The following is a 288358-nucleotide window of genomic DNA, read 5'->3' on the forward strand; positions in this document are numbered from 1 at the left end:
TCTGCAACTCATTTCTTAATCAGCTTTTTGTCATAAGGATGTGACCTGAAGAGCCAAAGGGAGAGAATTATTTCATAGTATTTATAACAGAATTATGATGCTGTACTTGGATTAAGAAAATGTCACCAGTCACAAATTTTTCTCTTCCCTACCTCCCAAGAGACTCCATTTAAGATTTCTCTAGTGCACATGAGTTTATTCTCTGATGGTGTAAATTGGTGCCACTCCAAAGGAGCTGTGTCAAGTCAATGCAGAGATGCTAAGGTACACCAACAGCAGATCTGGTGCTAATCTTTTCAGAGAAGCAGTCTCAGCTTGTATTTTTGGATCTGTGAATTCAATGGAAGTTGTTGTTTATGATAAGGCTGAATTGTTCCATCATATTTTTGTGGTTTTTAAAAGGATTCCCTAGTGCTTGAACAGCTTAAAGAATCTGATATGCAAACACTACGTGGGCCTCATATCATTCACTCATGAAATGTACCTACCCCTGTGGTGTCACTCAGTAGCTATTTATTTGGGCAGAATGTAAACACCAGAGTTGGAATTTGGCCAGGACACTCAGACAATGCCATGAGATTCTTAATGAGTACAAGTGGGCAGAGCTTTTAATTTGATTTTCATCAGAAAAAAAGGCATTCCCAGCAGCACATGCTGGCTCAGTACTGACTTAGAGGTAAGTTTGCTGCTTTCTGGATCACCAGCTCCTCTTCTGAAGTTCAATACCTACTCATTCCATGCTGGATTCTCATCCATGTACTCACCCAGATCAAACCAACAGTATAAGGTGCTTAGGCTGTAGGAGCTATATCTTGTTAGAGTAGACTTAGTCTGCTTTTATCTCTAAGGACTGTAGTCTGGACATGCCCTTAGAGATAAAAGCAGACTAAGTCAACCTATTAGTTGACTTACAGCCACTGTAGTAATTACAGCCATGGCACTAATTAATGTCCACATTACCTACCCTCTTTCTGTCGGTGGCATGTGTCCTTACCAGGAATACTTCCACTGACTGAAGAGAGGCAGTGTGGGTGGCTGAGAGCCAGGGCTCTCAGCTCCATGTAGCTCCCTCCCAGGAGCCAGGCAGCTCCCCGTTCCGGCTGGGAATGGGGGTGGGGGGGCAGCTGCCTGGACTTCTGGGATCAGGGAGCCTCCAGGCAGCAGTCTGGCTGGGAGTGGGAGCAGGGGGCAGCTGAGCTCTGGCTGCCCAGCTTTCTTGTCAGTTTCCATGCTGGAGCTGTGAAATTGACAAGACAGCCAACAATCCATGTAAGGGTCTACACCACAGAGCATCACCCTAACTACACCGACATAAGCGTTACGCCGCTCACAGAAGTAGAGTTATGTTGGTATAGTAAAAAGAAAAGGAGTACTAGTGGCACCTTAGAGACTAACCACTTTATTTGAGCATAAGCTTTCGTGAGCTACAGCTCACTTCATCGGATGCATTGAACTCCTTTTCTTTTTGCGAATACAGACTAACATGGCTGCTACTCTGAAACCTGTTGGTATAGTAGAGCACTTACATTGGTGGGACAAAGCTGTAGTGTGTACACTGACATAGGATGACATAAGCTGCCTTATATCGACCTAACTGTGTAGTGTAAACCAGGCCTAAATCTATAGATTGGTACCACCTTGAAGATTATGCAAATAGAACATTATTTAGGGCAGCAGTACTGATTTAAGATAAGAGGTAGCAAGCTCTGAAAGAAGTCTGTATATTTCTTCAATATCTAGATTCAATTATTTAAATATCTAAACTGGAAAGCTTTTTTCTTTCTGAAATGTTTGTAAGGGTTTACTTAGCTGACTTCATCTTGTGATGTACCCATGATGCTTGCATATAGTGTTATGTACATTCATAATGACTAGGGTTGACTGGAAAACAATTCTGTTCCATGAAAAATTTCAGGGTTTCAAAATTTTTCATTTTGATTCAGAACAAAAACAACCTTTCACAAATGTTCATGGAAAAACATAGTAGTTATGCTGGGAGAGATCCCTGTTTCAGAACAGCCAGTAGCTAGGTCATTTGTCTAGGTAGTAGGAGACACAGGATAAAGTCCCTGCTCCAAATTAGACAGAACAGCGACATAAACTTGTGTTTCCCACATCACTACTGTGCTATTGACTATTCTGTAGCAGGTGTCTCTGAGAATTTTTGATGACACCTACATGTTTCCAGGAACCACTTAAGTTTTAACAAAATGGTGTTTTTTGCTGGAAAAAAGTTTCATTGAAATATTGGTGATTAACTCTAATAATAAGCCTTAGTGCTTTTTACAGACATGAGCCTAGGGGCAAAGTAGATCTCGGGAACCAAGCATCTGTACTGAAAATCTGCAGACAGTAAAAGGGAGAATAAAATTATGAAACTGTCAGACTGATACTAGAAGAATTAAGAGATTTTGTGGACGAGTACCTGCAGGCTAGCTGGAAGTGATGTGTGCTCTAGCATTTGCATACTTCTACAGTTGAAAGACTTGTTCTCATTATATTTTTTAACCTACAGTCTATCTAGACAAAAGGCAAATGGAAGGACTACATGGGAACTTCTCACACAGCCTAGAACATTCAACATATTTCTTTTTAAGTTTAAAAAGTGCATTGTGTCAAGGGTAGTGTAGGCAGGGCCGGATTACGGCAGGGGCTGCAGCCCAGCGCCCCAGCTCAAAGGGGGCCCCGCAAAAATAAATCACAGGCAGCGATCTCCAACTCCAGGCCGCTAAAAGTCCTGCAGTGCAGCGGGGCACTCAGGCAGGCTCCTCTGCATGCCGTGGCCACACGACACTCCTGGAAGCGGCTGCCTGCTAGCACGTCTCTGTGGCCCCTGGTGGGTGGGGGAGAGAGGGAGGCAGCTCTGCGCACTGCCCTCGCTCCCAGCACCATCCCCGCAGCTTCTGGCCAATGGGAGCTATGGGGACGGCACTTGCGGGTGCGGGCAGCACATGGAGACACGCTGTCTCCCTCCCTGAGGGGCCGCAGAGATGTGCTAGCAGCCAGCCACTTCCCGGGCATGGGACTATGACTGGCAGACAGGCAGCCTGCCTGAGCCCTGCTGCGCCACGGGCCGGGAATTGCCTGTGGTAAGTGCCCCTGGTTGGAGCCTGTACCTTGCACCCCCTCATCTACCCCAACCCCCTGTCCCAGATTAGAATCCCCCTCCTGCATCCAAACTCCCTCCCATACCCTGCACCCCACTCCCTTGCCCCCTCCTGCACCAAACTCCATCCCAGGAAAAAGACTTGTAGACAGGTGCCCCAAAAATCTAATTGCCCCGGGCCTACAGGAGAGTTAATCTGGCCCTGAATGTAGGAGATGAAAGGTATTCTAACACAGTAATTCTCAAACTTTTTTACTGGTGACCCTTTTCACATAGCAAGCTTCTGAGTGTGACACCCCCCCCCCAATTAAAAATGCTTTTAAAATATATTTAACACCATTATAGATGCTGGAGGCAAAGTGGGGTTTGGGGTGGAGGCTGACAGCTCACGACCCCCCCCGAGGTAAGAACCTTGTGACCCCCCTGAGTGGTCCCAACCCTCCATTTGAGAACCCCTGTTCTAACATGAATAGGCCACAGGGACTCCTCTTTGTTTTTATTCGTGCCTCTCTTTACTATGTGATTCTGAAGGTGTTGAAACCACAGCTAAGGTAACATCTTTCCAATGAGGTTTGAGACAGGATTTCTATAGCATGCTTACCAGAAGCTTATGCTTTACTTCAATGTATTTGTAATCTACTCTATCTTTGCCATATCTAACTGAGACTGGGTCACTGTAAAACTGAATCTGGCCTATTTAAAAACTGCCCCAACCAGGAGAGAACTGAGTAGTTCAACTCTTTTCAGTCACCTCAGATGGAGGTGGCATGTTCTAGATTTAACTAGAAAATACAGTATAATTTGCCTTTCACTGTATTTTTATACCACTACTATTTCACTGAAGTAAATGAATTACTTCAGGCTTGTACTAGTGGAAATTAGTAGAGAATGAGTCCCACAACCCATTCACTTCCTTCTTTGAGGCTTTTGACCTTACAATTCTTTTATACACCTGTTCAGCATTTTCCCTTTATTTTGCATATTATTTGGGTAGACTTAAAAAGCTGAACTGTGTTCATATAGTAAGAATCCAGGGCTAATCTATTAACCATTCTTTATGAAAGAGCATCTGATGTGAAACTTTGTTTTGGGGAATCTGTCAGGCAGTCTGAATGCAATATTTAGGCCTAAATACTTCTCCAATTGCATGACCTGTTTTCTCTTCCTGCGGGGCAGTGGTTTTGTTTTTTTGCTAATGTTTATCTGAGTCAGAATTGAACTGTTACGATATCAGAATAAACTGGAATTGAGCACAGGTGAGTTCAGTGAATGTTTTCTCTGGGTAAAAGACTGAAGGAATCAAGCCGTGTTTTGGAATAAATGATTTCTTCTACCAAGCAGTGGGACCTGTTCCTGCTCTGTGTGAAGTTAAGGGGAATTTTGCTACTGTCTTCAATGGGTGCAAGCTTCGGTCCTTATTTTTTAGAAACCTGTCATCTCTGCTAGGTTAGTATAAAACAGGGGTTCTCACAATTCATTGCACTGCGACCCCATTCTGACAACAAAAATTACTACATGACCAAAGCCTGAGCCTGCCCAACCCCCGCTACTGTGGGTGGCGGGGAGGTGGGGGCAAAGTTGAATCCCACTGCCTTGGGTGTGGGTGGGTTAAGCTGAAGCCTAAAGCCTTCAGCTCCGGGTGGATGGGTGGCTTGTAGCCTGAGCCCTGCCACCTAGGGCTGAAGCCAAAGCCTGAGCCCTACCACACCCGGCCCCAGCCAGTCCAACCCCAGGCTTTGACCCTGGGCTCCAGCCAGTCTAACACCAGCTCTGGTGCCCCCATTAAAACAGGGTGGTGACCCCCTTTGGGATCCTGATCCACAGTTTGAGAACTGCTGGTATAAAAGAATCTGAAGCTGTGACTGAGTTTCCCTGCTCCTTGAGGTGGAAGTGTCCCGTATTTCATTGTTGTATGACAAATAGTCACTAGAGTTGAACCCAACCGTGCGGCGATGCCTTGTATTGCACCTAGCGGCAGTGAGAGACCCACGGGCCCCGAGCCTCCGCCACACGCTGGCAGGCTGCAGGGCGCCCTTGTCTAGAGCAGGTCTTATCACTTTGGAGCCGGAGCGGAAGGCAAGAGGGAAATTCCCCCTTTTTACACTTTTCCAATGTTTGCTTCTTTCTACAGTTAGTCCCGATGAGGGGGGCACCGGGGCAAACCTCATCGCGACTTGTCCTTATTTCTATTTTGGACATGTGACCAGTGTCCCTCAGCCCCTCCGGCGGGGCCAGGACTGGCAGAGTCCGGCGGGCGGGCAGGGGCGGGGCTCCCTAGAGTAACTTATTTCCCAGCTACTGAGCATCCCCCCGGCTGGACGGCAGGTGCCGAACTGGGGGCGCCCCCGTTGGAAACCTTGGCCCCCCGCCTCGCCCCTGGGACGGAGGGGAGCGGGGTTTCGGCGGCAGGGAGACGCGTCAGCTCCGTCCCTCATCCCGCCTCACAGCGAGGCGCAGCTCCCCCGCGGGCGGCCGGCCGGCCTCCCGGCCGCCCAGCGTGTGGGGCTGGAGCGCGGGTGAGCGTCGCAGTCAGGCCGCCGGGGGGCGCTGCGAGCCGCGGCCGGGCGGGGCGGCGGCCGGAGGTGCTGGGAGCGCCCCAGCCCCTTCCCAATCTCGGCCGCCGGCTGCCTCCGCCCTGCGCCGGGGTGGAGAGGGGGAGGGGCGTGGCCGGCGCCCCGTTCACTCGCAGGGGCAGAGGCGGAGAGCGGCTGCCGCGCGCCGGGCTGCGGGAGGGACTGAAGACGCCGCTGAGGGGAGAGGTACAGTGCGTCCCCCTCGCGTCGTGCCCCGCCGGCCGGCCGGCTGGGAGCGACCCCGGCCCCGCTGCCCTGGGGCTGCTGCGCGGGAAACGCGGCCGGGGCTGGGGACGGGGCCGAGAAGGGAACAAGGGGGAAAAGATGGTTTTAGGGTTTGGGCGATGGGGTCAGAGGTTACGGAGCCAGCAATGCCGGCAGTGGTTGGGGGATCCCTCCGTTGCCCCGACCTGGCTTTCCATGCCCATGAGCACAGGGCTCCCCGCACAGACACTTTTGCCGAGCTTGGGAGGACAAAGCTCCCGGAGGGGAGGGGAGCTGGGCAGGCGGGACTCTTCCAGGTGAAGCGGTGTGTTGTGTGTGTCTGGGAGCTGGAGCTCCCTCTGCGTGGAGCTGCCCCCCCCCCATCTCCCGCCTGCCCTCTTTGTTTAGCCTTGGTGAGAGGGATTGTGTGTGTCCCGGCTCTTGTTTCCCCGCGGAGATCGGATGGATTCAGCTGGGATTGAAACCAGATTGAGAACCAGAGGAGACGTGCATCAGAGTTCTCCAGACCCTGGGGTGCATGGTGTGGATGTGTGCGCGGGGGAGGTGGGGTTGTGAGTTGTAACGAGTCGTCTGTTAAAAGGGCTGTGTGTTTTCAGCGCCCTTGGGTCTTTGCTCCTTTCTGAAGAATGTGGCGGAATATTTACTGTTGCAACAAGTTACCTAATCGTTGCCATGTTGTTAATGTGCCACTCGGTCCGGCTGTGGCTGCTGAGATCAAACCCACCTGGTACTCACATAGCAGACTGCTTTGCAGGCTCTGTATTCTTAAAAGGAAGGGAAGAGGCAAATATATTTGTGGCGACTTGGGCTAGACGGATAGAGGCAGCTGTTACAAAACTGTGTCCATAGGGTTAACTTCAACTGTGACACTAGAGCGAAAAACCCACTCTAAGGAATGTCTGGGAAAAACCACTGAAAGAACACTAGATTGCTAAATGCATGAATCACAATATGTAACGTTTCATTGGAAATCCCTTCCAGAGATGACTCCTTCAAATAAAAGTATTTTGTCTGAAATGATATAGATGTGTTATGGCTTTCGTTAGCAAGTAGTGGATGGTTATAGACCTCTAGGAAGCCTAATTTAACCATGAGCTTTGGTGTCCATAAGCATAAAGATGGTCCATAAAACCAAATCTAAAATCAGTGTGTACTGCTTTTCTGGAGAGATCGTTACATCTGCTTTTTGTTTTTTTAAAGCAGCTACCTCGTGTGGAAAGCTTCATTTAATTCAAATGGATGGCTTAGACTAATTTTTATACAGATACATGTATGAGGGAGAATTGCAGGAAGAGATTGTCATTATCTTAGAATGGAATTTAAAATTCCAAGAGCAGATAATCTTTAGGAGAGCACACTATTATTTGGGAAGGGCTTTCCAGACCTGCACGGTTGTGGAAATGTCCCAAATGTACAGACTGTAATTTAGGTATGACATGAATCTTGAAGGGCAGGTTGGTCATGATAAAAATTGCCGGTGCATATTAAGTTGTGATATACCAGGATGCACTATTGTACATCTGTTATGCTTGTGGCTTTTAAGGAGGGCATAGTGCTCCTTCCTAAGTGAATAGGACTACCCCCTCAGAAACAATGGCTACTCTTAGCAGGGTCTTCTTATAATCAGGCAAACACTGCTGTAAAGGCACAGATACAGCATTTAGGGGTTCCTTGCACTTACTCCTTACACTTAAAATAATCATTGGTATATTAGTTGTGTACACATATATGCACCTACTCTTCGCTGACAGCATGCTTGGTACACCACTGTGTTGATAAGGCATGGTCATTGGCCCAAAAAGCTTATGGAATAAATAAAATATACTTCAAGAGCTGTTAGCCTGTGTATTGGAAAGAAATGATTGTTTGAAATAAGGCTAGGTTAGAAATTACTACTGGCAAACATCATAGGTCCAATAAAGTGGCTGACTTTTCAGTTTTAGTGTTGAGTCATGATTTTACCATATCCTGCTATCCTATTGTTAATTGTGAATTAAGGGTGGCAACAGGCTGCCCATCCTTCCCTGGGTGAATCATCACTTTGTCAAGTCCTGTATCAAAGGCAAGTTTTTCTCCAAGTTTTGCTAGGAGGTAAAAATAATCTGACACGTTTGTTAAATTGGACTTCAAAAGTGGGCCACTTTGAAGTGTATTAAAACATAATAAAATTCCTCTGTTTATTTTATTTTATTTCCAACTGTCTCCAGTCTTCCTTCTGATTATAAATATGTGACTTTATAATAGTATTCTATGAAGCATAATGTTTCTGGCTTGATTCTGTAGTAAAACTTACTGTTTTGTACCATCACAGTTATTCCCATAGCAATATACGGTGGTCAAAATTCAAGTCAGAATTTTCCAACAGTTACCATACCACGGTATCTTAGAGAACCACATTTCCGCCCCCCATACTTAGAATAGAAGATGTTGCTGGTAACTACATGTTAATTGTTGGTGTGTATTGGATATTTTAATAGCTTCTTCTCTATATGGATACTATGAACAGGATTATGGTTTTTTCACAGGATTAAGCAGAAGATGAAGGAACTCTTAAAATATCTTCAAGAGGAAGCACAGGGACTCACTGGTTTAAAGCCTGTAACGTTTTCTGATGTAAGAGCCCCACTTCAAATCACATCTATGAGGAGGAAATAGGGACCAGAGAAGAGATGACAGAACATGGATTTAAGGTGGTTGAGTTTAGCTAGAGAATTACATTAGCCCTGTTAAAATGATTTTGCTTTACATTAAATTTAGGAGAGCAAGTGTACATCTCTGGGCCTTGTGCTTCTGTAGGAGGATGGGAGAAGAGAGGCAGGCAAATGAGAAGAGGAAGTGGGGGAGAGACACTGGAAACCTCAGCAAAGCCATTAACTTTTCCCACTGCATACTCATAAAGGGCTGCTGGCAATGTACAGAAGATGTCAGGGGTCTTCTTTCACACAATCCTCTGAGATCATCAAATTTCTCAGCTCTGTGGGAACAGAAGTTCTCCATGCTGGTTTCTGATCTCATCTTTCCCCAACAGCAGTAATAGCAGAAGTGGAGTAGCTTGGGAATCAGTGAGGAAAGTGGAAGAAAGGTAAAGTGGAACAGTCTGCAGGATAGTTTTTTGTAACCGTAGAATGAGCTGGTTGGTATAGCACATCTACCTCTTGATTTCACACTACATGTGGTCAGAAACGGGACAAATGCTTACACACTGGGGAACATTAAACAGTCTGGCAGTAGAGCACTGATCATATTTGTGGCAGCTCAAATGTGAAATTGTCCTATAAATCTTACCTTATATTTCATTAATCCTTTTTTTTAAGTTAACAAAGACCAAATTGAAATGAAAAACAACATTTTAGTGACTTATGTTTCAAGAGTTGGGGAATGTTCTGACTTCTAAAAGATGACAGGAAAAGCAAAAGCTTTACTGCTTCTTTATGAATATGGAGACTCACTATTTCATTCCCTCCACCTTTTTACCTTTTAAAATATCAGCTACATGAGTCTTCTCCCCTCTTTGCCACTGTCCCCCAGCACTATTTTAGGAGGACCACAATAGTGATGTCCCAGCCCAGAAAGCTGTAACCTGATCTGCAGCTCCCCCTCCGCAAACAGGGAGGGGGAAGGGGAGGAGAAAGGGAGTAACAGCTCTGCTTACATCCTTAGAAATGAAGACCTGATATTTCTAATGTAAAGCTCAGACAGAAAACATTTTCTTAAAAACTTCAAGACACTTTATCACAAAGCAGCAGTAAAGGGCAACAATGGTTAATTTGTAGGGCTGTCAAGCGATTAAAAAATAGAATACTATTTAATTAAATATATTTGGATGTTTTCTACATTTTCAAATATATTGATTTCAATTACAACACAGAACACAGAGTACAGTGCTCACTTTATATTTATTTTTGATTACAAATATTTGTGCTGTAAAAAACCAAAAGAAATAGTATTTTTCAATTCACCTCCTACAAGTACTGGAGTGCAATCTCTTTATTGTGAAAGTTGAACTTACAAATGTAGAATTATGTACAAAAAATAACTGCATTCAAAAATAAAACAATGTAAAACTTTAGCGCCTACAAGTCCACTCAGTCCTATGTTTTTGCAGGAGATAATGCTGCCTGCTTCTTGTTTGCAATGTCACCTGAAAGTGAAAACTGGTCTTCACATGGCACTGTTGTAGCTGGCGTCGCAAGATATTTATGTACGAGATGTGCTAAAGATTCATATGTCCCTTCATACTTCAACCACCATTCCAGAGGACATGCATCCATGCTGATGATGGGTTCTGCTCGATAATGATCCAAAGCAGTGCAGACAGACGCAAGTTCACTTTCATCATTTGAGTCAGATGCCACCAGCAGAAGGTTGATTTTCTTTTTTGGTGGTTCGGGTTCTGTAGTTTCCACATCGGAGTGTTGCTCTTTTAAGACCTCTGAAAGCATGCGCCATACCTTGTCCCTCTCAGATTTTGGACAGCACTTCAGATTCTTAAACCTTGGGTCAAGTGCAGTAGCTTTTTTTAGAAATCTCTCATTGGTACCTTCTTTGTGTTTTGTCAAATCTGATGTGAAAGTGTTCTTAAAGCGAACGTGTGCCGGATCATCATCTGAGACTGCTATAACGTGAAATATATGGCAGAATGTGGGTAAAACAGAGCAGAAGACCTACTATTCTCCCCCAGGAAGTTGTCAAAAATTAATTAACACATCATTTTTATAACGAGTGTCGTCAGCATGGAAGCATGTCTTCTGGAATGATGGCATGCATGGTAAGCATGAAGGGGCAAACAAATGTTTAGCATATCTGGCATGTAAATGTCTTGCAATGCTGGCGACAAAAGTCCCATGCGAACACCTGTTCTCACTTTCAGGTGACATTGTAAATAAGAAGGTGGCCACATTATCTCCCGTAAATGTAAACAAACTTGTTTGTCTTAGCGATTGGCTGAACAAGAAGTAGGACTGAGTGGACTTGTAGGCTCTAAAGTTTTGCATTGTTTTGTTTTTAAGTGCAGTTATGTAACAAAAAAATCTACATTTTTAAGTTGCACTTTCATCATAAAGAGATTGCATTATAGTACTTGTATGAGGTGAATTGAAAAATACTATTTATTTTGTTTTTACAGTGCAAATATTTGTAATAAAATAATATAAAGTGAGCGCTGTACACTTTGCATTCTGTGGTGTTTAAATCAATATATTGGAAAATGTAGAAGAACATCCAAAAATGTTTAATACATTTCAATTGGTATTCTGTTGTTTAACAGTGCCATTAAAATTGCGATTAATCGCGATTAATTTTTTTAAGTTAATTGTGTGAGTTCACTGCGATTAATCGACAGCCCTATTAATTTGTGCTTAAGTTTCCAGAATCAGATGGTCAGAAGTACAGATTTTTCTTTTGTACTGATGCTAATTGGAACAAGCTATATAGGTAATCACCACAGTTCAAATCCACAGGTGTTATGGAGAGCATTGGGATTCCTGCCAGGGGGCTGTCTCTGAATTCTGCTTGGAGCTCCCATCTTTTGCTTCAGGTTTCGGTATTCGATAAATGTGAAGCACCCTAGATCCGGCTTCTGGATGCTGGATTGGAACTTTTGTTTTCTTTCCCCACCACAGGGTGTATGTATGTTCAATATTAAACCCATCTCCCAAACGCCTTATTGTTTGTAGGCAGATGTGTGTGTATTTTTTTTTGCGGGGATGGGGGTGAGGGAAGCTATGCTCTTCTATTCCTGTGGATCCTCCAGGTTTTCTTGTGGTGGGTGTAACCGGGTCTTCTCTCAGCTGCCATAGGCTCCTGCCTCCGTTCCCCCATTCTTAGGATTCTCACAATTGTGTGAGATACTTGTGCAAGTCCAACACCATTTCTGCAATCTTATTTATTAAAAGAATGCAGTTCATCTAAACAGCTGTCTAGTAATCCTTCCCTTTTTGATTAGGGGCACCCTTGCTGCGCTCACCATTGTGCCCTGTGACTGCAGGGCAATAGAAGGAGAACTTAACACCCCCCTCCCACTGGAATTCCTAGCTTGAACCTTAAACAAGTGTGTCAACTTCCATCAATACCTGTCTGCACTACCTCATCTGGGTTACTACTACAGGCCTCCTAATTCCCATTTAAGGGTCCCCCGCGCCTTCGTGCTTTTGTTCCTGCCCTCACTGCAGGGAGCTTCGGCTAGTGTGGAGCCCCTTTTCCAGTCCTCTCTGACTTTGGATCCCCTGTAGGTCTGCCTGTCCTCTAACCAACTCAGCAGGCTGCCTCTTAAGGTATGTATATCTGAACTGTGATTAAAAACCCGTGGCGGGCCGATGTCTGCTGACTTGGGCTCAGTCTAAGTGGCTGTTTAATTGCAGTGTAGAGTTCTGGGCTCTAGGACCCTATGAGGTGGGAGGGTCCCAGAGTTCAGGCTGTGGACAGAGCCTGGAATTCTACACTGCAATTAAACACTCTTAGCTGGAGCCCCTGAGCTGGAGTCCGCTGGCATGGGCCAGCTGCAGGTGTTGCAGGGTAGACATACCCTTAGAGGAAACACCATATGCAGGCTGTTAGCACATGATGCTTGATCACCTGAGCCAACCGCTAACCCACAACCATCACTAGCAGGCAGATAACTACATAACAGATGGGGCTGAGCCCAGCTCCTTTTAAAAGGCCAGCCCAGCCTTTGAAAGCAGAGCTCTTCCTTGAATAGGTCCAGATTTTGCTTCTACTTAGTTTCCCAAGAAGCAGAGTAAAATTTACATGATTCTTGCCGCTTTCATGGTTGTCCCCAAGCTTTGAAGAGCAGCTGTAAAGCTGACTAGTTCAACTCAGTTATTGTATTGAATTGTCTGCAGACTCAAGAAGACAATTATTATACCAGTTAACCATCCAGATGTGCCTCAGATCTAATTTTTTCTCCCACGAGGACAAGAAACGTAATTTTCTGTTTGATGAACGCATAAATCCTGCAGAAACTGGTAATCTGTGTCTTCCCTTCTCATCAGGGAAAGTTTACGATCTGTGTTGGTGACTAAACTTGTGGTTATTTCATGGTATGTTCTGATCATGCTAGTAACTTTGTAGTGGTGATGAAAAGCACTGTTTCGTTTCTAACAGTCTGTCAAAGGATGTCAAGTATCATGGGGTAGCCGTGTTAGTCTGTTTCTCTCCCACCACTCCCACGAACATGATACAGTTCTGCTGTGATCTGGCAGCCTTCTTTCGTCGTCTCCAATTTACGGAATATTTTCAACACTGACCCACAGGAACCCTCTTACCAACACTACAAGAAGAAGAATTCTGCGTGGACTCCTCCTGACGGTCGAAATGACAGATTGGACTTCTACATAGAGTGCTTCCGCAGACGTGCACAGGCTGAAATTGTGAACAAGCAGCATCACTTCCCCCATAACCTCAGCGGTACGGAATGCAATGCCATCTACAGCTTCAGAAACAACTGTGACATTATAATCAAAGGGGCTGACAAAGGAGGTGCTGTAGTCATAATGAACAGGAGGCAACTCTCCAGCACCACATTCTACAGGCCACTATCCTCTGACCCCACTGAGGAGTACCAAAAGAAACTACACCATGTGCTCAAGAAACTCCCTGCTATAGCACGGGAACAAATCTACACGGGCACACCCTCAGAGCCCCGACCAGGGGTATTCTATCTGCTACCCAAGATCCATAAACCTGGAAACCCTGGACGCCCCATCATCTCAGGCATCGGCACTCTTACAGCAGGATTATCTGGCTATTTGGATTCTCTCCTCAGACCCTATGCTACCAGCACTCCTAGCTATCTTCGAGACACCACTGACTTTCTGAGGAAACTACAATGTATTGGTGATCTTCCTGAAAACATCATCCTGGCCACCATGGATGTAGAAGTTCTTTATACCAATATTCCACATGAGGATGAACTACAAGCTGTCAAGAACAGTATCCCTGTTGAGGCCATGGCACACCTGGTGGCTGAGCTTTGTTACTTTGTCCTCACCCACAACCATTTCAGATTTGGGGACAACTTATACCTTCAGGTCAGTGGCACTGCTATGGGTACCCGCATAGCCCCACAGTATGCCAACATTTTTATGGATGACTTACAACAATGCTTCCTCAGCTTTTGTCCCCTAGCGCCCCTCCTCTACTTGCGCTACACTGATGACATCTTCATCATATGGACCCACAGGAAGGAGGCCCTTGAAGAATTCCACCTGGATTTCAACAGTTTCCACTCCACCATCAACCTCAGCCTGGACCAGTCCACACAAGAGATCCACTTCCTGGACACTACAGTGCAAATAAGTGGTGGTCACATAAACACCACCCTATACCGGAAATCTACTGACCGCTATACTTACCTGCATGCTTCCGGCTTCCATCAAGGACACATCACACGATCCATTGTCTACAGGCAAGCCCTGAGATACAACCGAATTTGCTCCAATCCCTCAGACAGAGACCAACACCTACAAGATCTTTATCAAGCATTCTTAAAACTACAATACCCACCTGTGGAATTGAGGAAACAGATTGACAGAGTGAGATGGGTACCCAGAAATCACCTACTACAGGACAGGTCCAACAAGGAAAATAAGAGAACACCACCGGCTATGATGTACAGCTCCAAGCTAAAACTTCTCCAGCACGTTATCGACGATCTACGACCTATCCTGGAAAACGATCCATCACTCTTCCAGACCTTGGAAGGCAGGCCAGTCCTCACTTACAGACAGCCCCCCAACCTGAAGCAAATACTCACCAGCAACTGCACACAACACCACAGAAACACTAACCCAGGAACCAATCCCTGTAGCAAACCTCGTTGCCTACTCTGTCCCCATATCTACTCTAGCGACACCATCAGAGGACCCAGCCCCATCAGCCACACCATTAGAGGCTCATTCACCTGCATGTCCACTAATGTTATATATGCCATCATATGCCAGCAATGTGCCTCTGCCATGTACATTGGCCCAACCGGACAGTCCCTGTATAAAAGAATAAACAGACACAAATCGGACATCAGGAATGGTAATATACAAAAGCCAGTAGGAGAACACTTAAATCTTCCTTGACATTCGATAACAGATTTGAAAGTAGCTATACTTGAACAAAAAAACTTTAGAAACAGACTTCAAAGAGAAACAGCAGAACTAAAATTCATTTGCAAATTTAACACTATTAATTTGGGCTTGAATAGGGACTGGGAGTGGCTGGCTCATTACAAAAGCAGCTTTGCCTCTCCTGGAATTGACACCTCCAAGTCTATTATTGGGAGTGGACTACATCCATCCTGATCGAATTGGCCCTGTCAACACTGGTTCTCCACTTGTGAGATAATTCCCTTCTCTTCATGTGCCAGTATATTTATGTCTGCATCTGTAATTTTCACTCCATGCATCTGAAGAAGTGGGGTTTTTACCCACGAAAGCTTGTGCTCAAATAAATCTATTAGTCTTTAAGGTGCCACCGGACTCCTTCTTGTTTTTGTCAAAGGATGGATACACTTGGCAACTTCTGACAGAGGTAATTCTAAAGCAAAAAACCTAAAATATAAGCCTGGTCTAGACAGAATAGCAGGAAAGACTCACTTGGGAATAGTGTGGACAAGAGGAAAGGATGGGATCCTCTCTGTCCTAATGAAAAACTTGGAAGGAAATTAACAATTCCACACTTTGGATTGAAAGCAATCAACGTATGGGGTTTAAATCTAGGTAAGCAGACAGAAAATTCAGTAAACAAACTGAAGGATGAAGATAGGGAGCCCATATATCCAGAATTTGCCAACAGTGAAGGCAAGAAATGTTTAGCATGTCAAAGGCTTTTTGAGATTTGGAGGTGGGGGGTGGGAGCAGAGTGCTCCTTTATTTATACTATGCTGCCTCTAACTGCTTTGGTGTAGGTGTACTGCTCATTTCAGTCCTAAACATCTTCATAATCTCTGCCTTGCCCTCTCCCCGGAAGAGGGAATGTTGCTGGAGTGGACATAAGTAGCATTCCTATGCCGTTGGGCAAGAGGACCAGATATAGGGAAAGAGCGGGTGTAATAAAGGGACAAGGGTGTGTGTGGTGGGAGACAGAACGGGAAGGTGACAATTAGAGAAGCTCAGCAGAAGGGTGCGATAGTGGGTACAGTAGTATTGAAACAATTCAGTGAAAATTTCTCAATATTCAAACAATGGAAAACCAAGAGGTGCTTATTTTTTTACTACCATCAGCAGAAAGCTGCTGTTTTTAATTGCTTGTGAAAGGTGCCAGATTAACTGCACTGGACTGTGTTAATCCATCTACAGCATGGTCTGGAACAATACAAGCTTCCCTACCCCAGCCCACAGATCTGCTTTGGAAACTCTCTGTTGTCCTCCTTCCCCTCTCCTTATTTCTATCCCTTTACTCATCCTCTCTACCACTTGCACCTTCTACAGTGGCACTAAGAATTATTAACAGGAAAGATTAAACTGAAGTAATGACTATAAGAAGGAAAAACTTGTATCAAATAAATAGTAACAGATTAAGGTTCATAGACCCAAAACCTGGCCAATTTTTTCTTTCTTGGTTGGAGTCCTTAAAATGTTTTCCCCTCCCCTAGCATGTGAACATAAGTACAGGTTACTGTTTATATTTTTAAAAAGCAGCAGCCCTAAGGTTTCCAGTGAACACAGGAAATGGAGAGGATATATTATGCTGATACTGTATTGAGATGATCTGTCATTTAGATGATCCTGCAAATTATTAACCTGAAACTTAAAAACCAACTGTAGACACCTGTGTGTGATACTTTTTGCACAAAGGCTTCTGAAAAACTTATGAGCAAAGTAGAAGGAATTGATTCAGTACTTTAATTCACCTGTGTTGAAACCACTTCCTAGAGTTAGAGCCTAATATGGCCTCTAGTAGATCATTGAATAAGGGGTTGGCTGGATGCCACAATTAGAGAAAGTTAGTATTGCTGCTGTTAGGTAAATCTTGTCCTGCTGTGAAATTGACAGTAATCTGGTCAATTTCCCTCTTCTGTAGCTTTGCAAAGCAATAAACACTGAGGTTAGGGGATGAAGAGGCTGCTTGAGACACCCTCTTCTCCCATTACTACAGCTACCAGGCTTAGGAATGTAGTGAAGATCTCCCACTCTCCAAGGAAGCTACCAGAAGTCTTTTGGTTTAGGGAGGGGAGCAAAAATAGGAGAGGAATGCTCCTTCTAGCTGCTTGAGAGATTGGGCAGTGGATTCATGTTTACCAGATGCCTACTGATGCACCTGAGCCTAGCATCCTGCTAGGAATCCCAGCAACTCTTTTCCAGCAATGGAACTGTGTGGGGAGGTTGCCTCTAGACAATGGAGAGAGGGAAGAAGGGGGTAGGGATAGAGAGAAGGGTCTCTTTAGATTATGACCTGGCTAGTAGGTTTAGTCAGAGAGTCCACAAAATTTTACCAGACCCTCAGCAACTGATGTGTGAGGGGATGAGTGGGTGAACGGGGGTAATTGAGAAGTTACAACAGAGAAGTATGGTATTTGGGGGTGAGATTTTTTGGAGGATAATTATCCTCTTATCTAAGAGGATGGAGAGAGAGAGAATGAAAAGAGGAAATAGACATTGTAAACAATGCAAGAAAGAGAAAAGTAGATGGAAGGCAGGGAAGGAAAGAAGATACAAGAGGTAACTGATGTTTTTAAAAGACCAGTTGAATAGAAAGTTGTTTGATAGCTAAACTTAATAGGTTTCAGAGTAACAGCCGTGTTAGTCTGTATTCGCAAAAAGAAAAGGAGTACTTGTGGCACCTTAGAGACTAACCAATTTATTTGAGCATAAGCTTTCGTGAGCTACTGCTCAGAGCATAAGCTTTTGTGAGCTACAGCTCACTTCATCCGATGAAGTGAGCTGTAGCTCACAAAAGCTTATGCTCAAATAAATTGGTTAGTCTCTAAGGTGCCACAAGTACTCCTTTTCTTTTTGATAATATAGATAGTAATGCTGTTTTCAGATGCTGCTGGTGCTCCCCACCCTATTGCTCTGTCTTACATTGACTTCTGCTTCTTTTCCGGGTGCTGGGTGAGGCTGGAGGGGACAGCTGGGAGTCTGTCGTTCCTGCCTGGTGTGTGCGCGATGTTGCGGGGCAGTTGGAGGAATGTCTTTATTTTCCAGTCCCAGTGCTCAGTGGGGGAGAGTGGCAGCCTGGCATGGTGGTGATGGGAGCCAGAGTAGGAACTGCAGAGCCAGCTGTGAGGCAGAGCATTTCAGGAACACTCCCAGCTCTTCAAGGGAGGGGTGGGGGAGAGAGAGCTCTGCCTGTTCCATGTGCTGAGTGAGGAAGAAGTGCCCTCAGCATGTGGAACAGCTCTGATTACCTACCTTGCCACAGGAGGCAGTGGAGTGGAAAGGCAGCCAATCAGAGGTGTTTACTCACTGGGAAGCCCTCTATCTAGTAGGGGCAAAATGTGACTAGCTGCTGTGGCGTTGACCCTGTGCTCTGCGGACACAGAGCAGATCGAGAACTACCCTTGTCTCTGCCTGGTTACAAACTGTTACGTGTAGTGATGACAAGGACTCTGAAGGTTACCTTGGCAACCAAAAAGGTGCAAAATGCCTTAATTGTTTTAAATCTGATGATATGAGATCTCTGAGATGAGCCCAAATCTCTGAGAGCACAAGAATTTAGTGCACATGCATTTCGAGAGTTCCTGGTAACTTGTAACACAATTCTAAGATAAGGGGATGCCTGCAGATGTATTCATTATGAAAGCCATCAACTGACTTTTGTTTATGCTGAAACAAAATTTGGAAAAGCTCAGTGTCTCTGTATAGTTGTGAGTTTGTGTGCTGTGAGATTGACTCTCTCTGCTCCCCCCCGCATCCGTGAGGGCTGTGTCTTCTGTGGCTATTTTAGGAAGGTATCTCACACTAAAATTGTGAAGTGTACATTTTAAAACTACTATTAAAGCCCAGGAAGATAAACAAAGGAGTTTAAATTTAACGTGACACTTAGCCACATGTGCCTTTTGACTCCAGTGATCTTTGTGGGTTTGAATTGCCAGTTTTAGAGCTCTCTCCATTGTCTGAGGCCATCTGTTGATAAAGCAGTTAGGTTGATGGAAAACTTGATTTATTGCATAATTATTTCTGATGTACTGGTGAAAATGGACAATTGAGAAGCAAAACCCAAAGTCTAAATTGTAAATGTTCTTGAAAGACAACTTTCTGTATTGTGTTAAAAACAAACAAACCTACAATTTACTTAATCTTTCTCTTTTTCTTAAAGGGACACTTCACTTTATTAGCTCAAAATTCAGAGCTAATCTGTTTGCAAAATCTCTTCCCTATCTCACAGCACCCTTAAAAAAACAAACAAGAATAAAGTCTTCTTCACACTCTGCTTTTCTGTTACCAAGGCTGCGGGTACACTCGAGAGCTTACAGTGGCGCAGCTCTCCCGCCAACAGCACTGTTCACACCACTGCTTCGGTTGGTGTAACTTCTGCCGCTCAGGGGTGGCTTATTCAGACTCCTGCATGACATAAGTTATACTGACATAACTGGTAGTGTAGTCACAAGACTGCCAACCTCCATGGTACAGAAATCACTGTGCAGCACAAACAGTCATGGAAAACTATGGCAGGGAAACAGATTTGTAATAGCTTTTAAAACTAATGTCTGAACTGTAATGTTTCTGAAGTCACCTATCTGCTAGGGTGATGTGCTCATAACCAATGCCTGTTCAACCATTGGCTTTTTCACAAAGGGACTAATTTTGTCCAGGTGTCAAAATATATTAATAGAATAATAGAATTTTTTTGTCATAGATGTTTGCGGTCTTTCTTTGACAGTAATATCCTGGTTTTATGCACAGCACCTGACTTGCTCAGGCCATGGAGAGGGAACCACTTCCTTCCCCACCCCTGTAACCCTTCTTGTCTCTTATAACCGATGTTGTCCATGGGAAAGAGCTGAAAAGAGTTCTGGGTTCTTGAGGGTTGGGAGGAGGGAGCGAAGGACCAATCAGCGTGCTCCTTTTAGTGGCAGATTTCCCCATTTGGCTCTCCTTGCAGCCAGTGAAGCCGTTTGAACTGTTTTGAAGCAGTGAATTAGCCTCTTGCATCCTACTCCACAGTTCATCTGTCCCACCTGCCCTCTCGAAGATGGATGGCACTGCAGGTACCCACTAGAGCTGATGGGCTGGGTTGCCAGGGAGTGGGTGTGTTTCGGGATTGATAGATTGGATTGCATGAATGTGAGGTCTGTTAATGATCTTTGGGGGGGAGCTGTGTCAGGATATTGGTGGTTGTCTGTCATCTTATGTTATACATACCAAATGTGGAAATGAACAATTGAAAAGCTACTGTCAGAAGGTACTTGTGTCTGTGTAAGTTCCTAGCTTTACTTTGGACAATTAGTTCTTGCACAAGTGTATGGTTAAATGGAGATGAGGGACGTGTTGCGTCCAATCCTTCATATAGCTGGGACGGATTGAGATCAGAGCTCACCATTCAAGGACTGGTGGTGAGAGGGGATTGGATTGTGCTTAGAGAGGGACCAATATCTTTCCATGGGATATGGATTTTCTGAAGGATCAGTAATTTGGTTAGCTTGGTGTCCAATGGGGAGAAAAGCTTGATCTATTGGTACACTGAAGGTATTAAGCAGCGTGAGGTTTATGCGTGTGGCATCCTTCCCTCCCATCCCCAGATGGCTTCAGTGTTTGGATGTTTATTACAGCTGTGGCCTGTCTTTTTTTTTTTTTTTTTTTTTTGTCATCTTCATTCACATTCCTCAGATGTCTTTGACTGTTGTCATCTACTTAGTGCTTGACAGAAGAGTAAATGTTTCAAAACAGCATTCATGGATTTGACAGCAAGATTGCCACTGACTTTTATCATATAAGGACCTACCTTGAGTAACCTGTCACTGTTGTTCTATGGCAAATAGAAACTTATAATTCCAGCTGTCCCGTGTTGCACGGAGGTGTGCGGTTAGCACTGAATGGATAAAGGAATGATTTGCTCTCTGTGTGTTTGTAAAAGGAAGTAAAAGTATTAATTTTTATTATTGTAGGAGTGTAAGTGAAGCATATAGCTTCATGTTGAATGTAATATGTCTCCCAAAGGAGGGAGGCCTCACTTGGAAAAAATGTGTTGACTGTGTGTGGTGAAGACTGGCCATTAATATATAATAATGTGCCGGGATCTGCTGTTGGTGGATCTTTGAACATGAACTCTGGCCTGCTAGCAGGCCAAAGTTATGACACCTAAAATAAACAAAAGTTTCCTAGCTTGGTGTATGTGGCTCTGTTCTTCAACAGTTATGCAAACATAACCTTTGAATCAGGCATGAATAAAAAATTAGCACTAAATTTAAGAGCAGTTTGAAAGATTAAGGTAACTAGTTAAAAGGGCATCCCCTCTGTACTGAAATTCAGCTATACAACCAATAGTAGTAAAAACTAGTATTTGTATTTTCTTAACTGACTGTCTTCCAGGTGTTTAATGTTCTATACTAAATACCTGTCTGGCCTAAAAAATTTGCGTAGTTCAAATGGCACTGTCAACCAAATATCTAGTCTGTGTTTAAAAAAAAACACCTATTTTAAAGTTAGTTTTAGGTTTAACATGTCCCTAATGTAGTTTTACAATCTCATTTTGCTATTCTCTAAAAGGATTTATTTTTGACTCTTTCTAAGTGGAGAGACCCACATAAACAAATTGACTGAGACTACAGTGAAGTGGTTCTATTTTTTAAAAATGCATTTAAGTGCACAAAGAAAACAAACTGCTATCATTAAAAAAAGAGAAATATTCTTTTAATGTTTTTCCAGTCTGAGGTGTTGCTTCTAACAATGTAGGATTAAAAATGCACACACTTTTTTTTTTTTTAAATTGATGTCAAGTTTATTTACTGGAGATTAGAATGTTTACAAAATTCTACAGTTAAAGTATGGCTAAAGAAAGTTTAAAAGTAAATATTCTCTGTGGAATGGCTTCTGCTCCTAAAGAAGTCAGTGGGAATTTTGCCATGGTCCATGGAGCAGGATTGAGCCCATTACTAGGGAGCTGTTCCCAGCTATACAGAAAATGGGAAGGGGGAGAGGGAAAGTAACCAATGCACTCACGTATGCTTTTTGGGGTAACTTAAAATAGAAAAACTGTATTCAGGGTTCAGAATAAGCTGTTGCAAAAAAAAAGGTTACACCATGACCTACAATCTTTTAAATCTATTGGTATAATTCAAAACTTAAATGGAATTTACCCAGAGTGTAAGCAGAGCCTAAAACATCTTTGATATTTTAAGACTACCTTTTAATAGGTGCTGAAAAAGGGCTGTCAGGCTGATATTTCAGTAGCGAGCATCCTCCTCAAAGCCTCCCAAGCCAGAGTAACCAGCAGAGATCTCTTTTAAAGTAAAGATACAAACCACTGAATTAGGAAACGGACCAACAACCTAATATAGTAACTGGTGGTAACTAGATATTGTGTACATATAATAAATATTACAAGTAATTTGAAAAATTACACATACAGGAGAATAAAATGAAAGTGCTTTATCTAGACCAAAAAAGTAATCTTATTATAAGGAGTATCCATTTTAATATTAATCAATATAACAGATATCAGAGAGAAGCATAGGACAAATGTAAATAGCATTGTTTACCCTTAAGCACTCAATTAATATTCAGTCAGTTAAGAGCAGGAGGGGAAAAAAACCTTTGTTTAGTACATATAACTCTCATGGCCTTTGCCTTTTGTGGTTAAATACAAAACATCTTGTGATTTTTCTCAACATGTTTATATCACAAAAAGGTATCAATAAAGCACCCAGGGGCAATCCCTGAGAACATACAACTCTCTTGGGGAGTCTGCCGTCACAAGTTAAATGGAGTAGGAGTTATTTATCCAATGTACTTTAAAATTCTAAATAAAAAATTACGATAACCTGAATCACCTCAAAGATGTTAAGTTTTGATCCTCATTAAAGTCAATGAGTGACATACATTTTCAGTAAAATAACCAATACACTTCTCTCTGAAGTCTAGTTTTTCTAAACTCCCAAATATGTTCAGTCCCTATAAAATTTAAACTACTTAAAAGGATGATTCAGTTCCTTAGCAACTGGGAAGGTAATATTACTCATAATTGCAGACCTGTGGTCAGTAATATATATTTTAATTGGCCTCTCATGTATATGACAAACCACAAGCACATGTAAGCCTGCAAATTACTTAATCAGTGCCATATAATTTTTTTCAGGCTATAGAGATGTGTTTTTCAGTTAAAGGGCTGCTGTGAATCTTTAATGGTCTGCAGAGTAATTTTCTCTGTGGCTCTAAAAGAATTGTAGTTTAAGTAGCCATCACTGATTATAGTCAAGGTTGCATAGCAGTTTTCAGTCTAATCTCCTCTTTTCATTTACTTAGAACTTTCTAAAACTTGGAATACAATAGTTCTGCTATGAATGGAAAGTATATTTTTCACTCAGAAAAACATATGCAATTTTGAACAGCTCTGTGATTAAAATGGGTTAAAAGTTGAAGTTTGACATGGAAATTACTTGCACTGAGAAGAAAACTAGTTTTGATTAGAGCAAGTTACGAGCCTCTGAAAAATGCATACTGTCCATACATTTTGCATTGTTCTTTCATTATTCTTGTAAAGCGTTCTTCAAATGATGATAAATTGTGTTTTGCACATAGAGTCCATAACTTACATAGTACAGCTGTTACTCATCTTTCATTTACCTTCCAAAATGTGTAGGGGACTACTTTAAATTGGGCTTCTGTGTTTTTGTAAGATGTGCAGGAGGCAGCCCATTTCTGGTGCACCTTGAGAGCTTTGAAACCCCGAAGGTGGACAGAAGAGGGGTTGCAGGGTACTTCAAGCACATAGGATAGTGAACTTTAAGAGAGTTTAGTTAAATACTTCTAGTTATGGAATTTACCTGAGCTACTATCAGTTGTTTTGCAAGTGAATAGGTCTTAAATATCTTGAAAAATATAGGTTTCAGAGTAACAGCCGTGTTAGTCTGTATTCGCAAAAAGAAAAGGAGTACTTGTGGCACCTTAGCGACTAACCAATTTATTTGAGCATGAGCTTTCATGAGCTACAGCTCACTTCATTGGATGCATACTGTGGAAAGTATAGAAGATCTTTTTATACACACAAAGCATGAAAAAATGGGTGTTTACCACTACAAAAGGTTTTCTCTCGCCCCACCCCACTCACCTGCTGGTAATAGCTCATCTAAAGTGATCACTCTCCTTACAATGTGTATGATAATCAAGGTGGGCCATTTCCAGCACAAATCCAGGGTTTAACAAGAACGTCTGGGGGGGGGGGGGGGGTTAGGAAAAAACAAGGGGAAATAGGTTACCTTGCAAATGACTTAGCCACTCCCAGTCTCTGTTCAAGCCTAAGTTAATTGTATCCAATTTGCAAGTGAATTCCAATTCAACAGTCTCTCGCTGGAGTCTGGTTTGGAAGTTTTTTTGTTGTAATATCGCAACTTTCATGTCTGTAATCGCGTGACCAGAGAGATTGAAGTGTTCTCCGACTGGTTTATGAATGTTATAATTCTTGACATCTGATTTGTGTCCATTTATTCTTTTACGTAGAGACTGTCCAGTTTGACCAATGTACATGGCAGAGGGGCATTGCTTGCACATGATGGCATATATCACATTGGTGGATGTGCAGGTGAACGAGCCTCTGATAGTGTGGCTGATGTTATTAGGCCCTGTGATGGTGTCCCCTGAATAGATATGTGGGCACAGTTGGCAACAGGCTTTGTTGCAAGGATAGGTTCCTGGGTTAGTGGTTCTGTTGTGTGGTATGTGGTTGCTGGTGAGTATTTGCTTCAGGTTGGGGGGCTGTCTGTAGGCAAGGACTGGCCTGTCTCCCAAGATTTGTGAGAGTGTTGGGTCATCCTTCAGGATAGGTTGTAGATCCTTAATAATGCGTTGGAGGGGTTTTAGTTGGGGGCTGAAGGTGATGGCTAGTGGCGTTCTATTATTTTCTTTGATCCACTTCCTGGACACTACAGTGCTAATAAACGATGGTCACATAAACACCACCCTATACCGTAAACCTACTGACGGCTATTCCTACCTACATGCTTCCAGCTTTCACCCTGACCACACCACACGATCCATTGTCTACAGCCAAGCTCTGCGATACAACCGCATTTGCTCCAACCCCTCAGACATAGAGACAAACACCTACAAGATCTCTATCAAGCATTCTTACAACTACAATACCCACCTGCGGAAGTGAAGAAACAGATTGATAGAGCCAGAAGAGTTCCCAGAAGTCACCTACTACAGGACAGGCCTAACAAAGAAAATAACAGAACACTAACCCAATTTAGTGTGTCTTTTGCTATAGAATTCTTATGGCAACTGACCACTAATGTTGTGACATTGGATTCTCAGTAGCTGGGAATTGAGATTGTTTCCCTGTGCAATTGTTCTCTGTCCCCTTTCATGACTTCATTTTAATGCATACACAAATTAAAACATACTTCCTCAATATAATATTGCATAACTTTTCTACCACTTGAGAAACGTGGAGAATCTCATAGTACCAGCCAACAGCTGTTGTTGCCTTTTCTGTTGTGACAATATTTTTGGATGAGTGGGGTGAGTGTTTTGTCTTTATGCTGACACAAACATTGCTAAGCATTAGAAATTGTTGCTGTTTAATTGACTCTTAATAAAAACATTCCCTCACTCTTAATATAAATAAATATACCTCACTATCTCTTGTTTAGCTTTCATAATTTACTGAACCCGTTTGTGGTTAACTAGTTGAGGAATCTGTGAAGTCCTCTGAATGTTTGACGCTTACTGAAAACTAACAAAACATTGAGCAAAGTTTTAGAAGTGTCTTTTCAATTCTAGATAAGACATAACAAGCATTGTTTAATTTTAAAACAAAGCCAAAATTGCAAACTTCTTTAAAATGGCAAATATTGACTGGTTCAGAGTGTAACTGCAGTAAACTATTGCCTGATGGGGAAAAAGGTGTTCATAAAATGGTCATCTGTTGGCCAAAGCTTAAGGCAGTGTACAGGACCAAAGGAAGTGTTTTAACTTGTATAATATCCTTGGTCTACAACAGGGATTGGCAACCTTTGGCATGCGGCCCGTGAGGGTAAGCCCCCTGGCAGGCCCGGCCAGTTTGTTTACCTGCCGCGTCCGCAGGTTCGGCCGATCGCCGCTCCATGCCAATGCGGGCTGCAGGAAGCAGGGGCCAGCACATCCCTCGGCCCATGCTGCTTCCTGCAGCTCCCATTGGCCTGGAGCGGTGAACTGCGGCCAATGGGGGTTGCAGGAAGTGGCATGGGCTGAGGGATGTGCTGGCCCCTGCTTCCTGCAGCCTGCATTGGCATGGAGCGGCGAACCGCGGCCAGTGGGAGCCGTGATCGGCCGAACCCACGGACGGGGCAGGTAAACAAACTGGCCCGGCCCGCCAGGGGACTTACCCTGGTGGGCTGTGTGCCGGAGGTTGCTGATCCCTGGTCTACCACATACCTGTCAGAGGGTTTTGAACCTACTCTCCTTCGAGCAGGAAGTCACTGGGCTCCAAAGTCCTCTTGCTGTTTGGCAGTTGTCGTCCCTACCCTGCTCTTTTCCTCAGTCCTTTCATTGCCACATCTCAGCATCTTTGAACAATCTTGGGAGAAGCAGGAGGCTATAGGCTCTCTCCCTGAAGAAGAGATCCAGGCAACAGAAAGGTTACATCCACAATGCTGCTGCTCCACTGTGCCCTGCTCTGTCCCAAAGACTGAAGAGTTGGGGAGTCAACAACCCTTGCTAATGTTTTCCTGGGTTAGAATCAGCAGTTCATTACATGCTGGATTCTTAGTGCTCTGATGTTGGGTGAACAGAGCACCATAGTTTTCTTAGTCAGTGAGTGTGCCACGAATCTAGATTGTCGTCGCTGTGCCCAACAGGGGCTGTTTCCCTATCAGCATGCTCTTTCCTGTATATATGTATTCTGTGCATCAGCTTGAGGGCAGTGGCATGTGGTTTTTTTGTATAAAGGAACACCATCAACTTCCAAATCCTAATTCTTTCTGAATTTTTTTTTGCCTGCTTTTGTCAGATGTGCCACAAAATTACTCTGACAAAAAAAGATTAGCATTTTCCCCATTTCTCAGTTTCACTTGTGTCCATTTGGCAGCATTGTGTATCTAGTCATTTTCACTGTTTCCTGAATGTGGTCAGAAAGTTTACTTTATTTGTGTGGGTATATTATGCAGTGACAGGGAAATGAAACATATGTAAGTGGGATTGCAAAATCACAAAAACTGACAGGGAGGCAGAGGGCCAGGTATGGTACCTAAAGCTACTTCTAACTCGTCCTAGATTTCAAGTTGTTGGTGTCGCTGATAACTTGGCCTTTAATTTCACAAATGTTTTCTATAGAGAGTAGACTAGATGGCAAGGACTACTTTTTTTTAACTATCCTGAAACTGCAGGTGTGCTTGAGTCCAGCACTACATATGCTGTCAGGAGAACTTTGGGTACTGAGGCACTACAATGTCCTCTTTCACTGCAGCAGCAGTCGAGGAGGAAAACAATTAACTGATATACCCTGCCAATAATAGCTGCTGTGCAATAGGTAGGGCCCTACCAAATTCACAGGTGTGAAAAATGTGTTCCAGACCGTGAAATCTAATCTCCCTAGTGAAATCTGGCATCCAGCCAGGGGCTCTTACCCTGCACAGGGCTCCTGCTGCTAGTCCGCAAGGGTGAGGAGGAACAAGACTTCCTTTTCCCCTGCAGGGCCGGGTCAGACTCACCTCCAGGATATCTCCCAGCTGCAGGAAGCTCTGTGGCTTCAGCTGTTATGCGTGCTCTTCTCCCCACCCCTCACAGGGGCAGCTCCAGCTATTGCGCCCCCCCGCCCCCCCCCCCCCCCCCCGCGAGGTGGCTATGGCTCCAGCTGTCAGGTGGGAGACTGCTGGGTAAACCAGACATATGGTAACCCACCTCCACCCCTCACTTCTGTGCTGCTGGTGGTGGTGGTGCTGGCTTTAGAGCTGGGTGCTCAGCCAGCAACATTCCTCTTTGGCTGCCCAGCTTTGAAGGCAACGTCCCTGCCAGCAGCAGGGCAGAAATGAGGGTGGCAGTCCCCAGACTCCCCTGCAATAGCCTTGTGACCCTGACCGCCTTTGGGACCCCTAGGGTAACAATACTGAAATTTCTGATGTAAATGTCTGCAAACATGAAATTGACTAATTTTAACCACACCCCTTCCCCAGCTGTGAAATTGACCAAAATGGACTGTGAATTTGGTAGGGCCCTAGCAATAAGTGAAGAGGTATATTAATTGTCACCAGCTTCCTGTAGATGTGCAATGCTTGATTATTACATCATATTTTTGGATGGCATAGGAAAGCTCTGGCAGTGTCATTATGTATGGGAGTCCTTAATACAAATAGTATTATACTTCCTCCTTTGAAGAGGGGTGAGTGACTTTAACTGTACGCGTTTTGCTTGGCTTTAGCCTCTTTTGTTGTGTTGGGCTTCTTTTTACAGTATTATTTGGCGCTCATTAAAATGTTCAGTTCTGCTGCAGTTCCTTTAGTTGATTCCTAAAAATGCTTGTGAAATGGTCTATCATTTATTATTTTAAGTATTTTAAGACTGTTCATCTATGTGTAAACTTACTGTAAGTCTTGTGAAGTGTATCCGATCTTAAATTTTGCACTTGAAGTCTTAATGCAGTGTTGTCTAGACTATAAAATAGTCTTTGTTTTGATAAGGAATTTGTATTAATTGATTGTTCGTGGTTGTCTATATATGCAAAATTATGGTAATGTCCATCACAATTTTTATGAATTGACACCCTTATGGGTGGGTGACTTTGGGCTTCACCCATCTTACTTTCAAAAATAGGAAAAATATTTTTTTGGGTTTTAAAATGCCCCCTTCCTCAATGTTAAAAAATATAAATTAAGCTTCAGAATGCAGAACAAAACCGTTTCAGATCCATTTCCTGGCTGCTCAGCACAGTAACACGAAAACTAGAATGCAGGATTTGATCATACATGTAAGTTTCATGTTCCTCAGTTATCTGCCAGTTCTGTTACTGTGAGCTGGTTGGACGTTAAAGTTTGACAAGATTCCTATTCTGAAGTGGTACACCCACATCTTGAATACTGCCTGCAGATCTGGTTGCCCCATCTCAGAAAAGATATATTGGAGTTGGAAAAGGTACAGAAAAGGGCAAGAAAAATGATTAGGGGTATGGAACAGCTTCCATATGAGGAGAGATTAGTAAGACTGGGACTTTTCGGCTTGGAAAAGAGATGACTAATTGGGGATACGATAGAGGTCCATAAAAGCATGTCTGGTGTGGCAAAAGTAAATAAGGATGTGTTATTTACTCCTCATACCCAAGAACTAGGGATCACCAAATGAAATGAATGGGCAGCAGGTTTAAAACAAAACGAAATATTTCTTCACACAATGCACAGTTAGTCTGTGGAACTCTTTGCCAGAGGATGTTGTGAAGGCCAAGACTATAACAGGATTAAAAAAATAACTAGGTAAGTTCATGGAGGATAGGCCCATCACTGGCTATTAGCCAGGATAGGCGGGGATGGTGTCCCTAGCCCCTGTATGCCAGAAGTTGGGAATGGGTGATAGGGAATGGATCACTTGATGATTACCTGTTCTGTTCATTCCTTCTGTGGCACCTGGCATTGGCTACTGTTGGAAGACAGAATACTGGGCTAGATGGACTTTTGGTCTGACCCAGTATGGCTGTTCTTATTTTTTTTTATTTTTAAGCGAAAATCTGTGCTAACACTCAGATTAGGGTTCAGGGAACAAATATGTCTGTATTGACCAAGCAAATGGAATTTATTGCAATGGGAGGGAAGACTCTGATCTAATAAGAGTGGTCTATGAGAGAAGAACAGGAGCATAAAGAGAGTAGAGAGTAAGTTGAACATAGAGGAGGAGTCATTGGATAGGGGCACTAGAAGCCAATGCTAGACTGCAAAGCTTTATGGCTTCTTTCCTAGACTGCGTGGGGACAGGAGAGAATCATTGTTGACTGCAGTGTTCCAGCTAGACACGAATAAAGTTATCCCAGGCATTGTAATGATTAGATAAAAGCGGTGCGTGGAAAACACCTTGCATCACAACAGCGTGTGGACACAAAACATTGAACTAGTATTGCAAGCCCAAGGTTTTTCTTGGCTTGTTGCAGCATGTTTTTATCTAATATAGACAAGATTCTAGACAATTGAACGTGCTTTTTTATAATGTAAAATTCATTGAAATCTATGCAAGTTAAGTGGGAACAGGGCCAGGAGGAAGAGTGAGGAAGGAGGAAGCTGCCAGTGAATAGGAAGAGAACAGGGATGGTATTGTGGGATGGAGATGGAGTATACTCTGGGGATGATGAGGAAGATTAATAGGGGAGGGAACTAGCAAGTGGGTGTGGGAGAGTTCAGAAAATATTTGGGGAAAAATCTGATTAGCAGAGTGTAAGTGTTTTGTTCTGAGCCAACTTCTTGTTATACTAAAACTTAATAATTTACAACTGTAAACTTTACACAACTCTGTTTCATACAGTGTATCCAAACAAGCTTGATACAGCTGTAAATGCGTTAGGTAAATCTGGGGTTTGCCATTTCTATTTAGGTTATATTTATTAAGCTTTTCTACCATCTTAATACTACACAATTTCAGTACCTCTATGAATCTTTCTCAGGTCAGTAATTTGCGTAGAGAAATAACCAAAGCAAAAGTCATTCTTGTGTTTATATAAAAAAGCAAAACATAATTTTAACACATCTGACATTTAACCAACTTGTCTGTTCTGTTTTTATAAGTGCCATCCACAGCACTGGCTAATGCTGGCTAGTGGCAGTGAGGTTTTGTTTTTAAGCTTGGCAACATTAGCTTTACCTAATCCATTCCAGAAGGGTACCATTGCTTTATAGTTGAAGGGCAAAGACTTTCAAAAATAAGTCTCTATTTAGGAAGTTGGGTGACTTTGAGAACACATTAGCTCTATTTCAGGTTGATGGGAGCTGCTGGGTGCTCAGCACCTTTAAAAACGAGGCAATTTAATTAGATGCCTAACATGGATTTGAGCTCCAAAGTTTACAGATCCATTTATAAATGTCTTGGCTGAAACTTATTCCCTTACCAGTGCAACAGAGGACTTCTGGTTTTCTACTGATATACTGATATATAGCTTAGTATTTCTCCAAAGTCCTCTTTCTTTAGCAATAATAATACTTGGCATTTACAGTGCACCATGCGCTTTCAAACTGCTTTACAAACCTTAATGATGCTGTTTTAATGCCTCTTCCCCACCATTCTATTCTATTAGTATAAGTCTAATTGTTTAATGTGTGTTTTGCATTATTGTTGGTTCTTCTTAACAATATCTGTATACTGAAAATCCTTTTCCAGTTGCTTCCTCTCTGTCCTCTTTCTAAACTAAATCCATCCTGCAAGCTTGCTTAAATCCTCCGTTGTGACAACTGTGCCAGAGTAAGGATTGCCGATAGGATCTGAAAATGGTGGCTTAAACCATTTGGATTGTAGAATATTTTTGGATCATATCACTTTCAATGTAAGGCAAACGTTAGGCCTTCAAACATGTCCTTTAAATTACTGAGATTGATTTAGAAAAAAATTGTTGAATCACACTGTGTAGCCAGCATATTGTCCCAGTTTTACTATCTAGGTCAGTAATATCTTCCTGTTCTAAAGCTGATAGAAATGACCAATGATACTATGATGCTAGATTACGGCAAAAAAGTCTTAGGAGTTCACAAGGTTTATTCACTTCTTTCTCAAATACTATCAGTGGACTGATCTCTGTAAGTCATGCACTGTTCTTGCTTTGAATACTGGGACTGGTTACTTGGTGCCCTCCTTTTGTAAGTGCCTCTTAGTTGAGCAGTATATGGATAGGCTTAACGGCTTGTGTACTCCTGGTCTTGAAATTCCATAGCAATGATGCGTTTAGCATGGTAGGTGGTTTGTAATTTCAGAGTGGTAAATGAGACCTACTGGCTAGACTTAAATTTTAGGTTACAGTTGACCATATTAGGGTTTTGTGCTAGCTGAACTTTTTTTTGGTACTGACTCAATATTTAATAAATTACATATTCGAGGAGGACTTTTTTTTTTAATAACAGCTCATACAAAATAGTTGAACATTAGTTGCAGAGAAAAATTCCATGGAGAGTAAATATACAATTTAAAGTCAGACCAGTGGTTTCTAAAAAGTAGTTTGATGGGGATGAGTGGAAAAGATTTACAAATCTAAGTCATATCTATGGCATGACTTTTTGGGGGGCATTTTAATATACTTTTTATACTAATTCAGGAGCTAAGGTTTTTTTAGGACTAAACCAAGATTTTGATGAAATGGCTTTCTCCAATATGCAAGGAAATGCTCTCTTGTTTGTTTAGCAAGACTGACCTACCAACAGTTGTCTACCACAGTCCAGCATGAATATGAGACAGCTTTCACATATCCATGTGAATTTCGAAGGTTCCCAGGTTTGGTTAAAGTTGGGAGTCTTGTAACTATTACTTCTGTTAACTTCCGGTGGAGCTGCAAGTTTTCTTGGTTGAACTTGGAATAACATCAAACATGCCTTGAGTCTGGGTTGATGATTTGAGGGATATCTGAACTACAACTCAAAAATCAAATAGTGCATAATTATGCAGTGGTCATAGATGCAAATAGGAGGTAAAGGGATAGTCTGGACTGAATAGTTTCAGATTATTTTTTATGGGAAATCATGTAAATGTGATGGTAGTAAATATGCAAACAGTTTGCTTACCACTGACTGTATAAACTACTAATCCCCTGCAGAAACTTTATTTAAACTAGTTTTCATAAGAAAACAAGAAAAAATAACACAAAACTAGAATTCGTTGTGGAGGAATCGACAGAAGATGACAGTCCAGATACTTATTACTGACTGGTCACTGCTCATTAGTATGACTATTCATTCTACTGTTATAAATTTGCATGGCTGTACAATAATCGCAAAACTTACTTGAGTTTGTGATGTCGCAAGGCTGTTCACCTATCTGTAGTTCAGCATTTACAATGCAGTCTATGATAAATTATTTAATTTTGTTGTAAAAACGTTTACATGTGAAGATGAATTCCTCAGCTTGACCCTGTTCCTCAATTTTCTCCTGTCCCTATTAAGGGAAGTTTAGAGTATGTCTACATAGCAAAGAAAAACCTGTAGCTGTCCTCTGCCAGCTGACTTGGACTTGTGGGGCTCGGACTACGGGGTAGAAGGGTCCCACAGCTCAGGCTCTAGCTGAAGTCTACATGGCAGTGAAACAGTCCCGCATCCCAAGCCCTGTGAGTCTGAGTCGGCTGGCATGGGCCAGTTGTGGGTTTTTCTTTCTTTGTAGACATGCCCATAGTTTCGGAGCCGTTTATTTTCTATTTGAATTGAAAAGATCTGTTCAGGAAATTATCTATGGTTTCAGCAAATGAAGTTGGAAGTAAATTGTTGAGTGTCTGCACTCCAGTTGAAAGGAGTTGTTAAGAAAATTAATTATTTGACAAAGAACAGTAAAGCTATAGTTCTACAGTGATTGGATGGTAGACAATCCAGACTATTATGCTGTGAATACTAAGGAAAGATTCTATTAATAAAGCCAAAAACATGGGAAATGCAATGTATAGTTTAGAATAGCTTTCTTGTCTGACTTAAGTCAAATAAGTGGTTTTACTTTTAAGAATCTAAAAGATTGTTTGGAGTAGTGGAGGGAAGGTAAAGATGGGAAAAGTTGAATCAAATTAGAATATGGACAGTAAGCCCATAAAAAGCAGTGACTTTTTATGAATGTCTGGGCATTCTAAAAGTCAGTAGAAAGTTGGGTTTGCGTACACTTGAACATATTTATTGTAATCAAAAAGTCTGGATTGTATGCATAAGTTGCAATTCAGTTCTTGATTTTCAGTTTTAAAAACAATTGACTTAAAAGTGGGAACTCTTCATTAAGTCTCTGGAAAATCTGCTTGCATAGGAACTTCAGGATTGGGCCCTAAATTTGAAATATATCCATATGAATTAACTGCAAATCAAAACATTTACTTGTTTCTAGCTCATCTTCCATGAAAACAAATAAAGGAATCTTGGGTTCTGACCTGTTGGAATCTTTAGCTTGAATTGCCTCTCAATATCTGATATATAGTAAACAAGGGCTGCGTCATAGGACTTTGTGGGCTGTTTTGGGTGCCTTTGTTTTATGTCCACATTGCTTTGAATTGTTGTGAATTCTGACCTTTCTAGATTTAAAAATATAACATTTTGAAAAACATTGAATAGAAATGACACTCGATGTATTTATGTTCCTGCATGATGTTCAGCCAAACTCCTGGATGGCTCCTATAAATGTGAATAAATAGACCCTTTCAAATTAATGGTGCTCAAATTGTTTTTTCTCTCCCAATAGAGGAAAATGGCCAAAATGGAGGTGAAGACGTCACTTCTAGACAACATGATTGGAGTGGGAGATATGGTCCTTTTAGAACCTCTCAGTGAAGATTCATTCATTAACAACCTAAAAAAGCGCTTTGACCACAGTGAAATATATGTAAGTACATGCTGCACAAATATCTCGTTGGGGGGCTATTTAATCCTCCTTTTAAAAAAAGTGTTTAGAATTATGTTGTGTAGGGCGTGCATGTCTACTGCACGCCATGGTATGTATAATTACATTAGCTGGAGGTACTTAACACTTTTTTTTTTTTTTTTTTTTTTTAAATTGTGACCTAGGCCCTCCTGTATTCAGTCACTTGCTTCTCTTCTTCCTCAGAGGTGTTTAGAATCCTTTGCACAGGTTCACATGTTGTTCTAAAGATGGGATTTGGATCCCATCACTTTTAAAAGAAGACACTTTGGGAATTAACAATGTAAATAGTTTGATCCTCAATTGTATCAAGAAGACACATTTTCAAGCAAATCTGCTTCTATGGAAGGTGGGATATAAGTAGTCTGATTGGCATCTCTTTTCATGATCCACAGGATGAGTATCATTGATATGGTGTATAAACCGTACAAATTTAGAGTGTTAATGGAATTACTGGTTTCAGAGTAACAGCCATGTTAGTCTGTATTTGCAAAAAGGAAAGCAGTACTTGTGGCACCTTAGAGACTAACCAATTTATTTGAGCATGAAGTGAAGTGATGAAGTGAGCTGTAGCTCACGAAAGCTTATGCTCAGATAAATTGGTTAGTCTCTAAGGTGCCACAAGTACTCCTTTTCTTAATGGAATTACTCTATAGGGATTAGCTGAAACATGAAATGTTGTCGCTTGCAAACAAAGCATGTACACAAGCATGTGTAGTTCTGCTTGCAGCTGGAAACGTGGTTTGTAAACTTGGATATGTGTGGGATTAATCAAAATCTTCATTTGTATTTATCTTTGAGAGGTGATAAATTAGGAAGCAGAAGTATGTTCTAATGGTTACATCAGGGATTGAAAATAGGACTCCTGTCCTGAGCCCAGTTCTACGACTGGTTCTTTGAGTGGGCTTATAAAGATGCATTACTTCTGTGTCTTAGTTCCTTCCTTTTTAAAATGTATATAGTATACCTATGTCAGTGGGGCAATGTGTGTGTAATGTGGTTCAAGAGCTTTTAGATCACTGAATGAAAGGCAGTGCTTGAAAAATGTACTTAATAGATAGAAGATGAAAGCTATGAGCCGAAGTGGAGCCAGGCTCTCTAAGCCATAGCACCTGCAACTTAATGGAATAAAAGAGTTGTGTACCATATTTAATTTTAGTTTATCCTAGATACACTTTCTATTTAATTGTTCAAAATGTTACTTATAGTATGTTTCTTGATTGTTATGCATTCAGTCCTTCCATGACTTAATTCCACTTTCTCCTTTCTATCCTATAACAGATAGTGCTTTATCTGCATTGCTTTCTGTATTTATTTCCTCTCTTTCCACTCCCTTTATGTGTCTCTTTATTCCCCTATGTTATGTGTTCTCCCTGCTCCACTATATATTCTTTACTGCTTCTCTCTCCTCCAAAATCACTCTTTCACTTTCTTCTCCCACCCATATCCACACACATGCTGTTGCCCACATCTGCTCGCTTAGCCATACCCATCCACTCTTTTCACATATAGGGCTTGAAGAATTGACTAGTCACCTAATAGCTGAGGACTAAAGTAAGATAAGTAGTTCGCATTGTCACAGGTAGTGTTGAGAGGAGCAGCCAAGGTGATCCCCCAGATGCAGGGAGAGGAGAAGGATTCCTTTCAAGGTGCTGTGTGAGGAATTCTCTCCTTAAGGGAGCTCTGTTGTTTGTAGTCTCTGCTAATCAAGCATTAAAAAACTAAAATGTGAAGCTTCCTTTGGCTCCTTGAAGAAGGATGTATTTTTTCCCCTCTCTCCCTTCCATCCCCAGATGGAGGAGGGTGCGTGAGAGGGACTCTGATAATCTGCCGTTCTCCTAGCCTTTTTCTGGGTGGTCCTCCCCAGTGAATAGCACGTCTAGTGCTTCCCTGCCCATCCGGGCTAGTAGTGCCGCTGCTGCTGCTCGCAGCTTTCTCAAGATGTAGCACCGTGTAATTGACCTGATTCTTGTCAGTTTCAGCGTTGACCATGGATTCCCAACAGTAGGGTGAAAACTAACTAGCCTGATCAGTTTTTACTCTGTTACAGCAAAGTGAAAACATGAAGAGCAGAAGAGGTGCTGTCACTGTTTGTGTGCAGACTTAAGAACATAGTACAGTGCTGGTTTATCCTCGGTTCATGTTTGGAAGGTTGTTTTCTTAACTATAAGGGCTAGAAACTTATTCTGTGAAGAAACCCTAGATTCTGCCGCAGATGTTCACTTAGGAAAGATGCTTGCTTGCCATTAGGGAGTGGATTGTTGAAGCACCTCAATTTTAGGGAGTATAGAATAGAAAAAGTTTGTGTATTTTTACTGAACTTTGGGAGATTGGACATTTTTTCTGGAGATAAGTCAGACTTGTATACCAAATGTCTAATTTAATTTTTTAAAAAAATGTATAGAATAAAAACTACCTGAATTATGTACTGTTTTCAGTCACTTCAAAAATGCATTCTTTGAGGCAGTTACATCAAGCGATTTAGCTTCTCAAAATTCTAATTCTGTTGGCTAAGGTGATAAAGTATTAGTGCAGAGTAATTAACTGTATTATTTGCTTTGGCAAATAAAGGAAGGTGTCATTTTCTTCAGTAGTATGGGAACATTTGCCTTCCAGGTGGAAAATCCTGACACTTAAATACATTTTGCTGAAAAGTTTGCTGCTAAGCAAAAAGACCTTTCAAACAGGTAGTTCAACTCCTGTTTTTGTAGGCTGGATAGGAAGGATAAATGATATTTCAACCGACTTTACTTATCACTTTATTGTTTGGTCTTAAAAAACTCAGTTTACTAATCCACCTATTAAAGATGGAACCGTTTAGATGAAAGCAGAGTATTTACTATATTAAAATATTTAATTCATAGCCAATAAAAGCAATAGCTGTTTCAAGGAAGTGCCAAGTAATGTACTGTTGAGTAGACTGGTTATCTGGTTTGTGATATTTAATAATTTTATGTACTAAGCAATTCAAGGAATGTTATTTCAGGTCCAGATCAATTGTATTTTGCAGCTATGTAAATTTCACCCCCACGATTTTGTTTCCTGATGCTTTTTAAAATTGCATGTGGACAGAGTTTTGTTTATTACTGCATTTCCTGTTTATTGTTTAAACAGCAAAAAACCAGCCCCCACTTCTCCCCTTTCATCACAAAATCTGAACCCCGTGAAATACATTTTTTCACTTCTTTTTTTAGACTTAAGCTTGAACACAATGAATCCCTTGTTACAGCTGGAAGTAATGTATGTTTTAACATATAGGACCTCACGTTTTGCATGCTATCATGGGGAGCAAAATGAGACTACTGAAGAGCTACTCTTAGAGATGAACAAAGCCTGCAGACTTCAGTTCATGCCTGTTGCATGAACCTGGCCCTGCAGGGTCCATTCACAGGGAATAGGAATGGACGTCGTCTTTCCTGATTAATTTGTAGATTCAAGTTCCTCCCTCATTTCAGTGTTCAACTGTAGGGGTTATAAAACCAACCAAACAGCATTGTCCATTCTACTGTCTTTTATGCCGACACAGCAGTTAACTAAGGCTTTGTCGACATCAGTTTTTAAACAGTTTTTGGTGAAGTAACATATATGGTTTGTGTCTGAACGACCTATTTGTTACAGTTTTACAACCCTGTTAAAAAATCCTGTTATAACTCTCAAAGGGATTGGCCTGTGGAGAATAGACTCTCTAACATGGACTATGTATTTATTTTTTAAAGTTAATTTTTGCAGGGAGCAGCGTCTGCTACATAGACGCGTTAGCTGGTCTTTTTAGGTAAGCTCATAATTTAAAGCATGTAATTAACCAATCCAGTGCTAAAGGACAAAGTAAATAGAATTTTTACAGGGTTCTTTCTGGGGTGGGAGGGAGAAATAGAATACTCTTCTCCCCTTCAAAGCCCTTTCCCCTCAGATGTTTGGTTGGTGGATGTGAGTTGTTGCCGATCCAATGGCTGTCATCTTGCACGTCTCTGAAATTCCATCTCATCACTACTACAAATGGTATCTGCTAAGAGCTCAACTCTGCAGGACATTGGGTGTATACCATCCCCTTTGTAGGCACTGTGTCGCCTTCAATAAGTTGGAACTTCCATGGTTATGTGCCTCTGGGCTGAGTCAGGATTTAGATCTGAGTGCATGTAGAATGTTTACTTCCAGAGTAGGAAGTGTAAATGTACAGGATTGTTACAAAAATTCAGGAGTTGGGAAGGGAGAAATGACTGTATCCCCGTTTTTCTTTCTTTCTTTTAAAACGCATCTTGGCAAATTCGCATATTCAGTGTTTGCATACAAGTGAGTCCCTCTTTAAGCATAGAAATCAAAATTTGTATTTTGGTATCTAAGTTGTTAGAGAAAAAAATAGGAGACAATTCAGTGTTTCAAAAACAGCATGTTCTTGGGCTCACAGGAGGAAAGAAGAGTGCTCATAATAGAGCACTGGCTACTGAATTGGTTACATGTTGTACATTTTCATAAGTTTTTTTTTCTTTTTTTTACAAAGTTTAATGGAGTTGGGTGTTGGGTTGCATTCCAGAGTGCAAAGCTGGAGACTGTGCCTATAAAAATAAGCATAAAGGCTAGTTTAATTGGAGTTAGGCCAAATGTTCTAATAATTACTCTAGGATTTTGCAGTAATCTTGTGTTGAGTGGTTCTGGGGCTCACTGGGTAAAGTGCATGTGTTGATTGAAAATGAGAAACTCAGTTTAATTGTGCCTGGAAATGGCTGGTATGAGGTCTGACTCTGCATTTCTTTTCTCACTTAAAAGCTCTAATTGTTGGTAAATATTTTTGGCAACTTTTAAAGCAAATTTTGCATCCAATAAGTTTACATCCCTTTTTATTCACATTTTTTCAAACATCTGAGCAGAGTTCTACCGGTACAGATGTTTACAGAAAGCAAACTCCAAACTTGAGATTCTTTTAATCAACCAAATTAATTTCATGGTGAAACTAACCTTTGTTTTAAGGGGCAAAAATTTAAAGGTTAGGCCTGCCAATCAGTAAACAGAAGATGTAAGTTAGTTGGCCAGTCACATAGCTTGAATATCTGATCACTAATACTGAGTACTTGGAGGTTCCAGTCAAGTTTGTGAACAGCTCAGACTAAAGTTTGTTCACACAACATTTATTGAACACCTTCAAACAGTGAACTAATTCATAAAAGTCACAATCTGTCTGTGGGTAATTTGTGGGGGAGGCAGCTTCATTCCCTAAATACATTATTGTGAATTGTTCATCCAGCTCTAACAGTAACTTCCTCTTATATTCTGGCATGACTACAAATGGTATATGCCATTAGCGGTTCACTGGATAACAAAGACTTGGTTGAGTATGTGTTTGCATATGAAACTGAACCTCATTCCTGGACAGGGTGGGCTTTTTCTCGTGTTTAAAATCCAGAAATGTTAAGGGGAAGTGGGAAATGATTGACAAGGGGGCCTGGTGTATTTGTGCTTGTGGGAGTTTTATCAGCAGGGCCTGATCTTGGCCTACTTTTCCTGACAGGAAAGGATTCAACTCTGAGTACTCCAGTCTTTCAAAGTCTGTCATCCAGGTGCATCATTTAAGTGGCATTTGGGGCCAAGTGCTAAATCAGCAGCCACATTTATTTCAGTTCCCAAAGCATGCTGCTTTGATCAAGGCTTCCCTGTGTCCCTCTACCCTGTCTACTCATTCACAGATCTGCTGAGGAGTCAAAATCACTTCAACCCCTACTACTTGTATTTTGTCTGCTTGTGTAGTTTGAACACTATTCTTTTCCTCCTTGAATGAGTAGAAATGGCGTACATTTAGGAGGAGCATCTTAATACAAGAATGAACCCCTTTTTACTGTAACTTCAAAACTTTCCTTAATATATTTTGGTGCAAAATACACATGGTACAAGCGGACTACTGTGACCTATTGATCTGATTATTGATGATATATGGTACACTGAAATGGGGTTTATCAGTCGGAGTGCAGTGAATGCTATACAGTTTGATGCATAACTGTACAGTTTTTTGTAGTTTTGCAATTTAGTGCACTCTTATTTTTGTCTGACTTGCATAATTATTTCACGTCTGTTTCTTAATATTCATATAACACCATAATGAACTACGTGCAATTAGATGATGTCTTTTACTAGCCAATCGGACTATAGGCACTTGTATAAACACTAAACGGTTATTCTCTAACCATATTGTGAATATACAGACCTTTCTACTTTGGCTACTTGAATCTTCACTGATTTGTTCCTGTAATTGGAATTAATCAGCAACAAAGATGATGATTTAGCTTCACTTCCTTCAGTAGAAGTAGCCTCTAAACTTTTCATGGCAGAGGAAGAAACAATATCATCCTAGAACTATAGGGCTGGAAGGGACCTCCAGAGGTCATTTAGTTCAGCCTCCTGTGCTGAGGCAGGATCAAGTAAACCTAGACCAATCCTGACAGATGTTCATCTAATCTTTTCTTAAAAACCTCTGATGGGGATTCCACAGGCTCTCTTGGCAGCCTAGTCCAGAAATTAGCTATCCTTATACTTAGGGTGACCAGATGTCCCGTTTTTATAGGGGCAATCCAGTTTTTTGGCACTTTTTCTTATATGGGCGATTCTTCTCTTCCCTCCCCTCCCCCCTCCTTTTTTCACAGTTGCTATCTGGTCACCCAACTTATACTTGGAAAGTTTTTCCTAATATCTAACCTAAGCCTCCCTTGCTGCAGGTTAAACTGGTTACGTCTTGTTGTGCCTTCAGTGGACATGGAGAACAATTGATCGCCACCCTCTTTATAACAACCCTTAATATATTTGAAGACTGTTTATCAAGTCCTTCCTCAGCCTTCTTGTTTCAAGACTAAACATGCCCAGTTATTTTAATCTTTCCCCACAGGTTGTTTTCTAAGCCTTTTATTATTTTTCTTGCAATTTTCTGGACTGTCTCCAATTTTTCCATATCTTTTCTTAAGCGTGGTGCCTAGAACAGGACACAGTACTCCAGCTGAGGCCTCACCAGTGCTGAATAGAGCAGGGCAATTATTTTCCATATCTTAGATAGGACTTTTTGGGGTTAATACACCCCAGAATATTAGTGTTTTTCACAGCTGCAACACATTGTTGACTTGTATGCCATTTGTGATTCACTATAACTCCCAGATACTTTTCTGCAGTATGACTGCCTAGCCAGTTATTCCCTATTTTATAGCTATGCGTTTGATTTTTTCCTTCCAAAGTATAGTATTTTGGACTTGTCTTTATTGAATTTCATTTTGTAGATTTTAGACCAATTCCCCAGTTTATCAGGGTTATTGTGAATTCTAATCCTGTCCTCCAGAGTTCTTGCAACCCCTCCCAGCTTGGTGTCCTCTGCAAACTTTACAACCACACTCTCCTCTCCATTATTCAAGCCATTAATGAACTTATTGAATAGTACTGGGCGCAGGATGGACCCCTGGGTAACCCCACTAGAGACATCCTCACAGTTTGACAGCAAACTCTTGTTAACTATTCTTTGAGTATGGTCTTTCAACCAGCTGTGTGTCCACTTTATAGTAATTTCATCTGGACCACATTTCCCTAGTTTGCCTGCAAGAATGTCATGTGGGGCTGTGTGACCTGAAAAGCCTTATTAAAATCAAGGTATCATGTCTGTAGGGGGCCGCCCCTCGCCCTCCAATCCACTAGACCAGTAATCCTGTCGAAGAAGGAAATTAGGTTGGTTTTTGCACAATTTGTTCTTGACAAATCCATGCTGTCTGTTCATTATTTACCCTAGTATCCTCTCTACTTACAAATAGATTGTTTGTTTGTGTGTGTGTGTGTGTGTTTGTTTGTTTGTTTGTTCCAGCACTTTTCCAGGTGTCAGCCTAACTTCGATTCCAGGTCCCTTTGTTCCACTTTTTAAAAGTAGGTACTGTGTTTGCTCTTCAGTCCTCTAGGACCCAGCCAGTCCTCCGTGAGTTCTTGAAGATAATCACTAATGATTGAGAGATTGCCTCAGCAAGGTCCTTGTGTGCCCTAGGATGAATTTCATCAGGCCCTGCTGATGTGAATACATTAACTGTTCTTACTCTATTTTGGCTTTTGTTCCTTCCTATTTGTTGTTAATATTAATTGTGTTGAGTATCTGTTCACCGTTAGCTTTTTTAGTGAAGACTGAGGGAAAATAGGCATTAAGCACCTCAGCCTTCTTGATATTAGCTTTCCTTCTCTGCTAAGTAGTGGATCTACAATTTCTTTCATGCTCCTAATGTTTTAAAAAACCCTCTTTTTATCTTTTATGTGCCTTGCTAGGTGTATCTCATTTTGTGCCTTAGCCTTTCTGATTTTGGCCCTATATGTTTGTGCTATTCTTTTGTACTCATCCTTAGCAATTTGTGATTGTTTCCAATTTTTGTAGGATTCCTTTTTGATTTTCAGGTCATTAAAGAACTCCTGATGGAGCCATATTGGCCTCTTACTGTTCTTTCTGTCTTTCCTTTGCATCGAGATGGTTGCCGTTATGCCTTTAATACTGTCTTTTTAAGAAGTGGCCAGCTCTCCTGAATGCCTTTTCCCCTCAGGTTTTCCTCCCTTGGCACCTTACTTATCAGTTCTCTGAGGTTGTTAAATTCTACTTTTTTGAAGTCCCATGTCCTTATTCTGCTCCTCTCACTCCTTCCTTTCTTTAAAATCATGAAATCTATCATTACATAATCACTTCTATCGAATTGAGTTCAACCTTCAGATTTGCAACCAATTCCTCCCTTTTAGGTTACTTCCTCCACTTTCTAAAACAAGATGTTATTGGACATTTTGTCATTTTGCTTTTCCAACAGCTGTCTTGGTAGTTAATCCCCCATTACTACCCTGTGCTGTGTTTTGGCTATTTGTTCTAAAATCTTCCTCCACCTGATTTGGTGGTCTACAGTAGATTCATTCCATGATATCACCCCTGGTTTTGTTTTGTTTTGTTCTCCCTCCCCTTTTAACTTCAACCAGCGAGTTTTAACTCGTCTGCCTTCTTACCTCCTTCTGGACCTTAACCAAAAAAAAAAAAAAAAAAAAGCCCATGGCTGTCAAGTAATCGCAGTTAACTCATGCAATTAACTAAAAAAGAAAAAAAAATCATGATTAATAGCAGTTTTAATCGCACTGTTAAACAATAGAATGCCAGTTGAAATGTATTAAATATTTTTGGATGTTTTTCTACATTTTCAAATTACAGCACAGAATACAAAGTGTGCAGTGCTCACTTTATATTATTTTTATTACAAATATTTGCACTGTGAAAATGATAAAGAAAAGAAATAGTATTTTTCAATACAATACCATAATGCAGTTTCTTTATTCTGAAAGTGCAACTTACAAATGTAGATTTTTTTTTAATTACGTAACTACTGAAAAACAAAACAATGTAAAACTTTAGAGCCTACAAGTCCACTCAGTCCTACTTGTTGTTCAGCCAATCGCTAAGACAAGCAAGTTTGTTTAAATTTACAGGAGATAATGCTGCCGGCTTCCTATTTACAATGTCACTTGAAAGTGAGTAGAGGCGTTCACATGGCACTTTTGTAGCCATCATTGCAAGGTATTTATGTACTAGATATACTAAACATTCGTATGCCCCTTCATGCTTTTGCCACCATTCCAGAGGACATGCTTCCATGCTCGTGATGCTCATTTAAAAAAAAAAAAAAGGATTAATTAAATTGACAGAACTCCTTGGGGGAGAATAGTATGTCTACTGCTCTGTTTTGCCTGCATTCTGCCATATATTTCCTGTTATAGCAGTCATGGATGATGACCCAGCACATGTTGTTCATTTTAAGAACACTTTCACGGCAGATTTGACAAAATGCAAAGAAGATACTAATGTAAGATTTCTAAAGATAGCTACAGCACTCATCCCAAGGTTTAAGAATCTGAAGTGCCTTCCAAAATCTGAGAGGGATGAGGTGTGGAGCATGCTTTCAGAAGTCTTAAAAGAGGAACACTCTGATGTGGAAACTACAGAACCCAAACCACTAAAAAGAAAATCAACCTTCTGCTGGTGGCATCTGACTCAAATGAGGAAAGTGAACATGCACGGGTCTGCTTTGCTTTTGATCATTATCAAGCAGAATCTCTCATTAGCATGGATGCATGTCCTTTGGAATGGTAGTTGAAGCATGAAGGGACATATGAATCTTTAATGCATCTGGCATGTAAATGTATTGCAATGCCTGCTACAACAGTGCATGTGAACACCTTTTCTCACTTTCAGGTGACATTGTAAACAAGAAGTGGGCAGGATTATCTCCTGCAAATGTAAACAAACTTGTTTGTCTGAGTGACTGAACAAGAAGTAGGACAGAGTAGACTTGTAGGCTCTAAAGTTTTACATTTTATTTTTGAATTCAATTATTATTTTGTGCATAACTCTACATTTGTAAGTTCAGATTTCATGATGGAGATTGTATTACAGTACTTGTATGAGGTGAATTGAAAAATACTATTTTGTTTTTATAGCACAAATATTTGTATTAAAAATTAATATAAAGTGAGCACTGTACGCTTTGTGTTATATGTTGTAATTGAAATCAGTATATTTGAAAATGTAGAAAATATCCAAAAATATTTAAAATTAATTAAGGTATTGGAATAAATGGTATTCTATTGTTTAACAGTGCGATTAATTTTTTTAAACGTTTGACGGCACTAAAAAAATAAAAAGCAAACAAAGTGGGGCCATCAGATTTCTTAGGAGAGGTGCAAATAAAATATTGAACCCTGAACCTAAGTCCTCTCTTCCCTCCATCCTCCTTCAGTCCTGTTACCTCACCTTCTTCCCACCCTCTATTTCAGGTAAAAGAAGCTTTTCTCCTCATCATGTAATATAGATTTGCTTTGTTTTTTCCATTACCCTGTTTCCATTTGCTTATTGGCATAATGCTCGTCCTCTCCCCAAATGCAGATTTGAAACGCAATATAAACTAATATATTATAGCAAAGAGCAGGAACTAATATATTACAAGGAGTGGATGAGTCATTACACAAACTAAAAGCTATTTCCCCATGCTAATTTTCCCCCTACTGTTACTCGCACCTTCTTGTCAACTGTTTGAAATTGGCCATCCTGATTATCACTACAAAAGTTGTTTGTTTTTTCTCCTGCTGGTAATAGCCCACCTTAATTGATTAGTCTCGTTAGAGTTGGTATGGCAACCCCATTTTTTTCCATGTTCGGGGTGTGTGTGTGTGTGTGTGTGTGTCTTCCTACTGTACTTTCCACTGCATGCATCTGATGAAGTGGGCTTTAGCCCACGAAAGTTTATGCTCAAATAAATTTGTTAGTGTCTAAGGTGCCACAAGTACTCCTTGTTCTTTTTGCTGATACAGACTATCACGGCTACCACTCTGAAACCTATAATATATTACAGTTCAGCAGCAAAGAGGTTTGCTCACCTGTAAGAAGGGGAAAGGTGGGAAGGTAGAAATGAAACAGGGCCACAAGATTTTCTAACTTATAAACAGTGTATATTTTAGCAGTTTGAAAGCCCATTTCCTTGGGTTCAAAGGCTAACTGAAGTCAGCTTTAATGTTCCCCTCTCACTTCATCATTTTTTTTAAAACTCTAAAATAAAATCTCCCTCTGGGTTTCCCAGTGCCTTTAGTGTTTGCTTTGGATTGTTTGTGCATGGCATGTGGGAGCAACTCTGATCAGGAATTAACTTGTATGGTGCTGAACACATGTTGAAGTTTTACTTTTTTTTGAAGCTTGCATATTTGATGTTTCAGTATAATAACTTGAGGAGACTTCTTGTGTGAGGTCATAGTCATAACCTAAATTGAATAAGTATTCATATGCTCCCGGCTTGTATGGTTATTTCATAACTTGAGGGTGCTTCCTGTTTTTCCTTATTTTTTGCCTTGTAATATTGCTTGTTTGTTCAATAAAGTTTTACTTTTCCACTCGGCTGTACTTCTACCTCTGACCTAGCCATCTTGAAATGTTCAGGACTTTCCCCACGTTGCTGTCTAGCACAGCAAGACTGCGTCTCAGTACTCATTCCTGATGTAATGAAGACATAGGGAAGATTGAACCAAATGTTCTTGGTGGATCTGTCTTCTCTCCCTGAGTCCTCATTCAACCTCTGAGTCAGAGCTCAACTATCTATTGCCGCTGTAAAGAACAGAGCTGTTTGATTATTGGCTCCTGTTATTGTTTCTTAATGGGAACAATTAATTGCATTATGGAACAACGGCAGTGGCTCTTGAGGTTCCAGTTTTAAGCCTGGTTTTGGTTCGCACTCTGTAATTGACACATAGTCATAACTACCTCAGAACTGACAAGTTTTATTTGGGTAGAGGTAGAAGTCCTCTATAAAATTTGAAGAGATATAAGACATGAGCCAATATCACAAGCCTTGTCTCTTAATAGCTCTGAGTTAGGTAACTGTAAAAATAGATGGGTTAAACATACAAGTTCCAAAATTCTTCTAACTTTTGTCCCCCACTTTGTAGGAAAAAATCTGCAAACTAGTTAGTGTTCAGGATCAAAATTTAGTTTAATGTGAAACTGTAAAAATGATTACCACTTTAATAATGTTAGAAAATGTGCATTTAGTACAGTGTGTCAAATGACTGCTGGAGATGTTAGCTTTCATTTAGAAAAAAAGAAATCTTTGGCTCCCATTTTGGCAGAGTTAGACCTTAAAGTGTAACATGAACACTAGAGAGGCTTGTCAATAGAAAAGAGAGCCTTTTTAAAAAAAAAGCATCTAAGGGCATCCCAAGGGGGCTGTTGAGTTTCCTAAGGCTCAAAGGGGATTCAAGGCACTTGTAGGGAATATGAGCCCCTGATAAGTCTCAAAGGTTGCTGGTGGCTTTATACAGCTTACCCAGATGGAGCAATATGTCACAGTTGCAGGGCCGGCTGCGCCTCTGTCCCCTTCATGGTCTCTGAATGCACCCCCTTAAGTGTCAGGCCTCCTGCCTTGACCTCTTCTGAGGTGGAAGCATGTAGTTCAGACTCTGGGCTATGGAACTCAGATACAGAGTATCCACCATGCTTACCCAGGTGAGCCTGCACTTTGAACACGCAGGTGTTAGTTAGTTTCCCTTCAGAAAGCTGATGGAGGTAATTAGACAATCTGGCTGGCTGGGTTAAGGAGCCAATTAGCCCAAGGCTAATAAGGAGGCAGGAAGGAAGTCCCGTGGGGAGAGAAAAGAGAGGGGACCAGGGCTAGTTGAGCTCAGTTACATGGAGGCCTCAAGGGAGGGGACATCTCTGTTCCCCATAGGTCCTGGACAGAGGACAAAAAAGCACTGTTGGTGCTGTAAATAAGATGGTTGCCTGGAGATTGTTGTGGAAATGGTGGAGGGAACTTAAAAGGATATGGCGAAGGCACAACCACTGGAGTCCATGCTGTCTGTTCTCCCTTTTTTTTCCATTTCATAAATGCCATAAAGTGTTAACTGAGTAATTTTTAAGCACCCCAAAATTTGCTAAACACTTTAAAAATAAGTAAACACATGGTTCTCGCCATGTAGAACTTCTAACGTAATTCCATATAATTAACCTAAGTTCCAGTACAATGATGTGTATTTTTATGTTCTGTTTCTACCTAAATAATGACAAACATTCTGGCTAAAACACACTTTTAATGTTTCCATTTAAAGTTTTCCATCCATTGTTGCTTGTTCATATTGAGTGAAGAAGTTTCTTGGAACAGATGCTTATCGAATCTGCATTTACTGTTTATGAAAACAAATCTTTATTTTTAAAAAAGTTATCAAACTTTTATTTTCAGATGTGTTTAGATGGTGTATTTTCTTTTGCATTGCTTGACTTTTCTTTGGCTTGACTGCCTTGCCACTTGCACTGCATGCTCAATTTTTAATTGTGAGTACTGTGCATAGAATCTATATTCATATGTATAAAATATATAATTTAAAAATATCTTCAGCTGTGTATTGTTGAAGCCAATCCAGATAATGCACTTGATCTATTTTGTCAATACTGGCATTCGAATCTGTCAGGACGGTCCTGAGGTTAGTAGAAATGTTACAGCAGAGAGAGAGTTTTGTGCTCTTGAGAAAATGTGTGAAATCAGAGCTTGTTTCTTCTTGCCCAATATGTACCTTGTCTAAGGACAACACTTTGCTCTCACTCCAGTGCTTGGATCTACAACAGGTGGCAAAATGAATAAGGTTCCAGTCTCGCTAGGTGCAGATCATCCATAACTCTCCTTGGCTTCAGTAACAGGAGGTGAGGATGCCTAGCTCACAGCGTTGAACCCTAAATGACTAGTTTTCAGTAATTTACCAAAGATAGGGCATGCTGTAACTCCCCCCACCCCTTTCAGTATGTGTCTATGCACCTCTACACCCCTCTGCATTTTGTATTGCTTGGGTGATTCCTGTTTGTTTAGGTATTTAAATCATCCCTCATGGTTGTAGTTAGGGGGCTGTGGTGCATATTTGATTTTGTTTTTACACTGCCCTTTGGACTGTGATATTTTGTGTAGGAGATAATCCTGCTTAAATTTCTGATGCTTTTTGCCTAACAATTCCATTCCTTTGTCTAAGTTGACTGTCTTTCCCCAAGGTCTGTTTTGGATCTTTCTTCTACACAGCTTACTTGTACAGTCTACCTCCAAGGTCAGGTTTTATGCGTGTCATGGCCAGCTGTCTTAAACATGTATGATAGTGTTCTTAAAACCAGGCAGGTATACTTTCATCCAGTATTTAGTTAGCCAGTGACAATGTGTTCTGTATTTTGCTTTGGGCTACAGTACTGTCAGCAGATTAGTGACTTTAGTCAGAGCATTTTGGTAGAATGTCCAACGTCCTATATTTCTTCAGGTGCATAGTGAAACAAGGACTGCCTCCTCCAATTCTCAGGGTTTTTTTAGAGCCAACATCTCATCTACAAACCCAAATTTTCCATTTCCATCCAACTCCACAACATCCTGTGCTTGTGTCAAAAGCTGACAAACCAGGTAAAGCTGCTGCCTTTTTTCCTTCTGTTGGCTACATCAATATGATGTCATATTCTTAATTCTTGTCACCAAGGCAAATCACAGTTCCTGATATCTGGTAAGTTGAGTTGGCCACACTGAATGGACTGGAGCTGCTGTTATCCTGTGCCATCTTCCATGCAACTAGGGGATAAAGGGAAGAGATGTTTTACTACAGAATTGCAGATGGCCATAAAAGAATTGTGCTGTGATGATCTGGCATTTCATTGTGATTATGTCAAAAGTGATATTAGTGACTTAATTCTGGAATGATTCCATGCAAGTCTTGGTCAGGCATTTGTTTGATATATATATAGTAATCCCTTTAATTTCAATTAATGTTTTTAGTGGAATGTCAGGAACTGCTCAGAATCTACTCCTGGGAGAATTCCGTGCCACTGCACATGTGCAGAATTCATGTCCCCCACAGATCTCCCTCCTCCCCTGCAGAAAATAGATTCTGCTGGGGAGTCGTTGCAGTTACACCTTTCATCCACCAGGGGGTGCTGTGGCACCAGAAGAGAGGGCAGCCGTTTCAGGGCCAGAGCAGCGGCTGCCTTTCCATAGCACCCTGCCAGTGGGGCCAAGTAAGGAGGGATATGGGGGGGACAGACAGAGCGGTGCACATGGAGCTGCCGGGGGGATGTCACATGGACTGGGGTTCAGAAGGGCTAGTGAGGGTATAGGAGCTAGTGGGTGACAGCATTGAGCCATGATCTGAATGTGAGTGGGGGTGAAGGGTCACAAGGGGCTGGAAGCTGGCAAGGTGCAGGCCCAAATGGGGACAAAGGTGTGGAGGTGTGGCTGAATGGGGATGCAGGTACATGGGGACGGGGGCAGATGTGCCTGACTGAATGGGAGAGGCTAGGGGTCACCCAGGGTCTCCATGGGGGAGGCTCCCAACTCCCTAACAATCCCTCCCTTGACCCCCACCCCCTAAAATCCTAACTTCTTCTATGTGTCTACCATCCACACACAACAACCCTCCAAATTCACTCCCAGGCTCCTTCTTAGCCATTACTTCCCTCTCCCTTAGATCCTTCATTACCTCTGACTCCCAGAAACTTACGCACTGATTCTGAAAGGTGCAGGAAATATGTTTCTGTATTGTAGTTTAAATGAATTATTACTCATAGTTCTTTATTAATATGCCTAGTAAGGAATCTGTTTGTCAAATAACATTTCCTGAATCTTTTTTGTTGCCTGTATTGTTACAGACCTAGTTGCTGACAGGTATTTTGAAATAAATTACCAAAATAATTGAAACTGGTGTGATTATATCGTTTTATTTTGAGAAATAAAATATGCTGAATTTTAAAATATTGTGCACAGAATTTGTAATGTTTTGGCGCAGAATTCCCCCAGAAGTAAGCATCAAAGGAATTCTGTACACTTGGGCCTTGTTTGTATAGTTAAAATGTTAGAATTGGTCTGTATTCTTGGAAATGTTAGTGTCCACACTAGCAATCCTTCATTTGCAGTTCTCTGCAGCCAAACACAACAGCATAGTAAAGCCATGCAAGTATACCATCCCCTGGGAACACAGTTTACAATTCCCAGCATAAATGCCATGTCCTGTAGCAAATGGGAATGTCCCAGGGAGCGACTGGTGTGCTTTAAGAAATAGTGGAAGAACTAATCACGGCATGATCAAGTTTCGCAGCACTTTTCTTGTAATGTTATAAGCTAGCATAGGCTAAAACAATACATAGTTTTTCTTGTAAAATGGCTACCATGTACAGTATAAAGGTTTGTAGCTATTTCGTGTGTAGTTGCTTGAAGTTAAGTCTTCATTACTGCTGTGGAGAAGGGAGGCCACAGAGCAATGTGGCAGGCTGCGCTTTGCATCTCCACTCTTCCCTAACCTTAACCCCTGTTGGCAGTATGCATCCTCCTGCGCAGATCTCAACTTGGCTATCCCGCCAGTGCTCTTGTTAACAGTTTGAAGACCACCCCCCAAATTCTTACCCTGCTGCTCCAGTTCCCTTCCTCTGCTTCTGATTCCTTCCTTGACATTTCCCACTTTTGCAGGGTTGCCTCAACCTGTCTCTTTGCAGGTGTGAGGCCATGATTCAATTTCCCCCTCTCTGTGCCTCTGGGATAAATCATATGACTAGAATTCCAATATAAAATCTCCCCTTCTGGGGTCTGGTTTACCAATATATGTACTTCAGTACTTGAACCACAAACCCATTCCTCTCTGTGCCTCATCCTCAGTCTTTCACAGGCTCTAGTAGGAGGCCTGCACATTCATACTCGTTTCCTGGGTATCAGAGTTCACAGCAGTTCTATCACTCCTCCACAGATCTCCTGCAAGGGTCCTCCACAGATCTCCTGCAAGGTTCTGTGAAAAGTACTTTTGCCCCTCTTGACTGCAGATGTCCACAGTAATTTCAGGCAGTCCCTGACCTCTCACCAGCTCTAGCCAAGGCCCCACCTTCCCCAGCCCTCTGCTTGGAGAGACTCTGCCTTCCCCTGGGGGTGGGGTGGGGTGTGTGTGTCTGTCTCTCTATCTGTGTCTCAAAGCAAGAGGGAATATCCTATCTTAAAGCAGTTTTGGGTAGAAGGGATGTAACAGGCATGTGAGGCTTGGCCAAGTTCTAAAAAGGCCAGCATGCTGTTACATTCGCCTACCCAAACTGACATAACTTTTTGTCCTCCCTTTCACTCCTAGAAAAATAAAAAAAATGTATTTAGTGTCTTTGAAAATGGGACTTCCCAATACTGGCTTTAAACAGGCATATTAGTTGCATTATTTCCTTACATAACTTTGCCAATCATTTTTTAAGACTGGCTGCAACAAATGGGTGTAACAAACAGGAGGATTTAGTTAACTGTAGATTGTGAAACCAAGGTACAAGAGAATCTAAGGTCTTATCCAAGCTCACAGAAGAAGTCTGTGGCAAAGCCAAGAATGAAATCCAGATCTCTTGACTGGATTCAATGGTTTAATCATGAGACAAATCGCTTGGCTTTCAACTTAATATAAGAATACAGGGAAAATGAAGAGTATTTTTAATACTCTGGTTGCCACTGTATTTTCTCCCACTATGCCAGGAATTTTGTTTTCATCACTGAAATGTTACTACATTCATTGCAAGCTCAAGGAATTAAGCCCCCCCCCCCCTTTTTTTTTTTTTTTTTTGCTAATAGTAGAATTCTGGTGGGAAGGAAGATGTTATGTGGTGGTCATCCTGGTTATGTGGAATCTGATCAACCACCACTGGCAAATAACTATTAGGTATCTTGCTTGCTGTACTGATATTCATTTAAAGGAGGAAATAAAAAGGGAAACTTTTTAGCTCATCTAAGCCACTTTTAGTCCAAAGCAATGATTTCTTGGCATGCTTAGTTTTTAAAATGGGCATAATGTGTATGTCCTTGTCTGTATATAGTTGTTTGACCTTTTGAAATATTGGTTATTTTAGGATTATATTGTCTGGTTTTGTACATGTGTGACAATGAAGAGCTGCCTTCCATTCCCCAAACACATGATTTAAGCAATGCTTAACTATACAAGGCTGGTTCTAAATAAATGTTCTTTAAATATCTATTTTCAAAACTAAAAAAATCAAAGGTTTCTTTCTTCGACCTGTCCTTCCTTACCTTGGCATCCTAAAGCTTTTCAAGGAACTCCAGCAGCTAAACTGCATATTATTATGGTGATGAAATAGCTTAAAGGGCTCTCTCCTCAGTTTCTTGAGGACCCTTGTTGGTAATACAGTGGATATCCAGCTGAATTCCTTCAAGACCTGCCTACCTCTTTACTGCCTTTTGGCAATGGTTTTGCAGTGAGCTCTGCTGCCATTAGCAATCTTCTAGAATTCTTTGAGACATGAGAGGAAACTTTAAATAATTCAGCAATGAAGAATCTTACACCCGGAGTCTGTATAGAACTATGTGCGCAGAGCCTGTTACTCTTGTAGATCACTTGGTTACTCTCAGCAAGGATCCATAGACTTACCAGTTGGTGGGCTTCCCAACTTCTGTGTAAGCAGGGGGCAGAGTAGATACGGTGGAAGATTACTGTTTGCCTTTTATTGCAAGGCAACACAAACAGATTAGAGATGACCGGAAAACAGTCTTTCCCTCCCGTGAAAAACTTGGAAATGTTGTGTCTCCCCTTCCGCCGTGCCCCCTTCCACCCTCCCCCCCCCAACATCCTGAATCGGGGAAAAAGTGTTAAAAAAGAAAAGAAAAAGGTGAAACTTTTTTTTGCCGGAGGGAAAAGATTCTGGTGTGGGAGAATGGAATTTTTTTGATCTGCTGCCTGTCTTCCAAGGAGGACGGCCATGAGACCGGGCAGCCAGTTGTGCCCATGTTCCCTAATAGCTTGCTAGGTACGCTGCCTAGGAACTGGGGAGGAAGGTGGGTGACCTGGCAGTAAACCAGGGATGTTGGTTCTAAATTTCAGTTGGCTTATCTACACAGGATGTTACTGCTCTGGAACTTTCTGGGTGCTGTAGCAGCATCCAGTTACTGCGCGTCAAACTAGTGCACTGTGGGTTCACGCTTTGGCTTGCTGTGCGGTAACGTCTTGTTTAGACAAGCCTGTTCAAATCAACACCTTCCCGCAGAAGACTGATTTTTGATGAATTGATATTTTCTGACTGGAAAAATATTCTGTTGGTAAGTAATCTGTTCAGCTCTAAAACAGATGAAGTATGGGTTTATTTAGAAATAGTAAGTCTTACGCACAATTAGTGAAGTATTACATCTCAGGGCAGCTGTAGTTGTATAATGAATTGTCAACAGTGGTTTCTACTGATTCATTCTGTAGGCAACAAGCATTGCAAAGATAAACTACAAGAGTGTCTAGAAGACACAAAGTGAAACTTTCTGTTTATGTAGGCAGTGTCATTTGTGCAACTCCATTTTAAATGGGGCGAAAGATGCTGGCAACCTTTATCACGGATTTACGACGACTATACAAATATGGTCTGTGGAGTGAACTTGTTTTTTGCCAAATGGTAAACATTTAGTTTTTTTAATATGGGGAAAAGCATTTACTTGTTTTGGATGTCTCTGTAGAGATAAAAAAAAAAAACCCACTGATTGATTAAATCTCGCATAAGAGCAAAGTTAAGGACAGTATCAGTCTGGGCATAAAGACCAACATATAAGGCCAGAGAGGAAGGGTGGCCTAGTGATTAGGGTACTGTCCTGGGATGGGGGAGACCTAGGTTCAATTCCCTGCTCCACCATAGACTTTCTATGTGACCCTGGGCAAGTCACTTAGTTTCTCTGTGCCTCAGTTCCAATCTGTAAAATGGAGATAATAGTACTTCCTTATCTCATAGGATAAATCCATTAAAGATTGAGAGGCACTCCAATACGGATTGGGGGGGGGCATGTAAGTACTATAGATGGAGAAGATATTAAAGAAGTGACTGATTTTGGTTGCATCAGCTTTTCGGTTTTCAACCGGTGATGCTTTAAAGGGACCTTGTTTTCGGATGGTGTGTGATCAGCAGTTTTTTTTAAAATTAGGCCCATTTCAGTGTTAAGGTGAACCACCCAAAATCCCTCACCACTCTTTAAAATCTTGGTCTGAAATCTTTTGCCTCTTTTTTTTTTTTTTTTTTTAATGACAATACTGCTGATATTTATATATATTATTTTTATTATTCTTGAATGGTGAATAACAAGGGTGACACCCACTACCTGGAGTATGTATATTCTGTGATTCTGCATTCATTAAATTTGCTGTGGAATCCACCACTTGATGGATAATTATGTCCGATAATGTAATTTTATTGTTGTTTAAATTGTGTTTAATGGCTGTGAAGAAGGATACCGGAAACTTGAGTTTCAGTGCATGCTGAAGTAGTATGTTCTTGCTGAGTCTGAGATACGTTTTGCAGAATTTCCAGTCTGCCACACCAGTGCATCAGAATCCAGTGATCTTGCAGTAGTACTTAGGTGCAGACTGCTGTGCACTACGTGGATGGGAGCCCTGATCTTCTGTTCAGGTGCTGCAGTTATATTGTATCATGCTATGTTAAGAGTGCAGTAATAAACAAAACAGCGTGAGATAAGACTGAACTGTCCCTACTTTTCCTCTCAAAGTCTATCTGGATGACTGCAACTACACATAGAATTGGTACAGTAAAAGCTATACCTAAGTCTTGAAGTGAAAAACTACAGAAGAATTCTGACTTATTTGTATCCTGACTTGACAAACCTCCCCATTTATAGCAGGTTGCTGTAGCTTTTAAGCTCCTATGAGGCTACATGTACATTATGACCTGGGGTGCGATTCCTCTACTCTGTATACACATACTTGTACTAGCTTTCATCAAGCTACTGTGAGTATAAAAATCAGGGTAGCAGCAGTGGAGATATATGGCTGAATAATGCAGGGTACCAGTCTGCCTGAAACCAGTGGGTATATACTCGGCATGGCTTTGCCGTGTCTCCACTGCCACTACCTGTGGTACCGTGGCTACGTTACTATTTATACTTGCGGTAGCTTGATGAAAGCTAGCACGAGTTTGTGTACGTGAGCAGGAGAATCACACCCCTCGCTCCTAGCGTAGACATAGCGCAAGGGTTTGAAGTTAAGCTGTTTCACAGCTATACGATTACCATAGGGCTGTAGCTCTGCTGATACAGTTTTGCTGTAGACTTTAGTCCTGAGGAGAGTTTAAAGCTCTTGAGGAGTTTGTGTATGGTTAAGGTAAGGGCTCCTAAGGACTGGACTCCCAGAGTTTGAGTTCCGGTCTCCATTTCAAACTGAATTGGTATCACCCAACCTGTTGGATAATCTGGCTTCTGCCATGTGCTATGTCATTTAAGCAGTATTAACATTGGAAATATTGGTAAGTAGCTGATCTGAAACACTTAGTGGAAACCTTTTGGTACTCTGATCTTTAAATAATGTTTGTGCAGCTTTAGTGTGTGTTTGTTCTGTGGGCAGAACATCATAAAGTATTAATGAACAATGAGTAATTTCTGTTTTGTACATCATGTAACAAAGTGCTCATTGTTTTATGCCATCTTCACTTTATGTGCACTCACATACATAATGGAGAAATTTGCTAACCGATGCACCTTATTAATAATAAGGCTTTCTATTAATGAAAAAAAAGTTAAATAATTACTTTGAGCTTGGCTTATTGGACTGAAAAATTAAACTAAATTGTCTTGTGTTCTGTTTAAATATTGAAGACTAGTTGGAATTGTGTAACATTTAAACATTGTTTAGGAAAATATATAGAACTAGTTCATTTTGATTTTATATAAACACACCGTTCCCTTATGCAGAGCAGCAGATCCCTGATAATTCTTTCAAAAATTAATCCCCACTTAGTTAAACTAGGAGCAGTCTGCCTGTACAATGTAGAAGGAGCTGCTTAAAGAGTCTGCCAGTATTGTTGTTTTTATTATTTTTATCTCTGTAGTACCTAAGAGCCCTTAACTGAGAGAGATTTTGAGGGGCTTTTAGTATATAAATGCATGTTTTGAATGTATTCATTTAAAAAATGTTGGTTTTTTCCTCAGCAAATGTTGAATGTTTTCCTGACATATAGAACTGAAGAATTAAATATAAAAGCAAAAAATGGATTTTTTTAAAGGACGGGTCATAATAAAATCTCACTTTTGAGTATTAAAACACTGTATTCTGCATTATTTTTCTCCTACAGACATACATTGGCAGTGTGGTTGTATCAATAAACCCATATAGATCGCTACCCATTTATTCACCAGAGAAAGTTGAAGAATACAGGAACAGAAACTTTTATGAACTCAGTCCTCACATGTAAGTATAGTGCAGAAGCTTTAGGTTTCCACTCTACTTTGAAACAGATGGGGCCAGCTGTCTTCCTTATGTCATAGAAGATGTTTTTTATATGCTCTGGATTTTATGAGCTCAAAGTATGCAAAGTTTAATTGTAGATTTTTATTTTAAGAGAAAAGTTGAAATATTTCATTTAGTGCCTATTTCTGCATTTCATATTTAGGTTCTTAAACGGTATATGGGGGGAAGTTTCTTTCTGGTAACTGTGCAGTGGTAACCTCTGTTACAACATTGTGAAACAAATAAAACCACAGAGGCCCCTAAATGTTAAATATTTTCCAGTAATAAGTTAACTTAATACTATTGATGTACAATGGAAGCATTTAAAGTTCTGTTGTGTGGACAGATTAGCAGTTTTACCAGTACTCCTTGTTCTGAGTGTAGCAAATGTCACTTAGAGCAGGGGGAGCTTTCAGAATGGAAGAAACTTTTTATAACCACTCATGTCCGTAATTCAAGTAAACTGTATTTACTTTCATGAGTCTCTGCAGCATTGAGCCTGTATTTTGGAAAATGACACACATCTGTGGCCAAAAAGAGGTGAGGAGAAGGAAAGAGATAAGTATAGTAAGTAAGTATAGTAAGAGATAGTATAGTATAGTATAGTAAGTATAGTAAGGCTTTACTTCGATGTTTACAGCTTTACCTTAATCTTAAAATTTTCTCTCAGAGGCAAGATTTGGGGGTTTGATTTTTTCTTTTTATGGGTATGTATGTGAAACATAGAATTAAAATCTTACTAGAACATTTCAGTTGTCACACTTTTTCCTTCTTTTTATATAACTGAAACATTAAGGCTAAAATACAGCATTTGAAAGTATGAAAATGAATAGTTAGAGGCCTGTTTTATTTTGGTTTGCGTTCACCTTTTGTAATTCCTTGGTGGAAGTTGCAGTAGGTTTTAAGGCCTTGTCTTTATTGTGTTTTGAATGTGATTATGAAGAAATAAGTTAGTTGGTGCAGATCTGACTAGTCCTTCTCAATTAAGACACACCATGTTCGGCATCCCGCAATTAAATGTGGTTAAATCCTGCACCCGTACTCTTATGTGCTGGGATAAGGAATTAATGCCAGTTAGCAGACATTATATGGAACACAATTTATCCTGGTCAACAAGATGTCAGCAGCTAGCTTGATTGTTTAAATGTTAAAGCAAGATAAAATATTGTCATGTGAACAAGGTATAATAACTCAGCCTTCCCCCGCCCCACCTTCAGTTCTTGACAAAAGTGAGGTAGATGAGATTTCAGCCTACTGTGATATTGTACTAGAAAGCTGATCAATTTGCAGTTTGATACTTAAGGGCAGCTGTTGGGTGTGCAGTGCTTTTGAAAATCAGACCACTCTGGGTGCCTAAATATGAACTTAAACAAAACTTTAGGCACCTTATTTTGAAAATCTTGGTTTTAGTTTTTAGAACACATTTTAAAACTTTGACGTGGAAATAGTACTATATACTGTGTTGTTCTGAAGTGATAAAGACCATATATGTTTGTTTGACATGCAAACTAACCTAATAATCGAATCAAATATTCTGCTCTCAGTTTGGAACCTCCTTGGACCCGAACTGTTTGACTGACTAAGGCCATGTGTACGCTATGGGGACTATAGTGGCCTAGCTACAGCCCAGTAGCTGTGCTGGCATAACTCTGTAGTGTAGACACAGCCTACAGGGATAGAAGGGTGTTTTTCATCTCTGTGGGAACACCACCTCCCCAGTCGATGGAAACTAGGTCAACACAAGTATTCTTCCATCGACCTAGCTGTGTTTACACTGGGGATTAGGCTGGGATAGCTACGGTGCTCAAAGTGTGGATTTTTTATGCCCCTTAGTGCCATTGCTATGTTGTTTTTATGCCCTTGAGTGCCATTACTATGCTAAATTTTAAGTGCAGACCAGGTCTAAGTTTACAAACTTTGGAACAGTTGCATGCCAACAGAGCTTCTAATTCTGTTTAATCCTTTGAGCTGAGGCATGGAGAAGGGAATAACTCCTCAAGCTTGCTCTGCATTCTGAAAAATAGGACTATGTACTAGGTCCTATTTAGAATATAATGAATCTTATATTTCAGGCCCCATCTGTTCTTGGGAGATAGCTTTACACAAATAGGTTTTATTTAAAACAAACAAAAAACCCACTACTTCCTGAAAGCCCACTCTCTCTGCAATGCCTAATCAAGTCAATCTCAAATGTATGCAGAAGTTCTGTCCTGGTTAGAGAAATGCTCACCTGTCAACTTTCAGAAGGCAATGAGTTTCAGGATAATAGGGGTGGTTATGAATGGTGTAAAATGGAAAATACAGAAGGGAATAGTAACTTGAAACACTGACAAGAAAATATTGGCAAATTATATTCAATGTGAAAAGGCATAATCAAATGGTCAACTGTTGACTTAGGGCAATAATTTCTGGAATTTAAACACTTTAAATCCACTTACTAGCAATAGACTGAGGTGAAAGAGCATTGAACATGAGCTAATGCCAGTGGAATGCTAATTGTGTAATGTTAAGATTTTCATTGCAACTTTTGATGCAGTGCCAACTAATGATAAGTAAAATCATAATTTGCCTTGAACAGATGATGTGTGTCCAAATATTTGCCTTACTTGTTTCCTCTCCTATATAAAAATTACATTTTGCCGCTCATGTTACACAATTTTTTAAGTGTATCACAGAGGATTATACTGAAAACTGTCTATGTTGCATATCAGATGGTTTCTTTTCTAACTGAGGAAATGCCAAATATTTTACTAGATTGTAGACCAGGTGCGGGCAAACTTTTTGGCCTGAGAGCCACATCAGGTTTCCAAAATTGTATGGAGGGCTGGTTAGGGGAGGCTGTGTCTCCCCAAACAGCCAGGTGTGGCCCAGCCCCGCCTCCTATCCGACCCCGCTATCCCCTGACGGCTCCCCCGGGACTCGTACCCCATCCACCACCCCCGGACCTCCCACCCCTGGCTGCCCCCTACCACCCTGTCCCGTTCCTGACTGCCCCCCCCCCCGGACCCCTGCCCCATCCAACCCCCTGTTCTCTGCCCTCTGACTGCCCCGACCCCTATCCACACCCCTGACCACAGCCCACAAACTCCCCTGCCCTCTATCCAACCCACCCTTCCCCATTACCGCACTGCCTGGAGCACCGGTGGCTGGCAGTGCTACAGCCACGCCGGCCAGAGCACGGGGTCAGGCTGTGGTTCTGCAACTCTGTTGCCCGGCTGCCCAGAGCATTGCGCTGGTGGCGCACTGAGGGTACGGGGGAGGGGGAACAGTAGGGGAGGGGCTGGGGACTAGCCTCCCAGGCCAGGAACTGAGGGACCCGGCAGGAGGCCGTAGTTTGCCCACCTCTATTGTAGACACATTAGGTAGACACGGTCACTTTGTGCTTTGTACTGGTAGCCTGCTTGTCATGAGAACTGAATATATGATTCCTTTTAAATATGGTGATTGTATTGTAATGAGAACTGTAAAACGCTGTCATAACTTGTTAAAATGGTGGAGTTCTGACCAGTTTTATGGAGTCCATTTTGGAATTGTAGACACAAAGAATAAATGTTTAAATGTAAGGTTAACTATTGTTAATACCTTTTTCTCTTCTTCAGGTCACTCTTTGTATCTTCAACAACTTTTCCTCCCTATAATGTATTGTCATTTAAACATGGCTAGGGTTCCAGGGCTTTTGGCAGATCAAAACCAACCATTCACTGTGCCTGGAACTGATACTTAAATATTGATATACAGTGGAAACCAGATCAGTTGTAGGATGTTGTGCTGCTGCTGTTGTGGCAAGGAATAAACTAGGCACAACACAGAAGAAACAGAAAGACCATTGCTAGGTGCTCACGTACCACACTTATGGGTGTGAAGTGAGAATTTAAGGAGAGCAGAATGACAGTTTCTATCTCAAAGAGTTTGCAGTCTCATTTTAGAATTGATTCCAGTTTAAAAGTAACTGACAACTTTTAAAAGAAATGTGTTTAGGCATAGAATGGGCAGATTCCATGGTAATTTCCCTATATAATTTGGTAGATATCCTTCAGTCTTCAGGTGTTTTTTCGGTCCTGGAACTCTGAGGAGGAGACGCTATCCGGAAGGTTTCAGTGTGTGGTATTTCTTCTGATGTGGACAAATACTGATTAGTTGAGACCTACAGACTCGTTTTCCTTTGACATTTAAAAGATGATTGAACTGTGGCTTCATGGATTAACCCTCTGCACAGTTTAATTGCCCTGTTTTGGAAAAGACTTTGCAGCCTCAGTTTGATTCAGTTCAATTTCAACAAAGTTCTTCTGGAAGCTATAGAGATACGTTTATGAAAGATTGTGATGTGGAGATGCTCCCTTGTAAGGGACTGTGTTGTGAGTGGGGGAGGGAGGGGTTGGGAACACCGCACGGCTGTGTGCAGCAGATTACCAAAGCTCTCCAGTTTGTTTGATTAAAGTTTTATTCCTTTCTCATTCACTGGTTTGTTTAATGAACCCCAAGATCTTTACATGGTGTCAGAAGTGCTGAATGAGAAGGAAACTGCAGTCATTTTGAAGTTAACTCCTGTGTTTGCAACTGAAAACAGAGACAAAGGGAGGCACCAGAGAAGCACATGGAGGATGGCACAGAGGCTTTTGCATGTATTTGGTGAGCACAATAGTAGCTTGACTAGCCAAAAATGGATGTGTTGCAACCTCCGTCCAGTCTGCAATTGTCAGGCAGTGTTGCAGAGAACTGGAAAAAAGTTCAGACAGAGATTTGAATTGTATTTAGCGGCCATAGGGACAGAGGAGAAAAATGATGAAGCAAAATCATTTATCTTTTTGCATGTTGTCGGGGAAGAAGCATTGGATATTTATAACAACTTTAAGTTTGAGGAAGGTGGAAGCATGAAGTTAAGTAAAATACTGACTAAATTTGAGAAGTATTGCATGCCAAAAAGCAGCAAAACCTTTGAGAGACGCACATTTTTTACATGCATGCAAAAAACTGATGACATGGTAGGGCAATATGTCACAGAATTAAGGAAACTCAGTAAAACTTGTGACTTTGGTGAGCTGACAGAGTCTCTGGTTAGAGATAGAATCATTTGTGGCATTAAAGACTATGTGTTAGAGAGACTGCTCTGTGAAAGACTTAACTTTAGAAAAAGCTCTCCAAATATGCAGGGCTGCAGAAACTGTGAAAGCACAAGCCAAAGAGCTCGACTCACCACAAGGGGTTATTCATGTACTGAGTACAAAAGAATATAGCCAGAGTAGGTCAAATCAAAGAGTGGAACCACTCGTTATGAAAACTACTGCTGGGGGAAGACTGGGTACAGACAATCATGTAGAAGGTGTAGATCGCAGCCTGGCCCCAAACAGTGTGATATCTTTGGAAAACTCTCTCATAAATGAAGGAAAAATAATTATTTTGCAAAATGCTGCAGATCCCAAATGCAGAAAAGTCAAGTGTATTCAGTTAAAGACAATCTGGTTGAGGAGTTTTTCATAGATGCATTGGCATCTAGCAGGCCTAATGAGAGGGACTGGATACTATTATTCCACTGAAACTGGACATAGGAGCTCATGTTAATATTCTGTCTGAACAAGATAATGAGACTGAAAATAAGATCAAAACCGGGGCTAACAAAAGTGTAAAAAACTGGTTATTCTGGAACAAATATACCAGTGAAGGGGAGGCGCATTGCTAACATCAACCATAAAAACACCATGAACAGGCTCCCATTCATTGTAGTGTCAAAAGAGGTGACACCAGTTTTAGGACTGGCTGCATGTGATAAACTCAGTCTGGTAAAATGGGTGCTCTTGCTACAAGATCATACTGAACCTGGCTATGAGGCACTCTTTAAGGAATATCATGACCTGTTTCAAGGGTTGGATTGCTTGCAGAGTGAACATATAATCCAGATAAACAAGCAGGTCCCTCCAGTTATCCATCCATGTAGAAAGGTGCTATTTGCACTTCATGATAAATTCAAGGCTGAGCTTGCAAGTATGGAAGCAACGCAAGTAATACAAAAAATTGAGGAGCCAACAGAATAGGTGAGCTCCCTCATTGTGGAGAAAAGTAACAGCCAGCTACACATATGCTTAGATCCCAGGGACCTCAACATTGCTATAAAAAGAGAACATTTCAAACTACCAACCAGATAAGAGATTTTGGCTCAATTTGCAAATTTTGGGGGGACATTATTTCCAAAGAAGGTATAAAACTTGATAAGATTTCAGCCATTGAAATGGTGCCACGTCCCCAGTCAAAGAAAGTGGTTCCTGGGAATGTTTAATTATCTTGGAAAATTCATACCTAATCTATCTACCAAAGCAGTAGCATTAAGAAAACTCCTAGAAAATAAAAGTGAATGGTATTGGGGTGCAGAACAGGAGGAATCATTGGAAAGTTTAAAACAACAACTGATACAAGAACCAGTGTTGAAGTTCTGTGTACCAGGAAGGCACATTAAAATCTTGGCGGATGCTTAACAGTCTGGGTTAGGTGCAGTGATTTTACAGAAGCATGAGGATTGTTGCAGCCACCGGCATATGCATCCAAATCACTGACTGAGGCACAAACCAGATACGCACAGATTGAAAAGGAGCTTGTAGGAATATTGTTTGCCTGTGAGAGATTCAGTATATTTATGGACAGACAGTGGAAGTTGAAACGGATCACAAGCCCCAGGTAGCATTATTTAGCAAACTGCTAAATGATTGTAGCGTAAGGATTCAAGAGTGTGATGATAAATCTGCAAAAGTATGATTTGGTTGTGACCTACACACCCAGTAAATACATGTTCATTGCAGATGCATTTTCCAGAGCAGTGACTCCCACGAAACCAGAGAAGACTTTAGACACAGAGATGCAAGACTAGGTAGATCTGATTCTAAAGTCAATTCCCATAGTCAACAGGAAACTATAACAAATAAGAAAGGGAACGGAGAAAGATGAATTGTTGGGGATCCTTAAAGTAGTAATAATTAAAGGGTGGCCTGAAGAAATAAGCAGTTACTGTCCAAGTATAAGAGACTATTTGAACTGCGGACATGAACTTACTGTGATAGATGGGGTGATTTTTCAAGAGCAGTAAGGTTGTAACTCCAACGAGCCTCCGAAAAGAAATGCTACAGAAGATCTACAAGGGTCATTTAGGAATAGAGAAGTGCAAACAAGGAGCACAAGAGGTGCTATATTGGCCGCGGATCAATTGCAACATCACTAATGTGGTAGGAAACTACTTCTTATGCTTGAAATACAAGACATGCCAACAAGCAGAGCCACTGAGACCTCATCCAGTTCCACAAAGGCCTTATGAGAATGTTGGCACTGATTTATTTACCTGGCAATCAAAGGATTATTTAAATCACAAATGATTATTCTCTGTATCCAGAAATTTGCACAGTACTAATAGGAAATCAGTGATAGCCAGCCTGAAGGGAATCTTCTTCAGACATGGAATTCCAGATGAAGTCTTCAGCAATAATGGGCCCCAATTTTCCAGTGCAGGTTTTAGGCAATTTGCCATAGATTGGGATTTTCATCACAAAACATCAAATCCAAATTACCCTTAATCAAATGGACTTGTGCAAAGGTCTATATGGACAGTAAAGAACCTTATGAAAAAGACAGTGACAGTGGGGGTGATTTGTATAAAGCTTTATTGGTTTACTCAAGTACACCTCTGGAGAATGGCTTTTCTCCAGCTCAGCTGTTAATGGAAAGAAAGATCAGATGTAATTTACCAATTACCTGATGAAATCTCATAAAAATGCAACGATACATTAGATGAAAGAAAATCCAAAATGGAAGCAGAAATATTATTTTGACTAAAGGGCCTGTGATCTTCCATCTCTTAACCCAGGTGATAGTGTGCCTGAGGAATCACACCTCTAATACTTGGGGCCAAAGAGATACCATAAAGAAGAGCTGCATCCAAGGTCTTATGTAGTACAGACAGACCTTTCAATTCAACATCATTGAAAGGATCTACAAATATTTGCAGAAAGTTCCAACACATTGCCCGCTGATATAAACTCTGGCATTTCCCATCCGACTGATCCTTTATCATCAATGCCCAAAGGAGAAACTGTCAAGGAACAAGAGAACAACATAGGGAAGGTCTACACTAAAGCTTAAGTTGGTCTAACTTATGTTGCTCAGGGGTGTGAAAAAGACACCCCTCTGAGTGATGCAAGTTACAGCAACCTAAGCACTGTCCCCACCAGCGCTATATCAGTGGGAGTCGCTCTCCTGCTGACCTAGCTTCTGCTTCTCATGGAGGTGAAATAATTATGCCAATGGGAGAGCGCTCCCCCATCAGCATAGAGCATCTTCATCAGATGCGCTACAGCAGCACAGCTGCATCGGTGTAGCGCTTCTAGTGTAGACCTGCCCTCAGACTCTAATGAAAGGCTGATACTGAGAGGATCAGAGTGGGAGATTTAAAAATCCTGAAAGACTTATAGAGACTTGTTAAACTGCCTGGAGAAGGGATATTTGAGGAAAGTAAGTGATAAAGACTCATTCCAGAGTGATGTGCTGGTAACCTCTCCTCTCTAGGTAGTTGACACATTGGGTTTATAGAAATGTACTAGATGGTTTGAGAATTTAATGTATGTTTTATTAGTTGTTAACTGTTTATATAAGAGTTAATTCGTTTTCTTTAAGGGGGAAGATGTAGAGATACATTTATGAAAGATTGTGATTTGGAGATGCTCCCTTATAAGGGATTGTGTTGAGTGTGGGAATTTGGAGATGTGCCCTGATGGCAAGGGTTGGAAACACCATATGGCTGCATGCAGCAGTTCACCAGAGACATTCTCCAGTTTGTTTGATTAAAGTTTTATTCCTTTCTCATTCGCTAGTTTGTTATTTAATGAACCCCAGGATCATTACAGAAACCAGCCAGGGTTCCGACAAAACCTTTCCATTGGAAACCTGCCTGTTTTCCTGCCAACTTGCCTGCTCAACTCTTCAGCAGTGCAAGCTCCCTGGGTCCAGGTCTCTGGGGCAGCTTGCCATGCAGCCTGTCTCGCATTCAGGATTACAGGGCTTCCAAGACCCGCAGCTGCAGGCCAGTCCCACCTAGTGGATTTTTCCCAGAGCCAGGACTACATTCACTTTTGTGGAGAACTTCAGCATGTTTGGGTTTTGTGCTGAATTGGAATGAAACCAAGTTGTGAAATATTGAAATCCTACATGAAATGGAATTACCTCTTTCCACCCAGCTCTAGTAACTACCCAGAGGCGTTATCCTATTCATATCCTCTACATCCCCAGATGTATCCTATTCTCTGCCTGTGCTGAAAGTGCACACAGGATTTTGGATGGGAAGAATCTTGGTTGAAGCCTTGCAGATTTTCCAGTAGTACAGCAGTTTTGATGAGTAAAACTAAAGCACGCTCAGAATGAGTGTGTGTAACCAACAGATTTAACTGTCATCACCTGAGTGATGTGAAGGCAGTTCACACCTCATTGTTTCAAGCTGTCTGAAGGCTTTTGGGTGACAGCACAGTATTAACCTACTAAGCCCTGGCTACACTACAGAATTACTTTGGTATAACTACATCGCTCAGGGGTGAGAATAATCCACACCCCTGAGCGACATAGTTATACCAACCTAAGAGCTGGTGTGGACAGTGCTGTTACCCTCCGGCAGAGCTACTGCCTCTTGTGGAGGTGGATTATCTAGGCCCATGTGAGAAATGATGGATGTGCAAACTTGCCAATATTTCTTTAACCCTAATCAGAAAAGCTTACTAAAGGGCAAAAGGGTAGTGCAGTCTCCTTGGCTTCTCTGCATAAAACAGCCTATAAGAGTAACAGTTTCAGTGGTGTTATTTAATGCTAATTGTAGAGATATTTTTTTTTTTTTGGTGTTTGACAGTTGTCCACTAGAAACTGGAATGAGACCACAAACACATTTCACACAGGCCACTGAGGCTATATCTACACTGCAATAACTTGCATGGTGACCGGTTTCTGAGTGATAGTTGTGTTAGTCTCCTCATTGTTTTTACTGCAATAACTGAGTCTCAGAGCCCAGGTCAATTGCCTTGGGCTGCAGAGCTAAAAATTGCAGTGTAGATGTTCGGGCTGAGACCTACTCCTCTATCGGGGTTTCAGAGCCTGGGTGACAGCCCAAGCCTGAATGTCTACACTGCAATATTTAGTCCTTCAGCCTGAGCCCTGCAAGCCTGAGTCAGCTGATCCTTTGTCAGGTCAGACATATCCCAAATGGATGGAGTAGCAATTTCTGTTCACAGACATGACATGGGGATAAATTTAAACTAGTGATTTTTGGAGTGAACAAATTGGCTCTAACTGTTCACACCTCCCCATGTGTGTTTGGGTGGTCATAACACCTTTTTAACATGCTAGCCTTCAAGGCCCATCATGGAATCTTTGTTTTTTGTTAGGAATGTGTGTGAGGCTGTTAAATAGGGCTTGGATGGGATTGATCAATGGATTTCTTAAAAAATTGCTATTTAATTATTTCTAACCTTGCCCACATTCTGTCGTCTTTGTCTGGTCCCTTGATCTTCAGATATGTCCTTAGTTTTGTGGGGCACAACATGCCATTGCAGTGAACTCTTGAATGCAGTGTGGAAGTGCTTGTTTGTTCTGTTCTCTCTCTGCTAGTCTGCTCATTCAGCTCAGGCAATTAATTGGCACTTTACTCACCCAGAGAAGAACTTGGTAAGTGATAGAAATGACATAAAAAAACAAGGAGTACTTGTTGCACCTTGGAGACTAACACATTTATTTGGACATAAGCTTTTGTGGGCTAATATCCACTTAATTGGATGCATGCAGTGGAAAATACAGTAGGAACACACACACACACACACACACACCATGAAAAAATGGGTGTTGCCATACCGACTGTAATGAGACCAATTAATTAAGGTGGGCTATTATCAGCAGGAGAAAAAAAACCTTTTGTAGTGATGATCATGATGACCCATTTCAAACAGTTGACAAAGAAGGTGTGAGTAACAGTAGGGGGAAAAAAAATCAGCAAGGGGTTTTCTGGAAGATCACCAATGGATTGTAGTTTCCTCCAGAAGTCAGTCGTGTCTCGAAGATAGCTTGGAGTGCTGGTAGCGTAGGGCCTGAGGAGAAAGTCTACATAGCCAGACAATCCTGCTGTCAGGGTGCCAATGCCTGAGATGATGGGGTGTCCAGGATTTCCAGGTTTATGGATCTTCGGTAGCAGGCAGAATACCCCTGATCGTGGTTCTAGAGGTGTGTCTGTGCGGATTTGTTCCTGTGCTTTTTCAGGGAGTTTCTTGAGCAAATGGTGTAGTTTCTTTTGAAAACCCTCAGTGGGATCAGAGGGTAATGGCCTGTAGAATGTGGTGTTAGAGAGCTGCCTTGCCACAAGTACTCCTTGGTTTTTTTTGCTGATACAGACTAACACGACTACCACTCTGAAACCTGTAACCATGCAAAGAAATGACATAGAAGCATACTGTGTCTTCCTGTAGTGAAAGCTGCAGGAGCCAGATGGCCCGGGGGGGAGTGTGAGGAGTTTCCAATGACTGCTTCTTAGAGGGGAGGTGTTTGGGGCAGGAGGGTAGTGGAGGAAGCAGGGGCTGCAGCCTCTGAGCCATTGGACTGTGTGGGTAAAGGTAACAGTCTCCTTAAGGAAATGTAGAGTAGATGCTCCCTGGTTCCACCTCCTGTCTTGGCCACAATCTCCTGAATATTAACAGAAGCCCATCTGCACTTTTGGAGAGTGGAGGAAGCATGGCCAGTGGCGTTGAAACAATTTTTATCATGGAGGTGCTGAAAGCCATTGAACCAAACTGTAAACCATGTATATGATGGAAACTACTTCAAGCCAGGGGGTGCTCCCGCACCTCCAGCACCCCAAGCATGGTTGCAGGCTCTGTTCCACTTCCCTCAGCTGCCGTAACCTTTGTGTCATGTTTATGCTTGTGTTCTCCCTCCCACTGGAAAGGTTGTTCTTCCACGTTTTAGAAGAGGTGTGGCTTATTTTAAGATGAGTTGGTTGGTAGGGGAGACCAGGCTGATTTTACCTTTTTCCCCCCAACAAAAAAAGGTGGGAGCTGTACTGCTTAACAGTAAGTTACATGTCAGTAGTACCCTAGTCCTGCTTTCTAGCTCTGTATGCATGTTCACCGAGAGTTGGTTGCATTTCTTGCGTATACTCTGAGAAGTTCAAAATAGGGTTAGTAACTGAGATGTGTGCAAAGATATCTGTATTGGTATCTGCAGACTTTTTTCAACAGAAGTTTTTTGTCAGACCACGTCAGGTTAGAGGGAATTATTTTATCTCCATATAATTCTTAAGTACTCGAGTAGTGCTATCAAGCTTCCAATCAATTGAAAAGTACAGCTGCTTGTTTAAAATTGGTGTTTAAAGAAAATTACTTCTGTATTCTCTGAGACAAAACAGTTTAAAATTAGTCGTTTTTGCCAAAACTTTCAGACACTGGTGCCTGGAGTTAGGTGTCTACATTCATATTTGGGTTCCTACATGAACCTGGAAATTGGTTTGCTTTTTTTTTTTTTCTAAATGCTGAGCACCCAGCAGCTCCTGTTGCTGTCAGTGGGATTTGTGGGAGCTCAGCACTTTTGAAAATCACCCTACTTTGATTTCGTACCCAAGTTTGAAAACATTGGCCCTGATGTGTCTTACATTTGTATGGGTGAACAAACGAATACCCCTTCCTGTTTGAAGAACCTTCACATTAGTATTTCTAATAACTATTTTTATTTGGATGGATCACCACAATGACAACTACTGTTGATAGTTGTGATGCTTTCTGTTTCCTCCCCTTTCAAGTCATAGCTGCTGAGAGCCAGTGTAAGCAGCGAATATAAATGTTGTATTTGCTTCTGTTTTTTGCTGGCATTCCAAGATTGCATGTATTCAGAAACGCCAAGGCTACAGTAACTTTTTTCCTCCTGGATTCAAAGCAAATATTTTTGTTCCAAGGGCATGATAAAGGCCCAGCTGTGAAGGGCAATTGTTGCCTGTACATTTAAAGTTAATGTTCTTCCTATAAATACCATGCTGTTTAGTTTTTTAGGACAGAATGTAATTGGTCTTGTTCCTCACAAGTGGGGGATGGTATAGTATACACCATAGTTTATAGTCTTCTCCTCCTGTGTTCTAGTACAGTTTCCAGTCCTACAGCCCTGTTTTACATTCACTGTTTTCATGGCAGCTAATGGCATTAAAGGCCACAACAGGAGCAGAGAGGGAGGGGGAGAGCTGCTCATCTTTGCCCCACAACTCCAGATCACTACTGTCTGATATCCTTAATGGATTTCCCCTTTCAGATTAACCATGCCTTCTTGAGATGTGGATGCAGGGATATAGCCATATGGTATCATGATGGGTGGCATATTTCTATTAATATCCTCACTAGGCAGTGAAATTTCTCAACAAACATACATTAACTATTTGATCTGTAGATAAAGAACCATCATCAAAGCCAATTTGCTATGCCATGTATGAAGTGCATATTTGTTTTACATTTTCAATGTGTTTTGGCTACCATTCATAGTTTGAGATTAGCCAGATTCTTTATTCCATTATGACCCCCCCCCCCCCAAAAAAAAAAAACAACCCAGAAAACCCTACTCACCTCTTATGTGACAGGTAACATGTTACTTGTAATTATGCAACAAACTTTCTTTTGTTTAATGGAATATAAATGCAGAAGTAAAAAATATATCTAGATCAAGCCTAACCAACGTTCGTATTTATGGAATTCCCATTTAAAAAAAATCTTTATGCTGGAATTAAGGTTGAGAATACGTATCAGTGACCTCAGAGTTGTTAAACGTACACCCCTAATGAGTATTGTCACTATCGGGAAAACAGGTCTTAAATTCTGTCCTTCTAGCAGTTTAATGTTAAATTGAAAAGAGACCCAAATATTTGAAAGCTCAGTTTAAAGCATCTAGACAAACATAACTGCTTCTATTATGATGCCTTAATGAAAAACAAATTCTGAAACACCCTTATCCATCTGTTATGATGTGGTGTCATTTAGTGAACACGTGGACTAGAATGCCTTACTCTTAACTGTATGGTGGCTGCACCAAGCCCATCTTTCTTTATGAACACAGTCCATAGAAAAAGACTTTTATGAATTTCTAATTAAACAAATAATGTATTGAAGGCAGCCATTCCCCCTCTCCTTTAAGATTCCATGTGCCTCAAGCTGTCCAAGTGTATTTAGTTACAAAGCTGGTATATCTATGTGTAATCCTTCTGCCAGGTGGCATAGGCTCCGACTTCCCAACTTTTTCGTGGGTGCTCGACCTCTGGCCACGCCCCCACTCCACCCCTTCCCCAAAGTCCCTGCCCCTTCCCTGCCTCCATTCCAACCCCTTCCCCAAAGTCCCCGCCCCAACTCCACCCCCTCCCTTCCCAGGCCCTGCCTCTTCCCTGCCTCCTTCCCTGAGAGTGCCATGTTCCCGCTCCTCCCCTCCATCCTGGAGTGTGCTAATGCTGCCAAACAGCTGTTTGGCAGCGGCCAGGCGGGAAATGCTGAGAGAGAGGTGGAGGAGCAGGGACGTGGCACACTCAGGGCGGGAGGAGGAGGTGGGGCGGGGGGAAGGGGAACTTGGCTGCTGGTGGGTGCAGAGCACCCACTAATTTTTCCCTGTGGGTGTTCCAGCCCCGGAGCACCCACGGAGTCGGCGCCTATGCCAGGTGGTGTAGGCAGCAAAAAGGCCCAGTTCAATTTTCTAGGTGTTTCTTTAAAGACTTAACTAACACAGACTCAAACCCCCACCCTGAAACCTGTGAAACTATATAGACCAGCTTGGGCATTTCCCTGATTGGCAATTTTTCTCCACTCACAAACGCTGAGTCCAGGGGTTATGACAAAGAGAAATTTATTGGGGAGGAACATGACAGAATGAATTTGGGAAAACCAGCAATTTACAAATTCTATGCTGTAAGACTGCCACCCCACAGGGTGTCTTAACAGTAATCCCATTCTCCTTTGGCCATTGGCAGTGACTGATGTGTTCTGCCCACTTCCCTCCTCTCCAGCTCCCCACTCATGGTTAGTTGTGGGCTGGAGAAGTCCAAGGATTCTTGAAGGACAGTGCTGCCTGGGCTGTTCTGGGGGCTTGACTACCTGATCCAGCTGGCATGACTTTTCTTTAATTGCTGGGTAGGGAGGTCCGCACCAACATCCCTGGGTAGGCTGCTGCTTGCGTGCGCGCGCGCGCTCTCTCTCTCTCTCTCTCTCTCTGGCTTCGCCACTTCTCTGTGTCATACCCTCAAAGGTGTCGCTGTTTCTGAGCTCTCTCTCACCTTTGAGAAGCTGCTGCTGGTACTCTGCCATCCGTTGCCTTGTATTTTCTGCCTCTGCGGCTCTGTGCTGCCCACTGCCAACAGTTTGCTCTGACCGCTGTTCAGCAATCTCAGCTCAGCTCTTGGGGAGGATGGTGGTTTCCAGAACCATTTGACAGAGTCCTCACCACCAGAGGCTGAAAATGAGAGCCTTTTTCCCCTTCTCTCGTTCTATTCAGATTTCCCAGTGCTCTGTGGGTTTTAGGCTATTGATACTCCACCTAGGAGCTATATCGCTACATTTTATTTAAATTTAAGACATCTGCCTCACTAGATTGCAGACTTGTTAAACTCCTTTGGGGAAAAGAGAGCTGTGAGAAGATGGGAGAGTTGTGTTGACTTGACAACTGTATCAGAATAGCAGCTCTTCAGAATTTGAGATGTTAGTGCCCATAGATTTTGGACATCTAAAAACCCTTAGAATAAATTTATAATCCAAAATTAACCCATTTTACACAGTGGACAGATATGAAGGGGAATGGGAGGCTTGGGCGCAAAGTTAAAGTTTGGGTGCTGTAACTGTGCCTTTCTCCACTTGTAGATGTAAAATAGTTGACATGACATATTTGATTATTTGAAGAGAATTCAAGAAGTGACTCAAGAGCTTCTCCAAGACTTGATTGAGATGTAAATTAGGATTTCTCTTGCATGTATGTAGCAGTAAATTCGCTTTCAAATCTTGAGCAGGAATTGTGTTAACTGAATCTTGGAAAGCATATAATGCAAACTTTCCATCCCAACAATCAAACAGCTATTGGCAGTGAATATTATAATCTTAGTAAAATGAAAAATAGTTGCTGGTTTGTCATTGGTATTTGAGAGCACACACAGACAGTGTTTTAAAAATGTAATAACACAGGAATTGATGCACAAGAGGATGTGCGGTTTTTGAGAGGCAGAGGAAAATATGCATCCAGTGTCCAAAGAGTACAGCTTTCTGGAAACCAGGCATACAGAATGGGTTTCCATTTCAAATTTAAACATTTTAAAAAGCATCTGAATTTTAAAAATGGTTGTGGAATTGAATTTGTAAAGATTTTGTTGTCAGTAGAAAACAATAGAGGCCACAGGATTCTGAAGTCTTCATTGTGTTCACGAGAATAGGCCACTCAGCAGCTACTCCATAGTTTTGTCTACACTTGTCTTTTCCAGCAACTATGGAGTGCATTTGTGCTGTCAATATTTTATAAATGCTAGTGTATACAGGACTTGGCCTTTTTAGCACAGTGTTATGTAAACACAGTGCCTGCCTGCATGGTAGGTTGCTAAAGATCCATCTGTGGAGACCAAAACAAATGAACAAACAAAATTACTGAGTCTAGAGATTGTGTTATAACAGAGTTTGGTCTTGTCTGTGAAGATGGAATGAAAACACAATCCATCAATTTGGTGGTTATGCATATGCAGATAGCCTATTAGGTACATATATTTGCAATTCTGGCCTTTATGATGGACGTCAATTCTCACAAATTTAAATCTAATGGTGTTTGTTGTTAAAATGGTTTATAACTGAGATTCTAGACTAGCATTTGACTTGTACTCACAGCAGAGTTTAATACAGGAGAAATCTTTTAATATCATTTTTTTAAATCATTAATTGCTGCTTCAGATTAATCCATGGTTACTTCAAAAGACTTCTCTCCTAAATAGATTTGTAGGTCAAGTTAAAATCTGCCAAATTGAGCAAAGTCCCTGAAGGACTTGAGGCATTTTTTAGAACGGAGAATATATCTAGGGAATATATGTAACTTTTATGTTAGCTCCCACATACAGATCCATAGGAGACAATGGCTAGTGCTATAACCCTGAGTGTTGGGAGCATGTTGGGTAATGCTGGGGTGCAGCAGAATCATTGTGTCTTTTTTTTAAATTGTATATATGGGGAATGTTTTAGGAACCACTGACTCCTTCAACACTGTTTGCTAATGCAGATATCGGCTACAAAGAGTTAATAAATCTGAGGCCTAATCTTCTATTTTTTAATTTTACAATTAATATTAGGGTCTAGCACTATGCCTGAGCATTGCTCTTTCTCTTCAAAAGGGGCCAATGCTACAGCGGCGCAAATTGTAATGGGTGAGATTCTCAGAAGTGTTTGTCATTTATTTACAGTGGGGCTTGAACTCTTAAATCAGTTCAGCACTTCTGAAAATGTTACTTGACATATATGTACTTGATTATTGTGCAGTGAAGTCATCTTTACTCACAACACTTAAAAACATCCTTTCTAACTTTGACACAAAATAGTGCCATAATATAGTGGAATCCTTGAAAAGCTGTGTTTCACATTTGATGTGGTTTGTGCAGTTAGTGGCTAAGACAGAGGGGATTTATCAGTTGACATCACCATTGGTGCACATTCATTTTTGAAGGAGTGCTCTGGCAAAAAAAATCAGTGCAAGAATCAAGAGCATATATACCATGGAGGGTGTTTGACTGTGTTTCATTGTGCATATGACTCTCTTTTGTGTGGATGTAAAGAGTGCTCATCATTGACCAAAAACTCAATATACCCTAACTATGGAAATGTTAAAATCAAGATTCAATCTTTTTTATGCTTCTGGCATATCTCTAATTAGGTGGCCATCTTTATGTATGAAAAATACCCTCTTGTCTTGATTCTTAATGAAATAGCTTGTAGCTTAGATCCCTATCAGAATAACTCATTCTTAGAAATATTTTCAAATGTTTACTCATGTCTTCTGTACACAGTGTACTGGTTCACTTGACTTTATCATCATATATGGATTATAAATCAAAACTATTGAAAATACTTTATTTAACTTTGACAACAATTTCTCTATTCCCTTTTGCACATCAAGTTGAATGGGGTGGTCTGTATTCAGGGTGAGTATGGAGAACTCTGCTTTCAGGCTAGATTATTTTGTTAGACAGCCAAGATCTTTCTAAAAAGAACTTAATATCTTGGCTATTTGAAGATGTGTCTTGAGGCTACAGTAGTTTAAAGTAATGGTAGCACTTCTTGCCAGATCCTATTTCCTTGACTTTCCTGGAACCAGAACATCTGGCTAGAGTTGTTAACAGCTCTCAAGATTTTTAGGCAATAAGATGCTGAGCTTTTCATGATTCACATAGCCACATAAAGTAGACTCTCTCTATTTATTTATCTAATCTTTGAGAATTTCATGAATGAAATGGACAAATGATTAGAAACAAGGAACTGTAGCACAAATGTACCTCAACTTTGACAATGTGATTTCCATAATGTAATAGTGAGTAAATGTTTTGCAGTATATTTGAAATAACAAAGCTTTAATAGACCTCCCAATATCTCTCTGCTGTTAAATCTGTACTAAAAGCAAGACCAGCTTGTTTTGTACTGTTATGCAAAGTGAAGTTCTTTTGTGTAAAGAATTGATTGACATTCTGATCAGTCTTGAAATTTAAAACAGTTCATGCAGCTTTTAAATATATATTTAATTCATTTTTATAAAATCTGCTCCAGTAGTTTCTATAGGATTTTCATGTCAAGGCATTTTATGAAAAATGAGCCTTTAAAAACAAAAATGAATGAGGAAGGTCAGGAGAATTAAAGCAGTGGTTTTGGTTTTTAAACCAAAACTGAAAGATAGGTGGGTAGTTTCTATATCAGTTAAAAAAAAAAAAAAAAAAAAAAAAGACACAGAGCCCAGCTTGCGCTTAGTGTATAGATGGATCAGTCTTCGCATCAAGCCTTTCCTAAACTGGCAATTTGTACTATTAAGGGCTGGGATCTCCCTTACAATTAAGAACAGCTGCCGTTTTCTTTCATTAAAAATGTCTCATTGTGTTTAATGGTCTCATTTTTTTTCTTGCAATTTATAACACGCAAACAGGGTGCCCATCTGCTATCCTGGGAACCTTTGACATGATTTTAAATAACAATATGACATAAATGAAACTGGCAGCAAACCCTTGGAATAATTCCATCTCCACTGCAACCTTACAGGCAAGACTTTCCCCATCAAATGTTTATCCTTCGTATACAGCTTCCTACACTAGGCTCCATCTGATTTCTTCTCAACCATCAGGATCTTATTTGAGTAATACAATTGTTTGGAAAAACACAGCCCTTCTTATGATATGGTAGGAATAAAAAGATGAACAGTCTTCCAATTTACTGTCACAGCAAACTCAATACACTTGTTCACTTTTATATATTGGGTAAATAAGAGACAAATTTAGGATGTACAAATAGGGATTTAAGCTACCCAAAACCATTGAATTAAATTGCAGTGAGATAAATTATTTTAAATCTACACTTTTCTTGTTTTGTGTTTGCACATTGAAGAGGGGATTTTTAGTTGTTAAACCCTGCAAATATCAAATCATTGTATCTTTAAGTAAAAGCAGGGGAGTTTCTGTGTTTTGCGGGGGGAGGAGGAGGAACAGAAAGTGTTTGATCATGAGATTGGATGTTTTACATTTGTCAGATTCCTGCAAAAGACAGAGATGGCTGTCCTTAAGAGTGAGATTTACAGCCTCAAAGAGTGAGTTCCAAGTCCAAAGAGTGAGACTTTCCAGGTGGTGTATTAGGTCACTGCTTGAGACAGGGACTCTCATCTTTGGTCTTTGGCGACAGCCAGTAGTCCAGGTTTTTAATCCAACAAGCACTTAATAGTTTATTTTAAAATATACACTGCTTAATATTGCATATGAAACGCTTTATTTGCCAGAAGCTGGGAATGGGCAACATGGGATGGATTACTTGATGATTACTTGTTCTGTTCCCTCTGAAGCACCTGGCATTGGCCACTGTCGGAAGACAGGATACTGGGCTAGATGGACCTTTGGTCTGACCCAGTATGGCTGTTCTTATGTTCTTACTTAAATGTCGTAATTCACACTAAAGTCTAGGGCATGTGAGAATTCTATATTCAATCCAAACTAGTGGATTTTAATAAAAACAATTATTTGCTAGTTGGAACAAAAACCTGGATGTTTGGAGATCCCGGAGGACATGAATTTGTCCAGTGTGGTTTAAATTTCGAACTGTATTTTGCAGAACCTGCAAACTTCTGACCAAGTCCTGCTTGTTTTTGGGCCCACTATCAAGCCCCTCCAGTTTGACATAGAAAAAGTCATTTCAGCTCTGAGAACTAACCTAAGAATTTCTACTATTTCACTACCTTTTTTCATCCCAAAATTGGGATACAAAGCTGAATTTTTGTGTGTGTGGAAATTCTGACAATTTGTGATTCAGAAATGGTGAAACATTTCATTTTGATATTTTTGGCTGAAATAAGACATTTTGATGTTTCTGAAATTGAAATGTTTCATTTCCTTTTGTTGAATTGAACCAAAGCACTTTGTTTACAATGAGATCAACATTAGATTGAATTTTTGTTGCCTTATGGTAATTGAAGTTCAGGCCTGCATTATCTTCCATGGGTGGGCTACCTGGAAGACTAAGTCTCCCACTATGCAATATGATCCAGCAGGGAGTCTCATGATTCTGGGTGCATTATGGGAGATGTAGTCCAGCTAGGGAGCCTAGCTCATAGGGGAGAAGGTGAACAATCATTCAGATGGAAAATTCCTGACCAGCTCCAGTTCTTGTTGTTCACATCACAAAAACTCACCACTCTATTTGGCATCTTTGTTGAGTCTCAGCAGAGAAGTCAAGGACTGGGTGGGCATAGTAACAGCTATCTTCTCCCTAGAAATGGTTCTTGTGGTTAGAGTTGAGGTTTACACACTGCTGTGTAAATACTTTACCAAAGGCATATCATAGTTTTTCTAATGAATTGTTTTGCTTTCCTTCTTTTATATTTGGCAAAGTCCAGTGTTTCTTTATTTTTAGAGGTGCCACTAGGCAGAACTACAGAAGCTGCATGCTAAGAGTTGTCATTCTGCATCAGATGATGTAACTCTTATGGATATGTTCAGGGAACTGGGATTCACTCATGTTAAATCAGGCTCTTGTCCTTTGAGATGAAATCTTTACAGTGTGGTTGCACTCTGAAAAGTGACTGTAAAATGGCACTTTCTTACTCAACAATTGTTTCCCATGTGTATTAAAGGTCATATCTAGTTATTTTAGAGACAAAAATAAGTGTTTAGTACTTTTTGCTCCAATTTAGACTGTAGGATGAGCTCACCTAAGAGAGAGTGAGCTGGAGTGTATTGCTACTTGTACATCAACGAATTATTGACTAAATTCCACTCAGTTACAGTTGGGCAAACTCCAGTGAACACTAATGTTGATGTACGTTTTGTTGCAGAGGGCAGAATTTGGCCTCTACGACTTCTTGCTGGTGGTGGTGCATTAGAAAGAAAGAAGCTGCTTTTATTGTCCGATTCCAAGGTTGAGTTTCTGGGGCTGGCAATTAGAAGTGTTCTCCCCCCATTCCCGTCTTCTAAACAGAACATAGTATATATAGAAATCATTGAGGTAGTATACATGGAATCCCACATTTTTAGGGCTTGCCTGCATGAACGCTTAGCTTTTGGGAAGGTGGGGTATAAATCTAGCCTGCACTAGCTTGCCACGCACTGTGTGTGTGGGCCCTGCTGCTGTGCTCTAAAAAGAAAAGGAGTACTTGTGGCACCTTAGAGACTAACCAATTTATTTGAGCATGAGCTCTCGTGAGCTACAGCTCACTTCATCGGATGCATACTGTGGAAATTGCAGAATACATTATTATATACACAGACACCATGAAACAATACCTCCTCCCACCCCACTCTCCTGCTGGTAATAGCTTATCTAAAGTGATCATCAAGATGGGCCATTTCCAGCACAAATCCAGGTTTTCTCACCCTCCGCCCCCCCACAGACAAACTCACTCTCTTGCTGGTAATAGCCCATCCAAAGTGAGCACTCTCTTCACAATGTGTATGATAATCAAGGTGGGCCATTTCCTGCAGGAATCCAGGTTCTCTCACCCCCTCACCCCCCTCCAAAAACCACACACACACAAACTCTCCTTACAACGTGCATGAAAATCAAGGTGGGCCATTTCCAGCACAAATACAGGTTTTCTCACCCCCCCACCCCCATACACACACACAAACTCACTCTCCTGCTGGTAATAGCCTATCCAAAGTGACCACTCTCCTTACAACGTGCATGAAAATCAGGTGGGCCATTTCATGCACGTTGTAAGGAGAGTGGTCACTTTGGATAGGCTTTTACCAGCAGGAGAGTGAGTTTGTGTGTGTGTATGGGGGTGGGGGGGGTGAGAAAACCTGTATTTGTGCTGGAAATGGCCCACCTTGATTTTCATGCACGTTGTAAGGAGAGTTTGTGTGTGTGTGGTTTTTGGAGGGGGGTGAGGGGGTGAGAGAACCTGGATTCCTGCAGGAAATGGCCCACCTTGATTATCATACACATTGTGAAGAGAGTGCTCACTTTGGATGGGCTATTACCAGCAAGAGAGTGAGTTTGTCTGTGGGGGGGGCGGAGGGTGAGAAAACCTGGATTTGTGCTGGAAATGGCCCACTTTAGATAAGCTATTACCAGCAGGAGAGTGGGGTGGGAGGAGGTATTGTTTCATGGTGTCTGTGTATATAATAATGTCTTCTGCAATTTCCACAGTATGCATCCGATGAAGTGAGCTGTAGCTCACGAGAGCTCATGCTCAAATAAATTGGTTAGTCTCTAAGGTGCCACAAGTACTCCTTTACTTTTTGCGAATACAGACTAACACGGCTGTTACTCTGAAACCTGTGCTCTAAAAGTTCCCTAGTGTGATTTGATCGACACAGGTTTGAAATGGGAGTACATTAAAGCACACTAGGAAACTTTCAGTGCATGGTGTGGAGTAGATTTGCAGCCCAGTTTGCCGTGAATCAAGTGCTCATGTAAGCAACCCCTTGCCAAGTCAGTTTCCAGAGCAGAACCGCCAGAAAGGCACCCTTTCCTTTTGCGAGATATGCTTAAAGCCTGTCTACACTACACATGCAGCAATGTTGGGGTTTCTCTTTGTACTATAAACAGCCCCTAATTGTGTTTAACAGTGTATCTGAACCACGCTAGTGTCTTGGATATGCCCCATTTCAAAAAGTTGTACGATGATCCAATCTACAGAGAAAACCAAGATATTTTATATTGCTCTCCCCCGAGCTGGAGGATTTTGCTTAACTCTGTACTTTGCCATAAAATGATAACTAATTGCTTTAAAATATACTGTTTCTTTTAATGGAATAAATACGCTGAACTGCACAAATTAAATGAATGTCAGTTTTGTTTAGGCAACTTGCATTTAATGTGTCTTGTTCAGTCGGAAATGGGGGAGCATTGCCATCCTGAATAATTTTCAAAGATGTGCTATGTTCAATACAGAACTTTCGCAGAAACCCTGAGTAAGAGCCCATGTATGAGTGCTTTTAAGGTTCAAGTTTTGAAACTTCCAGTACAGAAAAGGCTTTGTTTCTCTTCAAACTAAATGCAAGATCTTTATAATTCAACAGGTGTTAATCAGATCCAACCATTGATATGTAGCTAACACAAAGGAGTAGTTAAACTCCTAGAAATGTAGCAGGGAAAACCATTTGTTTTTCATATTTCCTCATTACTGCCCTATTCAGCTGTTGCACAACAAATACACATGTATCTTGATGTGCCAATAAATGGTGGAATGTGTCTGTCAGGGAAGTGAATGTGAAGCTTTACAAGCCAACTGTTAGAATAACAAAGCTCCAAAAGGTTAAATAAAAACACACAACTTCAGCCACTAGCCTTCCTGATATTATACTGAATTTTTTCCTTTGAGTGCAATCACTCACATGCAGAGCTCAGTGGAGTAAGCAATGGCAATTTGTTGGTACACAGATTATATAGCTTTATTAAAGTATCCATATCTTATTTAAAGAAAAATCCAAAATATACTTTTTACAATAAAAGAGAGTAGAGACTGTAGCTGCTTAGGCAATAACACAGATACCACTAGAGCAGATCTGTATTAGGAAGTAAACTGTTCAATTACGTATAACTTTCAGCTAAGGGCTGTAACCAGGGCCGGCTCCAGGCAGCAGTGTTCCAAGCAGGTGCTTGGGGCTGCAGTTAGAAAGGGGCGGCAGTTCCTCCTGCTGCGGCGGCAGTTTGGCGGCAGCTTCTTCCTTTTGCTGTCCAGCGGCAGTTTTTTTTTCACTGCTTGGGGCGGCGAAAACTGTAGAGCTGGCCCTGGCTGTAACAACTTGGCTTCTGCAACTTTTTCCTCCCAGAAATAAACTACAGCCCAATAGAGCTATAATGCATCTTAAAACCCACAAACAAGCAGTCAAACAACTTTTCTTCCTGGAGTTCTATGGAAAAAGGCATCTGTCTCCAATCCCTGCAATACCTATCATTGCAAATACTTTTGCTAATGCTCTAACAGGCTCAGCTATGTGTGTTCAAATGGTGAAGTGTCAGTTTGGCTGGCATGGCTACCACTCCTGCATGTTAGGTGTGTGAGAGCTAGATTCCTTGGTCAGCAACTGACCTGGATAATGCTAGGTTTCAGAGTAGCAGCCGTGTTAGTCTGTATTCGCAAAAAGAAAAGGAGTACTTGTGGCACCTTAGAGACTAACAAAAAAAATTGTTAGTCTCTAAGGTGCCACTGGATAATGCTGTGCCTCTGAAACTGTCCTTTGAAGTGGGAGTCATCCTTTACCACTAAATCCAGAGGGTAGGTAGTGTTACAGGTAATGAGTACAACTATTACGTGGGATCTAGCTTGTCAGCATTGTTTCCACTAATAGAGCTATGGAAAGAGGAAAACAAAACAAACTGCTTTGCTGAAAAGCTCATTTCGTAAAGTTTTTGCATTTTTCACTTGAAATAGGGATTCATTCCAGCTGCGAACAAGGAACCTGTTCCATATGTAAAACAAAGTATATTTAACTCCTTTGTGACTGCAGCCATGTTAAAAAAGTTTGGGATGTTTAGAACTGGAACCAGCCATGTTTTTTCAACTTAATATATAAAAATGGGTGCTTTCATTCCTCTTGTGCAATCTTGTGCGTATTGACAGCACAGGCGACTGACCTGTCATCTTGTTTATCCACAGAACTGGTACAACAAGAGCACAGTTCAAGCTTCCCTACTGCTCTGCCCTGCCATTGTGCTTCAACAATATTTTGGAGGGACCACATCTCAGTCCCCCCGCCAATCAGCTCTTTGGCCAGGGTGTTGAAAAGTGTCAGCAAGGGAGCCGATTAAAGGTGTTTTTTGTCACTTGGGCACCACCAGTATATTTTACAAAGCACACTAATATCCAGCTGGGCGACTCATTTCTGATTTCAAATTTGAATTTGCTGAGGGGTACTTACTAGCCAAAGCCATATTCTGATTGGCTGTTTGGCTCTTTTTGATGTCACATTTGTGTATCAACTCCCAGTGGAACAAAGCTATGATCTCCACTTTATGGAAGGGCAAAACTTTTTCCTATTATAAGTAAGGACAAAGTTGATGAGGAGGTAAAGGTAAAAGGAAGCTTTATGTCTGCAGAGAGACTGGGTGGGCGGGAGCAGTTGGTGGAAGGAAAAACTGGCGGGGGGAGAAAGGGAGTTTAGTGACAGTTTCAAACTGCCCGCTCTCCAACCCCAAAATGCTGAGCAGTCCTTTCAGCAGGCATTTGTGCACCGTCAGCATTGGATGGAGGTGCCACAAGTCCTTCTTTTCTTTTTGCGGATACAGACTAACACGGCTGTTACTCCGAAACCAGGTAAATGTGAAGAGATTAATTAGATGCAATTGAAAGATGGGGAATATCATACACTCAGTTTGTAGTTCATGTGGATTGTGTTAAGGAGATTTCTTCCTGATTTTTAGAAGTTGGTGTGTTTGGAGCATTTTTCAGTACCAGAGTCCCTATTCAGTGATAGAGGTGATAGACATACCTGAGAGGATAAAAGGTATGTCTACACTGCAGTTAGACACCCACAGCCGGCCCGGACTCATGGAGCTGGGATTAAGGGGCTGTTCAATTGTGGTGTAGAGGTTCAGGGACGGGCTGCAGCTCAAGCTCAAGCAGTGTCCTAGAGTCTGGGCTCCAGCCCAAGGCCAAATGTCGACACCTGAATTAAACAGCCCCTTAACCTGAGCCTGTCAGTTGGCACAGGCCAGTCGTGGGTTTTTAATTGCAGTGTACACGCATACCCATAGTCTCTTTTGACTTGCCTCACGTGGGGAAGTTCCCATGGGGCTTGGAGGCTGTGATCTGGGTATAGTGTGCTGGGGAGAATGAGATGGCCCTGCCCTTGGGGAAAAAGAGCGAGTTAAACCTCTGTCAAGGGAGATTGGATGCAAAGTTAAAAAGCATCTCTTGACCCAGAACATGCCTGAACTGTGCCTTGTCCTGGGGAAGATAAGAAAAGTGTGTGAGTCTCAGAGCAGAACAGGCCTGAAATAACTGATGATGGATAAAATCTGGAGTGTAGAGAGGTTGAGTATGGGTGAGAACTTTCCCAACACTGGGCTTTCAAATAAGCTCCTCTGACCCTGAAAGAAGACTGTGCCTAAAGTGTTCTGCTGTTGAAAGTTAGCTCTCTTTCTGTAACCAATGAACAGAATTTTTCTTCTGTAAACCATGGCTACTTTTAAAATCAAATGGGTTGGTGTATAAAACTTCACGCGTTGTTCTGTGTCTAATACTATCACACAGTTAGCAGTCTCCCACATAAGTAACATAATATATGAAGGTATACTGAGGTAAAATGCTCCTGCTGATGTGTATGTAATCCACACACTATTGTTGATACAACAGATTTCAGAGTTCCTCTCAACAACAAAACTTCTGTAAAATGCAGGGTTGTTGGGAGTGATTTTTTCCATCTGCCACAACAGGCTTCACAATTCTCTTTATCTGCATGTATAGACATCAGTTGATTTTATTCTTGTTTTGACTGGCATTTTTACAAACGAGCAGCTATCATTTTTTAAAGACCTCGCCTAGGCAAAGCTACATCTATTTTGTAGTCCCCTGCTTTGTTCGCTTAATATAACAGCAAGCTAATCAACTTTCTCCAAGGAAGGGAAAGTGCTGAACACAAAGAATTAAATTGCAAATAGTCTTATGGGAGCTGAGGAATGCATTTTATTTTAGGGCAATTAAGATTAAACGATATTTCAGTACATATAAGTGAATACCTTTTTAATACATGGTGATAGTATTTTTTTAAACCTGGATAGCTGAATAGCTTCATTCCGTTCCCAAAAATAGAGTATTGTTTAGCAAAATAAAATTTCAGAAATGATTTACACAGCACTCTTCCATGTTGATCCCAGTCTTTAAAGGCACTGAGATTCTTGATACCCAGCTGGGTTTTGTTGTTTCCTCCAACTCAGAGTGGGAGAGAAGCGCTGATTTGTTTGCAATTGTTGTTTTCTTTAAAAAGAAAAAAGAAAAGGAGTACTTGTGGCACCTTAGAGACTAACCAGTTTATTTGAGCATGAGCTTTCGTGAGCTACAGCTCACTATGCATCCGATGAAGTGAGCTGTAGCTCACGAAAGCTCATGCTCAAATAAACTGGTTAGTCTCTAAGGTGCCACAAGTACTCCTTTTCTTTTTTCTTTTTACGAATACAGACTAACACGGCTGTTACTCTGAAACCTGTTGTTTTCTTTGAATCTCTCTCTGATTAGTATCCATTTAGATGTTGTGGCAGCAAGGAAATATTGAATGTTACTCTGAATTTTACTCAAACTCGATAAATTACAATTTACTAATTTATTAATACTTCTGTATTAACATAAAAATATCAAACAGATTATCCTCTACACGTGAAAATATAATTAACTGCATATTGTTTACAGTATATCCTGGCAATATGCTTATCTGTGATGGGGTAGAAGAGGATTACAATGGCTGAGTTCCAAGGAGAGTGACTAAGTATAAGTAAATTGGAAGACTCAAAAAATAGAATTTTTTTAAAGTAGAGAATGAGTTAGAAGTTACATTCCAAGACAAAGCAATAGGCCTTAACATGGGATCTGAAAAGAATCAAGGATTCAGTTAGGCTCAGAGAGATGGAGTCTATTTCAGATGGTGGAGGCAGCTTGGAGGGGAGGATCTGCCACCTGCTGTGGAGAGACAAGGAAACAGAAGACACTGCTGTTTGATTAGCACAGGGAACAGTCTAAGTAACTGCAAGCAGGGGAAGAGAGAAGGTGGGGGAATTATGAAGACAAACCTTGAGGACTAAGAAGGATGAGGAAAGAGTAGCTAGTGCCAGGGCCAGCTTCAGGCACCAGCCAAGGAAGCAGGTGCCTGGGGCAGCACATCCGGGTCTTTGGCGGCAATTCAGTGGCAAGTCCTTCATTCTGTCTCTTCCACTGCGGCGGCAGCTCAATCGGGTTTTTCTTTTTTTTCTTCTTCGCCACTTGGGGCGGCAAAAAAGCTGGAGCCAGCCCTGGCTAGTGCTGAGGTGAAAGAAAATCATCAGCTAGTCCATGGTGGTTAACCACATGTAGAAGGGTATTTTACTATTGTGAAAGGGACAGATGCCAGAATGAAAATGATCAAAGTTGTTGTTTTGGGAGTGGTATTTAAACAAACAATGACTATTTTTATTTAAACACATTGTTTTATTTAAATCATGACATTTTTCTAGGTTTTGCTAAGAAAGGGAAGATGACAGATGATAGTTATGAAAACAAGAGCAAAGGAATTTAGAGGGGGGCAGTGGTGGCAATCTTGAGCGCTCAGGTAGGTGGTGAGTGATTATTGCTGGGAAGGGAGCAAAAGTTTGGAGGCAGGAAGAGACAGGATACAGTCATTAAAGGCCAAATTTGGAAAGGTGCCTGTTGGGATTTTAAATCTGGCCCTAAGTGTCCTTTGCTGAAAGGATGATGTCTGAGAGATTGGAGGGAGGGAAGCAAGGGAAAGCTGAGTACTACGGATGGGGATAGAAGACAATAGTTGGTGGAGGTGGGCAGTAATGCATTGTAGTTAAAATTGAAAATTCCTTGCAAGTACTCTGAAACTTGCAAGTAAAAGTGGAGCATAGAGCTTGGTAGGGGAATGAAGATTGTCAATGCTTTTTGCATTCATGGATGTAGTCTCAATGTAGTGATTAACTTTCAGATATTTATGTTCTTTAGTTTTATTTCTCTGATTAGCAAGTCCTCAGTGAACGTGTACTCCAGCATAAAAACCCAGGGTTGTGAGTTCAATCCTTGAGGGGGCCATTTAGGGACCTGGGGCAAAAATTGGGGATTGGTCCTGCTTTGAGCAGGGGGTTAGATTAGATGACCTTCTGAGGTCCCTTCCAACCCTGATATCCTATGATTCTATGAAATGGATGTAAAGAAAACAAAACAAAATATTGGGGTCAAAACAAACTTTTCAAAATCAGTGATAATTTCAGTTGTTTGAAAGTACACAGCCTAAACACTTTGTGCTATGAAAAGTACTATGGCTATAGAACAAGGAACATTGTGATTGATCTAGATATGGGTAGCATTTAGGATTCAAATTGTTCCTATACTTAGATCTCAACTAAGGGAGAACTTCAGTAAATATTGTATCCTTGATGTGGTAGGAGAATAACATGGTTGACTTTTATATTAAAACTTACAAATGAAAGAAGAGTTTATAATAAAATGTGGTAAATGACATTGCTGACACACTCATAAAATAATTCAAATCATACGGTTCACAACTGTCTTTTAGCTAAGAACTACTCTAAAGATCTATTTAGGTTCTGTAATTATATGGTGGCTCAGAAGAGTGGCATGTGGTTTAGGTTTATAGTCATAAATGTTGACATCACTGAGGAGTACACGTTAATGCTACCAAAAGAAAAGGAGAAGTAGAAGGATTATTTGTGGTCGTTAAATTATGATAAAAACTAAACTGAGATCTATTTTTACAGAGCATGAGACCATTTTTAATCGTTTATAACGAATAGAGGATGTACCTGGAAAGGGGTAGGGATCTAATTTTTATTACACAGCAAGAAGAGGATAGAAAATGTATAAAATACTCTACAATAATGGTGTATTGTTAAATTAGACATGATGGGTGAATCTGTTACTTTTTTATTTTAAATAAACATTTATGTTCCAAACTCTGACACAGATGGCACTAATTCTGTGTAGGCAGTGCCACGAACGCAGAAAATTCTTTAAAAGGCTTGCTACTAAAACACTTCCTGGGCTATGCCTTCTAGAACTAAATTTGTGAAAGGCATAGCCTGAACTTCAGGGTAAACATACAACTTGCATGAGGAAAGTTTTATTAACTGTGTGTGTGAATTTTTGTCAGTGTAAGTGAACTTGATTTGTCTTGTGTGTCTGGATTTACTCTTTGATATGCTATTTGAAGATTGTATTAGGTTTTCCAGCATTGTATAGTGGTGAGGTTTCCTCAGAAAAAGAAAACATTCCAAATAAACACACAACAGCTGTGTGTTTCACAAATAAACACACAACAGCTGTATCCAAATCACCTGGCTGAATTATGCAAGGCCAGGTGATTTGGATAAAAATGACTGTTTTCCTTTCTTTTACATTTCTGTTGGTTGTTTATGACCTTATACTTCAAGTTTCCGTGTGAAGAAAGACTTCATTGCTTGTGAATTGTTCTTCTGAGGTGATTGATTGTGTGTGTTTGAAGACAATCACTAATGCTGTACAATCCATGTAGGGCTAGTGATAGTGGCATTTCAGCACTAGAGAATTCAGTAGCCTTGTTAGAGGTGAATGATTTTAAGGTGACACATTCAAGATATGAATTAGGAATGTGTTGGTTGCCCTAAAATTGCCGATGAGGTCTCCACACTGTTTTCTGGTGTAATACTGTCAAGCAGAGGTGCTGGAACTAGGGGTGCTGGTGATGCTGCTACACCCACTGGCTCAAAGTAGTTTCCATTATATACACTGTTTACAGTTTGCTTCAATGGCTCTCAGCACCCCCACTATACAAATTGTTCCAGCCCCCCTATGTCAAGTGAGGACTGATGTTCTACTACTTCAGTAGTAGAAATACCAATTTGTTTGTGCTGGGGTGGTATTCTTGGAGATGATGGATGAGACAGTTTGAAGGACAAACGGCACTGGATTCTATGGCTGGATGGGCTTGGTGAGCTAACCATTCTGTGACTTCACTTAAAAAATGACACTGTAGTGTTTATATGAAAGCTGTCTTCCAGAAACAAACCCATGGAAACCACAGCTTGTGTTGTTAATATCCCATCTGCCTGGGAAGGAGTACTGTGGAAAGGGATCTAGGGGTCATAGTGGATTACAAGATAAATATGAGTCAACAGTGAAACGCTGTTGCAAAAAAAGCAAACATCATTCTGGGATGTATTAGCAGGAGTATTGTAAGCAAGACACAAAAAATAATTCTTCAGTTCTACTCCGCGCTGATTAGGCCTCAGCTGGAGTATTGTGTCCAGTTTTGGGCGCCACATTTCAGGAAAGATGTGGACAAATTGGAGAAAGTCCAGAGAAGAGGAACAGAAATGATTAAAGGTCTAGAAAACATGACCTCTGAAGGAAGATTGAAAAAATTGGGTTTGTTCAGTCTCTGGAGAAGCGAAGACTGAGAGGGGAACATAACAGTTTTCAAGTACATAAAAGGTTGTTACAAGGAGGCGGGAGAAAAATTGTTGTTCTTAACCTCTGAGGATAGGACAAGAAGCAATGGGCTTAAATTGCAGCAAGGGCAGTTTAGGTTGGACATTAGGAAAAATTTCCTAAGTGTCAGAATAGTTAAGCACTGGAATAAATTGCTTAGGGAGGCTGTAGAATCTCCATCATTGGGGATTTTTAAGAGCAGGTTGGACAAACGCTTGTCAGGGACATGGTCTAGATCAGTGGTACTCAAAGTGGTGGTCTGCGGTCCGGTGCCAGTCCATGAGCCACATCGGCTGCCGGTCTGCACGCACATTGGAAAAAAAAAAGTTGCCGGTCCCTCACATCAGATAGCTTGAGAAGCACTGGTCTAGATAATACTTAGTCCTGCCCTTAGTGCAGGGCACTGGACTAAATGACCTCTTGAGGTCCCTTCCAGTTCTATGATTCTATGATCTCTTCCCTGCCCCCTCCCTGGACCCCTACTGCTGCCTGAAGGCCCTTGTCCCATTTTGCTTCTTCCTTCACAGATTGCTTTGAAAGAATGTTGCTTAAAATTAACTATGATGAACATATTTACACAGATAAGTCTAAGAGGCATGTGTTCACTCTCAACTTTGCAAGTGTATCTGCAGCACCTTTAAGGAATATTATTCTCTTCCTGAATGTGTCCTACCAGAGAATCTTGTGAATCTAGCAACTGTACTTTGGATACATGACAATAGGGCTGCTGCCAGGAATTGCATCATGGTCTCTCGGCAGCAGTGGAGTCTTTTCTTTGCTACTGTTGTTACATGCTGGCCATATCTCAAATCAACTCTATTTCAGTGTTAAACACATTAGAGCTCTCTACTTTCTTGTACTTTAAACAATTTTCACATCTAGTTGAATCATTGAGTTCAAATTCTAAAGATGAATGGGTCTCCAGAGCAGTATTAAAAGTTTTAGGAATCTCCTCATCAATGCCAGATACATCAAGAGTTGGACATCTTTGGTTTGCTGTGGTTAAAGTGGCTAGTGCATCAGTCTGTTCTTAAATATGAGTTACCAGTTAGCGTCTTGTTTCTGCGTCTTGTTGGGCATGGATGTTTCCAAACCATCTTGAGCTGTGTCTAATGTTATAAACTAAGCAAGATCAGGCCTAGTTAGTACTTGAATGAGATCTTCAGGGAACAACCAGGTGCTGCAGGAAATAATGTTGGCAGTACAGTAGATAGCACTCTTAATAGCACTGTATGATATGCTGTATACAGTTTCATTGTCAGCCAAAGATCCAAATTGTCTGACAAATTGCTATGATTTTGTCTCGTGGCCTGTGTGTGTGTATTTTCCAGTACAGTAGGCCTGAAGTCTCTGCTAGCGCAGAGAAGATGATGTCAATTCTTAATCTGTTTTTTAGCTCCAAATTATGTAACGCCACCCTAAATTTGGTTTCCAAATGTCAGTAATTCAGCTAATCAGAAAACATGAAAATATGCCGAGGAACAATGACAAGCCACGGACTGATAGTTAATGTTTTAAACATACCGTGTGTACTTTAACCATTCAAATTATATTCATAATATTTTAATAAGATTTTTAAGGGTTTCTCCCACTTCTCTAGAGGGGAAATTGTTTTGGAATATAACATGTAGTGGTTTGGAGGAAATTTGCTTGAATGAAGGAGTGGAATTGGGGAAGTATGTGCCAGGGGAAAGTATAAGATCACAATGGAGGTATGACTGATTTCCTGCCTGAAGCATCTTCCTCTCAGTGGAAGAGCAGAGCATCAACCCCCTTCTTGCATGTTAGTAGTGATATGAATAAGATAAATTCTAACCACAAATATAGTTGAAATAACAAGTTGATACTATATCTCATTGCAGTGCTTTGATTGTGGGTTGTAAACTTACGTTGTTACTTGACTCTGAAAATACTGGCATTTCTTACAGTGGCAGCTAAATGAATACTTACATGGACGGATGTATGTCTGCAAATTCTGAAGGCTTTAATGAGTCTCTAAAAGAGTGTGGTGGAGGGAAGTAACTTCTATTTCTTTCCCAGGCCCATTCTAGAACTGTAATTATGAAATAAATCAGTAATCACGAACATCCATGTTAGACTTTATTGGTTCATAGGATTCCAAAGAAGCTTCAGTTCTCCATTTTATCACTTGGTATAGTGCTTAGGAAGCTACATAGCATTGTTTTAATGCTATCTGAACCTCAAGGACATATTTATATATATATATGTATGTGTGTGTATATATATATATAGTCTTGATGATATATATATAGTCTTGATGACATTTGCTTATTTCTCTGCTAAATTCATCATCTTTTACTTTACAGTTTTGCTCTGTCAGATGAAGCATACAGATCCCTCAGGGACCAGGATAAAGATCAGTGTATTCTTATTACTGGGGAGAGTGGAGCTGGAAAAACAGGTAATATACAGCTTTGTCTTCTCCATGCTCCCCTCCAAAAATATGAGAGGGTGTTGGAGTTGTCTCTTTGCAGTTGCTCCATGCAGTAAACTAATTGCATCATGATATGTGCTACTGCAGGTGTGACATTGCATTGAGTGTTGTTGCATAAACGCAATTCCATTGTACTGGTGCGATGTCATTATATCGATGTGCAAATCATCCTTTTGGTGATGCTATATTGCAAAGGTCAAAATAAATTCAGGATTCACTTGCCTTGCAGAATACACTCCAAGCCTGTGAAAACTGGACCTCCCCTGCCGTTTTGGGATTGGTTGAAAACCCTGGAAAGCATTCACTAAAGCCTTTAAATATAGGATTTTTAATTTCATACACTATTTATATAAAAACCATAATGGTGATGGCTTTGGAAATGAAATCTCTCATGCTGTGCTCAGCTACACTTAGTACACTGGCAAGCATACAAGACAACTGCATTTCTCTCAAGCAAAGCTGGAATAATTTTTGAGAAAATTCTCAGTTCATTGAAAAGTATGGAATTGTGTGGGGGTAAATGTCACTTTCATAACTGTTCACCTTGAAAGCTCATTTAAAAAAAAATCAATTGCATTATAGTCTCAAATAGCAATTTAATAGAGCTGCTGTGGAAAAGAAACAGCAAGTACACTTAAATTTGTTTCTACATCATCTGAGCGATTGTTTCTGAAGGCAGGAAGACTTATGGCTTATTATGCATCCAGGAAACAAAAATAAAATTGGTGTAACAAATTAAACCACCAAGTGTACATATTGTAAGACTGCATAGAGAGTTGCTTCATTTGGGGGACATAGGGTTGGAAGGGTTTTGCACCTTAGTGTTCTTAATGTGCATTCTCAAAAGTTATGTCCTTTTCTTTATTGCCCCTTTTGTGAATCCTGAATGAGAGGCTTTGACATTCTGTAATTCTTTCCTTTTCCAGTTCTGTGATGGGTGGTCTGAGTAAATAAGCATATTAAAAATAATGTTAAATTCCCTTAAAACAAGTTCACTGCACAGTAGTTCAAACTTCATTAATAGTTGAAAGGAATTCTTTAGTGATATATGTATTATATTGCTCCGGATTTATCCTGATGTCATCAGAAAGTGCACACTTACCCTAAATTACATTACATTCACTTATTTGCTGCTTTAGTTCTTTTTTCACTCAAAGCTTGAGTAGCCCTTCCCAAAGAATTTGGACTGTTTAGGGAGATTTGTCAGATCAGATAGCTGAGGAACACTTAAGCATGCAGAGTAGTCTCTTATTTCACTGCTGCACATCAGCCTGATTGTCTCAGCATCATTAGGAGCCTTTGATCCATGGTAAAGATCTTCCATTTCCTCACAACTACTGTCCAGTTTAAACCTAGCTGTGATCCTTTAGGGGATGCCGCCGACAAAAAAAAATCATGTTTGTCTCAGTAATTTCTTCCCTGCTGTTTCAAGTGGATCCTTTTGGACTACAATAACTGGAAGAGATTAGAGAGAATATTTGTTTATTTTGTGCTTTCAGCAGCACTTTGTGTGTAACCAGTTTCATAGCTTTCCCCTGTTGTTTTTGCGAAGGTCTAACCCAACAGGGCGGGGAGAAAAACTGATTGGCTCAGGAGATTTGGGAGGGAAGCGTAAAACCTGAAACAACTCTTAACTTGTTTTGTTTTAAAACTGGACAGATAAAAAAGGGACACAATCATTTGTAATGCCCTGCTACTGCCTTCATACCATACAGAATGGGTGTTTTGTAAACAGAGAGATACACAGTACTTTATTCTCCACAGAAAGGCCTGACAGTTTTCCATTTCTTGTCTCCATTCCCCTTCTACTGCTCCACTGAAAATGGCTCCTTCAGCACTGAGGGATCTTTTTTGTGGAGGATGGGCATGAAGCTCCAACTCGCGTGTCCTACCTCATCTGATCACTAGTCCAACTGCCAAAAGCTCTTTCACCCAGAAAGATTGCAAGCATTCCACCCACCCAACTCACGGGGGAGGGAAATTAGAGCCTAAGGTTGAGACTCTTAAGAACGTCTATGTAGAAACAGAATATCATTCCACTTAACACCTGAGCTAGGGTTGCCTAGGATTGTCCTGGAGTCTCCAGGAATTAAAAAATAATCTTTAATTAAAGATTGTCCTGTGATGAAACCTCCAGGAATACGTCCAACCAAAATTGGCAACCCTAACCTGAGCATGTGTTCAGACAGCAAATCTAGATTTAAATCAGTCTTTATCCCTTAGCTCATCAGCCACTTCTGCTCATACGTTTTCTATGAGAGATTCATATTACTGCATTAAGTCAACTCTTTAGATCAGCCTCTTTTTAGTTTTTTGGGAAAATAAGTGTAGTTAAATAAATGTATTGCTTTCACCTCCAATATGGCTACCCTTTCCGATGTATAAAAGGTATTAATATGAAGTTAACATGTAGCATTGAAAAGATTTGTTCAACATTTGCTAAAAAACATCACTTGATGCTGATATCTTTTGGTTTTGGTTAAGATTTGGAGAATGATTATGCTGGTATTATTAGATCTATCAGAAGCCTTTCATACCATTGACCATGAGGTGGTGTCAACTGTCTTGTAGACCTGAGTGTTTGTAGTAGACAGGATTGTGTTGCAGATGTTTTGTCCTTTCTGAGATCTCTGTGAGAAGAATATTTGGGCAGACAGGAGTATTTGCTCTGGTGGCATTCTCATGGGTTTCCCCAAGGTGTGGAAATATTCTTGGTTTTGTGGATTGCATTTTCTTGTACAAAGAGGATGTCTTGCTACTGCTTTTTTTGTCCTAATATTTCTAATCTGTCAAAGGTACCTGGAGACTTGCATAGGTTTTTCTCATATGTTGAAATAAAGTAAAAGTTTGGATGTATATCCAAAATTATCCAGACTTCTTTGGCTAGAAAGCTGATTGGGAGTTTCATTATGTTTCTGGTGCATATTGGGCTGAGGCAGACTGGAATAAGAGACCAAGAGAATAGCTTTTCATGTATTTTGATACTTCTGTTTTTATTCTAATCTGCAAGTAGGACATGCAGAAGCATGTACATTTTTTTAAAAAAGTACCTGAATTTTGTTGACCATCAAAGATTCAAGTCAGTTCTTATTTTTGCCCTAATTTGTTTGCCTGTCTGTACATCAGGTGTAACAGGGGAGACACTCAGGAAAATCAATGAGGAGTCCTTGTGGCACCTTAGAGACTAACAAATGTATTTGGGCATAAGTTTTCCTGGGCTATAACCCACTTCATCAAATGCATGGAGTGAAAAATACAGTAGGCAGGCAAAGATGGGAGTTGCCTTACCAAATTGGAGCGGCGGTCAGTGCTAATGAGGCCAATTCGATCAGGGTGGATGTGGCTTATTCCCAACAGTTGACAAGAAGGTGTGAGTATCAACAGAGGGAAAATTATTTATTGTAATGACCTAGCCACTCCCAGTCTTTATTCAGGCCTAATTTGATGGTGTCAAGTTTCAAAATTAATTTCAGTTCTGCAGTTTCTCACTGATGTCTGTTTTTGAAGTTTTTTGGTTGAAGAATGGCCACTTTTAAGTCTGTTGTTGAGTGTCCAGGGAGATTGAAGTGCTCGCCTACTGGTTTTTGAATGTTAAAATTTTTGATGTCTGATTTGTGTCCATTTATTCTTTTGCGTAGAGACTGTCCGGTTTGGCCAATGTACATGGCAGAGGGGTATTGCTGGCACATGATGGCATATATCACATTGGTAGATGTGTAGGTGAATGAGCCCCTGATGGTGTGGCTGATGTGGTTAGGTCCTATGATGGTGTCCCTTGAATAGATATGCGGACAGAGTTGGCAACGGGGTTTGTTGCAGGGGTTGGTTCCTGAGTTAGTGTTTCTGTTGTGTGGTGTGTAGTTGCTTGTGAGTATTTGCTTCAGGTTGGGGGGCTGTCTGTAAGCGAGGACTGGCCTGTATCCCAAGGTCTGTGAGAGTGAGGGATCATCCTTCAGGATAGGTTGTAATACTTGATGATGCGCGGGAGAGGTTTTAGTTGGGGGCTGTAGGTGGTGGCTAGTGGCGTTCTGTTATTTTCTTTATTGGGCCTCTCCTGTAGTAGGTGACTTCTGAATACCCTTATGGCTCTGTCAATCTGTTTCTTCACTTCCCCGGGTGGTATAAAGACTGGGAGTGGCTGGGTCACTACAAAAAGTAATTTTCCGTCTGTTGATACTCACACTTTCTTGTCAACTGTTGGGAATGGGCCACATCCACCCTGATTGAACTGGCCTCATTAGCACTGACCGCCCCACACTTGGTAAGGAAACTCCCATCTTTTCATGTGCTGTATATTTATACCTGCCTACTGTATTTTTAACTCCATGCATCTGATGAGGTGGGTTATAGCCCACGAAATAAATAAATTTGTTAGTCTCTAAGGTGCCACAAGGACTCCTCGTTTTTGCTGATACAGACTAAAATGGCTAGCCCTCTGAAACCTGTCACTCAGGAAAATGGAGCTTTTTATAAGGAGAAATGGCCCTGCTCTTTTTTAGCCTATTAAAAATACTCCAAATAGCCCCCAAATCCTGAAGAATTTTGTGAATGATCTTATTTTACACCTCTACATCTCGAAATATTACGTGTTTGCGAAGCCTTGTAAAGGCAAGCTGTGGTTGAAGCAGACGGTGTAACTGTCTGTGTTAGGGTGACCAGATGTCCCGATTTTATAGGGACAGTCCCGATATGTGGGGCTTTTTGCATCTATTACCCGCCCATCCCCTGTCCTGATTTTTCACACTTTCTGTCTAGTCACTCTAGTCTGTGTGCTAGAGTCTTGCTCCCGCACCGCAGAGGCTGGGGTGATGGCAATTGCTCTCCTTTCCATCTGGAATAGTAGCCTGTGCGCCCCTGTCCCCCATTTTCCCCATCATCCCCTCTCCCAATACTTTTCAGTGTTGCTGTGGTATTGGCAGGGTCGGCAAGAGCAGTGTCAGTTGTAGATGATACCTTCTGGAAAGAGCTATTGTTTCAGGCTGTTGGTGGACTGGGGTAGGCATCACTGCATTGGTTTGACTTGGGTCCCATTTTCACGCTTTTCTTTGCAACGGTGAGGGCTGGGAACCTTTGTAAAAATGACAGGTTTCAGAGTAACAGCCGTGTTAGTCTGTATTCGCAAAAAGAAAAGGAGTACTTGTGGCACCTTAGAGACTAACCAATTTATTTGAGCATAAGCTTTCGTGAGCTACAGCTCACTTCATCGGATGCATACTGTGGAAACTGCCTGCTGACAGCTTGTGCCACACGCTCTCAAAGAAACTGCGGAATCACCTGATCAACATCCTCTACAGCAAACAGGGAAAGATTAAGAATGAGCTCTCAAAAATGGATAGGCAGTTTCCACAGTATGCATCCGATGAAGTGAGCTGTAGCTCATGAAAGCTTATGCTCAAATAAATTGGTTAGTCTCTAAGGTGCCACAAGTACTCCTTTTCTTTTTGTAAAAATGAAAGCTGAGATTCTGCTGAACTCATGTGATTCCAGGAGATGAGGCCCTGGGCACAGGCCTGCCATACCTATCTGTGTCTGTTTGCTGAATTCAACTTAGGGACAGAAACAACCAGTTAATACTAAGCAAATTTTGCTTAAACAGAAGAGAATCAAAATTCAAGGAGTAACAGTTCGTTTGTTTGTTCTTTGCTGAAATCAGACCCTTAAATACGTACCAGATCTTGAAAGGAGAAAGTAAATGAGTTTTTATGATCATTGTATTGATTTGAGTGGGATTCCTGCTGTTAGTAATTATGTTGTATTTAAAGTTGTATTAATGCATATCCTGTGAGTTACCCCAAATTGAGCAATCTTGCATCATATTAAACACTGCATACCTTGTTTTAAACCTTACTTGCTCAGCTCCTGTCACAGCTGCTCTCTGTGCTAAACAATATTATCATAAGATCCAGACTATTTGTTTTATGTAATCTTTACTTATATTATTTGGATGGGTCATTGACACTGATTTGATGTTTACATAACTGGGATTTTAACAATTTCAGAACTTGTTCAAACTTGCTTATGTTAAAATTAACACAGTGAAATTATGTTCATTGACTAAATTAATGGTTTGTATTCTGTAATCTGTTTTAAAATAGACTGCATTAATTACTTATTTAGACTTATAGCTACCGTTATGTGATGTGTATGATTTGATATATAATATGCAAAAGCCAAATAAATCTACTAAATCTAATGACTGATTGATTGATTTAGTAGTTTTATTTGGCTTTTGCATTTTGCAATGTTAAGGCCCATTGTCCGTAGCCTGACATGTTGCAGATGATTTTTCATACTGTTAGCTTGTTGAGTCACTTTTACTCAAGCCGAATGGAAAAGAACCTATATATGCTTGGTTCACTAGTGTTCAGCATCGTTTTGCTTGGGTCCTAAATATTCCAGGCCATTGAAATCATTAGGTCTCAATGTGCGCACAGGGGTCTGAATGCATGGGCCTCATCACACCATCAGGGCCTGAGTAGTATCAAGAAGAAACAGATATATGTGGAGGAGGATTGGGGTCTTTAACTCCTGCTGGAATGGTAAAAATGTTACGGTACACAAGCCTGCATAATAAATAAAATATTTATGCCAGTTTTCGGGACTGTTTCTCACTTTGATCTTTTTTAATCCTCTAATCTACACCCCTCAGAGGCCAGCAAGCTTGTTATGTCTTATGTAGCAGCTGTTTGTGGAAAAGGAGCAGAAGTTAATCAAGTAAAAGAACAACTTTTACAGTCAAATCCAGTGCTTGAAGGTAAGAATATAATAATGCGTGTAGAAAATACATTGCTTCCTGTACTGCATCCTCCTACCAGGTCAGCTGGCTTTGTTATTTACAGTATCCGAAAGCATAGTTGGTGCTTTATAGGATTCCAGAAATAAGCCTTACAATTATTCAGCTGTGGAAGGTTCTTTTTAAATAGAACTATTTTTGTTTAAATTGATTCTTTATTGGCAAGACTGAAAGAGTGGGTTTTTAGTAAGGAAGCAAATGAGGATGTCAGCTTGTGGGCTAACTGCACTTTTGTTCCTTTTTGATCTCTTTGTGAATGTGTCTCAGGTATCTAGCTGTCACCTGCTAGTCTTTCACTCTCCGACTGCAGTCTGCTGTGATCAACCATGATTAACTCAGTAGATCTGCGTACCTTGAGTTCATAGCTCACGAAAGCTTCTGCTCAAATAAATTTGTTAGTCTCTAAGGTGCCACAAGTACTCCTTTTCTATCTGCAGTTTGTTTCCCTTAGGGAGCTATGGGAGTGGTAATGAGTGACCAAACAGCCTTATAAAGCCAAGTATTTATTTAGAACAAAAGGATTTTAGACAGGGTGGATTTGATTTAAATCACTAGTCAGGAAAACTTGATGTAATCATGGATTTCTACATAAAAGTGCATTCTTGTTGGTTGTTATAACCTTAATATATATTCTTCACAACTCAGAGATAGATGTAGGTTTCATTTTTAGAAGGTACACACTATACATTTTTAAGTGATTTATTTAGAAAACTTTTCAGATTAGTTTTACAGCTATATCAGAAAATGAATGATTGTTTGGTTATTTCATTTACCAAAGGTAATTGAAGCAAATATTTATGAAGCCATTGGGAGGTGAACTATCTCCAATTCAACAGGTTAATCATTAATATTTGGAGGATTTTCTTGCCTTGCTGTATTAGGAGGAGAACATCACCAGACAGACATTTAAATTGTTTTATTTAACTAAAACGACGACGTTATGTATTCTGGATCTTTTCTTCAACAGCAAACATATAATATTTTAACAAAACAAGCAAGACTTCCCATGACGTTGTTTTATTTAGGCAACCAGGCCTTGCATTTCTTTGTTGCATTGTTTACATTTTGCATGCATGCCTGTCTTTCCCACAGGCAGAGGAACTTCATTAAAATATTCCCAAACTGGGTCTCTTTTAGGGCCTGCTGCCATTATAAGTTTTCCCTTCTAGTGAGAGAATGGTATGGTAGATATCAAATCAATGAAGGCTACACTCAGAAAGACCTCAAGACTTCTGGAATATGCTGCTAAAACAGTTTCACTTTTGTTTCTACTGCCTGTCCCTCCCTTCTCACATTTATCTCCAGACTTCTCCTCCTTGTCCAGATCTATTCCGCCCCCACCAATCTTCTATTCATTGAACTTTTTGAAACTTTGCACTTTTAGAGAGAGGGGTCTCTTTTGGGGGGGTCAGGACCTGCCGTTTGAGAAACCCTGACTTAAAAGTATGATGTTATATAATCATGATGTGTATGGGCACTCCTTGCTTTTTTTGAGAATTTAGCACTGCTGTTTGTGCTGCCTGTTGCTGTGTTGTCCAGCTTTTGGTTGCATTCCGGTAAAAGAGAAGTGACACCATATCTTCCCATGATTAACAGTAACCATGCTATGACCAAGTACCAGCTGCTGCTTAGATTTGTTACAACTTAGATCATATTCTATGCCTTTATGTGCAGTTGCATTTAAACTAAGCTGTAATGCAAGAAAATGGCAGAAATATGTTATGTTTGCATAAGTTATCTTAAGGGAATGCTCTGCTTTTTAACTATACTGCTAATGTAAATTAACATGAGAAACAGTGAATTTAGGAGAAAACTGTCTCTGATTCTTTATAATGGAAAGTTTGTTTTTAGTTCTGTGCATGATTACAAATGAGTCTCGTGTGTAGCACTGTATTTAATTATATGTTTGTTAAAAAGGTGACTTATTGCACTGTATAAAGGTTGTTTTTTTTTTTTTTAAACAGTTCTGTCACTTTTAACCCTGGCCTCCAAGAGCAACAAACTCTGTCTTTTGGCTCCAGTTCTTTGACGCAGAATAGTCTCTCCATGCAAATTTGTTAAAGCTGAGAAACATATATTTTTCCGCTCAGTGTTAACTTTACTTGAGTACTGAAAGTATAGATATATATTTTGTGAAAAGTTAGCTCAAAGCCTTCTGCAATGAGCATGAGCACTATATTTCATAATAGCGAGTGACACACTTCCATTTGACAAACACAGCTTTACAGGATGAAATCTAATTCCTTAACTTGCCCTACAGTTTATTTTGAGTTCGTGTTGCATGCACGTTGTAAACTGGTAGTTGCCAGGCATAGTTCAAAACCACGTTGACCATAATGTTGGGAAAGTTTTTTCTTCACTGGCTCTTATTGTTAGAAAACTTCAAACTAAACTGATTTTTATAAATCCATCTTCAGCAACTGATAATGATGTCTCAAACACAGGACAGTGCTTTGTTTTCCATCAGGCATTGATTTGTTTATTTTTGGTTTTGCATAACATACAGTCATGACTTGTTTTTTAGTATTTAAATGTTTTTACCATGTTTCATTTATTTTTTGTTCTTTCCTACCAGCTTTTGGAAATGCCAAAACTGTAAGAAATGACAACTCTTCTAGATTTGTAAGTATATGTACAAGGCACAGAAGATCATACATATAGTGTAAAGGAAATAATTCCTATCAAAGTTTAGAGTGTGATAGATTTTTATGTAGTTACAGAAGCCTGGGCAGTATCATGCGTGTCTGGAGCAGATGTTCTAATAGGCATTATTGCTCATCTGCGGTATATTTTTTAAAGTCTGTTTTAATTAAGAAAACATTTAAGTGGACTGTGTCAAGTTGTTCCAAACCAAATTTTGTCATGTCTTGAAATTCCTAGAATCGATTGGTATTTCCTTAAATTATGTCATCGGACCTTCTCCTTAACATGGGACATAAAATTTCTCTGAGCCCATGTAGATCCTTCGATTACTGCTTCACAGCAAGCTTTTAAAACTTACTCCAGCACCAGCTGGTTCTCCAGAATGCAGGGGTTTGTTGCTGTGGAGATTAATCCCTATTCTGAGGAGGAAACGAGTCCATCAGTCACTTCCCAGAATTTCTAAGGCGTTTGTAGCAAGTGAGTAACCCATGTGGCACTGTCTATCTTCCTTTTAGAATCAAGCTGTACACCAGGAGGCAAAGGGCCACTTGAAATCCCACCTGACTGGTGGGTATGTACTTGGGCAGCTAGCCTGAGTGGCTGCCGGTGCTGCCGTGGCCACGCTGCCATTTTTAGCAGACTAGCTTAAGCAGAGCTACTGTGTTTCTATACCCTGTATTGGGAAGCACCCTTCTAGCTGCTGTGTAAATATAACCAGACATCCAAAAACTATCCTTTTTATCAGGGATAGGAGGCCTCATCCCAGCACTGTAGGTTTCTGTAAACTCAATCTGCCCCATGGGGAATGGCACGTAGCTCTCATGCTCCCTAATTACCTGCATGCATGCGGGAGAGTCATTTCATTCTAGAGCTAGGCTAACTCTTGCTTGGTTAGTGACTTTGAGCAGAAGCAGAGGGATCACTTGGATAAGGGATCTTTCTGCATCTGCATCTTTCACCTCTGGAACTATTTAAATAGACCAACATTTCTGCTGAATACTTTAAACTACCCCACACCCACCATAGGAGCTAGATCTGTGGTAATTTGGGACTTGCACAGCCAAGAAAACAGATATTTCCTGTTAGGCGAGACCTGTAAACAGCAATGACTCTTTTTCAGAGTTGTTGTTATTCCCATTATATAATTGATCTTCCTAGTAAGTAGATGAAAAGACACTATGTTGGGAGGAACTTGGTTCTCTTGCCTGCTTACGTTCCTAAAGTTGAAGTCAGATTCTATTCCTTTGTTTGCCCAAGGCAAATAATATTAATGAAGGATTAAAAGATTTTTTAAATCATCTTCAGCACTAAGGGAGGGCAAGTATACTTTTGCAAGCATTGGTAGGTTTTCATGACATTTTTACAAGGCTGAACTTGAAACCCAAAAGGGGAGAGGGTGTTGGATCACCTTTCTTTTTCATCTTATGTGAGAAGCTTTTCTTGTAAGAAAGTAATGACCATGTCATTTGAAAGGAAAACGTTTTTGTCATAGCACTACTTATGAAACCAGCCACATTGCTCTGTGATGTACAGCATTTAATGTTTCATTTGACCCAATAGAACATTTCACCTCTCCCTTCTGAATAATTGCTTAATTCATGATTTGTTGTGACTCCTGTTCTACAAATGCATTTAGTCTCCTGGTAAGAGTTTTTGTTGCTTTCTGACTTTAACATGAAATTAGACTGAAAACCAAAATATGCAAGAGAGTGCTAAATTTGAGAGTTGCCACTTATCTGGCTGGACGAAACATAATTATACCTCAGCTAGATTTGATGCTATTCCTGACACAGTTGGTTGCCTAAACGGTCATGTGACAAGGAGCATTGTGCTATTTATCAAGTTAATCACTGCATGATATCATCTCCCCTCTTTCTTTTTTTCTTTTTTTTTTAACTCTGCATCTTTAATTCAGATTCATTTTGCAGGCATGAAATTTCTACATGTGTTTACTCTTCAGTTTTGCGATGAATACCATGTTAGCTGTTCTGGTTTTTTGTTAGTAGATTTGTACTCTGCAAATACCTTGTTAAGGAAAGATTTCAGCATAAAACCAAATGTGAAACTTGTTAGGATATAGATATTCAGGCCTGTCTGTAAAGGTCTATACTCTAAGAATTTAGGTGTATTCTTATCGCTTAGCTAGTTATAGAGGTATAAAAGAAAGAATCAAAATCACTGTCTGCCGGCGTAAGGTCCTTCTCTTACTGTGACAGTCTGAGGTCCTGTGCTTAGGCTAAGATCTTTGGCTAAGCAGCAGAGGCAGCCATAAGCTGGGAAGCGAACGGTCACATCCTCACATTCCAAACTAGTCACATTGAAATAAGGTGCTATTGGGCTGTTAGGCACTATCAGGACAGGATTGTATTCGTATCACCTCCAGAGAAAGGGAAGTGCCTAGAAAATGTAAAAGGAAACTTAGTTTGGTAGCATCCTGTCTGGCAAGAACTCACTTATCCATAGCTGGGATGTGAAATCCTCACTTCTGTATTGTTTTGTCATGATCGTTCCCACTTTGCTGTTGTTTGTCTGTATAATCTCTGTCTTGGTTCTGCGATTGTTCCTGTCTGCTGTATAATTAATTTTGCTGGGTGTAAACTAATTAAGGTGGTGGGATATAATTGGTTACATAATCATGTTACAATATGTTAGGATTGGTTAGTTAAATTTCAGGAAAATGATTGGTTAAGGTATAGCTAAGCAGAACTCAAGTTTTACTATATAGTCTGCAGTCAATCAAGAAGTGAGTGGGTGTGTGGGGGGGAAATGGGAACAGGGAATGGGGATGGGGAAATTGGAATCATGTTTGGCTAAGGGCAGGAATGGGAGCAGGGACACAGGTGTAAGGCTCTGTGGTGTCAGAGCTGGGAAGGGGGACACTAAGGAAGGAAACTGGAATCATGCTTGCTGGAAGTTCACCCCAATAAATCTCAGATTGTTTACACCTTTGGACTTCGGGTATTGTTGCTCTCTGTTCATGCGAGAAGGACCAGGGAAGTAAGTGGGTGAAGGAATAAGCCCCCTAACAAAACTGTATAGGAGCTGGCGACTGGCAATAAATATAATTGCTACTAATAAGCTGGAACTAAATATTTGGAGACCCAAAAGACTGAGCACCCATCCCCAAATTTCTCTTAGGAGCTGAAAGTAGAAAGTCACAAAGAGGGTGTGTCGACACAGCAGTGTAAGCCCAGTGTTCAAACTCAGGCTCTAGCCTAATCCCCCTTCCTTCTACACACAAAATCATGCTAACCAAAGGCTCAGACCCAGGGTGCCAGGACCCACGGGGTGAAGGGTGCGAGCCTCAGTTAAGCTAGGACGCAGGGTTCAAGCCCTATTGCTTGGCAATGTAGACACAACCCCACTGGACTTGTGCTCTGGGTGTCCGCTGAAAGTATCCCACAATTCCATGGGCTGACTTTGAATTCAAATTCATTAGAATATCTTTATTGCTTTAAATTGAGCCCCAAAGTTGGTTAGGATGGCACATTCATATTGTGGTCCTCCACCTGAATAGAACTTAGGGTTGCTGGAGAGCTGCTTTTGTCAGGTAAAGGCCTTCCCCCCGGCAAACTCTTGCTCAGTAGCTGGTGGGAGATTCTTGTGCTGCTTCCACACCACTGAGTTTGCTCTGACTGCTACTCCGATTGACCCTGTTGGTTTTTCTGAATTGAACGGAGTAGAGTGTTTTTATCGCAGGCACTGTGGGCTCTAGAGTGTCGCAAGACGTTCCAGGAGTGAGGCAAGGTACAAGGTTTAGGGGATATTGGAGTATATGGGGTTGGGAAGGAAAGGTGCCTGAAAGGTGATGTGGATGAAACAAGGAAGGTGGAGGGGAAGAAGAGACGGCGAGGAGTTGGGAAGTGTAGAAGGTTGAATTTGGGAGATCAGGAATATGAGGGGGGAGAGAGTACAACCAGTTGTCTTTCTCTCTTCAGATCTTGCTTTTAAATCCAGAGCTAAAATGCTCTTTGGGGAACATACTGCTGGCCCAGTAATTGGAAAATTGGAATTGTGGTAATTCTCTGATTGAATTACTTTAAAAACTGAATGTAATTTTGAAAAAAGCCCGAATTTACCAGTTCCAAATTAATTTTTCAAACAAGAAAATACAAGTACTGTCCTGTGTTGTCCATGACATGGCTGCCAATATTGCGAAAAAAAGTTACTTGTTACTGTTTAGCTAGACACTTAATAAACCAATCCTGACAAATTTACCCTGTAAATAAGAATGTATCTTTAAGGCAGTACTTTAGGAGTGTAATATGATACTCAATTTTATGTTGCTCTGTGATGGAAAAAGTTGTCCTAAGTAAAATGAGTGGAAATGTGTAAACACAAGACCTTCCTTTTCAACTTATTGGCTCCATTAAGTAAGCACTGGGGGAAGGTGAAACAGAATAATCCATTATACGGGAATGTATTTGGAGTTTCTTTGAATTATTGCCAAAATGCATTTCCTTGAACTGTTTGCCCGTGAGCTGTACTGTCGTTGACTTCATAAACAATAAGGGTCCATGGCTTGCTGTTGCTGTTGAAAGTAACTGTTACTAAATTGAACACCTGTCACATAAATTAAAGTAACGCACAGAATGAAATGATCTTCTGTGAGGTGGAAAAGTCAAACAGAAGTCAAGGAGAGGGACTACACTTGTACTGCTGAAAGTTAAATTGAGTCTGTGGTAACAGGCTGCTCAAATCTTTGCCCCAAACATCTGAGTGATGAGGCAGACAACTTAGTGGGAAAAGGCTGCAGCTTTATTAAGGCAAGAGACTCGTATAACACATCAGCATCTACAGCATATCCTACTCCTCAATAATCCCAAAGAATGTAATACCCTATGAGTGCTCTGATCCACACTTCTGGAAGAACCTACACCCAGAACGAGTTCTGTTCTTAACAGTATAATTAATCCGGGAAGGCCAAAAAAACAGGTTCCTGAATTCCCCAATCTACTAGGTCTGGTAATGCCTAAAAGGTAGCAAGTATTGTTTTCTTAGACTATATGTCTACACTGTTCTGCAGGTGTGAACTGCAGAGTGCACCAAAGTATTGCAGACTTAACTGCCCAGTGTGTATGCTGCTGGAGAAAACTGAAAGGAACCTTGTTCGTGTTAACATAGTCTCATTTGAAAGAGGATTATGTTAATGCCAACTAGGTACCTTTTAGTCATGCCAGCAGCGTCCACATGATCACAACACATCGGTGCACTCTGCAGTTCATACCCCAATAGTCCTGTCATTTTCCTCAGATCCATTAAGTATCCCTTTTGGAGATGGTAATCTCACTGCAACCAAGACTGCATAACAAACTTGGGTCTGAAAAACAATCACAATTATTTCTACAGATTTAAAAAATACAAAGCCTATTAGCCTGCCTGAGAAAACTGCACCCTCTATAGATTATAGCCTGTTACCATAAAAATCCCCAAAAGGGATAAGAAAAATATCTTAAAAGCTATTACATAGACTTATTTACTATTTGTTATAACTTAAATACACACACCACAAAGAAGCAACTGAATTTCTCTGTAGTACATTAAAATGACCAAGCAACTTTGAAAAGGTCTGGAATGGTTTTCCTTAGGCAAATCTAACATTCTTAAAATCCATTGTTTCCACAGGGAAAGTATATGGATATTGAGTTTGATTTCAAAGGTGATCCACTTGGCGGAGTTATAAGTAACTGTGAGTATTACATTTGGTACTGACTTAAAACATTTCACAGGCACTTTATTCAAAATGTGCAGTAAAAAGAGGGGAGATGAGTTATGAGGAGATAGTGTTTATTTTTAATAATAACTCAGTATTTGTTACATGATAAAGAGGTGGAAAATTCGTTACTTTTTCTTTGGTACTGAATTGTATAAAAAACAAAGTAAAAATGCATTTGGAAATATGGACCAGGATTATTGAAAAGTATTGCTTAACGGGTCCATAAGCCAGGTTTATGGGGCCATATATCGCCCATCCTTGAAGCTGTTACCTGAGAGGAAGCTTGGTGTGGTGATCAAATTCCAAGTATGTCATTTTCTTATCAGAGTAGCACTCCATTGTTGAGAAATTGTTAAAAAATAAATAAAAAGTAAGAAGTCATTAGTTTACGCTGACAGTAATGGAGTGGTACAAAAATACCCTTTTTGTATAGACTGCAAAAAGGGGACAGGGCAAATTTGATTTTCTTTGCAGATCACCTTTTAAGGCTGTGCTTGGAAGAGTTTATTACAAACTTATTACCCATTAACTTTGAAATTTTGCAACTAAAGAAATTTGGGGCCAAAAGATATTATGTTTGTTTAATGTTGCACTCACCAAAACATAAATACAGACGACACAATTTTTATCATTCAGGCTTTGCGTATTGTTTTTCATCTAATAGTGAAAATATTTTGCATCCAAAAAATATATTTCTCTAATACAGTATGTGAACTTTCATCTGTTTTGTCTATAAAACGCCAAACTAATTATCATGATTAAAATATTGTATCTTGTCAAAAGGAGGCCAACACAGTAGTTCTGTAATTCTTTGTTTCCTTTTCACCTATAAAGCAACCTCTGAAGGGTGTAGTTTTTAATCATTTGCGCTCTAGGGTTCACGTCATGCCAAAATATTTCCTATGTGAATGTTGCAAATAGAGTGATAGAGGTTCTGGCTCTTCTTTTTAAGAGGTAGAAACTAATTGTACCACATTGTCTAGGTGAGCTGAGTGATTGTCAAGCCTTCAACTCATTGCTTGAAAAATTCTGAACTATACTAATACGTAATGCTATAAATCTCAATAGGGAGGAAGGCCTCACCAACCCTGTTTTTATGCTGTTACATGCTCTATAAGATGGACTGTATTGCAGCTTATATTGCCATTAAATATTATTGCCTTCATAATGACTTCAGAAGGAAGATCTTTGACTAATTAGTGTTCTTAGGGAATCCAACTCTTGGGAGGCACAGAATTATTAAATGCCGACAAGCATGAAACAGTCTTCTTTGATAATCCCTTTACTATAGGACCATATCTTACAATGATCTCCCTTGTGGCCCCCTTCAGTGGGGCAGTGTGGATGCAAGGAGCTGCCCACAGGGGACTAGAGAGTATAATTAGCACAGTGATTCATGTAGATCCCATCTGTCTTCCATTGAAGAGAGAGACGTCCATCAACTTCAGTGGGAATTGATCAGACCTGTAATGTCTTGTGTACCATATGTGGGAATAAAAGCCTTCAAGCAAATCTTGTAAAATGGAAACAACTGAAACACCTGCTGAGCTAGTCAGGTCTGGTCTGTTTCCAAATTGACGACAGCTTATATTTGATAATTATAAATTATATATCTGTGTTGAAGTGTCTAACAACACTTTTTCATGCATTTGGCACCTTACTACATGAATGCTATCATGAAAAAGAAATGGTGAGTGTAAAAGTTCATCTGATAAATCCTATTAATCACATCTCTAGGCATGTGTGTTGAAACTGACTGTGATCAGCTACTTAGGGCTTGTCTATGCTACAAAATTAAGTCGACTTTATCAAATTCAACCTTGAGCCTCTGAAGTAAGTCAACTGTGGGTGGCCACACTGTGCTCGTTGTCTCAACAGAGTGGTCCTCATTAGCCGTGCCTGCATCGATGCACAAACAGTGCATCGTGGGTAGCTATCCCAAAGTGCAACTTGCCACAGTGTGTTTTGGGAAGTTTGTGCAATGCCTCATGGGATCAAAACATTGTTGCAAGGGAGAATGGGAACATTGCGTTGGCATCCCATGATGCACTGTGCTCCCTCCCTCATATCAATGGCAAACAACCCAGTGATTTTCGCACCTTATAACCGCCACGTGTATGCCATAACCCCAGAAGCATGGCGCCTGCTCAGTTGTGCAGTCTTGCTGTGAGCATCTCAAACACCTCGCACCTTCTCCCGCCGTATTTCCAGAGCCAAAGTAGGGTCCGCCATGCGGAACATAGGGATGTCTTGGAAGCTGTCCTGCTGCAAGCCATTGAAAAAACAATCCACGGTTGCTGCTGGCAGTCACAGAGCAGTTGCAGTCTGTTGAGTTCCCTTTCCGGTCCAGTGAAACAAGCCCTGACTGGTGGGACCGCATCGTTTTGCAGGTACAGGATGGTGAGCAGTGGCTGCAGAACTTTCGAATGCGGAAGGCCACCTTCCAGGAACTTTGTGCAGAGCTTTCCCCTGCCCTGCCATTCAGCAACACAAAAATGAGAGCTGCTCTGACAGTGGAGAAGTGAGTGGCGATTGCTATTTGGAAACTTGCAACACCAGATAGTTACCGGTCAGCGGGGAATCAATTTGGAGTAGGTAAATCAACTGTGGGAGCTGCTGTGCTCCAAGTGAGCAGGGCCATTAATCGACTTCTGCTACGAAGGATAGTGAGTCTGGGAAATGTGCAGGACATAGTGGATAGTTTTGCCACGATGTGGTTCCCTAATTGTGGTGGGGCGATAGATGACACGCATATCCCCATCTTGGCACCAGACCACCTTGCCAAAAAGTACATAAACCAAAAGGGATAATTTTCAATTGTGGTGCAAGCGCTGGTGGATTATGGGGGGTGTTTCACTGACATTAACATAGGATGGTCAGGAAAGGTTCATGATGCATGCATCTTTAGGAACTTGGGTCTGTTCACAAAGCTGCAATCTGGGACTTTCTTTCCAGACCACAAAATGAACATTGACGACATTGAGATGCCTATATTTCTCCTGGGGGACCCAGCCTACCCCTTGTTCCATGGCCCATGAAGCCATACACCAGCCATTTGGACAGCAGTAAGGAATGGTTCAACTATAGGCTCACCAAGTGCAGAATGGTGGTTGAATGTGCCTTTGGTCATTTGAAAGGGCGCTGGAGAAGTCTACTAACAAGGTTGGACCTTAGTGAGGAGAACATCCCCATGGTTATAGCTGTCTGCTGTGTGCTCCGTAATATCTGTGGGGAAAAACGGGGGAAATCTTTCCACAGGGGTGAGCAGTTAAGACCGATTGAATGGCAGCCATTTTTGAGCAGCCAGACACCAGGGCAATAAGAAGAGCACAGCAAGGAGCGCTGTGTATCCGCGAGGCTTTGAAAAGCTGTTTCAATAATGAGTCGCAGTAATGTGAGCTGCTTGTCTGTATTGTGCTTTTCCAAACCTTCACCTGGCTTGTATCACTGTCCCTGTAAAGCCAACCCCTGCCCAAGCCCACTGCTTCTACTCAGTAAAGGGCATTTATTTCTTGAATCCATTTACTTTATTTGACAAACATAAATAAGGAGGGAGAACAGAAAGAAAAGGTAACCTTGAGGAAAAGGGCTTGTAAAGTTGCAACGGGAGAAACATTTTCAGCTGTGTAATGTAACACCGCATTCCAGACCATCAAAGGTCTGTGAATGGGCACCTTCTGTTCCTTGTACCCACCCCCTGAGTTAAGTGAAAGGGATAATGGACTTTTCATCCATGCCTCATGGAACACTTAGGGGAGGGTGATTCTGCACCAGGCAATGCTGGCTGGCTGTCCACCAGGGTCTGCAGAGGGACTCTACCCACCTGCTTCTGTTTCTGCAGTTCAACCAGATGCCTCAACATGCCTGCTTGGTCCCTCATAATCCAAAGCATCTCATCCTGCACCGCACGCTCTTGCTCATTGGAAGCTTTCCTGCTCTCCATGTCCATGTCTAACTTCTCGGACAGTGAAATCCTCCATGCTCTCAGCATTGTGTGAGCTGTCCCAGAGGCGTTCATTATCTTAGTGAACATGTTTTCCCATGTTCTCTTTCTCCTCCTCCTAATCAGCAAAAGTCTACTTTCAGGTGTTGATGACACGCCAAAGAACACATTTCCAGCTGTCAGTCATGGGAAAAAATAAAGGAGCCATAGTACATGAATGAAATGTTTCCATAGCAAGGCCGTTTTCATTAAAAAAAAAAAAAACCAACCCAACAACCCTTATTACACTAGGTGCAAGCCATAACATAATCAGAATCCGTAACCGTTCACTGTGCTGTTTTGCTTCTCTAGCTATGGTGAGTATGCCCACCACGCCCGGGTCATGGGTGACTGCACTTTTAATGAAGTTTACGGTAGGCTCATGTCGGGAGTAGAGGTAGCTGGTCAGACAATGGACATTCCCCATAGCACCACGGGAAGCCGTTTATGAACGGGGCAGGAGGGAATGTTTTCATTCCCAAATTGTGGAATCTCTCATGAGGGGACTGGGGCCCCACATCAGTCACTTTAAACTACTTGCTGACCCATGCTTAGCACACTAAAGGCACATTAACAGCCGTGTGGTTCGGCGATCCAGAATGTGGGGGGTAGGGTGGGTCTATATGCCCCCTTTTTTTTTTTTTTTTGGTGTAAGAGCACTTTTAATGAAAACTTCCCCCATTTCTCCTAGGCGACCCTATGTGATATCAGTCTTCTGAGGGTATCAGAAGTGGAAAGGAAGGGGATGCTGAAAGTTGTCTGTGTATAGACCCGGTCCTTATGCTGCTATGCTGTGTATCACAATGATGCCAGCAGAATTAATTCAGGAGTTGCGTGGGACAGTGTCCTACTATGATGAAAGAAATAAGAATGCCCTGCCCAGAAACCTTCTGCAAAGGATTGCAGAGTACCTCCACGAAAGTTTCCGAGAGATATCCTTGAAGGATTCCCTGGCTATCCCAGTCCACATAAACAGTCTTTTCCGGGGCCTCCCTCTGCATAACTGGAGCAGCCTCTTGTAAGCAGAGAACCACAGCACCTCGCTTTTTTCTTCACAGTAAACATGCAATCCCACCGAATGTGTGTGCATACTAAAGTTTAACTGGACTTTGATTGTAACTGTATACTCACCAGAGATGCCTTCCCCGGCATCGCAGTTGGCCTCCGTGATGTCCTGTGACCCACAGGGCTCCAGGGTTCAAAATATTTCCTGGCTCTCAAGGGAAAATGGATCTACGGCTCGCCTGTCTCCCATTCTCCTCCTCCTCCTCTTCCTTATCCACCATATTGTTGTCCTTGTTGTCCCTAGACTCTCACACCTGTGAGGTGTCCACGTTGCTTGTGGGGGTGCAGGTAGGGTCACCCCCAAGAATTGCATGAAGCACATTGTAGAACCGGCATGTGTGGGGTTCAGTACCAGAATGATTGTTCGCCTCCCTTGCCTTCTGGTACGCTTGGTGAAGTTCTTCTATTTTCACACGGCACTGCAGTATGTCCCTCATGTAGCCCTTCTCCCCCGTTCCACGAGCGATCTTTGCATAGATGTCAGCCTTTCTTCTGCTGGATCGGAGCTATGCCTGAACAGACTCTTCTCCCCATACAGCGATGAGATCCACCACCTCCTGTGCAGACCAGGCTGGAGCACATTTGGGGCATGTAGTCTCCATAATCAGCTGTTCTCAAGCTGGCATGCTCCCAATGTTTGATCAAACAGGAAATGGGAATTCAAGGGTTCTCGGAGCTTTAGCAGGGGAGGGGCTGTTTCCTGTGTACCTGGCTGCAGTGCAGCAGAGTTGAGAATGATCTCCAGAGCAGTCACAGATGAGCATTGTGGGACACCACCTAGAGGCCAATTAAGTTGACTTACACAACGCTGCACCTGCACTACCTCGCAGTCGACCCATGAAAATCGAACTAAGTGCTACGCCTCTCACAGAGGTGGATTACAGAAGTCAACATTAGAGGCGACTTAGGTTGGCTTAAAGGACCCAGTAATGTAGACACATACATTAACAGGTCGACTTAAGGTGGCTTCCTTCGACCTAACTTTTTAGTGCAGACCAGGCCTTAGACTATAGAACAGTAAATGGTTTTCAATTTATGTAGCCATGTATCTTCTTGCTTGATCACAAGCCAAATGTTGTAGAGCCAGGTGAGTAACCAGGATGGTAAGCAACTCTTAAGGAGGCTATGGTGTGATTTAGTGGCATTCTTTTCTTAGTGACTGCAGACCACTACTGTCCCAACTTGGTACACGGGTGGTGCTGGAATTTCTCATCTTTTGGGTGAGAAGTAGATGAGGTCCTAATTGTAACAGTAGCCACTGTCGGTGCGGTTCTGTGGCCTGCAACGTGCAGGAGGTCAGACTAGATAATCCCTTCTGACCTTTGAGTCTGATATTGACCACTCATGAGACTGGTATAACTGTTTGTAACTCCTGCATGTGACCTATTATGTTGGAATGGGGTCAGCAAGAGCTCATTGCAGCTTAAAAAGCAGTAGGAGTTTCACGGGCAGGAAGAAAAGGGCTTTTGTCTCTTTTAAGATTCCCCTCACTGTCTTTGGGTTTTGGGGGAGGAGGGGAAGCTACCTGAATCAAAGGGTGACTGGAAGAGGCTGGCTTAGGTGGGGAAGGGATGGGCAGGAGCCCAGCGGCCCTGGCTGCGCCAGGCCGAGTGGGACCCGCCCGTTGGAGTGACCTCAGTTAACCGGTTAAACGATATAATTTTAATCGTTTAACTGGTTAACTTTTTAAACCGATATTTACATCCCTAGGCTCTACCACTATTAGTAGTACTTGTTCTCCAATCTGTATCTGGGAAATTAAAGTTTCCCATAATCCCTCAATTCCCAGTAGTATTTATGTCATTAAAAATATTAAAGAAGTTTCTGTCCATATTGTTTCTTGGTGATCTGTAGCAGACCCCAGGCGCTAAACTAGTGGAGCCTCTGTTGCCTTTCTTCCCCAAAGTGATCTTTGTCCAAACAAATTCCATTTTATGCATTATTTCACTTAAATTTCGCTGCAGTCTACCTCGTCATAAATATACAATGCTACTCCACCACCTTTACCTTTATTTCTGACCTTCCTGAACAGCACATGCCCTTCAATACCTGAATTCCAGTCATGACTACTATTCCACCATGTTTCCATTATTACTATAATATCTGGTTTTACTTCCTACTCCAGTAGTTCTAGTTCCTCTGTTTTGTTACCCAGGCTCCTTGCATTGGAGTACAGACATCTTAGTTGTTTCTGCTTGGCTTCACCCAGATTCCTTGCCTGATGAGGTACAGTGTCACCTGCCTGACTGTTACTGCCAGTGGTTATGGTGCTGTCTTTCCTCATGTTGTCCGTTCTCCTACCCTCTGTTCCTTTTTCTATCCCTGTATCCTCTTTTACTTGATTTTCCTCTTGCTCAGTATTAGAATCAGATGTGGCGATTACATGTGTATCTCTCAACAACCTTCCCCAAAATCCTAGTTTAAAGCTCTTTTAATCAGTTGTGCCAACCTCCATCCTAGAAGTGTATTTTTGTCCCTACTCAGATGGAATCCATCCCATGAGAACAGGCATCTTTCCATGAATACTTCCCAGTGGTCAACCATACCAAAGTCCTCCTGGTAGAACCTTTGCTCTCCTTCTCTAGAGACAGGTAGAATCCCACTGAAGATGCACATGAGCCTTCATTACTTTACGCATCTTCCCCAGCCTTCTGTAGTCTTCCTTGAGGCAGTCCAGCGAGAATCTAGCAGTGTAATTTATTCCCATGTGAAAGGAAAATGATGTACGTTTAGATGGTCAGTCTTTTCATGAAACAAACCAAAGCTGTCACTTTTTTTGTTTATTTCTCTGTGTAAAGCATGCAAAAAAAATCTGCATTTAAAGGGTTCGTAAGATAGACTACTGTTGTTTCTTAGGAATAGGTATAGTCATTTTTAAAATTACTAATTTGTACTCAGTTTTCATGGTGCAATAATTGTACATGGAAATTGGACACATTTTGCACTTTTAATTGCGTACTCAGCTTTAAAATCCATGCCGTAATTGCGTCCTATTCCAGAATAGTTTACTCAAGAGTGAATTTTTAAGATTTATAATGTATTTAGTGACATACAAACAATACTGAGATGGTAGCTACAGTTTTGGTAATAGTTTTTCTGATGAGTAACAGAAATTCTTCAAATGCTTTGTTGTCCATTTAAAAAAAAAAATCAGCTTGGAGTTAAAGGTTGGAGGTATTAAAAAGTTAGGAAAAAAAGTTTAAAAAAAAAAATCCTGTTAGCCAATGAGAAACATCTGTTACTAAGTAACAAATATTTCTGACTGATTTAAAAAAGATAGTAGTAGAGGGAATCACCTGCTGAATGCCTTCACACTTCTTAACATGACGGTGGTCTTTTCTAACAGTATCCTAACCTCACCCTAATTTAATGATAAATTAGTAAATAACGATGAACCTAGATACAGTAGATGTAATGCCTGGTTTAGAAAAGAACTTTAATCAACAAGCACTTACAATCCAAATGACAGCTTATGACTATAATTAAGAATAAGATCTATATTTTCACCTCCTTCAGAAACCATATGAAAGAAACCTATGAGTAAAAATAATAATTTTTAGATTAACAAAACAACTATCTTATGCTAGTGTAAACACTTGATTTTTGCCTTTTGAAAGGTATATGTAATTGTGTATTCAGTGAAGAATCAACAGTAAGAGCAAAGAACTCTGGTTATGTATTATGATTGTTGTTGTGGAATTTCAATTGGTCAAGGCACTGTTACTAGCATTTCTTATGACTAGACATTTAAAAAATCTTGTTTTAAACATCTGAAGTTTTTCAAACTCCATTGTTAGATGGATTTTGGGGTGGTTTTTTTTGTTTGTTTCTGCAGTCGCTTTTTGATGATAGTAAATATGTAGCGTTAAAACTTTTCTAAACTAGGAAAAAAGCTTGAAATTCTGTTAGCAAAATTTTTTTTTAAAATGACAAACACCACTTACTAGCTAGTGTAAACAGGCTTTAACTCCTTTTGAAAATGTGTGTTAGTTGTGACTGACTGCAGATACTCCAAATAAGTCTGATGTGTTGAGGGCTCATTTCACTTAAAGGGAACATAGTTCCAAATATTGGGTTAATATTGGAAGGTCCTGTTGAAGAGCCATTATTGTGTTCTCTCATGGCTGAGAAGGGAATCAAGGAGGGGGAAAATATGGCATGTCAAGAAGTTGCAAGTTTATCTGTAAAAATTGTCGGCTGCCTAGTAGTTGGAACATGCCTTGTGATTTGGCCTGCATAGCCAAGGAATGGACTAAAAATAACTTCTGCTGGACCATTTAGGACGGATTAGGCTAGTGACATTTATTCCTCTCTTGTGGTGTTTTGCCATGTATCCTCATTCCTTTCTTGATACTGAAGTCAATTTGTTGTACATTTAGAAAAATAGAAAGGATCAAATATTTCTGCATCTATCAACCTTAAAGTTTCTGTTGATCAAAACCAGAAAAATTCATTTGTATATTATAGCTTGCCAGATGTATTGTACAGCATTACTAGTCTGTGATTTGAAAAATTTCATTTTATAATAAATGTGCATTTTACTCAAATGGTTGGTCAGCTGCTGATTTAAACAGTTTAAATACCTGTAACTTTTTAAAGGCGTAGTCAACTAGGAAGTACAAATTATCTTTTGACTATCTCCATAACGTTCTGATATCAGATGGAGCCTTTTACTAGATGAATATTGGAATGTTGTGCCTTGAGAAACAACAATAAGTATTTGACTTTTAAACCATATGTATCTGCAGTAATGACCTTTCTGAAGAGGTTTTATCCTTAACACCAGTTTTAATGGGTGTTAACCTTTGGATTTTTTTCCATCCAGACAAAAGCACTGACGGATACTGTGTGTACCCGGTAAATATACATGTGCCTAATGTATGTGTGTGCACTGTGAGTATTTTCTATATACAGCACTAAAATTTACAAAATGTTCATACATTGTTTGTACCTGCATCTATATGCATAAACAGCCGGCACTTCTGTGCAGAATTGCCTACACTGAACATGCTGAAGTGAACTTTTTGCAACAAATGGATGCAATTTGGTATTGCTATTAATTTTTTGTATTACTGTAGTGCCTCGGAGCCCCAGCTGTGGACTGGGACCCCATTGTGCTAGGCACTGTACAATAATAGAACAAAATGACAGTGCCTGCCTAAAATATGTACCTATGTGGCATTCCCTTTGAAAATTTGGTCTGCAGGATTCATAGTCATCAGGGGTTAGTGAAAAATTTGTTGGTTATGCTGACTGTTAAATCTGTACTTTGGGGTGATTTGTTAAAATGCTGCTAAAACAGAGGGCCAAAGGAAGGTCAACCAAAAACAGAGTTTTCTAAGAATATGACAGGTGATTTGGATCACTTTTGTCAGTCTCATTGTGGCCTGCACATGGACAATGAATAGCAGAGCATAAACTCAGCGTTAAACAGGATTGCAAATTGTGGCTCTGTTATGGTAAATACCTGATTTTCTGACTATAATACCTTTCTGACACTTTTCTCCACTAAATATCCAGACAGTGCAGTGAACATTGCACTTTGGAAATCTGATAACTAATTTAGTTAACTTCCTTGCTTAACAAAACCCCAGAAGAAAAATCTAAGACATCGATCCCTCTCTCACAACTAATTTAACATATGCTCAGGAAACTGTTTACATTAAAGTCTCTGAAAGCATGCATGTAATTAGAAAAAGCCATGTGTCTCCTATTTTGCCAAAGCTCCATAGCTGAGCTTTTAAAGCTGTATTGAAGTAACAAATATGCCTTTCAACCCAAAAGGTCCCAAAGTGCTTCACAAACTATGCACTTTCAACAGCGCTTCTAAAATACAGCCACTTTTGGAAGGGTGTGCAGCTACTAGTGGGGCAGAAGAAAAAACGGGAGATTTAGATTAGATATTAGGAAAAACTTTCTAACTGTAAGGGTAGTTAAGCTCTGGAATAAGATGTAAAATCCCTGCCATTGGAGGTATTTAAGAATATGTTGGGCAAACACCTATCGGGATGGTCTAGGTTTAGTTTGTCCTGCTGCAGCTCAGGGGGCTGACTTGATGACTTCTCGAGGTCCCTTCCAGCCATACATTTTTATGATTCTATATTAAGTAAGACTGAACCTAAAATTGTCCCCTACTCCAGGGGTTCTCAACCTTCACCCCCTCCACGTGCTATAAAAACTCTCTGCCCACTTGTGCCACAACAACTGTTTTTCTTCATATAAAAGCCAGGGCCAGCATTAGGGGTAGCAAGTAGGGCAATTGCCCAGGGCCCCATGAAGCTAAGTTGCTCAGGCTTCAGCTTCAGCCCTGGATGGCAGGGCTCGGGGCCCCAGGCGTCAGCCCCATGCAGGGGGGCTGTGGCTTTCTGCCTTTGGCCCCAGCAAGTCTAATGCCAGCCCTGCTTGGCAGACCCCCTGAAACCTGCCCATGGCTCCCCAGGGAGCCCCAGACCCCGGTTGAGAACCTCTGTCCTACTCTATTCCGGCACATGCAAATTTAATCTTAGGTTGCCAGTAGCAAGGTGTCTATTCAGTTAATATATCTGTGATAACTCTTGACTCTTTCTTGACTCAAGCTTAATATTAATTTGACAGGATAGCTTCCCATTAGGGGAGATATGACTTAAAAAAGCAGAATGGACCTGATTCTGCAAGATATTTAAGCACATGCCTTACTTGGAATTCATGAGTAGTTCTAGGCTACTAATGTGTTTAAATTTCGGCATGTGCTCAAAAACTGTGCTGAATTAGGGATTAAATATGGTTACAGTTGTTTTTATGCACTACAATATAATTTAAAAATTCGAAGGTCTGGGGGTGGTATATAGAAGAGTTATGTATGCCTAAAAATCCTATTTATAAGTGATTTTTAAATATTGCTGAGATGCATGTTAAGTCCCAGATTTGCCAGATTAGATAATTGGGTCATAAATCTATGGAGATATCTTTTTTAAATTGTTTAGACAGGTTACAAAATGGTATTCTGTAGTATTGTTTGTTTTGATTATATTCCAAATATTCCACAGTCTAGTTTTAAAATGTAATTGTTTTCCTTTACCTTTCTCAAAGTTCCCGTGAATGCAGTCTTTAGTCATTCAGAAGTCAGTGCTTCAGATAGTTTGTGCTAAAACCCAACTTCTGACAATTCTTACACACTTTTAAATATTATTCCAATAGATATTTTTGACACATACAGAAATGTTACGGATTACCAGAAATAAACTACATGGGTAGAACCAGATGTAGAAATAAATAAGAGGTGTGCTGTCATTGATTGTAGCTCTGCTCATCTAAAATTATTATAAATGACACATTTCTGTATGTGTGCTGTATTCCAAAAAACCTGGAGCCTGTCATCGCTAGGTGTTGTGGATGTTCAGAACCCCTCAGGTTCAGTCTCTTGCACTTAATAACCTTGACACACACACAGTCCGTTTCCTGCTGTATTAAACCATATAGGTAATTTGATTTTGTAGTATGTGATCAAGCCACAGGAGACATGTTTATAAGATAAGTGATTGCACTTTGTCTTTATTAAAGTCATGCAGTAGTGTTCTTAACTTGGAAATGTTTGTAACTCTGAACAAAATGTTCCTTCAAAAGTTTACAACTGAATATTGACTTAATACAGCTTTGAAACTTTACTGTGCAGAAGAAAAATGCTGCTTTTAACCATCTTAATTTAAATGAAACAATCACAGAAACAGTTTCATTACCTTGTCAACTTTTAAAAAACTTTCACTTTATTTTTTAGTAGTTTGTTTAACACAGTACTGTTCTGTACAGTATTTGCTCCTTTTTGTTTTGCTGCCTGATTGTGTACTTCTGGTTCCAAATGAGGTGTGCAGTTGACTGGTCAGTTCGTAATTCTGGTGTTCGTAACTCTGAAGTTTTACTGCGATTTGCATCGGTGGATAGCGATTGTTTTTTAAAAGGTTTTGCAAAACTACTTGTTGCTGAATATGCTGAAATACAGCCACATCTGGAAGCAGAGAAGACAAATTATAGGGTTATTAGATTATAAAAATGCAGACGTTGCTTGAAAAAAAAAGACTGAAACCATCCTAACTGTGCCACTGAGACCTCCGAAATTAGTGAAATTCTCCTTACCATGGTCTTCAGCCTTTGAAATGCTGTGCTTGCTGTGGGTTTTGCCAATTGCTGTCCAGGTCAGTGTGGTGCTTTAAATTCTTCACCTTGGCACTTGGTTATTTTGAGCACAATGTAATTTACTTTGTTCCTGATATATTTGTGAGAGGCTTAATATGGGCTGGAGTAGGAGATGTTAAAATGTCTTTGTGGGAGGACTAGAATAGTAAATTCAATTTTTATGTCCCTGTGTTTTAGACTTGATTTGCTAGCATGGTCTTTTTAATCTAATCCCTTCTCCTAGTCCTGCTGCATATTAATAGAATAAGTAAAGTATTATCTTCGATTTATGCTGTGTTTGCAAGTGGGTTGAACTGTGATAATTACAACAGGCAGCATGGAGACAAAGTAGTGCTTGTAACTGACTAAAATATTAATAAGTTCTGTTGTACTCCCACGAGTTCTGAATGTCCTTGTGTCTTCATCCATTCAACGACCACACCAAGGGCCAAATAATCCTCCTGTTAACTGAGCTGGGCAGTGGGAAATTGCAGACACAAAAGAGAGAAGAATTCTCATCCAAAGGCTGGGATGGGGAAAGATGTAGCTGCTTTGCAGCTGTTACTCCAGTTTAAGGGTTGGAGTCATCTGTGTAGCACTAGAGCAGCCTCCCAAGAGTGGGGGAGGGTTGGATTTGGAGGATTTATGGAGTACTGGATTCTCTAGCCGCACCTACTCTAATGCTCTCCACATAGCACTCTGTCTGGCAGCATGCAGGGACATACACAAAACACAATGGTGGAGTCCTCTCAGCTCAGCACAAAATAAATGTGTACACTGATAGGGCTTATTGCTACCACAGTATGCTTAAAAATTACAGTGGAGCCGAGCAGTTTTCTGTGTATCTTTCTGTGCAACACTAGTGCTGCAAATGGTTCTGAGAGACAAAAAATTAATAAGAATATAAATGTTTAAGTGCCAAGGGACATACAGTCACTTTCCAGGAAGGTAAGTGTCCTCAAACCAGTCAGGAAATTAAGGAGAGTGCTGAATTTGATAGTGGGTAGCCTGTTAACTCCTCATGCTGCATTTCAAAGTAAAAATGAAAATTGATGAGGAGCTGAATTCTACACTCAGTGTCCACACATTAACCAGGCTGTGGGGATATTTAGCAGAGAAATTCATTTTAGCTAACTCAAAAACCCCAATAGTTGACTTCTGTGAAGTGTTACCTGTAATTACTGGTCCACCAAACTCTCCTAGAATGTAGCATCACATCTACCAACAGTCTCAGTGCAACTGCTTTGGAATTACATGGGGTAACACTGGACAGAATTTGGCCCAGAGTGTCTACATCCATCTCTTATCCATGTCAGCCATCTGGTCACCTTGGTGATTTCTGAAGAACTTTCCTTTGTGTTCTGTATCTTCCTTTTCTGGATAGAAAGTGTAGAGACAGCTTAGTCTAACGTTTTTTTAAAGAAATCATTGAACAGGATGCAGGATGCTTCATTGACAGTTTTTGACAAGAAAATTTAAGTAGCTGCTGAGTAGGTATTTGGTGCCTTATGGAACCTCCACCCATGCAGCATGGATTGAGTGTGACTTTAAGTAATTCTTTCTTATTGCTGCGGGGACATTAAGAAAGTACACCCAACCTTCGTTTTGATTAGTTTTACACAATGATTATCAAGCTCCCACAAATGCCTAATGAAACTCTTAACGTATTAAGAAGCTAATGCTCGATGTTAATTGAGTATGTTGCCTTTAATGTAGCTGGAATTTTTATCTGCACATAAATTTTGGCCTGTTCAAATTGTGACTCTAAACACTGAATTAAAAATAATTACAAAGCTTTGTCTGGATTTTGTTTGTAAATTAACTGGGTGACTTAGACTAGGCATGCAAGCAACCATGTTCCTTTTAACATGTTGAGATGTGTACTCTTAAAGGGCTTGATCTTTCATGCACTAACATGGTGCAAAAGGGCATGCACACCTGATGAGTGGCATGTACTATTCAGCAGGTGCACACATAGCATTAGCACATTCTCTGCACTGTACTTGGCATGGTGTGCTGGCACCTGTACCTTCACCCCAGAGGGTGCCTGGGACCTAGAAAGGGCGTGTCCGGGAAAAGGTGGGGTTGTACACAAGGCATGGCTGGGGCAATGGTGTTGAGCCCTCATGTATGCCACTAAAACAAGAAATGAAAGACATTTTAAAAAAAATAGATGTAGCTCAGCCTCCAACCTCACAAAATGGTGAGCAGCTCTGTGCCACACTGAATGTTGCCCTCACCATCCAGAACGTCCCTTTCCACATCTCCCTTCATTCTCAGGCTGCACTGAGCCCAAAGCCACCAAAACCATCTCAGTGCAATTCAACCACGAGCTGAATTTGCATTGCCATCTGAGCAGTAAGTGTGATAGAGCTCTCCAGAATCTTCTTTGTTCTGAGCCAATCCAGCTCTATGGTCTTGCAAGATTCTTGTCCTCATTGCAAGAATCATAGATGTCACTGGTGGAAAAGAGCTAATAATCTTCTCAAACTACTTACCAGTGCAGTGTATGCTCCTATAGAACGTAGAGTGCTTTTTCCCAGTCTAGTTTTAAATGCCTCATTTGATGGACTTTTCATCAGGTCCCTTGGGGGATAATCTGGTAGGCCTCACTGTCATAAAAGGTGTCCTGACTATTCATCTCCAATTTCCCCTTACTCTGTTTCATCCCATTATTCCCAGTTACACTTCTTAGTTCCGCTCTAAAATTTTCTGTTCCTCTTTGCTGCTTCCACCCTCAACACACCTCATCTCCTTTTAAAGCTCTTTCTTCATATAACAATCCTCCCCAAACCTTATTTTCTCTTCCAGCACTATGGGGTTAGTCCCCACAGTGCTGTTTATGCCTGAAAATATAGGGCCAGGTTTTTAAAGGTATTTAGATGCCTAGTGGGATTTTCAAAAGCACCTATGCACGTAAAGCTCATTGATTTCAATGGGTTATATTAGGCACCTAGATGCTTTTGAAAATACTACTAGGCACCTAAATACCTTTAAAAATCTGGCCCATCATGTCTAATTGGTAAGGCTGCAATATATAAAAATCATTAGCTTATTGTAGGTTGAGCGGGGCAAATAGTGAACGAAATTCTTTGCCAATAACTTAGTTAAGAAATATCACTGCTTATTAAATTATTTAATAAGTATTATTTGATCAGCTCTGGTGTTAATAGGAAACAGTTTAAAAAAAAGATGTTAAAATAGAGAGAAAATGGTGTGGCAAAAATTAACTCTGATGATTTTGTCTTTAGATCTGTTAGAGAAGTCCCGTGTTGTTAAACAGCCAAGAGGTGAAAGAAACTTTCATATCTTCTATCAGATATTATCTGGTGCATCAGACGACCTGCTTAGTAAGTACTGCACTTCTGGTGTTTCAGACATTATTACTGCTTTTGGTTTTCCTAATAAAACACTCTCAACCAATATTTTTGTTTTGTGTGAAGAAAGGTATTTTTTAACTTACTATTTATTATTATTATTATTTATTATTTATTATTATTACTGTTAGTAGTAGTAACATATTTACGTTGTCGTAATCAAGGTCATGGTCAGGATTGGGGCCCCATTTGTGCAGGATGTTGTATGAACACAGAAAAGAGACCATCCTTGCCCTAAAGGGCTTGTAATTTAAAGATCACTAGGTCAATTTAATATTAACTATTTGTTAATAGCAGTTATTCATATACTGTCCGTAAGGGTGAAAGAGAGCCATTAACAAGGATACCTGACTGATCTTATTTTCATTCAATTCATTAGACAAACTTAAACTTGAACGGGATTTCAGCAGATATAACTACCTGAGTTTGGACTCTGCCCGAGTAAATGGAGTGGATGATGCAGTGAACTTCAGAACAGTTAGGGTAAGATTAATCCAGTTTAATCCAAGACACACAACTCAAAATTCGAAACCCTCAATTCTGCAAGTGGGTCTGTACTAGAGGGGATACACCTCTGCTGAGCCATTTTCAGGACTGGGGCCTTAATCAGTGTTAAACGCACTTTTCTTGCAGATGTATAGTATGCAATGATTTTTAGATGTAACACTGGTTAACCAAAGTCTTGATAGAGAATAGTTTGGTTTTGTATAGATGCACTTAAGAAAGAAAAGCGTGAACTCCAGTGATATTTTTCTCCTATTCTTTTGCTAAATTTAAATTTAATCCATCAGTGTTTTGTTGATCTATTCATTTATCTTAGCTTTTCAAATTTGTTATGAGTCTGAAATTAGACTAATTGGTCTATAGGCAGTTAGGAAAAAAATCTTTATAAAAACATGAATTACTTCAGTGCTCTGGTATGGACACTAGGGACAGATTAACATTTATGCCAACTGAGTTACACAATTCTTGCAAACCTCACTTCGTATCCTGTGGTGTAATTATCCAAGCCCAGTAATTTTTTCATATTCTTGTTATATCATACATGTTTGGAAAATGTTTATATTCTGTGCTGTTGTATATAAATGGTGGATTTTGCAAGTATGATCTATTTGATTAAAAATGTATATCTTTGTCTCATGATTTTTTCCCCTTTTCCAGAATGCCATGCAGATTGTTGGCTTTATGGATCATGAAACACAGTCCATCTTGGAGGTGGTAGCAGCAGTTCTAAAACTGGGAAACATTGAATTCAAACCTGAATCTCGAGTAAATGGTTTAGATGAAAGTAAAATCAAAGATAAAAATGGTAAGATGACACTGGTGTTAGGAAAAAACCTAATATTTGAATAGTTCATTGCAAATTCTGTTTCTTGTAAAGACACAAGATTTGCTCTTGTAGCTGAATTAAAGTACATTACTTCCTTTTTTATTCTGAACATCATCTGTAAATAGATTTGGTTCAAATCTCTCATATGTACTGTTTCAGTCAAAATTTGGCTTTTTACAAAAATGTCTTTTTCATGCACATTTTCTAGATTTTCCATTTTATGAAAGCTTTCTTCTGAAATATTAAATGGAAGAAATTGATTTACTATAAACGGATATAACGTGTTGGTTGTGCCACGGTATTTTTTCAGTTAATATTTTTGGCTTTCGTACTGCCAATGTGTAACTTAAGTGATGCTTATTCACTTGTTTCGACCTTTTTTTGTAATTGGTACATTTTGAAAAGTTGATGTTTTGTTTTTGTGTGTTTGAAAGTTCTGTTTCAGGAAAAAGATTCCACAGAAGATAGGGAAAAAAATGGCCTCTTACTGAAATATAATGAAATGAAAAATGCTTTCTGACTTAAGATTTTTATGGAATCTTTTTTGTTACGGTTTTCAGCCAACTTTATATGGGGTGGTGGTAACACTCAACCAAAACTTGACAAAAAATTATTCTGAACAAACTTTCCACTGCTTCGAAGTTAAAGAAGATAATTTAACTTTTTGTGTGAGGTAGTGTTGGGTAAGGTTAGCCAATACAAATACGGTGATATGAAAGTGTTAATTGTAGTCACACTCTGGCTTTTTGCTTTCATAGAGCTCAAAGAAATTTGTGAGTTGACAGGGATCGATCAGTCAGTGTTGGAAAGAGCCTTTAGCTTCCGAACGGTTGAAGCCAAGCAAGAAAAAGTCTCTACAACACTAAATGTGGCTCAGGTAAAAGCAGATTCTTATTGATTTTTCTTTTCTGTGAAGTATGTAAAACATTTTTCTTTTCCATAAGGATAATAAGGATTGTGGGTTTTTATTTTATGTATCAGAAGGACCTGAAAGGTTATTTTAAGGGATTGTTTTGTTCTGATTTTACTTCAGATATATCAAATGTAATTTCTGGATTGCTGCTTGTGGGTCTCAGAGGATGTATGTTGTTATCTCTTGGAAATTAAAAGTTGCTGAATCTCTTACTTTCTCCATAACATTATTCAGAAATTGAAGTTAAATGGTGCTATTAAAACAAATTAATGGCTTCAGACAGTCTGACAAAAAGTCACTTCCCCTCTCACCTCTTTAGCTTTCGTTCTCTTGGCTCCTGTGACTTCATTAGATCATTAATTCTTGATTTAGGTTTCTCAGTCACTTAGTTGCTTTTGAAAATTTTACTCTTAACCAGAAAACTGAACACTATTTTATGTCACATGCTTGAGGCAACATTCTTTATTTAAGGGAAAGAATTATTTTAAATAAGTGCTTTCTGCATAGCAACCAAATAAAGTTACTGCTCACAAAGCACTTCCAAATAAAATATTTCACTAGTAAAACTTATCACTGTTTTCAGTTTCTTTCCTTCAACACACATTTTGAATGTTCAAACACACTTGATGAACATTTTGCTTTTATGAGAGTCATGTCCACAGGAAAAGGGTGTAGGAAGCTTTTCCTACATCTTGTGCAGAAATGTGGTAAACTTAAAATATCCTGCTGTGGCAGACCATCTTTCATTTTGAACAGCCCATTTGGTTTCACAGGATTTGTGCGCTCTGGGCTGTTCTGACATTTCTTCAGCTAAAATGAATAAATTCAACTTTTCATATTGTTCCTTTTTTCTTAATTTCTTAGCACCTCTCCCTTCCTTCTCCTCTTGCTTCAGCTAATGATATCGGTGGCGAGCCAGCTTGGAAGTTTGTACGTGAAGAATATAAGATATTTTAGGAACAGGAAAGGCCGTCTGGTTGCATTTGCCACTCCTCATTCTTAGTTTATTTTAATCCAAGCTTCCTGCTTTTTCACCATAACCTTCAGTCCTTCCCCTGCAACAAATTTAGGTGTCTCTTGAAATCACTTACACTGTTTCAATTACTTGCCCAATAGCTTATTCCATACACTTATTTCTCTTGTCCTGGAGTAGTTCTGCTTACATTCTCTGTTTACTCCTTATTTTTAGATTATCTAGTTTTAGAAGCCCAAACCAGTCTGTATGGGTGGACATGGAAGGGAGCGAGGGTGGCTTTTAAAAAAGATAAAAATCACTTTCTGAATCCTTTTACTACTTTTGAAACCTTCTGTGAAGTCCGCGTGGATCCTTTCTTTTTCTAGTAGAATAAACTGAACTCCCTAACTTGCCTTCATAACTTAAATTCTTCAGAACTGGTAAAGTCCTTGTTGTCTGATGCTTCACCCTCCTGAAGGCACTAGTATTCTCCTGGTGGCGCTGTGCCTCTTACAGCACAGTGTTCCAGATGCGGTCTAACTAGCATGTTACAGTGACTATCTCACCTCTTGTAGTGTATTTTTCTGTTGATACAATTTTCATCTTCCTTGTTTGTGTTTTGTTGCTGCTTTACTTGGGGCTGATGGTTGAAATGTGTCTCTCTCCTTTTTTTTTTTTTTTTTTCTAACTAATAAACTCCAAATGCTTCTAATTGATGTGCTGGACAATTTGTCCACATAGAGCATACGTGTATTTTTCTATTTTGACCTGAGAATTTGTTATCTTCTGTCTTATTCACTTAAGTGATAAAAATTCTGATTTCATCCCTCGCTGTTTCCTGTTTAATTTTATTCAGCATCATCAAGTCTGCTTGATAATGTGCATTTCTGCTGCCCTGAACCTCCACTAGAAACTTAACTTACGGGGTCTTGAAAAAATATCTGAGAAGAGCACATAAGTAGGAACCTGTCAGAGACAGATAGAAGAAGGGAGACTGCAAAATGTTCAATAAACAACCATGCTTTTGGAGTTTTTAAGACAAATTGAGGACTGCTTTTCATTCCTCTCTTCTCCCTTTGCTGCTTTTGCCCATCTCTCTCTCCCTTCCTTACTGCCTCCTCTCTCCTTCTGCCATCCCTTATCTGTTTTCCTATTTCTCTCAACTCCTCTTATTGCTTTCTCAGAATACATTAGTGTGAGGACTGCTATATTCCCCTGGTCCACAAATAACTAGATTCGTAAAGTTTCACCTCTTATAAAGGTTCCCAGGAGCCTGTTCCTCAGAAAGAATGAGGAACCCGCTGGGGATGTATAAATTGTAGAGTCATTTTATCAAAGACAGAAATGTGAAGTTTTATTAGACCCACTGTTTTTCTGGTCCCTTCGGGCATCTCTTAAGTATGTGACTACTCGAGGCAATCCTATTAACCGCTGGCTTCAGTTCTCTGTTCCTGCAGTGGAGTAAGGGGAGGGGGCAGGTTGGGAAAGATGTCTTTAAGCCAGCTTTGCTCCTCTTGAATTCTTGGTTCTGTTGGGCCTATCAAACTGCGGGCATAAGTGAAAGCAGCCCTAAGGCAACTCTGGCTGCAAGGCCTCTTTGGGTTTGCCTACACTGTAGTGTAAGACCAGGGTTTCAACTCAGGCTCAAGCCTAACCCTTCCATCTACACATAAATCAAGCGGCCCCCGGTCCCAGGACTCCACGCAGGTGGAGCATCTGAGCCTGCGTCAAGCCAGGACCCAGGTTTCAAGCCCTGTTGGTTTGCAGTGTCGATGCAGCCCCAATGGACTTGTGCTCTGGGAGTCTGCTGAAAGTATCCCACAATTCCACCGGCCAACTTTCAAATTGTCAGAGGACAAAGAAGTTTTCCCACAGGCTCCACGAACAAAGGGCTAGAGCAGCCACATTTTGGGAGGAGCCTCGGAAGTCGGTAATATGGGTGGTTAGACTAGCACCACAGGTTGGGACATCTACATTGTGAATAAATCCCAGTCTGAGCCTGGGTCAGCTGAATTGGCTTCATGGGGCTCAGGCTGCAGGTCTAAAAATTGCAGTGTAGACAGCCTGGGCTCTGAGACCCTCCATCTTCATAGGGTCTAAGAGCCTGGGCTTCAGCCTGAGTTTGAATGTGTACACTGCAATTTTATAACCCTACAGCTCGAGCCACATCATTTGACTAGGGCCAGCTGTGGTGGTGCTGTGGGTCTTTTATTGTGGTAAAGACATACTGTAATGGGTTGTTGGCCAGCTGAGACTAACAGAATGCAATGTGCTCTGGCTACACTGTCTCCATCTCCAGCCCTTACCAAGTCCCTATGCCAAAGGTTGGGAGGGAGAACGCTGTAGAGCTGTTCCTGCAGCCTTATTCTGACCAGGTAGCCCTCTCATGCTGAACATATTCCTTAGAAGTCATTTCCACCCTTTTTATAGCACTTTTAAACCACTGGAATAGTGCACATGGTTCAGAATTAGCCCAGTATTTCTAATGTTTTCTTTCTTTCTTTTGGCTAGGCATATTATGCCCGTGATGCTCTGGCTAAGAATCTGTACAGTAGACTGTTTTCCTGGCTTGTTACCAGAATCAATGAGAGCATTAAGGTAATTTTCTTATATGCCCATAAAGAAATCAATAGAAATAGATGAAGTGAGTGGGGACAGTAAAACTATACTGGTCTGTTTTACTTTTTTGTTCTTATGCACTTGTGCAGGGTTGCAGGGCTGCCAATGCTGGAGGTGAATATTTGTATCCAAATAAAATCTGTGTGCTTGTTTTCATTTTTAAACTTATGAAAATATTTATATTAACCATTTTTGGAAAACCAAACCTAACTTTTTAGCCTAAACAATATACCTATAAGGCGCATTTAACGTATCTTGACCACAAATGCTAAATATACAGAACAATAACTCAATCTTCTCTTAAAAGGCACAAACAAAAGTCAGAAAGAAGGTCATGGGAGTACTGGACATCTATGGCTTTGAAATTTTTGAGGTAAGTGCTTTAGAATACAATTTTAATAGAATTTTGCATATCTATAACAAACTTTACAGCTATTACTAAAGGTAAATCTAGTTCTTCATGTATGTGTAATCACAGTTTCACCTTCTGTAAGTTAAGTCTAGTGCATCTTTCTAAGTACACACGATAAATGTAAACTGAAGTTAGGTCATCTTAGTATGCCTTGCAATTATAGCACAAATTTATCAAAGCCAAATTGAATATGTTGCATTGATACAGCAGGTACCACTGAAAAGTAAATATTTACTATGGTACCATTCTGAACATAGGAAATATTGTGGTAATGTCCATGCTCTCATACAAAATTTGTCTATAGTACATGTTCTGTGTATGGCCTTGAGGCTTCTTATAGATATCTGCAAACAAGGTTCTTTTCCTTTACAAAAGAAGACATCTTTTCTGCTAGAACTAAAAATAAATTATACTTCATTTCATCTCAGTACACTTAAACACTTAGATTTTTTTGAAGTGTTTTTAAATGTACTATCAAAAGTTCTCAGTTATATCAAGTGAGTTAGCCTGATGCTGTTAGGTACAGAGATCATGACTGAATTGTTTATTCTGGCAAACTTTATTTCAGGAGATTTGAATATCTAGTTAAATATTGTACTCTAATGTTCCAGCTAAGAAACTATGGGGAAAAACATCTTGTCTATTTCCTCCTTTCCCACTTCCTCACAATTTCTCTAGGAGACCAGTAAGTCTAGTTTTCTCAATAGAAGGTAGGAACAATCCACCTGGATTTATCTCTTTCCAAAGAGGTTTTAAAATGTTACTTAGAAAGGGGAAGGTAGTATATACTTCATTTCAGATATATAATGAATCAGAGTAGTCTAACAGTTTTGTAAAGAGAAGAGATATAGCTAATATTTGAAACAGGTTTTTACTCAAGAAGATAATATTTAGTTTCCTGAACATATGAAGAAACTTAAGAAAATATACTGTATGGGACCAATCTGGAAGTAACTCTTAGTAGTAGGACTATTTGGTGGTAGTTATATTCCTTTAGAATATATTTGGTGGAGATGGTGGTAGTTATATTCCTTTAGAAAGTTACACAGTAGAATGTTACTGTTGTTGGCAGAAATTTTGTTTTAACCAGCTGTGTATGTGCACTTGATTAAGTGTAGGGTGAGGGTGAGTTTAAAAACGCTGGAGTAAATCTGAGTTTGTGGGCTGGCTATCGATTGTTAAATTGAATGCAAAGAAACAAGTTTTTTGTTGTGTTTTTTTTTAGGAAGTTTGACATTAGAAAAATAAAACCATAAAAACAAGTAGTTAGATGTAAGGACACAGTTTCATAGCAGCAAAATGGAAGACTACATGCTTTTTTCCTCTCAGATGTATATTGAACTATACTATAGTTTATAAAATGCTTAAAATAGTAAATTTGAAAATGGAGCAAGTTTGTTCATTTAGTGTCCAATCCTGCCAAATGCTGAGCAACCTCAACTTCTAATTAAGCAGACAGGAGAAAAAGTACTCTACTTCACGGGATTAAACTCATAGGGTGAAATTCACCCAGGTACACAGGGCAATCAAGGGTCATTTGCATCATGTAAGTGTCATGGTGGAACCACGAGATATACATCTGAATATTAAGGGCATGATCCAATGCTCATTGAAGTCAATGGGAACCTTTCCATTAACAATGAGGAGTGTTGGGTCAGGTCCTATTATATGGCTTAGATTGTGTAAATTCTAAATTTTAAATTGTAAGCTATCTAGGACTATTCTGTCCTATAGAGGTTTTTATACTGCACTCATCACCATAGTATCCGAGTGACTTCCAGTGGTGTGTTAAGCAGTGTGACTACACATCTGTCATGTATTGTTCTTTCATCTTCTCCCTAAAGGAAGAAGTGTGTGCAGTAGAGTGTCTTGTTTTGGCAGTGTTTTTTATTTATTTATTAAATAAATATTTGTGTTGCTATGTGTTTGTATTAAAGAAGGCAGGGTTAAAGAACGTGCATTGCACTTGAAGCAGAAAGAGTTGAGGTTTGTGATGCTCCTTAATTCCTGGAAGAATTCACCCTGCAGTCACGAAAGTTCTGTCTCCTCCACAGATAAGCTTTTCTCTTATTGTTGAGAGTGCCATTGTGACAGAGGAGTGAAGCTGTCAACTATAGTTGTCATCCAGGAGTATTAGATGGTATTTTAGGTATCCTGGGCCCAGGCCTTTGGGCACTTGGAAGATAAGGACGAGACCTTGAGCTTGATTTGAAATTCTATTAAAAGCCAGCGGAGAGAGCAGAAAACAGGTGTGATGTGCCAGTTGTAGCCTGTGTTTCTGAGGAGATGTGCTGAGGAGATGCTGGAGGGACAACAAGTATCTCTTTGTTATGCATTTGTACAATGCCTAGCACAACGGGGTTCTGATCCCGGCCTGGGGCTTCTTGGGGCTACTATGATCAAATATTAATAATATCAAATTTAACTTCAGAAACCTTTCAGGAAACAAGGGTGGCTTTATATCAGAACTGAAGATGGTCAGGAAATTTTTCGATAGAATATTTTGCCATTGAAAAATGCTGATTAGTTGACAATGAAATGTTGTGGAAATGAGTCAACTTTGACTTTTTTTTTGGTAGGCTGAAGGTGTTCTGTTTTGAGCTTTTTGGAATGAAATGTTTTGATTTTTTTTCCTTTTTCAAAATAGTTTTTGGTTTATTTTGTATTTATGTAATATAAAATTTTTAAAAAATCAAAATTGGAACAAAACATTTCAGTTTTGTCAAAACAAAATGTTTCAATTGACCTGGTACTAATTTTTGTCCAGAATTTCATTTTCTGAGACATTTCAAAAAATTTTGTTCTGTTTTCTGTTTCAAAATTGTGTATTTTCCTTCAAAAAGACCAATCCATTTCCCACCTGGCTCTTATTGGAACAAAATCCTAACACTGAAATTATTAAATTGGTAAACAGGTTTTAGTCAAACATTGTGCAGGTATAGTGGAATGTTTTTTATGGTCAGGTAAATGAATCTGCATGAAGTAAGTTCAATTAAATAACAAAGATACATGGCAAAACCTGGATTTATGGAGCCTTTTTATAAATGATGGTACTGCACATGTGCAGTCAAAGACAATTAAGGAAATGCTTATAAGAAATAGTTGCATAAAAAAATCTAGCCACCATCAAACAAAAATACATATTGGTAAAACTAGTTATATATCAAATAGTAAACTAATCTGCTGTAATTGAATGAAACATTATGTAATATATGCAGTACAATACATCGGATGAAGTGAGATAATCATCAGCACCATCTTTTATATTTTCTAGCTTGAATGGTACAGAGGAGTTCTTCTGGATGGATATTTTACAAAAGGATTATTATACATGTACAATTTTAGCTGACATATAGCTAATGGCAGTGAATTTAGAGAGCTAATTATTATTCTTAGTATTTCCAGGAAGTGATTATAAATTCCCCTTAAGAACCAATTAGTATATGTTATCTCTTAAATTAACATGCACTGTCTTGAAGGTTAGAACTACAGTAATGTACATGATGGATTTTGATGATAAAAGTGCATTTGGAGTGCCATTCCACCTGCAAACTTGTAACATAAATTTGAAACTTGATTCAGTGTGTTAAAAGTATAATTGCTTATTTTAAACTAATCTCAAACCAAATTAACTACCACTTGGGTTAGTATTAGTGCACTTTCTGTTGATTTGGATACCCTTTTAGACTGCCTTGTAAAAGTGCAGCATTAATCCACAAGATGTATTTTCTGTTGCATTTGTTTTCCTGTTTATCTTTAGTTAATGTACAAAATATAAATATGTGCTTTGTTACATTTATAAGATCAGCTATATGAGAAATAATGGCAGGAAGGTGGAGGAGGAGAGATACATGTTAGAAAATACAGGAGGCATGGTACTTATTTTTTAACTTTTGCCCAACCATTGACAAACCAATATATTCTGTGTGTTTACTGATGAAGGATGAAATCCTGACCCCATTGAAGTCTATGACAAAACTTCCATTGACTTCAGCAGGGCACGGTTTCACCTCAAATGTTTAAATTGTCCATGAGGGCCTATGAGAGTATCAGACTAATTTGCTTGTAAAACGCTACTTGTTTAGATTCTAATTACAGTGCTTTTGGAATACCTTATCTGACAGTTCACTTCCATTGCTAAAATTTCCCTGGCTGATCATATTTTTCCTGTTAAAAAGTAATTTCTCTTATTCAGCATCACTGGGTTTAACTTTTCAAAATACAATGTAACTTTTGTGAAAATTTCTAATGGTTTTTCTCCCAGCTCCTCCTAGCTTCCTTTCCAGAAGTTTGAATATAAAGCTAGCTGGGTTGCTTCCTGGGGCTTTGTTCAGTTGATCGTGTTTGCACTGTGTCAAAAACTGACTTGCTAAAACAAAACAGAATGTAGCAACTTTTCATTATTCTTTAGGCAATGTCTATCCATTTTTATATACTTAGTGCTGGCAGAAAAAGGAGCTAAAAACATTTAAAATTCTGAGTGACTCCTCCCATAGCCGTTCTTTCTGGGAATAAACTCCTATAGTCCTCTCTTGCAACCCATCGTCTCTAGATTCTGCCCCTTACAGAAATGTCTGTGCAAATCCCTTCAATCTTAGCTCACAGAAGAAACCAGCTCGTGAAGGCAATGGAAAATATATGCCAGAGCAAAGACTTCATTTCATGACAAGTCACAAATTCCAGGTTAAGGACCATTATAAAGCATGGAAAGTGTGGTGCTAATCTGATAACTGTGACTGGAGATGGAAGGAAATAGACAGGTATTTCCCCAAACATTAGACTGTGGTGTTGAAACCAGAATAAAATATTACCACCACATCATATTGTTCTCTTGGTTTCTCCAATTCAGTTAGAATAATTTACCAGGCTTTGCACGGGTCTTTAAAATTGTGTGTCATCTGGACAGTATAATAGTGGTTGAATTAAAATCTGGACAAAACAATCAACTCCAGAAAACTGCAACCTGTCCACATGGTAAATGACCCATCATCAGGCCCAAGTGAATATGCATGCACTTCAAACATCATATGATGATAGCTGAAAATTGAGCACCGTTGAGAGAGATGTGTAAATTCCCTAGCAATTTTCCCTTGAAATATTCTATCCAAACAGACCGCATGGCAACACAGTATTACCTGAAATCATGTAAGAAACATGCTCCTTTATACTTTTCTAGAAAGCATTTCGCATTCAGCAGTTCTTCGTACAAGTAAGAGAGTCTGTGGCAGAGTACAAACACTTAATCGGATGCTCTCAGAGAACTCTTTGGTTTACACCATGAATGGCAGCTGATGATATGCTACCCACAAACAATTTTTTACCATTGTGACACCTTGATAATGGTCCCATCCATCATCACATAAAAAAATTAAGTTGGATTCACTTCTGTAAATGTAAATAATATAATTACATAAGCCATCATCCTGGCTTTAAACGTAGATAACATCTGTGCTGAGATAATGCCATAAGAAATGTAAAAGAAGATAATGTCATGATTGGCAACACATCTTTCTTTATTAGAGTTGTGTTTTCAATGAATGTTGTTGTTTTTTTAAGAGAGATGCTCAAATAAGAGGGTGAAGAATTATATTAAGGAAGGGTGGTTTTGTGTTTATAGCAGAGAAATAGGCTTCAGAAGATCTGAGATCTGTTCTCAGCTCCATCACAAGCTTTCTGACACCTTGCCTAAGTCTCATAACTTGTCTTTGTCTAAGTTTCTCCCTCTGTAAAATCGGAACAATAATACCTACCTCTTGGTGGTTGTAGTGGAATGTGTTGGGCTCTTTAAGAGTAATTGCTGCTAGCCCAGATGATAAAAGGGCATACTCCTTCAAAGAAAAGCAAGCTGGGAGATGTAATACCAGAGGAGTCATGTGATTGCCAGGACTATGTAAGATGAAGCATGCTACTTAGGGAGAGTCCAGACACAGACAATGCCTGCAAGAAATTATTTCCTCACCACCTTTTATTCCCTTCAGGCCTCTAGATAGGCTTCCTCCAAATCCTTTCTTCACCCGAGCGCTCCCTAAATGAACCCCAAAGGCTTTTTTCCTATATAGTCCTGGCAATCGCATGAGCCCTCTGATACTACGCCTTCCAACAATCTTTCCTATGAACTACATCTCCCCACATGCTCTTCCATGAAAGCTTGAGTCCCAGTAACATCTAGGCTAGTGGTGTCCACTTTTAAAGAGCCCAGCACACTTTGCTACAGTGGTATTGTGATTATGTTATGAGATCTCAATAGAGATGCAGTTTTTTAAAATTTATTATGAGGTGGCTAGCTAATAGATGGAAGCATCGTATCAACAATTCACCTGAAAACACAACTTGTGTATATACTGTAAATATATAAATCTCAGTTCTAGATATAAATGTTTCATTTTTTATACATACACAAGTCTATTCTGATACCCATCAACAGAGAAAGGGTACTGAAAAATTGATTGCTGTGCTGATGTACGTGTACTCAGACAGTTGTGCAATCTACAAAGCAAAGCTCAATCAAGTATATAAGAGTAGAACTAAGTCTTAAATCTGTTGTTTATCATGTGCATCTGCTGGCTAGCTTTGTGAAAGTGGAACACACAACATGGTAAGCCCTACATAAAGAGTGTTGCTTGTTCTTTGTTTTTTGGTTGGATTTCTAGATGTCAGAGTGGAGCTTTTAAAATACTTTTGATAAAATAACTGATTTACTGAATTTTAACTTTTTTTTTGGTTAAGAAATAATTGAAGCTCATTATGTAATATTCATCACTGCTGTAAAACATGTTGATTGCATGCTTTTAATGGGTTACATCATAATTTTAAAGATGAGCAAAATATAGAATACAGAGAAACTCTGAGTGTGCTAAAGGGCTTTCCCCTAAAGCAGTGATTAGTTCCATGATGTGCAAATGGACCAACACTATTTAGTAGGTCCTAGAATCTGTGATTCTAGGATTAATTTGCTAACCTGTGCTTGTGATGTGATTATATCCGAGTTTTCTTTGTGTAATACACACACGTTATGTTTGTTGGAGACACAGTTGATTCTTGCCCCTCCCACTCACTACTTGGTTTTAGCCTGCATGTACCAAAAAATGCAGATGAGAACAAGATGTGTTCAGTGGGTCTGAGTATCTTCCTTCGCCCCTGAAATCATTGGGTGTTTTGTCATTGACATTAATAGGAGCAGGGGCAGGCCCAGTTAACTGACTGTGGGAAATGTGAAATCCATGTGATTTGGGCATATGTTGTTGTTACTGCCTTAATTATACATTTTGGTGTAACTAATGAATGGGAATTATATTTTGGAAGTTTTGTGACTACAGATATCTGAAATATGTACATTTAAATGTCATGCTTCTAGGGTTCTTTGCCTAGAGATATATTTTTACAGAAATATGTGCGCTTAAAATCTGCTTTCCATGAGCATTTTTTCCGTAAAGTTTGATCACGTGAATGTTCATGAAAGTGAACACAAAAGTGGGACCATAGGGAATTTATCTTGACATCCAAGTAAAAATTTGTGGACATGTTTTGTGGAATTTGTCAAACTCTTTTAACAATACTGTGCTAGTGTAGTTTTTCCCCTCTCAAAGAAAAAGTCCAGGGTTTTTAAAAAATCAACAGTTGTATTGATAGATGTGTTATAAACACACAACAGTCTGTATAGAGCTTCTCTACAGTGTCCACCACCAGAGTATATAAGCTTTTCCCAGGGAAACTTCAATCCCTAAAGGACTTCAGGGAATAAATACTGAACAACAAATACCTGTGGAAACTTCTCGGGGGTGAAAAAGTTAGATTGTTCTGACCTTAATTGCATGTAAACAACCATTTTCTGTGGCAGGAAGAAATGATATCTCTTTCATCCCTTTCCCTCTTATTTGCATTCTTATGGCAACATTCCCACCTTCCTAGCATCTATATTATGTAGTTCCTCCTTTACAAATCAAGTCTCACTTGCACATCTGTTAAAATCTCCATCCTTCCCATCTTTCCAACAGGACCTCACATCTGGATATAGGTTAAATCTTCAGGCCTACTGCTTGGTTCATCACGTCATTCCTTTCAGTGAACCAAGCATCTAGGCTTTCCTTTATGGTTCCCCTTCCCAGCTCTTTTTCCTCTGCAATTTTTGGCAGTAGCCTACACTGATTGCCAGAGCTGCCCTGGATCCTCCACCTCCCATGAGGAGGGGGTACGCTTTTTGATGTTTAAGTTGGGGCAGAGGAGCTGTGGTACAGATAAAAGGAATTTCACATTTTTGGGAGTGTAAGAGACCAGAATTCAGTTACCTGCTACTTTAAAAAAAAAAAATTAACTAATATGTTAATTTTAAAGGAGCCAGTTCTGATGCTTTGGATACAAGCTGGCACAATTCTGAACTTTTTTTTTTTAAAGTTCAACTTTCCTATAAAGTAGTCTTGTTTGTGTACTATTGTGTTTTATGTATTAAAACAAACAAAACCTTTTTGAATTTTAACAGTCTGGGGAGTGTGTGTGGGGAGAAGATCATCTAAGGCACAAATGTGGGTTAGGCATCCAACTCTCATTGACTTTCAGTGGGAGTTAGGCAGCGAACTGTCCTTGGTTCCTTTGAAAAATTTCTCTTGTAGTGTACCTCAAAAATAGACACACGTGTTGCTTATGATGAGGGAAAATGTGAGAGTATAAAATAATTTGATAGAAGAATGTCCGCTCTCTTTAGAATCTGTAGCAACTCCTTTAATTAAGAAAGTAGCCTGTATTGTCTTCAACAGGAGTACAAAGCTTGTCTTGTTTCGCCATTGCTTCTAGCTTAACCCCATCTTCATAGTGCTGGTAGAAATCATAGGTGCAGTTATTTTTACATCTGCATTTTCATGGTGAGTTGCCATAATATACCTGAAATACTCCTGCAAATCCTGTCTAAACCTATCAATGTCTTTCCTGCTTTTACTAATCTGACAACCATTTTCAGTTTAGCCATTCCAAGGCATTTCTGCCTGAGGCCACTCTGTAAACTTTGCTTCAATTAACTCTTTTTGGTAAAAATCTCATTCTTTTGTGTCTTGTCTGTGGTATCTACTCAAGCCAATATCCTTTTAGGTCAGGAATATCCATCTGTATTGTTTCTGATAATTTTATGTGTTGCATGGCTAGAACTTAACATAAAATAAATCAAACTATTAAACATCAACAGCTTTTCTTTAGACTGAAACCCTTATTCATGACCCTGAAGGACTTGGATTCAGGATTTAGATGTGTGTTGTACTCACTATTGTTAGCAGTTAATTTTGCTTAATATTCTAAAGCAAAGGGAATGGACCATGAAGAGGTGGCACGCTGACATGGGGTATAAGCAAAATAGTGGCCTAATTTACCCACAGGCAGCATGTTTCTGCGTAAGAGAACAGACGTTAGCCCCATAACTCTTATATTCCAAGAATTTACTGGATAAAGATGTCACCATATGACAGACTTTGACACCCAATAGTTTGACACTTAATAACAAAGAAAAATGTGTGTGATCAAGAGATGAAGAGTGAGTGTGTTAAACCAGGCATGGATTTGGTCATGTTGAATCAGTACAGTATCACAGGACTAGTCTGACTACATTTTCAGTTGCCATTCACTGTCACAACTGATTAAAGATTGAGAGAATGAGCTGTTGGTTGTTGACCACCTGCATTTGGATGTATGTTTGTATCTATCCCAGGTGACGTTTCATTTGCTAGCATCTTTCATTTGACTTGAGGGACTGAGAATATTCTTTGCCCCGGTAAAGGTCATGTTACTTGCTCTGCAGTGGCTTCCCAGGCGCAGCCAGTATAGTATTGCTGTAAAATGCAATGATTAAATAGACATTTCCAGCATTAAAAGAGCAGCCTACATCATGGAAAAGAAGCCTCACCAGTAAATCTTGGAAAGTGCAAAGCTTCTGATCATTGAGATTTTTTCCTACAATATTTGCAATTCAACAGCTTTTATGGAGAAACTTTGAATCTAAAGACATTGTTCCTTTCCCCCCTATTTATGATCCCTAATTATTGTTAAAGCACTTACTGTCTCTAGATCTAAATGTTCAGAAAAAGCAACAAATATTGTATGATCCTAGGAAGTATATTTTAAGTCTGCTTTCCCTAGTGGAGTTTGGTGGGCCACAGCCTTTAGCTGGAACGTAATCAGTAGTTAGGAAAAAACAACAATAAAAAAAACCAACCAACCAAAGCCTCGGTGACAAGCATTATAAAATAGACAGTATCATGTTTATTTCATGGCAGCATGATTGGAGTTGTTGTGAGTTGGCCACTAGGATTCTAAGTGTATCTAAATTGAGAAAATATGTTATTCAAGGACTTTTGTTGTATTACTGAATTATATATAGACTGATACATGATGAGCTAATGCGATAGCTTGATAGTAGCTGTTTTTCAATTCAGTATTTGCCTGTAGTTGGTTTGTTTGGGTAGAATTTCAGACAAGTGTGAAAAGAAATGTCTTTCCTCAAAATATAACTTAGATTAACTTACATCAAGTTTTTTTTTTTTTTTTTTTTTTATGTCTGTAGTTGCAGTTATCTTGTATTAATAGTCACTAGTGCTTGTGGAAGTTCAAGTACACTTTCTCTTATATCCTTTATTGTAATTAAATTTTGGCCATTGACTCGGTCATATGCGCAAATGTCAATAATAATAAAGATGTCCTGTTTAAATTGATTGCTAGAGTGGCAAAATCAAGTATCTTGATGGTTTTAAATAAAATTTAATTTTCTATTTTTGGTGATTTGCAAAGGAAAGAAATATGTAGATTTTTGGGTTTGCTTTAACAGACAATCAATATGATGGATTTTAAAAAAAAATAAATCTGAAAAATGTTTCAATGTGTGAATAATAAACATTTTATATATGTAACATACACACGCTTTTAGTCAGTAGAATTCAGCAATAATCACTTTTCCATATGGAGATGCTTATATTGAGGATTACGGAATACAGTTTGTGAACTAAAAGTCCTGTCTTTGTCCTTGTAAAAGGACAAAAATAATCCCTCAGGAAGAACATTCTTTTGGTGGTTACCTGACTTGGGGATATGGTCTGTATCTCATCACTGTTTTGGCCAAGGAGATATGTCAGTTTGACTCTGTTCTCCTCAAAGGCATTACTCTTGATATATTTAGTTTATCTACATATGTCAAACTTTTACCCATTCTTCCTTAAATGTGTTGTAGCTCCTTACCCTGTAACAAGATTTATCGATTAATGGTCATAGGGTCATATATGTGACTGTCCAAGTCAAATGCTGCTCACTGACTAGAGAGAAGTTTAGCATGGGAGAACTCCTGTTTTAGGTCATGTTGCCAAGTAACTAAAATAACTATGCATGCATCTCTACATAGGTAACATTTAACATTCATACTGCATTTTACATCTTCAGTGTGATGTACAAACATGAATCTATATCAAGCTATAGAAATGTAAACGAAAAGATGCCACTGTACTACTGTGTTTATATCTGTCAGCACTCATTCAGTGTAGCTTTGTATACTGTAGTGCTACAGAAATTGTATAAGGACTGATTGCAATTTATGTAATTTGTCTTTTTGAAACAGAATGCAGTAAGTATGACTTGTTTGCAGTGTACTTTTTATGCATGCTACATTTTTAACCTTCTCTTCTAGAGCTATGAAAAATTTCCAAACCCTGATCTGTAATTAAGCTTTGAAGGACATCAGGATCTGAAGGGGCTGCAGAAAAAAATTGGGTATGTCTACACAGCAGCTAGACACCCATGGCTGGCCTGTGCCAGGCGACTTGGACTCACAGGGCTCAGCCTGTAGGGCTGTTTCATTGTTGTGTGAATTTCTGGGCTCGGGCTGGAGTCCAGGTTATCCTGTGAGGAGGGTGGAAGGGTCGTGGAGTTAGCCCAAACCGGGAAGTCTACACAGCAATAAAACAGCCCCCCAGCCTGAGCCCGGCAAGCTGGAGTTGGCTGGCATTGGCCAGCTACAAGTGTCTAGTTGCTATGTAGACATAGCCTGAGAGATCAGCTTTGATTTTGCTTTAGCTTAAACCCAAGTTGATATGGGTAACTATGCTACTTCAGGTTCCAGAGTAACAGCCGTGTTAGTCTGTATTCGCAAAAAGAAAAGGAGTACTTGTGGCACCTTAGAGACTAACCAATTTATTTGTAAGGAGAGTGATCACTTTAGATAAGCTATTACGAGCAGGAGAGTGGGGTGGGGGGAGAGAAAACCTTTTGTAGTGGTAAACACCCATTTTTTCATGATTTGTGTGTATAAAAACAAACATCTTCTGTATTTTCCACAGTATGCATCCGATGAAGTGAGCTGTAGCTCACGAAAGCTTATGCTCAAATAAATTGGTTAGTCTCTAAGGTGCCACAAGTACTCCTTTTCTTTATGCTACTTCAGCTTTTCCTAATCTGCTTGAGTGTGTTCTTAATCATGGTTTTAGTATTTTAGCAGCTAGTTGATTAAACTGATGTTTAAAAAATTGCAGTTTTTTTTATTATCAAGAAATCTGTAAGTGTAACTTCAGCTTCATAGGTATTGTGCAGCAGATTTGTTGACAGGTGTAACTTCATGGTTTAGTTTGTTACGCAAATATCAGTCCTCCAAAATAACCAAAGACATAGACATATTAGCTCGTAAAAAAGTAACATGTTGGATTGTCTTTAATTAAGAAGGAAAGAACAGTAGTAATAACTAAAACTACTTTTACATAATTGTAAGTAAAATCGCTCTAATAGATATGCATATTCAAGGTGTTAATGAGTTATGAACACTTACTAAGGAGAAAATAGAGCCTAGAATGTGTCTTTTTGTTAATAAACACATTTTAAGCATGTATCAGAAAATGTGTAACTGGACATTGGTTGCCTTGATTTTAAGATAATTGAAATAAAGATATAAGCTAAAACCTTTTAGAGTGAAATCCTGGCCCCTTGGAATTCAGTGGCAGTTATACCAATGACTTCAATGGAGCTGCAATTTCATCCATAGTATTTAGGAACTTGTCCTAATGATAGCTTTGCAGAGTCTGAAATGTATTATTTTGGAAATGTACTGTGGTGATATCCAAAATATGACATTCCGTAGTTTGATATGTACCACAGTGCCTCTGAGTGGCCACACGCCCTGCTAATCAGAATCCATAGGGAAATGTAATATTTCATTTACTATGGACCTTATAACAATACTGATAATACACTTGTTTTACTTTTATATCTGCTCTCTCAAGCAATACTGGTTAGTCAGTAAATGCAAAGGCATATCAGTTTTTTTAAAAAAACCATAATGTTAGAGAGTAGACTGACATCTATATTTTGCTGTGCAGGGTATAGGGGTTTCATGGTTTATGATGTTTCAGAGCCTGCAGAAACTTCCCTTTAGGTGCTCCCAATGTACCACATGCTAGGAGTGGGTTGTTCAGGGGGAAGTCTTCTCTACATGGTCTCTGCTCTGGCATCATGGGAAATGGCCACATCATATTATAATAGCTCCATATTATCACCCCACCCTGAGGAAATGATGAGGAAACACCATAAGTCAAACTTGCAGTCCCTCATAGTGGGGAAAATCACATGAGAAGATTTGATCCTAAATTTTGAAATTATAATCCATTTTTAACAATGTATACATGGAAATGCCACCTTTAAAACCAGAAAGAGTAGCCAGTAAAGCTGCTTGTAGACTCAAGGCCTTTGCCGTAACTTACTCCAACTGAATTCCAGAGCATGTTACATGCAACAAATGAACAGAAATGTGTTGATTTGTTTTACAGGACAACAGCTTTGAGCAGTTCATTATTAACTATTGTAATGAGAAGCTGCAGCAGATCTTCATTGAACTCACCCTAAAAGAAGAACAGGAGGAATACATACGAGAGGTAATGTTCAGATTCATTTGCTTGTATGATCACTTCTTACCCACTTACCAATACATGCCTTTTCTGGGCACCGTACCCAGAGCTCTCTTTCTGAACCTGAGCCTGCCGTGGAGAGTAGCACTGTTTGTTGCCATCTGCTATCATAGTTCCCAAGGTAACTGCACCTCTGATCCCCGCGATAGGTCTCAAACCTCTGTTACCTTTCTCAGGGCAGAGTCCCATGACACATTCCCTTCTAGACTGGGGATTTAGGCTATGGTTCATTGTGATCACCTTAGCAGATTTAATGGTAGTTCACTACCCGCAGCCCTGTCCTCTGAGAAATGACAGGGTTATACAGTGACCAACCACCCTTCGTAAAGCAAAGTATTATTTATTCAGAGCAAAAGTGTTACAGAGAAAATATACCTTAAAAAACAATAAACAGCTTATATGCAGGTCTGGCTTACAAAGTGTCGTGCATCTTCCACGTGGAGACCCTGGTGCAGGTTCAGAGACCTTCATGTCCTCTCACAGGGCCTGTCCCTCTCGTCAGTCTCATGATAGCTCTGTAAAAGTGTGTGTGTGTGTGTGTATCTCTCTCTATCTGACACAGGACTCCTACATCCCACAGTGTCAGGCTGGTCACTTGATACAGTTTTCAGTCTTTTGACTGGCCTCTTGAACCAGTCTATGCAATTTTCCCAGGAAACCCTTTAGCTCCCTCATAGAGCTAAAATACAAAAAAAATGCACTTTTATTTCATGGTATAATCTTGTCGGCCGTAAAATACACTGAACTTTCAAATTGATGCATTCTTAGTGACAGATGAGTGATAGTTCTAAGGTCAGTAAGGTGGATGAAATGAGATGAAGTGTGGTGGAAGTAATTGCATATAGATTTCTCTGAGGGTATGTCTAAATCAGTGGTTCTCTACCAGGGGTCTGGGGACCTCTGGGGGGCCGCAAGCAGTTTCAGAGGGTCTGTCAAAATAAAGCCGAGAACAGGGCCGGCATTAGATTTGCTGGATCTCAGGGCAGAAAGCTGAAGCCTGAGTCCCATCGCCTGGGGTTGAAGCTGAAGCCCAAGCAACTTAAGCTTCGTGGGGCCACAGGCAATTGCTCTGCTTGCTGCTCCCTAGCGCTGGTCCTGCCTTTTTATCTGCTGGTTACACAGAGAAACAGTGGTTGTGGCACAGGTGGATGGTGGAGTTTTTATAGCATGTTGGGGGGGGGTCTCGGAAAGAAAAATGTTGAGAACCCCATGTCTAAACAACAAAACCATCCCCCGAGAGTGAGTCTCAGAGCCTGCCAACTGATTTGGTCTTGTGCTGCGAGGTGAAAAATAGTCTCGACGACCAGGGTTGGGTTGGAGCCTGGGCTCTGAGACCCTTCCCCCTTGCAAGGTTGCAGAGCCCGGGCTCCAACCCGAGCCCCAACATCTATGCTGCTATTTTTAGCCCTGCAGTACAAGCCTTGTGATTCCGAGTCCGTTGACCTGGGCTCTGAGACTTGCTGCTGCGGGTCTTTGTTTGCTCTGTAGACATGCCCTTAGTTTTCTGCAATGAGTTCTTACAATGAGCCATACATGCTATTTTAAGAATAAACTGTGAAGATGAGTTTTGGAGCCTAAATTACTATGGTTTGGTGGTGTACAGTGGTTGTGCCTGAAGTTACAAAGTTTTTATTGATTCTAGCAATATTCCCCACTACTATATGTATAGGTCATAGGAAATATCTTTCAAAACTATAGAAACTTGTGTGCTGTCTGTATTCAGATTGAATGGCACTATTGTGTTGTGTAAATGTTTTTGAAAATTGGGTAGACTTTCTTCCTGCCTTATAATCACGAAGGCAATGTGGAGCTTTGACAAACTCCTTTTTTTTTTTTTTTTGGCATTGATTGGTCAAGCACTTTGAAAGATAATTACTGTAATTTACTTTATGAATTAAATTTCAACCTCTCTGAAGAAACTAAAATATTAGATGTTACTCTAGAATACAAATTAAGTATGGAATTGAAATGCTTGTATTTTTACTTTGTACATTTGGCTGTATCCCTCCAAGTCTGAAACTCTCTTGGTTTTTTCTGTCATTCATTGTCATCTGGTGTAGGACTATTATTCCATACTTGGAAGTTCTATTGTTGATTTTAACATGTTAATTTTTTTCAAATATCTGAATAACAGCCAGACTCAGTGGGTTTTTCAGATGATCTCGTCTAAATTTAGCCTTTTTTTTTTTTTGGCCTGAATGAAAATTAAGAACAGAAAAATCTTGGTCTTAGATTTTTGTACTGAAATTATGACTTATTTCCTTATAAACATTGCAAGTCTACACAAAGCATTACTGACCCAAGGCCTTGCTGTATAAATTTTTGGCTTGTTTCCAATGGAGTGCATGGGAAATTGACACAGATTGAAGAAGGGAATGGAAAGCAAGTCTGGAAACCATTCAAGGGCATTCATTTTGGCCAAATAATGTTAGTGGTAGATTGCATTTTTTTTAAATAAAATGTTAGGGTCCCAAAATCTACATATATAGGGCTGACTTTTAAAAGGGTATTTTAATAAATAGGAATGCAATAAAAACATGCCAACAGAGAGGACTCCCGCAGTTATTTCTCTGTTCATATATTATATGCTTTTTGTTTTTATAGGATATTGAATGGACTCACATTGAATATTTCAACAATGCCATAATTTGTGACCTAATAGAAAATGTAAGTTGCAATTGCTACTTTCAAAGATTTTGCCTTTGTGAATTCTTCTTCTAAAATTTGAATTAATATTTGAAAATTAAGATGCCTAAAACAGAAATGATATTGTAACGGCGTTGAATTAAAATTAGTTTGTAATGAGAGCTTTTTAGCATATTGATTTCAGAAACAAGTGACCCTCTGACTTTGTATTAAATTACAGTTCACTTATTTTATTATACTAAAGAGCTAGCGTATTTCAGAAGTGTGGAATGGACAGAGATAGAGTTTATATGTCATTGCATTTTCTCTTATAGATGTGTGCAGCACTTATTAGTGAGATAACAAGAATACATTATCAGTTTATTTCACATAATCAATGTTTTGATGCAGTGCTGCTTTTATTAAAAGACATCACGAGCAACTGCCAGTTATGCTGTAAATAACTTTTTCTTTTGAATGATAACCAGGCAACTCAGTTATTGAGTCATTGTATGCTTCTTATACAGCTTGTACTTGTACTTAATCACAGTAGTTTGTGTTGATTTAACACACATTATGTTTCACATCATGCTAGTTCCTTAACAACAATGCAAAATGAAACATTGTTTAACCAATAATACAAAATGCATGCTAGCTTTGCCCATAAATTGATTACCTTACCTCTTTTTGAGTGGAAGGCTATAGATTAGCCTCTTATATAAATGAAATAGGAGAATGACGTTTAGGTTGAAAGTTAAAAGTGCAAGTCAGAAGACTCAAATCTGAAGAATGCGCATTCAGAAATACAGAAACCACATGTGTGCTGGGGAGAAGGGGTGAGGAAAATGGGAACTGGACAGATTTTGAGTTGTTGTGAGGAAGGGCCCATTTTCTAGGTCGCACACTTTAAATGTTGATTAACATACTGTGAATGGTTAGTGCATCATCTTCAAAAGTTCATAAGTGTGAATGTGGAGATTGTGTATTCTAGTCAAGTGAAATAAGTCACTATACTGGGAGTAGGGGGACTGGCTGGGATTCAATCCCTAGGTCTGTTGCTGACCTGTTATGTGACTTGGAACTCTATATTCCATCTGTAAAATCGGGAGATACCTTTCTTTATGAAGTGCTTTGAGTACTATATAGGAGTTCGTTAGTATTATCAGGTTTCAGAGTAGCAGCCGTGTTAGTTTGTATTCGCAAAAAGAAAAGGAGTACTTGTGGCACCTCAGAGACTAACAAATTTATTGTCTCTAAGGTGCCACAAGTAATCCTTTTCTTTTTAGTATTATCAATTAATTAAAAAACACTTTCACACTGAGGTATGTTCACAGTTGGCTTTTACAGGTCCTGCTCTACCAGAGTCAATGGAATTTTACTGCTCACGCTGGGGTGAATTTAGATGTAAGAGCTGAATTAGCTCGCAATGAAGAATTCAATCATAAATTTGAACTTGTGAAAATGTCATTTTGAAAAAAAAACATATGCAAAGATTAATTTTTTTCTTTGAGAGGAAACCTGTTTTTTCCCATATGCTCAGGTGTCTTGAAAATGGTTGAACAAGTTTTCTTCACAGTTTCAAAATAAAATTCAGGTTTAAGCTGATATCAAGCTTGCGAACTGTGTGTCCAAAAAGAAGAATTTTGAGGAAGTTACAAATGGCTAAAAAGAGGGGTTCAGAATGGAATGGCTTCTTTGCTCCTAATTAAAACTCAGCTGTAATGTGAGGGTTGGAAATTTGGAAAGCTAATTGCAAAGTTCCGACTTATTAATGGGTCTGAACAACAGCAGAAAATGCACTAATATGGCTGATCTTTACTTCTGACTTCTGCATTTCTATGTATATTTTGATTAAGTAAAGTTCAATTTTAGTTACTGTTTGTATAAGTTAGCACAATGTTATTTATCTCCATAAAAAGATAAAAACAATGCATTAAGGAAAGAAGGAAATTTGTTTTTAAACTACAGAATCAAACTGGAATTCTGGCTATGCTAGATGAAGAATGTCTGAGGCCAGGCACCGTTACTGATGACACCTTTTTAGAGAAACTGAACCAAATCTGTGCCACTCATCAGCACTTTGAGAGTAGGATGAGCAAGTGTTCACGTTTCCTGAATGATACATCGCTGCCTCACAGTTGCTTTAGAATTCAGCATTATGCTGGCAAGGTACTGTACTGAAATAACATCCCATAGCTTGATGTGTGTTTTTTGCACGTGAGGCCAAACTGCATGGGCTCCAGGTTTGGGAAGCGAAACAATGCTATGTTCTTTGTATCCTCATTTATTATTTAAATGAAGGAATGATGTGGAAGCTTGGAGTTGTCTCAGTCAAATGCAGAATATAAAGTAAAATTACTTCTATATTTTTTAATCTTCCTATTAATAAACTAGTGACAAGTTAATTATTTGACAGTGTATTTAATTTTTGAAGATTCATCCTGCATTCATTGAGGTCAATGGCAAAACTCGTGTTGACTTAATCACTGAAAGTGTATAGGTTGTGAAACCAAAAATGTCCTGTTTGGAGATGCAAAGATGAACACACATTTGAAGGTGACATGTTGTCTTGAAAATAGGTTTGCTATCACTGAAATGGCTAATACTCTGAGAAAGTGGAGTTCTTATAAATTTGAGGGTAGCTGAGTTTATTTTGACGTCTTGTTTGTTTAGACAGATGGAAGATAAAGCGCTACAGAAGGCTTGGAAATGTATTTTGCTTTTTACTAAGATAAACAGCATGAATAAATACAGGCCTCACAGTTTGAAGTTCTTGATATTTTCTTTGCATATAACTTTCTTTTTAAAAATCATGATCATTACGTTAGCTAAGATAAGACAATCAGTGACAGACTAGGCCACTGATCTGAACCTGAAAAATCGTTCCTTTCAGGGCATGAGTGAAGGTTTGGACAGGTTTAAAAAAAAATTTACCCATCATTGGTTAGAACAATGTATTTATCCTTTTTAACATTATTTTAACTTCTCACCAGTCTGTGTATCACAAACTTGACATCACAGTTATGTCTCTTAGTCCGTAGCAGTAAAGTTGCTGGGAGCAGGGTTTCCCTGAACTGGCATAGTAGATAATGACATTTATATTTTGTGTTTGATAGTTATATTTTGTATTGGATTATAATCTGCCCTAGAATACTATTTAAGGCATTTTAATAGGTTTTTTAATTTGATTGTCAAAATTAAAATAAACTGATTGGAGATAACTCTCGACACTCAGCATGGGATTAGGGCAGATGATCTGTCTGCACTAGCAGCCAATGAGTCCTCATTTGTTCTGACATTTACTAACTGGGCAGAACGTTCAGTCGGTACATACTATTTTGGCATTGTTTTTCCATGTCCAGTTGAAGACCGTTTTGATCACTAACAAAAGTTGGTGACTTTTTTACCTCAAAATATAATTATTTAAGTTACTTTGTATGTTTTTCAGTAGTAATGCCTGCCAATATTTTCCATATCAATTACATTCAGAAATGCATTTTGTAAAGGAAAATGAAATGTTTCCAGTCACTTGATCCACTGTAAAATATGGCAACAACATTAATATTTAGTTTTATTAAATGTACTATAGACATAAAAATAAATGAAATCATGAAACTGAAGGCATCTGTATTATCGATGAGATCATATGCCAAGACATTAAAGACTAAAAAAGAAGGCAACCCAAAAAACTGGAATATTCTCCTATGGAGAGATGGGTAAAGCTCTTCTGGAGGCTTCCTGTGTCTGCAAGTGCAGCTCAGATCTTCCTGTGCATGCATGTCATCAGGCTGTTTTCCATGTAAGAATTATTTTTAAAATGTCAGCCCCCTGGGGAGTATACAGCTAGCTAGTACATATCAACTGAGATTTAGGAATTTTATTGTGTAATTTTTAATATTATTTTGAACTGCTGTTTTACTTAAGTAAACTTAAATAAATGTGGTTGGTTGGTTGGCTATTTTGGAATGGTTTTTTTGGTATAGTGATTTAAAACAGTAGGAAATAATCACTGCATTTTTCCAAAGCGAGAAATTATTAATCTGGCTGGAGTGGGAGACTTTGTTGGCGTGTTAGTTGGGTGAGGAGGCTTATCAAGTTCCCAGGCCATCACTAAAGAGTATTAGTTTCTGTTAAATATTTTGACTAGTGTTGGCTGAAAATTTACTTTTTTTTTCTTTTTTTTTTTGACAAAACAGAAATCTTTACGGAAAATGTCCATATTGTTCAAAACATTAGGCTTTTATTGAAAAGTCAAAAACCTCCAACAAAGTTGTTCGTTTGTGTTATGAACATTCAAAAAAATGTTGAGAAAAATTTCGGGGTTGTTTTTTTTTTTTTTTGGAAAATATCATATGGGTACGGGGAGAGGAGGGACTTCCTGACCAGCTCTAATTTTGACCTATATTATATCCCAAAATATCAGTCAATGAGATTCTTCTATGTTGTTTAGGTTATGTACCAGGTAGAAGGATTTGTTGACAAGAATAATGATTTACTCTACCGTGACCTCTCTCAGGCCATGTGGAAGGCCAACCACTCCCTCATTAAAGCATTATTCCCAGAAGGTAACCCTGCCAAGATTAACCTAAAGAGACCCCCAACAGCAGGTTCACAATTCAAGGCTTCTGTAGCTACTCTGATGAAGAATTTGCAGACAAAAAATCCAAACTATATTAGGTAAGTTATTCTTTGGTAGCTTTTAAAAAATGATAATGGATATGTCTGCCTTTAACCAAATGTGATAGCAAAAAACCAGAGAATGGATGGCTCCAGAGAGTAGTTCAAGAGATAATGAAACCTCTCTCTTGTAGCTCATTGATGTAAATTCAGTCCAGGTGAGCAGTGACTTAAAATTGTTATTCTGTCCTGCTTGTTCAATTGTCTATATGAAATGAGTTGGTGGTTTTAATGCACTTCCCCAAATCCTCCACTAGAGCTGGCATTAACAGGAGTCTGGGCATTCTTGGAGAGTTCATAGGATGAATTGGCCAAGAAATGCAACTGCTCCCTTACTCTTGTAGAGTTAAGGGTGAGGCACGTTGGTAGGGACAGTGTGAGGATGCTTGCATTGGTGCTGTCTATACCACATAATTGTTTGTGGATAAATAGGACTTCATTCTAACATCTCTTGCACAAGGAGGCCATTAAACAAAAGAGTGTAAATGGAAAAAAAAAATAGAGAAACTGAATAAAATTGTGGTCCTAATTTAGCAAAGTGCATAAGCACATGCTTCGGTTTTAAGAACTCGAATAGTGCTATTGACTTGAGTGGGGCTATTTATGTGCTTAAAGTTAGTTAAATACTTAAGTGTTTTGCTGGATCATAGCCTATCTGCATATCTCCCTGTGTGCAGTGAGATATGCAGATAGGCTATGTGTATGCATTGAATTTGGTACATCAGCAATTCATGTGTACATAGTTAATATTTTAGAATGGCAAGTTTTATTTCATTGTAGTTTTTTAGGAAATGAAATTTGAAAATGGGGTGCTATTCATATCCAATGCACTTACCTAAATTAAACATGAACTAATATCTGATCGTGCCTGGCTTGTAAAATTTAAACTATTGTATTGTACATGTAAAGTTATTATGTTATAAACAAGTATTCCTACAAAAAGCAGAATATTGTTTCAATTTCCAGATGCATCAAGCCCAATGACAAAAAAGCTGCACATATCTTCAATGAAGCGCTAGTGTGTCACCAGGTCCGGTACCTAGGTCTCCTAGAGAATGTCCGGGTTAGAAGGGCAGGCTACGCGTTCAGACAGCCTTATGAGCTTTGTCTAGAAAGGTACAAGATGCTTTGTAAGCAGACCTGGCCTCACTGGAGAGGACCTGCTAGGTAAGAAAAACATTGGTATTCTTATTCCTTCATAGCTCAGTGAATAAAATAATTGCTTTCCACTATCCTGAAATTTTTAAATAAATCAGGAATTCTAAAATAAGATTAAATATTGTCCCAGTGTGGCTTGATTCTTTCTCACTATATCTGTTTCAAACTCTCATTCTTCTTTGAGTGCTTGCTCAGGTCGATTCCATTCTAGGTGTGTGCATGCCCACATGCGTAGTCATTGGAGATTTTTGCCTTAGCGGTATCCGTAGGGTTGGCTGTGGTGACCCCTTGAATGCCGCGCTCATGCATTGGTATATCGGACGCCACTGGCCCTACGCCCTCTCAGTTCGTTCTTACTGCCCGTGGTGGTTAGTCGGAGTGCCTTTCCTTGCATAGCAAGGGCCAGCGGTTTTGTCCCTTCTGACTTCGAGCCTTAGGGCCTTGTAAATAGTTTATAGTGGTTAGTGTTAAGTAGTTGTTAAGTGTAGTTAGAAGTTAGTCTCATTGGGGACTTCGTTCCAGGTGGGGCATGCCCTGGGCTCCAAGGTTTAAGCTCTGCGCGGACTGTAACACACCTGTGCCTGTAAGTGACCCCAACAACAGCTGCATCAAGTGCTTGGGGGAATCACATGTGAAGGAAAAGTGTTGCATTTTTAAAATGGTGCCCAAAAAGAAAACTAAGAAGCCTGGCTCCCCAGCACCAGGCACGAAGACCGCACCTCCCCCCCCCCGAGGACAGTGGAGCACCACTGATCCCATAATCCCTGTAGAGTAAACTGTTTACACGTGCAGTTGTAGTATTTGACTGAAACACTTCAGTCTGTGCTATCTAAATTCCTGTATTATATTTCGACATTGATGTGAGATCCTGTATCATTTTCTTTTCAGTGTAAAACCATCATTGCTGTCAAAACTAGGCCATCACTGGCACTGTTTAATGGTAATTGTTCCCTTTGTACACAAATTGCTCCATACCCTTGCAAAATATGATTCTTGTGTCTAGAGCTTAATAAAAAAAATATGAATAAAAGAGTTACATTTCCATTCTTCTCATATCAAACACTAAGGATTTAAAACATCCTTTAACATGCTGCCTATTAATGTGTGTGTGTGTGTGTGTGTGTGTAAACTCTAAGTAGTATGTATGTTTTGGTCTGAAGAGTTTTAAATATATCACAGAAAGCTCATTTTCTTCTCTTAGGGCTGGTGTAGAGGTACTGTTCAATGAATTGGAAATCCCTGAGGAAGAATATTCCTTTGGCAGATCAAAGATATTCATCCGCAACCCAAGAACGGTGTGTGAACAAATCTTTTCCACCATAGAATTAAAGATTGTGCTGTTTGCGGGGGAGGGCAAGGGATGTTGCAGACCTGGCACTAAATAAATAAAATTGAGCCAGGTTGCTGAGGGGTGCACTTTAAACTCTCTCTTTCCAAAGTTGCTGCTCCCTGATTATGATAGTGCCCACTTTTTTCAGACTGCTTTTTAAGCACTAATCAAAGAGCAGCTTGCATGATGATTACACATCAATAATGCTGAAGAATTTGCTGGATGACAAGTGCAGGTTTCTCCAAACACAATGCTCTGGTACTAGAATGATAAACATTGTATAGAAATTAAAGTGATTAATTGCAGGCTTATAAGAAGGCATTAAAAATAAACCTAAGTGAGGCTGAGAGGGAATTAAAAGCCTATGAAGGTAATTGTCAGCAACAGTCCAATATCTAATGTAGTCTTCATCCACTGAATAACCTCAGGATGTAAGGCATATGGTATTCAATACCACATTTATGTGCCATGTACAGTAATCATGATCCAGCCAAAGATTTCTCAAGAGGCGAAGCATGGGATTCAGGGAATTGATCCCTTTTTGTCATCCTAATTACGCTTTTCTGTTTTTCTGTCTTTTATTTATTTTTATTTTTTTAACTCAGCTCTTCAAATTAGAAGACCTGAGAAAGCAACGTCTAGAGGACTTGGCCACACTCATTCAGAAGATTTACAGAGGTTGGAAATGTCGGACACGTTTCCTTTTAATGAAACGGAGCCAGATTGTGATTGCTTCCTGGTACAGGAGATATGCAGTAAGATGCAAATTTTATTAAACAGGGATTTCTTATTAGTACTTAATGATTCTTTTTCTTTGTTATCAGCCTTGGTGAAAGTGATGCAACTATTCAATTTTATGTCTGTATTTTGGCACCAAAAATATCCACTAAGTAAACTGAGTTAAATAGGCTCACGATGAAGTACATGATCTGTGTGAAAAGGATTGTCAAGGTATCCTGGTTAGTTCAACCGTTTGGAGACAGGATTTCCCAGCACTAATGGTGGGACCTCTCTGTAGTTCAACAGACTCAAGCATTGGGCAAAACTTTGTAGCATGTACCAACAGGCAACCAATGCATACAAAAGTTTAGTAATGTGTATGTTTACTGTATGTGAAATTCTATCATTGTAAGATGTTTTTTGTCTTTTGCTTTATTTGAAGCCTTTAAATTTGAGGCACAAGAATGCTTGGGAGGGTCCCAGTGATTTATCTTATTAGGTACAACTCGTAAAGACCTGTGTTTAAATGGTTCTTACTAATATAGTTCTAAGACTGTTTCAAATTTTGTTGTAGACAGGATCTTCCACATCATTATGAACTGAACTTAAATGATGTAGAATGAGTCAATCTTTTTTCCAGTTAGTAAGAGAAGTTTTTAATTTCCTTTTTTAAAGAAATATATATTATCAAGACTTATGAAAGTCCAAGAGAAGGTTTGATGAAATAGCATATCATACTGAAAGAGAGCTCCCCTTAAATAAATGTTACGATATTGTTAAATTAGCGTATCTCAGATGATGTATGGTTTTTGATAATCTTCTACGTGGCCTTGAAATCCTTTAGTATTCAATTCGATTGAACATGGAGGTCAGTCAAAGATTAACTTGTCTTGGAAATTAGAAAATATGTGGCTATTTATATCTCAAAATAACTCATTTACTGTCTTGTTACCACTGTAAAAATTCATTTCCAATGCAAACTTGTCCAGTTTAATTCACTCCTTTTCTTCAGCCAACATTAGGATTGGATTGCATTACAGCTATGTATCTACATTACTGAGTATACCAGTGGAGCTTTAATGGTTTAAAAATAGAGTTGTCAAATACATAATTTGCAGGCCTGTTGATATAAGAAAATGAGAACAAATGAAAACCAACATTTGACCTGAATATGAACATTAGGAAGAATATTTCCTAACCTGTAGAGCTCTGTTGGTTTTCTGAAAACATACAGCAGTTATTTTGTTAGAATGGGCAGTCATTTGGCTCCTTGAAGTGCCCAAAAAATTACCTGGGGGAAAATCCTGCCCCTCTTTTTTTTAATATAAAGAGCACTCTTGCATCAGAACTAGTGTGATTTGAGGCACAGAGCGGGTCAGGGTTTGGGAGGCTGCATAAGGGCCTGCCTGAGTAAAGCTCTGTGACAATTCCCTGTGCTTAAGGTCTGGCGAGGGGATCGGCTGTTTCACAGAACCGAACCCTCCCATCACAAAGTGTTGTCTGTGAGAGGGTTGTGGGGAGGAGGTTGAAGCTACAGTAGTGGCCATGGAATGGCTCCTTAGTTTTGCGGCGTCTGAGGGAGGGCTTCTGACACCCATATCCACACCCGCCCCTCAGCAGAGCTGACCAGCACAGTTTTTTCAGACTGGGTGCTGAACTGAGTATTTGGCCCTTCATGTTGCATTGCCGAACCTTCAGCTTGTTGCTGATAGGGTATTAAATTAACCAGCAGCTTACTAGAAAAATAAGGATCTTATTGACCTTAAGAGGAAAATGTTCTACAGTTCAGGAAATTGTCATGAGGGTGTACATCAAACTGACTTAGGTGGATAGCATTCCAGTCCAGCTTTCAACAAACTATCTTTTATAAGCTATTATCAGTACCGATACTATAAGAGGGCAGTGGGTGTAAAGAACAACAGAAGCCTTATGATTGTCAATGGCAAGCTCAGCTGACAAACTGGAGCAAAGCGTTTGTGACAATCTGAACTATTTTGTTGGTGGGAAAGACAACAAAACAGTGGCTGTTCATATTTAATTCACATAACTTTCCTCTGTTGGCCAGAAAGTTAGTCTTTCTTTGTGTATAAAGTGGCCTTGTCCATGTACTCTGCTGTCTGTGTGTTTGTTTCCTCTTGAGTTAGATGTGAAATCCACACCCTCATTTGTGTGTTCAGAAATTAACCCACTCTTCTCCATTACTTTTTTTGATTAAATTGCATATGAATATATTTGTTAGATGTTACCAAAGAATGTTTTGATGTAAAGCAGTTTTAAAACTCTGACTTTCTCTGCTGAACTATATTTATTGATTTTTAATACAGCAACAAAAGAAGTATCAGAGGATAAAGAGTTCGGCCATTGTAGTACAGTCTTACATCAGAGGATGGAAGGTGAGTTTGACATCACTGAGCAGCGACTGCCTAGGCTAATAAAATCTGAGGATGTTGGGCTCAGTTGAGGAGAGATGAGTGTAAGTAGCAGATTCACTCTCTGATTTAGAGACTTTCAAATCACAGACAAAACTGAACACAGTTTTATAAAGTTTATGGGTTTGCCAGGTCCTGGGTCAGATTGTCCTGAATTCAGTCATCTGTGCCTCCTGGGCATGTGGGAATGCTCTTGATACAGTATACTTGGCCCTTGGAGAGAGAGTGTCTCATTACCCCACCCTATCTTCACCCCCAACTTGTTGTGGCATTGCCTTTCTTCAAAGAATCCTGTCCACTGCTCTTGAAGGAAGAATTGTGACCATGACAGAGACTACAAGGAGCAAGGTGGTAAAAAGAGAGAAAAATGAGATTTCCTTAGTGCTCAGACAGGGACTGGAGGATATCTAAAATATTACACATAAAACCTAGTTTCAGGAAAGGGGTGAGCCCACTTTTTATCTTGTGGGGAAAAAATCTTGGCATCTTAGTACTGTTATATCCCTCACAAACTAAACTCTTTGTGTGCTACAAGAGTAGTCCTAACAGTTGTAGGACAGGTGCCAATTTATGCTATTGCCTGTCCCAAAAGAATTGAGAACATTAAATTATTATTTGTGCAAACTCAGGTTAATAGTGGTTTGGCGACCCAGATATAACTTTGGTTCTTTATATTTACGTAGCCGGTCCATTCCATATGAGGTGTGTGTGCTTGCCACATCACCTGTGCTGGAAGTTTTTCCCTTAGCAGTATCCGTAGGGGACTGGTTCTGGTGCCCTCTGGAGTGGCACCTGCATGGTGTGTTATAAGGGGAACCACTGGCTCCTGCTACCCTCAGTTCCTTCTTGCTGCCAGTGACGGTGCTGGAACTCTACTGCTTCAGCTAGCGTTGTTTCGTTCTGTTCTTGCAAACTTTGAAAACCTGTAAAATAGTTGTATATAGTTAGTAGTTTCTTAGTTAAACCCTTAGTAGTAGTTCTCTACTCTTCATTAGTCCTAAACGGGACTCAGCTGGGGGATTGGGCATGCCCTGGTCCCCAGGCTTTAAGCCCTGCAATCGCTGTAAACGGCCTATGCCCGTCAGCAATCCACATACCAGCTGCTTAAGATCCTTAGGCGAGGGGCACATAAATTATAAGTGCCATACCTGCTAGTCCTTTAAACCTAGGATGAAGAAGGAGCACGATATCTGTCTAAGAGCGCTCCTGATAAAGTCGGCACTCACTCCGGCACCAGAGCAGTGGTCCAACTCTGCACCGAGCACCATGGCCTCCGTGTGCAGTGCTCCGCTGGCACTGTCTGCGAGCTGGCACCGCTCTCCCTCCACGGCCCTGGTCATGAAGCCAAAGAAGAATGTGAAGGGATGATCTACCTCCCGCAAGGGAAAGGAGAAGGCTGGGGGCGAGCCACGACCCATGCTGGGCAGCTCAGCGCCCCCTTCCCGGGCCCCAGCTCAAGTCGAGCGGTGCGGCGCATCCTGTACTTCGCCTGGGACTCCAATAGCGGTGCAGGCCCCAGCAAGCTTCAGGTGCCATTGACGCCCGAAGCCCTTCAAGCAGCTCAAGAGATCCTGACACAGCCCACATTGGCTCCAGCAGTACCCCAGTCTCGAGGAAAACCTGATTTGAGACATATGCTTTTTTCCCTGCCTCAGTGGCACTGTTCCCCATTGAGAGAGGTCGCCCGTGCGAAGCCGTCATGCCTCGGGACTAGAGAGGCAGGCTCAGTGGAGCCCTCTTTGGTCCCCGCACTGGGGGCACTGATCGAAGGATTCCAGGTGTTCCTCGCCGGTGGATTGGCACAGACACTCTGGGGCATGTGCCGCCCAGCAAGATATCCGGGACCGGCCCTCACCATCTCCTAGGGCCCAGAACCAATCAGGGAGCAGAGGCCACTGATCGCCCAGCCGTTGTCGCCCGTCTCCTAGGAGATTTCCCTTCTTAGGAGGTTCCTCCCAGCACCTGGCCTGTAGTGGCTACCGGTCCTGTTCGACGTCCTGTGTGCGATACAGATCCGCTGAACGCCGTCAGGCTCTGAAACCCAAAACAAGACACCTGACTCGCTTGGACAGGTCGGCTTTGGTTCGCAGCAACCAGCATCCCTCCGCCCATTCCTGGTCACCCAGTACCAACCGCTCCACTTACAGCTCCGGCACGGAGCGATGTTCCCTGACTGCGGGACAAGCCTCGGTACCTGTGGTGATGACGGCATCGACGGCACTGAAACCGGTTCCATGGCCCCAAGCGCAGTGGCTGGCGCCATGGTACCCATGGAACCCTTGGGTGTTCACCCAGCCTTCCCAGGCTGCCCAATCGGTGTCGGGAGCCTGGGAGAGGCCGGTGGCCTTGGTATCCCATCCCCCTGCAGTGCTCGAGGCTTTGGGGGGTAAGCCCAAGACCCATCCTCTCAGATCTGCATGTTGTTCTGCGTGTGCATCTGCAAAATATGAGGGTGTTTTGGGGTTTTTTGTTTTGTTTTCCTCCCTCTCAGATTTGAACTAGAAAGGCACAGTAGGGTGTAAATCCTTTTGAAATTAAGTTTGGGTTAGAAATAAGACTATTTTTTTTTCTTTTGATTGATCACAGGCTCGAAAACTTCTTCGAGAACTTAAGCATCAGAAGCGCTGTAAGGAAGCAGCCACAACCATTGCAGCTTATTGGCATGGTACCCAGGTAAGAAAATGCCAGAAAACATTCAGTGTTTCAAAGCCAGTGTGTGGAGCAAAAGTCCTCCAGAAAAGAGAGAGAGAAATGTTTTGAATGGCTTAAATTACTTAACTTTCATTTCTCTTCGCTGCACACATTTTAACTGTTGCAATCTGGAAAGCCAGGACATGCTTTTATATTTACTGTTTTGTACTGACTGGTTTCTTTCTTTCTCTCTCTCTCCCCATTGGGACCTGCAGTAACCTTTTCTGCCCTAAACTTTTTCTATAACCCATTTTCAAATACACCACAGGCGCGAAGGGAACTGAGACGACTGAAGGAGGAGGCTAGAAATAAACATGCTATTGCTGTTGTTTGGGCTTACTGGCTTGGATATAAGGTACTTCATGCACATGTTCCATGATTCCTTCATTACCCAACAACACCCAACTTTAATCAGTAGTAAATAGCGAGGATTAATAACTAATACAAGTGACCTAGTAGATACTAAAGCATGATCCTTGATTTTTCTCATTTCTATTTATGCCACACTTAATAAACCTGACAGCATCCTAAATGTTTGTCTTGTATATTAGAAAATTCTAAGCATGCCCAACCAAACAGTACTGATTGCTTACTAACAAGTCATTAGACTAGATTAAAAATGATTAGACTGCAGTAAGGTCAAGTTAGAAAATGCATTTGAACTAAATGTAAATGTTCCACACGTGTTTTTCTGTTAAGTGCTTGCAGTGATACACATCTAGATTCCTTTTAATTGGATTGTATATTCTGTGACCCAAATTAAACAGGCTCCTTTTCAATTCAAAATAGTACATTTTAAAAATGTAAACAACTTTTATTTATAATTTGTACAAAATCTGAAATCAGTTTTGATTGTTTCTTTGGTTGTGTAGGAGAAGTCCAGTATTGCAAATTAAGTACAATATTATGACCCAAATTTTAGGAGAAAACGATGTTAGCATGCAATTCTCAATTTATGGCCCTAGAAAAATCCCAGGAATTCCAGCATCAGCTGTTTGTTTTCAGAAGCGAAGTCCCACTAAAAGATTCTCGCTAATCGCAGGCTGCAGTTTTGGGTTATATGAACATTTGAAATGTTGTACTCTAGGGAATAATGTTGAAACAATTGTTTCAATTAACAAAAACTCTTTGACTTAGAATATTTTATTCAGTCAATTAAAATTTTAAAATAGCCCAGTCATTATTTGGATCCCGCTTTATATATGCTATCAAAACACCTTGCGAGTTAAATGAGGAAAGAAATATCTCTGATTCTAGTAGCATGCTAAAATACAGAAGAAGTACAATGCTGAGCTTGATCTTAGCCATTTTATTTTGTCAAAGAAATAAATCTCTTAGAATGGAAAGGTAACCCTGGGAATCAACATATAAACATCTACAGAATTTAGCTCATAAGAGATCTTTTTATTTCTAGTTTGATCTTCAGGTGTCAGAATAAACTGTTAAAAAGCTGTCATTATAGACAGTTTTTTTCTCTATTTATTTTATGTAAAGATGAAGTCTCACTATCTTGTCCTAACTAGGGTAGTATAAATTATATATAGATATATATATAGATATAAATATAAAAATCATGTTTGTTTATGGTGCTTGGTATCAACATATAAAACAATTGGTTAAATTGTTAATGCCTTAGTGATAAGTCCCTCATGCAAAGTAATAGCTCAGTAGCAGTATTGGCAAACTGATGTAGAGTAAAGATGGATTTTTCTATTAAAAAAGGACATGACAAACGAAAATGCAACATAAATTCTATATTACAGTACCTAATTAAAATATATTGCACATTGGTTTATATCGTTATTGTACATTTTAGTTGGGGTTTTTTTTTGGTTAAACATGAATCAAATGTATTTAAATAAAAATGTGCCTACCATGCCCTCAGACATAAACTTAATAGTAACCAATCTAATTTGGCTCATCAGGGTTATAAGAAATTTTCAGTATCTGGCAACTTCCTGTCATCTTAGGAAACTCTCTCTTTTCCTAAGAGGGAAATTAAAGCAAAAGCTTCAGGATCCATTTGTCTCCAGTGATTATTTTAATACTTGTTTAATTTTTTTCAAAAACTGTAGAAATGTAACTCAAATTCCTTCCTCTTCAAAATTCAAACAGATATTGACTATGCAGTGTCCTTAGCATTAGCATGTCATACACTGAGAACTTGAATTTGTGTACCATCCCAAATTAACTAAAATGTATCCTTTATAAAGGCTTAAATTAATGGAGAATAGCCTTTATTGTTAAATTGGAAGAGTATCCAAAAAGTGCAACTGGCAAAGTTGGGTGTGGATTCACAGTTTCTTCAGTATACTTGGCAAGATATGAATACTGCAAGTACATAGCTATAACTACTATTACTGGTATGTCCTTTCCAAGCCAGTTGAAGCTACTTATTTGTTGGTCTTGTGTCTTTAAATAACTGAACAAATAAATTTACTAATACCTTCTGAAATGTAAAAAGTGTAACTTAACAGAATATCACATCTTTATGTATAGTACTTTGGAATTTTGCTTGCCTAAACAAAGACTGTAGATGAAATTTATGTACCTGTCTCCTTGTTTTGCATGTGATGAAGTCATGCTTTTTGGTGATATGACATCACCAATGTCTTCATCGTGTGGAGAATCAGAAAGAGAAAGAGATCATTTGCCAGACTGGAGAAAAATATATACTGGAATCTTAACTAAACCCCAGAAACGAAAGTTCTAAATAGTGTGTAAAATTGTGTGAGAAGGATTCTTTTATTTAAAGTTGTGACTAGGACCAAAAATAATTCATAATTTTAATTGTTAGAGTTAATCATATGATGCTGAGGCACTTGTCATTGGAGGAGTTGGGTGTATAGTGTGACTTCAATTCTTCGCTTTCATACATATCACTTTGGTCTTGTAACTGGAGGGAAAGCTTTCCATTAAAATCAAGTATCAGACACTCAACATTGATGATTTGCAGACAAGCATGGCAGACATTACACAAATGTTCATAGCAAATAATGGAGCCTGTGTATTACTTACCTTTTGTAAGTAGTGAAGCAGTTTAGAGGCTTGTATTGACCACATTTGTGCCTTAACACCATTTCCACACTGACACATTGGGTTTTAATGGTTATATGCTATTCTTCCATCTTCCTATATCTTATTCATAAATCAGCTGTTCTGTCTGGGAGGATCTTTTTCCTGGTCATTGTGCTATCTGCATCGGGCTGTCTCTTTTATTCACTATCTAAACATTTTAGGCTCGAAGGGAATTGAAACGCTTGAAGGACGAGGCTAGGCGTAAGCATGCTGTTGCAGTCATTTGGGCTTACTGGCTTGGACTGAAGGTACTTTCTCAACCACTCCCTTGTGTCAACAATGAACTCAATAAAGCGTGGCATCTACTAACACATAATAAACTATTAATTGTGTGGGATCACTAGCGAGCATGATACTAGTTTTGCTTAGTTTTGTCATGGACTTTTTTATTGAAAAATCCTTAATCCGAAAATGTCTGTTAAATGAGACATTTGTAAATATTTTTAACAATATTGTTACATTTACAGCTGTCTTTAATCTGAAGATATTCCTTGTCTTATCAGAAGTTTCAATTTTCAAATGGAAGATAAAATGCCAAAAATGTTTTTAATTAAAGGGACACTATCATGGTTGTTGACTTAAAATTTGACCTACATTGGCAAGGATCCCATCTGGAAAGATTACAAACAAGTATTTTCTTTTCCTGACCTATTCTTGTTACAGTGGGAAGAAGGGTGTGACTATTTGACGTCATTGCTGCTCATTTTAGACCTACTGATGTATGTGGGATGGCCAAAGCATGACTTAGAGTTAAGCATAGTGTCCAGTCACTTTCCTTTGAGTTGTTTTGATGCTGTGACATCTATTCAGTGGAGGCCAGGCCTTCTTAGAAAAGTCGAATGATTACAGTCTGTCCATTTTTTTCTATATCCCTCTACATTGAGGATTGGTTGGCAAAAGAAAATACATTTGCAATCTGTAAAGTGTAGTTCTATTCTGTAAATAGACTGTGAAAATGGCATCTTATGGGCCTCCATGTTTGTGTCACAGTACTTGCATATCACCTTTTGCTTCATTTACAAGAAAAAAGTTGTCAGCTGCTATCCTTGAGCACTTAGATCTGAGAGACCAAATGAGTGTGTTTTGGCTTGATCGTCATCACCACTAATAGAGATGCTCTGGGCCAAACTGGGATTACGCAAGTGTAAATGGGGACAGAATTTGGCTCTACAGTTGAAACTTTATTGACAGTTCTGTTGATGATGTATAAGTCATAACTCTTCAGAGGTGTTCTATTGCGTGCTAACATGGATAAAATGTAGTGAAAACATATTGTCACTAAATTAAATGTGACTCAGTATACATATGGGAAGGAGAACAGGAGATATGAAGGTGCCATTTTTAAGAAGTCACTCTTCAGATTAGAATCATGCTTTACTGCTGTCAAAGTAGGTCAGTTTTTATGATTAGAAACCAAGAAAATGTCCGTTCTAAGAAGTCAAGAACACTGCTGTATATTGAGCATTATTTTTTAAAGGAAAACTAACTTTAATAAAGCCAAAACCTTGAACATGTTATACAGCAAGGACATGCCTTTGTCTGTATATGCTATGGTTTTGAAGGTTTTATTTCTAGCAGAAATGGACTCATCTAAAGCACACAATTCTTTGGAATATGAATACACACTGTGAGTTCCATGGCAAGATCCTAGCTATGTATAATCATTTCTACGTCAATGCTGTGTGATTTATTTGCCTGGTTAGATACTGTGTGATTTGTTTGCCTGTTTTCTTCCAACATGTTTGTAGAGGGAAGCTTTTGAGTTAATAGCTGTTAAATCAAAGCACTTTCACCTATTTGAATCATGATCATTAGTATTTTGAAAAATAAAGCTGCAACAAGATTTCTAAATTTATTTTTGATTTATTTTTCTGTTTATAGTAAATAAATGGGATTTTAATAGTATGTACAGTACTTCCCAGATTTGGGGTTCTCTAGTACTGATCTGCCAAGGAATTATGTTGTTGCTGGCTTTCCTATTGTGCCAGGAGAGAGCGACAAAGAGTGTGTGTGTGTGTGTGTGTGTTGCAGTATTCTCATTAAAAACTAAGCTCACACAGACTGCTGCTCATGAAGAGTAATAACTTTGTTTTTAAGGAGTACCAGTGAGAACTTGGTGAGATATGGGACCCGTATATTACAAGGAAGTCACCTTTTTAATATTTTTCAGTGAATATTGTCAGACTGGGATTGAAGGTGTTAATGTGTTTATTGGTGGATAATATCCATTGCTAACGTGCTGATAGTGGTTGTGTGCTAATTAAGAGAGGGCTAAACTTTAACAGCATAAGGAAGATATAGATTTTACTTAAAATTTCTGCAGTTCATTAAAAAAATCCCTTGTAAAAGTCAACATCTGAAAATTCAAACATTTTTCTTCTTAACTGAAGAGGAAAAGAAAAATTTGAACAGAGAAAGTTTGGTGAGAATGAAGCACTTTAAATATTGTTAATGCTGTTAACATATCTCAGTAATTTGTGATTAATGTGTGTTTTTTTCCCCCCTAATGTTGGGTTTTTTTCATGAGAACATTTGAGAAATTCTTCTTTTCAAAATGGTGGCTTAGAGAAGAGCTGTGTGAGATGCTTGGGATGGGAGAGAGGGCTGGTGGCATAGGGCTATGTGAACCTTTTGTGTTTTGACTAATGTGGGTTTTCACCTGCTGGCTTTCACTTTGGTTTTGGTTCAGATGAATCCAAGAACACTATGCGAAATTCACCAAAACCACTGAGCTTGCTGTGTGGAAAAGTATGCAAGACCATAGCCGTTTTCCCTGATTTCCACTAAAAACTTTAACAGGTTTGCTTCTAACTCAGCCAAGGCATGCAAAAAAGTTAATGAATTTCAGCTAACTTGTCGTGAATTTTGGGCATTTCACAAAAGTCCAAATAAGGTGTGTTGTCTCAATTTTGGTTTCAAGTGTGTAATAGTTGGAGAGGTTAGATACCATGGTAGTGGTAATACCAGAGGTAGGTAGAAATTTCTCTGTTTTCTACCTTAGAGTTGCTTTAAAAATCATGTATATAAAGTAGTATCAGAAATCTCCTCTAAAAGTGGCTTTTAATGATTACTCATGATTTGTTCTGCTAAATTTTATTTCATGTGTCTGACTCTAAGAAAAATTAATCTATTTTCTCTGCTTCTTTCAGTCACCAGTAGCTCATTTTCTTGATATTTTTCTAAGAGCACTTGTATGAAAAATTTGATGTACAGAACTTTTCTTCTGATTTCACTTTCTTAATATTTATCATTATCTCTGTTTATTTAGGTTTATAAAATACACACATCAAAAAACCTCCAAGTGCATGTACAGAAAAAAATCCTCCCATCAATTAACAAAATAATTCACAAATCAACCCAGTGGCAATTACGATTCAATAAAATCCTTATCACTAAAAGAGCTTCACTCTCTTTATCCCAGGCTTACAGCAAAAAAGCTGTGGAAATATTCTCAATATGCGATCAACTTGATCATATTTGACAGTTGTAAAGATAATGGAAAGTCCTCTGTATTTTTTTTTTTTTTTTGGTTTTTGTTTTTGTTTTTTACCGTATCACTTTTAATATAGTTCTTTGCAGCTTTAGGCAACTTTGATCTTTGTGACCTATTTCCCACATCTTGAGTATGCTTGATTTTTCTGTTGTTTCCATTGGCCACACTTGTAACTTCATATTTCACTTTCTTAATGTACAATGCTTTGTTAAAACCATTCATGGATAAATGTTAATTATACATATTCACTCTGAAGGCCTGTTTAATGTTTCAGGTCCGTAGAGAATACAGGAAATTCTTCCGAGCCAATGCTGGAAGGAAAATTTATGAATTTACACTTCAGAAAATTGTAAGTACCTATATACATTATAGGTTAATGTAAAATTTTGTTTTCTAGCATAGCCAGACATGCTAGCTGCGAGGGCCTTAATAATATTTGTAAAGGAGTCATCATACTGTACAGGTGATAGCATGACTGTTGAGTTCTTTCTGTTGTAAAGAAGGAATAGTCACATGTTTTGAAGTTAAGGGCATGGGCAGCCTACACCTAAAGCAGCATCAGCATTTCTCAATAAATTTAGCCTCCCAAACTTGTGAGCAGGCTTAATAAGTGTGGGAGTTGCAGTTGAATAACAACACTTACTATTGAAGAGCACCTGTCATTTCTAGCTTGTTTTAATAGCTTTACTGGTTGAGATTAATAAAACATCTTGCTTCAAATTTATCACAGATGCAAAAGTACTTCTTGGAAATGAAGAATAAGATGCCTTCTTTATCACCAATAGACAAAAACTGGCCAGCAAGGCCTTACCTCTTCTTGGATTCAACTCACAAAGAACTGAAGAGGATTTTCCACTTGTGGAGGGTAGGGTACATTTTGATCATATGATTTGAGTGCCTCAATTTTGTTCATGGAGGATGTATTTTTAGGAAATATTTACTACAGTGTTGTCCACTAATTTTTTTGCATAAGCTGTTTGTTTTTTATCATTCTATTTGGCCTTCCAGACATAACCATACATTATCTAGTCCTTTCGGTGGTTGGGGAAAAAAAGAGCAAAGTGTATTGCTTCCCCCCTGCCCCCCCAGCTCTTAATTTAATATGAAGTGAATATGCTTAATCGGTAGCTTATAATACTTATGTTCATATCCAGGACTGGTGTTTGCTCAGTCTAACAGTGGAAATACTCAGTGGAATATTATGCATGTGAACTGTGGTTAGCTGAAATTTGTTTTGGACCTGTTAATGGAGAAAGTGGCGAGAATCTGTTTAAGTGCTGCCGAGACACTTGGTGAGCACTCAGCATCCGTGATGATCTCTTTGCAACTATGCCATTTTCTGCAAATTGTCAAGGACAAAGATTCTCTTGTTGTAACTTTTTAACATGGTAAATTGGGAACATGCTGAATTCTGCAAACAGATCTAAATTCTTCAGCTACACTTTGATAGTTCTGTATATTTATGTATGTGTATTAATAGCTATTGGTAATTATTTGATATTGTTTATATTCTGAATTGTGTTTGCTTTCAGAAAGTTGAGTTAATGCTGAAAGTAGGGGGCCCCCACTCAAAGCAACTCCAGGATAAAACATGTACAACAATACAGTTCTGCCTGCTAAAAGAAACAGCTGGATCCTGATTATTGTATTTATTATGTAAAGTGGCTGTGTTGTGGTACATCATAGCAAAAAACAAAAACAAAAAAACCACACCTGTGAAGTGTTGTTCTTGTGAACTGCTACATAGGAGTACAGTGGGATTTTAGCTGACAGTACAGTCAGCTAACTATATATACTTAAATGAAATACTTTCTTTAAAATCATCTCTAATGTGTCTAATATAATTCAGAGGTGTGTAGAGCAGGCAAAGGCTGAAGGGCCTCAGCTAGTGGTTGCTGTGTTACCATGGCATGTCGGATGGAGTTGAGTCACTCCAGAAATATACGAAGAATGTGTATCTTAAGCAATAAGTGGATAGTAATCAGTGATGGCTGCTGCATTAAAGCAGATTTCCAAGATTGATTTATGATTCCTCTAAAATGTCATGTTTTGTAGTGTAAAAAGTACAGAGACCAGTTCACAGATCAACAGAAGCTTATATATGAAGAAAAACTGGAAGCCAGTGAACTTTTTAAGGACAAGAAGGCTTTATATCCTGCCAGGTAATGACTTATTCTGGTACCACTGCTCACAGTGTAAAACAAAAATAATCTGCACCCTTACATAGATTTAGGGAGTTAAAAAACAACGCCTTGTTTATTTTAACCAGGAGAAACTGCTAGTTGTGGACCTTTTTTGTGGACCAATTTGCCAATCCTACATGCCTTGAGAACTTTTTGTTTCTGGATTACTGGCTTGATGAAATCATGGAGGTGTCATAGCTTATTTTGTCAGTCCTACACAGTGAAATCAACTTGCTTCTAAATTAAATGTTAAACTGCTGACTTTTGATCGTGTTCTGTTAGAATCATTATACCCAGAAACTGCCACCAGTTTTGTCACTGTAAACAGAGGACTGTTTTCATGTGCCAAGACCCCAAATATAGCAGAAAGGATGTTTCTTTGAATAATAAACATGTAGCGAACCTGCACAGGGGAATGTATGCCTCCTTCTCTTGCCTTGCTGATCTGGAAGTGAGTGCCACAGAACAAGGTGAAGGGGTGGAATTAAGTCTCACTCACAAATTAGGAAAAGGCCATGGAGCCCACACTCTGCGCAAAGCTAAGTAGCGTACATCCCACATGAGAGAGAGCGACCAATGGAGTCCACTGCTCCCTCCCCCCATCCCCGGCAATATCCAGCGTGGCTTGGCTACTCCAAATCTGAGCATCCAATACACATTGGAGCTAAGGATCCCATCTCCCAGCCCTGCTGTAACACGGTGCATATTTATTATGCTTAATTATTTGTATTACCCTAGCATGAAAGAGCATCTGTCATGGACCAGGAGCTGACTGTTCTAGGTTCTGTACAAATACTAAATAAAAAAGATGGTCACTGCCCAGGTAGCTTACAATCTAAGTGTAAGAGAAGGGACAGCTGATAGATATAGATAGATCCAGGGGAGAGTACAAGGAAACAAGGAGGCAGTATTGGTCAGCTTGGTAAGCAGTGGTCCTCAGCACACTAGCAGCGTAACCGTTAAGTTTTTTGGAGGCATCACGGCAAAGGAGTGTTTGAAGGAGGTGGCTTTGTGGATGTTTACAGGGATCTCCTTCCCAGCATGTGGGGCAGCAGGACAGAGCACGAAAGTGGTTGTTTCAAAATGCAACAAGTAGGGGATGGAGGCTGGCATCATGGTCTGCTCAGAGACAGGCATCAACCTTTAGATAGTGAATGAGAGATGACAGGGAAGGTGGGTATCCACACTTGAGTCATGCGGGAGTGGCATTCCAGTACTTCCTCTGGTCCTGGGCCAGGTGGCTCCTTTCCGTCTCTGGCTGCAGGCTTTCAACTGAGCTGGCAGGTGGGAGGTTGGGCACTCAGCATGAAGGGAGCCAGGGTGCTGCAGCCAGGACTGGGCAGGGGAACTCAGGGGGTGGAGCTGCTGGGAGCCTGAGGTGGAACGAGAGCCAGGCGATGTTGGGAGTTGGACAGCAGAGTCTCCACAGGGAGCAGGTGCTGGGCATACGTAGGAGAGATATCTCTTATGGAAACTGACACGTTAGCAAGAGAAGAGGAGATATCGGGGAGGGGGGGAGGTGGAGACGGAGACAGGACAGGCTCTGCAGGGAGTTACCCCTGCTCCCCAAACTTCCCCCACTGCCCTTATCTTCCTCCCAGTTCCCCCCAATAGCTCCCTGCACCCCATTGCTCACTCTTGGGGCCTCCCACTGCCCTGCATTCTGGCTTTTAATTAATTTATTTATTTTTAGGACTCTTGTTCTGGTGGGGATCGGTTGTGAAGGGCCTTGAAAGTAAAGACAAGTGGCTTATGTCTGAGGCAGCAAAGAAGGGACTAGCCAGTGGAGGGCTGCAAAGAGAGGAGTAACAAGGGCAAAGAGACATGCAAGGGAAATGATCTTTGCAGCAGCATGTAGGCCTTTCTCACTTGTTCAGGATTTGGACAATAAGAAGCAAACAAAAATACTTGCTGCTAGCAGATTTGCTGTGGTCATTATTTAAGCTTAATTGATTCCAAAATATTAATGAAATAAGTGAGCAGTATTGGAATGTGAGGACTAGGCAGTTTTGCAGTTAAGCCTGTTAAGAAATACCTTTAAATAATGAAACTTGTAAAGCTTTTTATCTTCCCAAGGCCACGTTTGTTTGGTAATTATTTCTATTCCAGAGATTCTGTCTACTCAGTGATAGTGTCTAGGCTGGCTAAAACCTTACATATCTCTACAAATACTCTTATCAGTATTTCAGACAGGTAGAGGCCTGAAAATATCAGCGAATTTCTGATGCGTCTCCAGTTGGTGCTATCTGCCCAGTTAACATTGCTCAAGTAATTTCAAGAATGTCTACATTTTTCCTTGGGCTGCATATTTATGTCGTGTGTAGTAACGCTGATAAAAATCAGTTTTGGAGATCTTCAAAGAAGCTTAATTGAAATTTAAGCTTAAGTCACGACTGGTGCTGAGAAACTAGACGTTCAGTTTTCAGGGGAAACAAACCTTGTGGAGTGTCATTATTTTTTGTATAAATGTAGCTTGTGTTAGACTGTTCTCTCCAGCCTGCTAGTCAGAATCTGAATGTGGAGAGATTTCTTGTTTGAGCAATGGGTAATTGATTAAATGAAAGCCAATACCCATTGTAATTAAATCTTCAACTCTTGGTTCAGCCAGAATCCATATTTTCAACCAAAAGGTTTCCTAAATTCAGAATGAAATGAAACCACACTGTTTAAAGACTTACAAAACATTTTCAGCTAATTTGTTTAAGTGTGGCAACAGAGAGGGAGATGCTAGTGTTTCTTGAAAACTTATTTGGCTAAATATACTGTCGTGCAGCATTGTTGCCTGAAGCAGGGCTTGAAAATATTATCCAGTACTTACTATCTTAAGAACCTAGACTGATTAAGTCCACTAGCCACGGTGAGAAAATTTGGTCTTCGAAGGCCCCCAAATTGACACTACCTGCATTTTAGAGGCATACAACAGTTGTGTATTAATGGGTAAGGTTATCAGCAGCCAACAACTTTATATTTAATACATTTAAAAATATGTTAATTATGACATCTCTCTTGCTTTTCTTATACTTCCTTTCCATCCCAGGCTTCGCTCAGTCTTTCTCCTTTCTTTCATATCATAGATCCTGGAATATCTTTTTCTTCATTGTATTTGTGTCTCTACCAGCTCTTTCTATTTCTCTTAACTCTTTTTGATCCTCCTCTTTTGTTTTGTTTTTTTAATGGAGGCTTCCATATTTCTGTGAAGGTGCTGTCCCCTGGATCTTGGTTGGCGCATCCATTTTTTTTATGTCTGCCTCCAGCCAATAGACATCTGCCTGTGGAACTCCAGAATCCCTTTTGTGCTGCAGGAAGGAAGAAGCAGTGTTCACTGTATCTCTGATGTGGTGCTTCTCATGTAGAAACAGTTCAAGACTGAAGAGTGCAGTATTATGCATTAAAATGTACAGTTGAGGTTTTGGAAGTCTGAATGCTGTCAGATAGGACTAAGTAGGAGATCAATCCAAATCTGACGTATATTCAGGGAGAAATTTGCAAAGGCACAGAGGACTGGTAGGCACCCAACTCCCATGAAAATCAGTGGGAGTTGAATGCCTAACAAATTGCTTTAGGCCCCTGGGAAAATATCTACCTAAGTGCTGAGACTGGGATATTTTATATATTCTTGTGTTAAACATTGTGCAATTAACAAAGGTCTATGGTGGGGAAGCATATGCAAGTAAATACAATATCCATGAATAAGGTATTTGGGACTGCCATTGGTACCAATGCGCCATGGTAAAGCCTGCACCAGAATGTGACAGTTCTGGGATTTTTACTTGTGCCCATAGGTCAAACTTAACTTGAGTGTTTCTGTATTGTTTTGTCCTTCCATAGTGTTGGGCAACCATTCCAGGGGGCTTACCTGGAAATCAGCAAGAACCCCAAGTACAAAAGACTCAAAGATGCCGTGGAAGAAAAGATCATTATTGCTGAAGTTGTGAATAAAATCAATAGAGCTAATGGGAAGGTAATAAAATGGCACTGTTTAATCCCAAAGGGCATTCTGATGTGATAGGTCTTGTTGTAAATTAACATATAGGGCAATTTTATTTTTCCCCTCAATGGTTCTGAAGGTACTAAAATGCTTATTTATTCACTTTTCCCATCTGTAAAATGGGAATAGTGATGCTTACCTCTATTATAAAGCACTTTGAGATCTATTGATGAAAAGTGCTGTATAAGAGGCAGGTATTATTTATTAATTGATGGTAATTTCTTTCATAACTGTTTTTATTAAATTATCCATTTTACACGGTGGAAGTGTGGAATTCTTTTAGGATAAGTATATTTCTAATTTCCAAAAAATGGTGGTATTTAGAAAAATTAATGCTTAGCTGCGTATTAGGAGAATAGTTCTGTGAGATGGTAGCGGAGGACAACATAGTATTTAAAATACATAAGCATTTTGGTACATATAGTATGTGTGCACACAAATATATATACTTGATACTGCATTTATCCTGCACTCCAAATTTATGTTGATTTCAGTGGACATTTGCAGTGCACAAGGAACTAAGAATCAGGGTCATTCTCATTTATATATGTATTCTGACTTTCCATTTTCAGATTGTATATCTATAAACTTACAGTTAAAAACATTGTATTTATACATGTAAGCATAGGGGGCAAAATGAAGAACTGGGGATGCATTAGGCTTCTGGATCCATAAGAAGGCAGTTAAATAAAGGTGACCACATTTTCAGAGACGTTGATCAAACTGCAGCTCTCGCTGAGCTTAAGACGCTCAGGTTTGAAAATTTGAGCCACAGTTCTTAGTTGTATGAACTGTTTGTTTTCTTAATGGTTACTGTGTTGTAGAATCTTCCTCTCTGTGTGTTTGAATAGATAATGTTTTTCATTTTCTCATTTTACAGTGTGCATCCAGGATTTTCTTGCTAACAAAAAATAATGTCCTCCTTGCTGATCAAAAGTCTGGACATATCAAGTCAGAGGTCCCTCTGGGTGATGTTACTAAAGTGTCCATGAGCTCTCAAAGTGATGGCTTTTTTGCTGTGCACCTCAAAGAGGTAGAGTTTAAATCTGTAATAAATTATCAAGTAAATTTATACTGTATGAGAAGAAATTATTTTAAAACATTAATTCTTGTGTTGCTAGCATGTAAGGTTAAAAAAGCTGTCTAAACCTTTCCCACATCTATGAAGTGGTAGGTTTAAGATTACTAAAGACCATGTAGTGGAACTGTTAAATAATGGGTGACAATTCACTTGTGAAAATGAGACCTAGTGATTTGCTTCAGTCTTTTCAGGATTAGACTTTTTCCATTTGTGAAATGGCCCTTTAGTCTGGTTTTTATTCATAGTGAAAACTTGTCTTTAGCTTTTTTACCCCTCATATAGTTTTCCCTGACTCTTCAGTGTAACTGAAGTATAACGAACAGATTAGTAAATATGTTTCTGCTCTTTAGGGAAAGTGGGAAGTTTAGATTAAATATCATCCCCTTTTTTTCTTCTGAATAAACTTATTAGCTTCTATACCTAGGCTTCTAAAAACTCTTTGATAATATTTTTACCACATTTTTATTGTTCACTTCATCTTACTCCCTGCGTTCATCATCACTAACTTTACCATTCATCCACTCAATGGGAGCTCAAAGAAATTTACATTATTATATCACTAATTTAGATACCAATCTAAAAGAATCTACTAGTACTTTTGTTTCTCTTCACTGTTTGTAGAACCCTCTTAAAAATCTATTCTGTCAGCGTTTTTCTTAAATGGAGCTGATAGCCTAGCTGTTTTGTTGAACAAATTCCATTTATATACTGCCCTGTCATGCCAGAACATCTTTTTCTGTGTGCTAGTATCAACAATTGGTTTCAGTTCCTGATATAGTGTGAATTGCTGTGATGTAGCCAGCAGAGGGAGACTAAAACAGTGCATTTCTGTAGGATCTACAAAGTTTAGTGGCTTTCCTTTGGGCTGAGGGGGAATTTACCTTGATATTTAGAATCCCATGCAGCTTTCTCATCAGATTCTAACAGGTTTAAAATTGGGTCATATATGAAGCCCAAAATTTGGACGGTGTTCCTTTTTAACTTAGAAGTCAAAATACTGGTGACAGGAAACCTCCTTGCTACTCTGTCTTGCCCAGTGGTGTGCTTTACTGGTATTTGATCCTTATGTTTTGCATTTTGGGGGGTGGCATAGGAAGGAGGGGGTCTAAAGTCTGCTTACCTATATATATAAAATGCTACAGGATTCCTCTGAGTATATTTGTGGTGATACTAATGACATTTCTTTCTGTTTCAGGGCTCAGGAGCAGCTGGTAAAGGGGATTTCCTGTTCAGCAGTGATCACCTTATTGAAATGGCCACCAAGCTTTACCGCACCACTCTCAGCCAGACCAAACAGAAGCTCAACATCGAGATTTCTGATGAGTATGTTTATTTTTTGCTTGTTTTTAAAAGGACATTTCCTTCAGTGCAGCATGCTGTTAGGTTCATCAGTCAAAAATCTAACCTTGGATAAACAAAAGGGCATTGTGTAACTGGGATTTTTTTCTGATGACAGAAAAATAACTTGTAATCAGGGATTCCAGTTTTCTGTTTCTATCTGTGCTCATTTCCAGTATTTGTTTTTGGCTATTTTAGAGCCTTGAAACTCAATAGAGAAATTCTTTGTTTTTTAGGTTTGTTTGAAATGAGACTGTATACGTTTGAGCAGAAATCATATTTCATTATCAGTGAAATTAAATAAACACAAATTCAATTTAAAACCATCTTTTACTTGTATACATTTATGTTTTCACACTGTGTGTAACCCACATACATAAGCAGCGTTACATGCTGCTACTCTGTGTGACCAAATAATGAATCATGGAGAACATGAGCAGAAAACGATACAGGCTGCAATTGACAGAGACAAAACGTTAAAAGGATGTTAGTTCATCTGAAAGATCCTCTACTTTCTTTTCAGTGTATGTTGCTTAAAATTCCTGTTGATGTTTAATGAGTTGGTTGTGGCTTAAGCAGAAAACTGGAATCTCCAATTATAAATTGTGTCCATTGGGTTCTGTTTCATGTTTTGGTCTCTTGAGTAAGATTCAGATTATCAATGTTATTAAAGTTATTATCAGTGCATAGAGTAAAGTTGCCCTGTAAATTAGCTTTTATTGATTAAGTGCAAGGTCTGTTAAGAAATAGACCACCAACTGTTTTCGGACTTAGGGCCTGATTCTGCCACATTTGCTCATGTGGCGTAGAAACATACTCTGAGTAATGCCACTGATTACAGTGGGACTGCTCACAGAGTAAGGTACTGCTCCTTTTGAATAAAGGAGGCAGAATCTGTCCTTTTTTCTTCAAGTGGTGTCCCTGTGGGTGCTCCACTTCACGTATCTGTGTGTCCAGGCACCATTGATCGGAGATCTTCGGAAGCAGTGCCCGGTCAGGACGTGCATGTACAGTTGGTGTCTTGTAGCATCTTTGGAGTCTGTTTGGCGCGCGCGCGTTTCAACCCCCTGAGTTCCTTCTCAACTGTCCTTGGCTGAAGATGGAACTCAGAGCAGTGCTGAACCTCTTCCCCATTTTGAAAGAAAATTAGTTTTAGTTAGATAAAACCTCCCCAGTTACTACCCTACCTTTAGACAGTTGCATAGACTTCACTAAAAACAAAACAACCTCCCCCCCACCCCTCAAAACAAAACACTTAGTTTTTCTTAACCCCTCTTCCCCCTTTGGGAGTGAACCCCACTAAGGTCTCATTCTTAGACCTTCTTCAGTGGGCCACATTAAAGATGCCGGGGTTTCCTGGTTTAAAAAATGCGACTCTTGCAAGGACCCCATACCACGCTCGGACGGACAGTCCTGGTGTGTCAAATGCATCAGTGAGACGCACGTCCCAACTAAGAGCATCCACTGCAATCCTCTGAAAACCAGAACTTGCTGCGACCGAGACCTGCTTTTAAAGATGATTCTTCTGGAGAAATCCCTCCAACCTGATTTGGAGACGGGCAGAACAAAACTCTCTCCTAGGTGCTCTCTGACCAGTTTGGAACCGACCAAGAGAGCCTCGACCTCCACAAACAGAGAACTGGACACAAACAAACGGCCCCCAGCAAGGTCCTTGCCAGCAGTCCAGCTGCCTCAAGGGTCAGCACCTGCGACATTCCCGACACCTCTGGCACCGGGCATATGGTGCAGAAAAGTAAAGGGTCAAGACCGCATCATGGCCAGGTCTCCTCCTCAGCACTGGCACCCGCACTGGAGTCGGCGCCATCTGCTCACAGAGCCCCGGCACCGACAACGCCATTGGCACCGGCACCGACACACCATCTGGCACCGGCTGCCGGTGCTGCCATGGGGCCACCGGCAGCAGCCAAGACCAAAGACAAACGGCTTAAACCAGGGGTGGGCAAACATTTTGGCCCGAGGGCCACATCAGGGTTGCGAAAATGTATGGAGGGCCAGGTAGGGAAGGCTGTGCCTCCCCAAACAGCCTGGCCCCCGCCCCCTGACTGCCCCCCTCAGAACTCCCGACCCATTCAACCCCCTCCCTGTTACTTTTCTCCTGACCAACCCCTCCCGGAACCTCCCACCCCTAACTGCCCCCCCAGGACCCCACCCCCATCCAACCCCCCCTTCTCCTTGTCTCCTGACCAACCCCTCCTGGAACCTCCCCCCCCCCATCCAACCCCCCCCTGCTCCCTGTCCCCTGAGTTCCCCAACCCCATCCACACCCCCACCCCCTCACAGGCCCCCTGGGACTCCCATGCCTATCCAACCCCTCCTCTTCCCCATCCCCTGACCACCACCACCACCACCACCCCCCCCGCCGAGCCTCCGCCCAATCCAACTGGTCCCTATCCCCTGACTGCCCCCAGGAACCCCCTGCCCCATATCCAATCCCTCCACTCCCCACCCCCTTACCATGCCAGAGCCAGCCACGCCGCCGCGCAGCCCGGCAGGAGCTCGCCATCTGGCGGAACCTGCCACGCTGCCCAGAAGGGCACCTGGCGGGCCAGAGTGCTGGCGTTGTGGCTGCGGGGGAGGGAGGACAGCAGGGGAGGGGCTGGGGGCGGCCAGCCTCCCCAGCCAGGAGCTCAGGGGCCAGGCAGGATGGTTCCACGGTTTTCCCACCTCTGGCTTAAACCAACGGCTTCTGACTAAATCCTCGGTGCTGCATGCTCCGGTGCAGATGCAATTTCTAACACATCAAGACATCTCAGTGGATTCGCATCTACTCAGTACTCAAGGCTCACCCTTGATCCAGCCACCCTCTCCAACTGAATGCTCTGTCTTCACAGACGACGATGATGATGATCACAGAGATGCAGTCTTTTCTCCACCCGACTCTCTTCCACCACAACAAAGACCACCTCACAGGAACATGCATCAGCAGGACCAACCCCAATTCCCATGGTTTGCTCCACCAAGGATGGGACCTCAATTACCATGCTCCATGCAGTGGGCACTGTGGGACCCATGGGCACCCTATAAGGCCCACTATTCCTGCACCTCCTCACCCCGTAGAGCACAGATCCACTCTCCAGCTGGATCCCCAATGCCATGCGTGTCTAGAACCTTTGAGGATCCACATGAGGAAGTGGAGGAAGAGCCCACACCTGATATGGAGTTGCCCGAACACAACTCCTCTTCTTTGCCTAATGAAGCCGTCATGCAACTCCCACCAACTGTGGCAGGCGGCTTCAAGCAATTTCAGGAATTATTGAAGAGGGTTGCAATCAGCCAGGACATTCCATTGGAGGAAGTACAGGAGAATCAACATAAACTCTTGAAGATCCTCCAACCCTCAGTGTCCCCAAAGATTGCACTCCCCATAAACAACGCCATATTAGAACCGGATGACACTATCTGGGAGACACCAGCCTCCATCCTGCCAACCTGTAAAAGGGCTGACCGAAAATATTATGTCCCAGCTAAGGGCATAGACTTTTTATTTTCATACCCACAGCCCAACTCCCTTGTGGTTGAAGTGGCTAATCATAGGGCTAAGCAACCTCATTACCGGTCCACACCCCAGGAAAAAGTCCTCAAATGCCTTGACCTCTTAGGTTGCAAGGTTTACACATCCTCTACTCTCCAATTTAGATTTGCCAACTATACCGCTCTTCTCACTAGCTATGACTTTGGCAATTACAACAAACTCTTTGAATTTATCTCCCACATACCAGAGGAGCAAAGAGCGGATTTTAAATTGGTCCTGGCAGAGGGACAGCTAGTATCCAGAACGGCGCTTCAAGCATCTCTGGACATGCCTGACATGGCAGGTCGCACCACAGCCACTGCGTAGGCCTCTTGGCTCTCTTCATCTGGCATCCCTAAAGAGCTGCAGACCAAAGTGGAGGATTTACCGTTCGACAAAGAAACGTTTTTCTGGAAAAAACGATGAAGTCCTTCACATGATGAAAGATTCCAGGGCTACCCTGCAAACACTAGGGATCTACACCCTTCCTTCCAAGAGAAAGAGATACCAGCCTTACTAGAGGTCTCACCCGCAGCAATACAACCACCCACAGTCCAAGCAGTACGAGACTGGGAGGTCCCACAGCAGGTCTAACCAGATGTCAGCTAACCCAGTCGGAACAACCTACGTCCCGCCAGTCCGTCAACAAACCACAATTTTGAAGTCTTGGTTGAGGATCTGAGTGACCACTCCTTACCGCCGTCGCCTCCAATGCTTCCCTTGGCGAAACATCACACACGATCACTGGGTCCTGGAAATAGTGCAGTTGGGCTATTCCAGCCCCTTTATTTCATGCCCCCCTACCCTTTCCATCCCTCTTCAGGGTCCCCTCTCATGAACACCTACTTCAGGAGGAAGTAACTCAACTACTCCTCTTAGGTGCAGTGGAATGAGTTCCAGCACAACACAGAGGGAAGGGATTTTACTCCCACTATTTCTTGACCCAGAAGAAAAGCAGAGGAGGGTGACCCATTCTAGACCTGCAACAACTCAACAAATTCATCCGCCCCCAAAAATTCAGAATGGTCACGTTAAGCACAATAATGCCGGTGCTGGAACGAGGGGACTGGTTCTCACCCCTCGACCTACAAGACGCATATTTCCATATCTCCATATACCCAGCAGACAGACAATTCCTACGGTTCACAGTGGGACATGATCACTTCCAATACAGAGTGCTCCCATTCGGTCTTTCCACCGCACCGCGGGTGTTTTCCAAGACTCTCACGGTGGTAGCGGCCCACCTCGCAAACAAGGGATCATATTTTTCCCGTGCCTGGAAGACTGTCTTGTCAAGGGCCGATCATACGAAGAAACGCCAACGGCCACGCTATCGACCATCGCTTTTTTCCAAAGGCTTGGACTGCAAATAAACTTCCAAAAGTCCACTGAGACACCTACACAGCAAATGGAGTTCATTGGGGCTTACCTGGACTTGACCCTCGCCAGAGCCTTCCTCCAGCAGGCCAGGTTCCTCACCATCAAACACCTCATACACATGGTATCCCCAGAATGGGTCTGCAACTTCTGGGCTACATGGCAGCTGCCAAGTTCGTGGTGAAACACGCCAGACTACACATGAGTTGCTTACAGGGCTGGTTGAGTTCAGTATGCAAACCCACCAAGCACAGCCTCCACATGATGGTAACTCCACCCGCAAACGTGCTGAACTCACTGCACTGGTGGACAGAAAGGGAGAATATATGCACAGGAGTTCCCTTTCGCCAAAATCCCCCAGCACTCATGCTCACCACACACGCCTCCCTGATAGGCTGGGGTGCACACCTGCAACGCAACATGACACAAGGCAGGTGGTCTGCACCAGAAGCCCATCTGTATATAAAGCTCCTAGAACTGAGAGCTGTCAGGTATGCCTGCCTTCACTTCCTCCCACTCATTCGAAATAAATCTATTCAAGTACTCACGGACAACATTGCATGCATGGGGGAGCAAGATCACGCTCCCTGTGCATAGAAGTCATCAAACTTTGGAACTGGTGCATGCGACATTGCATAGACATCATGGCTTCATACCTGCCAGAGTGTCAGCACACCACCGCCAACACCCTCAGCAGGCACTTTTCACAGGAACACGAATGGGAACTAAATCCTGTAATCGAATCCCACCTAGTCTCCCTTTGGGGCTGTCCTTCGACAGACCTATTCGCCAGAGCAAGGAACCGCAAATGCCAATTATTTCACTTCAGAGCGGGACTCGGGACCGGCTCCTTGGGAGACCCATTCCTAATCCCATGGAACAGGACACTCATGTATGCATTCCCTCTGATTCCTCTAATAAAGAGTTCTCTGCAAGATCAGGGACGACAAGGCCAAGTTCATATTTATCGCCCTGGCATGGGCCAGACAGACCTGGTATCCTTACCTGCTTCACATGTCGATCTACCCTCTGAGAACTCTCCCGATGAGACCGGACCTCCTCTCCCAGAGTGACGGTTGCATCCTCCATCCACAACTGGAGAAACTTCATTTGACGGCCTGGCTCCTCCTTGGTGCCAGTTGCATGAACTGGCCTTTTCGGAGCAAGTCAGACACGTGTTATGACACAGAAGACGCAACTCCATCCGCAATGCTTACCTCCAAAAGTGGAAACGTTTCTCGATGTGGTGCTTACAGAAAACCCTCACACCCTGCACCACACCCCTTCCCAATATCCTAGACTACATTTTAGAACTCAAAACAAAGGTTTATCGCTCAGCTCCATCAGAGTTCATCTCGCGGCAATCAATGCACAGGTGAGTAACCTTCTCTTAGCATTAGTGAAATTAACAATTTCTCTAGGCAAAACATGGACCCTGTATGTGCTGTTGCTCACTTAACCATAGGCTGCTGCCTAAAGGTCCTGTAATGTGAGTGCAGTTTATGGATCTGATAGATACTGAAATGTAGGGTTAACTTGAAAAGTTAGTTGTTGCTACGAGGAGTCCGGTGGCACCTTTAAAGACTAACAGATTTGTTTGGGCATAAGCTTTTGTGGGTAAAAAACCCACTTCTTCAGATGTTGTTCCTCAGTTGTTGCTCTTCATCTGAAAATATCAACTTTTTTCTTAGTGCTATAAAAAGTGCAATTAAATTTACTCAACCATAAGTATAGGTGCCCTGAGCATTTTAAAATGTTGAGGCAATTCCAAAACAAGGATCTCATGTAATGCTCAATGGAGAGGCATATGCTATCAAAATCACATTTCAGCATGCATGTTAGACTGTTTAGTGCACTTGTGTGGCCTGTCTGATGACTGAGATCTTGTCATCTTTCCTGCTTACAATCTAAGTCTTCACAGAGGCTTGCATGTTTGCTTGTGGATCTGTTGTCTTGGAAATTAAAACCCTTCAGGCATATGTTGTCCTTGTATTTATCCACACAAAAGTATGTAAAGAACTTCATAGTAGCACCATGTTTAGTGATGGAGAAATATTGCTTCGCTGTCCCTTCTCAAGTGTAGATCTAAACACAGCTGCATGATTAGGAACTGAGGAAAAATGATGTGCCATGTCCTTGGCGTTGCACTCTCTGCTGGGCACTGCTCCTTGGGAAAGGAGTACCTGCAGGCAAGAGTACCATTGACATGTGTTTATGCCCAGTCAATCTTTTTTTTTTCAGTCGGGGCAGGCCGGGGGGTAAGATAGTTTTCCATTGTAGTGTATTTGCATTTATTTATTGTCACAGGCTAACTGCTGAGTCAATCAGATGTGCTGAAATGGGGTTATCTGTCTTCTGTATTATCATTTTTATCAGCAAAACTCACAAGACATGGTGAGCCAGCTGCACGGGTTTAGGGTGACCAGAGGTCCCGATTTTATAGGGACAGTCCCGATATTTGGGGCTGTGTCTTATATAGGCGCCTATCTCCTTCTCCTCCCCCCCCCATCCCCCCCTAATTTTCCACACTTGCTGTCTGGTCACCCTACAGGGGGTTGTTTCAGGAGGTCAGAACATCAAGGAAAGTGCAGCACAGGTGACACAGCCTGTGGATATCGGCACTTAGTGGCACTTCTGGATGCTGCGTGGCTGGGAGCTCTGAACAAGTGACTCTTCAGCATCTGGTATTGTACAGCAGGAAGAATGTACTGAGTGGAAGCTCTGCAAAGCTCAGGCTGCTTCCTCCCCTGAACTTTGCAGACAGCTTGATTTTGATTTTCCAGCTGAAGGGGAAACTTCTTTGAAGTTTTTGGCCTCTACTGGAAGACTTCTTAAAGATGCTGAAAGGAAAATCTGCCTATTACAAAAGACCTATTTTAGGTCAATGAGAGTTGTGGAAGAGCCAAACAGTGATGTGGTGCTGTCTTGTTTACTGCTGTTAGCCTCAGATACCCCTTCGCTACATGTGGTGGTGGTGAAATTCAGAAAGACTTAATAAAGATGCATTGATGGTTTTTAAGCAACTGGAAGATTGCAAGGGAGTTTTTTCCACTCTCAGTGGAAAATGAAGGGTTAGAGACACCAGATTGCAGAATTGAATCGATCTGGACTGCAGGAAGTAGCTATCAGAAATTTGCAGATGGCTGAGAAATTTATGTAATCACAAAATAGAGAACTGTGAAAACTGACTGAGAGTAAGAAATATGAGGGTTACTAGACTCCAGAAACACAGAATGGAAGCAATCCAGAACAAACGTGCTCCAAGTGTTCATAATTTTGGTGCCTGACCGGTCTGTGCCACAAACCATAGCCAGTCTGTGCCACTTAATTTCATGTAACCAACAGTTCCTCTGGTGCAGGAAGCAGCTGGATATGGTCTTTATTATATTTCTGGTGAGGATGGTTCAATGGTTAGAGCATTAGCCTGGGACTTGGGAAACCTGGGTTCAAGGAAACCCCACTTTGCCACAAATATCCTGTATGACACAGGGGAAAGTCACTCAGAACTTCTCTATGCTTCCATTCCCCATCTGTAAAATGGATATATTAGCAATTCCCTACCCCACAGAGTGTTGTAAGGATAAATACATTAGATTGTGAGGCACTCAGATACTACAATAATGGTGGCCATAAAAGTATTTATCTACAAGAGAAATTCTCCAGAAATCATAAATTCTGTACATCTAGAATAGTTTCCTTATCAACTGAGCATTCCAGATTGTTTCATGATACCCAGTAAAACCATCTGCAGGTTGGGTTACCTTCTACAGGTCAGAGTTCTAATGCTACACCCTGGTATAAAATGAGAAAGATCCTTTTCTGTATTAACTTCAGTCTTAATGGCTACTTGGGAATACTGTTGGGCAAAACTTCTGGAACCCTAAAGTGTTTATCAGTATGTGTATTGACTGTTAGATACGCACAATCTTTATTCCACTTTTTCCCAGACAGAAATCTGTTGTATAGTGGTTATGCAAGGTAGTTTTATGCCACACAACACTTAACTATATTTTTAAGGTTATTTGCTCCTTGAACAACCTTACCATCTTTGAAACAGTCTGCAGACCTTGGGAATTTGATATTTTAGCGTTTATGGCAATGGATATAGTTAGAGAAGGATTTTGGAAAACCAGTAGAAGATCAAGAAGATCTGCTCCAGTGCTGCAGTAAGTGGGGAATAATTGTAAATGTCTCAAATACAAGATCTCTGTGCCCTCGATACGTTGTCACATCAATTTTGCCCTGGACTAAGATTTCTGTGTATTAGCCATGTGACCCAGTCTCAGCAAATGGTTAGTGGGTGTAGATTCTACACCCCGAAACTACTAACAGTGGCGGGAAACAGTGCATATTTATTTTAGGAAGTTTTCTCAAGGAACAATGTAGACAAGAAATCCCATAATATACATCTATACATCCTGTTTTAATTTTTAAAAACTTTGTTTACAAGAGTGGCCTCATCACAGGACCTTTTTTATTATTTGGTGCATGTAATCTAGACGTTAACCTTTGGTAGAAAGTGGATTTGCATTTCTGAAATTATGTTCAGTGCGGGCAGTCAGAATACCTGAGTTTTACTATCATGAAGATCAGCAGTAACAGGGAAAGCAAGTTGCTCTTCAGCGGATTGTAAAATCCCTTCATAGTAGGTCATCCTCTCTTTCAATTTAGAAGACATTATTTTATGTTTTGTTTCTTTGAAATGGTTAGGGATAAACTTGTTCAATCTTACCTTTCTTGAAACTATGATTAGAAAGCATCTTGCCAAATCTGCTGACAGAGCACAATCAGATGTGATGGCTCTGATGTGCCTGTTTTACATTGGATGTAATATACTGATATCCATCACAATAATTCCTATCACGCCTATAGGCAATTAGATTGCCTGATCTAAAGGGTAGTGAGAAAGGGGAAGAAATAAAATATTGTGGGGGGAAAGGTAGTGATGCTTGGGTCTGTAGAGTTATAGTATACACATGACCATTGTTAAACCATCAGATGGTGTCCGGAGAAATGAGCACAGCGCTAGGAATTGGCAGGTCCTTGTTTTGCCACTTACTCGTGTGGTCTTTGGTGAGTCCTTCCACATTTGTCTGTTTCCCCACCTGTAAAATGGGGCTCTTATTTACCCACCTTCAGTGAGGCGTATTTGAGGATTAATTGGTATATATCTATACTGTACTTTAAACGTAGACCTTCAGAGGTCATCTAGTCCCTCCTCTAGGACTGAGGCAGGATTAAATATATCTCGACCATCCTTGACTGGTGTTTCTCAGGCTAATATTCTGGGGGTGTATTAACAGGAGTGTTGAATGATGCTAAGTGTTGTTTCTTGTCATTTTGATATTTTCATGTATTAATCACGCTTTTTCAAACAGACCATTCTGAATGTTCCCTTTCTAAACTGGTACTGTAAAAATCTAGAGTTTGAAAATCTGACAGTGGAAGATAATTGAACACATGGGAGCATAAATGGACAAAAATAACATAGAACATTTTCTAGTTTCTAACCCTCTTTTATTACTAATATCATAAACAATTTCATGAGGTAATATCATATACCTTTTTCTTGTTACAGTAGCTAATGAAAGAGACTCTTGCACAAAGGACTATTTGCTGTACATGTGGTTTTTCCACCCTTAATTAAAACCCATTTTATTCCATCTCCTAGGTTCCTGGTTCAGTTCAGACAAGACAAAGTATGTGTGAAGTTTATACAGGGCAACCAGAAAAATGGCAACATCCCAACTTGTAAACGAAAAAACAACCGGCTCCTTGAAGTTGCTGTACCTTAACTGCAGTTGATCCCTCTACCTTTCATGGACTTGTTTTTTTGTTATAGTGCAATTTTTAGTTTTTTGGGCTGCTAGTGGCTAATAGCTTTAGAAACCCTTGGCAAAATATTTGACTAATAAGCTTTTAAATCTTTCTTAATGCAGTAGTTTTAACCCTCAAAATGTACATTTTGTCCAGTGGCAGCATTTTATGAACTGGCAAAATATCTGTTGCATATGATATGTGCTCTTTGTTTAGCCATCACATTTTAGTACAGCATACCATAAACCCACATATTAATGAAAAAACTATTAATACTCATTGGAGTAGAAATCTGCCTAACAGAAGATATATAGATTGCATCATAAAAGACATGATGCTTATTGGTAACTTCTGCCCATTGCATTTCTATACCACTTTCTGCTGGTGATCTAAAGGGTTAATTGTTTGCTACCATTAGAGAGACTGGTAGAATTATGAGACTGAAACAGTAACTTTAATTGTAAACAGCTCTAAGAGGTATGTAACTTGATCTTTAACAGAATATAGCACAGGGGAACCTAATTCTGCAAAGCAGAAGGAATGTACAACTGCCTATGCAGCATATGCATATGGTTTTTATTTGCAGTAAAGAAGCTGGTGTTTCAAAACAGGCTTTCTAATTAGGTCAGATATTTTTAATGACTATACAGTAGGAAGCAGAGTAGAATTAAGGCAGCAACAACATATTTCTTTCATTCACAAAAGCGATATAATTCAAAGCATATTTTCTATTCTGCTTTTTTCCTTAAATTACTGGGTAACATTAGATCCGGAAAAATGCAGTAGCATGAATAATGAAACCTGCAAGGTATTGAAACTGGTTAGTTATTTGAAGAGTTAGTCTTTTTCAGATATGGGCGTGTACAATGTGCAATAAAACACCCATGACATTTTGTGAAAAATTATTTATAATACACTTTTGTGTGTAAGAGAGAGATGATTGGTACAGCCTGCATAGATGATGTAGGGATGAAAGTAGGTTTGTGGTTTTAATTTGCAGTTTTTTAGAATGTACACTACAGTTGTCAATTTGGGAAAAGTACTTGGAATTAAAAAGTTTCGTAATTCTGGGAGATGATGTATATAAATTGATATAATAATAAAATTGTCCTAATTCTCTGATGATTGGTACTCTTATGTTATAACCATATTTTTGTATTTCAAAACTGTTTTTATAAGTTTTTTTGTGCCTGATGTAATGTGTGCACAGAAACACTTTACAATCAAGAACTGCATTATACACTTTCAGTGTAACTCACTGCAATTAATCTTTTATAAACCAGAAGCATTAGCTGAAAGCATGGATTTATGGGGACACTTTTGAGTTTTTAGATAGAGGTAACTATTCAAGTGAAGGGTTTGTTGAATGTAATTGTTTGATTTGTTGATGAAAGGACAGTTGAGAAGTATTGCGTGCTTGCAGGCTGATACAAATCCCTGCCTTCAAAGACAGGTTAAGATACCAGATATGCAATGCTGAAAGCCCAAGCATAAATAAAGTAAAGATAAACAAAGTTCAGAGTCTCATTAGTCTCCTGTTGGTGAAGTTATATAGTATTTGTGAAGATTTCCTTATGTTGTTGTTCTATTGTAATGTAGACTTTCAATATTAAAACCCTGCTATTTATTGCAGCAGTCACCAGGGCTTCACACGCACTCCTTACGTGTCCAGAAAAACAGTTGTTCCACTTCTGAAATTTTTGTCACATTTTGGTTTGGGTTAAAATGAAATAAAAGGGTTTAGCTGTGATTGGGGCACAAAATGGTTGCTTCCGCTTGTCTCCTTAATGCTACCCAGGTGTACTTTTTTTGAATGGCAATAGTGGTGAAACTTGTGTGTTAAACTTTTCGTAAATGAGACAAAAGCTACCCCTTTCTCGTAATCTTTTAGTAATACCTAAAAGCTCGAAATAAATCTGTGTTGTCAGATTAATTAATTTTAAGTTTTAAAGCAGCCTCCAATTTCTAGAGCAATATTAGGGTGCACTCAGATTATGAAGTCATGGCCCAAAAAACATAGCACAAAGGTGGTGATCTAATATTTCAAACTCCATTCTTCACATGCAATGAATTAAAATTTCCGCTTGGCAAAGTGTAATCCAGTTAAAGCTACAAGGGCTTGTAAAGTTGTTTAACCTTTCAGAATACTTCTAGTAGGAACCTATTAGGGCCAAATTTTCAAAAAATAACCTGGAAATCAGGAAAGCAGACATGTAAATTCTGTCATTGGGAATGAGCGACTGGAGATGGATACTGGATGATGACCTGTTCTGTTCATTCCCTTTGGGGCACCTGGCATTGGCCACTGTCAGAAGACAGGCTACTGGGCTAGATGGACCTTTTGGTCTGACCCAGTATGGCTGTTCTTATGTCATTGGTTCCTGCAGTTGTTTGCATGTGGAAAATTAGTGGTGGAATTCAGGAGCATTTGAACACTTGACCCATGGAATCAATGTTACCTTTTCACTTTTGCATCAAATCACTATATAAATGACTTCAATTTTATCCTCGGTGTGTATTTAAAATGATTATACTAAAAGGATAGTTGAGATATTTGAAGAAGATGAAGGTCTTTACCTTGGTTTCTATTGTGGTGTTTGTTCTCCCGAACTGTGGTAATTTCTAACCTGTGAACTAGTTCATACTTCGTCATATATTGCAATTGGACACCTACAAAATTATTGGATTCTAAATGTACAGAGAGTTTTTTTGAACATACATTATTTGGATATGTTCATTTAGTCATGATATTTTGAAGTTTAGAATAAGTATGCAGGATGTTGAAAAGAAAATATACGGTCATGTGGTTAGTTTCCTTTCCTTCCGTTTCCTTTCTTAACCTACTCTGGTGCAACTGTAAAAAGGGGCAAAAACCCGCTGGTGCTGAACTTACGTATCCCTTTATCTGTAATTTTTCATCTGTCATTGGAACTCTCAGTCAAGGATCACTGTTGGAGGGAACTCCCTGCATGAGACTTCACCAAATAAGAAATAAAACTTTGTTCCTAGACCCATATCCTCTCTAAATCTGTAAGTTGCTACTTGTACTCCTTACAAGTTTTACCTGCATGGGATTGGGAAGAAGTTCAGATTTAAGGTTAAACCTAATATTCAGGTTAACCTGATATTGATGAGTGGTTTAGGAAAACATAAAATCTGAATTTTATGTGTAATTTTCTTGTGAAGCAACATCTCTTTCCAAATGATTTCACAATAACCTTTTTTTCTTTCTTTCAATGACGTTCTGCTGTGTGCAATGTGATGTGAATGAGTTAAACCTTTCTCTAGACATTGCTTTCTTTGAACATTCTGCAAATTCAGCGTTCCTGTTGTCAGGATTTGGATTGGCTGCCCAAGGGAATAGTGTAAATAGGCCAGATTAACTTGATTTTCATAAAATGGCATCAAGCCACAAACCTGTTTTTTGTTTTTGTTTTATGGAAGAGAAGAAGAGATTTTCCTTTTATGTTTTTTTTTTACAGTTTTATACTGAATTATATAATTGATTTTTCATTATACAAATCACATCATAAGTAAACTAAGATGTACAGCATAAAGAATAGCATTCGTATTAGGCCAGGTTTGTTTGTGTTTTGTTTTGCTTTTGCCAGAAGTGAAAGTATTGTTTTTTTAAACACTTCTGGAATCCGTTAAAAAGCCTAACCTTAAATATAAAATATCTTTCCCCCTTCTGCTGAATTTTCATTGTTTAATAGTTAAACCTTTAAATATTTAAGTCCTTACTTTTGAAAAACCTATTTCAATGTTCTATAGGATATGATATAGTTTATTTCTGCAAATGGCACCGTAGTATAATTGCTATTTGAAGAGGAGAGGAAGGGCAACACAAATTAAATATTTAAGCTTCTCTGGATATTAAAATGTTTCAAGGACAGAAAAGAAAAACTAAACAGTTTAAAGGGGATACCATCAACTTAAACTTCACACACATCTGTGTTGTGGCAAGTAACACCCGTGATCGCTGTAACAGGAAAACACGGTTTTTCCTGTGATCTTTGCTCCTTCGGCATCTTTATTTCTGTGCATTTGACAATATTTTGCATATGGTCAATTTCACTGTTTCCATTGTATAATCAGTTTCCCCTGGAATTTGGCACATAAGAATAAGGGAGAGAAAAACATTTTTAAAAACTATTGTAAAATCCCCTAAATAAACAAAGGTCTCTGGCTCAGATTGTAGTAATTGAAACCACTTTTAAGTAATCTACTTTTAACTGAGTAGATTTCCTATTGAGAGGGTTCTTTCAGTAGCACAGGATTTTTGTAATTCAGGTTACAGACAGGGGCCTGATCCTGCAGACACTGAAGCACATGCATAACTTCACTTATGTGAATAATACTGTGGACTTCATGTGAGTAAAGTTACCCAAACACCTGAGTGTCTGCAGGATTGAGCCCAACGGGTACCGTGCTCCTACAAGAGGACAATAATATGCTATGCGTCACTTCTGTCTAAAGCTTTTCCATTTTCCCATTTGTTAAGTGAGGTAGTTTCTTCCAGAGGTTGTGCTAAAGGCTGTTCAATACATCGAAAAACATTATTGGCAAGGAGTGTGTTTGGGCAACAGCATTTCCTTCTGCTAGAAACATCAATAGAGGTGCTTGTTCTCTGTCTCCATATATACACACAAGCCGTATCCTCTGATCCAAAGTAATGGTAGAACATTAACTTTGGCATTTAGCTTATGCATCAGAGACTGAGGATTTATAAGGTGGGGTCTCTTAGCCATCTGAGCTTCTTAAAAGGAGGACATGGAGGATGAGGATTAGCGGTGATCCTGATCCTTTTGAACTGCTGCTAATAAAATTGGAAAAATCATCCTTGTATGGTGAGATGGCTTGGGATCAGGAGTTCTGGGAAGATTTAGTGGAATGCATTTGGAAGCTGAAAGTAAAGGGGAAGGAAACGCAACTTGGTTTTTCCAGTAACGAAACCCACAGATGAATACTCCATATGGCTTGCTGTTCTTGCCTAGAGTAAGCCTGCCTAAACAACGGCTGTGAAATGAACATCAAACTACATCCAGACTCCACATCAATTGAAACCAACTCTTACTCCTTCATGGGCTGAAACACTCAACTTTAAAACAACTCAAAAATGGGTGTTAGAAATGGACGTGACTGATGTCATCGTCAACAGGTGAAGTTTGTGTGGTAAAAGCTTTTTGAAACAGACTCCCCCGCCAATTCTTGTTATCAAATGTCAACATTTTAATGTGACAGGACAAAATTACATTATACAAACCAGAGCTGCACAAAACAGTTGACACCAACAAAAAGAAAAACAGAGATGTCATTTCTAAAAATCATCATACCTTTATATACTTCCTAGAATGCTACCTGCTTTTAGCTTTCCCCTATTTATGGCTGTTAGGCATTTGGCACTTAGCTTAATCTTTGAAAATTAAATCTAAAATAAAAGTAAACCTCTATTCCAAGAAATAAGTGTACCTTAGGGGTGTGATCTTGCAGAAACAAAGCCATTGACCCATCCGTTTCAACCACATTCCCCAACATGTCCATTATTAGCCTAGATAAGTGTGTACAAATTCTTGTACCCATAGATGGAGACAAGAAACAAGCAAAGCTCTTCTGCTGTCACTCATGCTGCAAAGGGGACAGGCTGACCGTGCTTACAAGTGTGACACGGTTGTCATTGGTGGTTGTCTGATCTAACATCCCTTCTAGAAGGTGGCGGCTGAGTATTTTAATTTCTTCTTCAATGCTCTCTGCAGGAGGGCTGTGCCCTGTAGGCAAGGGGACAGTATGGCAGAGTTCACTGGGATAAGATAAGTCCTATAGATGGAGAAGCTGCAGATCAGAGAGTAGGTGAGCTTGCCCACGTTCACACCCCAATTTACTCTCAGAACTGGGAGTAGAACCTGCGGCAATTCCTAACTGTCTAGAGCAGAGAAGGAAAAAGCACCATTGAGTGTCCACTTAATACAAACCCTGAGGGGAGGTGTGAGTGTATGGCAAACATGCAGGAAAAGAAACTTAGCTCAAGACTTCCTGAAGCCTTGTGCCATCCTATCACTTTAAGAAGCTTAATATAATTTAAGTTCCATTTGTTTGGTGGTATTTTAAATAACAGGCGGTGACTCGTGAGGATAGCTCAATGGTCGAAAGAGCTCAAGGGATCAGATAAAGTCTAATTAGGTTGTCATTAGGAGTGCCACGTAGCTAAGGATCCCTACCAACCACTTCCCGTGCAAAAAGTGTGGAGAACAGAGGAGCCATAGAGTCTGTACATTCAGTGACCCTTCCACCCCCACATATTGGTCTGCAGGTGTGAAATCCTATGGGTTGGAAAATGGAATGGAGAGCTGGGGATCTGTGGAATCCTGGCCCAGAATCTTGCAGACCATGCCCAGTGGATGGAGTCTTCCACTGCACTGGCTTGCAGCCCATGGCAACCCCTCTCGTGTAGCAATGCTGCAGGCCTAGTAGCCATGCTCCTTGACTCACTGACTTCAACTGTCCTCTGTCCCTCTGCAGCAGGTAAGGAGGAGCTGATGCATTTTGCAGCAAGACCTGCTGACTCTTGCAGGCCTGGCAGGTTTGAGTGTCACTTAGTGTGACTCCACCTCCTACCCCACCTGCATTTTCAGCTAAGGCCAGTTAGGGTAGTGATATTTGGTGGAGAGGAAAGTTAGCCTCCAGGAAGAGGGTACCTGCTTAACCCTGTTCCTTCTGTGCAGGCTACTATCACAGTAGTCACTCTCCCCATCTCTATTCGCAGCTCTTTGCACTGCTCAGTGGTGGTTGGGAGCATATGCACTTCGAGGATAAAGAATAAAATTGCAATCTATCGTTTTAGAGTTTGCTATATTAGCAAAGATTCTCTAAATACTGCTTTGTCTTGCGCTTTTCTGGATTTAATTAAGCATGTGGTGAGTGTTTTCTCTCTATTTTAAATTCAGTTTCTAATTAAGAGCTGACCTTACTGAAAGATGCTTTGTTCCCCTTTCAGGGGCAGATTGTTAACCATATCTACAGCCCAGTTATTTCCAAAAACTGGAGCGAAAGGAAAAATGTAAGCACAGATGAAGAGACATGAAAACATTCTCTTGCTCTCCAGGCATCTTTCACCAATCTTACTCTCTCTTAGCATGAGAAATTTTCACAACCAAGTGAGCTGATGCTCTCATAAATCCTACACCAACTTAATTCCCTTCTCCCAGTCTTCAGGACTACAAAATAAATTCCTGTTAGGCTAAAAGAAGGAAAATGGAGAAGTGTGAAAGGTAGCATACAGACGAAGGCACTTAGGACTGGATTCTGGCAGAGCGAAGGGGCCTAGAAGTGGATGTGAATTACAACCTTAGCATAATGCAGAAAGTGAAACTAATGAAAAATAAAGTAAATGTTACCAATTTTCAGTTACCAATTTAGGAAAGAATCTTTGTTCTAAACTGTTTGTTTGTTTGTTCAAAACTATTTGCAACATGTGCATTCCCTTTGGACAGTCCATCAACTTGGGCTCAAAACTTATCCCTGTCTTTGTTACCAAATAAATGGATTATGTACTCACAATTTTTTATGTTGGCAAAGTTATGACGTCTTGTCTTTTATGAATAACACTCTTATCAGCATGACTTCTGAGCACCTTACAGGTTTATACTAATCCTTAGGTGTGATCTATACTCAGACCTGACTTTTTTCCCCCTCTCTTTCTGTCCAGGAGAAGGTAGGATTCCTGGGAATTTCACTTTGCTTTTCTATTCTTGGTTCAGTCTCTTGCTGGAAAAAAATCACGTAAATCCAATGTTGACGTTAGGGAATAAATGCCCTAAGGGGGGGGAAAATGTATTCGTCCATGTCAGAACACTCCTGCTCATTCTAAAGGTGCCATCTGTGAGTCCTTTCTTTGTCGTAAATCCACAAGCACAGTTGGGTGGCAAAACACGTAGGGTCAGGTGCTCTGTAAGTATGATCTGATGTCTTTATGCCACTTTAAGTCATTTTAGCAGATTAATTGGGACTATATGCCACTGAAGTCCATTAGAGCAACTCCATGGCTGCCCTAGCTCATAACTGGGGTTAGCACGGCACTCAGAATCAAGTCATTGGAGCAGTACTCAGCCACAGGAGAGTATCAGCCCCTGAGAGTCAGTGAGTTTCACTGCTTTGCCTTGCAGGTTTTTCTTTTACCAACTTCAGTGAGGCTGTGAATCCCTGTGTGAACTGGAACTCAACAGTGCCTCTCAATATGTGTAGCCAGGGCTGGATTAAGGCAATCCAAGCCCCTAGCTGCACCATGACACAGGGCCCCCCTGAAGCCCTGCCTCCACCCAGAATATCATGATCTCCTCCCTTCCCAGATAGGCAGATGGCAGTTGCTTGGATCTCCTAATTCCTTGGGAGCAGCAGTGGTCCCCTCCCTGGAGAGTCAGGGGTTGCAACAGAGGCTCTCCCTATACTTACCTTAGCAGGGGAGGAAGGAGTGTGAGCTCAGGAGGTCCCTGGTTCAGTCCTTCATGTGTTGGCCAAGATGGTGGCTGTCACAGATGTAGTTTATCAGAAATAGGGGGACTGTAGCTCCTCCAGCTGAGATGAAAGGATTGGAATTTGATTCTTGTGGAATGTATGCCCGGTCAGTAAGAAAGTGGTAGCACCATGCTTTCTTTTAATAGATGGAAGGCACGTAATCTGTGTTCAGAAACTGTGAGACTGAAGTACATAGGGGTGGAGGGGACGTCCTGAATCATCAAGTCCAGTCCTCTGTTATTGTAGCCCAACTAGATTTCCCTTACTATTCCATTTGGGATGTTTTTTCTTTATATGTGAAAAGAAGCCTTCACTGAATATGACATTTAAAACCGTGAATCCTTGGAGGATGCATAAATATCTGTGACAGTGATGTGGCTTTTTTGTGTCCAGTTCCATTTAAATGCTAAGCCCTCTCCATGGGTGAGGAATTCAGCAACCATTTTGTTCTTGGATTTCAGTGCAGACTGTCGGAGGAGAAAGACACTGTGCTTGCTCGTGGACACTTTACTTTTGTTTTACTTTTTGTACTGTTGCATTCATAAGCTAACAAAGGCCACTGACGCAGAAGGTCGGCTGGCATTTTATGGGAAAATATAAGAGTGTTGGCAATGAGTGGGGATGCAAAGCAAAGATCTCAGAGGAAGGGAAGGAGGAGGGATGAGGTCCCCTAGTAAAAATTAATTTTAAAAAAGTCAAATGGCCACTTAGTGGAAATGTAAAATCTTTTAAAGTTTAATGAAAATGTTTAATGAAAAAGAGGAACTGTGTTGAACTGAAAAAGAGAAATAGTTCTGAATTACCAGCCTATTCTTTTCATTAAATATAAATAAAATAAAATAAATTTGGGGCCTAAAATTACTTGACATTGGCCCCATAAGAAGTGCAGTGTATAGTTTCCTTCTCCTACTAAAATGTATAAATGTATTATGAATATAAATGCACCCATTATTGTATGGTCTTGGCTTTGTTACGAACATTTGAATATAGGTTTGGGAATTTTGTGGGAAAGTCAAACTTGCAAGTAAGTTGGTATTCCAGTATTTACCTTTTTTTTTTTTTTTTTTTTTTAAATATATTGGCTCACGTGTGCATGCAGTGTACACAGGCATTAAAGACACAGTCCTGGGATGAAATCCTGGTTCTACTGAAGTCAATGGCAGCACTCTCATTGACTTCAATGGGGCCAGGATTTCTCCCGTCTCATGCAGTTTACAATCTACTACACAGACACCAAACAGATCATTACAGACTCCGGTTGGGATCATAACGTGACTTCCTCTTCTACTCCCTTTTCAGCGTTCCTGAAAACCAGTTTGAAGAGATCACAATTCACCTTCTATATTCGGTGTTGCAAACATTCCCCCTGCGTCTGTGAGAAATCCATGTGCTGCCAGCATGTGCAGCAGGAATATAGCTGGGAGCATTAGGCACCTCCTTTTAAGATCTGTAGATATGATGTGTGATGTGAACACTTTGGCATGGGTTTTCATGCTGGCATCCTTCCAGGCCAAGAATTTCATAGGGAAAATGACGTCTAAATCACTGAAACTCTGCAATGCCTGGAATGTGACCCAAAACTGCGCGCTCTCCAAAGAACAAAGTGTGCGCGCGCCCATTCCTTTAGCACAGATATGTAATGAGGGAAAAGTTAACAGCTTTATAATTTTAGTCTTTGAATTGGCGTTATGCAGAGACCGTGACAATGGACATGAAGACAGAAGTGAGGAAAAGACTGTACAGCCAGCCCTGGCATGCTTTGAAAGCTTGTTCCTTCAGTCCAGATGTTCTAAATCACGTGTGGAGCAGTGTTTGTGGCCAGATTCTGTTTGAAACGAATTGTTGATAGTCTCCTGAGACAGCTTGTGACAAACTGTGTAATAAAAATGCTAAAGATAGAAAGTTATTCCCTAGAAAAGCTGAGTTCCCACAATTCAGTGAGCTGGGAAAATTGTTGAACTTTCTTTGGACACAATGTGCTAGTTCCCTTCTCTTGCAACCTTTCTGGGTCCCCTCCTCTTTGTTTATAATCATTTCTTTTTCTACTAGCTCCAAGTAACCCTGTCCTCGATCTTTACTGTGCAGATAGTGGATGAATTTACCATTCTTTTACTTTTTTAGAAAAATAATATAATCTCGCACATTAGGAAATGCACTTATTAGATTCAAGCAATGTAGCTGTTTGCAATCAGTTTGCAGTTGTGGTAGGAAGCCTTTCTGTTTCTTGGAAAGCTAAACTGTAGGAAATGTATGAGAAATAGACAGAAAAAACTTGCTAAAATGCAGCATCTTAATACAGATGTTTCATGCCACAGAATAAAAATAAACAGTCACAGCAGAATTCCTTGTTTTTTCACCCTTGAGAGAATACATTATACCTATTACTCTTCAGTCCCACCAGGATTGAATGGGACCATTTTTGGCATTTGTACATTATATGTTACTCCTTAAATAGCCAGAGAGATAAATATTACATGAGTTGGACAGTGGCTTTCTCCCCACAACAATGAAGAGTGAGGGCCCACCTCAGGGGTTTGGGGCTTTTTTTGTTTTTTGTTTTTAATAAAAAAGAGGACGGAATTTTTGCAGTGTAGTAGCAGAGAATTTGCTAATAGCTATTCACCACAAAAAACCCCCAAACTAAATCAAAACAACAACCTCCCCCGCACTAATCCAGGCTTGATGGAAGACATGGTATAGGGAATTGGTGGTAATGTGCTGAAGATATGTTCACTGTGGAGTTCAAAATTCAGCTCATGTTAGTAGTGACCAAGAGTTGTTACCATTTGATTGCCATTCAGTGACGTGTAAAGTGTGTTGGTGGTTTGACTCCAATCCAACTACTAGTGAAGTGTCCACATTACGAAAACTACCTTCCCCTACTGGCCCTATTTTTTCCCCACCCCCCAATTCTTTGGTCATGGAATTGGCCACAGAATCCACCACCTGGCATAGGAATGTCCTCCAGAATCTAAATTTATGTTTAAACCCTCCCCCAAACATATCTAGCCTGTGTTTGCACCATTAAAACACGAACTGCGTGTAAGTGAGGCATTGTCTGCCTGAGTCTGCAGACAGCCCAAAACAACAACTCTGCTGTGTGAACTGCCCCATTCGTTTCATGTAGGGGTTAATGCTGAAACTTAACAATGGCAGCTTGTATCAACATAGCTAACAATTTCACCGCTAATTATTTTAATAGAAATACCTAGTTCACATGCTTGTCCGACAGTCCCGAGTCACCTCTCATGCTTTAAGTGCTAGATCCTTAGCTGGTGTAAAACGGTATATCTCAATTTACTTCAATTGAGCTACAATGATTCATACTAGCTAAGGATCTGTTCCAGCCTCTGCAGTGCACTTGAGTCTTGTCAATATAAAAATCTGAGGCACACAGAAAATTTAGAGGCTGATTGAAATAACTTGATGGTAGTATGATGAGTAATCCAGCCATCGTGTGTCATTCATGTTATTGAATTAAATATGAAAATGCTCCAGTCTCTGAAATGAAGTTGATGCAGAATTTCCCGTTTGCTGAGCAGTAGCCATGGAATTTAGGCCCAGCCTGGCACAGAACACATGGGGCCCTGAGGGCAGTGCTTGTAGGGCTAATGGGGCAGGGCAGCCCATTAGCAATGTAATCTGCTCGCAAAGTGACTCATAGTTCTGAACCCACCAACACAGCGGTCGGTCTCAATGCCTTCCTGCTAAGGACTCAGATGCTGCCTTAAGTAGAGCATATTCTGTGGCAGGGAACTGAGGTTTATTGTTGGCTCTCCGTTTGCCCACACTGCCCCTGGCCTGCTCGTTTACAGATGGTTACAGGTGATGATGATTGCAACCTTTTCTTTCCTTAAAGAAAAGGAGTACTTGTGGCACCTTAGAGACTAACCAATTTATTTGAGCATGAGCTTATGCATCCGATGAAGTGAGCTGTAGCTCACGAAAGCTCATGCTCAAATAAATTGGTTAGTCTCTAAGGTACCACAAGTACTCCTTTTCTTTTTGCGAATACAGACTAACACGGCTGTTACTCTGAAACTTTTCTTTCCTTGACCGTGTTCAGAGCTCTTCTTACTCCTGACTCAGTGAAATCCTGGCTCCATTGAAGTCAATGGCAAAACTCCTATTAATTTCAATGAGACCAGGATGAGGATTATTTTCAGTGAGACCCTCACTCTCCTTTGAATCCAGAGTTCATTCTCGTTAACGTACCTCACTATGCTACATCACTATGCTACGCAAATGTAAATTGCTATGTCCAGTCCTCATCATTGGAGAGCACAGTTTATTTGGCAGAGGGTAGAAATTAAAGGGAAAATCACAAAGATATTCACTTCTAGACAGATTCTGTGACAATATACTGTTAGGTGGACACCAACCCTGTGCAGCGAAGTATGAAAATATAACTTACATCACAGATGGACAAAATGTCTTTCTGACTGGCAACATGTGACAAGCATGGTCTCTCTCTCTCTCTCTCTCTCTCTCATAGATGTACCGTTTTTATCTCATTTGGTTGATATAGAAATGAAGGATATATTCATTTTAACATAGGATTCCATGGCCACTAATAACATTTGTTCCTTTCCATTGTTTAACCTCAGTTTCTTTTTTTTATAACATGGATGTTTGACTAATATTGTTTTGTTTGGGATTATTATTTTTTAATTGGTTTGCTTGTTAGTGTTTACAAGGATGCTAATGTACATTTTACATCTACTGACTAAACCAGGCCTAAAACATCCATGGGTTTTTCTTTCAATACTTCTCTCTTTGAATGGTCTGTTACTATGCAAATAAGCATGGTTCCTGTTTCCAGGCAGGCAAATTGGCTACGTAACATAGAATACACAGTTTAGCGTTCCCAAGGTGTATTCAGTTGTTAGGATTCATATAGGCCTGCCAAAGCACATAGTCACAATTCAAAATAAATAATTGTTTTTGTGTGTGTGTTTAACAAATATGGAACCAGCAATTATCATTTATATTTGAGATAAAATATAATTTCTCTTAGCATGAAATTAATACAAATGCTGTCAGATGTGTTGTGAATCCGCTGAGGAGTTAAGTTCTTTTTACTCACAGGAAATGGCAGATAGTAAGAATGTGTACATCTTGACTATGTACCAGCTCCATTTTTGGTGAGTCTTGTTTCATCTTTTGTTGCTGATTTCAATCACTGTGCATGATTGCTGACTGTAGCTTGATAGTATTGTTTATAAAATGGGCAGTGCAATTACTAATGTATTTCTTCGCTGCAATATTCTTCCATGTTGCGTCAATGCAATAATATGTTAGGGAAGGAATAAAAGCAGTCGTCGTAGCAGTAGTCATCATATTGGTAGGATGTTTGCAAACCTATTCAGTGATAAAAAGAGCACAGAATACTCCATACTTGTTACATTGACTTCTACACTTACCAATCTTCCTGCTAGAACCATTCTAAGGGGGAAGTAAATATTTTATTTAGCTAAAGTTAAAGCCAGGTCAGCTACAGCGAGTATGAGGGTATATTATTGACTGCGTGTTTAAGAGCAATTGCATAGCCAACACCTTGCCGAGAACATGTCCCTTCGATACGACAAGGTCAGCGATGCTATGCTACATGCTATGACAAGGTCTCATTGCCAGTGACGTTCTGGTCAGACCAATAGGGTAGATGATGATTAAGCAAATGTCACCCTGTGGGTAAATACAGATGTGTTTATAAAGGGCTTGATCTTCTGTTGGTGCTTAGTGCCCTCAGGTACCATGGACTTTAAAATTAGTCAAAAGGAGATGAGGGCACTCAGCGCCTGGCAGGATCTGGCCCTTTATAAATGGGGCTCTTCTATTTTCCAACTAAGTGACTTTGCTTATCTATCATCTACCATGTTGGTCCTAATGTTCACACTGGAATATCCCTGGCAACACTGGCCTTGTTTCACACTATTATAATAGGTTTGCTGACAGGTAGCTCAGTTAATTGGATTTCCCGATTAATCCTGCTCTCATTAGGCGGAGTAGACGGTATTAAAGAAACACACTAAAAGCCTTGGTTCTAAGAAGCACTGCTCCTATTCTATTCTATATGAGGACAGTACTGGCCAGGTAGCTGGGCTCTGCCACTGACCAATTGTGTGAACTTCTTTGCACCTCGGTTTCCCCCACAGCCTTTGTCTGTCTTGTCTATTTAGCTCTTTTGGGGCAGGGACAATCTCTGGTTTTGTACAGTGCCTCACAGAAGGGGGCCCCAATCTCAGCTGGGCCTTCTAGATATTACTGCCGTATAAATAATGTCCAGATGGTCATCCACAACAAGCAGCACAGATAAATGTCTTCCAAGGAATCACTTTTTTTCATTGCAGTTTACAGTAATGCGTGAGGAGAAAGGACTGGTACTTGCTCCCACATTTTCTATAATCCTATGAGAAATGTGGAATAGTGTTACACACGTGTGTGTTCTGTTTAGGCACTTATACAGTGTCCATCACTTTGGGAGGAGAAAATAGACCCACCAGCGATAAAATCCAGTTGCCAGACACAGGTTTTAACTAGGGCTCTTGTTCTTTTAGGTATCTAACTGCCCCATCGCCAGTTTGTTTCTGTGGCACTGTCTTCCTCTGGGTGAAGTTCTTTTATTTAGTTTAGTTTAATTTAATTTAATTTAATTATTTTCAGAAGCTGGTTGGTAGCAATTGGTTCACTGAAGAGGATGCTTTCCCACCTGTGAACAACTCTTAGATTGGCAGGAAAGGATGCAGAAGTCTCCACCCATTCATCAGAAAAGACTTTGTTTATGGGCCAAATGCTTTGTGCTCTGTCTGTGCACATGGGTTTAGGTTTGGGGAAAATCAGTTATTTATGCTCCTTGTAGTCAATTTCCTTAACAGCAAGGTCTGCTTACCTCCAAAGGATATCATTATTGTCCCTTCAGTGCAAAAGTTTGGGTAAGTTTTACTTTGTGGACAGGGCATCTTCTTGAAAGTAAGTTTGAATACACAAAGGAGATGAGAAATGTGGTACCCTTATCTGCAGGAACTCCTGAAACACACTCTCATGTCTGGAGAGCCTAATAAGAACTAGTCATCGGCCCTTTAGCACGTTCTCTTTAATGATTCATGAGCTAAATCGGATTGAGTTGGGGACTGACTATGGGGTGAGCGTACCTTTACTTCCAGGTTCTGTCTCTCTTCTGAGGTATTTGATGTACAGATGCCTCCTACTTTGTTTTATACCAATAATAGGTTGCCTCACAGTCTAATTTTGAGTTTATTATTTCAAGAAAGAGGGGTGGACTGACCACAGGACTGGGAGCCAAGACTGTCCTGAGCTGTAATGTACCACTGAATCCTTTCGGCTTGGGGTAAGTCCATTAGTCTCTCTGCCTCAATCTCTCCCTCTGCAAACTGAGGAGAATAATTGTTACTGCCCGGGGGTATTGTGAGAATTAACGTTTGTAAAGCAGTCTGAAAATGAAAAGCATTATTCCCAGGGAACACTTCCTGCTTGAGATGAAAATCATGCCCACAAATGGCCCTCTGCTTTCCTCCAACTCCTGTGAGTATTTATTGCTTGTGTTTCTGCTTCTGAGCATGGTTGAATGGCTTAAGGAGCAGGAAATGTTTGCCCTGCCTTTTTATCAGACAGCTAGGTCCATGAGCCTGAAATGGTCAATAAAATGGGAGAAATATCCAAATTCAGATTCAGCCTGTCTATAACCTCTCCACAGGTACAAATTCTTAACCTGATAAAGGGTTACATTATTACTCTTTTAAAAAAAATAAGCCAGGAGCAGCACAATTCAAGACAATAGGTGATTGAAAGTGGAGTGCTGGATGCTAGGTAACTGGATAAAAGGCTGCCAACATTGAAAGCTGTAATTATGAAAAGGTTAATGCATTCAAGCAGAGTTAAGTATACTGGGTTATTTGTTATATTGCCTGCTAAAAGCTTTGCCTGCCAAGGGAGGGCAGGGTCACCCAGGTACTCCTAATACCAATCTATCCAGACAGAATTGGCCAAGGACAATTGAAATAGATCATTAGCTGCCATTTTGGCAGTCCAACCTCATTGTAGGAAAATTGTTCAGTCTGCATCATCCCCTGAGAGTGTCAGCTTTGGATTTGATGTAGAAACCCACAAGATATCTGATTACCCAGCAGTGTTTTCCCACAATTCATTAATATATTTTTCAATGTGATTTTACAACCTGGACTTTTTAATATCTGAGTCTCAAGCTTATCCTTCAAATCAGCAATGACCTAAAATCTTGTAAACAAATGTTATTTAGCTGGGAAGGGAGATTTAATGTCAACATTGAGTGCGTTATTTCCATTTCCTTTTGTTTGCAGGACTGGAAAGAAATTAAGACTGTTTCATGCCCGGTGCAGATGAATTCAGAGACAACACAGTAGCAGGAGCTAAATTACACCACAGTCTGGAATGGTCTCTCTGAAATGGTTATGCGAATTCTCTTTACTGACAAAGCTGCTTCAGGAAGCCTGGGGAACACTGTTCTTTATTCCCCACCCCCCAATGCTGAGATTCAGTGTAACTCATTTACAGATGTAGGCTTTTTAAAAACTGACAATGCTGCTAGGTGTGTTTGCATAGCTGGGGTGATAGGTGGCAACTAGTAGTGACTGATGGGCCATTAACAACAGGTGATATTAAAGGACAATTTAGTAAGCTGCAGGGAGCTGATTGGGGCTTGCTGCACAGATAAATGTTCCGTCCTGTCTTTACATTTCTTTCTCACTGAGCTGGAAGAGGAGGTAAGTAACATGTTAATTATGGGGTAGATCTTCAGAATTCCCTTCCTTTGCAGAGGAAGCTAAACTAAAATGTTGCAAACACCGTAGAAAGGACAGAACTATAATACAAAGAGACTTCTTCCAACACCTGTGTTAATCCATTGATACTAATATAGCTACTCATGTTTTACATTGGTGTATGTTCAGAATTAGATTCGTAGGGAGGTTATACGAATATATATATGTAGAAGATAAGACACCATCTGGCAGGGAGGTAAGTGCCCTCATCAAACACTGGGTGCTCAGCACCTCACAGGATCAGGCCCAAATCAGGTCTTGTCTACATTGGGTTTGTAGCTGTACCAGTGCAAACCCCTACTGTAGATACAGTTTAAACTGGTACAAATCTCACGGCACCTGTGTAAATTGTGTCTATGCTAGGGGTCTGTATGCGTGCAATATACCCAGTTGCTAAAACCCCAGTGTAGCCAAAGCTCTAGATCTGACTTGGACAGTGTGAATCCTGTGGGATTTTCCAGCATGGATTTCTCTCCCAATGCAAAACTCCTGTCACTTGGGGGTACATGCAGTGATGATTCTCGGGGCACTCAAGACTGGGACTCACCTTGTTACCCCCTGCCTCTGGTGTGAGTGAGTCTTGCCTGTGCCTGGCTGGGTGTCAGCTCCCGGATACCACCAGCCTTTCAGCCAATCAAGTACTCTCTTTTGGGCTATGCCAGTCCTGTCTTCACCTTGCAGGTTAACGATAGGTGCAACACAATCCCTTTGAATTGTTCCCCCATAATATCCAGCCCCTGACACTGGCTACTCACAGAAATTCCATCCTAAGGGTACAGTGCACCCCAGTTTTACTTGTAAGCCACGCTGCACTTGTAGGTTTAAACATAAGTAGGTTTATTTAAGAGATGGTAAAGACTTAACTACAAGTGAGAGAAAGTGATGGAAACAACTGGTTACAATATGAAACAAAATCATAAATCACCAACCTGGGTCTACACTTCTTCATAGTTACCTTTCCTATCCAGTAAAGTGGGTCTCTCCCCAAAGATCAGTCTGTTCCAGAACTGGCTGGCTTCACAGGAACCAGGATTCAATTTTTCACTAGAACACCTTACTCCTCAAGATGTTGTCTCAGGGAAAGGATTTAGAGGACATCTCTCTCCTTTGTCAGGTTTCAGAGTAACAGCCGTGTTAGTCTGTATTCGTAAAAAGAAAAAAGAAAAGGAGTACTTGTGGCACCTTAGAGACTAACCAGTTTATTTGAGCATGAGCTTTCGTGAGCTACAGCTCACTTCATCGGATGCATAGCATATCGTGGAAACTGCAGAAGACATTATATACACACAGAGACCATGAAACAAAACTTCCTCCCACCCCACTGTCCTGCTGCTAACAGCTTATCTAAAGTGATCATCAAGTGATCATCAAGGAAGGCCATTTCCAGCACAAATCAAGGTTTTCTCACTCTTCCCCCCCCCCCCCACAGACACACATACAAACTCACTCTCCTGCTGGTAATAGCCCATCCCTCTTTGAAACCTCTCTTTATAATGCGCATGATAATCAAGGTGGGTCATTTCCAGCACTAATCCAGGTTTTCTCACCCCCCCCCCCACACACACCCCCTCCAAAAACCACACACACAAACTCACTCTCCTGCTGGCAATAGCTCATCTTACAATGTGCACAGCAATAATCCAAGTTTAACCAGAACGTCTTGGGGGGGGGGGGGGGTTTGTAGGAAAAAAACAAGGGGAGATAGGCTACCTTGCATAATGACTTAGCCACTCCCAGTCTCTATTCAAGCCCAAATTAATAGTATCCAATTTGCAAATGAATTCCAATTCAGCAGTTTCTCGCTGGAGTCTGGATTTGAAGTTTTTTTGCTGTAAGATAGCGACCCTCATGTCTGTGATTGCGTGACCAGAGAGATTGAAGTGTTCTCCGACTGGTTTATGAATGTTATAATTCTTAACATCTGATTTGTGTCCATTTATTCTTTTACGTAGAGACTGTCCAGTTTGACCAATGTACATGGCAGAGGGGCATTGCTGGCACATGATGGCATATATCACATTGGTGGATGTGCAGGTGAACGAGCCTCTGATAGTGTGGCTGATGTTGTTAGGCCCTGTGATGGTGTTCTCTGAATAGATATGTGGGCACAGTTGGCAACGGGCTTTGTTGCAAGGATAGGTTCCTGGGTTAGTGGTTCTGTTGTGTGGTATGTGGTTGTTGGCGAGTATTCGCTTCAGGTTGGGGGGCTGTCTGTAGGCAAGGACTGGCCTTTCTCCCAAGATTTGTGTAACACGGCTGTTACTCTGAAACCTGTCATTATGCAAGGCACTGCATTTAGCCGCATGGAGTGGAAATCTATCAACTGCATGAAAAAACTTGTACAGATACAGACAGACATCATCTTCCTTTCCAAATGCAAACAGATGGACATCGTACCAAAAGGACTGAAGGTAAAAAATCCATTACAATCTACATACCACACAGACTATGCTGACAGCTTGTGCCACACCCTCTCAAAGAAACTGCGGAATCACCTGATCAACATCCTCTACAGCAAACAGGGAAAGATTAAGAATGAGCTCTCAAAAATGGATACTCTCATAAAAAACCAACCTTCCACACAAACTTCCTCGTGGCTGGATTTTACTAAAACTAGACAAGCCATTTACAACACACACTTTGCTTCTCTACAAAAGAAAAAGGACACTAAACTTTCTAAACTACTACAGGCTACAAGGGGCCACAGCAATGGTCCCCTCAACCCACCCAGCAATATTGTTAACCTATCCAACTATACTCTCAGCCCAGCAGAAGCAGCTGTCCTATCTCGGGGTCTCTCCTTCTGCCCCTCCACCCCCTCGAACATGATACAGTTCTGTGGTGACCTAGAATCCTATTTTCGACGTCTCCGACTCAAGGAATATTTCCAAGATACCTCTGAACAACATAATGATCCACAGAGGCCTGCCTACCAACATTACAAAAAGAAGGATTCTAGGTGGACTCCTCCTGAAGGTCGAAACAGCAGACTGGACTTCTACATAGAGTGCTTCCGCCGACGTGCACGGGCTGAAATTGTGGAAAAGCAGCATCACTTGCCCCATAACCTCAGCCGTGCAGAACACAATGCCATCCACAGCCTCAGAAACAACTCTGACATCATAATCAAAAAGGCTGACAAAGGAGGTGCTGTTGTCATCATGAATAGGTCGGAATATGAACAAGAGGCTGCTCGGCAGCTCTCCAACACCACTTTCTACAAGCCATTACCCTCTGATCCCACTGAGAGTTACCAAAAGCATCTACAGCATTTGCTCAAGAAACTTCCTGAAAAAGCGCAAGATCAAATCCGCACAGACACACCCCTGGAACCCCGACCTGGGATATTCTATCTACTACCCAAGATCCATAAACCTGGAAATCCTGGACGCCCCATCATCTCAGGCATTGGCACCCTGACAGCAGGATTGTCCGGCTATGTAGACTCACTCCTCAGGCCCTACGCTACCAGCACTCCCAGCTACCTTCGAGACACCACTGACTTCCTGAGGAAACTACAATCCATTGGTGATCTTCCTGATAACACCATCCTGGCCACTATGGATGTAGAAGCCCTCTACACCAACATTCCACACAAAGATGGACTACAAGCCATCAAGAACACTATCCCCGATAATGTCACGGCTAACCTGGTGGCTGAACTTTGTGACTTTGTCCTTACCCATAACTATTTTACATTTGGGGACAATGTATACCTTCAGATCAGCGGCACTGCTATGGGTACCCGCATGGCCCCACAGTATGCCAACATTTTTATGGCTGATTTAGAACAACGCTTCCTCAGCTCTCGTCCCCTAACGCCCCTACTTTACTTGCGCTATATTGATGACATCTTCATCATCTGGACCCATGGAAAAGAAGCCCTTGAGGAATTCCACCATGATTTCAACAATTTCCATCCCACCATCAACCTCAGCCTGGTCCAGTCCACACATGAGATCCACTTCCTGGACACTACAGTGCTAATAAACGATGGTCACATCAACACCACCCTATACCGGAAACCTACTGACCGCTATTCCTACCTACATGCCTCCAGCTTTCACCCTGACCACACCACACGATCCATCGTCTACAGCCAAGCTCTGCGATACAACCGCATTTGCTCCAACCCCTCAGACAGAGACAAACACCTACAAGATCTCTATCAAGCATTCTTACAACTACAATACCCACCTGCGGAAGTGAAGAAACAGATTGATAGAGCCAGAAGAGTTCCCAGAAGTCACCTACTACAGGACAGGCCTAACAAAGAAAATAACAGAACGCCACTAGCCGTCACCTTCAGCCCCCAACTAAAACCCCTCCAACGCATTATTAAGGATCTACAACCTATCCTGAAGGATGACCCAACACTCTCACAAATCTTGGGAGAAAGGCCAGTCCTTGCCTACAGACAGCCCCCCAACCTGAAGCGAATACTCACCAACAACCACATACCACACAACAGAACCACTAACCCAGGAACCTATCCTTGCAACAAAGCCCGTTGCCAACTGTGCCCACATATCTATTCAGAGAACACCATCACAGGGCCTAACAACATCAGCCACACTATCAGAGGCTCGTTCACCTGCACATCCACCAATGTGATATATGCCATCATGTGCCAGCAATGCCCCTCTGCCATGTACATTGGTCAAACTGGACAGTCTCTACGTAAAAGAATAAATGGACACAAATCAGATGTTAAGAATTATAACATTCATAAACCAGTCAGAGAACACTTCAATCTCTCTGGTCACGCAATCACAGACATGAGGGTCGCTATCTTACAGCAAAAAAACTTCAAATCCAGACTCCAGCGAGAAACTGCTGAATTGGAATTCATTTGCAAATTGGATACTATTAATTTGGGCTTGAATAGAGACTGGGAGTGGCTAAGTCATTATGCAAGGTAGCCTATCTCCCCTTGTTTTTTTCCTACAAACCCCCCCCCCCCCCCAAGACGTTCTGGTTAAACTTGGATTATTGCTGTGCACATTGTAAGATGAGCTATTGCCAGCAGGAGAGTGAGTTTGTGTGTGTGGTTTTTGGAGGGGGTGTGTGTGGGGGGGGGGGTGAGAAAACCTGGATTAGTGCTGGAAATGACCCACCTTGATTATCATGCGCATTATAAAGAGAGGTTTCAAAGAGGGATGGGCTATTACCAGCAGGAGAGTGAGTTTGTATGTGTGTCTGTGTGTGTGTGTGTGGGGGGGGAAGAGTGAGAAAACCTTGATTTGTGCTGGAAATGGCCTTCCTTGATGATCACTTGATGATCACTTTAGATAAGCTGTTAGCAGCAGGACAGTGGGGTGGGAGGAAGTTTTGTTTCATGGTCTCTGTGTGTATATAATGTCTTCTGCAGTTTCCACGATATGCTATGCATCCGATGAAGTGAGCTGTAGCTCACGAAAGCTCATGCTCAAATAAACTGGTTAGTCTCTAAGGTGCCACAAGTACTCCTTTTCTTTTTTCTCTCCTTTGTGTTATACTGAAAAAGCCTTTTGTGTCATTTTAGGTCATTGCTGATGTGAAGGATAAGCTTGTGAATCTCTTGTCTTGTAACAATCTCTTGTTCCTTTCTTTTTTACCTTCAAGAGGTTTTGATTGTTTCCAGTTGTCTCTGATGGTCTTCCACTGAAAGTCTTGCGACTGAGCAAGGTGAAACAATTGAGCCTTGCATTGCATCCCTGGCTTAATAGTCGGGGTGACAATTCCCTGCTGACTGAATGGGCCATCATGGAGACATATTATCCCCTGGTGATTAACTTTTACTCCAAGTCCATAAGGCGTACTTTCCATATAAATACATTATTCTTTAAATATTACCTGTACATGCGCCTCACAATGATTATGAATTTTGACAAGTTATAAGCTTTCTGTAGATACCTAACATGTTATATAGATGAATATCCATACGACGTGTTTGGGGCAGTGAGCTTGTCAGGTCTGAGAGCGGTTTGCAAAGAACAATGGGCCCTTTGCCAAGAAATTTCTGTGACATAATATCACACGATTCCCTTAGACCAATGGAACTGATCTGCAGAGGCGCTGGTAGGTGGCCGTTGCATATATTTATTGCACAGTTCTGAGAAGTGTTTGAATTATTTTTCTGTTCCTAAAGAGGAAATATGCCCAGTTTGAGAAAAGCTCAAAACATGGCAGACAATAAAAATGAGAACGAACCTGGGAAAAATACAAGAGTATTTTAAACGGAAGGGTAGGAATGTATGAAAGACCAACAAGTAAGTGATAGATTCTAGCAGTAATTATGCAAGTGATTCTGTTGTCTTTTGAGTGCCTGGCGAAGTCTCTCTCGAATTTTGGCTGATTCTGATGTCATTCACAACCGTTCTCCCACTAGTTTAAGTGAGATCAGAATCAAGTTCAGTGTCTTTAATGGGGATCTTTTATGACGTTTATTTTAAAAATCAGTATTATCCAATTTGTAACTGACGATTTTTATGGTCTCATGACTCTACCCACTGCTCCAAGATCATGAGCAAGTGGCCCTCTGAGATTACCAACTGCATGGAGAAAGAAAAGAGTACTGAGGGGTAGCATTACAAGCCTCGTGCGTCTCATTTGTATCCATGTCCTTTTAACCCCAGCTGCTTTCCCAAGTTACTCAAGGGGGAACATCCTCTTGAAACATTAGTCATGTGTCCCATCTACCCATATCCTGAACAGATGCAAATGTTTAGGAGAATTTGTTGCTGAGGTCAGATGAATAGCTCTGGGTTTTGAACCTTTAATTTTATTAGCTGTGTTCTTTTTTTTTTTTTTTTTTTTTAAAAAGAGTAGAGATGACGTAATGCAAATGGGTCTTACAGAGCCTGAACAGACTCTTTTGAACTTAAACTGCTCATGATCCATTGCAGTAGAGTGGAAATGGGATGGTTTTTTACTCTGCTCTGTGCATGGAAATCTAAACTGAATAAACAGCACCCGTATTAGGGTTTGGGGTTTTTTGGGGGTGGGGGAGTGTTTGTTACAAGAGCAAACTAGACCACTGACTGCCGGAGTAAACTGCATTTTTACCAGGAAGAAAGCAATTGGGCAAAATCCCCTGTCAAAGTTGCTTTGTTACTGAAAAAAGGAACTGGGCTCCACACCCTGGCCCCACGGGAAAAGTTTCCTTCACTGTGAGCTCTCCCTTTGAAGTTTGTCCTGACCCAGCCTATCTAGCAGCATAGGTTTGCTTTTCACATGTACTCGTGTGTGAAACTTTTTTTTTTTTTTTTTTTTTTTTTGCGCACGGAGAGATTTTCCAGTGCCCTGATATGGCCCCTTTCCCTCTCCTCACCCTTGGTTTTTGCATGACTACTCTTCTGAAAGGCCTGTGCATCATCAATTTTCAATTGTGATAAAAAACAAAACATACAAGCTCTGGAGAAGTGTGCCTCTCACCCAGAGGAATTGTTTGTAAAATATAACCCTATGGCCAGAAGTTGTAGAATGGAAAGAGCTGTCTACTCCGTCTATTGGTGAAAATTTATGCCATAGAGAGCTTCATTTGCATAGGCTACCTACCCACAATTCCTCTAGTGGCATTGAGGAGTCACCATAACTACCATCGGCTTGGATTTTGGGGGCAGTGAGCTCCCAAAGATGGTCTGAGGTAGGGATAGAGTTATTACTTTGTGGCAAAGAGCTCGTTTCCAAGATGGCCGAGACTGCTCAAAGATCCTGACTGCTCTTGGCTCCCCTCCTGTGGGGACTTTACTGTGAGAGGCCATGCAGACTGAAGGTGCCACTGCAAGAGATGGAGTAGACGAAGGGCATCACTGTAAGAGCCATTGCAGAGGACCATAGCTGAGCTGTGTGGACTCAGGTGAGGCCCTGCCTACCCAACACCTTAACAAAAATGAATCACTGTCACTGTTACAGGGCCAGCTGCCACTCCGACCTCTCCCTGGGTGTGTCTGTGCTGCAATCAGAGGTGTGATTGCAGCAGGGGCTGGCATACTCATACTAGCTTTAATCTAGCTAGTGCAGCTAAAAATAGCAGTGAAGACATGGCAGTACAGGCCCATCCAGGACCCTGGGTTCATACTTGGGTGTAAGCCAGCACTGAAGCCCACAGCCCATACGACTGCGTCTTCATGGCTATTTATAGCCGTTCTAGCTAGGTTAAGACTACCATGAGTATTGCAACTGTGCTGCAGTCACACCTCTGATTGCAGTGTAGATATGCGGGTCTCACCTATGACATGAGCCCAAAGCCCATCATCAAAATCCCAGCTCCTTTTCCTCTTGGAACTGTTCATGTCAGACCTCATGCTTTTACCTTCCTTGGGATGGAATCACACTATTTTTCCACACTTAGACCTGGTCCTAAGCTACAGGACCCTGTGTATTGACGGTGCTTCCTCAGCAGGTCGGAGTGGATTCCGCAGCTGCGGTGCATTCCTTCAAGGGTCTGTAACCAGTAGATTACAGTGACCCAAAACAGTTTCCTAAAACAAAAGCATTGTTTAGCAGCAGGAACAAAGCATAACATAAGAGAAGAGGATTTCTAAACAACAAAAGGTCTACACACATCTCTCTTACCTGCATTATCTCTTAAATCTGCCACTGTACCAGATGATTGGTGGATATCTTTAAAAAGGCTCCAGCAGTGATCCTGGCAATTACAGGCAGGGCCATCCCCTAGCTATTTTGGTGCCCTCCGCAGCCCCTCCGCAGGAAGTGGAGTGACCCGGCCTCAGCCTGCTCCGCTCCTGTGGCTCCCAGCAAGTGCTGGGGCCGGTCCCCCCCGGGCTCCTAAGCCTGGGAGCCAGGGGAGTGGAGCAGGCTGGGGCTGGATCACTCCACTTCCTACAGGAAGTGGCCAGCCCCCCACCCCTCCCGCAGAGGCCTGGGGCCAGCCCCCCCACCCCCCAACGGAGGCTTGGGGCAGGGCCCCACGCAGCCCCCCCCCACTCCCACCCGCAGAGGCCTGGGGCCCCAGGCTGCTCTGCTGCCCTGGCTCCCAGGCTTTCGGGGAGAGGGAATTCACTGGCCCGCGGCTGGGAGCCAGGGGAGCAGAGCAGGCTGGGGCCGGGTTGCTCCACTTATCATGTCGTGAGTGCAGGGTCGGGCCTGGCTGCAATCTTCAGGGGAGTGGGGGCAGAGCAGGGGCAGGAGCCTGGGGAAGAGCTGGAGCAGGGGCTGGAGCAGCTGCGCAGGGCACCAAAAAATTTGCATGCTTTGCGTATGCGTAAGGACGGCCCTGATTACAGGCCAGTAAGCCTAACTTCAGTACCAGGCAAACTGGTTGAAACTATAGTAAAGAACAGAATTATCAGACACATAAATCAACATGATGTGTTGGGGAAGAGTCAACACGGCATTGTAAAGGGAAATCATGCAGCCTCAATCTATTAGAATTCTTTGAGTGGGTCAACAAACACGTAGACAATCACTAAGCCGGGTTAGGTGGTAGCGCCTCCTGGCATGACGATGCAAGCAGCTCCCTTGGGACTGTAGAGAAACCCACAAAGAAACACTTGAACTACTGCTACTAGCTGATCCAAACTGTGAGAGGGGTTTGGTGGATGCGTGAGGTGGTTTAGCCAAGGGATTATCACATTCTCACCTGAGGGTGGGGAGGGAATTAGACTGACTACTGCCAAATTCCTGAAGGGAGGAATATATTTTACTTCTGATTTGCATATATATTCTGTGCTTGGTTTGACTGTGTTCCCTTTCCACTAGTAAGGATTTCCTTATTTGTACACAGTCTGAGTGCTTGTGAGTGGGGAAATTCTGCCTGTTAAGGGCAGCTGGGGAGAGTGCTTTTAGTTTCCCTCTGGGTGGGGCACTGAGGCTCAAGCCAGTTTAGTTATTTGTCAAGAGGAACCTTAGATATATTGAACTCAGCCCTCTTTGCTGGCCTTAATCACCTGGCAGAAGGCTTACACAAGGAAAATTGTTGCACGGACTGGAGAACACAGTTATTTTGTAATTAATGACAGCACTGAATTCAGAGATGAATCACAACAAATAGGAAGGCACTGAATGGATTTATAAAGATCTCCCATTCATGTGCTGAAACATGAAGGCTTTTTAAGTGCTAGGATTTTTCCTTATATACAAATTACTGTAAATGGTGATTGAACTGAAACAAGGCTAGCAGCTTCCAAGATGCTGCCACTGAATTTGGAACCCTCTTGTAAGTTATAAGGGGATGGAATGTGAAAGTACAAACTCTCTAAATGTTTCGCTAAGTGGGAAATCTTCAGCATCTTTCAATAATAAGTCATAAGTAATAGCAATACTATCACTTAGCACTTCTCATCTTCAGATCACTTTACAAAGTCACTAATGCTCAAAACTCCTCAGTGAGGTAGGTAGGTATTCTCATTTCATAGATGGGAACTCTGAGTCAGAGAGATTGAAGGAGAAAAAAGGGAAATCCAGTTAAGTACAAATGTGAGCACTGAATGCCCCCATACCCGGGCTGAGGATGCCATTCAGAGAAATGACATCCACCCACATCAATGGGTGAGGGAAATGGATGAGGCTGGCTGTGAAAGGGGGACAGTCCTAGTAGCAAGAGAGAGACACTTGCCAAAGGCCCAGGGGTAGCTCCTCCCCCTGGGAGTCACTGGCATCCATTGGCCAGCTGAGGGAGAGGTGCTGATTGGCCAGCATTCCCCAGCTCCCAGGATTTAACTCAGTGTGGGGGCCATGTGGAGCCTCTTTTGGCTCCGCTCCAGCAGCCCACACTATCCACCTGAACTAGGAATGGGAACCCAGCCTGATAGATGCTGCAGGTCTCGCCGATTGCCTGTTCAGGGGGTCTGGAAGGATTTTTTTTTTCTCCCGGGGCTAATTGGCAGAGGACCGGGGATCTTTTTGCCTTCCTCACAGAACCTGCAAGTGACGGTGGATTGAGTAGGGAACACGTTTAGTACCTAACTGAGGCATTGGGTTAGTGGTGGTTATTCATTGCAACTTGCGGCCAGTTTCCAGTGCGGTTAGGAGAGTAAAATGAACAGTTCCAACAGGAAAAAGAGCTGGGATTTTGATGATGGGCTTTGGGCTCATGTCACAGGTGAGACCTTGTGGCCTTTGCGGGCTGAGGTCCCCATCCTGCTGCACCCTCTGTGCTCCTTGTGGGGGTGCGGGGAAGGGGAAACGAGGACTCAGAGAGAGCTGAGTGCTGGGGGGCAGGCTGAGGAGAGCCTATCCTCCATTATGGCTTATATGGTAAGCAGCCCTGTAACCCTGGCACGAGTTACGGGCTGTATGATAAGGAGCACTGTAATCTCTGCACTAAAACCAATTAAATGCCTGGTACAGGAGAGTATGGGTGATGGGTGCATAATGCCTCTCCCTGTGTTAAAATTTAATAAAATTTTCAGCCTGCCACTTAATTCCATGCATGTGTCTGTCCTCCTTTTGCCACTGTGTCCACATCAAATACCTTTGTAAAATGTCATGATTGACAGAACAATGTGACATCACACATGATAATTGTGATATCACAGAACGATGTACGTTACTATTTTATAGCATCTGAAATGAGTGCTAGGTTCTTCCCAGAGGTCAGACACAATCTCTGCCTAGGATAACTTCAGTTTACATTTTTTCATGTGGCAAAGTGAATGAGGATGATCAAACAGCAGGCAAGGGTTGGGAAGGATGAGGGCTACAGCAATAAAATCACATGAAGGCTCAGTGTAGGGAGGTGCATGTCATGGGACAAGTAATGAATGACATTGACTTGTAGGCCTCAGAGAAGAGGTGAGTTTCCTGGAGGGATGTGAAATGAGGACAGTGTAGTGGCTGGGTGGGGTTGGGCATATATATTTGGTGTTGGGATCAGAGCCCATGGGCTTGCTCAGACCATGGTGTTACATATTGCTCTTAAACATGTCTGTCTCTCTTTCCATCAGCTCACTGATCTTCAGCTTGGTGTGGCCCTTCTGGAAAATTCCCACCACTGCTTCCTCTAAATGCTTTGAGCATCCAGGATCCTTGGGGTGGTCTGGGTAAAATTACACTCTCTGGCACATTCCTCTGTAGCTGGGTTCTGAACCCCCTGTCCAAGGGGCTCTGGCAGTTGGCAGAACTATTTTAAAAAGGAAAATTCTGGGCTGCAGCTAGCAGTGGCCACCATGTGGGGTGCAGGCAGGAGGCCTGAGGGTGCCTATCCCTCTCTGAGCACCTAAGCTGGGGCCTGTGGCAGCCTGGCACAGAGGAGAAGAGACACAAGGGAAAGTGGCCAGGGAGGCCAACAGCCCCTGCAATCAGTAACCCCTTCCTCACTTAGTGGGCCCTTCTCATACCTCACCCAGCTCTCCTCAACCCAGGGAATCCCCTTCTGGTCCCAAACACAGCAACTCCTCCTGCTGTCCCAGCTCCTCACCCCAAGATGATGTTCTCCTTTCTTCTTCCTCCCACAGCAGCCCCTCTCCCTATTCCCAGGGCCTCCCACTGCTCCCCACTTGACTTTGGGATCTTTGGAAGAGAAGGACAGTGTCTTCCTGCCTCCCGTTCCATCCCATTGTCTTCTGAGGGCAGCTGACTGGCTCCCCACCTGCCACAGGGGGACCCCTTCCTCCCTCCCAATCCTTGAGGACGGCAGATCTTCATGGGAAGGACAGCTGTCTTCCTTTCTCCTACCACTACCACATGGTCCAGCCCACAGACCGACCATGCTAAGGAACCTTCCTTGTGCTGAGAAATCCCATCCAATAGGGATGGGACTCCCCAGCAAAGGGTAACCCAGCCCCTCTCTGCCTGCAACCTCCCCAGGTATTGTGCCTCCCATCCTGCTGGATACCCAATCACTCTTCCTGCCTAACAGCTCCCTGAAGACCTACCCAGCCTCCTGCTTTCCTGTCTCTCTACTTCTCTTCCATGCCATTAGCCTTGCTTCCTTCCCTAGCTTCCACCCTACTTACACTACCAGGTTCCCACCTCACGACTGAGTGGGAAAGAATTGGGAACACCGGGGGAATGGGGCAGAGGGCAGCAGAGATTTGTTGGAGGACAATGAGGGGATGCATTAGAAGGCAAATGCCCTTAGGAACTTGAGCTGGGAAACTGAAACCACACTGGGGCTAGGCAGGGAGCACAGAAGGATTCACTGGAGGATAAGGCCATCTATGGAGTGCAGCAGAGTGTGTCCTCTGGATGTTTATCCAAACCTCCTACTTTAACTCCCAGTGGACAGTCAAATGGAGAGAAACCTGGAGGTCACCAAGGGGAAGAGAGAGAGGGAAAGGGGATAAACTAGAGTCAACACTGAGAAAACAAAAGGGGAGCTGCTGTCTGAGGGGAGCTGCAGCGTACGTGTGGTGACAGACTTGCTATTTGCCCTCTCAACACCCTGGAGGGGACTGCCTTTTCTACTTCCCCAATGAAGACAGCCATAGGGGAGGTGGTTTTCTTTAGGGACAGATAATAGGAGAGTGTCATGGGGTGGGGGGTGGTTGGCTTCTGGAAGTTCAGATGAGCATCCACACTCTGGATCTTTATCCATACCTCAAACAGCCATAGAATTCACTAGAATACCCCATGGACAGCATGTCCCTGTAGAATTGATCCCCGCCTTATGTAGGTGGTTGCATCCATGCTGGGGTTTTCTCATCCACTGCAGATGATCAGTATGAATAGCCACCTAATGGAGACTGCTCCCTTGCAATTTTACAGATGCACTGCCTTGCGGGGACTTTTCCACCTTTGGTGGCACTTACCTCCTGCAGTGAGATCTCCATAAAAGATGTTCCCTGGCACTCTTTGCTGAGAATAAAAAAAAGCTGAAATGTGCACAGGCACTAATGACTCCATAAATCCATGCCCTCCAGTGCTGAAACTCAAGAGGTTATATTTTTATTGAGATGAGGGGACAGTCATCTCACAAGGAACGCATTTTCCATCATGCAGCAGAGAGACCATTTTCTGGACAACCCTTTTGGATTGAAATGTACACTGCTAAGGGTGGTTTTATTTAACCCCCTACTTTTATAAAGCTCAGAAGCTTGAAATCAAAATTTGTTTCTTAAACAAACAAAAAAATTGACCTTGCTTCTTGCAAAGCCATGTGCACTGGTTAGTGAAAGATGGATCCTGGATGGTGAAGCTGCTATCATTGATTTTGGTTGGTTTAAACAACAACAGAAGCGTTTGTCTAACAGGATGTGACTGTGGGCTTGATACGTGTCTCTATGGGAGCCTTTCCATTGACTTCAGTGGAAGTTTGAGTCAGGCTTCATTTGAATAAGGGAAACGTTAAAGATCTTATTAAAAGGTCTTTTAGGCGCTTTCCCCCATAAGTGAAAGATTCTTTGCAAGTGGGGGTTTGGCTATGGAGATCTATAGCAGAGATTTGGGGCCTGGTTTAAGAATAGTTGATAACTTTTTATGTGCAGTTCTCAGGTTCCTTTTGGAGCTGGAAATGCAAAATGTCCCCATTTTTAGCAAAATAGCTATCATTTTCCAGCTTTATGCAGCTCCGATTGAGCCCAATCCAAAGTTTTGGCCCTAGAATCAGATCTGGATTTTGAACATCACCAAAGTTGGAGACTGTTCAGATCCCAGGTTCCAAAAGGAGGGAATCTCCCTCCAAATGAGTGAGGTAAGGAGCAACCTAGGAAATGGTGTTTGAAAACAAGCTGAAGAGCAGTGGGAAAGAGATTAAAAAGGTCTCCTCCAGCACCCGCAAAGCCCTGGCCATGGCCCCTTTTATAAACGCTATCAGGTGACTCAGACTCAAGACGCTTTTTGGCAGAAAGGAATCAGGGAGCAGCACAGAAAGTCAGCCACATGGGAACTTCAGAGTTTATTATTGTCCGTTAGGGAGAGGTGACACAAAGATCTTTGCTGCTATTTGTCCCACCATCTCATCCGCACACTGCCGCCTTCAGGCTTTGTGGTGAAGTCCAAACCTGCCTGCTGGGGAGACCATCTCCTTCCTGCTGCCACTGGCAAGTTGATGGTACTCCGGTGTTCCCTGGGGTCAATGCTTCTTTAAACAGCCCCATTCGTCATTCTTGCCACTAGCTCAGCATGGTCCCGGTACCTTGAAATCCAACCTGCAGCAGCTTCATAGGGTGGTTGGGCTTTAACCGTCTTCTAGCAACATGTGGTCACATCATCACTTTAATCTTACTATCAGCTTCATGTGGCTGTTGCACCTGTAAATGACCCTAGTCCTTTCCAGCTCCTCATTGTCAATATCTGTTTAACATGCAGCTTCACAGGGTTGGTGCCCCAGCTGTCCCTGCACATGTCCTAGGGCTGGAATATATGGGGGAGCCTTGCCCTTTTAGATATCCCCTTTCAGCCAGCTGTTCTTGGTCACCTGTCCCACCCCAGGCCGGGAGGCTGGACTGAACTGCAGCAGCTGGGCAATGAGGGTTTTGCAGGGCTCAGGCAGAGGGGGAAGACCATCAGGGTAGAGGACCCCCTTCTTCTGGCGGCGGGGCATGCTGTGGATGTGGGTATCATCAAAGGGCATGCAGCCGGTCACCATCACATAGAGCACCACGCCCAAGCTCCATATATCGTACTTCTTGGCGTCGTAGGGAATGCCCAGCAGCACCTCGGGGGAGGCATAGGCAGCTGATCCACAGTAGGTGGTGCTCAGATCTGGGTAGCCATGTGCCTCCTTGCCAAAGCCAAAGTCAGTGAGCTTTGCCCGGCGGCCATCAGAGGTGAGCAAGACGTTCTCACACTTGAGGTCCCGGTGCACCAGGTTCCGGTCATGAAGGTAGCGCACGGCACTCACAATCTGTCCAAAGATGTCCCGGGCCTCAGGGACACAAGGTAGTTTCCCCAGCCGCTGCACCAGCTGGAGCAGATCAGTGGACGCTGCTTCCATCACGATGTAGAGTTTCCCATTGCAGACCTCGATGAATTCAAAGACCCGCACGATATTGGGGTGCCGGATCACCCGCAGGATGGAGAGCTCCCGTGGTAGAAACTTGTGTACAAAGTCGGGGGGTGCCCGGCGCCGATCCACCACCTTGATAGCTAGCGGGCCCTTGTACTTGGCTGAGGTGGCCACCCTCACCTTGGAGTAACTGCCCTCACCCAGGGTCTGGCCTAGCTTGTAGCCAAGCTCGTTAAGCAGTTTGTCTCCTCCGGAGGTTCTTGACATGGTGCAGTGTGGCTTGATGGGTTCTGATGGGCTTGATTGGGGCTGGTGTTTGCTCCAGGGATTGAAAGCTTTAACCCATTGTGCGTGGCAGCTGTTGACTTTCACCCCCTCCCATGTTCCCACTGGGTACTTGGTCCAGGGCCATCCCTGCTCACCCAGGTATTGTGATGTGCTAGGAGTGTCATGGGCCACTCCCTTTGTGCGTTGCCAAGGGTGTCAAGTTAGCTCCCTTTCCTTCCTCCCCTCTTTGGGATCCTGGGCATATCATGTACAAAAGCAAGGGGGAAAGCTTCTCATGTTAATTTTCCTGAGGTTATTGTCTCTTCCACTTGAGTTTGGGATAGGCTTCTTGAAATAATAAGAGCTTAGTCATGAGCATTCTGGAAGGAGCAATTTCTGGGTTTTGCCAGACTGATGCATATTCTGCACAGAAAACTAGATATGTTCAAGTCAGGATTTACACAAAGTTGTACAAAAAGAATAGTTTTATACCCTGCCAAACTGCAAGTTGTTTTGGGTGGCTGTGAATATTTATTTTGTAGTTCTGAGGCTGTGTTACCGGAAGATTTGAAACCAATTGTATTTAGCCAGTGATGTTGCCTACAAATGCAGCTCTTAATTTAAAACCTTTATTTTGAATTTATCTGTTCCGGTAATTAAGATTGTGGCCTGCCCTAAAGGAGGTTCCAGGGAAAGCGGCAGCTAGCTAACTTTCCCTTGAAAGGACACAGATACAGCCCTCTGATCAAGAATAGACAGTCCAGGCAGTGAATCTTTGAAAACACAAGTAATATTTATTTAGAAATGAGTGGTTCCAGTAAAAGAATAGAGATAGATAAAATAAGGTTACAGTTAAAAAGGGAATGAAGTGACGCGACCAATAAAAACACAACCCTACAATAATAATTTCAATTTAACTCTATGGCATATAACAATATGATCATTCACTTAATACTCTATACCTTATAACAATATAATAGTTAAACATGTAACAATATATTAATTAACCGGTCAATATTAAATACTTAAAACTAAGCATCTAGGAAGCGCTGGCTTGGTGGTTACTAAATGGGTAGGAGCAGATCTCACTCAGACACAAAATCCAACTTTATTTACATTTGCAGCCCATACATTCTAGGGGATGGTAAAATAAAAGGAAAATTGGACTTACAAGGGCTTTCTTAACAATCCCTCTGAACCGTCTTCGAGGGCCTTCTGCTCGGTCTGTGTTTTGGGAGCGCTGGTAGCAATCTGTGCCGCTGTTCAAGCAGCTGCCTGTTCCACTGAGGTGAAGCTTCTCCTCAGGGAGCAGATACGGGAGGTAGCTGCTGCAGTGGCCTCGGCTGGCTGGGTGGCAGAAACGGCCATTGCCAGGGGCAACCTTGGAACCCTGAGTGGACTGCTGTTACTGCTGCTGCAAGACCTGCTTGGGAACGACGCTAGCGAGCGTGGGTTGCGGGGTTGTCGTGGCCGCTTGGGAACGACGCTAGCGAGCGTGGGTTGCGGGGTTGTCGTGGCCGCTTGGGAACGACGCTAGCGAGCCTGGGTTGCGGGGTTGTCGTGGCCGCTTGGGAACGACGCTAGCGAGCGTGGGTTGCGGGGTTGTCGTGGCCGCTTGGGAACGACGCTAGCGAGCCTGGGTTGCGGGGTTGTTGTGGCCGCTTGGGAACGACGGTAGCGAGCGTGGGTTGCGGGGTTGTCGTGGCCGCTTGGGAACGACGGTAGCGAGCGTGGGTTGCGGGGTTGTCGTGGCCACTTGGGAACGACGCTAGCGAGCCTGGGTTGCGGGGTTGTCGTGGCCGCTTTGCTAGGATGGAAAGGCCATTAGCTCCTTACAGAAGCCGTTGCTATGGCTTGTGGTGCTGCTGCAGTAGTAGCTGCTTTGTGAGCCATGGCCGCCAGTGAGCATTGTCTGAGGCTAGCAAGTGCTGTTGATGCTGGTGACTGTGGGTCGTTAGCTTTCTTACCCAGCAGAGATCCACTGGCGTGGTTGCTGCAGCTCTGTGAGCGTCGTCTTTCCTCCATGTGTCCTGCAGCGTTCCGCTCTCCTTCAGGTCCTTGTCCCCTACAAGGTTTTAGCCTGCTGGCGGTCGCCTTTATATACGATTTGCAGCGCATTAGCTATAATTTATTATCGTAATTCAGCCAATCTGCTTTCAGGGATTTGCATATGCTAAATTATGTCATGTGTACCAACCTGACACTCAAGCTCAGCCAATCAGGTTCTAGAGATTAGCATATGTTGATTGTATGCTAATTAATCGTGTTCTAGTAGCTCCTCCTCCTCTCATAGACTTCTATGGGCTCAATGTGTTCCTATGGAGTTTTGCAGCTGAACAGCTACTTCCTGTTTGAAAGTCCCATGTATTCCTATGGGCTTCAATGTATCCCTATGGGATTTTGCTGAGTCATTCCCCACAGGAAGTGGAATTATTACATCATAGGCAATGGACTCCTGTGTGCCCTAGAAATGGGATCTCTCACTATATTACATCAGCCTACAGTCACCATTACTAGATTTTCTAATTTAAACTATTCTTAATTTTTATTTAATTACAGATTTATTCCTAAAACTAATTACTGTTCTGAGCATTCCAAAGGGTCCTGATACGATCACCACTCCTTTTACATTCAATTAAGCATCTTATAATTTTTCCAAATTTACACCCTATCCTGAAGTTTTTCTGCAAATTTCCAATTTAAAGTGTTTTAAGGCATTTCAGGCAACTGAGACAAGATCTCTGGTCACAGCTGGAGGAGCATATTTACAGCTATGGTGGTTCCTCCTAAGGGTTTAGAGGAGGACTGTTAGCCGATGGCCAAGGATGTTTGGTGAGGTGCCAGCTATGCCCGTTTTATACCATCCGTGACTTTAACCGCTAGGACGCACTGTCCCTTAGCGGCGGGCAGCCCGAGCTAGGCTGACGGATGCCCCAAGGTCCTAAACACCTGTGACTTTAACTGCTAGAGCTCAGAGCTCCTTCGCAGTGGGCAGTCAACACTGACTGACAGGTGCCCCAATGGCAGCACTAAGAGCCTCTCCACACCCGTGACTTTAACTGCTAGAGCTCAGAGCTCCTTCGCAGTGGGCAGTCAGGATTGACTGACAGGCGCCCCAAGAGTTTGCCCCGTGGAGGCGGCACAACTCAACGCTAGGCTCTTAGTACTCTCACCTAATGGCCAGGCTTTATAGCCAAAACGGCTGAGGTTCTTTAATTGTGTTGGCTGCTTTACAGTAAACCAGAGAAACAAGTCAGGCTTATGCACAAATGGTTACCAAAATTTATTAAACTAGATTCTAATCATGTGGTTACAAAATTGCTAGTGCCTACTTATTTAAATGTAGAGATGTTACACACACAAACAAGTTACAAAACTGAAGCCACAATCCCAAAGAAAGAAAACAAAGTATAGAGCTCTATTTCAAAATATGTGTACACTAAAGATAGGAGATCAGGTGTGGGTGCTTCTTACCCTCCTTGCATCTCTCGATTCCAGCGGTGCCAAGCCAGGATCGGTCACTCAATTCCACGGAAAGACGAATAAGGGACAAGGCTTAGGGACCCTCTTAGCTGCAGAAGCCTTGGGAGGCTGTCACTTATCTGACCAGCAGATAGATAGTGAAAAGCACTCAAAAATCATGGTGCTGTAGGTCCCATACTTATACCTCTGTACTCCTTTATTCTCTTTCTCCTTTCTTATGCCAAATTGGGGCTGGTCTGTCTGGGCGACGCCAGCTGTCGCAAGAGTAGTTTACACTTGCAAGGGAGAGAAACAATAAGTTTCGACTACTGGACATTCCTTTTATTAGGGTAAATATTTTCCCACCTAGGATGTTGGGGTGTGTGCATCACGCTATTTAGTAGGGGCTAAGAGCCATGTCTGTCACAGCTTCTCTGTCTGCTGTGAGCCTAATCGTTGTATATGTTCCCAGAGGCACATTGTAGCAGCACACCTGTGCTTCTCACAGCTTCAAAGGCTGTGCTGGAATTTATGTTAAGTGCTCCCTTGTTTTGGCTCCCTTGTGTTCCCAGCAATGCTGGTCTGAGAAGGGGGGGGGGGGGGCTGGCTGTCTGGCTACAAGGACTCTTTCAATCTATCTTCCAGTGAAGAGTCCCCAAAGAACTCCTTCTCGCCTAAGCTTCTTGAACTTGGAATCATAGTCCTTTTGAATTTTTAAAAAGATGATAATTGGGGCTGCATAAGAGAATTCAGACCAAAGGCCTCTTAGAGATCTACTGAATTTTAGATTTTTAATTTTGTTGCGGGCAATGATCATTGTTCTGAAGTTACATTTGAATAAATGTACCATGTATTTTAGAATATGTACTATTGATAGGGTATATTTATATGAAATATTTTAACTTCCCTCTCCAATTTTTCTTTTCTTGAGCACTCGTTTGCTGAAGGTAAATGGTCTTTGTGGTTCTTGGTATAAATGTAGCTTGTCTGGATTCTGTGTGTGTGTTTTCTAATTTTTTAATTAGACACTCTGAACAGCCCAAGGGGGCGACAAGAGAGCCCTAGGTACTGAAGAGAATAAGGGATTTGGGCAATCACATGGAGTCCTTGCCTGCACACGCATAATGTCACTGGTAGCCCTAAGTAAGGGCAACAAAAGGGGCATCTGATGCCTCCAGCTACCCACATGGGCCACTTGTTATTAACTCAATGGGGCAGGGAGGAGGGGAATAAAATACAGCCCCAGCAAGGGAAGTGAAGAACACTATATCTAACTGAAACAGCAGGGGCAGGAGGTATTTGGAGAGGCAGGAAGCAATTACCCGAGTTGGGACTTGGTGAGAACTGCAGCATTAGCCGCCCTACTTTTGAGAAGAGTGAAGTGGGATCTTTAATGACCTCTGTTTTGGGTCTCTCATGAAAGACATCAACAAAAATGCCCCTCAAACAGCCTGCCGGATTTCAGATCCAGTAACTGACTCAGAGGAAAGAGTGCTGCCTACCTTCAGTTCTTGAGCGCTGTTGGTTTTTCAAGATATTCCAAGGTTCTAATCCATGGTAGGGAACAGCTGCCTGAAAATTGTATTTTTTGTTTAGTTTATTAAAAAAAAGTCTGAAACCACAAAACCCTTCATGGTTCTAATAATACTTTTGCCAATCAGCGCTGAAAGAAAAAAAAATCAGTCCAGGACTGAGCACTATCTTCCCTTATTCAGTCATTTCAGTATTTTTTAAAGTCACTGAGTTATATAACCACTTGAACAAACAGTAGTTATTAAAGCAGCTTTAGTTACAGTGGTGCGTTTGCTGGCACCTACTGTATTATAAGCACAATGTTAATTTTTATCTGCTATAGTACTTGCTGGCTTTACCAAACCCTCTCTCCAAGAGCCATCTTTTCTTTTCTAAATCCTTTTGCAAATACAGGAATTCACTGTGCCTTGAAAGCACAGCTTTTTATTAGGCATAATGCAGAGAAGCATCACTCCAGTAACAGCTGGAGAAGTCATCCAGCGTTAGCCAGGCACCACACTGCCTGAAATGCCTTGAGACAGAGGAGCGATATAAATGCTGCACCAGTCAGTTACAAGGTGGAACATTTGCTTCCTCCAGTGTGTGGACAACTCTGCTGGCTGGTGGGGTGGGAAGTGGGTCCCTTACTCCCATTCCATCCTCAACTTCTTTGAAGAGTGTGGAGTCAGTATAGCTACTAGGGGATCACATCTGTATGGAGGCATAAGGGAGGAGGTTTCTTGTCTCCTATGTCCATGTGGTGCCAGATGCAAACTGCCCACAGACTCTTTCCATGCAGGCAGTCTAACGAGCAAACCTAGAATTCCTGCTTCTGAAGTGGTTAAGTCATAAACTTCTTTCTGCAGAAGAATTTGCCCAGTTTCCTGGTTTCACTGGATGACGTTGGCAGCATGGGGGTGGGGAAGGAGAGCATGAAGAAGAAACAATTGGCCAAACTACTGAAGATGACAATTAAAAAAAGAAAAGAAATCCAGGAACAAAAACTGACAAAAATTCAAGTTAGGAAAGAACTGCAGCTTGAACCATATGCCACGAAGCCTTTTATTTAAACACAGAAAAAACAGCACAGCACTCAGTAGGCCAGAGAGCTGTGGAAAGTCATTTATTTCTGCAGGCTACAGATTAATTCCTGGCACTTGCAGTTAGACTGTGATTCATAACCACAGTGACTTCAGATGAGGTTCAGGCTGCACTTTCAGTAAGAAGTGAGCGCTCCTAGGTGACTAAACACCACTGAGCTGACGTAGTAGATTTGAGGAATTTTTATGAGGGAAGATGATGCCCCATGTTCCCATTGGTTACATAGATTCCCTTCTTGTTATATTAGTGACATGGAGAAAAGCAGTCCTCAGATCTCTCGGTGAATAGGTAGGTGCCATTCCATATGTGTGTAAGCATAGTGATTCTGATGATGCACAGTACTTTGGGCTAAAGCAGGGCTTGAACTGTAGTTCAAGCAGTGGAATACATGGTGATCACAGATGGTCCATGGCAGAATCGTCTTTTAGGGGAAGCCCATTTGTGATGTTCCCAGAAGAGATGTGGCCCAAAGCACTGTGGGAGGAAAAAAATGGAGTAGCTGCTATGAACGATACCCAAATGGTAAAGGTTGCTGTGGCTTTGTACCTTGTAATACCGGTAAACCTACATCTGCTGAAGTGAGCTCCCAGTTTTCATGTTTTCAGCAAACTTGGTTGAGGCTGCTCTATGCAGGTTCAAATTAGCAACTGAGCTGTTCTCTCAGCCATGCTCTACTCAGAACAATACCTACCAGTTAGAAACCATAGATGCGTTATAAGTCTCAAGCTCCCGTAAGGTGATGCCATGATGGTTAGGAGAGAAGAGCCCAGCTGAAGAATAGGGTGGGGAAGGGCTTCCTCCCCAGATGGGGAATCTTGGGGTATCCAGTGTGATACTAACATATATTTCTGGTCTTTCTGTAAACCCAAGGCTAAACTGATATTAGCTGCTGCTGTTCATGGTGCAGATGTTCTTGTTCAGCTCTATTCTTAGCCTGGTTCCTAACCCACAGTCTGCAGTATGACATGTGACTTTCAGAAGAAGCACTCAACTGAGACAGCAAGAGGAAGGAATGAGATATTTCTTCTTTGGAGAATACCATTAGACAGAGGAGGAGGAAAGAGCTCTGAGTTCTAACTTAAGTTAGAACTTAAACCAAACTTTTGTAAAGAATAAAGAATATTTTCCTCACTAAATAATAATGAGCCTGCAATACTGTTGTTCTGAGACATATGGTTAAAATTTTCAAACACACCTAATGACTTAGGCTCCAAAGTTTCATTTAAAAATGTTCCTGTAGGTTCCTAAATGCCCAAGTCTTTTCTGAATATGGGATTTTGACTCCTTAGTCATAGAGGCCCCTACTTCTGAAAATGTAACCTAACTTATAGCAGGAACAGAAATGGGGGGTACGAGAGGGATCTGGGACTCAGATGACCTGGATTCAATCTCTGGATTTGTCAGTGACTTTTTATGTTGCTACAGGCAAGTCATTTAATCTGTGTCTCATTGTCCCCTTTTTACAAAAGGGGAATTTTTTACACACTGTTCTGTAAAGTGCTTTGAGATCCTTGTGTAAATATGGCAAAGGGATGCAACCCTGTATGGGGACATATGATTTAGGGTATGTCCAGGGTGAATGCACTGTCATTGTTCTGTGGAGAGGAGGAAGGCCTTCTCCGCCCTCTGAGGTGAGCAGCCACCTCCTCTCACTTTCTCAGAGGGAAGTGACAGTTGGAGGAGAAGAGGGGGATGGTTGAAGGATAGAGGCAGGCAGTGTGGGAGCCTGAGAGAAACAGAGACTCTGTGAGTAAACTGAGTCAAACAGGGAGCAGCCAGAGGGATGGGGGGGAAACCCCGACTGAGAGAAACCGAGAGTAAGTGAGAGGCTAAGATTGGGCAGGAAAGATAGACATGCAGATGAGGGTTCTTTTAGTTTAAAGGTGGCTGGTCAAGTCAGTCCACATTGGATGGTGTGTTCCTGAGCATCCCTTCCTCTTTGTTCCTAATCATCGGTTCCAGTCATCTCCTATCATTGATTCATGTGGCCCTGGAGATCTGGAACAGGAGATCCAAAGGTCCTTCTGATCCAGTGGTTTGGTCTAACGTGCAGTCACGCAAGCAAGAATCACTGGAGTCGAGTTCATCTCTTCAGGAAGTCATGAGGCATTTTGAGTCTCAAAGACTACTTGGGTGCTAGACAGCATCCAGTGAGATATTTGGGGAAAGGGGAACCTTAAATTGGAAAAAATAATCTATAAAATAATAGCCTGTGTATACACAGATAGCTATAGGAATATTTCTTTATTTAGAGGATTATATTTAGTTAAATACACTTAGCAGTAAGTTATGGTGTGTGTGTATATTTGAACCATTATAAATTTATTTATTATATGTATTAATCAATTTAATGTTATTGTAGGGAGGTGGAATCGAGTTCTGTTTGTTCTAGTTAATAAAATCCTCATTTTTTTGACAAGCAGTTGTATTATCTTGGCTACCATTAAATAATCCTTTATTATGATGTAAAACCTGCCCCCCCTCACCAGCTCTCTCCTGCTGTTTAAATTATACTACCACTGTGATGGATCATTACTAAATCTTGTTTAGTAGTTTGGGGACATGGTGACCCTCAGGTGTATTACAAATTATAACACAATAACCCTCCTCTGAGAGTTCTGTTTACACTTGCATGACAGTCACTGCATAAGTGCAAGGTATTTTGTAAACCCAAAACTGTTTTATCTTGATGAGAGCATGACCAACAAACAAATCAGTGCCTCTTAGGCCCCTTGGAGGAGCTTCAGAGCAAAGAGAGAGAAAGAAGTTGGGGGTATAATTGGGAGGCCCCTGTCATGTGGCTGGAGGATGTTTTGACTTTCTGTATTAGGTAATCATTGTAATTTTACCCTAGGGAGGCCATACAGATGTATATTTCTTTCATTAGGGAATGAGAGGTGCTTCCCTTGTGAGACGATCTCTCCTATGGTGGAGTTAGTTGCTGGGAATTCAAAAGCAGATTAATCTCAACGTTCAGCTAATCAAACATGTCTCTGTGCTGTGTGTTTTGCTGTGGCTGCCCTTTCCCTGAGCTCCCGGATTGCTAGAGCTATGTCAGTTTAATTATTGGACTGTGAAGTACCAGCTGTCATTCACTACAGCAAACAACTGAGCTAACAAAACAGTCATGAGAACTTGTTTACTTAGGATCATTTGTCCACTTCTTTGCATTCTTATTTATCGCTGAAATCCCTATTATGATTGACTGTGGTTTATTTCAAAGGAAACCTCTGTTTTCCATTTAGTTCTAAAATGTTCTAATTTTTTAATCATGAACAACATTTTTATGTACTGTGGGCCAAACTTTACTGTCCTTAGGTGAAGACAATGCATGGTGTAGCTGAACACGGAGTGCAGCATTTGGTCCTGTATTTGGAATTAATAATTTAGTAAAGTGTTTCCTGGAAGTTTCACACACGGCATCACATACTAAAGAAATGATAATATGTAAAAACTTATTTTAGGATAACCACACCATTAGCAAGGGTTGTATATAAAGCAGTTTCTCCGTATTAATGATAGGCAAACCTCAAAAGGTTTGGGGCTTCTGGTCAATCAGATAAGGACACTACAGCTTGCATATTTACCTAAAGTTTATTTTAAATATCCAAAGGTTTTAGGACTAAGTGCATTATAAACTACTGTGGAAAGTTAGCTTGGGTGTATTCAATATATGAGAAATGTATACAACATGTGTTGCTTGTCTTATGTCCCAGTCCTATGATCAGACCCCTGTAAAGGGCCATGTGGAGTCCCACTGAAATCAACGGGGCTCTGCATGGGCTCAGGGGTTGGCTGGCATGGATCTGATTGCAGGGCTGTTGGGTTGGGGGATTTCCTGTGTGCGTGAACACCACCTAGTACACCAATGGCATATAAAAAACTAATTCTAACAATTTCTATTAATGAAAGAACTGTAGCACCTAGTTCTATTGCGCTATACCTTGAACTCTGATCCTGCAAGTTACAATGCATGAACGTACTTGCATAGAGCCCCTTTGACTTCAGTGAGGCTTCAGGTGAGTTGAGGGGGTTCTGCCCATGTTGTAACTTGCAGGATCAGGGCCTTAGGTATTTCTAAGGCACCTGTCACCTCTCTATCTAATCTTTGTGGTATCTCATTGATCAGCACGTATATATGTAGATAAAACACATACATAAGAATTAAAGGCAGCTGACAATTAATATTCTGACTTACAGACCTTGTCTCAGACTGTGCAAATGGGCACCATAAATTATTCCTCTTCATCTGTGTTTGAATAATTGGATCCTATTGCTGGCCATAAATGGGATGATTAGCTTTTTAAAATGAGTTTTCCCACATTTTTCTGGTGTTTAGTGTTTCTGAATGTATTTGATTTTTTTTTTTTTTTTGGTCATTTGGAAAGAGAGCCCTGGGCTGAAAAGAGAACAGCTTGTTGTCTTCATTATTGATGGTCCATATGAAACATTGTGACTAGGTTAGTGCTGGCACTAAGATTTGTATTGGTCTGGCTCTGCAGCCAGAATCACATACTGTACCTTTTTGAGTCCAATAGCACGCTCAGGTTATTACCATATGGAACAAATACAAGTGAGGTTCGGTTTGTAACACAGGGCAGGCATGTTTTGATAGGAGATAACAAGGAAGCAACACAGCCCATAGTAGCAGGTGTTATTTCTTTCAAAAATATTATTCTCCCTTTTTTTTAAAGCTGCAAAATGCTATTCAGCAACCAATCTCAGAACTGTTAAAATAACTGAGCATGCCCAGTGCTGGTTTGGTGCGGTTGGAAAGCAAGCCGGCCCTTTAAAAGGGATGTACCAGAGGAACAACAAATCCAGACTGCTCAAAGACACTTCATTGCCTGGGTCCCTTTTCTGCAGTAGAACTGCTACTCCAAATCTACTGTAACTGCAGGTGTGATTATTCCTGCTAGTTTATTTTAGCCCAGTAACGCTGCTGTTTGGCAGAGATGTACTTGCAGAAGCAGAAGCAGAAACAAACATAACTGAGCACAGAGCCTTGTCTATGAATGTTTTATGAACGTGTGTGTGGCGGCGGCAGCAGCCTGAGGCAGAGTCTTGTGTTGTTGGAGGCTCTCCGTTCCCTGTGAGCAGCAACAGCAGTGGTGATCGTAGAGAAAGGCAGGGTTGGGTTTGGTTTGAAAGTCATACAGGTAAGATAGATATGGTCATTTTGTATAATTTTACATTCTTTTGCCCAAGAACTGGGTGGTGGTCTAAATACTCCGAGCTGGGTTTTTTCCCCTCCCTATGCAGATCAAAAGATTTTGTAACTTTTTTTTTACTGTTCAGAAGTAGATGTGATCCTCATCCTACTTCTGTCCCTTTTGGCTGTCTTTTTCTCTTTCAGCCTCTCTCTAAAAAGGAGTATGAGCGACTGTGACCTCCCCAATGCCAGTTGGCATACTGTTGTCATGATGTATACCCCAAAGGTGGTATGTAATATGTCATTGGAACACTAGTAACTCAATGATCATTAATGTTCTTGTGTGATATATGTACATCCACACAGGACCTTACAGATATGTGCTGCAAATGTGTTCTTAAAGTGTATGTGGCGAGCAATGCCTAAGCCACTCTTGTTCCAGACAAGGGAATATGGTTCCACCTGCTTGAACGTGTCGCCAATGTAAATTAGGCAAGGTGTGACCAAGGCAAAGAAAAGCACATTGACATGCATAGTAAACAAAGCCATCAGAAGAGTAAGCAGGGAAAGCTGAATGCTTAACATATGGAGACTGTACCCTAGGAAGCCTTCCTGCCTCTTGAAGCAGGGTCAATGAACTTTGGGAAGACAGCATGGCATCTACACCTCAACAAGAGAGAGACGCATTGGCTGGGTTTACTTTCCAAAGAATAAATTTCTAAGGTTCACTGGGACTATGAAAAGAGAGGATTATCCTTTACTGGGCAGAGACATATGGCCAGGGCCCTTTTACAGCTGAGAAAAGTGCATCTGGGTTAAGTCTCCGGGAACTGACTATAGGTGAGAAACCTGGTTAGGCAAAGATTGGAACTTGCGGAAGTTAAATTTTAGTCTTAGAAGAGTATTTTTACTTTTGTTTGTTTGTAACCATTTCTATCCTTACTCCTTCTACCTGATGTACCTATACATGGATATATCACTTATACCCATGACTTGTTGTTTAATAAACTTGTTTTAGTTTTACTATAAACCAATCCAGTGCCTGGATTGAAGGGAAGGGTATACTAACCCCAGTTAAGCTAACAGGCTGCAGTATATTGTCTCTTTAAAAGAGCAACAAACATAATGACTTCTGAGGCTCTTCAGTAGGGGGCTGGACATCACAGGACAGATGGTTTTGGGGAAATTTGGGATGGGGAGTGTGTTGGCATCACTCTGTAAAAAGTAACGGCAGTGGAAGCCAGGATGTGACCTGTCCGTTTCAGGGCTGTGAGCCACAGCAGCATACTATTGCAGGCACCCATAGTTGCAGGGCAGGCTGTGACACAGGACCTTGCTGGTCTGGGTTGAACCCCAAAGCGTCACAACTGGTAACCACTCTCCTGCTGCAATGTAAATTCTGCAGCATGGGCTGACCATGGAAGTGGTGTTGCTTTTCCAATTTTCAAGTTTATTGACAATATTGTTGTAATAGCAAATTAAGAGCCTGGTTATGTGTTCCTTGTGCATCCAGAACTCCTATTCACACAAATGGGAATTTTACGTGTTCCAGGAATATAGAATTGAATCATAGGCCAGTTTAAATGGTATTGGCACTATGCCACACAGCCAGTGCTCTGGTTTGCCTATGATGGCATGTACAAATCTTACACTGGGCCAGGGCAGTAAGGGGTTAATGATTTGACCTGCAGGCAAATGATGGCTTCACCCCACAACACCTGCCAGAAATGCCCAGACTTGGGGAAATAATCAAGACAGGAACAGAAGACAAAAGGGAGGATGCAGGCTTCAGCAGGCTGGCTGCCTTGGAAGGGGGAGGATTTCTTTCGTGGTTCTGAAAGGGATCAGGGGCCCTGAGGCCCAAGAGCTACAGGGTTCTTGGGAAAGAGAAGCTACAAGCTGTTCACCCCTGTGGTGAGTGGGAAGTCAGGCCAGATTCCTATGAGCTAAGGGAGACCAGCTGTAAATGTTTTTTTTCCCTTTTGAGTTGAATGTTTGAAGGTCTGTTGAATTGGAGAGATTGTTCAGGCCTCGCTGAGGGAAAGGGAAGAGAGGTTTTGTTTGCCTCTCAGGAGCTGACCCCTGTCCTTTCCAGACTTCAGGTATTGACCTTTTGATTTTTATTTCATTTAAAGAGGGGTTTCCCCCTTAGCTTATGCTGAGATGGGTTTTCTTTCTAGCTATTGCTGTGCTGTTTGGCTTTTCCCTGAAGTGGCTCCCGCATACATGGTACTTGGAGTGGGATTTTTTACCAAACTTCCCCAAGGGCGAAGGGGAAGAGTTGCCCAGTGTCAACAGAATGGAGATCTAAAAGTGGCTGGTAGAAAAACAGTCCCAACCAGAGCGAGGCAACATTTTTTTGTGCAAATCATTAATTTGCTGAAAAATGCCTAGACAATTCACAAATTTGGGTTGATTTTGGTGAATTTTTTCAATTGAATCAAATATTTTTCCCCAAATGAAATGTTTTGACTCTGTTTCAGAAACCTATTTTGTTTTGGAATTTCACTCAATTTTATTTAAAAAGTTTTTTTTAAAAAAAATTTAAACGGCCATTAAATGTTTCATTTTGGGTTGAACAACAAAATGTTTGACCTGAAACCATTTTTTTTTAACTTTTTCATTTCACCTGAAAAATAAGATTATTTTTGGTAGACCTGATCCTATTTTTTTTCACTCCAGCCACTAAACTGAAATACCAATTATTTGCACAGCTTTAGTCCCCAACAGCAACAGCACCCAAAGCTCAGTGGCAGCAGTGGGCACTCAGCAACTCTGAAAATCAGGCGGTAAGTGTCTCCGGTTGAGCACTCTAATTGGGGGTACCTAAAATTAGTGAAGACTTGAATTTTTTTCATTAAGGGAGTTGCTGTAGGTCAATGGCTAAGGGGGAGACAAGAACCCAGGACTCCTGATTTCCAGACCCATGCCCTATTCACACGAACCTTCGACTCTAAGGCTGAGAATTTTAGTCCTAGGTTCTACCCCTCTCCACCAACTCACATACCTCTTAGTGGTCTTCTGAGGTGGAGAGGCAATGGCTTTTACCAACCCACCTCCTGAACTCTTTGAGAAGTGTCCACCCGTCCCCCATTTATAGCAGCAAGATCAATAATTGCTCCTGTGCTCTTTCTGCAACAGCTCTTATCTCAGTCTGGGGGATCTCCACCCCAGAGTAAAATAAGGGCTACTAGATACTTCGGGGGAATTCTGCACCACTGCGCAATGCAGAATTTTTCAGAAATTAATGTATGCGCAGAATTTCCTTTTTTCCCCCACAGAAAAGGGCTGCAGAGATGTTGGCCATCAGTAGGGGCTGCTGGACCCAGCAGAGCCCAGTTTGCAAACAGAAGACAAGGAAGGGGGAGGGAATTGGAGGGTTCCCAGCAGCTGCCGTTCCCAGCACACCCTGAAGGAAGGAGGCGGCAGAATGCAGGAAACTCCATGCAACCCCAGGACCCATAATCAGGTTATTTCTCCCTCTGGATCCTTGAGCTATGGGAGGTAGAGAGTGTGAATGTCTGGGTGGGGTGGGGGCTACACCTGGCCTCTGGGGACTAGGGGGTGTGAGTGTCTGGGCTGGGGGCGGGGGCTGTGACTAGGTTCTGGGGAGGAGGGAGTGTGTGTGTCTGGGCTGGGGGCGGGGGCTGTGACTAGGTTCTGGGGAGGAGGGAGTGTGAGTGTCAGGCCCCCTGGCTGGGCTCTGGGGAGGTGGGGGCAGAGAAACAGGAACTGGGTTGTCGTAGGGGTTTCTTTACCACTCTGCTCCTAGTGGAATTTTTTTGTGTCTGTATTGCTACAGACAGACTTGCTGACCTGTATTTTGAAATCAATTACCAAAATAATTGAAACTGGCATGATTATGTAGTGCTATTTTGACAAATAAAATTTTCAGCATTTTAAAATATTGTGTGCAGAATTTCTAATTTTGGGGCACAGAATTCCCTCAGAAGTAACTAGTATAGCCAGCTGCAGGACTGGAGCAGCGTTTTCTGGTCTTGCAAGTGGAGAGTGGCAGGGTGAGCTCAAGGCCATTCTTCCAAAAATGCTTCCTGTGGATTGGGAGAATAGTAGGCATAGGTGACTATACCCTCCTGCAAAATATGTCTAGTGAGGTGGGCTAGCTGGCTAACCTGAAATGCTTCAAGAGGTGCTTATATAAAGATCACCAGCCTCTCCTCTGCACCACTGGTGAGTACAAAAGGTAAGCGAAAAGGTGCTGGGGCCTCCTGAGTGAAGCGGACATATGGAGTGAAGCATCCAAGTGAATTGAATCTATTTCTAGGGCATTACTGGGGTTTGTAGGATTTGGATCAGTTTCTTTGTGGTTCCCACAAAACCACACTTAGCCTTAGTTAACAATGTGGTGCCTCAGGGATCATTACTAAGACCTCTGGTGTTCAGTAATTCTCTAGCAAGTGGGGTTAAATAATGAAGTGGTGACATTTCCTGACAGTGCACAATTATTTAGGTTAGCTATTGCAGCCGGTACTATGGACGATTGTGAATAATTCCAGAAAGACTTAATAAAATTAGGCAACTGGACATCATGGCAGCAGACTGACCGAAATGAAATCTAGTCAAGGGCAAAGTTATGCACATCAAGAGCAATAATTTAAAACACTGTATATAATCCTGGATTACAAATTAGTCAAAACTTCTCAGGAAAAATATCTAGACAACAACGTGAGTAGTTTGAGTGGGAAGCCAAAAAAGAAAATTCAGCTATCTTAAACAAGATGCAAGGGATTTTAGTAGCATTATATAAAAGCCAGTGCACTTTCTCCTTGCATTAGTTTTGGTCATCTTGTTGCAAAAACCTATGCAGAAAAATTCAAAAGGTAGGCAGCAAAAATGAATTGAGGCATTTAGAAATTTGTTTTGGGGAATCCAGATTTAGCTGCAAGAATTAGGTATAGAATTTCCACTCCTGGAGTGGAAATATTGGGAAAATATTGTCTGGGAGGGGCAACAAAGGCTGTTGTCATGTGGCACATGATTTGGGGGTAGGTGGTGCAGGGGAGAAGACTGAGGAAAAAGTTATTTGTTATTTATTTGGATGTCAGTAGCACCTAGAGGCCCCAATCAAGATCACGGCCCCGTTGCCTTAGGTACTATTCAAACACATAGCAAGAGACAGTCTCTGCCCTGAAGAGATTACAGTCAAAATAGACATGACAAACACAGTGGTGGGAGGAGAATAAAAGAAAAAGTCACCTGCCCAAGGTCATCAGCAAAGCTGGGGCTAGAACCCATGTCTCCTGACTTCCAGTCCAGTGCTCTAGCCATGGGAGAATGCTGCTTCTCCCATATAATGCTTACAGGTAGTGTGGGGATGTCTTTAACATGTTGTTCTGTTTCCTGGAATATTTAGGTAATGTTACTTCTCATAAAATGCAGAAAATATAGGGAGAAGGCTGAAAATCTGAGCTTTTCACTGCCATCTTGTGCCATACTAAAAAGGTATAAAATGGTGGGAATTCATGCCAGAGCAAGAGCCTGGATTTTAAGCCTCATTATTGATTTTCTGACATTAATGTAGATTCTTTGTGTCATTTGAATAAGCTTGTGATAGGTTCGTTTGTTCTGACTCTCTTTTACAGCTGTAATCAAAGGAAAAAATGAAAAAAGCATGAAAGAGAAATGTTGATCCAGCTGATTGGGACATGACTCCTTAGCTGTTAGTCCATTATGGGTCTAATCCTTAATATGTACTCACTGTAATATTCATGAAGTGTGTCCTGTTAACTTAAAAGGAGTATTTCCTATGGAGCTGGAATGGGCTAGCATGAAATTAGAAACATTTTACATGCAATTATGGATTTACCCAGTTGAGCCATTACTGACTGCTTTGCACAACATTACTGACTGCTTTGACTGAAATATCTCTGAAGTGCCTGTTACGATCCATTGAGTGACTGCAGCTGATGTTAGTATGACAGACCCATCCCAATGAATTGTGGATCAAGGCCTAAAAGGTTCTTACAGACTGAAGGGTTAAACTCAATTTGTCTGTTTTCAAAAATCTTCTGGGGAAAGTTCAAATCTTGCTTACATGTGTACACCCCACTAACTTCCATTTAGAGCCTGGTAGAGTTAACTCTGGTAACTCAACAGCAGATTGACTTCAGCTGCTGGCCTCACTTCAGTATATTGACTCAAGTGCAGTTGTATAGATAAAACTGAGGGCAGAATTTGACCTTTTATAGTCTTTGGATTATAGGTGGGGTTGATAGTGCTGCTTGTTATTAAAGATGCCTAACACTTCCCATTATAATTGGTGTATACAGTAGATGGATATCTCTGGAGACTGAAGGGCATCTCTTTAGGCACAGATCAGGTACAGTATGGGCAAAGGGTTCTCCCACACCATACCACCAGTATGCTTTAATTCTGATGAACCAGCTTCTAGAGATGAGTGTAATTTTCTTTTCATATCCACAAAAAGAAAAAGAGTACTTGTGGCACCTTAGAGACTAACAAATTTATTTGAGCAAGCTCATATCCATTTAGCTTTGACCCTTCTGCAGTGACCTGCAAGAAGAGTTGATATCTTTCCTCCTCTTTTTGTAAGCTCAGCCTTTTGCTGTCATAAGAGTCACAAGTTGTTGACTTTGTTGTTTTTTCGTGTTATTGCAGTGACTGACTATTATGTGTACAAAGTTTCTTGGGTTTAGGAAGAGATATCAAATCTTCATAAGAATCAACATGAAGAAGAAAAGAGAGATGATTTCAAATGATGAGAAGAGTCAAAAAACTATAGCCATCATTGGGTTTTCACAGCTAAAAGAGAAAGAAGCATATTTAAAATCATCAGTAAAAGAATGAATCATGGTAAGAAGGTTTAATACATACTCAAATATAAGTATGTATAAATGCTGCTGTATAAATTCATACAGAATGAACTCACTTATTAATTATTCCTAAATCATTCTAGTCTTCATTGTCTTTCACATTAATTTGTTGTGTCAGTCTCTTACAAAATTCTGCTTCCAGGAATATGAGTGGTAATAAGTAGTAGGTATTTTAAATTATGTTTTTGAAGTGCATTTCAATTGTTCTGTATTTTTTAATTCATTCAAACACTGTCCTCTGGTGTTCAAATGTCTGCATTGCATATAAGTTAAAGAGGCACATTTTGGGTGAAAATCTGGTCCCATTGAAGTCCATGGCAAAACTCCCATAAGGCCAGGATTTCACCCTATGAGATGTCATACATAGGAGAGACACATAATTAATAAAATACATTAACTAAGAAAGTGACCTAGATGGTGAAATGTATTTTTAAGAAATGTACATACCACATGGCAAAAACAATGTTCTTTTCACTAGATGCAGAATATAATATTGTATACAGTGAACAGATACTAAACATTCACTGATTTTTAGTACTGAAATACATTGGGTAATACAGATTCTTATTGCAAATTTCACTGCTATCTTATTAGGCCAACTACCTCCTTTCCCTGGGCTGTTCATGTCTCTTGTAAATACATAATAGATTAGATTTTGAAAACATGTAATTAACAGGAAACTATTTAATGTTTATCATGGAGAGTAATGTAGAAAAATGGACTTAAAACACAGTGCCAATCCTGCAAACACTTATGCCTGTGCTTACCTTTACTACCATGAGTAGTTCCATTGATTTCAATAGAATACTCTCAGTAGTAAAGTTAAGCGCATGAGTATGTGTTGCAGAACCGATGTCCATATTCAAAACTTGTTAAGGTTGTGACACTGGTTCAGCAAAAGCCTCTCCTCACTTCAAACCTTGACAGCACAACTGTGTGATGAAGGATTAGGCTTTACAATGAGATGTCTCTCTCCATAAGGCATTGTAGGTTACCTGTGTTAGTCCTGTTTTTAATTGTCACATACAGAGCCGATGGTGTTTCATTATTTATTAGAGGCAGGGTTGGTCGTGCTGCCTATAGTTAAGCTTGCCTGACAGTCCCCATTGTAAAGCCCTGTTTCAGCTGTTTATAACTTTGCCAAACTTTAACTGTTCAGGCTGAAATTTTTCATGGCAGGTGTCCACCTCAGGCTGATTTGTTCTGGGAAATTTCAGCTAAAATGGCCAAGCTGTTTGTCAGAATGAGATTAAGAAACATATATTGTTTTGCCATGTTAAAAAACATTCGTACCACTGTTTCATTAAGAAACTCTAGTGCAGAGGTGGGCAAACTAGGGCCCGCGGGCCACATCCGGCCCACGGGACTGTCCTGCCCAGCCCCTGAGCTCCTGGCCCGCAATGCTCTGGGCAGTGGGGCTGCAGAGCCCTGCCTGACCCGGTGCTCTGTGCTGCATGGCACGGCTGCCTGTCCTGGTGCAGCCGCACTGCCAGCCACCAGTGCTCCAGGGGGTTGGATAGAGGGCAGGGGAGTTTGGGGGGTGGTCAGGGGTGTGGATAGGGGTCGGGGTGGTCAGAGGGCAGGGAACAGGGGTTGAATGGGGGCAGGAGTCCCGGGGGGGGGCAGTCAGGAAGGAGAAGAGGGGTTGGATGGGGTGGTGGGGGCAAGGGGTCTGGGGCAGTCAGGGAGAAGGGGTGGTTGGATGGGGGCAGGGGTCCCCGGGGGGGCCATCAGGGAATGGGGGGGGGGTTGGATGGGGCAGGATGGGGGAGCCATCAGGGGGCGAGAAGCAGGGGGGTCAGATGGGGGCAGGGGCCAGGCCATGCCTCGCTGTCTGGGGAGGCACAGCCTCCCCTAACCCGCCCTCCATACAATTTCAGAAACCCGACGCGGCCCTCAGGCCAAAAAGTTTGCCCACCCCTGCTCTAGTGCCTCTGGGTTTAGAGCAGGGACATGAAATTTAGCAGGGGGTCAGGGATGAGCCTTTTGCCATCCCTGTAAAAATTTGCCCTAATTTGACCAAGTTTATGAGCCTCTGCAAAATCTCAGATTGCGCATGCTCAGTAGAGACTTGTTTGAGTTTAGCATCTAAATTCTTCAAAGATTCAATTGGCACTGAGTGTGCTCCAGTCCAGGGCAGCAGGCAATTTCCCTCAGTTACTACTTCTGGCCACTGTGTCCTGGGCTGGTGCCGGACACAAGAACTAACAAGAGGAAGACGGTCTCCCCTATGTTGTTACTGCTTATTGTTAGAGGTCAGGCAGTGTGGAGGAGAAAGAGGAATCACCCTGACTTGAATTCTGAGGGGTGGCGATGATTTTTTTTTTCGGAGGGAGGGAATAGGAGGAGAGGGGTTGCAAGAGCCAGAAACTGGGGGGAGCAGAGGGAAGGGAAAAGTCAATGGAGTGCGAGGGGGGAGCAGATGTGGTGGGACCAGGAGCCAGCCTACTGGGGGTGGATAGGGCAGGAGAGAGGAGTACAGGGGAAGGGGCCAGGAGCTGGAGTCGGGATTGGAGAGGAGCAAATGTGGGAGGCAGAACTGGTTAGAAGCTCAGGAGGAGGGAGTGCGGGCCAGGGTGGAGGTGGGAAGGGGTGTTGGATAGGAGCAGAAGGAGAGGCACGTAGGAGCTGGGTGTAGTGGGGGGAGAAGGCAGGAACTGGGTATCATGGTGTAGATAGGCACAGAGGAAGAGAGAGGACAGTGTAATGATTAAGGCAGTTCAATGATGGAGAACTGGATTCTATCCCTGCCTCTGCCACACAATTTCTGTGCAAAGTCACTTAAACCAAACTTTTCACAGGGAGTCACTCATTGTGTGTTCCTAAGTTTCTGGGTGTCCATCCTGAGACCTGGGGGCGATTTTGATTTTCAGAAATACAGAGCACTCACGGGTGCAACTGAAATCAACGGGAGCTGTGTTTTGAACATATAAAATGCTATAAAAATGCTAAGTATGATGAAAAATTGGGCCCTAGGTGTGATGCCTCCTGGGGGTACCAAGGGTTGTGATGTACTGCACGACCATCTGCCCTTAGCATGAGGCAGCCTTGTTATGCCTATGGGGGGTCAGCTCCCCAGCTCCACTGGTCACAGGAAACAACAGATGCTCTCCTCTAGGCCTCACAGACCCCATCTCTCTCTATAGATTAGCGTTAGGCAAACCCCACCCCTCAAGCCCTCCGAGCATCTCTTTGGAGTGTTCATCCCCTGATCACTGGACACTCACATTATTAACAGATTCACTGCTTCCAAATAAAATGTACACCCCAGCTTAGCAGTTGCACCTCGGGTCACTGCTCCACTTAACACACAGCTCTGAGATATGGTTATAGGGAAATCAAGTATAAGCTTATTTAACAAAGCACAAGAGATTCAAGTAATAGCAAGTGAAAGTATTAGAAACAAATGGTTACATATAAAATAAAATCATAACACGCATTCTGGAACCTTGACTTAATTAACTAGATACTTTCCTGACTTGTAGAGTGACACTTACCCAAAGTCCTTGCAGCATTTTACAGCCAGGCTTGGCGGTGATCCTGCTTTCATAAGGAAGTATGCTGTCAAGCTTGCCTCTCCCAGGTGAAGGACCCTGTGTGTTTCCTTGTACCCCCAGATATACCCCAACAATCCTTTGTCTTTTGTCATAAACAGGCAACCCTCCCTTGTAGATTTCACAGTTGCTTCTTTTGCCTGTGGCTCAGTATGCAGATAGACCTATATTGTGAAGCATATAGTACACATGTGACCAGACAGGGAGATAAGCGTCTGCTACCTCCTGTCTGAAAGGAACACATCCAAGACATGTCACCTCCTGGTGACTTGCCTTAATTCCAAGACCTTAAGAACATGCATTTTAATATAGACACTTAACTCTTTCAATATTATCTGTATGAACATTTTGCAGTGATTCTGACAACCATTGGGCTACTGGTTCTTGGTACATGCCACCTATAGGTGAACGATTATGCATATATCTGATTGTCACAGGGTACTCACTGCAGGTGGTGCCTCCTCCTGGTCACTCTGGGGATTAGCTCATAAGGTCGATGTCCCATCCCACGGTTGCACGTCCTCTCTCTCTCTCTGGTTTGCAGCCCATCTCTAAGTCTAGGAACCACAGCATCATCATCATGATTTGACCCTCCAGCCATGTCGCTATCTGTGTTTTCCCCTTCTGGGGTATAATCCTTCAAAGTCTCTGTCACTCCCACAGTGATCCAGGCAATCTTCCAGTTCACTGCCCTGCCAGTTCCATTTCCCCAGTGGCAGGTAGGGGAACCTGGGCCCACCCTCTACTCCGTGTTCCAGTCCGGGGACCCTACAACATGCAGCCAAGGTCAACTCAGTCCCCAACCTTGCTGCTTACTTCCTGGGCTTCCTACCTCAGCACTCCCCTCTCTGGGGTTTGCCAGCCTCTCTACTCCCTCCTCCAACTGTAGGCTACTTGTCTCAAAAGCCCTCAAACATACCACCCTTCTCCCAGGGAATGACCACAGATTAGATCCCTGCAGCCTCCTTCCTGCTATCAGCTCCCTGGCTTTACAGAAACCTGTCTGTTCTCGTACAGGTGAGCTTCCCTTAATTCGGGCTTTCTCCTCAGCCTTCAGCCAAATAGGTTAATTGGTCCATCTGGCCTCTTTTAATCCTTTCCAGGTGTGTGTGGAGGACACCTCATCACACTGACCCTATGTATCCCCTGGGACCTTTGCTAGTTGTCACCAAAAGGTTCTTGGGTCACCTTAGGTATCTCAAATTGACCTCCTAAAATTAGTGGACATGTGACAATGTTGACCATAATCTCTCTGTGCCTCCATTTCCCATTTGTTAAATGGGGATAATCTCACCTAATCTCACAGGCGTATTGATGTGAGGCATTCAGATACTATAGTGATGAGTGCCACAGAAACACCCGGAAGGAAATAAATAATTTTGTATTCAGAGCAGGATATAGATGGTATATGGTAAATGAGGCCTGTGGCCACACTGAATGAGAAGGATAAAAAGAAAAATTGAATAACTACTCATTTACTGGTGACAGATTTCAGAGTGGTAGCTGTGTTAGTCTGTATCAGCAAAAATGACGAGGCGTACTTGTGGCACCTTAGAGACTAACAAATTTATTTGGGCATAAGCTTTCGTGGGCTAAAACCCACTTCATCAGATGCCTGGAGTGGAAAATACAGTAGGAAGATATATATAGCAGTACATGAAAAGATGGGAGTTGCCTTACCCTGTTGGGGGGGGGGGGGTCGAGACAAATCAATTAATGTGGGCTATTATCAACAGGATGAAAAATCACTTTTGTAGTGGTGATCAGGGCGGCTCATTTCAAACAGTTAACAAGAAGCTGTGAGTAACAGTAGGGGCAAATTAGCATGGGGAAATTAGTAAGGTGCCACAAGTACTCCTCCTTGTTTTTACTCGTTTACGGTGGCAAAACATAGTTTTTTTGGATATACTTAGAATATAGCTGTATTTTGTGAAATACTTTTCATAAGCAGTGTGTCTCAGAGTGTTTTGCAGAACTAAATAATGCATGACAGAAAACAGTCATGCAAAGACAGATCTGGTGAATATACTAAAGTACACAATGCAGTTTGGGTTTTATCAAACTGCAGAGCACATGAGAATTGAAGGAGAGCCAGGACCCAGCAGAGACACAACTGGACCTGGGAAAGCATCTTTACAGGTACAGGAAGTAGAATGGGAATAGAAATGGAGCAAGAGCTTTATGAGAAGGAGTTAGCAGGAGGAGGAGAATCAGGAAGTAAACGGTTCTTAACAGAATAAATTATGATAGTTAAAGGAGGCGTAAAATCAATGTGGGGTTGATTCAGAGAAATGTGTGAGTGTTTTGAGCTGTGCTTTAACCATCCCTAATGAATACCAGTTACATTTCTTCCACATATTACTTACTTATCTGATTATCCCAAACCAAAATATATTTTTTATGGAGTGGTATGTGTGGTATGAAGGAGATTTTGTTGTCTCCCACATTATAACTGGCCACATTTTATAATAATGTAATGGAAGTTTTGCTTAATTAAAGGCTTCAGATTTTGGTCCCTAACTAGGATATGGCAATCTGTTGTACGCAGCATTTGTAGAATTGATGGGAAGATGCACTGTCATGGACTCCCAGAACAGATGTTTCAAACGTTTTAAAATGGTACAATGGGATTTGGAACAGTGGAAGGTAACTGGGTTCCTTTGCTGAGCTGCCCTAAAATTAGGTGCTAGAACCCTGTCTAAAGATTCAGAGTAATTACTACTCACTGAGACTGATAAGTGGATCTAATTAGCCCCAACCAAAACAGAAGAGGGTTTAGAGAGAGTGAGGTAAAAAGAGCTATGGACTGGGACAGAGGAGGTCCTACATGGAAAGCCTAGCTTAGGATCTGTCGAGAATGGTGATAAGGTTTAGGTGTAGGCTAGTTTGGATGATCAATAAAGCCAAACTCTTGGAAGGGGGAAATTTTGGACTATGTGCTGTGTGTCTGTGTGTGCGTGCACATCCTGTTTGGAGGAAGGTGGGAACTCCATGTGCTTTCAGGTACCATATTGACAATTCCTGTTTCTAAAGGGTATTCTGAGCTAATACAGAGAAGATTAAAAAAAAAAAAACTTCTGAGAAACAAAGAGAGGGGTGTAACTTTGAGAGCAAAAAGGCCACCATGGGATTATATTAATAGTGTGTTAAATTATTTGAATTCAAAAGCTGAGTAAAGAATTTTGTGTTCTAGAATTCTCATTTATAAATGTATGCATGTTATAATGTAACTGGAAGAAGGTTCATTGCTCATTTGCATAAAAGACTATTGTAAAGAAACTTCTGAGAGAAGTAGACTGGATCAGGAGATTCTGAATGCAGATTCAGCTCACGCAATTATCTGAAGTTTGGGGTGTCCTTCCTAACTGGCTAATCAAGGTTATACTAGTATCTGTGATGTTGCTTCATAGAGAATATAGATGTTGAAATAAGCTGACTTCTCATTGCTGTGGAGCACATCTGTTTTCCCAGGAGGGTCCAAAAGTCAAATCCGTTGTAAATATACTGCTTGATTTATCAACAGTCACTGCTCAAGCTGTTCATGCCAGGGTGCGGGGTTCTGCTGGCAGGCCTGCATACCGAATGGAAAAAATGGTTTGTGGTTATCTATTGTTGGTACCCACAAGTTAAAAATATCCCCTCTGGCCTCTTGGGGGCAGGTGTTCATTACAAATAGAGTTTTGGATACGGATGCTACAAATCTTGTTTGTTACTTTTATTTCTTTTAGGAGCTAATATTCCCGACATTAGTGACGGGCTGTTTCCCATCAATAATGACTTTACCTAAGGAAGAGCTTAGAAATGTGGCCATGGAAAATGTTTGTTAAAAAAAACCCAACACTGCCCTGCTCACTCATTTTGGGAACTGTAAGTTCTGCAATGAAAGAGCAATGGAGTGGGGGAGGGGAAAGGACAGCTCCAGAATGAAGATGGCACTCTGCCCCCACAAATGAAATCTGTCATCTTGCAACGTTTTCAGATGACTCAGTCTCAGCAAGAAACACATTGTTTTAATAATAGACTTAATTAGCTGGTGTTTGTATTCCTTTGCAGCCTGCCCAAGTCCCAGTGCACCTGCTGGTAGACCTCACTTGAAGCCCTGTGGTTTCCTGCAAAAGAGTGTGAGGAATGAGTGAAGCAGTAAATAAGGGCCTCAATAGGTATGGCTGTTCCCTGCGGACTGCTAGAACCATCCCTGGAGGAACGGGGGGCATAGCAGGCTACTTTTTTCCTGTAGTTTTCGCAGCACAATCTTTTCTTAAACACACAAAGAAGTTAAACTCAAATAAATAATGTCACTTTCATTTAGTGTTTGGAATGATGAAGAGAGTGGTCACTTTGGATGGGCTATTACCAGCAGGAGAGTGAGTTTGTGTGTAGGGGGGCGGAGGGTGAGAAAACCTGGATTTGTGCTGGAAATGGCCCAACTTGATGATCACTTTAGATAAGCTATTACCAGCAGGAGAGTGGGGTGGGAAGAGGTATTGTTTCATGGTCTCTGTGTGTATATAATGTCTTCTGCAGCTTCCACAGTATGCATCCGATGAAGTGAGCTGTAGCTCACGAAAGCTCATGCTCAAATAAATTGGTTAGTCTCTAAGGTGCCACAAGTACTCCTTTTCTTTTTGCGAATACAGACTAACACGGCTGTTACTCTGAAACCTATCAAAGAAAATTTGGTTCTTTGTTTTTTGTATACTCTGACATTTTTCTGATAGCTCGTTCTTTATAGAATTCCTTTTAGCTTTAACCCTGTTACATTTAACGCAAAACATAAATATGTGGTACACACTTTTTCATATCTAGTTTGACTTGCTTAAGACATGTAAACAAATGCTTTCCCTTCCTCCATCCTCCCAAATCCTTCTATCCTAGTATGGACTCATCATTGCCAAAATTTCTTATTTTTGCAGCCTGTTAGGGATGACTATGCAGCCGTGTATCTTTATCTAAGAAAATAACAAGATTGTGAAATTCATTGTTCTTACATTTGCATGTAAAGCTGATGGTATCTTTTATTTGAACAAATTAGGGGGGGAAATCAAATCGTGGTAATGATACAGATGAAGTATACATGCTGAATCGCAAAGGAATTCATAGTCAAGTCCACAGTGCCCTTGAAGTGTGATTCTACCCTAAAATGTGATTGACTGTACAAATAGCATCGAGAGGTTCCATGTCTCTTTCTCCATGGACAAGATCTAGTCTGGTTATTGTAGAAGTAAAAAAAAAAAAAAAAAAAAAAAAAGATTTCCTAAGTGCCTGGTCTGAAATTTCATTCTGGGCTCTGGCAGTCAAGCTGTTCTTTTTCCTTCTCCTGAATCATTACGAGTAATAAAACCTCTGCAGACCAAATTATGTCCTGTGACAGAGCTCTGTCCTTGCCTCCGTAGGTCCCGCTTTTCCTGGCGGATTTCGCTAGCCTCAGAGGCTCATTGTGACCCTCCACGTAACCCTTCTCTCTCTAGAGACAAGGGTCACAGTCTGCTGAGCCATTTTCATCATATGCCAGCAAGGGAGGTGAGGAGAAGTTATCCTTCCTTGCACAGTCTCTGTAGTCTCCCAGTCTCAGTGATTAATCAGGGGGCAAAGGTTGCGGGGGGGGGAGCCCGGGCCCACCCTCTACTCCAGGCTCCAGCCCAGGGACCCTAATAGTATCAGCTATGGTAGTTGACCTTTTAGAAACATGACATGTACAATTTCCTGGGCTACTTCCCCCACAGCAGCCCTCACTTCCTCAAGCTCCACTTCACCCTTACCTCAGGGCCTCCTTCCTTGTGCCTGATATGGTGTGTACTACTCAGTCTCTCCAACAGCACAACTTCCTCCCACAGCTCCTGACATGCACGCCCACCTGACTAACTGGGTGGCTTTTAACTAGTTTCAGCCAGCCCCTGATTGGCTTCAGGTGTCCCAATCAACCTAGCATTCTCCCTGCCTTCTGGAAAGTTCTTAATTGGCCCCAGGTGTCTTAATTGACCTGGAGCAGCTGCCATTTCACTTATCCTGGTACCAGGGATTTGTTTAGCCTCGAGCTAATATATCTATCTCCCACTACTTTTCTATAGCCATCTGATCTTACCCTGTCACAGTTCCCAGCTGTGAATATATAACTTAGTGGAAAATACAGTAGGAAGACACACACACACACACACACACACACGTGTTGCCATACCAACTTTAACGAGACAAATCAAATCAGCAGGAGAAAGCCCACCTTAATTGATTTGTCTCATTAGAGTTGGTATGACAACTCCCATCTTTTCATGTTCTCTGTGTGTATATCTATCTATCTATCTATCTACCTACCTACCTACCTACCTACCTACCTACCTATCTTCCTACTGTATTTTCCACTCCATTCATCTGATGAAGTGGGTTTTAGCCCACAAAAGCTTATGCCCAAATAAATTTGTTAGTCTCTAAGGTGCCACAAGTACTTCTCGTTCTTTTTGCTGATACAGACTAACGCGGCCACCACTCTGAAACTCATCTTAAACCTGGTGCTTTTCCATTTAGAAGGAAGGGTGGGAACCCAGAGAGAGACACAGGATTCCCGCTTTGTGCCAAAGCTATAAAAGGGGGTGGAACAGAACAAAGGGGGCTGGCAGTCATGAGAAATCCCCTGGTTACCACCTGAGCTGGAACTAACAAGAACTGTACCAGGGAAAGGATTGGGCCCAGACTAAGGAGGAGTCTAGTCTGTGAAAGAAGCTTATTGGAACATCTCTGAGGGTGAGATTTCCCTGTATTCAGTTTCTTAAATGTATTAGGCTTAGACTTGCATGTTTTGTTTTATTTTGCTTGGTAACTTACTTTGTTCTGTCTGTTATTAGTTGGCACCACTTAAATCCTACTTTTTATTCTTAATAAAATCACTTTTGTTTATTATTGAACCCAGAGTAAGTAATTAATACCTGGGGGAGCAAACAGCTGTGCATATCTCTCTATCAGTGATATAGAGGGCGGACAATTTATGAGTTTACCCTGTATAAGCTTTATACAGAGTAAAACAGATTTATTTGGGGTTTGGATCCCATTGGGAGCTGGATGTCTGGGTGCTGGAGACAGGAGCACTTGCTCAGCTGTTTTCAGTTAAGTCTGCAGCTTTGGGGGCATGGTTCAGACCCTGAGTTTGTGTTGCAGCAGGCTTGTGTGTCTGGCTCAACAAGGCTGGGTCTGGAGGCCAAAACTGGCAGAGAAAACGGGCTCAGAGGTAGTCTCAGCACATTAGGTGACAGTCCCAAGGGGGTCTCTGTGACTGAACCCGTCACACCGAGGCTCACCATTCCTCTGCTGTCAGCAAATATCTGTGAAACTCACCAGCAAACATGAGTGTCAGCCGTCTGCAGTGCTGGTCCACATAGAGAATGACAACCTACTATTGCTATTGGTTACTCTGTTGGCTGCAAGTGGCACAGGTCTGTGTGGTGGATCTAAAGGTTCCAACTCTGCTGATGACCCATGGGGGTGTCAATATATGATGCCCCATGATGGAATTTTTGGGTTTTTTTTTCTCAGTTTGCTTTTTAAAACCTAGGAAATTCTTTTTACAAATTACTTCTGGTTTTTTGGCCAAAATATTTTGATAAATCCCTAAGATTTACACAGAAAACAGCCACTTTCCACAATGTTTTTGGTCAGAAACCCAATTTTCCATCAAAGAAACAGTTTTAGCAAAACATTTGTGATCAGCCTTAGTTTGCAGGGATTCCCAGCCAGAGTGCGAGCGCAGTGGCCCAGCTTTCTGCAACTGGGGCCATGTGGTCAATGCTGTTAGCAGCATTAAATCAGGCCCAATGAGTTTATCAAACAGAAACCAATCTGTTTGCCATTGACATTTGCATTGGAAGTAGTTTGAGACAGAAAAGTAACCACTGCGGTGATAATATATGTCTGTCTACTGTCCGTTGTATTCCAGAGTGTTGTTTCAGTGCCTGGCTGCACAGAGGGGCTCAGGAGAATAAAGAGGTGAGTTTTTCTCAGTAACTGTCAAATGTAGAAATAAACAACTTCAAGCAATAAAACTTCACTTGATTTGTATCTGCTTGCTCTGGCCACATCCTGTATTTACATGGTGCCATGGGAAGCTATTTTTAAATGCTAAAGTTTAAATTAACACATGATCCTGAGGGCTAAATCTGTTCCGAATGATAACATTTCCACTGCAGTTTGTTTGCAGCACCTCAAGAAATGCAGCTGATTGGCGTGATTTATTTATTTCCCCCCAGGAACTAAAATGCCTTACCGGCTATGCGAAATCTGTACAAACAGGCTAGAGGAAAAGCAGCCAATGCAATGAGCACACGGTATCTGCAATCAACTGATAAAACCTTTCTCATCTTATCACCTCCAATATAGGCTTTTGGTATATGTTGTAAAAAAAGGAAGACTCTCTAGGGTGCTATCCTACATTAAAATGTTAGCAATGAGGCCAGGCAGTACAGTCTAAAAAAGTTGATCCTTCAGACCCAACTCATAGGCCCTTAGCCTGTAATGTCCTGTTAATTGGGGAGAAAAAGGGGCTTGAAAGGTGGTTGAAGGGTACAGAGGGCATGGAACTGGGTGTGAGGAGATGCTGGGACGTGAAATGGGTGGTAGATAGTGTGTGGAGACCGGACTCATCCTCAAAGTTAGGAGGACAAGTCCTTCAATCCATGCCATTGTGCCTAGCACTGCATGGGAATTGGGATGTCTATGAATTTCAGTTTGTGTAAATAAGAATGAAGTAAAATATGCCTGTGACTGGTTGGGTCACAGAGACCCCCTTGGGACTGCCACCTGACATTCAGAGACTACCTCTGAGCCCGTTTTCCTGCCAGCTTAGGACTTCAGTACCCTGTCTTGTTGAGCCAGACATGCTAGCCTGCTGCAAATGCAGACCCAGGTCTGAACCACGTCCCGCAAAAGCTGCAGACTTAACTGAAAACAGCTTAAGAAGTGCTCCTGTCTCTAGCACCCAGACAGCCAGTTCCCAATGGGATCCAAACCCCAAATAAATCCATTTTACCCTGTATAAAGCTTATACAGGGTAAACTCATAAATTTACTGCCCTCTATAACACTGATAGAGAGAGATGCACAGCCGTTTGCTCCCCCAGGCCTTAATTACTTACTCTGGGTCAATTAAAAAGCAAAAGTGATTTTATGAAATATAAAAAGTAGGATTTAAGTGGTTCCAAGTAATAACAGACAAAACAAAGTAAGTTACCAAGCAAAACACGCAAGTCTAAGCCTAATACATTTAAGAAACTGAATACAGGGAAATCTCACCCTCAGGCCACGTCTACACTACGAAAGTACTCTGATTTTACAGAAGTCAATTTTTGGAACAGATTGTATAAAGTTGAGTGCATGCATCCATACTAAGCACATTCATTTGGCGGTGTGCGTCCACAGTATCTTGGCAAGCGTCGACATTCCGAGCGGTGCACTGTGGGTAGCTATCCCACAGTTCCCGCAGTCCCCACTGTCCATTGGAATTCTGGGCTGAGCTCCCAATGCCTGATGGGGCCAAAAATTTGTCGTGGGTGGTTATGGGTAAATGTCGTCAGTCAACCCTCCCTCCCTCCATGAAAGCAACAGCAGAAAATCATTTTGCACCCTTTTCCCTGGATTGCCCGAGCAGACGCTATAGCACGGCACGCATGGAGCCTGTTCAGCTCACCACAGCAGTTATGACCATTGTAAACACCTCGTGCATTATTGTGCAGTTTATGCAGAACCAGCACCTGAAAAACCAGGCGAGGAAGCGACGGCAGTGCGGTGATGAGGACATGAACACAGATTTCTCTAAAACCATGGTCCCCGGCAATTTGGAGATCATGGTGTTACTGGGGCAGGTTCATGCCATGGAATGCCGATTCTGGGCCTGGGAAACAAGCACAGAGTGGTGGGACCGCATATTGTTACAGGTTTGGGATGATTCCCAGTGGCTCCAAAACTTTTGCATGCATAAGGGCACTTCCATGGAACTTTGTGACTTGCTTTCCCCTGCCCTGAAGTGCAGGAATACCAAGATGAGAGCAGCCCTCACAGTTCATAAACGAGTGGCAATAGCCCTGTGGAAGCTTGCAATGCCAGACAGCTACCGGTCAGTCGGGAATCAATTTGGAGTGGGCAAATCTACTGTGGGGGTTGCTGTGATGCAAGTAGCCAACGCAATCATTGAGCTGCTGCTATCAAAGGTAGTGACTCTGGGAAATGTGCAGGTCATACTAGATGGCTTTGTTGCAATGGGATTCCCTAACTGTGGTGGGGCTATAGACAGAACACATATCCCTATCTTGGGACCGGACCACCAGGGCAGCCAGTACATAAACCGCAAGGGGTACTTTTCAATGGTGCTGCAAGCACTGGTGGATCACAAGGGACGTTTCACCAACATCAACATGGGATGGCCGGGAAAGGTTCATGACGCTCACATCTTCAGGAACTCTGGTCTGTTTAAATGGCTGCAGGAAGGGATTTACTTCCGAGACCAGAAAATAACTGTTGGGGATGTTGAAATGCCTATAGTTATCCTTGGGGACTCAGCCTACCCCTTAATGCCCTGGCTCATGAAGCCGTACACAGGCACCCTGAACAGTAGTAAGGAGCTGTTCAACTATAGGCTGAGCAAGTGCAGAATGGTGGTAGTGTGTGCATTTGGATGTTTAAAGGGTCGCTGGTGCAGTTTACTGACTCTCTCAGCCCTCAGTGAAACCAATATTCCCATTGTTATTGCTGCTTGCTGTGTGCTCCACAATCTCTGTGAGAGTAAGAGGGAGACGTTTATGGTGGGGTGGGAGGTTGAGACAAATCGCCTGGCTGCTGAATACACAGAGCCAGACACCAGGGCGGTTAGAAGAGCACAGCAGGAAGCGCTGCACATCAGAGAAGCTTTGAAAACCAGTTTCATGACTGGCCAGGGTACTGTCTGACACTTCTGTTTGTTTCTCCTTGATGAAACCCCGCCCCCTTGGTTGCCACTAAATTCCGTGTAAGCCACCCGCCCTCCCTCCTTCGATCACAGCTTGCTTGCAAAGGAAATAAAGTCACTATCGTTTAAAAAACATGTATTCTTTATTAATTGATTATAAAAATAGGGAGATAACTCACAAGGTAGCCTGGGTGGGGTGTGGGAGGAGGGTAGAAGGGAAGGAAAAGGCCACTTCAAAACTTGTTGAATGATAGCCTTCTGTTGCTTGGGCTGTCCACTGAGGTGGAGTGGTTGGGTGCCCGGAGCCTCCCCCACACCCCTGCGTTCTTGGGTGTCTGGGTGAGGAGGCTATGGAACTTGGGGAGGAGGGTTAAACAGGGGCTGCAGCAGCAGTCTGTGATCCTGCTGCCATTCATGAACCTCCACCAGACACCGGAGCATGTCCATTTGATCCCACAGTAGCCCCAGCATTGCATCATGCCTCCTCTGATCTTCCTGCTGCCACCTCTCCTCACGTTCATTGCCACTTTCCTGTACTCTGCTATTGTGTCCCTCCACACATTCTGCTGAGCTCTGTCAGTGCCGGATGACTGCATGAGCTCAGAGAACATTTCATTGCACTTGCGTTTTTTCGCTGTCTTATCTGAGATAGCCTTTGGGATGGAGGAGGGAGGCTTGAAACATTTGCAGCTGCTGAAGGAAAAAAGGGAGTGAAGTATTTTAAAAGATACATTTTACAGAACAATGGCTATACGCTTTCACGGTGAACAACACTATTCACATTACATAGCACATGTGATTTTGGTACAAGGTCGCGTTTTGCATCTTATATTGAGTGCCTGCGGCTTTGGTGTTAGAGATCACATATGCAGTGCCGGGCAACAGAATTCGGCTTGCAGGTGGCCATGGTAAGCCACAGTCTTTTGGCTTCTGCAACCTTCATAACAGCAGCATCCTCCTCTCCCATACCAAGAAAAGCATGTTGAGTTGGCCATTCAGAGCTGCAGTTTTCCTGTTAATGTGCAGCAGCAGAAACCAAACTAACCACCTCCCATCCAATTCTCTGGGATGACTGCTTTACCCCTCCCCACATCGCGTGGCTGGTATCAGGGAAGAACCCTGCTAGCCAAATGCGAACAGCTCAGCGCCAATGCTCCCCCACACCCACCGCATGGTTAACTGAGGGGAGGATTTCTTTTCAGCCACAGGCAAACAGCCCAGTAGGAACGGCCACCTCTGAATGTTCCCTTAATTAAATTCCCCTATTTCAACCAGGTTACATGAATGATATCACTCTCCTGAGGATAACACAGAGAGATAAAGAATGGATGTTGCATGAATGCCAGCAAACACCGGGACCATACGCTGCCAGGCTTTGTCATGCAATGATACCAGATTACTTGCTACTAGCATGGCATGATAAAGTGTCCTACCATGGAGGACGGAATAAGGCTGCTCTCCCCAGAAACCTTCTGCAAAGGCTTTTAGAGTACCTCCAGGAGAGCTTCATGGAGATGTCCCTGGAGGATTTCTGCTCCATCCCCAGACACATTAACAGACTTTTCCAGTAGCAGTACTGGCCACGAATGATTCCCAAGTCCTCAGGGCTACTTAATCATTAAAAAACGCTTGCTTTTATAACATGTATTATATTTAAAAAGGTACGCTCACCAGAGGTCCCTTCTCTGGCTTGGTTGGGTTGGGACGGTATTTCAGTCAGGATGATAAAAAAATCCTGGCTGTTGGGGAGAACGGTGTGCGGTGTGCTCTCCTCAAGCTCCTCCTCCTCATCTTCCCTGTTTGCAAAATCCTCAGGCATGGCGGAGAGTACCCCACCATCGTAGTCCATGGACAGAGGTGGGGTAGTGGTGGTGGCCCCCCCTAGAATTGCATGCAGCTCAGAGTAGAAGCGGCATGTCTGGGGCTCTGTCCTGGAGAGTCCATTTGATTCTTTGGTTTTCTGGTTTGCTTGTCTGAACTCCTTAAGTTTCATGCGGCACTGTATTGCATCCCTGCTGTAGCCTCTGTCCCTCATGGCCTTGGAGATTTTTTGAAATGTTTTGGCATTTCGTCTTTTGGAACGTAGTTCGGATAGCATGGATTCCTCTCCCCATACAGCGATCAGATCCAGTACCTCCCAGTTGGTCCACGCTGGAGCTCTTTTTTGATTCTGGGACTGCATGGTCACCTGTCTTGATGAGCTCTGCATGGTCACCTGTGCTGATGAGCTCGCCTGGCCAAACAGGAAATGAGATTCAAAAGTTCCCGGGGCTTTTCCTGTACACCTGGCCAGTGCATCCGAGTTCAGAGCGCTGTCCATAGCGATCACAATAGTGCACTGTGGGATAGCTCCCGGAGGCCAATACCTTTGAATTGCGTCCACACTAACCCTAATTCGAAATGGCGATGTTGATTTCAGCGCTAATCCCCTCACTGGGGAGGAGTACAGAAATCTGTTTTAAGAGCCCTTTATGTCAAAAAAATGGCTTCGTTGTGTGGACGGGTGCAGGGTTAATTCGATTTAACGCTGCTAAATCCGACATAAACTCGTAGTGTAGACCAGGCCTCAGAGATGTTCCACTAAGCTGCTTTCACAGACTAGACTCCTTTCTAGTCTGGGCCCAATCCTTTCCCCGGTACAGTCCTTGTTCCAGCTCAGGTGGTAGCTAGGGGATTTCTCATGACTACAGCCCCCTTTGTTCTGTTCCACCCCCTTATATAGCTTTGGCACAAGGTGGGAATCTTTTGTCCCTCTGGGTCCCCACCACTCCTTCTAAATGGAAAAACCCCAGGTTTAAGATGGATTCCAGTACCAGGTGACATGGTCACATGTCCTGTGAGATCCCAAGCCTTCATTCTTCCGGGCCTGACACATAGGAAGGCTTGCAAGTAAACAGAGCCACCTACAGTCAATTGTCCTGATTAATGGGAGCCATCAAGGTTCCAAACCACCATTAATGGCCCACACTTTGCATAGTTACAATAGGACCTCAGAGTTATATTTCATATTTATAGTTTCAGATACAAGAATGATACATTTATACAAATAAGATGAACACACTCAGTAGCTTATAAGGTTTGTAATGATACCTTACAAGAGACCTTTTGTATGAGGCATATTCCGGTTACATTATATTCACATTCATTAGCATATTTTCATAAAATCATATGGAGTGCAACGTCACAATGCCCACAAGAACATGGCATGGGGCAACCAATAAGTAGATCAATGTTTGGAACAGCGATTAGCCATCAGTATCAGGGCTGGAATGATGTATTGTATACTCTGTGTGGCCTGTGGCGATTTTCTTCAGGTATTCACGTGACGTATGGAAAAGCTCATCCAAGATGTCTGTTAACAAATTTTTTTTCTTCAGTGCCCCATGTCTAGAGGTCTTTGGAGTCAAACAAAAATGAAGGTAAAACATTTTTAAATGAAGGCAATAAGGCATAATAAGCACCTGCCAAAATAGCCTTTACATTCCTCTAAAATGTCTGAGTCAATCTGCAGTCTTGGGCAGGGGGTGTGACAGTGTTCAGATGGAATCTCCCTCCTCGAGGCAGAGAAGGATAGAAATCTGGAGGCACGTCAGATCATGCTCTCTTATCAGTTCTCTGAACGGCTTCACATAGACCTTGCACAGCAGCAGTGTCAGAATCAGACAATTGTGCAGTATGGTTGGATCACTTTCAAACACAAAATATATATGAAGTCAGCTTGACATGGACATGGAAATACCCTCAGGGCTAATGAATAACTAGAGATCACCAGTCACTAAAAACTACTCAAAATAAATGATCAAAGTCACTTGGAGCAATGCCAGGAACCTCTGCAACTCAGAGCAGCTGATTCAGGAGCACTTTGTGATCAGTGGTATGAAAGGCAGGTGATAGATCTGACATCGGCATAGAAAGCGGTCTTATGTCCATCACTTGGCTATCATCCAGCACATAAAAGAACGCTGTCTGTTAGTACAGCATATGTACCGTGCTGGAAGTGAGTTTTTATTATTATTTGTTTTAAAAGCTGGGTTGTTGGTTTTTTTGCAGTCTGGTCAATTTTTCACTGGGTACATTTCTAATTCAAAAGCAAATATACGACCTGCCTCTGTAGTGACTAGCCGAGCAAATCAGCTTGGCCAATGCTAAATTTACTGTCAGTGCTTTGAACAATCTCTGCTGAGGCGTAGTTTCCAATGTTGATTCCCCCCCGCCCCGTGTTTCAAAATGAAATATAAGTGTGTCTCGAATTCCCCAGCGCCAAAGAGTAAAGCTGTCTGAGAGAGCAGAGGCAATCTGCCTGGGGTCGTGTATAGTGCCTGGTATATTGCTGGTGGTGCTGGCAGTCATTTTCTGAGAAACGATAGAAACGAAAAGTTCTGTGGGAGGCAACGGAGCTGGAAAATCTACAGGGCACAGACGATTCATTACGGATGTTGTGAATGCTGATCCCATCAGCAGGTGTTTCTGCAGTAATAGCTCCAGGGCTCAATCCCTCTGAAAGTCTCCATTCCCTTCAAAAGGCTCTGGCTAATTTGGGATCTGCCAACCCATGTCCTGTGGAAATAAAAAGCTCCACAAACAGGGCGCTGCCTAGTGATCACATGAATGAGCTACTGGTCTCTGTTGTTCCAGTACTCCCTATCCTGTCAATCTATCTGGGATGTCTCTTCCATCCTGCTTGGGCTGCCTACCCTATGGGAACAGCTGAAGCCTTTGCAAGGTGAGTGATTTGGGGATGGTTTATGCGCCAGAATCATTTAAAAATGATACTTAGGAGCTGGAAATGAGAGCTCTTTTTCTCTCCTTTCCCTGCCATTGTGAGTGCTCTCTGCTGCAGTGGGTAAGGGCTCCCCAGTACAACTGCCTTTGCTTTGAAGGTGGGTTGCATGGCCCTTTCATCATCTTACTATTGATGAGCACGGCTTCCAGGCAGGGAGAGCATATTTGGGGTTACGACAGCTCTTGTGCAATTCCTTCTCAGCCAGATCTGTGATGTCAGGCCTGATTGCAACATCGTGATGAGGCATTCCACCCTCAGAGAGCAACCCAGTTACTGGGGAGTTAAAGGAAGCAGCAGTTGACGGAGTATCTCTTCTTGGAACAGGGAGCAGCTATGGAGTCAGTTTTTCACAGGAAAAGGCCCTAGCTTACACAAAACATTAAATTATTCTGCTGCCAAAGCTGGTGCATCCATATAGAGTTACAATGCCCCAAAAATGGGTTCTTCCTGTCAGCGGCTCAGGAAAATACAACAATGCAAACATCTCTGTTGTTAATGATTTGTAGACAGTATATTTGCTATTTGGTACCCTTGCTGCCACCTTTTTGCTAGCTGTTTTTGTGGAATGTGATTTTTAAGTGCTCACACTTCATTTTCATAACTGGAGCCAAACTAAAATAGGCAGCTATGTCTAATTATGCTAACTCTTCTTGTATGCATAATTACCAATTTCCTAGCAGGAGGTAAGGGAAGCAATTTTTTGCTTTCTCATCTCCTTATTTAGGACTCAATTAATGAAAGCTGATTGTCGCACTATAATTTTACTTGTTTGCGTAATTTACATTCTTTTTCAGCATAAATTAATATATTTTTTCCTGCTCCATTAGAGCCTTTCAGCATTGAACATAAAGAGACCCTGAAAATCAGACAACGGCTTCCTGAGTTGCTTGTAGACCCATTGTCTTTTGTGTGAGGCTGATCTAAGCTCTTTCTGGCCATCGGGTGTTTAAACCTCTAGTCAGATTTCACTTTCTACTCATAGGGTAATGGTAGGTCTGGGCACTGCATGGGTACACAAGGTTTGGGGTGAGGTCAGAAGGAGCCTTCTGCACCAACCCTGGGTCTAGACACAATGCTCCCCTGATGTCACAGCCGGGATGTGGGAGGTCTAACTTAGTGGTTGGAGTGGGAGTCAAGAGCCAGGTCAGATCCCAGGAGATCAAAGTCTGAGATATGCCAGACGGCAGACCAAGAGTCAGCTGTTGGGGAGGCAGGCAGGGTCAGCTTACCAAGAGATCAGAGCCCACCAGTAGGAGCGGGAGCAGTTAGTGCAAGTGAGGCTCTCCTAAGCAGCTCTTGGAAGCATTGCTCTAGCACCAGGCACTGTCACCTGGACAGCCCACTGGGGAGATGTATCTTGTATTGCCCACAAAGCAGGGCTTTGTCTTAAATGAGCCTACTGTCTGTTTCCTTTTCTGGTTCTCCAGTGCTGGTCTCATGCAGATGTATTGGGGTTTCCAATCCTAAAAACGGCAATGGAGAATTGGTAAAAGAAAAGAGGAAAGACCTGTGACTGGTGTGTTCTCAGGGTGCTATGCCCAGATTTCTATCCAGTTTAGTCTTATGTATGTAGTAATTCTCTTTTTCTAATCTGGCTCCTGCCATTCCTGTGATTCTCAATTAATTCACAAGATCCCAAATTTTCTCAACTTGAAATGCTTCAGAAGTAACACTTCTTGCAGATGTATCCCACAGCAGGGATGTTGCTGTCTAGGAAACTACAACTTGCAGACAGCACTCACTTTATCTGCCCGTTTTCTGTTTTTCCCAAAAACAATCATTAGAGGTCAGAGTCCTTTAGTAAAATCGGTGAGATTTTCTGTCATAAAGACATTACCTGCTCCACTCCTTCAACCAAAATAGATGTGTAATGTCACTTTCAATAAATTCCATTGGTGTCTGCTCTTCTCTCAAGACACAGAAGCACTGCATCAAGCAAAAACAGAGCAAAAAGTGATTGTGCTCAGATCAAGTGTATATCTCCTTGCTTTGCACAAGCAAAATTCTGCTCCCACAAAACCCTAAATGTGGTGAGATTATTGCTGTTACAGAAAATGACAGTTAAGGGCATCGATCTCTGTGTAGCGTGAAAGCTTGTCTCTTTCACCAACAGAAGTTGGTCCAATAAAAGATACTACCTCACCCACCTTGTTTTTCCAATATCCTGCAATCAACATGGCTACACCACCACGGTGGGCTAGTCCGTGATCAGGCCTACTATTGCTTAATGATTAGCAAAGAGCAGGTTTCCGTTTGCCACAGTCTTAAGGAAGCTGCCATTTCTACGCCGATAGAAATGGGACAAATGAGTGGTGTTGAAGGTCTATCACCCAGCTCCAATAGAAAAGAAAATAAGTTGAGTTGAGGGAGAGGCAAAGGTAAGTGGAGTTAAGATGGAAGAGATGAGAAATCAACAGTTGTGAGGGAGGACAATTAGGCTATGTCTACACGGGCAACTGAACGACAAAACTTTTGTCTTTCGGAGGTGTTAGCCCCTCCCACCCCCCCGAAAGACAAAAGTTGTGCCATGAGAAGTGCCAGTGTGAACAGCCCATTGTCGGGAGGAGTGCTCTCCTGCTGACAACACCAACACCACTCGCTGGGGGTGGAAGTTTTCTATCAGCAGGAAAGCTGACAAACAGCAGCTACACTGCACGACTTTTAGCAGCACGGGTGTAGCGACGCAGCTATATCACTAAAAGCTGGGTAGTGTAAACATAGCCTTAGAAATCACCTGTGAGAGAGAAATCGGTTTGGAGGGCTGATCTGTCAATTGTTAGGGAGGCTGTGAAATTCACCTCAATGCTCATAATTTATCATATCTTCCTGACGGCCCACCCTTGAAAGATGCTGAGCGCACCTACTTCTAGGTCTAGGGTTCTCAACTCCTATTGACTTCATTGACACCTTGTGGGATTGGGCCTTTAGTGTGTGGTAGCAATGCTCACTCCTGCACCGAAGTACTGTAGGAAGGGACAGGGGAGGGTAAGATTGGAAATTGGAAGATTGGAAGGGACAGGGGGTGAGTTTAAACAAGTGTCAGTCTCTGGTCTCCTCCCATCCCCATATTAAATCTCTGTAACTTCTCCAGTGATCTTTCCGACAGATCCCCAGGGAGCACAATAAACGTTGGTTGGGTTTGTTTTGTTTTGCAAAACTACCTGCAAGATCAATGTGCTTTTTTTTTGTGCTGATGTTAGAAGTAGGTCAAGCAGGAAGTAGGCACTGAGTGACTAGTACATGTAGATGCTGGCCTATCTCCAGGTTAATGCTCCGTTCTTGACTAAGCCCCATGCAGCTTCCTTTGATTAAGAAAAAGAAAGTGCATTGTCTGCAGCAGAGAAAAGAAAACCACTAAGATTACCTTTAACAAAAGTGGTGCAGTTTTAATACAATTTCTGTCTAGTGACACACACCCTACCACACCCTTTACTTGTTCATTGCTTTGCACTCTTGTATTTAGCAAGATCATCAACTCTTAAGTGAGATTATGTTCTGTCAGTGCTATGTATTTCTTGCTATTACTCAATAAGTCTGCGTAAAACAGAGTGGTTGCTTTGCTAATGGAGATAAATTACATTCAAGAGTACACTTTGGGCAGAGATTGTTTTTGTGGTTTATTCCAACTCTGGAGTTCTGGATCCAGGACTATTTTAGGTCACAGGGGGAATTAAGTGGGTCACAATCAATCAGGGCTCCAAGGTGCCTAATGGAATTAGGACCTCGACTTCCTATTCAATGAGAGCGGAACACTGCATTCCCGTTGATTCTTTTGAAAATCCCACTCCCAGGGGTTATTTGTTTGCATTAGAAAATTGCTATGCCATTGGAATGCAACACACTTTCAGATCTCTACACCTGGCAGCAAAATGAAATGGGCAGTACACCAAAATCCACAGTCACCCTTTTGAAGAAGCTTGTGGAACTAGAATAAAAGGGATGGATTGGTATTTGCTACGTGGGAGAAAGCTTATGCAACTCTTTCCCTCCCCTGGCCTATAACAGAGCACTGTAATCAGACGACTGACTTTCACAAGCATTCACAAAATCACTGCCCAATTAAAAACAAATAACTTTTTTTTGTTTTCTATCTGTGTATACCAGATCAAGTGTGAAATCAACCTTTTCAGGCTTAGATAATGCATAAAATCAAGGAGCAAGAGAGAGAGAGAATCTAGCATAATTTAGCTCTTGTTAGGGCAGCAAGAAAGGAACAACAAAGTCCACACAATTCTCTACTCCCAATCCATATGATAGCTTGACACACCAAGATGCCTCGCCTGCAAGGCTTATTTCTATGAGCTAAATAAATAGTTAGATCTGGTCTGCTGCCAAAAATGCACAGGCTGAGAATTGCTGAAACATTCCTCTCCCTGTTTTCTATGCATGGTCAAGTAAAATAGCACAAGTAATTCGTGGTGCCCCCAGCCAAGGTCATAGGAAAGAATTTAAAAAAGAAAACCAGCAACTTATTTTGGAAAATGCAAATGGAAAACCTGTTTCATCTCAGCATCTAAGCAGAGAACCGTTCATGTAGGAAACAGCAAAGGAAGCCAAATATGGAAACTGAGATTCCAGGGCCTTCACCCTTTAGATATGTAGCCCCCTCCATGAGAGAGGAAGCATTTTTAGACACTGGCTGCCACAGCAAGCTCAGTGGAGTCATGCTTTTGTGTGCCACCCCACTGGTTCCTGCTCTGAACATCCCCTGGGGAGGGGCCAGGATGATCCTCCTCAGATTCCATGAGGGTTTCCAGGTGGCTGATACCCCTTCATCCATTTTTGTCTAATTTGTGTTGTTTCTTCCTCCAGAATGTTTCCAAAATCTGCACTTTTCTGCCATCTACACCATTAAAACTCTCCTTCAGGCTCACATCATCTCCTGTTTTGATTAGTGCACACTTGGCTCTGGTCTCCCAAAGACCACTTCCGATTGATTCAAAATGCACCTGCTTTTTAAAAAAAAACAATCTTCCTTGCCCATCAGTCTGACCATGTCGCTCCTCCTTTGAATTCCCATCCTACAAAGGTCCAGGCTTCTTGTGCTGACCTACATGGCCTAGCATGAACAGACTCTTCCCTACTTATCTGCTCTTGCCTGTTGTTCTGTCCCCTTTACCAATGATGCTAGTCTTGAGTTCCTACTTTTCTCCTCCTCCCACAAACACCTCTGCTTTCTTCTGTGCTGCCTGGTATGCAAGGAAAGCCCTTTCCCAGCTAATCTGCAAGGACACTGCCCTCTCCTCCTTCAGCCGCTTTTGCTGTGATCCTTACACAAAAACAGCCAGCCGGTGATGGCCGAGTTCTATGTCGTTGTGGAGAGGTCCTTTTCTTTTTTAAATTAATCTCAAAATAACCCAAACTGCAGATGATTTAGAGGCATCACGTTATTAACGTAGAGGGTGGATAAAGTAAAAAAGAACTTACAATCAAAACTTGAACTGAACTATGGTCCAATTGAGGTGTGAAGACGTTTGTGGGTTTTTTTTAACCCTTCCCCCTGCTGGTTCTGGTTGAAATGTTGCACTATTCCCACAGAGCTTGTTCTCATATTTCAGACCCAGTCCAAAAATCACAAAGCCTTGCAAAAGGGGACATTTTCCATGGTATCCTGATCTATTTTTAGATCAGAGGTTCAAATAAACCATTAGCTGCTTATCGGGATTGAATAGAATCTTTGACACTTTTGAACTTCTCCCATCGCTAGGGTGACACCGATTTGAAAAAAAGAATATCTATCTCTAGATCTGCTCAATATGGGCTTGACCCTGCAATATGTGGAGCACTTCTTGTGAGATGCTGACTGCCATCAACTCGCATTGACTTCAGTGTTAGTTGAGGGTGTTCAGAAGCTCTCAGGAGCACTCAGTACATTTCTTTGAGGTGCTGAATGGCTCGACTACCATTGACTTGAGTAGGAGTTGTGGTACCCAGAACTAATGATGGCAGGTTTGGGCCCTAAAGCATTGAACATACAAGTGGAAATGAGCATTCTCACTAGGGATCCAGAATTGCACATCTGAAACCAGTCTGTGTTTGCCAAATGATCTGCATTTTTGTATAGTCAGTGTAATGAACTCTTGTTTTTACTTAGTACTGTATTGGGCAGACTTTGTGCAACTTATGTAAAGGAATGTGCTTTAAATTATCTTGCTGATAGTCACTGAGCTATTTTGACCCAAGAAGTGTTGGGATAGCCTACGGTGGGAGGGGTAGAGTCAGTAGGGAAAAAAAATTCTTGCTCACAAAGCAAAATACATTTGTGGGAACAAAAAAAGGTGTTCCTAAGAAGCCAGTGTGTACATTAAACTTGCATGGGGTCAGGGTTAATGTAGCTTACCACCAATGTGGATTTTCAACATCCTGTATAATTTATCTATTCCGCAGAAGGAAGTCATTGCAAGAGTGACCTGTACATGATTTTAAAAAAGGACCTGTGCAATATTGAACTTTGCCACACTCCTACTTGGAGGGTAGTGGAGCCTATAACATTTTTATGGGCAAAAAGTTGTCTTTTTTATGAGATAATATTTTTTCCTCCATGTAGTTTTAAAAAAAATATATATATATACACACACTAACCTGTTCCATTTTGAAATTTCCCCCCTGCATACAGTGTGTATATTTTGGAAGCATGCTGCGCCTCTCCTGCACCCCTGCTGACACTGTGCAATATTAAACAGCTTTAAAAGCCATATGTTAGGATTATTAAAAACAGAGCAAAACTCCTGGAACTAACCAGTGTGTCTGCCATGTGCAATCTCAAGAGCTTGATTTTGTGTTGTAGCCCTCCTTACCGTTTGATTGTGCGAGGAGCTGTGGGTCCCCTAATCTCCTCTTGCACTCCAGTTCATGAGGACTAAATGAACACAAAATGCAAATGACTGGGGGGAGGGAAGTAGATTTTATTGATAGGCTTCACTCGTCGCTTTTTAAACTATAAGTTACTAGATCAGGGTTTTCTTCACTTTGCTCCTGTTTGCCACCTGTGTTCACTGTCAGGGTGGTGTGATGCCATTCGGGATGTCCTGGAATTTTGTGGGGAAAGAGCACAAGATGATAAGGTTTTAAGGAAAGAATCTGACTTTAAGCCTTTCATGCAGATGTAGAGGCTGGAAGTGGAGAGATGTAAACAGGCAAATCCTCGCCAGGACAGCAGAGATTTGGAAGGGAAATTGTGAAGTATTTAGAGGACTGTGATTTTCAACTAGTATTGTTTCTATTAGGATTTTTAAAAGTACAAGTATGTTGTGATAGTGACTCATGTACTTGCTCAGTTACTGTTGCTGTGGTGATACCTGCTCTTTAAAATGGCATAAGCAAGAATGCTCTGGCAAAAACAAAAACAGCTCAACAAAGCAGTTTCTCGGTATTGCTACACAGGCCAAAAAAAAAAAAAGTGAAACCCACAGAGAATCTGTCTGTGCTAGGACAACCTCCGTGTCAGGGAACCTGTTTGCAATGTGATTTTCTCCAGTACAGCAATGAAATGTTTATCTCCCAGCACAGAAAGAACTTAGATGTGTTTGGATTGTGCGACTCAACCCTGCTCTGTCCAAAATAAAACCAGTTTTAAAGCTCTTTTACACTCAAGAATGAACTGTTAGGAGACACTTACGTGGCAGCTCAATCTCTCAAGATGTTTTATGTGGAGTAAATGGGAAGACTCAGTTTTCCTTAGCGACCTTTTTCCAAAGCGTACTGAAGTCAATGGAAGACATCAGAACAAACACTAGGTCTCTGAGACAAGGCATTGCACAGTTAAATACTGAGTTTCCAAAGCATAGGGTGTAGGGCTTCAGCATCCCCTTACCAAGCGATATACAATAATTTAAAAGGGAGTCTCATACACATTCTGTATTGAAATGGATACTGATAAGGAGAAAAAGAAAAAATTCCAAACATGCATGAACAGGGGTATGGGGAGAGAAACCTTTTTCTGTGCCCTTGTAACCTTGGCAGCATGACAGGAAAGACGTGCTTCAAATAGCAAGCAAAGATCACAGACTAACACGGCTGCTACTCTGAAACCTAAAATGGGGCAGTGGTTTTTCAAAAACCTGCTCTGGCTGCAAGTGAACGTATGCCTCTTGGCTTACTGTTGGCTAATAACATTTTAAACATTTCCAACTTGTCTTTGAATGTATATCTCACCTGAAGTGAAAAGAGGAAGGTGAAGTACAATTTTAAATATCGGTTGCTGTTTTTTGTGTGGAAACCATTTTATGTTCACCTGGATTGACAGAGCAACAGTAAAAGAAAGAAAACAATTCATGGGAAAAGAGTAAGATTGTGCAGAAAACAGAAAATTGGTGAAATACTCACAAACCAAAGAATCCACAATTGTCTCACACCAGCAGCTTTTCAGTGTCTTCTACATGTAAGTCAGAAACGCATACAGTTGTCTGAAACTAACACACACAGGAAACTCAAACTTGCTGAAAATCTCACTTGAATTTTAGCATATGTTAAGTATCATTGGATCCTTTTTTTTGGACTACTGGAAGATGGTCTTTAGAAATATGGGCAGATATTTAAAAATTTTCTATTTTCATTCAACCATATTATTCAGTGTGTATGATGTGCTAGCTAAATCTGACTCACCTTTTCTTCCATTAACCCTCCCCTCCTCCCCCCCCCAAAAAACAAACAAACCCACCACCTCATTGTGGATTGACTTGGAAATGAATTTCAACAGTTGCTAGGAAGGTAACGAGCAAAAATCACACGATTCTGCTTTCATATATTATAACTTTGAAGAATATTCTTTCTGAGGAAAAGCTTAGAGGTTAAAAAGAGCTAAAATTGGATTCCTCTGTGACACTGCGGGAGGTTGAAGGGGTGAGGTGTCTTAATAGTTAAGAAGCCTGCTTTGAAAATGAGCTTAGGGAAGAGCATTTAAGCATTTTTAATAACTGCTTAAAAGTAATAGATGAACATTAGAAGGTGCTGACAAGTTTGAACCAAGTGCCCCAAAAGTTCAGACTGTGGTATTTCTGACTGTGATATAGGGGTGTATCTAATTTCCTCCAAACTATACTGAACATTCCCCCCCCCCCCCGACTCTATGTACAGGCTTAAGTTACCGCTAAAATCTTTTTAATTTCCATTGGCAAGTAATTAACATTACCTTGGTATTCGCAGTATTCCCTATACTCAGTATGGAAAATACAATGGTACTGTTAATTAGGCAACAGGCTAAATTGTAAAGATCTTAGCAGTAACCATCATATACCTGCCAACTTTTGAAAATCTCAACAACCCGAGATTGACATTGGTGAAATCCTGGCAAGACCTTGGCTTCAAACCAGCCACCTCTGCTTAGTGTGACAAAGCAGCAGCTCTAACTGGCCAGTAGATGGAACTGATACATAGAGGCAAAGCAGAGCCAAATATATTCATAAGAGCCAGTTGAACACATGCATTTACTCTCATAAGGTAAGCTTGTTAAGGAGTAGTGTAGTTGTATTCTGAATAGCCTCACAGCGGGAGTATTGAAAATAGGGCACTATTTGCATCTGTTAATTCAGGACATTGGCCAGGAAGATAAGTAAGTGGGTCTTCCAGGAGGTAATTTGATATGAAAGTGCATGGTGGCGAAAGGGGTGGAATAACCCAACAAAATGGTACAAATGAATTGGGCTCCAGATGAGCATATTTCCATTTCTATCTTGTTAATCTTATTTGAGTTCTACCACAGCCAGACACACACACAGCCAGGACAGTTAAAGTCCGCTAATAATCACAATCTGCAACGTACGTGTCAGCACCTACGAGTACGATTTCTGCTGTTGAGGGCCTGCAGGGATTCAAGACTTAAAGGACACAATTCTGCCTGTTTTCAGTGGTGCAACTCAATGCCAATATGGGGAATGGAAGGCACAGCTGTGCCAGTGTAACCAGTGTAAACATCCTGTTTTATAAATTGTTTGGACTTCCTTAATGCTGTGTGTTCACTTCTGTATAAATGATCTATCCCAGTCTCTCTGACAGATACAAAAAAGGCTTGGGGGACCTGGTGATTGAGAATCCTGGCCCCACTGAAGTCTATGCAAGTTTTATCGTCATCTTCAGTGGAGCCAGGATTTCATCCCCTGTCTAAGCTTCTACTTCTCTCAAGATGTATTAAAGTGCATTGGCAGGAGACTACTCCTAAATGTGATTAGTCCAAGTTTTCTTTAGAGTCTAGCCTATGGCTGCAGTACATTTCAAACTTTTGATTTGATTACTTTAACACAGCACCTCAGGAGATTCTCTTCAACGATAACGTGCCCACGTAAATGGCTGCTGTGTTATCTGCTGTATGGCAGATAAAAGAACATGTCTGCAAACATGAGGGGAGAAAATGATTATTGCTTACTGAATTCAAAGGCATCCCTCTCCCTTTGTTTTAAACACCTCATCCATAGGGTTTATAAATACAGGAAAAATTTAAATTTGAAAATGTGCTAGTTCAACATAGATCTGGGAAGATTAATTCATCATGGGCAAAATCTTGATCTCTAATGTAAATGTGCAGTTCCCACTGAAGTCAATGAGTACCACATGTCCAGCCAGTTTGGCTCATTGTCTCTCTGTCAAGACAGAAATCATCTGCTTGTAACTTTTCTACATGGTTCTCTAATTCTATCATGCTATGCCAGGCTGTCCAGAAAAGGGTGCACACTGAAAACAGGCCTTAGGTGGACCATTATGAGCAAATGAAAAGAGGCCTGTCTTGTTTTTTTCCATTCGAGGAAATCTAAAGACACAAATATAGAAAGCACATAGGCATGACTGCAATTAGATTTCAGATTTCAGTATTTTATAATTTACTAGCTCTGCAGTGTGTGCGCGTGCGTATGTTGAATTTCCGGAACTAGAATGTTTTAATGCGAATTTGGTTTAATTATTTCTAGAGATGGACAGAAACCCAAACCCTAGATCCCAATACCTCCAGACTTTGAGGGGTTCAAAATGTGAATAAAGTTTTGTGGTTTGAGCCCATCTCTAATTGTTTCTAAGTGATATTTCTCTTTTTTGTTTGTTTGTTTGTTTAGGACTAGGAAAACTTTGCAGTTGACTATGCCTACTGCTGACTTCTCATCCCCTAAAATTGTCAATTAAGCTTATAGGATAATAGCGGGTGTATGCATGTGCTTATCCATAGATTCAAGAAAAGGTTTAACATGCAAAGGGTCAGATCAGGAGTGGGCAAACTGCGGCCCGTGGGCTGGATCTGGATTTGGATCCAGCCCGCGGGATTGTCCCCCATGGTCCCACAGGCCCCGCGCCACTCTCAGAAGCGACCGGCACCACGTCCCTGGGGCCCCGGGGGGAGGGGCACAGAGGGCTCCGTGCATTGCCCTTGCCTCCAGGCACCGCCCCCCACAGCTCCCATTGGCCGGGAACGGGGAACCGTGGCCATTGGGAGCTTCAGGGGAGGTACCTGGAGGCATGGCAAGGGCAGTGCGCGGAGCCCTGTGCCCCCCCCCCACCCAAGGGGCCATGCAGGGACGTGGTGCCAGCTGCTTCCCAGAGCAGCGCTGCGTGGGGCCAGGGCAGGCATGCAGGGAGCCTGCCCTGGCCCCGGTGTGTGCCGCTGCCACCCCGGAGCCGCTTTAGGTAAGCAGCACCGGGCCATAGCCTGAGTCCCTCCTGCAACCCAACCCCCTGCCCTGGGTCCCCGGCTGTACCTTGCACCCCTCCTGCACCCCAGCCCTCTGCCCTGAGCTCCCTCCTGCACCCCAGCCCTCTGCCCTGAGCTCCGTCCCACAGTCTGCACCCCTTCTGCACCCCAACCCTCTTCCTGAGCCCCCTCATGCACCCCTATCCCTTGCCCTGAGCACGTACCTGAACCCCGCACTCCCTCCCATACCTCAACCCCCTGCTCTGGCCCTGCATACAATTTCCCCACCCAGATGTGGCCCTTGGCCCAAAAAGTTTGCCCACCCCGGGTCAGACTATATGATCATAGTGGTCCCTTCTGGCCTTAAAAATCTATGAAATAAAGAAAATGAGGTAAAGGGACCTTTTGGTCAACTAGAAGCTAGGCTGTATGCTGGAGCAGGACCTTACCATGTAAGGTGAGTTCGTGTTTTTTATTTTCTTGGAGGTGGGTTGAATAGCCAAACAAAGTGCATGAATCAGTCTCTCTGAATTTTCCAGTGCAGTTTTTAAATCCCTAAGGCTTTCTTCTATGCTTTCTCTTGCAGAGTTACAGCCTACCATTTAGTTTATTCCAGCAAAGTAACTCCTACTAGTAGTCACCCTGATTTCAAGGGTGACATTGACAACCACAATGTCTACTAATGGGACTTCACATGGCTCCATAGACCAATTCGGGAAGAACAACATTTACTATTCTGACCAACAGAGCCTTTGCCTGGTTGTGTTGACTGAGCTGCATGTTATTTCCATACCTGGTGCTGTGCTTCCAGCTGTGCCATGTGATTCGTCTCAAAGCTATGGACACACCAGGGGTGAAAGTAACTTAAGGGACTTACTGGTACTCGGGAGTCCTGAGCAGGGGGCGGGGCCTCAACTGGAAGGGGTGTGGGCTCAACCGGAAGAGGCAGGGCCGTTAGAGCCCCGGGTCTTTTAAATCAAGCCAGGCTCCAGCTGCAGTAGCCAATTGCTCGAAGATTGAGTCAGAAATATTTGTCTTGTGCAGATTTTGTTTCAGAGGATCTTTGAAGCATTTCATCAGCCTTCCACACTTACAGCTGATGGAGCTTAATTTGGAATATAGAATTTGTTCTGATAGACAGGTCTGAAGCATATGAATTACGTGTCTTGGTTGAATGCAAATCAAATGATCGTCAAGACTGACCAAACCAGCTTTTGCCAAAACTTTTATGTCGGACACCTGGTCCTGCCATCTGATGCTCAGAAGTTGCTGTAGGTGTTGCAAATGGAAGCAGTCAAGCTTTTTAATGTGCCATTGATAACAAGTCCATATTTCACACCCATAGAGCAATGTCATGAGGAGAACATCATTATACACTGTCAAGGTTCCTTCCCCACTCTGAACTCTAGGGTACAGATGTGGGGACCTGCATGAAAAAACTCCTAAGCTTATTTTTACCAGCTTAGGTTAAAACTTCCCCAAGGTATAAACTATTTTACCTTTTGCCCTTGGACTTTATTGCTGCCACCACCAAGCGTCTGACAAATATATAACAGGGAAAGAGCCTGCTTGGAAACGTCTTTCCCCCAAAATCCTCCCAAACCCTACACCCTCTTTCCTGGGGAAGGCTTGATAAAAATCCTCACCAATTTGCATCGGTGAACACAGACCCAAACCCTTGGATCTTAAGAACAATTAAAAAAAAAGCAATCAGGTTCTTAAAAGAAGAATTTTAACTGAAGAAAAAGTAAAAGAATCACCTGGGTAAAATCAGGATGGTAAATACCTTACAGGGTAATCAGATTCAAAACATAGAGAATCCCTCTACGTAAAACCTTAAGTTACAAAAAGACACAAAAACAGGAATATACATTCCATTCAGCAAAGCTTATTTTATCAGCCATTTAAACAAAACAGAATCTAACACATATCTAGCTAGATTACTTACTAAGTTCTAAGACTCCATTCCTTTCTGTTCCCGGCAAAAGCATTACACAGACAGAGAGGGAGCCTTTGTTTCTCCCCCCTCCAACTTTGAAAGTATCTTGTCTCCTCATTGGTCATTTTGGTCAGGTGCCAGTGAGGTTATCCTAGCTTCTTAACCCTTTACAGGTGAAAGGGTTTTTCCTCTGGCCAGGAAGGATTTTAAAGGTGTTTACCCTTCCCTTTATATTTATGACCTATACTTTGATTTTTGTCTCTAGACAGATTCCATGTTGCTTCCAGATTCAGAGGTAATTGTATGTGATGCTGGCTTTCTTATTTTGCACATCCACTTTGTGATTGATTGTCACATTATTGTTTAACATGCTGCCAAGATAAGTAAGCTGTTTGACGGCTTCCAAGCATGTCGATGGATCTTGGTAAGGTTGTGGTGGAACTGTCTGTTACATAGCCTCAGTTTTCATTCAGCTGATGGTAGGGCCAAAGTTATGAGCTGCACAGCAAAGTGACTTGTAAGATCTTGTAGTGCTGCTTCAGTGTGTGTCACCAAGGCGCACTCATCAGTGCAGAGCAGTTCCTGGAAAAATGCTTCAATCACCTTGGTAGTCATATGTAGATGAGAGAGATTAAAAAGCTTGTCAGTGCAAAAGCATCTAAAGATACTGTTTGCAGAGCCATGCAGGGCTTCCTCTACCATCATAGCCAAGAATAGACCAAAAAGGCTAGGAGCAAGGACAGATCCTGACTTCACCCCATTTGTGACTGGAAATGGGTCTGTTAGATCACCATCAACACTACCTCTTCTAATCATGGAATCGCCAAACAATGTTAATCAATTTATCTGGACATCCAAACTTAGCGAGCAATTTCCAGAGAGTAGTGCAGAGCCAGTGGATATTCCAGCAGAGCAGAAGGTAGCTGGATAATGCCTTGGCTTCTCCCAGACCTGCTAGGACCAAGGAAAGAAGGGACAGCAGGAGGCACGGCTACTCAAAGCCTGTTTTCAAACTCCCTGTGCTGTACATACAACCCAGACTTTGGATGTCCTTTTGTCAGGAATGAATTTTCAGCCTGACTGCAGGCACCTTTGAAAAATAAACCATAATTGGAAGGACGCAGAAAAGTGCATGTCACTGCACCCACGCATTAGCCACTTGGCAAATTCAGCCCAGAAAGATCAGGCTAGAATTGCTGCACATTGCTTGCATGTTCCTCTTAAGTGACCCTTCCTTCTGTCTATATTCTTCTTACATCAGGTGTTAGCATTTCGAGACTTACATTCAGGGAAGGGGAGTTTCCATCAAAACAAATCAAAGTGAATTGACTTTCCAGGGATTAGTACAGAAAATCCTACAAAATCTGCATTTTCAGTTATTTTTGTAATTTCATTTTTTTAATGTTTTATGGTAAATATATACAGCAAGTTGCCTCAAGGCCTCCTATATTTGTAAACTAGGATGCATCTGAGCTTCACCTGGCATTTTTATAGGTTAGATTAGAACTAAAGCTAAGATTCAACAGAGAAATTATGGGTAAAAATTTCAAAAGCACCTAAGTGACGTAGGCCCGTAAGTCCCACTGAAAGTCAATGAGAGTTAGACTCCTAAATCTAGGCCCTTTTGAAAACTCTACCCTGTGTGCTTGTATTCTACAGTGCTGCTTGCATCTTAGGGAAGATAGCTCCCTACAAACGTTTCAATAGAATATAAGATATTTTAGAGTTCGGCAATATATTACTTCACTAGTTAGGTGGTGGTACTTCCATCTGTGTAGGTGAAGCAGTTAATTATAGAAATAAAAGGGCACACCTGGTTGAGATAATTATCACTTCAATTGGTCTGATGCTGGCTTGACTCTACTAACATCAGTGGAGTTACTCTACCATAGTGAGGCCAGAATCCAGCCCAGAAAAGAGCAATAAAATCAGAAGAGATGTTGAAGCTGCAGTGCTGGTGGTATACGCTGGCATTCTCTGTGAGCGCCCCACAGCTTTGGATTTACTTTCCGCTTTCCCCTGGTATCCATATCTATTGACTTTCAGGGCATGCGGCTACATTCAACTTTGTTACGCTGCGTTCCAAGACGGGGTAGGTACAGATTGTAAAGGGTGAGAGATTTTAATTCCTGGGTTTGCTGGTAGTGAGCTGTATTGAATTGTACTGCACTTTATTTATGTATACGGGTTTTGATTTTGTTGTATTTTAAGATATATCAAGGGCATATGAATTAGCCTTTTTATAGGCCTGGTTTCCCCTTAAAACTTGGGTCGACCTATCTACAGTGCTTGGGTCGACATATCTACAGGTGTGAAAAATGCTGTTGTAATGCTGACCTGACCCCTGGGTAGACACAGCTAGGTTGAGAAAAGACTGCTTCTGCCAATTTAGCTACCATCTCCTGCAGAAGTGGAATTCCTACAGCCGTGGAAAAAACCTCTTTTGTCACTGTCGTCTGGGTCTACACTACAGGATTACAGTAGCATTAGCTATGGTGCTGTAGCTATGCCGCTATAGAGCCTGTTGTGTATACATGGCCTTAATGTGTGTACAAATCTAAACAAATAATACAAAGTGATGGGAGTCAGAGGAAGAGGAGATTAGTAAGTAGAGTTTTTTAAGGAGCAGGGTTTGAAAATCCAGACAGCCCATTTACCTCCACTCTCACATAGGCAAAAGAGCAGCAGTAAAGTGCTAATCTGCTTAATAATAAACATTATTAATACTAAGTCACGGTTCCGGTGCTTTGTGGTAGAAAAAAAAATAATTAGCTTATAGCACAAACAGAGGGAAGATCTGAGATGATTAAAATTATAATTAAACTATGGCAATGACACTGATATCGCAGACGTCTCTGCAGACTATTTGAACAGAGTATTAAACAAAGTCAATCATTTCTACATAATAATGGTATTTACAATAACACAATGGGAATGCAAGACATTTAACCGCAGACAGGCTAGAGTCCTACAATATATTTACAGCATTAAAATCCAGAGAGAGAACAGATATGGCCTGTATTAAAAAAAAAAATAAAAAAAGTTTAAAGCTCTGGTTCAATTTTCAGATACTGGGCTTTAGCACAATAAGAAAAGGCAGGGAAAATGAAAATTGGGGAGGATGTTGAAGAGGCATTTTAAAAAGAGGATTTGCTATAGTGATCTTATAACGGGTTGATTTTGATTATATTGTAATACAAGATTAAGAGAAGTTGGGGGAAAAATCATAATTCTACATTTCTATAATCCATGAAAAACAATGTAAAGATAAGATAATAGAATGTTGCTAGCGACTTCAGACAAACTTTTCCCATTTGTGGTCATTGTTAGTTGCATTGTTTAGGCCTAGTGGAAAAAACAGAGTTTAAATGAAATCATAGAGGAATTTAGCAGCATTTACAGATTCAAACTAAAGGGATGTACCTTGCTAGGAACTGACTATTAGGGTGCTAAGTGCCCTCAGATCTCATTGACTCTGAAGTGTGTTGAGATTCATTTAGTGTTTTGCACCATTTGAAGCCATGGAGGTGAACATACTGCAAGGAAGACTATGATGGAGGGAACACGCAGACAGGGCGAATATTCCTGTTCGTATTGGGTCAGATTGTAACCCCCTGCTCCCAGTGCTGTGCATATGTTCGCGTGAGTGTCCCCACTGGTGTCAGTGAGGCTGTGAGTGTCAGTATGCAGTTCACAATCCGGCTTACAGAAAAAAACTATCCATCCAGGTTTTAAAAAATCATATTAAATGACCTAGAAAGAAAGTGCTTGTTAGACAAAGGGTTATGTCTACGCTGCAATTAAAAACCTGCGACTGGCCCGTGCCCGCTGACTCGGGCTCATGGGGCTTGGGCTAAGGGGCAGATGCTTGGCTGGGACCCTCCCACCTTGCAGGGTCCTAGAGCCTGGGCTCCAGCCCGAGCCCGAATGTCTACCCCACAGGTAAACAGCCCTTTAGCCTGAGCCCCATGTACCCAAGTCAGCTGGCATGGGCCAGTCGCGGGTAGAGTAATTGCAGTGTAGACACACCCAAAACCAGCGACTGTGCCAGGAGTTAGGGTGTAGAGAGTGTAGAAGATGGGGCCTCTGAATGTGCCACCGCGGAGATCCTCTGGCTATAGGCCCCGTGAGTGGGCTGCTATTGTCCCAAGGGCTGCTCCAGGCCTGAGCCTGGTGTAATGTAAGAGGAGCAACTTTGTGGCCTGCAGAGTAGATTTCTCTCCACTTTCTCCTGGAGAGCTGCACAGTCCTGTTATTTTGGTTGCGTGTGGAAACAGAATTTGGGGTTTAATGCAGCAAATGTATGCAAGATAAGTAACTCGTGTAGGACTGAGGCAAAAGCATTGGGTGTTGTAACTTCCCTTGTAGAATAAAATATGCATAGGTGGAAAAGATGGGCCAAAAATTACACATCCCCCTGCAGTGTATAAAGCACCCATCTGCTCTAGTGGAACTTCGGAATTGCCTTATTTGACCAGACCAGAGATTCATCTCTTTGACAGTGGCCAGCACCAGGTACCTTTGATGAAAAAAGGACAAAACATTTTGCAGTAGGCAGCTGTGGGATAACTTGACCACAGAGAAAATTTCCTCCGAACCCCCATTACTTAGAGGTTGGTTTAAACATGAGGCGAGAGACAGTGTAAGGTGTATATCAGTCAGTGGGTGTGATTTCAGTGATAGCAAAATATCCAGATAAGAAAGACATGACATCAACTTAAATGCTGTAAACAAGTTTGTGTTTATAACTTCTGATCACCCAATATGCAAAAGACCCTACATAACCACTGAAATCTGCACTGATGTGAGGAATAGCTAATATGTTAAGAAAAGCAAGAGGACCAGTCAGCAGATAATACCAGCTGCGGCACGCATAGAGATAGTGTGTGAGGAGGAGGATAGCATGTTTAAAACAATGCATAAATCTCCATTATGGGGAAAAGATAATCAAGTGTAGTTTTATATGTTTTAAGAACAAGCCATATTGTGCCCACAGAGAATCACAGCTGTCTCAGGGGTATAGAGTGTGGAGATATTCAATAGATGTGGGAAGACTCTGCCAGTAAAAATCTGTTGCCACCAGAGCACTTTGTGAACCCTTGATGATGCTCAGGTGGCATGTTACTATGTCTTAAAGGAAGAATGAGTCAGGAAAGAGGGGCATCTTGAGTCTAGAATATGAAAGATAGACTTGCACTGTGTGCCATAACAGCCAGGAAAGGTTTGTTTAATATCAATTGCAACAGACTGTTACAGATAAGGAACAGCAAGCCTACGCATAAGACATATATTACCCATTATAAAAAGAATGAATCAGATGCTTTGAAACTTACAAGATCATAACTGAACAGTATTAATCCAAAAGCAAATACAGTCCACTTGTTATTATGGAAAGGGCCACACCAGCTTACAGTGGGAAAGAGAAAAATCTGGTGTGTTCCTGTCAAATGGCAGCCCCCTTCCCCTCCATCAAACAGCCGGGTTATTTTACCAGAAATAGAAGGGGATTGGAGTCAGGCAACAAATGTGATTAGATGCATGAGAAAGCTTCCATGTGGAGAGAGAATAAAAAGATTAGGACTGTTAGAGAGGAGACTCAAACCTGCCATCATAGAGATATATAAAATAGTGAATGGTATAGAGAAGGGAAATCAGGGGCATGTATTTCCAATACAAAAACTTGGGGGACACCTGGTAAAATGAAAGTCAACAGAGTTAAAAATAATAAAAGGAAATATACATAATTAACTTGTTGAACTCCTTGCCACAAGGTATTTTAGAGACAGCTTAATAGGAATCAGAAGAGGATTATAACTGTTTAGAACATTGTTCCAGAATTTTCTATTATGTTTTTTTTTATTATTATTTCCTCTTAGCATTTGACACTGGCCACTCTCAGAGATAGGATACTGGCTTAGACACACCATTGGTCTGATCTGGAATGAAAATTCCAATGTTGCTGTTGTTTGATTTTTAAAAGGGGCACAAAATATATAGAACTTTCATCCTCTTGAAGAGAATCCAGGTGATTATGGGGATGCCTGGGCAAGACCCATTTATCTGTTTCTCCAGTGTTCTGTTCAGCCTCACTTCATCACTTGCGGAGGGATCTTTCTGAGGCTCACCGGAGAAATCCTCTGAAAGCGTGAATCTCAGGGCAAAAGCCTGAGATGAAGCAGGTCGAAAACCACATCACCCTCAATTACCAGTGTCCTCCCAGGCTGGGTCAGACAGTGCTGGCAAACATGCAGCTGCAAGGGGCCCCGCCTCCCCAGACTCAGGATGAAATCCCCAGGATGAAATCCTAACAGAATGAAGAGTCTCTGGCTATCTGATGAATACTGTGCATAGGCAGCACAATAGGTCTTTAACGCCAGCATTGCCTATAAACGGGTCTCTTGTGCTGCTGAGAGACCGACTCTCAGACTTAAGGAAAGAAAAACAAACTTAAACAGAAGTTCTGGTGCGCTTTAATGCTCTCGAATCTTTCTTACTCTCTACGTCCTTTAGAAACTTGAACAACAGAAAAATGAGCACAGAGCAGTGAGAGGAAAGTAGAGAAATCTCTTTGAGATGAAAGAGTGGCTAGAACAGGCTTGTTTTCAATTGTATAATAGCCAGTGAAAGAAAATAGAGACAGTGAGGAATCTTCCATTATGGTACTGTAAGAAAGCAAATATTTGTAAATCAAATAGATAAGGACAGAATAAATGTGATTCGCAGGTCTATTTCTTGCTGTATGTTACAAACACTGGAGTAGAGGACTGTATTTGATGATGAACTATACAATCCAGAGTTAGCAAGAGAAGCAGTAGCCTTTTGTAAAGCTCATTCAAAGATATATAAATCACAAGGGATATTGTATAATTTTATCAGTCGGTTTTTTTTTTAGTAACTCGGCGCAATTGTTTCAGGCATACACAAAATATAAGAAATATCTCCCCCAAAACGCTGTTATTTCTGAGCAAACAGGTTTGCTGTGAGATTCAGAGACATAAATGTAATAGGATGGGAAGTCATCTGCTGGGTGGAAGGAAATTGTGATGCTGGTAAAAATACCCAATACAGAGAAGTAGATCCCAATGGAAGGATTTATCAAGGAGAAAATTAAAGTCTTAGGGCAATAAAAATGGGATACAGGGAATACAGCAAGATGGTACTGCCTATATAAATCAGCAGAAAACATTAAACACAGACAGCATTAGACATGGTTAGAAACATCTCTGCTGTGGATCGGAATTGGATGTACTGGGCCAAGTCCCTGTTTTTCTAACGTAGAACCAAGTGTTCTTAGGGCCTGTGACAGAGCACTGGGCAACAGCCGCTGTACCAGTGCTCTGATCGCTGGATCACCTTTTTAATCGTCCCAGAGTAAATCTGAGAGGCAGCGCTGTGCCTAATTGATAGATTGGGATGGGCAGACGAGAGCCCCAAAGACTAATTAGCCCAGAAAATAGAAAAGTCACAGGAAGGAAGTGCTCAGGGGAGGGGACTGACTGGCTTGCTTTTTGAGAGTCAGAGCCAGGAGAGATCTCTGGAGCGGGGAGATATCTTGTGTCTCCCCCGTCCTCAGCTGAGAGAGCTAAGGGTTGTGTGCTTGTATGTACAGAGCTGCCCAAGTTTGTAAAGGAGGATGTGGGTGTGGGGGGAGACACTATTGCACATGGTGTTTAACTAGCAGAAGGTCTTCGAGAAGTTGGTATCTAGAAGAGACGCAGGACGGCGCAGGATGATGCCCTGTCACAGGGCCCTTACTTTCACTGGTGAACGCCCACACAAGCACTCCCACTGAAACCAATGGTGGTACAGCAGTAAGAGCTCCACAATTTGAACCTCAGGCAAAATAACCAATTGACTTAAATAATTCAACAGAGGTTTTGGCCAAGTAAGGAGGGCATAAATAAGGACTGCAGGATTAACATTTTAGTTATTTACAGAGCAGGTAAAATTAGTACCACAAAAGCTAGAAAGTGTCCCTTCAAGAAACAGGCACGCCTTGTTGATTTGTATAGAACACCAAAGGAAAGAGAACATTTATTTCTCTGTTAAGGAGAGCAAACCTCCAGAAAGGAGACATACCTTAAATACAGAAGGATTAGATATGAAAATTCAAGATGTCACTTTTAAATTCAGAAGGTCAGGGGTTAGGAAGTACAAATCCAATGTATAATGTGATTGATAAAGCATTCAGGAGGACTGGAGTATGCAAGTGAAGTGCAGTCTAATTATATACTGTAGATGGCACTCCTCATCTCTTATTCACAGGGCTTACACCATTACCTAATCACACAGTGAAAATTCAGCCCTGCCTTGCATATTGGAACCAAGATTTTCTTTAAGTTTTTAGTGTTCTAAGTTTTATGTTGTTGTAGGTACTTCAGGCCTTTCATTTTTTAAAAAAAAATAAACATTTTTAGAACGTGCACTTTGCCACAGGACTGTGGAAATTCTGGGGAAGTGGTTTTTAAAGTCAGATTTGGAGCCTTTTGAGTAGATGGGCACCAACCTCTCCCAAAGAAAAGAAGGAACCACTCTCGTATGATGCTGTTTGTTCTTGCCAGGAGCTAGTCATTTCAAAAACACCCCATAGGTAGCACAACTATTCCCCCTCTTTAGGGGTAGATTGTGGAGCCTTTATTTGTGCAGGTGAGCACTGACTAATGTAAGTCTAATGCCCATGAGCTTCAGTAAGGATTCCACAATCTGTCCTTTGGCAAAGAAAACAACTGCTACATGTTTCTCTACTGACAAATATTGACTTCTAAATAGTGACCACTGTAATTCTGCAATATTACATCAAGGGGAAATTTCTTCCTGCCCACAGCTGTTGATCAGTTTAGAGCCTGAAGCATGAAAATGAATAGCCTTTACATATTTTTTTAAAATCTTCATTAGTGTAACTGTAGATGCTATCCTTAGTCATATCTGATTCTTTTATGAAACTTAATGAGGAGACTATTTTGGAGTATTGGTTTTCTCCTTTAAAAAAAAATGTGGATGGCAAAATGTAATGCTCATAAAAGTGGTTAAAGTAGAGACTTACAGAACATGGCTTCTAATTAGCTGGATAATGTATGTGCAGACTCAAAGTGAGGTGGTTTTTTTTTTTCCAGTTAGTCCGGTAGCGTGTACCTGCAATTTATATAATTTATTTTTTCTGAGATTAAAACTGTTACAAATAATACTCAACCTCACTGTGAATGGCCACAGTTAATTATTTTAGCACTAGCTAAACAAACACCAGGCTCACAGATACACAGATCTAGTATTGCATTTGGCGGGTTTTTCATAGAAAATAAATCCACGCTTACCCTGACATCTCCATGTTGAAACTGTCTCTGTAACAATGCAGAGTCCATGGCAGTTCTCATGAGAGGGAGAGTTAAGAGACTATTCAAATATATGTTGTTGAACACTGTGTACTACTCCAGCAGGCTGAATTTGAATATGGATCCCGGCAAGGAAATTTGGCCTTTTTGACTATTGTGGAACATCAGTGTTGCCTTGTGGAATGCTGTGGTAGGTCGGTGACTCTATTTTAAGGATTTTTCCTAACAGTGCAGGAATTGTGATGTGTGGCTTATTTATATTGCCTAAAAATGGGGTATCTACTTTAATTTTATTCTTTGAAACTAAGGATCAGATTCTTCAATGAATTGTTTTCCTTTTTGGCGAATTGACCTACATTTTTCTAACTGCTTGTTATTAAAGACACAATCTGTCTTTCTTAAATAATACAATGAATTGGCCTGATCCTGCAAACCCTCACTCACATAGGTTCCCCTACTCACCGAGTAACTCAGAGGATTTCAGTGTGATTATTTATTTTATTTAAGTACTGGTGGTGTGCTCTGCCCTGTACAAAATGAAAAATAGAGATCATCCTGCTCTGGAGGCACTTGCAATGTAAACGTAAAGATTTGCAGCATTGATCCTAATTGTTGCATGCTGTCTTTCCTGGTGAGATTAATTCTATATGACGTTATTCTACATTTATTTCTAAACTTATTTTAGAGAGACCTGACGTACTTGTCTTTGCACAGACTGAATGCCAAATGCAAGCCCAAGAAGGAAGGGCTTAAGGGTAAAGCAGAGGACTGGGAGTCAGGAGACCTGAGTTCTTCTCCTGACTGTGCCACAAACTCCCCTTGTCACCTTGGATAAGGTACTTAGGATCTTGTCCAGCTCCTACTGAAATCATCTGAAAGGACCATAGTTTACCCATTTGTTCTTGCCCCTCCTCTTTTGACACCTCAGTCTTTGATAGTGCCTTATTTTTATAACCCGTATGGAATATCTGGGGTAGGTATCTTGATCCATGATCCTTGATAAAGTAACAGACCCACCAATTCTGTTGTAGACTTTGTGCTTGAGATATATGTACTGAATATATTTTTTATTTTTCTTTATCTTTGCTTTTCAAATTCCCACTTAGTCCCTCTAATTTCCATTTTAGATTTTAGCAGCCATAGTGTATGCACCTTTCTATTGGCTTTACTTGGGCTGGATTTTCATTTCCTGAAAGACACATGTTGCACAAGCAAATTCTTGAACTTTGCCATTTAACCATATGTCCTCCGCCCCTTTTTTAAAGAAGTATGCACAGCTTCTGTGTCTCTATTGTGGTTGCTTAAATAACCTCCATGCTGAGTCTAAGAATTTTAATGTATTTACTAATGACAGCAGGGTCTTTTTTTGATTAGCCTCTTTTTAAAAAAATCCCAATTTAGGAACATAGGAATTGCCATATCAGTGGTCCATCTAGTCCAAGATCATGTCATCTACAGTGAACAGCACTGGCTGTTTCAGAGGAAGGTGCAAAAATCCTGAAGGAACTAGCTATGGACTAACCTGCCCACAAGGAAAATTATTCCTGACCCCAGTTAATTAGGAGTTGTCTTTGGCTGTAAACTCAGGGGTTGTACCATATGGCTGGAGAATTGCTAACAAAGTTCCGATTTTTAAGAAAGGTAAAAGAAGCGATCTGGGTAACTACGGGCCTGTTAGTTTGACATCTGTAGTATGCAAGGTCTTGGAAAAAAATTTTTTGAAGGAAAAAGTAGTTAAGGACATTGAGTTCAATGGTAATTGAGACAAAATACAACATGGCTTTACAAAAGGTAGATCATGTCAAACCAACCTGATCTCCTTCTTTGAGAAGGTAACAGATTTTTTAGACAAAGGGAACGCAGTGGATCTAATTTATCTCAATTTCAGTAAGGCATTTGATACAGTTCCACATGGAGAATTATTAGCTAAACTGGCAAAGATGAGGGTCAATATGAAAATTGAAAGGTGGGTAAGGAACTGGTTAAAGGGGGACTACAGCAGGTCACACTGAAAAGTGAACTGTCAGACTGGAAGGAGGTTACTAGTGGAGTTCCTCAGGGATCGGTTTTGGGACCAATCTTATTTAAGCTTTTTATTAGTGACCTTGGCACAAAAAGCGGGAATGTGCTAATAAAGTTTGTGGATGACACAAAGCTGGGAGGTATTGCCTATACAGAGAAGGATCGGGATATCATACAGGAAGATCTGGATGATCTTGTAAACTGGAGTAATAGTAATAGGATGAAATTTAATAGTGAAAAGTGCAAGGTCATGCATTTAGGGATTAATAACAAGAATTTCTGTTAAAAACTGGGGATGCATTACTTGGAAGTAACAGAGGAGGAGAAGGACCTCGGAATATTGGTTGATCACACGATGACTATGAGCCACCAATGTGATATGGCCGTGAAAAAAACTAATGCGGTCTTGGGATGCATCAGGCGAGGTATTTCCAGTAGAGATAAGGAGGTGTTAGTACCATTATTCAAGGCACTGGTGACACCTCATCTGGAATATTGTGTGCAGTTCTGGTCTCCCATGTTTAAGAAGGATGAATTCAAACTGGAACAGATACAGAGAAGGACTACTAGGATGATCCGAGGAATGGAAAACCTGTCTTATGAAAAGAGACTCAATGAGCTTGGCTTGTTTAGCCTAACTAAAAGAAGGCTGAGAGGAGATATGATTGCTGTCTATAAATATATCAGAGGGATAAACACCATGGAGGGAGAAGAATTATTTAAGCTCAGTACCAATGTGGACACAAGAACAAATGGATATAAACTGGCCATCAGGAAGTTTAGACTTGAAATTAGATGAAGGTTTCTAACCATCAGAGGAGTGAAGTTCTGGAACAGCCTTCCAAGGGAAGCAGTGGGGGCAAAAGACATATCTGGCTTCAAGACAAAGCTTGATAAGTTTATGGAGGAGATGATATGATCGGATTGTCTAATTTTGGCAATTAATTGATCTTCGACGACTTGCGGTAGATATGCCCAATGGCCTGTGATAAGATGTTAGATGGGGTGGGATCTGAGTTACTACAGAGAATTCTTTCCTGGGTGTCTGGCTGGTGAGTCTTGCCCACATACTCAGGGTTTAGCTGATCGCCATATTTGGGGTTGGGAAGGAATTTTCCCCCAGGGAAGATTGACAGAGGCCCTGGGGGTTTTTCGCCTTCCTCTGCAGCATGGGGCACGGGTCACTTGCTGGAGGATTCTCTGCACCTTGAAGTCTTTAAACCATGATTTGAGGACTTCTGTAACAAACCCTTAATTTATGTCTGAGCTACTGGAGTTGGTGGGTGACATTCCGTGGCCTGCGTTGTGCAGGAGGCCAGACTAGATGATCATAATGGTCCCTTCTGACCTTAAAGTCTATGACCTCTATGTGTATTATAGATCCCTTCCAAAATCTTGGCTGTTTCTTTAATCCTTACTATTATGAATAGTAAATTTTAGTGTTACAGTGCCAGGGTCTAGTCCAGTTCTTCCCCGGAAGATATTGAGTGTAATTATATCGTAGTCACGGTTATTTAGTGGATTACTAAAAGTAATCAAATCAAAAATATATAAAAATTGAATTTTGCCAAGCCTAGTTATACTACTTATTTTAGGGTTTTATATTGCTGGCAGTTCCTGGAGTATCTGAGCATATGCATTCATGAGCCGAATACATAAATGACGGACACTTTTAAAGGTGATGTTGTAAAGGTTTTTAAAGTAAATGCGTGTGTACTCTTTTGTTGTGCTTTTGGTATATAAAGAAGGCCTGAAAGGCTGTATTTTTGTGTGTGTCTCTTACTGCTTGTTTTGTTAACCTAGAAATATCAGGATTGTCAAGTATGGGTCACCCCCTTTTTTTGGAGGGCCTTGTGGAGTGGTGGGTCACAGGTATGATAATTGTTGGTACCCACAACTGAACTGAAAGGATGTTAATCAAATATTTAGCAAACAAATCCTTTCTCCGAAGTGTTGATTATTCATTGGAGTTAAATGCCAAAAAGCAAAGGACAGAGTTTAACAGACTCTGCTTCTTTGCCCAGACCTGAAGACGAGATCTGTGTAGCTTGAAAGCGTGTACCTTTCATCAACAGAAATTGGTCCAATAAAAGATATTACCTCACGTACCTTGTCTCTCTGAGTATAACAATCATCTGACTAATCAATCTCTTCCTCTCTCAGTTGTGCAGCTTGCATTTTTGATGTCACAGTTTCTCTGGTTCTCCTCTCACTGCGAGAAAGCTGTGTATTGGTGGGAGTTGGCACACAGGTGTGACACCATCAAAAAAGTCCAATTGGCTAATCAGCCACATTCCAATCTTCTTCACTCAGCTGACCATTAGACATCCAAAAGACTTCTTTAGGTGATGGTGTAGCAACACACAGCTCATTAAATTCACCTGACTACAGTTTTGCAGTCAAATCTGATTAGATTAGATCTACTATTTAGCTGGTTAGATTTAGCTGATTAGTTTTGTTTTGGCACCTGTATGCTCTTATACAATGCACCTTCCTGCTGTTTTGCCTGCTTCATTCTATTCTTTGAATAGGTAGGTAATTGAAACTTACTAGGAGTCTGCTCTAGAACCAAGGCACCCAGCCAGTTGGGCTCAGGGCCTGTTGTGTTTGTATTCTGTGTCCTGAGATTCAGAGGTGAATGTGTTTCTCCATCTGCTCAATGATGGCTAGTAATACTCAGCCCTATAAGTTACTTTTCACTTTTATAACCTCATTTACCTGCCTCATGGCCAGAGCACCCCTCTGGGAAAAGTGCTGTTATCCCTATGCTCAGATGAGGAAACTGAGGTGGAAAAGTTAAATGATTTGTGCAAGGCCATTGAGAAAATTGGTGTCAGAACCAGAATTAGAACTCATTTCCTGGCCCTCGTTCCTGAGATCAGGCCACCTGGCCACACATCTCGCTCGAGATAAGCTTCTCTTTCCTCTTTTTTTAAATTTAAAAACAAAAATTTTGTAAGCACTTGGCCTCCCATCTTCTGTTCCCTGAGCCCTTTGGCTCCACGCATTCTTACCTTGCTGCCCCATGTATTCTGTAACCTCTCTGTGGTCCTCTCCCATCTCTCTGTCCTTATTAATAACACTTATCACTTTACAAACATGACGTAATTATCACAATGGCCCATCTAATGGTCTGTGATCATTATCTAATTTCACCGGAACAGGAAACTAAGGCTGAAAGGTTAAATAACGGGAACTATGCCATTAAATGTCAGAGTCCAAATGCAGGAATCTCTTGTGCTCAGTCCTCATGGCCTCCCTCCTTATTGAGTTGCTCCTCCTTGAAGCCAGAGACCACATTGGCTACACAGCAGAGAAGCCGACTCAGCTATACAGAGTTGGAAGACATTTTCAGTAGAAAAGAATCTATTAGAAGAATCCCCAGTGCCGCTCTAATGAATCTGGGATTTTTCCAAAAACAGAATAGACCTGTGGCTGTAAATTTCAAAGGCCCCAAGGCCAGCCTTGGTCACTATTAGGCAGGACTGTAACTAATTTGTGATTTTTGAGGCACAATCAGTATGGTGAGCTTTCAGCTCCAGTGATTGGTTTGTATTGTCAAGGCTCATCTTCCTACGGAAAAGGGCTACAAATTGATGGCCTTATCCTTTAATTCTTATTCACACACGTCGTTCTTGCTTATGTGAGTAAACCCAACTCCTGCAGTTAGTCCTATTGGCGTCAGTGGAACTACTTGCATGGAAGCATTGCAGGTGGCTAGTTAAACTGTGTGTTTTTAATGAAAGCCTTGGCATCTGTGGAGTTCCAATAGCTGGCAAGTAGAGCATGATGCAGGGTCAGGGGCTTTATAGACCTCAGTAGCCAGGCCGGTCGGTGATTTAAGGGTATCACGAACACTCGATCTGGCAGGTTAATTTGCCATTCTGACTGCCAAATAAACACTGTGCACCTGGGTAAATAGGAAAGGAATTACTGGAATGGGAATGAAAAGCGAAGAAAACGCCTTTGTCAAATACAGAGTTAAATGATGTCTGGCTTATCTGATATCTCCTCATACCAGACGATGCTTATCAGAAAAAGTGAAAATGAATCAGGAAACAATGAACTCAAAACGGACCCAGAAATGTTATTCCACCTCTTCATTTCCCCCCACAGGTAATCGTGACCACTGCTAATTTTCCTACAATGATGGCTTAGCAACTCCTTTTGCCTGTAATTGCGGTTTGATTCATCTGGGAAATGGTTCTTGGAGCCTAATAAGCACTTAGGTGTACATCCTCTGAGAGTGCCTGCTGCCATGGCAACTGCTGTTTAGAATACACAAGGAGGAAAGCTTGTGAAGTCACTCTGGGCAGCGCTGATCTTCTGCACTTTGGCAAGTGAATCAGCCTTTGCTTGTCAGAATTGGTTTAATGATCAGTCCTGGAAACTCTCATGATGTTTAGAGACTGTGATACTTCTGTGGGTGGAATTAACCTTTTGAATGTCAATTTTTAAGTGCTTAATAGACATAAGGATAGATGGGGCCATGTAGCCACAGACTGAGTAGAGGGTGGTAGGAACGCACACCTTCCCAGGGACAGCAAGGGGAGGGATTGTGCCTCTGTGTGTACAGGGGAGGGATGTGAATGCTAAATTCTACAATCTAGTCCTATGCAATTGTGGTCCTGGGAGAGCATTCTCTGGAATAATTATGACAAAGGCCTTGTCTATGGTTGGCTTTTTTATCCACAATTTCCAGCCACTGCTTCAATTCCATCCTGGGTAGCAAGGGTGTAGACAAGGCCTTGGGCGGAGGCTGTCAGGGCTTTAATGATCATGCCATGTTGATCTACTGAGAAGGGTGAAATGGCACAGGGCTTAAAGTTAGAGCAAGATGAAAATCAGCATTTCTGCCCCAGGTGAAATCCCAGTATTACTAAACTTGTTTTCATCTGGAATTGGGGCAAAACGTAGATTTTCCCCCCCAGTGGAAAGTTCTGAGAAATGTTGATTTGGAGATGTCAAAACAATTCATTTTGGCTCAGTTTGACGTTGAACTGCATCTGCCTGAGCTGCCCTAGTGCCTCATGGGAGTTGTAGTCCAATGCCCCCGTTCTGGCATATGCCCTGGGCTCCCCAGCCTGACTATATCTCCCATGTGCATCATGGTCATGTGATTCCCATGATGCACTGCAGAAGTTCAACCAGAGAGGAGACCACAGTGCATCATAAGATAAGCTAGGGAACGTGGCCCATAGAGGAGAGCAGGGAAATGAGGCTCCTGAACTACGTCTCCTGTTAGGCACTGCAGCAGCTCATGCTGTTTAAAGCCAAACTGACCTGAAACAAAAAAATGTGATTTGGTTCAACAAACCAAAATGTTTTAATCTAAGTCCAACTGACCTGAAATAAAATATTTTGTTTTGATTTTCCCCTACACTGTGGCAAAATTGGAAAATTGTGATGTTTCAGAAACTGCATTTTTGCTTAAAAAAATAAAAATAGTAAAAAAATCAAGAAACAGTTCCCAAATCTCTCTCCTTAAAATGCCAACTGCATGAAGCCTGACCTATCCTAGTGCCCCCACCATTGCTACCTGTTGCGGTACCAAAATGGTGGGAGCAGTGTGTCACACCTGGGGCTGGGCAAGTGGAACTTATGGCTGGTGCAGGTGTCAAGATTATGGGTCAGCCGGAGTCAGAAGCCGTGCCAGCTGGGGGACAGAGCCAGAGCCAAACTAGGGGTGAGAGCCAGAGTCAGACAGGAAATAGGAGTTAGAGCCAAGGGTCAATGCTGGGTTGGAATCCAGGAATCCTAGCCTAGGGTTGGAGCCGGGGCAGTCGGAACCCAGGCGACAGGGTTCAGGGACCAGATGAGGCTGAGGGGAAAAAGCCAGGAGCAGGGAAGGGCCCAAATTAGGGGTCATCGTAGAGCTTCCAATTCTCCAGTCACTAGTAGAGCCATTGGGTAGTGGTGTGGATGTGACAGTGGTCTGAGAGCCTATGGGCCCACATTCAGGACCCACAGATCCTCTCACAGCATTGGGAAACTTGGGGCAAGGAAGCCTAGTGTAACATTCCTAAGGGACCAGATGTTGACAAAGGCCTTAATCTGGCCTCTGATTTACATGTCTAATTACTTAATTTGTGAGTGCAAAATTGCAGCTGTGAAATCAGACTGGCTTCAAGCTCAGGCGCAAAATGCCATTTAGCTTTGTATCTGGCTGTTTGTGACTTTCTTCCTGACTCAGTAATGGGGTTGTTGACTGCCCTTGCTGTTGCATTCCTGTCCCTTAATTCCATATCTTAGTGGCCCAAGTTCAGTCATATTAAAACTGATGACAAGCAGGGTGTTGGGCTAATGAGATGCTGATGTGTCTCTTAATGATGCTGCAAAAGTAAAGAAACTGGACAAAATAGACCTCCCACATCCATGATCCTGTGCCAGTAGATACCTTTCATGCTGTTGTGTGTTTACTTAATGCATATTTGTGAAATTCTTTGAGATCCTCAGATAACCCTGCTTAAATCAATGTCAAGATGCCCCTTCAGTTGTACAGAATCTGGTTTTAAAGATGGGGGTTGGTTTTGTTGTTAAGGCACAGGAAAGAGAGTTGGTAGAGCTACATTTTGTTCCAGACTGTGCCACAGATTTCCTGTATGACCTTTAGCAAATTACTTAATCTCCTTGTTCCCTCATTTTTTCCTCATCTTTTAAACAGGGATGATACCTACCTACCTCACAGGTGTATTGGGAGGTTAAATTATGATGTTTGTTGCATACATCAAGATACTCAAATGGAAGCTGCTAAATAACTGTAAAGTAGTGTTTGTGACTATCATCATCGGTGGTATTATTAGGAGATGGGTGGATTGTTATATTGTTCTGGTAGGGTTTTGTTTTCATTTATTTGGAAGTATTAAAAAGAGAATGCTCCTTTAACAGTGTGTGAAGCAGTTATCTGAGTACACAGCAAACCAAACCAACAAAGGAGGGAGGAGAGTTTCAAAGGAAGCCAAGCCCAAAGAGAGACCCTGTAACTTCTCTGAAAAACTGGTTCTTCATCCTGATAGCACACAAGGGGAAAATAAAACACACTGGTATGCCGTGGAAGTGATTGTAGATCTGATCGTGAATGAAACTCAGGCAGTAAATGCACACAGGCCCTGATCTTTCATCACTGATGTGGATGGGGACATAATCAGGCCCATATTTACAAATGAAGACTTTGTGTCTGATACCAGTTACACCAAAATCCTTCATCATATAAAATAAATACACATGGCAGGAGCTATGCTGTGGGCACACAATCTCCTGCTTAGCACAAAATCGACCAGTTACTCATCACATGAAGTCTTTTACAAGCTGCCTCTTCACAAAGACTAACTCATCACCTTGGGTTCCCTTTTTTCATTATAATCATTGCTCTCAGTGCCTTATCTGTGTTCTTTGTTCTTCCAGCGATCTCAGGAATGCAAGAGCCAGAGACAATCTGCAGCCTTGAAATAGGCTAATTCAAGGGTCTCATTCATTTTCTTTCTTCTCCATCCCTTCGCCTCCAAGCTGTTGGCCTAGCTGGCCCATTGGTCTGCTCTGTAATTGTGGGATAGAATTTTCAAAGGAGCCTAAAGAAGTTAGATGCCCAATTCCAAATTACCTTCCTTTGAAAAGCTTAATTCCATTTACATATACTCCCGTTGATCCAAAACCCTATTATCCGAACTTCCGCAATATCCAACCCCCTTTCTTGTCCTTCATGAGATATACATGCTGCTGCGGTCAT

The 288358-nt window shown here is 41.5% G+C and overlaps 2 protein-coding genes across 5 annotated transcripts; one reads left to right on the plus strand and one right to left on the minus strand.

Moving 5' to 3' along the window:
- The first annotated feature begins 5695 nt into the window (after positions 1 to 5695).
- MYO1B (myosin IB) lies at positions 5696 to 186723 on the plus strand. 4 transcript variants are annotated; one of them, XM_074967788.1, is made up of 31 exons: positions 5696 to 5865; positions 34353 to 34493; positions 57133 to 57248; positions 91457 to 91551; positions 98234 to 98338; positions 100953 to 100999; positions 106646 to 106709; positions 123183 to 123281; positions 123688 to 123791; positions 124470 to 124617; positions 125397 to 125515; positions 129018 to 129104; positions 129433 to 129498; positions 143313 to 143417; positions 146055 to 146117; positions 148044 to 148244; positions 150526 to 150752; positions 151719 to 151919; positions 153112 to 153205; positions 153846 to 153995; positions 156285 to 156353; positions 158976 to 159062; positions 159349 to 159435; positions 162320 to 162406; positions 165926 to 166000; positions 166382 to 166516; positions 167707 to 167813; positions 171663 to 171795; positions 172703 to 172855; positions 174099 to 174226; positions 184822 to 186722. In XM_074967788.1, exons 2-31 carry the CDS (start codon positions 34359 to 34361, stop codon positions 184943 to 184945), a joined length of 3411 nt encoding a protein of 1136 aa, XP_074823889.1. In that variant the 5' UTR covers positions 5696 to 5865; positions 34353 to 34358; the 3' UTR covers positions 184946 to 186722. The 4 variants fall into 4 exon arrangements, with proteins under 4 accessions (XP_074823889.1, XP_074823891.1, XP_074823890.1 ...); XM_074967790.1 differs by lacking the exon at positions 159349 to 159435 and having other exon boundaries at positions 184822 to 186723; XM_074967789.1 differs by lacking the exon at positions 162320 to 162406 and having other exon boundaries at positions 5697 to 5865.
- A 30839-nt stretch (positions 186724 to 217562) lies between these two features.
- On the minus strand, positions 217563 to 218396 carry LOC141995615 (testis-specific serine/threonine-protein kinase 6-like). Its single transcript, XM_074966868.1, has one exon. The coding sequence runs from the start codon at positions 218394 to 218396 to the stop codon at positions 217563 to 217565; it is 834 nt and encodes a 277-aa protein (XP_074822969.1).
- Between the last annotated feature and the right edge of the window lie 69962 nt (positions 218397 to 288358).

The sequence above is a fragment of the Natator depressus genome, chromosome 11 (genome assembly GCF_965152275.1).
Source record: "Natator depressus isolate rNatDep1 chromosome 11, rNatDep2.hap1, whole genome shotgun sequence".
Classification (NCBI taxonomy): domain Eukaryota; kingdom Metazoa; phylum Chordata; order Testudines; family Cheloniidae; genus Natator; species Natator depressus.

Coding starts and splice junctions, on each gene's coding strand:
- MYO1B (XM_074967788.1), top strand. CDS start 34,359: ATGGCCAAAATGGAGGTGAAGACGTCACTTCTAGACAACATGATTGGA. Junction 153,996..156,284: donor CCTGGTACAGGAGATATGCA/GTAAGATGCAAA, acceptor TTTTTAATACAG/CAACAAAAGAAGTATCAGAG. Junction 167,814..171,662: donor AAGGCTTTATATCCTGCCAG/GTAATGACTTAT, acceptor GTCCTTCCATAG/TGTTGGGCAACCATTCCAGG.
- LOC141995615 (XM_074966868.1), bottom strand. CDS start 218,396: ATGTCAAGAACCTCCGGAGGAGACAAACTGCTTAACGAGCTTGGCTAC.